The sequence below is a fragment of the Acinonyx jubatus genome, chromosome B2 (genome assembly GCF_027475565.1).
Source record: "Acinonyx jubatus isolate Ajub_Pintada_27869175 chromosome B2, VMU_Ajub_asm_v1.0, whole genome shotgun sequence".
In the NCBI taxonomy this organism is placed as follows: domain Eukaryota; kingdom Metazoa; phylum Chordata; class Mammalia; order Carnivora; family Felidae; genus Acinonyx; species Acinonyx jubatus.
Window position 1 is genome coordinate 80,791,914 of NC_069385.1, and position 288,358 is coordinate 81,080,271.

The window sequence follows — 288,358 nt, forward strand, 5'->3', positions numbered from 1 at the left end:
CTTTTCTTTTTTAAGGTTGTTTTTGGTTATTTGAGTCTTTTGTGGTTCCATACAAATTTTAGGATTATTTGTTCTAGCTTTGTGAAAACTCTTGGTGGTATTTTGATAGGTATTGCATTAAATGTGTTGATTGCTTTGGATAGTATGGACATTTTAACAGTGTTCATCCTTCCAATCCATGAGCATGGAATATCTTTCAGTTCTTTGTGTCAACTTCAATTTTTTTCATCAGTGTTTTCATACAGACTTTTTACCTCTTTGGTTAGGTTTATTCCTAGGTATCTTACTGTTTTTGGTGCAATTGTAAATGGGATTGTTTCCTTAATATTTCTTTCTGCTGCTTCATTATTGGTGTATAGAAATGCAGCAGATTTCTGTATGTTTATTTTGTATCCTGTGACTTTGCTGAATTCGTGTATCAGTTCTGGCAGTTTTTTTGGTGGAGTGTTTCAAGTTCTCTATATAGAGTATCGTGTCATAGGCAAATAGTAAAAGTTTTACTTCTTCCTTGCTGATTTGGATGCATTTTATTTCTTGCTGTGGCTTGGAATTCCATTATTATGTTAAATAACAGTGGTGAGGGTGACATCCCTGTCTTGTTCCTAACCATAGAGGAAAAAGCTCTCACTCTTTCCTCATTGATGATGATAATAGCTGTGGGTTTTCATATATGGACTTTATGATGTTGAGGCATCTTCCATCTAACCTTACTTTGTTGAGGATTTTTATCATGAATGAATGTTGTACTTCATCAAATGCTTTTTCTGCATCTGTTGAAACGATCCTATCATTCTTTCTTTTATTAATGTGGTGTATCACCTTGGTTAATTTATGAATATTGAAACACCCTTGGAGCCCAGGAATAAGTACCACTTGATTGTAGTGAATGATTCTTTTAATGTTCTGTTCGATTGGATTTGCCAGTATTTTACTGAGAAAATTTGTATTCATCAGAGCTATTGGCCTGTACTTACTTTTGTTTTTTTTTTAGTTTTTGTCTTGTTTTACTATCAGGCTAATGCTGGCCTCATTGAATAAACTTGGAAGTTTTCCTTGCCTTTCTATTTTTTGAAATAGTTTGAGAAAAATAGGCATTAACTCTTCTTTAAATGTTTCATAGAATTCACCTGTGAAGCTGTCTGGTCCTGGACTTTTGTTTTTTGGGAAATTTTGATTACTGACTCACTTTCTTTGCGGTTATCAGTCTGTTCCAGTTTTCTATTTCTTCCTGTTTCAGTTTTGGTAGTTTATATGTTTCTAGGGAATTATCAATTTCTTCTAGGTTTTTCAATTTGTTGGCATAGTTTTTCATAATATTGTCTTATAATTGTATTTCTGTAGTTTTGGTTGTTTTTTTTTTCTCTTCTCTCATTTGTGATTTTATTTATTTGGGTCCTTCTCTTTTCCTCTTGATAAGTCTGGCTGGACGTTTATCCATTTTATTAATTTTTGTGAAGAACCAGCTATGAAACCAGCTATGGTTTTGCAGTGAAACTAGCTATGGTTTCAGTGATCTGTTCTTTTGTTTCTTTAGTTTCTAAAACTCTAATATTTCTTTCCTTCTGCTGTTTTTAGGCTTTGTTCTTTTTCTGGCTTCTTTAGTGGTTAGATTAGGTTGTTTATTTGAGGGCTTTCTTACTTCTTGATGTAGGCCTGTATTGCTAAATACTTCCCTCTTGGGACTGCTTTTACTGCCTCCCAAATGTTTTGGACTCTTGCATTTTTATTTTCATTTGTTTCTATGTATGTTTTAAATTTTGTCTTTGATTTCCTGTTTGACCTATTCATTGTTTAGTAGCATGTTGTTTAACCTCCATGTATTATGGTCTTTCCAAATTTTTTCTTGTGGTTGACTTCTAGTTTCGTAGCTTTGTGGCCAGAAAAGTTGCATGGTATCATGTCAGTCTTTCTATATTTGTTGAGGGCTGATTTGTGACCTAAAATGTGATCTATTCTGGATATTGTTTTATATGCACTTAAAAAGAATATGGATTTTGCTGTTTTAGGATGGAATGTACTGAATATATGTTAAGTCCATCTGGTCTAGCATGTCATTTAAAGCCATTGTTTCTTTGTTGATTTTCTGTTTAGATGATCTGTCCATTGATGTAACTTGGATGTTAAACTCCCCTAGTACCACTGTGTTGTTATCAATTGGTTCTTTTATGTTATTAATTGTTTTATATATTCAGGTGTCACTAAGTTGGGTGTATAAATATTTATAATTGTTAAGATATTTTCATTGGATTTTTCCCTTTATGATTATAAAATGCCCTTCCTGGACTGTTTTTACAGTCTTTGTTTTAAAGTCTCATTTTTCTTATACAAATATTGCTACTCTGGCTTTCTTTTCACATCCATTAGCATGATCAATTTTTCTCCATTCCCTCACTTTCAGTCTGCAGATAACTTAGGTCTGAAATGAGTCTCTTGTAAGCAGCATATAAATGGGTCTTGTTTTTTTCTCCCTTCTGACATCCTGTGTTTTTGATTGGAACATTTCATCCATTTACATTAGAAGTAATTATTGATAGATATGTATTTGTTGTCATTTTATTTGTTGTCACTTATTTTGTCATTGTCTCGAGATTTTTTTCTGCTCCTTTCTTGTCTTTGTAACGTTGGTCTCTCCTTTGCACTCAAAAAGTCCTCTTTAATATTTCTTGCAGGGATGGTTTAGTGGTCATCAATTCCTTTATTGTTTATTTGTCTGGGAAACTCTTTATCTATATTTCTATTCTGAATGATAGCCTTGCTGGATAGAATACGCTTGGCTGCAGATTTTTCCCAGTCAGCCTTTGAATATATCATACCACTCCCTTCTGGTTTGCAATGTTTCTGTTGAGAATTCTCCAGCTAACCTTATGGGTGTTCCCTTGTAAATTAAGGACTTCTGTTGCCTTTCTCCTTTGAAGATTTTTATTTATTACTATATTTTGCAAATTTAATTACACTGTGTCTTGGTGTTGGCCTGATTTTGTTGATTTCAATGGGAGTTCTCTGTGCCTCCTGGATCTGGATATCTGGTTTCTTCTCCAGATTAGGGAAGTTTTCAGCTATTTTTTTCTCAAATCAATTTCCTGCCCCTTTTATCTCTCTTCTTTTCTGGACTAATATAATATGAATATTTTTATGTTTGATGAACATCTTTTGTTCAGCTTCATTATTTTCTCTTCTCCATTACTAATTCATTCTTCATTCCTCTGCTTCTTCCAGGCTGCTGTTCATTGCATCAATCCTGCTTCCACTATCATTTAATACATTCTCTATCTCTGATTAATTCTTTTTTAACTCTTTTTATCTCTGTGGTAAGGGTTTCACGGATGTCAACTATTCTGTTCTTAAGCCTAGTGAGTATTACGATTGTTTAAATTCTCCATCAAGCATACAACTTATATCTGTTTAACTTAGATCTCTGACTGTGGCCTTATCTTGTTCTTTCATTTGGGATAAATTCCTCCATCCAGGCTTTTTGTCTAAATCTCTGCCTTCTTTTCTGTGTTGGAAAAACCAGTTTTGTCTCCCGCTCCTGAAATTTATGGCCTTATGAAGAAGATGTCAAGTAGTGCCCAGGGCCTGATGCTTCAGAGAGTATCTCCAATATGTGCAGCATGCATTCTGCTGTTGTGTTGTGGCTGCTCTCTCCTTCAAGCCAGTCATTTGTAGGAGCTCTCATTGCCTGCTGTGGGCAGTGTTTGGTCCCTGGCCCGAATGTGGCAAGTTTTAACTAGGTGTGCTCTGGTATGCTTGTGAAAGGAGACCTGACACCAGTTCCATCAGAACTGAGGCCCTGCAAAGCTCTGTGGTTGGGAGACATGGTGTGGACAGGGGTTTATATTGGTTTTCTGGGGGAGGAGCCCTCCACACTGAGACAGAGGCAAGCTTGACTGAGGACAGTTCTGCTAGAGTGCAGTAGGAGAGCACTTGGTGTACCCAAATTAGGCAGCCAGTGTCAGTGCTGTGCTGCTTCCCACTGGTGGCCCTATGTTTATTCTGAGGGGCAAAGAGGGAAATGGCACCAGCCAGTTCCTTTGTTCTGGAGGGGCATCTCCATGAATATTACCTCTCAGGGACACACTCTAAGAACAGTGAAGAGTGCCCCCTCTGTGTGCCCCCATGCATTCCCCAGATTACCATTTTTATGCTGTTCACCCCTCGGTTATTTGCTTGCCCTCTCTCCAGAAGCAGCACAGTGCCCTCTGAGCTCTATCCCAGTCAAGCCTGCTGACCATTGAAACTCAAGTCTTTAAGCCCTGCTGGCTGCAAGAATCATTGTTTGTGGTTTTGATTTGAATTTTCCTGATGGCTAATGACATCATATTTTCATACAGCTATCTTCTTTGGAAAAATATCTATTTTTCTTCCCATTTTAAAATCGGATTCTTAAGGTGTTTTTTTTTTTTTTTGCTATTGAGTTCTATTAGTTTTTCTATATTTTAGTTTTTAGCCCTTTATTGCATAAATGATTTGCAAATATTTTTTCACATTCCATAGGTTGCCTTTTCATTTTGTTGATAATGGTTTTGGCTGTGTGAAAGTTTTTTACTTTGATGTAGTCTCACTTGTTTATTTTTGCTTTTGTTGTTTTTGCTGTAGGTGTCACATTCAAACAATCATTGCCAACATCTATGTCAGGGAGCTTACTGCATATTTGTTCTTCTAGGAGTTTTATGGTTCATGTCTTAACTTCAAGTGTAATCCATTTTGAGTTCATCTTTGTATATGTATAAAATAGTAATCCAGTTTCATTCTTTTGCATGTGGGTGTTCAATTTCCCCAACATTATTTATTGAAGAGACTGTTTTTTCCTTATTGTTCTTTTCCACTGACGTATGTATATGTTTCTATGCCAATACTATACTGTTTTAGTTGCCAGAGATTTGTGATATACTTTGAAATCAAGGAGGATGATACCTCCAGCTTTGTTCTTCTTTCTCAAGATTGCTTTGGCTATTCTATATGTTATGAATTCATACAAGTTTTAGGAAACTTGTGAAAAATGTGATGGGAATATTGATCGGGATTGCAGCGACTGTGTAGATTTCTCAGTAATATGAAAATTTTAAAAATAATAATTTTGATCCATGAAAATGGGATATCTTTTTATTTTTGTCTTCTTCCATTTCTTTTATCAAAGTCTTGAAGTTTTCAATATACAGTCTTTTCCTTCATTGGTTAAATTTATTTTTAGGTATTTTATTCTTTATGATGTAATTGTAAATGAGATTGTTTTCTTAATTTCTCTTTTTGATAATTCATTATTAGTGTATAAAGACACAACATGCCTTTGTGTATTGATTTTGTTATTTGCATTTTTATTTAATTCATTTATTTTAATCGTTTTTGATGTGGTCAAAACGTTTAGGATTTTCTGTATATAATATGTCATCTGCAAAGAGTGACAGTTTTATTTCTTCCTTTCAAATTGGGATGACTTTTTTCCTTTCTTTCTTTCCTTCCTTTCTTCTTTCTTTCTTTCTTTCTTTCTTTCTTTCTTTCTTTCTTTCTTTCTTTCTTTCTTTCTTTTTCTTTCTTTCTAAGTATAGCTCTGGCTAGATTGTTTAATACCATTGAATAAAAGTGGTGTAGTAGAAGGAAGGAAATAACAAACATCAGAGCTGAAATAAATGACATGAAGACTAAAAACACCACTGAAAAACCAATTACACTGAGGGCTGTTTCTTTGAAAAGATAAGGAAAATTCTCATACCCTTATCTAGACTCACCAAAAAAACTGTCTCAAATACATACAATCAGAAATGAAAGAAGAGATGTTACAATTGATACCAAATAAATACAAAGGATCATAAGAGACTACTTTGAACAGTTATGTACTAGCAAATTGGACAACCTAGAAGAAATACATAAATTCCTAGAAACATAAACCTACCAAGACTGAATCCTGATGAAATAGGAAACATGAAAAAAATCAATTACTAAAAAAGGTTGAATTACTAATCTAAAACCTCCCAACAAACAAAATTCCAGGACCAGATAACTTCACTGGAGAATTCTATTAAAACATTCAAAGAATAATTAATATTAATCCATCTCAAACTTTTACCAAAAAACAGAAGAGGAGAGAACTCTTCCAAACTCATTTTACAAGGCCAGTACTATCCTGATGCCAAAATCAGTCAAATATGTCAAAAGAAAGAAAATTACAGGTCCATATCCCTTATAAACATAGATGTAAAAATCCTCAAAATATTAGCAAATCAAATTTAACAATAAATTAAAAACATAAATTATCATCAAGTTGGATTTGTTTCAGGGACATAAATATTTGATTTCTAGTTTCATACCATTGTTGGAAAGATACTTGATATGATTTCAGTCCTCTCAAATTTATTAAGATGTATTGTGGCCTAATGTATGATCTATCTTGGAGTATTCTATGTCCACTTGAGAAAAATGAGTATTCTGTTGCCTTTGGGTGGAATGTTCTGTAAATATCTGTTAAGTCCATTTGGTTTAATGTGCTGTTTAAGGCTGATGTTTCCTTATTGATTTTCTGTCTAGATGATCTATCCATTGATATAAGTGGGACATTAAAGTCCTCTATTATTTTATTGCTGTCATTTACTCCCTTTAGGTCTATTAATATTTACTGTACATCTTTAGGTGCTTTCATGTTGGGTACATAAATATGTACAATTATTCTATCTTTTTGTTGGATTGACACCTTTTTCAGTATGTAATGCCCATCTTTTTTTGTACAGTCTTTATTTTGAAGTCTGTTTTCATCCTCTATAAGTGTAGGTTCTACAGTTTTCTTTTGGTTTTCACTACATAGAATAGCTTTTTCCATCCTTTCACTTTCAGTCTGTGTGTAATAACATCAAAAATGAGTTTCTTGTAGGCCTTATATACATGGGTTTTGTGTTTTTATCCATTCAGCTGCTCTATGAATAAAATACTTGGGAATGAACTTAGCCGAGGTGGTGAAATATCTATACTTCAAAAGCTATAAAACCACTGATAAGAGAAATTAAAGATGACATAAACAAATGAAAAGTTATTCTGTGCTCATGACTGGAGTAACAAATATTGTTAAAATGTCCCTACTACCCAAAGCAATCTATAGATTTAATGCAATCCCTATCAAAATACCAACAACATTTTCCACAGAACTGGAACAAATAATATTAAAATTTATACAGAACCACTAAAGGCCCAAAGTAACCAAAGCAATCTTGATAAAGAAGAATAAAGGTGGAGGTATCACAATCCCAGATTTCAAGATATACTGCAAAGCTATAGCAATCCAAACAGTACTGGCACAAGGAAGGAAGGAAGGAAGGAAGGAAGGAAGGAAGGAAGGACACATAGATCAGTGGAACAGAATAGAGAGCCCAGAAATAAACCCATGCTAATATGATCAATTAAACTATGTGAAAATAGGCAAGAATATCCAATGGGAAAAGGACAGTCTCTTCTATGAGTGTATGAGCTCTTTTCTGTGTGATACTGGCAAGCTGGAGCAAGGAAGAGGGAGAACACCAAGATGAGTGTCCACAGCCTACATTCCTGACAGTAGTCCATAGGTCACTAAAGGTGTGCCAAATCTGAAGCCTGCTTTTTAGGGAAAAGCTCCAGGACAAGCAACAGTTCTTTACAGGATAGGAACAACTTTATATATATAGATAATTTGCTTTTTAGATAATTGTTGTTTTTGTATGTTTCTTTGTTTTTGTTCTGCAGAAGCACAGAATTAAATCAATCGTGATTCTGGGGTTATGGTACCCTGTCACTGTGGGCCCATTCATAGCCTGTGCCCTTCCTTCCTTCATTTATTTCATTAGTTATCTTTTTGTAAATAACAGAATAACCATTGACAAATCTAAAACAAACCCTAGAAAGTCTGCATCTAACCATTTGGTTTATTTTGGCTAATGCATTTCTCTGCCTTCTGCTAACTTGAATTTAGGATTGTTCTGAATTCTATTTCATTATTTGTTACATTTCCTTTTTATATAGTTTATCATATCTATATGCATTTATAAAATATATATTTTATGTTTTAATTATTTTTAAGTCTTTAAAAAGGCTTCATGTTATATAGAATCATTACCATTGATTGACGAATCAGTTGACTTTCTTTCATATGTACATTCATAGTACATATTATTATATTTCTTTTATTTTAACTGCTGGATAATGTTTCATTAAGTGAATATAACACTGTTTACCCACTTTCTGATTTAGGAACATTTGGGTTTTTGCTATTTATTATAAGCAGTGATAATATGAACATTCTTGAATTAATAAGTGTTCCCTCTTGCAGCAAATACAGTGGTTTGTTTTGGATATATACTTAGGAATATTATTAACATATCATAGAATACTTATAGTTGTTTATATTTATTATGAATATTTGTCAGGTTTTAGTTTTTATGATTTAAAACTACCAAACTAAAACAAAGGAATTGAAAGATGGTTTCTTTTCCAATGGTGTTTTGAAAATAATATGATCTATATTTAGCTTGAAAGAGTTCAATTGTAGATGAATATAGAAAAAATTGCTTATAAATGGGCCTTCTTGTACTTTGAGAATCTCATTTTGTCATGATGCTCTTTATTTCTTTGTAGTCACTGAGAAATAAATTATCTTAATTGTAAATCAAGTGGTACATTGATACAGTTATAACCCAACTTTTGGCAGGTAAATGATACTATAAGGAGATAAATAAAGATCAATTATATCTGGAAATATTTAAAATGCTTACTCCATTATAAAGAACAACTTTCAGGGAAAATGACCTCTGTGTTCATAACTATCCTTCTTCTTTCCTTATTAACATTTATTTTAGCATTTTAGATTTTCAGTGTTTTCTAAAATGTTATAAACTAAATGCTTTTATATTATTTCTACCCATTTAATCACTTTCACAATTGCTAGGATGCCAGTAATTTTATTTTCAAATTGAAGTTGTTGAAATTCAAATTATGTTGAATCTTCTAGCAGCAGGGATCAAATCTAGTTCTTGTTATGTAATTGCCTATTCAGAAGTATACCCTTGTAAACATTGCCTCTACAATATATGCTTTTTGACATTCTAATGGATTTTCCATATTACCTCTTAAGTAGCAGCTTGAATTGATGATAGTCCTTCGGACTATTAATAAATTCTGCCATCATTCTGCCATAATTGATCACATTTACTACTATGCTTTCCTTGCCCCATTTTGAGGAGAAAATATAGATAAAATATTTTTGCATATAATCCCTTTTAATGCACATTAACATTTGCTATAAATTTTCGTTTGTACTGTCAGCAAAAGTATCCATGAGCAAAAAAGGGCTTATCTGTTCTTTGAATGATTAAAAGGTTGAAGCAGCCACAGTAAACAGTGATTGTAGAAAGTGAAGCAAAAGTAAACTAAGCCCTTTTTCACACTCCTGATTCTCATATAGTGATGGTTTTCCCCATTTTGGTAACCACTTTTCATTCTCTTGAGCTAGTAAGAGCCATAATGTACTTTCAAATGTGTAAAATTATGTAGGAATCAGTATTAGTCTGCATTGGCTTCCTGGTCCCTTTTCCTTACCACCAAAATTACCTCATAGGAAATAATAAATGAAATCCCACCATTTTGTTCACTCATGTATTCAGTAGAAAATGAAAATTACATGAGCCCAACATGTAAGTTCTACATCCTTCTTTTCACTATGTATCACCATTTTATATATATATGTGTGTGTGTATACACACACACACACACACACACACACACACATATATATATAACTTCCTTTAAGGCATTCTTTAACAGTATTTTCTTTTAGAAAAAGATATACATGATACTTTTATCACTGATAGCTGTCCAACCCTTGATGCAGAAGTGTTCTTTAGTAACCTAGTTAGAAACTGTAATAAGTGATTGGTTGTCAAGGGCGGAAATGTTTGAAGTTCTTAATGACAGTCTATATAATAGAAATATGTTGGGACACAAAATCTCACTTATTAGGTTAAGTAGAAAGTGAATTTATTTTGCATAAAAATTATGTTATAGATGGAGATAAGGTTTTTCATCAGGACAAAAGTCCTCTTAATCCAAGATTAATCTATTGTAGTATGTACTGTTGTTTGGCTTATAACTACTTGCAATTGGTAATATTCTTTTTTTCCCTTAAGGAAAACTTTCTGAATTTCAGCTCATTTTCTACCTGGGCAACAACATTTGAACATAAGATAGCTACATAAGAGAATACATCTGCCTACATAGCTAGATTGCAGATCTGCATTAGGTCATCACTTCTGTGAAGTGAAGGGCAGTTGCCTGGACTGAAAGTGGTAGTGAGTGCTTTAGACTTATATTCATTAGCCTACTTGAGTGTATATCGTTCACAATTTGGGACACTGACCGTCGTTGCAGAATATTTTCCTAGGCTTCTAACTCGCATGGGAAAGGGAAAGAAGGAAATGTGAGAGGGAAAGAAGAAATCAATAGCTATTCATGGATTAATACAGCAATGTAGTCAGTAATTATTGATCACTTACTATGTGCCAGAAACATTATTTAACTCTGCTACACATCAGGGTCAGTGTTTTGAAGGACTCTTCCAAAGTGTTCAAACTGTAGTGGCCAGACATCAAACCCACCTACATTAATTATTTTAAAAAAAGTAGCTCTAGGTTAGCCAATCAACTATGTGTAACTTGGGGTCACTGCTTAATTTTTCTGGCATGTATTTTGTCATCTATAAAATGAGGGCAATAACTAGATATTATCAAGATTCTTTTAAGTTACATTTTTTTTTGATATTTTAAAATACATAAACCAGAAAGTATGAATAATGGCCCAGTGAAGGTAATGGTGCATTTCTGTAATAAGGTCTTCTGTGTTCATAAATTGCTAGATTCATGGGTAAAAGGCAGCACAACTGATGTCTGTCCACAGTTGGGGGAAGTGGACTGCCAATGAAGTTGTCACCATTTGGAATCACAAGGTCCAAGAGTCATGCAGAATTTAAACTCAATCCAGGCAGATTAGATTGGAAAATGATGTGTGCCTGGGTAGCTTCTGCTTCAAGGAGCAGTGGTCTTTAGTGCAACGTGACTAACAAAGTGATAGTTCACAGGAACTCTTGTGGTTGATGCAGGTATCCGCTAGCCAGAATATCGTTAGATGCTAGAACTGTAAGAGAAAACTGCGGGAAGAATGGTCCAGCCATGTTATGGGGAGCATTCATAGGAACAAACAAGGGTAACAGGACCACAGTTTTATGGGCATATTAGTTAGGGATCAGCAGTTCTAAGCTACAGAAGTCATCTGTGATTAACAGAAACAGAAAAGCAATGCCATTAAAGAAAATCTGTTAGCTCACACATTGAACTGGAAAGCTGAAGGGTCAGGTTTAGAAAAAGGTAGAAAGCAGGTAGTCTGGGAGGCTGGCAGCAAAAATTGCTCAGCAGTACCACTAGTGTGTTGCTGCTATAATGAATAAACTACAGCTAGTTTCAGTGATTCTGCACAGGATTCAGACTTACGAGAGGGAATTTCCAAATGGCTAAACTGGTGTCATGTGAACACCTTTCAGCTAGGAATAAAGGCATCTTGATTTTTTAGTATTAAAAAAGACTCTGCACAATGGGGTAGGGACATAGGACACAAAAGGAAATTAAGATGTTATTTCCAAAAGGAGAACTATTGTCCACTGCCCTGGTAGCATTCAGGATGAAGATCCAGATTGAATGGGGAATGAGAATGACAATCAGGAGCCAGGGCAAAAAGTCCGGCATGTGAACAATGTGCAAAGAATTTGTTTGCTGAGGGTTCAGTCAGGTGAAATCCATTCCTGAGCTCTCTGGTTGGTAGAAAGATGTCTCCTAAATATACCACTATGTCTCTCTGAATCAAGAGCTCAAAGGACTGATTTGTCTATGGCAGGACAGCAAATTAAATTATCTAATAAAGCATGTTACATAGTTTCTAGCACACAGACTTATGGCTAACATTTATTGATTATCATAATCATCATAGTCACCCTTAAATTTAAGTTGAGTAGGAAGAGATTCAGGCAGGGGTTGAATTTCTGTATGACTTAACTATAGGTTCACTTATAATTAATGTAAAAGTCTTGGAACAGCAGGAAATAAGAATAAATAACTGTTTAACATTATCTCTGTTCCTGTTTGTATGACTCCGTACCAGTCACTTAACCTTTCTGTGCCTCTTTCCTCCTTTGTAAAATGAGACTAAAGAAATGATAGTATTGCCTATTTTGGAGTTAGCTATGAGGATTGAATGAAAAAGTAACATGTAAAGCACTGAGAGGAGTGGTTGGTGCATAAAAGACACTATCTAAGTGCTCGTTTTCTTAGTTTTATTTATTTATTTATTTATTTATTTATTTATTTATTTATATTTTAGTTAACATGCAGTGCAATATTGGTGCACTGATAAGAGTAGAAACTATTATTTTTTTTTTACTTTGCAGTTCATAAAGTGTTTGATATTTTTATTTCATTCACATAAATAATACTGTGGTGAGATTAATCTTTTTAAAATTAACAATGAAGAAATGGAGGTTTTATTTATATAACAGGGATATAGTGATATCCTCATCTTTTAACTCTCAATTACTGGACCTTGTAAACTGTGTAAAAAAGTTTATCACTGAAGGACCTTCAGCAAAGAGACAAAACCCCCTGTGCTTGGCAATAACATTCAGTAATAATGGGTAGTTGCATTTAACGTTGTTGATCTAATCATCAATGCATACATTCTGAAGAAACACATTTCCCGAGCAGAAATACAGATACTCTTTGTTCTCTATACTTTAAAACTGAAAAACAAATGTTCTATATTATAATGAGGAAGTGAGGGTGTTGAATTACTTGTCAGGTCACAGTATGGCTTGGCCATGATGGCCCTCTGTTCTCTGTTCTTCCATTACCCCATAAGCCACAACCTGCCTTTTCATCTCTGCCTTCTACAATGTATTCTCTTCTGGGCTTCACTGTTATTTCTGTGTATTTCTGTATGGTAAAAACAGAAAGCCTCTCAAATGGAACTGTATGTAGTGCTGATTGACAAGACAGAGTGCAAGGAACAGTCCTCACATCTCTTTTCCCCAGACTGAAGGAAAATGACTAAACAAGAACTGCCTAAACTTTCTTTGAGAACATATCACTGAGATGTTTTTAATTCATTACTTATTAATATGTTTTCCCCTGTGATGTAAAGAGTTATGAAGACATTTTCTTTCTACTTCATAAGATGCTTTAGAAATGTCAAATATTGTCAACAGGATTATACTGATCAATTCTAATCATGAAATAGGGATATTTTTCTTTATAGTCACAACAAAAAAGTATGATTTTGGAGCCAGTATAGAGAAATTATGCTTCACGTGTATTATTTGTTTCCATGTCTAAGACTTAGGAATTAACTCTAATCCATACACGGTTGTCTGATCTTGATCCTTGCATTTGGAAAATTTAACTTGCGTTTCCTTAGAAAGTGTTATACTGGCTTACAAAACAATCAGATACTAGAGTTGAATTTATATCTGTTTCAAATGCGACCAATTGGAAACCTCTTACCACACTTCTTTTATGTTTCCAAACATGACAAGATGCTTTCAATCATCTGATTTTACTTAATAGAGTGTAAATTTCCTACTACTATAATTCTCATAAGTGCATGAAGCATATGTCTAAGAACTTTTTTTAATGTTTATTTATTTATTTATGAGAGAGAGAGAGAGAGAGAGAGAGAGAGAGAGAGAGAGAGAAGGGGAGGAGCAGAGAAAGAGAGAATCCCAAGTAGGCTCCATGATGTCAGTGCAGAGCCCGATGTGGGGCTGGAACTCATGAACCATGAGATCATGCATGACCTGAGCCAAAAATCAAGAGCCAGACACCCTACTGAGTCATCCAGGTGCCCCTAAGAAGAACTCTAAAAAGAATGAAAACTGGAGTTTTACTTCCAGGGTAACTATTGTCTGCACTCAGTTTCTATTTTTGCACAGTTAGAGTGTGGCAGCTGTGGATAGTTGAGTGCTGAGAGTGAAGACTGTTGACTCAGTGGCTTGTTGCTATTTTAATCATGGCTCTGATTTCTGTTTCCAGTCCTGTGACTACGGGCAAATTGCTTACATGCTCTGTGCTTGCTTCCTCATCTAACTGGGGATAATAATATACTTAAATCAAAGATTGTTAGAAGGATTAAGCAAAACAATAAATTTAAAGAACTTGGTGGAGTGCCTAGCACATGCCAAGGGTTTATTATGCTGGGTATTACTACCAGCCTTAATAAAGTGACAGTACAAAGGCACATGGCTTATATGATATGTGTGGAAGAGAATCTGTTTAAGAGCAAAGTACCTCATGAGCCAAGATCATACTAACTTCAGAAATTATTATTAAATTTTTACATAGGAATAATATCAGTATATTTATTTGGAATTGGAGTCATCCTCACATTTCTATAGAGTTATTTCCAGCTGTTTTTTGTTTTTGTTTGTTTTTTTTTAATAATTGGAGTAACCATATTCTCTCAGTCTAGTCTCTGATGTGCTCTTTCTAGACTATATTAAGTTGCAAGATAAGGTGCGTGGTCATATCCGGTAAGCCCTACTTCCTGGTCATGGGCCACTGTGGAAGGGAGTAAGCCACACATTTTAAAGGCCTGAGGTCCCTCTGTTCAGAGGAATGTCCTGACTGGAGTTCTAGAAAGGAAGGTCATGACAGGTCAGTTCTGAGGGCCTCTTCACATCCTTGATGCAAGTCAGGGCAAAAAGATACCAAAGGTGTAGCCACTCCTTGTGGTGGGACCCCTTAAACAACACAAGGTAAAATAGAAGAAAGGAAACTTTTTTCCCCCTCCGAACTTTAGAATTCGTTTGAAAAGATTTAGATCTCTTTTTTACAAAACAAATGTTGAATTTCAGTGTGTATGTGAGAGCAAAATAACAAATACATCCTTTTCCCTGATGGTTGAATGTCTGGCCTTTCTAATGCTCCTGAAATCATTAATCATTCATGAAAATGTCTTAATGGTTAAGTTGTTAAAGTTAAAGCAGTGATAGCTCTCTGTTCCTTCATTATGTCAAGGGTTCTGTCCTTAGGCAACTTGGAGCTCACAGTAATGTGGTAAGGATGCAGCGTGGTGGAAATAAACACAAGAGTTGAGAATAAGCAATCATTTATTAACTATTTATATCTCATCATATTCCAGAAGGATTTAAAGAAGGTAGAATTTCATCTCTATGGCCTGATATAGAATAATATATTCATAACTAGGCTATATTTACCTTATCTATAAAAACAGATCTCTGGGAATAAGATGAATATTCTGATATTTGGGGGTGCCCACTTAAGAGTGAAGTACCATCACATCTGCATCTCTCTGCATTTTATACCAGACTAATACAGAAAGCTATAGTTAATATATATCTCATAAAGTTGAATTATAATTTTTTTAAATGCCACCAATAGGGAGTAATTTTAGTGAAGTAACTAAGAAATAAATGTAAAGATGGTAACTGTTTAAAGTGCTATTCAGGTTGACTGATATGTTTGTAAATTTGTTACTCATTTTAAGTGAATTAGGAATAACTAATTCAATTTGAAGTTTCCTCAAATCCTACTTTGGAATTTAAGGCACATACATAGAGGGAAAGCTAAAAATTTTTCAGTTAAATAACTTGGGATGATTGGATTTCTATTTTTTGAATGATTTTTTATGTATTAAGCCTTCCTGTTCAGTAAAATCCATGATTATAGCAATGGTTCTCTACCATTAGTGGGTATCAGAATCACCTAAAGGACTTGACAAAACAGATTTCTGGCTCCACCCTAGCCTTTCTGATTCTGTAGTAGATCTGCAGCGGGACCCAAGGATTTGTGTTTCTAACATGTTTGAAAGTGTTGCTGATAATTCTGGCCTAGGGATGATATTTGAGAACCACTGCTTTACATATAGATCAGAGGCAAATGAGGTTAATGTTATCTATAAATCTTGATGCCCCCATGGATTGGCTATGGAACATTTGGAACTACTGACTGAAATACAGCAAGGTTCACCAACCTATAAGCAACTAAAACAAAAAATATATTAAAATATCCAAAGAAAATATTGCTATATATATATATATATGAATTATAAAATTACTTCAGTGTCTTGAATTTTAGACTTATATTATCTTTATACAAGCTTTGTTTCCTATTAGTAATAGATTCTTAAAACTAAAGGACTTTCATATTAAATAGAAAATTAAAAAAGAGGCCAACATCATTTCCTATATGTCAGTCATACTCCATAATACTCAGGCAGTTCTTAAAAGAGCAGCCTATTCATTGGCCAGATAAATTTAGTGCTGTCCAATTCTATAAATAATTTAAAAAGAATGAATTGGCTTTCGATAATAAAAATCTTTTTTTTTCAAAAGCAGATAAATATTTTCACTCTGATTATCTCCTTCAGAAAATACAAACTATTGATGCTGTTGCATCATTATAGTGACCACTAAAAGAAAGCTCTGCTTTATGAATTTGCTAGAAGCTAAAACTTAGTATGTTTATTTTTCATATGTGCAGATAACCTGTTTGTACACAAAGTTGGTGCATAATATTTGATGAATAAATGAAACCAAGTTATCATGAGCTAGAACCATCAATATTTCTTAAAAATCTACACATTTATATAAAATTCTGGAAATGTAAATGGCTTGTTTCCTTGTCTCTCTAGGATAACTACCCTTATCTGTAGGATGCCAACAAATATGATGGAAAAGTACAAGTTTGTGAAAGAATCGCATTACACACCACCAATATCTATTTATAGATCCAAGGATAAAACAATCAGATTTGTTTTCTCTCCCCACCAGGTGGAGCACTGTAGCCTGACAGTTCACTTAGCCCATCTTTAAAGATAGCTTTGTATTTTTTAGAACATAATTGAAGATTATCTGTAACTTACCTAAAGAGTCTTTACTATCGTAAATGCTACTATAAAAAGAATAAGAATTTAGAAAAGAATAAATAAGCTGTTGCTCCAAGATGATGGTAGATAGAACAACTGCTCTGCGGAGGCTGAAGAATCCAAAATAAGCTCATCACTGCCATGGTGTACGATTCGTAGTTGAAGGCATATAAGGCTTTGATGACAATTGCCAAGAAGTGGTATTTATGAAACTTTCACGAAGTGCTGGCACAATTTGTAATGAGAAGGAAGTGTAGTAGATTAATCAGGAGTGTGGACTGGGAAGATAGAATTCCTGGGGGTGAAACCTAAGTCTTCCACACCTGGTGCTGTAAACTTGGGCAAGTTGCTGAACATTTCTTTGCTGAGTTCCTCATCTCTAAAATGGAGACAATAAGGTTATCACATGGGTTGTTGGGAGAATTAAATGAATAAATACAGACAAAATGCTTAGTTAAGTGCTGGCTGGCACCTACTGTATCTCTCTACATGAGTGTTATACTATATGAATGTTGGCACTTATTATCATTTTTATCATTTCTTCCATTTTTAGGATTATGTGGTTCTCTTTATTTCCTATCCTATCCTAAAATCAATTTCAGCACTGCCTAATTTCTACTGTCTCCATTATTCTTATCCCCCAAATTTTAACTGTAAAGTTAGACATTAATCAAATGTTAATTGCTACAGTGTTCTTAAATAATTTTAATTCTAGTTTAAATTATTCATTCATTCTCTCTTACACCATCTTACTGAAACAGAGATACAGATGTCTCATTTTGTCTTCTTTTCACCAACATTTTTAGACCTCAATATTGGACAGTTAACACTGTTGGAAATTGAAACCCAGGATAATTATTAGGTACCATATAATTGATTAAAGTGAACTGTTTACATAAAATTAATACCAAATGGAAGTAAAATGTCTCTCCACTCTGTACATTAAATGATGATCTCAACATCTTGTCTGTTCCTCTAAAATAAATACATTTTCTAGACTAATTTTCAGACAATGGAGCTTTGAGGACTACTGGAATTAAGAAATCTGTTCTAGCTACAAAAGGCTTCTTAGGAACATTGTGTTAGCTAACTGCAGTGGAAAAGGGCCACTGCTATTGCTTATGTAATTACCAAACTTTGTCTAATCATTAAGAGTAAGGATGGGGAGATATCATGGGTAGTGGATTTTGTGTAGTGTCATCAACTATTCAAATCCCAGGAATCAAATATTGGAAAAAATCCTCCTAATTCAAGATATGGATTACACTTCTTGTGCTCAACGTGTATGTGTAGAGAACAATTTGCCCCAATTCTCCATCCTCTCCTATATCCATGCCCTTTGCCATGTAGCTTCGCAAGTTCTCCCACTCTGGGCAGAGGGTTCTCTGTGCTTGACCATTTGGTGTACTTTGGCTTATGCATGTAGACAGATGAGTGTAACTTTCTCAACCTAGCCCTTTCCTTTCACCAATCTGTCATTGCCGCAGAAGACCTGAGTTGCTGCCCTGAGTAGCTGCCTCCCTCTTAACCTGGGCCCCAGAGTAGGAACAAAGGAAGAGACCAAAGTCCAATTTATAATAAATAACCTAGCCCAGGGGGGTCTGCAACGCAAGAAGAGCTTTCCAACAGAGCCCAGTTCAGATGAGCCGATCCCCAAATGACTGACCCACAGACACCTGAGAAATAAATATTTATTGTTGTATGCCACTGAGATTTTGTAGTTGTTTGTTTCATAACAATAGGTGAATGGTACATACGTTGAGTTTCAGTATAAAAAAAACAGTTTTCTACAAAGCTAGAAATAATTCCAAAAATAACTATCGTAGATGATGATATACTTTCCTATACATTGTTTTTTTTAAAGACCAGTGGCATTTAAGAATGGTAATTAACTTATGAAGCAGTATCACACATAATTAAGAAAGCAAATTTGTATTTGTTGTGCCCTAAATTGCACCATAGGAAAGTGCATAATGTGTACTTGTTAAGCTAGTTGGTTATGATTTTAATAATTGAAATAAAGTCGATGTAACTGGAAAATTCAACTAAAACTTTTAATAAGTATAAATATACTTTCAGTAAGTCTAAAGTATATTTCTGGACAGATGTTAGATTTGTAAAAATTTGTAAAATATTAATGACTTAAAAATACATGGTTTAACTACATTTTAATAACAGGAATATTATATACAGTAAACAAAATGAAAACAACATTTTAAGCAATGAGTTAGTACTTTCAGATGACTTGACAGGTATGTTGATTTTATGATACTGAGGGGCATTAGGTTTATAAATGTAAAAGCCTCTTCTTCTACATGACTCCCTCTAAGATGATAGACAATGATGTAAGTGAAACTATGTAAAAAAATGTTTAAAATTTCACTTATAACCACTTAAAGACTGTGTCGATAAAGCAGCAAAACTTTTAAGATCTGTTCCCTTTTAGTATCTATTACATATAAATCTTTTAAAATGTAAATATCACTTATGAGATAGGCAATTAATGTCCACTATAGAGAATAACAGAGCTAGACTATATTGAGTAATATATTGTAAAATACAGTTACATGGAAATAAGGGCATTCTCAACTGAAACTGGCTGATTTTAGTATAGAAATAGGACTCATAATCTTTTATACACAATTTAAAACTATTGAATTAATGATTATGTTTAGAGATCCATTTAAAATGTTCATTTAAAAAACATTATTGAAAATATTTTAAGCAGAAGATCTTCATACTTCAGTATGCTTCTGACATTTAGTAAATTGCTAAGGAGGTGAGTTATTTTCAACAGTTTCAACTGAGTTCAAGAGAATGCCTAGTCTCCATAAATAAAAGGTAAATAAAGGAAATGCATCAGAGAGTTGGAAAATAGTTTCATCATGCTTTTGAAGAAATTTCTGGATTTCTTGGTCTTCAGGCCCTATACCTGAAGTGTTGCCTTCTTTGGTTTCCTTTTGAAGAAGCTGCTCCAGAACCCAGAACAGGGAGAAGATATTTTCATAGTGTGTCACATAACTGGCTTGCACCTACAAAGAAACAACAAACTCCTTTAAAAAACATATTGGTTTTAGCTCAGCTCAGACAAAGCCAAATAAAGATATTAAATTTTCAGACAAAAAGTAAATACTTGATATATTTAAAACTGTCTTCCTGTCCTTTTACTGGGATGGAGAGAGAGAGAACAAGGGAGGACATTCTTTATTTTTCAAAAACTTTATGATTTTGGTGAATGATTTCTCTTAATGGCTTACAAAGCTCCAAACCCCTTGTCTGTATTACTCCTATAATTCATTACTCAGGTGAATCTGAGAATATTTGACAATGTCTTGTGTGTTGAATTCAGTGTTGTGATAAAGACTTCCGATGCATGCCACCCTTGCCAATGATAACACAAAGATGCTTATGGGTAGGGTTTAAGAACACATTTCAATGTATAACTCAGTCCTAGAACAGTTATGATCTGTAAGAGACTAGACATGATCTCATTCTACACAAATCAAGGAGGAATAGGATTAGACTGTGTGGAATTGGATACATGGTCATGAGGAAAAATGTGGATGTGTCTTGTAGAAGTTATTACTTGACTCTAGATGGTTGAAAGTGGGATGAGTCAAAGTGAGGCCTAAAAGCACAATGGAAAGCATAACATGAGGGAAGACAGGAATCAGTTTTAAGATATCAACTGGCTTTATCATTTGCTTATTGAGACATGTGTTGGAAACATTCCCCAAATCTACCCACTCTAATAATACATAAAAGAGACATTCTCTTAGAGTTCAGAGGAATGTATTCTTCAACAAGCGGGGGGGTCCTTAAACAATTAAATATATACAGATATCTGATACTTTCTTTTATTGAGGTGCAATTGACATAACATGTTTCAGGCATAAGGTAATGATTTGATATTTATATACATTGCAAAATGGTAAATCTAGTTAACATCTGTCACTATACATAGTTACCAATTGTTTCCCTTGTGATGAGAACTTTCAAGATCCACTCTCCTAGCTACTTTCAAATATGCAATTCAGTATTATTAACTACAGTCACCATGCTGTACATTATATTTCTATGACTTAGATTCATTTTGTAACTGGAAATTTGTACCTTTTCATTCCATTCACCCATTTCAGCCACCTCCCAACCCCTACCTCAGGCAGCTACCACTCTGTTCTGTATATCCATGAGCTTGGTTTTGGTTTTGGTTCAATTTTATTTTGTTTTTAAATATCCCACATATAACTGCATTATATGCTATTTACCTTTATTCTGTCTGGCTTATGTCACCTACCATACTGCCCTCAAGGTACACACATGGCACAAATGGCAAGATTTCATTATTTTTTGATAGCTGAATAACAATCCGTTATGTGTGTGCATGTGCATGCATGTGCACGCACACGTATGTGCACACACGCACACATGTATTCTCCCTTCTGATAAAGGCCATAGTATCCCAGGCAATTTGAGGGCAAGAGTGTAAAGCAGTGAGAGTGTCTTGAAACCTTTCCATTGGTTTTGGGACTCTTACTTTGGGCATGTTCAACTTTATTTACAGGTGGACTGGGATCCCGACTGTCATGTTGTTTTGGACTTTGCTCTTACTCTCACCAGGATTTATCTGTCTTGGGTTCTACCTACATCCTAAATGCGTATACTAAATCATTTGATACATTCCTTTAAGATATTGACAGTTATAGAATATTATTTTGAAATGAACTCCTCTCTGTAGGGACAGCATGAACTTACCTAACATGCCTTAGCGGCCTTTCCTCTCAACACGACTAAAAGGGCATGTCTGTCAGGGAGGTCTTTCCTGGAGTTCCCAAATTTCATCACACTGGCAGCTGCCTGTTTTGCTTAATCATGTGCTCAGGCATTTTCTGAATTAGTGTCTAAACTGAATGAAAACTAAAATAAATGCTATTAAGACGACAGTTTACTATATTTTGATGTAATTTTTGTACTCTCAGCATTAAACTGGACTGAGTCACATCAGTGTTGGAAAATACCCAACACAGGTGGAGCTCGCCCACTAGGAAAATACTCAAGTGTTTTGCCTGAAATCCTGCCAAAAGACTGAATGACCCCAGTACAGGATCAAAATGGCTGTGTGTATCTGATAAAATGCTATCAGTCTGTCTTTCTATCCAGGTCTTTTAGAATTAAGGAGCCTTGAAAGGAAGCTTTGAGAGTCCCATGACTACTTCTTAATCCCATTTTATATAATAGGAGACATTCCAAAGGGAAAATACCTTCCTGGTAGAAAAAAATCACCAGATATTTTTGCAGAGTATTTTCAGAATTGAAACAATTCTTATATTTATTTTTCTATCCTTGAGCTGGGCTTAAGAAAGCTCAAGTCTCTAAATATTTTTTCTAGTGGTAAAAAATATTAATTTTCTTTATATGCTGCTAAATTTCACTTCAAAATGTAGATTCTGAGGTTAGGCTATAGACACTAAGGCCAGTTTCTTAATTATTGTTTTAGTTGGAATTCAGTCAAGGTTAACCTGTTTTTGTAGAGACTAATTATTCTTGAAGCAGACACTGCTATTTGCTTATCAAATATCCCTTTTACCCTTCCTTTTCATCAACAGAACCCCAGTTTTACTCAGAGTGGCAATGGATCACCTAAAAATGCATATTTTCCCAGTCTCTTTTAAGGCTAATTCTGTTCAAAGAGATGTAAATATAAGTAATAGGGTGGAGCTTCTGGGAAAGCTCTTTAATAGAAGGCAAAGTCTGGTAGAAGGCAGCTTTGCTTCCCTCTTCACCATTGTTCCTGCTTGGAAATAGCCATGCAGTGCCTGGAGGCAGAGTGGCCATCTTGTAAGCTTGAGGATGAGGGTCACCCATGGATCAGTAAGAAGGGGCAGATTCTGGAGGCCCGGTGCAGCTCAATACCCCCTCGCAGGATGGCTGTACCTTCCTGCACTATGCTGGGGTCCCCTTCTTCCATTTTGATCTTTTAAATTGGAACCTTGAGACTTCATTTAGGCAGGAAGGGAGCTCTGAAGGTCTCTTTGCCTTGAGTAGGTCCTGCTTTCTGCTGTCTCTGACACAGAAAGGACAGAGTTGCCTAAGGGGGCAATAACAAAGTCACAGTTCTTGACAGCAGATGATGTAACAAAATGTGCTGTGTATGTGAGGTGTGGCTCACAGTTTGGATGTTTATATTTAATACTGAAAATATGAAAATGTAATAGTTCATTAAATGCAGCATATGATAATTTATGTGTGCTAGTCAAAGGTATGCAGAGGTGAAGTCTCACACTATCAGAAATAAACATGCTGTTACGTATGGAAGGGGCGAAAACACAATACAATGGTTTTCTTATTGCTACAAGCACAAGAGGTGAAGAAAACTGATCATTACAGAGCAGAAAATCAAGTCTAAGAGTACAGGCAAGTAACCAAAATGTTAAATTAAATGTTCATTGAATATAAATATACCATTGGCTCTGTATCCTTCATGCCAGAATTTATTAGACGCAGTAAGTAAGGTACAACTAAAATTGGTAGTCTCCAACAGACTGAATTAAACATAATACTTTGGCGGAAAAGGTCAGTTGTCACCATGGATAATTAAGTGGGAAACTTATCCCTGAGTTTTAATAACTTAGCCTTTTTTATCTACTAGAAAGCAAAAAAGACAGTAGGTTTCAGTGAAGGAGATGAGGAGGATGAAGTTAACCCTCTATCAACAGTTTACTAAGCAGCTTGCAGCTTCTGAAGAGCAGGAGAATGTACCGGAAGAGCTGACAAATAAGCCGGTGCTTAGCTAGGGGCCCAGCACAATCCTGAGTCTCACCGTGCTAGCCAACAGTGCTTGAGAACAGAGGAGGAGAACCACATGCACAGTATATATAATGTATGTACATATAAAATCAATGCACTCATGATTGCAGTAGAAGCACACATTCACTTAAAACTTTGTCTCCATAAAAACTGTGTTATATGCTTTTCTGTTCCCTACAAGCTAGGTGCCAGACCGTACTGAAAGTGTATAAAGCAAAAAGGCTGATCAGAACAGAGTATAGTTAATTAGGGAAGATTTCCTAGAGATGAATTGTGAGCCCGGGCTCAAAAGGAATGAGGGTGCAGATCGGTGAATCATCTTTTGATCAGATTGCCAGGTAAAGAAGAGTAAAAAGGATACAATAGGTATTAATCCAGTTTGCTTTATTCAGATAATGGTGTGACTGTCTGCCTAAAATGTTGAATCCTGGAGACTGGTTTTAAGGGTCTATTTCTAATTTTGGGAGTAATAGATAAAAAGCTCTAAACTATTAAAACTATCATCATTTGCAATCTTGCTTTTTGCCTTGTTTCCCATGGGAAATAGTTCACGTATGCAAGGTTTATACGTAAAGCTACTTAGAGGGGCACTTGGGTGGTTCAGTGGGTTGGGGCTCAGCTCAGTGGGCTTCAGCTCAGGTCATGGTCTCACTGTCAGTGGGTTTGAGCCCCGCATTGGGCTCTGTGCTGCCAGCTCAGAGCCTGAAGCCTGCTTTGGATTCTGTGTCTGACTCTCTCTCTGCTTCTCCTCCACTCATGCTCTGTCTCTCTCTGTCTCTCAAAAAAAAAATGAATAAACATTAAAAACAAAAACTTTAAAGCTACTTATGAATTTCATATACACAACAAAAATTAAATTATGTCATTATGAGCCTTGTTTAAAAATGATTTTCTCATTAGCCAATTGTACCTGCTTTTCTCAAATATGTTTCTTAAGGTTGAAATTATATAATAAAGTAATAGCAAAATGAACAGACTGAAAAAGAAAATGGCCCACAGTGTACAAGGAATCTGGACGAGAATCACAGAAAGGGGAAGGATGATTTGTATTTGTTTGACAAAAAGATCTAGGCTGACTCCAAACAAGAATAGATATGGCAAAGACCCCTATGGGTTGAGATCTTTGAGAAAATAGAATCTTATCAAGCAAAACTTTTTTTTTGATAAAGGAAGACCATCAATTGAAAACATATTCATTGCTTATTAAATTTCAATTCTGCCATTTCATGAGCTATGTGAGCTGGGAAAGTTATTTAATCTCACTAAACCTCACTTTCCTCATCTAAAACTTGGAAATAACCAGGGTAACTCCTCCCTGGGGTTGCTGAGAGAATAGATTAAATTACATATTTAAAACACAGCACAGGACACACATGCATACTTACGTATTTAAAACAGATTTTCAAATCTGTATTATCTATTATCTGTTATCATCACCATCATTATTACTATGTTTTTACCCAAAGTGAAAAAGAAACAGTCCCTATCCATAAGGTACTTTGCACCTGGAAGAAGGCTACTGGTATTACTCAAGTACTGTACTGTGATCAATTTTTGGAAGCATTTCAAATTGTTCATCTAGGGCTGTGTAAAGAACCCAAGGATGTGTCTTCATCTACTTTCCTCTATGAAGAAAGTTGTTCATCGACAATTGTAGCAGAGCATTCCTTTTTGCATAGAAGGGTGATGCTGAGGAACCAAAATGGGTAATAATTATTTTAAAGACTTTCTGATATTAGAAGGCCCTGAGGAAGGTGTAAGTATGGATTAAATGCAGTCTTATGGGATATGAACAACTGTAAAAACGTCCATCAGCCCAATCCCTTACCTCTCTCTAGTTCCCTAACAAGACATGATATTTAAGCACCCAGCTTGATGGTCTTTTTGAAAATGTTATATTCTCCCATTATCTGACTAGTGTGAAATAGATCAACTTGTTCAAGTCTATCCTAGAGGCAAGTTGGTAAAAATGAGTTTCTGATTCCTAATAATTTTCCCTTCTAGTGAATAACCCAATAACATCATAGATTAAATCCGAGGTACTAAAAATTTTTATATTTGCACTTTTCGCTGGGGAAATATCCTGTGATTTGACTCTGATTTATCACTTTCTTGGCCATCAGAATAAGTATATTGATGGATATGATAAGATAGATTCCACATAGAGTTTATTTCTCAGATTTCTTCACATAAAGAATACAGAATTCTTGGGATGCCTGGGTGGCTCAGTCGGTAAGTGTCTGACTTCAGCTCAGGTCATGATCTCGCGGTTCCTGAGTTCGACCCTACATCGGGCTCTGTGCTGACAGCTCAGAGCCTGGAGCCTGCTTCAGATTCTGGGTCTCCTTCTCTCTCTGCTCCTCCGCCACTCACACTCTATCTCTCTCTCAAAAATAAACATTTTAAAAAAATTTAAAAAAATACAGAATTCCTGATACATGGAGATGGCATTTTTCTGTTCTAACAGATTTCCTGAATCAACTTTAAATACTTTTACATTGAATCCTCACTGCTTTCTCAGGCTCTTTCCCTTAATTATGGGGTCATCAATCCCACTCATAGGAAAGTTGTCACCATTTTATGCCATAATATTAAACTTAATCTAAGGCTGGAAATCTCTTTCAAGTACATTTGAGAGGCAAATAGATCATGTACTATTTGGACTTCTATCACAGTAGTTTCTGACAAAGCAGAACAAACCAGACAATTTGGTTATTAATAGAAGAGTCTATTAAGTGAAAGAACAGGGTTCAGAGACTGGGATAAAAGCAGCTAAATTCTTTAAGGACTAATTCAGCTGGGAGTACGTAGCACTTTACAGTTTTGTTTCTGCTTGCTTTGCACTCCTCCCTCTCTTCTGTCAGTCCTATTGCAGTTGTTGCGTTCTCTCAAGTGCCATACCCTATAATAAGTGCTGCGGATACAGAGATGAATAAGACAAGACGCCTACCTCTATAGAAATTCCTAGTATGCCCCTAGGGAGACAAAGAAGAAAATAAATAATGCCAATGCAGAGTGCATGCTGTAAGGGATATTAAAAAAAAAAAAAAACAACACTCTAAAGACAACTGAGTCACATGGTATGAGAAGACGCTGAACGTCAGGAAATGAGTTTAGTCGTGATGATGTTGTAGGCTCACTTCTTCCTAAGAGGATGGCAGGATCCTTTTGGAGAGATGACTTGAAAGTTATTATCAGCATAGGTAAAACACCTGTTTGGCTACTACCACAGGGGCCTCTGTTTTTGGCTGGTGAATATGTATTGAAGCCAGGGAGAGGCAGAAAGCTTAAAGGGGTGTGGGGAAAGGATGTCATTAATCTCTGCAGAATCCCTATACTTCAGCCTTCTCTAAGGCAGTGGAACCAGACTAGACTAACTGGTGTGTGCAGTCAAGGGCCAAATCAGTTCTCTATGTTAACAAAATCTTAAACAGTGTATTTGGTTCCTTGAGGTCTACTGTCACTTAAATGTTTTATACTTAGCTTCATGAAGGAAGGCACAGATAAAGAAGCACAAAAGTAGTATTCTTGGGAGACAATGCACTGTTTCACCAAGATAAGCCATTCCCATCATGTAATTAAGATAGAGCTTGAGAAAAAGAAATCAAAATTGGTGAAGTGTCCGATATATATTAAAAACGGATGGCCATTACTGATGTAAAACAAATGTCCAAATTGCCAGCGGGGGTAAAATCAACAAGAAACATTCTTCTTTAGGAGTCTAAATAAAGATTTTCCAAGACAGTATCAAAACCTACCCAACTAGGCAGAAGGCAGGGGGAGCCAGATTTGTTGGAGTAGCATCAATGACTGCCTAGCCAGGACAAACAAAGCCAGAGGCAAAAATAGTTTCCTAGAGGCTGCTTATCTAAGCTTTGATACATTAGCCAAAGTAAGCAAGAAATGTGTGTGCATGTGTGTGTGTGTGTGTATTTAAGAGCACTGGATCCAAAGCCCAAGACCAATGACAACAAGAAGATGGGCTCATAGTGACCAGATCCTTTGCAATAATTTTGTTTGTAAACTGAAAGCCAAATCTGATTGGCCTCAGGTGATCTACTAATTATCTACCAAAGGCCAACTGAACAGGGTTGGAATCACAGAAATTAAAAGTCAACACATTCATCCCTTTTTCCTTCCTATTTTCAATATGTATCACCACTAATTCACTGAAGCCAGTTTATCAGAACTTGATATCGAAGGTTAAGTGAAACTGCACAACACACAGAAAAGTTTGGAAACACAATGGAGGAAAAACTATGTATTCTTAAGAACACTTTATATCGTTGAAGTGGAGCCTGGGCCTAGAGCAAAGTAATACATTCTTGTTCTTTTCTTTTCCTTTTCTTTTCTTTTTTCTCTTTCTTTCTTTCTTTCTTTCTTTCTTTCTTTCTTTCTTTCTTTCTTTCTATCAACCAACTCCTTTTTTTAAAATAAGGCTTTTTGAGATATATTGACGTACATAAAAATTTACTCCTTTTAAGTATGCTTATGAATGTGATAAATTACTTGTAAGAACAGAGAAATGTCATAATAGAAATAATCTCTGAATAAAGAAACAGCAGTCATGCTACAACCATGTGATATTGTTTAATAACATTTTAAATGTTACCTTATATCTAGTTGATTTTTATTATTTATATATATTCATTTACTGTTATTTTCTCTACTACATGAAATACTTCTCCACACTCAACTGTAATTTTGTTATCTGATGATACTCTAGAGAAATTTTTGAAAAGAAAAGATCCACATGTAATGCAGAATGCTTAGAAGAAGGAACTAGATTTCAAACTATGAGATAGCTTTTCCGGTTTAACTATTTTCATAATCTTCGTGGTGAGATGCTGCTGGGGAAATTTATCTGTCATAAAAATGCTAGGTGACCCTATAGGAAGCCTTCTTATGTTAGGAGCATGTGAGAGTCACTATCTGATGACAGATGGGGGTGTGTGTGAAGTACAGAACAGAGAACTTAGGCTTCCATTGGCTCTCTTGTTCAAATAACATTTCCTCAGTAACTACTGCCAACCACAATATGGATGGAATTTACAAAAAATGACAGGAAATATGGCTTCATATCCTTTGGGCATCACAATTCAAGGTGGAGTTAAATACATAAACAATCACAATATAATGTGATATAGAGTATAAGAATGTTAGGTCCACAGCATTATGATAGTGGCATTGCTGTTAAGTAGATTACAGTAAAAAACAAGGTGAAGAATGCACTCAGCAAATAATATTAATGGAGAATTCTAAATGCTACTGCTTGGAAAATTAAATGGCAATGGCTTACAAGGGAAATGAAATACATGATGGGAAATTCACATAGTTACTTAAATGCAGTGGAAATAAAATAAGTAGTAGAATAATTTACTATGCATATAATATGCAGGTGTGTAAAGTGTTTCTTGTCTTTTTCAGATACATATTACAAAATTAAAATCAAATATTCTGGGGAGATACTTGCATTTAGAAGACGTATCAATTAGCATACTTAACCAATAATGTAGGGACTTGGATACATGCTTTATAAGCAACTATTTTCAGAAAAAAATAATGTTCCCAATAAGTTGACTATCATTGGTTAATTTCAAAGACATGTTTAAAATAAACATTGACTACATTTTAAATGTAATTATATTTTTTAGTTTGAATCTGAAATTCCAAAAATTTTACCTTTTTTAGGAACTATGCTGCTAACATTAGAAGAGTGATAAATTCTTTATTCAAATTCAAATGGATCTGATATAACACTGACATTAAAGCTTTAAGATGATATATTTACTAATACAACAAAACCCTCCAAATATTTAAAGAAAGGGGCTTCAGAAAGAAAAAAAATGAGTATTTTATTCAAAAGCTTTTTAGTACTCTAATTCACAATGTCTCATGCATAAGGGAATACACAGGTTCTCATAAAATGCTCTACTTTTTGGGGAATAAAGCCCCACTTATCAGGATGTCTAATTTCCAAACAACAAAAATCCTGGAATTTGCAGTCCCTGAGCCAGTGAAACAGCTACCAGGAAACTATTCCTGGTAGACTGTGCATGTGACTCCGCAGGAGGGTCACTGGGTCCTCACTTGGATCTTCTCAACTCATACCATGAGCTAATTCTCAAGGTTACAAGGGCAGAGCAGGAAATGCTGCCAGAGGAAATTCAAAAATTTAAAAAGTATCTTGTTCACATGGGAAAATTTTCTTATGCAGAATACTTAATTTTTCTAATGATCTTAGATGATATGATGTACCATCAAATAACATTATCTATTTTAGCCTAACTTTAATATGTTTCTGGGATTACCCAGAGAAAATTACTATGAAAGTTACTCTTCTCAAGTATACTAGAAAGTTTATTGGTATTATCTTTTTAAAGATACAGTTTTAAGAAAACTCATTTAGAGACAAAGAGTACCCAAAGTATATATACAACTATTTTAGGAAAATGTGTGTATATACATACACACATGCATAAATATATTTGTATGTGTATACAATTGCATATAATTAATATGAACATAATTACATACTTTAATGATCCATGAGAGTATATATAATATCTTGGCAACAATACCATTTTATGTACATAGTTTTGAAGCAATTATGGGAAAACCTGCATAGGCTCTCATAAAAAAAAAAAAAGAACTTTGGCTTAAAGGTACGTTATTTTTCATAAAAGCGTAGTAAAACAATTTGGTAAGCATGTATTATAAATTGAAGAATTTGGTCTTTGTACCTCATTCCTGGAAGACATCCTATAAATCCTCACAATTTCCTTACCGATAGGTGTGTTTTTGTTTTTTATAGTGGGCCTATAGCTCACACTTGAGATTACGCTAACAAGAAGGGGCTATCACCTGAAACACCAACCATGTATTTAGAGAATTGGGGCATGAAGCCAGCCTGGCCTTTGCGGAGGGGAGTGGATGGAGACTGAATTCAATCATGTGTCCAGTGAGTCAATCATTCATTACATAATGACTCTCCAGTAAAAACTCTGGAAAATGATACTAAGTGGATCTTCCTTATTGGTGAACACACTGATATACCAAAAGGGTGCTGCACCTGTATTCCATGAAAAGAGAGCACATAAGCTCTGTGTTCAGGATTCTCCTAGACCTTGTGCTATGTGTCTCTACAATTGACCCGATTTGTATCCTTTGTAATTAAAATGAAATTTCCTGAGTTTTGTGAGTTATTCTAGTAAATTATTGAATCTTAAGGAGGTAGTAGGAATTCATCCACATTTGTAGCAAGTTGGTCAGAAGTACAGATAGCCTGGAGGCCCATGAACTTGGGGCTGGCATCTGAAGTTGGGGCAGTCTTGATGGGGACTATACCTCTAACCCATGGGGGTTACAGTAATTCCAGGTAATTAGCACCAGAATTGAACTGAATTGGAATACACTAGTTTGTCTTGAAGTTAAGCCACATTATGTGAAGGTATGCCTAAGATCTAAGGAGGTCACAGAAATATAAACATAAATTTCACAGGATTTCCCCCTCATATTTCACACTTTTATAAATTGAGGTATAACTGGCGTATAACATTATATTTGTTTCAGGTGTACAATGTAATATGATTTTTATATATATGTGAAAAATCACAATAAGTCTAGTTAACATCCATCCTTATATAGTTACAGCAAATTTTTTTTCTTTGATGAGGATTTCTAAGATTTGCTCTCTTAGCAACAAATATGCAATATTGTATTTATTATAAACTTTAGCCAACATGCTATCCATTACATCCCCGGGACTCATCTATTTTACAACTAGAAGTTTATACTTTGGACCTGCTTTTCCCATTTTACCAACTCACCACCTCATGCTTCTGTCAAGCACTAATTTGTTCTCTGTATCTGTGAGATTTTGTTTTTTAAATTCCACATGTAAGTGAGATCATATGGTATTTGTCTTTCTTTGGCTCAATTACTTCACTTACCATAATGTCTTCAAGGTCTATCCAGGTTACTGCAAATGGCAAGATTTTTTTAATGGCTAAATAGTATTTCTGTGTGTGTGTGTGTGTGTGTGTGCGCGTGTGTGCGCGCGTGCGCACGCGTGCATGCCTGTCTATATATCTCACATCTTCTTCCTCTTCTTTATCCATTTATCCATCAATGAACACTTAGGTTGTTTCCATACCTTGGCTATTGTATATAATTCTGCAGCGAACGTGAAGCTGCATATACCTTTTCAAATTCATGTTTTCATTTTCTCTAGATAAATACCCAGAAGCGGAATTGCTGGGTCATATGGTAGTTCTATAATTTACGTTTATGCCAAGAGTGCACTAAGCATTCCCTTTTCTCTACATTCTTGGTAACACTTGTTATTTTTGTCTTTTTGGTAATAGCCATTCTGACAGGTGTGAAGAGACATCCCATTAAGATTTTATTTTGCATTTCCCTGATAATTAGTGATGTTGAGCATCTTTTCATTTACCTATAGGCTATGTGTATGTCTTCTTTGAAAAACATCTATTCAGATACTCTATCCATTTTTACTTGGACTATTTGCGTGTTTTTTTTTCCCCTATTGAGTTGTCTGAGTTCTTTGTATATTTTGGACCTTAATCCCTTATCAGGTATATTTTTTGTGAATATTTTACCCCATTCACTAGATTGTCTTTTCATTTTATTGATGGTTTCCTTTACTGTGCAGAGGCTTTTTAGTTTTATGTAGTCCCATTTGTTTATTTTTGCTTTTGTTGCTTTTGTTTGAGGTGTCAGATTCAAAAAATCATTCCCAAGGCTGTGTCAGGGAGCTTACTACATAATTCTTCTTCTAAGAGTTATATGGTTCAGGTCTGATGTTCAAGTTTTTAATTCACTTTGAATTAATTTTTGTGTACGGTGTAAGATAGTGGTTCAGTTTCATTCTTCTGCATGTGGCTGTCCAGTTTTTCCAAAGCACTTGAGAGACTCTTCTTTCCCCATTGTATATTCTTGGCTCCTTTGTCATAAATTATATAACAAATATATCCATGCACATATTCATGGATTTATTTCTGGACACCCTATTCTGTTCCATTCATCTAGTGTCTATTTTATGCCAATACCATACTGTTTCGATTACTATAGCTTTGTAATATGGTTTGAAATCAGGGAGCATGATACCTCCAGCTTTGTTTGTATTTCTAAAGATTGCTTTGGTTATTTGAGGTTTTTTGTTGTTCCATACAAAATTCAGAATTATTTGCTCTAGTCCTGTGAAAAATGCCATTGGAATTTTGATAGGGATTACACTGAATCTGTAGATTGTTTTGGGTAGTATGGACATTTTGAAAATACTAATTCTTCTAATCCATAAGCATGGAGTATTCTATTTATTTGTGCCATCTGCAATTTCCTTCATCAGTGTCTTAGAGTTTTAAATGTATAGGTCTTTCCCCTCATTAAATTTATCCTAGGTATTTTATTCTTTTTGATGCAATTGTAAATGGGATTGTTATCTAAATTTCTCTAATAGTTCATGTTAGTGTATAGAAATGCAACAGATTTCTGCATATTAATTTTGCATCTTGCAACACTACCTAATTCATTTATTATTCTAACAGTTTTGGTTTCTGTTTGTTTTTGGTGGAGTCGTTAGTGTTTTCTGTATATGGTATCATGTGACCTGCAAATAGTGAGTTTTAGCTTCTTTATTTCCAATTCGAATGCTTTTATTTTTTTCTTGTCTAACTGCTCTGGCTAGAACTTCCTGTATTATGTTAAATAAAAATAGCAAGAATGGGCATCATTGTTTTCAGGGAAAAGCTTTTAGCTTTTCACCACTGAGTAGGATGTTTGCTGTGGATTTGGTATATATGGCCCTTATTATGTTGAGGTATGTTTTCTTTATATTCAGAGTTGAGAGGTTTTTTTTCCCCATAAATGGATGGTGAATTTTGTCATCTACTAAACTGATCATAAGATTTTTACCCTTCATTTGATTAATGTGATATATCACATTGATTTATAGATGCTGAACCATCCTTGCATGCCTGGAATAAATCCCACTTGATCCTAGTGTATGATCTTGTTAATATGTTATTGAATTCAGTTTGCCAATATATTTATTGAGAACTTCTGTATCTAATTTCCTAAGGGATATGGGCCTCTAATTTGTGGCATGTGGTATCCTTGTCTGGTTTTAGCCTTGTAAGGTGAGTCTGGAAGAGCAACAATATGGATGGAGTTAGAGAATATATTGCTAAGTGAAGTAAATCAGAGAAAGACAAATACCATATGATTTCACTCATGTGGAATGAAAGAAAAAAAACAAATGAACAAAGGGAAAAAAGAGAGACAAACCAAGGAACAGACTCTTAACTATAGAGAACAAACTAATGGTTACCAGAGGGAGGTAGAAGGGGGGATGGGTGAAACAGGGGATAGGGACTAAAGAGTACACTTACCACAATGAGCACTGTGTATAGAACTGTTGAATCACTATATTGTTTAAAAAAAAGAAAAAAAGGGGTGCCTGAGTGGCCTAGTCGGTTAAGCGGCCGACTTCGGCTCAGGTCATGATCTCATGGTCCATGAGTTCGAGCCCCACATCAGGCTCTGTGCTGACAGTTCAGAGCCTGGAGCCTGCTTCTGTTTCTATGTCTCCCTCTCTCTCTGCCCCTCCCCCATTTGCATTCTGTCTCTCTCTGCCTTTCAAAAATGAATAAATGTTAAAAACATTTTTTTAAAGAAAAAAAGAGAAGAAAAGAAAAAACAAAAAGAAAAAATGAGTCTGGAAGAGTTCCCTCCTCTTCTATTTTTTTGGAAGAGTTTGAGAAGGATTAGTATTAATCATTGTTTGAAAATTTTGTAGTATTCACCACTGAAGCTGTCTGGTCCTGGACTTTTGCTTGTTCGGAGGTTTTGATTACTGATTCAATCCTCTTACTAATAATTAGTCTTTTCAGATTTTCTATTTCTTTGTGATTCAGTCTTAGAAGACTGTATATTTTTAGAAATTTATCTATTTCTTTTAGGTGGTCCAATTTGTTGCTGTGTAATTGTTCATAGTAGTCTCTTATTATCCTTTGTATATCTGTAGTATCAGTTGTAACTTTCTTTCATTTCTGATGTTATTTATTTGAACTCTCTCTTTTTTCTTGGTGAGCCTAGATAAAGGTTTGTTCATTTGTTTATCTTTTCAAAGAACCAGGTTTAATTTTCATTCATCTTTTCTATTATTTTATTTTGTCTCAATTTCATTTATTTTCTGTCTGATCTTTATTATTTCCTTAATTTTACTAATTTTGGGCTTCATTTATTATTCTTTTTCTAGCACTTTTAGTTGTAAAGTTAGATTGTTAATGTGAGATTCTTTTTTTAACATTTATTTTTTAATTTAATTTCACCCTGTTTATTTATTTAAATCATCAATAATTATGACAATTATTTTGTCCTACATTGGCCTCAGAACTACAAAAAGTAAAGACAACTAGAACAACAGCAATATTTTGCCTCAAAATATTTTTTTTTAAGTCAGGACCATCTTTATTAAGATAAATTTTTTTTAACTTTACTTTTTATTTTTTAAAATTTATATCCAAATTAGTTAGCATATAGTGAAGCAATGATTTCAGGAGTAGATTCCTTAATCCCCTTTACCCATTTAGCCCATCCCCCTTCCCACAACCCCTCCAGCAACCCTCAGTTTGTTCTCTATTTATGAGTCTCTTCTATTTTATCCCCCTCCCTGTTTTTATATTATTTTTGTTTCCCTTCCCTTATGTTCATCTGTTTTGTCTCTGAAAGTCCTAAGAGTGAAGTCATATGATTTTTGTCTTTCTCTGACTAATTTCACTTAGCATAATACCCTCCAGTTCCATCCACATAGTTGCAAATGGCAAGATTTCATTCTTTTTTTATTGTTGAGTAATACTCCATTGTATACATATATACCACCTCTTCTTTATCCATTCATCCATCGACGGACATTTGGGCTCTTTCCATACTTTGGCTATTGTTGATAGTGCTGCTATAAACATGGGGGTGCATGTGCCTAGTAGTGCAATTGCTGGGTCGTAGGGTAGTTCTATTTTTAGTTTTTTGAGAAACCTCCATACTGTTTTCCAGAGTGGCTGCATCAGCTTGCATTCCCACCAACAATGCAAAAGAGATCCTCTTTCTCTGCATCCTCACCAACATCTGTTGTTGCCTGAATTGTTAATGTTAGCCATTCTGACAGGTGTGAGGTGGTATCTCATTGTGGTTTTGATTTGTATTTTCCTGATGATAAGTGATGTTGAGCATTTTTTCCTGTGTTGGCTGGCCATGTGGATGTCTTCTTTGGAGAAGTGTCTATTCATGTCTTTTGCCCATTTCTTCACTGGATTATTTGTTTTTTGTCTGTTGAGTTTGATAAGTTCTTTGTAGATTTTGGATAATAACCCTTTATCTGATATGTCATTTACAAATACCTTCTCCCATTCAGTCAGTTGCGTTTTAGTTTTGCTGATTGCTTCCTTTGCTGTGCAGAAGTTTTTATTTTGACAAGGTCCCCAGTAGTTCATTTTTGCTTTTGTTTCCCTTCCCTCCAGAGACGTGTTGAGTAAGAAGGTGCTGCAGGAAAAATCAAAGAGGTTTTTGCCTGCTTTCTCCTCGAGGATTTTGATGACTTCCTGTCTTACATTGAGGTCTTTCATCCATTTTGAGTTTATTTTTGTGTATGGTGTAAGAAAGTGGTACAGGTTCATTCTTCTGCATGTTGCTGTCCAGTTTTCCCACCACTTGCTGAAGAGACTGTCTTTATTCCATTGGATATTCTTTCCTGCTTTGTCAAAGATGAGTTGGCCATACATTTGTGGGACCAATTCTGGGTTCTCTATTCTATTCTAGTGGTCTATATGTTTGTTTTTGTGCCAATACCATACCGTCTTGATGATTACAGCTTTGTAGTAGAGGCTAAAGTCTGGGATTGTAACGTCTCCCACTTTGGTTTTCTTTTTCAAGATTGCTCTGGATTATCTGGGGTCTTTTGTGGTTCCATACAAATTTTAGGATTGTTTGTTCTAGCTTTGAGAAGAATGTCGGTACAATTTTGATTGGGATTGCATTGAATGTGTAGATTGCTTTGGATAGTATTGACATTTTAATAATATTTATTCTTCCAATCCATGAGTATGGAATGTTTTTTCCATTTCTTTGTGTCTTCTTCAATTTCCTTCATAAGCTTTCTATATTTTTCAGCACACAGGTCTTTTACATCTTTGGTTAGGTTTATTCCTAGGTATTTTATGGTTCTTGGTGCAATTATAAATGGGATCAGTTTCTTGATTTCTCTTTTTCTTCATTATTGGTGTATAAAAATGCAACCAATTTCTGTACATTGATTTTGTACCCTGCAACTTTGCTGAATTCATGTTTCAGTTATAGCAGTATTTTGGTGAAGTCCTTCAGGTTTTCCATGTAGAGTATCATGTCATCTGTGAAAAGTGAATGTTTGACTTCTTTGATAATTTTGATGCCTTTTATTTCATTTTGTTGTCTGAGTGCTCAGGATAGGACTTCCAACACTATGTTAAGCAACAGTGGTGAAAGTGGACATCCCTGTCATGTTCCTGATCTCAGGGTGAAAGCTCTCCATTTTTCCCAATTGAGAATGATATTAGCTATGGGCTTATCATATATGGCTTTTATGATGTTTAGGTATGTTCCTTCTACGCTGACTTTCTGGAAGGTTTTATTAAGAAAGGATGCTGTATTTTGCCAAATGCTTTTTTGCATTTATTGACAGGATCATATGGTTCTTATCCTTTCTTTTATTAATGTGATGTATCACACTGATTGATCTGCAAATAGCAAACCAGCCCTGCAGTCCAGGAATGAATCTCACTTGATCATGGTGAATAATTCTTTTTATATGCTGTTGAATTTAATTTGCTAATATCTTGTTGAGAATTTCTGCATTGATGTTCATCAGGGATCTTGCCCTGTAATTCTCCTTTTTTGTAGGGTGTCTATCTGGTTTGGGAATCAAGGTAATGTTGGCTTCATAGAATGAGTCCAGAATTTTTCCTTATGTTTCTATTTTTTTTGAGCAGCTTGAGAAGGATAGGTATTTACCCTGCTTTAAATGTCTGGTAGAATTCCCCTGGGAAGTCCTCTGGCCCAGGACTCATTTGTTGGGGGATTTTTGAATACTGATTCAATTTTTTCACTAGTTACGGGTCTGTTCATATTTTCTATTTCTTCCCATTTGAGTTTTGGTAGTGTGTGGATGTCTAGGAATTTGTCCATTTCTTCCAGGTTGTCCAGTTTGTTGGCATATAATTTTTCACAGTATTGTCTGATAATTGCTCATGTTTCTGAGGGATTGGTTGTGATAAATCCATCTTCATTCATGATTTTATCTATGTGGGTCAGTTCTCTTTTCTTTTTGAGAAGTCTGGCTAAGGGTTTATCAATTTCATTTTTTCAAAAAAAAAAAAAAAACCCAGCTCTTAGTTTTATTGATCTGTTCTACTGGTTTTTGTTTTTTTTTTTTTTTATTCTATATTACTTCTGCTCTGATCTTTATTATTTCTCTTCTTCTGATGGCTTTGGGGTTCCTTTCTTGTTCTGTTTCTAGTTCCTTTAGGTGTGCTGTTAGATTTTGTATTTGGGATTTTTCTTATTTCTTGAGATAGGCCAGGATTGCAATGTATTTTTCTCTTAGGACTACCTTTGCTGCATCCCGAAGTGTTTGGACTGTCATGTTTTCATTTTCATTTGTTTCCCTATATTTTTAAATTTCTTCTCTAATTGCCTGGTTGACCCACTCATTCTTTAGTAGGATGTTCTTTAACCTCCATACATTTGGAGGTTTTCTAAACTTTTTCCTGTGGTTGATTTCAAGTTTCATAGCACTGTGATCTGAAAGTGTGCATGGTATGATCTCAATTCTTTTATGTTTATTGAGGGGTATTTTGTGTCCCAGTATGTGATCTATCTTTGAGAATGTTCCATGTGCACTTGAGAAGAATGTGTATTATGCTGCTTTAGGATGAAAAGTTCTGAATATATCTGTCAAGTCCTTCTGGTCCAGTGTATCATTCAGGGCTACTGTTTCTTAATTAATTTTCTGTCTAGATGATCCGTCCACTGCTATAAGTGGAGTATTAAAGTCCCCTGCAATTATTACATTCTTACCAATAAAAGATTGCTTACATTTGTAATTAATTGTTTTATATATTTGGGTGCCTCTGTATTCGGTGCATAGATATTTATAATTGTTAGCTCTTCTTCATGGATAGACCCTGTAATTATGATACAATGTTCTTTTTCACCTCTTGTTACAGCCTTTAGTTTAAAGTCTACTTTGTCTGATATAAGTATGGCTACTCCATCTTTCTTTTGACTTCCAGTAGCATGATAGATGGTTCTCCATCCCCTCACTTTCAATCTGAAGGTGTCCACAGGTCTAAAATGAGTCTCTTGTAGACAGCAAATAGATGGGGCTTGTTTTTTTTTTTTTTTTTTTTTTTTTTTTATCCATTCTGATACCCTATGTCTTTTGATTGGAGCATTTGGTCCATTTATATTCAGTGTTATTATTGAAAGATAGGGATTTAGAATCATTGTGTTATCTCTAGGTTTCATGCTTGTAGTGATGTCTCTCGTCCTTTGTGCTTTTGTAACATTCCACTCACAGAGTCCCCCTTAGGATCTCTTGTAGGGCTGATTTAGTGGTGATGAATTCCTTCAGTTTTTGTTTGTCTGGGAAAACCTTTATCTCTCCTTTTATTCTGAATGACAGGCTTGCTGGATAAAGGAGTCATGGCTGCATATTTTTCCTATTCAGCACATTGAAAATTTCCTGCCACTCCTTTATGGCCTGCCAAGTTTCAGTAGATTGGTCTGCTACTACCCTTATGTGTCTACCCTTGTAGGTTAAGCCCTGTTTGCTGCTCTCAGAATTCTCTCTTTATCTTTGTATTTTGCCACTTTCACTATGATATGTCATGCAGAAAATTGATTCAAGTTACATCTGAAGGGAGTTCTCTGTGCCTCTTGGATTTTGATGTCTGTTTCTTTTCCCAGATTGGGGAAATTCTCAGCTATTGATTGTTGAAGTACACCTTCTGCCCCTTTCTCTCTCTCTTCTTCTTCTTCTGGAACTAATTCTCCCCTTGTGGTGTAGAATTTTTTTATCTCTCTTTTTCTCAGCTTCCTCTTTTTCCATAATTTTATCTTCTATTTAACCTATTCTCCCCTCTGCCTCTTCATTTCTCACTGTCATTGCCTCTAGTTTATTTTGCACCTCATTTATAACATTTTTTCATTCATCCTATTTTTTAGTTCCTTGATCTCTGCAGCAATAGATTCTCTGCTGTCTTCTATGCTTTTTCAAGCCCAGTGATTAATGTTATGATTATTATCCTAAATCTTGTTCAGTTATATTGTTTATATCTGTTTTGATCAATTCTTTAGCTGTCATTCTTCCTGGAATTTCTTTTGAGGAGAATTCTTTGATTTTGTCATTTTGGCTAGTTTTCTGTCCCTTATGTGTTTTAAAACTTCTTATGTGTCCTGCACCTGTGAACACTACTTTCTTAAAAAGGGGTCACTGTCCTCTTTAATATACACTGTCTAGGGCCTGGCCCTTCATGAGGTGTTTTTTGGGAGTGTGTTATTTGCTCTCTGTTGTTGTGACTTTGGTTACTTTCTCTCCTCGTAGTGATGTTTTGGACCCTCCATCAGGTGTGCTTTGATTTGCTCGTTGAAGTAGCCCTGGAAAGGAAGACAAACACACACACACACACACACACACACACACAAATAATAATTAAAAAAACACCCCAAACCCCCAGTTAACATCAGCTACAAGTAAATAATAGGGTGGAGGTGGTGCCGATGGAAGAGGCCTTGTCCCATACAAAGAGAGAAATGACAGAGGCGGAGAAAAAGAAAAGAAAAGAAAATTGACCAGATAAATTATATGGCTTGATCCAGTGAGAGAGAAAGGAAAATAAAGAAGAAGGTGTAGAACATGTATAAAGACAATAGATAAAATATGTCTGCTTAAACAAACCAACAACAAGAATAACCAGACTAGAGGAGGGATGAGAGAAGAAGGAGAAAAGGAAGGAAGAGCATATTATATATATAATAAGAATTGTCTGAGAGTTAAATCAGGCAATGCAGCAGCGCTGGTCTGGAGGAGGGGCTGTCTGTTCCTCGGCATCAATCCTGCTCCTGTGGATACACAGTTACCAGGCACAGAGGAGAGTGATTCCTTGTAGGTAGCAGCTTTTAAAGTGTGCAAACATGCAAAGTCCTATGGAACTGCAATCTGATGACCTCCAGATCTCCTGGACTCTCCTCTGAGTGACAGTTGCAGGAAACAGGGCTTTAGTCGAGTATAAGCTCCTTTCTGTGAGATACCAGTGAACTGTGACAAGGATAATAGAGGACACAAAGATGGTGTCTCTCTGCCTAGATTCCCTGAGAGTGCCTCTGTAGCCTCTAAATGTGCAGCAAAGCTGAAGCATGTCCCTGAAACTGAAACTCCAGGACAATGAAACACGCCTTTTTCAAAGGCAGACTGGGGATGTTTCTGTTGCTGTCTGTGTATTGTCCTGGTGTGGTAACTTGCCCAGAACTGTCTTTCCAATTGTTAGTCCCATGCAGCCCAGGAATACAAGCCCCTCTGGCTACCAGAGCCAGGTAATTGAGGGGCATCCCATGTATAGACTATGCTTTCGCATTAGCCTTAGCAATACTGCAGGAGAGTGTTGAGGACAGGGCATGTCTACAGCTTTTGTGATGCAGGGGAAGAGCACTCAGGTGAAGCACACGTGGGGTTTTAGCAAGGCCAGGAAAGAGTGCTGGGAGTAGGGCACACCCATGGCTTTAGTGAAGCCAAGAAAGAACACTGGGGGCTGGCAAGATTGTGGCTTTAGCAGTATAGGGAAAGGATGTTGGGGGCAGGGCACATCCTTGGCTTTAGCAAATCTGTTTCCATGTACACCTGCCAGCACTAGCATGGCAGAAGGAGAGTGCAAAAAGGATGCTCACTAGCACCTCTTTTCCCAAAGTAAGTCCCACCTGGTTGCTGCCTTTCTGGCATATGCTTTAAGAACAGCAAATAAATCTCCTTCACATATATTCTAGTCACCTCTCAAGTTTCTGCCTTTGTGCTGGGTCCCAGGAAATTGAGTCCAAGCATGAGCCCCCTCAGAAGCATCTGAGATCCCCAGGGCCCCCTGAGTCCCCTGGATGTAAACTTTGTTTCTAAAGCTAGAGATTTTTTGGTCTTCCTCTTTCTGGTACAGGTCCCAAGAGTTGTGATATTCAATTTGGGACACAAACCCTTCTTCTTAGGTAGAAGCTCCGTACTGTGGTTTGCCATGCCCAGAGTAGGGTTTTTGGTGAGCATGTGCCTCTGCCTCACCTACTCATCTCAAGGTGGCCTTTCTATCCCTTGTTGTATTGGGAGTTGTTCAGCTAGTTTTCAGTTTTTTTTTCCTGTGAGAATTATTCCATATGTAGCTACAGATCTGATTGGTCAGTAGGAGGAGGTGAGTTCAAGTTCTTCCTGTGCCATCATCTTGGACCGCTTCCACGATGCAGTTTTCAGAAAAGTCATACAATGGATTATCTTTTCCAAGCAATCTTTTTGTTCTCACTTAAGTAATTTAATGTTTATGTGTTTGTGTCTCAAGAGATTTGAGATTTTTGAGAGGAGAAGCATTCTCACAACTTCCATGGTCTTTTCTAGTATTCAATACTCAGGGAGTTTTCCAAATAAGACTGTTGACTACTTGGTTCCTGGAGCACAACATTTTTACCCTCTCTAAAATAAAACCACTAGGAAAATAGACTTAACCAAACTTCTATCAGTCACAACACCTGATATTTTAAAAACACTCATTTTTCAAATAGCTAGAGTTTGACATTTCTGGTTAATCAATATTTAATATGGTTATTCAAGTTTGAACTATGAGCCATCCATCCATTTGAGTATGGATGTGAACGAAAAAGTTTGGCAAATCTAAGTGGGTGAGGAAATCGTCCCTTGTCAGCCACCACCAACTGGATAACACTTAGGGAAAATGGCCAGATAGACAGATAGATAGATAGATAACCCTTGAACAATGATGGTGTTAGGGATGTTGACCCCCTGCTCAATCTAAAATCCATGTATAACTTTTTGCTCACCCCAAGTTTAACTACTAATAGCCTAGTATTGATGGGAAGCCTTACTGATAACATAAACATTTGATTAACATATTTTATATGTTGAATGTATTATACTCTGTATTCTTATAATAAAGTAAGTTAGAGAAAAGAAAACGTTAAGATCATAAGGAAGAGAAGATACATTTAAAGTACCATACTGTATTTGTTGAAAACTATATATAAGTGGACCCATGCAGTTCAAACCTGTGTTGTTCAAAGGTTTACATAGAGTTTATATATACATAAACATATATAATATATACATAAGCTCCTGTTTGTAGCTAGTAACACTAAGAATTAAGAATAATTATATTTTATGCTAACATTTGAAATTTTCATTCTGCATTTCCCATTTTCTTTTCTTTCTTTCCCTCCCTGTTTTCCCTCTATTTCACACTTACTTTACATCTCTTTCTAATTTGAGAAGCATTCACTAAGACATTTTGTCACTTGAGTTGTTGTAGTACTTTGTCTTATATTTTTCTAAGTCATGATAATTGACATTTTAATAGCTTTAATTGATCAATAAACAGATTGTCTTGGCAGCAACACTATGGATTTCCTATTATATTGGACATTATATCAAGAGAGGTGACATTTAAGGAAAGGTAGAGGATACTAATATTTATTGAATACCAGTTATGTTTCACACACTATGCTAAAAACTTGACATAGGAATTCTTATTTAAATGACAATGGATTAGGTGGTTGTACTATTGCTATTTTATAAAGAAACCATCAAACTGACCTGGATCATGAGGGAGCTGTGATTCCCTCCAGGTCCCTATGGCCCTGAAGCCTGTGTTCTATTATCCTAAATTCCAGCATCTGGTGGTGTAAATTTAGAGAAGTCAGTTATATATTGATTTATATCATCACATTCCAGAAAAAGGATGTGAAATAGATATATCACCTAATCTCTCTGGATTACAGTTTGTCAAAAATGAGGCTCTCAATTTCATTTTAATACTCTGCTTTGATAGCTTCCATATGGGCTAGAGCTCCCCCCAAATGCACAGATTAAGTGTTCATGAATCTCTCATGCTGTATAATGTGCATTTTATCACAAATATGTATTTCACATTCATAAAATCTGTTAAATTCTGTTGCCACAAAACTTTATTAAGATGTTGATTTAGCATGAAACAATATGAAACAGTATTAATTCAGTGTTTGTTATTAAAGAAAATTCCTTCCCAAGATTTCAGAATTTCTGATCTTTTGAAACACTACAAATCACTAAATATGGCTAAAACTACTCTTTGTCCAGTTGACAGACTTTTTCAAGGCTTGTTCCACAATTTCAGAGAGTTACAGTGTGTCATTAAGGATTCTACATCTTTTACAGTTGTGTCAAATATAGTAGAAAGCTAAAGCCATTGCTAAACTACACTTTGATCACAAACAACTCTTTCGAACTTAATCACATAGCCATTTATTCATGAAGTCACTCATTCATATAACATTTCCTAGGTGCCTACTATATGTAACAAAAACCACAGGGCCTCTTATAGAATAGTGAACCAAAATGCCTTGCTTGCCTTGCTTGAGTTTACAGTCTAGTAAGTAAGGGAGAAAATAAATAACTAAACACACACACTCTCTCTCTCTCTCTCTCTCTCTCTCTCTCTCTCTCTCTCACACACACACACACACACACACACACACACATGCATACACAGTGCGATGAATATTATGAAGAAAATAAATGGAATCAAATCAGGAGATGGGAGCTATGCATGATTCTGCCATCAGGGGAGTAGAGAGCCTATAGAGGAGTCACCTTGGTGAAGGGAAGTAAGCAGATCACTCCAGACAGAAAGAATAACATGAATTGGGCCGGATGACTGGGTCCATGTGGACACTTGGATAATCTGAACCCCCACCCTTTAGCTAAAAGCCCTTCAGCTTTTAAAGCAATTAAATTAAAAATAAGCAAGACCTCTACCTTCCAGCCTTCTTCAGGGCTCACAAAAGACAATTTTGCTTTTTTATATAAACATTTCTACTGAAAGTAACTTTTTATAGCATTTTGGGGCATCTTTATTTAAATCTACCAAATTAAATTCAAAATGAACATATTCTACGGGAGCATTATAAAATTTCAAGTATCTTTTCTGAAAGACTTATGATTGTTTCTCTCTTTCTTTTTCTCTTCTTTTTGTTTTTTAATAGGACAAAAGAACAACAGAGGCCAAAAGCTTCCAGTCCTAGTCCTGTCTTTGTCACCTGCTCTATTACCCTGAAAAAGTCCTTGCTCTCCCTTGAGTTCTGTTTATTTGTAAAAAGAAAGACTGGTGGAGAGGTAAGTAAATACTATAAACCAACTCCAGCTAAAAAATTGTGATGATCAAAAAATAAGGTAAGGCTCATTGTACTAAGTATACAAATAGAAAAATATGCACAGGAGATGTGCTATTATTACTATAGAAGTTCTCTTTAAACATAATTCATAAATATTTGCCAAAAAAATGATAAATTAACTGATGAAACCTTAACCAAACCTAGTGTTCAAATTCTAATCTAAAACAATTATATTGTCATCATTATATTAAAAGGAAGAACTAGTTACAATAATTTATTACCAGAATGCAATATGATGAGCAGATATTCATTACAAATTCAAGACACAAGCTTCTTTTAGAAACTACACTTCTTTGCCTTAAAAAAACCTTTAATAATGCAACTATTGCAAACCAGCATATCACAGCTTCGCTCAGCGTAATTACGGTTATGCTAGCTCTGTAACATTCGTGTTTGTAAACAGTTTGAATGGCATGTAATTATCTGTTTTTTCCTAATACTCTTCCTGACCCTCTGTGTTAAATGCCTAAAAAAGTCATTCCAGAGTTAAAGAAAGTCAAAGCTATATCCATTTAGCTTTATAGTTTGGACATATCGCTTTATGAAGTAAAGTGACATTTAGCAGCATTGTATAACTATTCAAAACTTAATTGATGACTCTTTTGTTCATTCTCCTTGGAATTCAAAATGTGGATTGCAAATGCATCACTGAAATGTTTACATCTGAAGAGGACCAGTTTACCCATATCCTTTCTGTCTTTCCTCATCCCATCTGTTCCTCTCCTTGTGATTAGATCCATACTGTAGCACTCGCTCCATCTCCTCTCCAGTGGATGATGGGGTTGCCCTGAGAACTGCCCTCTCCATAAAGCGGTGCCACATTTATGCCCAACCTACCCTCCAGAGCCCTGAAAAGATGGAGTGTCCAGGAGTGGTGGAGAGTTGTTGGCCAGTTCATTCATCCCCATACCTCCCAATTCAACAGATAGTTCCTTTATACCCTCTTCTACCCTCCCAATCAGTCATTCATGCATTTACTAATTATTTATTCCAAGCACTCTGCAGCCTCAAGACCTTTTCCTTCTGCCTTCTTTCCCTAATGTCTTCTTCAACTACCCAGAGTCCATTTCCTTATTTTATCCAGGCTAGTATTCAAATGTCCCCTCCTCAGAGGTCCACCATGTCCACCCTACCTAATGACATGGCTCCATAATATTCCATCTCTTCACTGCAACTTATTGTCTTCATAGAACTTATTATTTGACATTATTTATATGTATTTGCTTTTTTTTCCCCCACTGGCTCCCTACACAGGAATATAAGATCTAAGAAATAATTTGTTTTGCTTACTGCAGTATTTCCACCATGTAAACCAGTCTCTGACACAGGGTTGCCATTCAGTATATAAATGCCGAATGAGTGAGTAACTTTTCTGAGGATCTCTTCTGCGTCACACACTGGGCTGGGCCAAGCAGGAGATGCATCCAAGAACAAGTCACATTCCAAGAGTAAGGGAGCAGACCCCAAGCAAGGGCATGGGCTGTATGAAGTTCAGGTGTTGTTCTTCCAATTGCCAATCCCCTCTTTCCCACTCCAGTGGCCTTGCTGTGCTTCATTTGAGCACTGCTGGTTGTAATCTCTCTTAGGGATGATCACAGGATCACTACTACTACTGCATAGCTAGACTAGATTATCTATATAGTTAGATTCATTCTCTGCAGAGTTTTGCTCAAGAGCTTTGTCTGCTTTTGACTTAAGGACAGGGGACAACAACTTTACAGGTGCATTCTTATCTTCGTTTCTCATTATCCTCAACATCTACAGAAGTAAGGGGCACGAGGTTGGTATCAGACAGACCTGGGTTTTAATTCCCATCTGATACTTATAACACTTTACTCTTGGTCAAGTTATTTATTTTCATTAAGCCTCAACTTTAGTATCTGTAAAATGGGGATGATGATAAGATAAATGAGAAAATGCTTAGGAATCATTTAGTCTAATGCAAAAACCTTACAAATGATATGTACTTCCTAGGAATTAGGGATTTCTCCCATATCTGTCCTATGTGTGTCTACCCCCCACACACAAATCAGAAAGAGAAGCTTCACCTATAAAGCACAGTTGTTAACATACCATAGGCTCAGCCTTCCTTAAAGTAAACATCTCGGGATGTCAATATGGCAATACAAATCATGTACATAGCTCCCTAATTCTCCCAAACTCCATTTCTAGGTAAATAGTAAATGAGGCATATCCTCACATAAGTAGCATGATAGAGAGGGACCATGGAAGGCTTGGAGAGGTCCAACCGACAGATGGTGAGGCAAGCTATAGGATGGAGTAATGAATAAATCAAACCAAAGAAAGCTGTAGAGAATGTGAATATTATGAAATTGTATGGCTGTTTTAACAATTATAGAATGTCAACCTTATAGAAAATACAGTAATTATTCAATTGTCTATTAAGTATTTATAAAAGCTGATCCTACATATGATATATGACTCAATATAGTAAGTAAACATTAAAAGAAATATGTGGGCCCCGTGATCTAACCAGAATGCAACAGAAATAGTAATTGATAATAAAAATATAAATAATAACCAAAGAATAATAGTTAGGATTAACTACGTACTACAAACATGGCTTTAGGCATTTTACTTGTATTTGTTAATTTAATGCTGCCAACCAGACCTTGAAGTACTTATTGTTATTGTCTGCATATCATAGATGAAGAGGACAAGTGAAGCCCAGTTAATCAGAGGTGATGCCAGCACTGAATTCAGGAAGTCTTATGTCAAAACTTTCAGCTTAGCCTCTATCCTGCATTGCCTCCTGAACTCTTGGAAATGAACTTTTCTTATTCAGAAAGAAAGTTTAAAATCCAAGTTTTTTTTAAATAACAAAAGACATGTAATTCAAGCAAGAAGAAAAAGTCAAAAGTTGAAATTAATGAATTAAAGAATGAAAACCAATATACTTACTAAAGCTTTAACATTCTTTTTTTGAAGTGTGAACAATAACAAACAACTGTACAGTTAATTATAAAATAATGATGATTAGCAATATTACTTCTAGTAAAAATAGTAACAATGCAAGAGCTAACTGTCATACAGAATTTACTGTGGGCTAGCCTGTGGACTAAACATTTCATATGTACTATATCACCAATTAATCCTTGCAATAAACTTTTATGATAAATACTCTAGGAGTACTCATTTCACAGATGAAGAAACCAAGTCTTACAGAATTTAATTAACTTGCTGAAGTTCACCCAATTACTAAGTGCCTCCATCAAGTTTTGATATCATGTCCGCTTGACTCCGGAACCCAAATTTGTAATGATTATATACGCAGCTGCTCAGAGAAAACAAATATCTAAAACTAAATATCTATAACAAAATACATGAAGAATATTAAAATCTGTAAGAGAATATTAAAATTTTTGTGGCACAAGTTTACATTTCTATTAAATGAGTGATGTTTGCAGGAAAATGTAATTGACACAAGTTGACATAAAAAGTAGTTTAAAACCCCAACAGCCATGAAAAAAGTAGGAGCTGCTGTTTAAAAACAAAATGAAAGCAAAGCCTTAAATGAAAGAACCAGGGTTAGACAGTATTATGGGCAAATTTTGTTGAGCTTTAAGAAGCAGATAATTCAGTTACCATGCCTTTGCAACCAATCAAACAGGCATTATGGAATAAGACAGACAAATGGAGATAGCATTATGGAAGAGCAAGGCCATTTCAAAAAGTAACAATGACTGTATGTAAAGATGACTTCGGCTAAGTTCTACATGGGTGATGGGGTTGAGAGGAATTCTGTTTTAGATGCTACTGCCAGGATAGCCTTCTCTAAGCAGGTGATACTGTTACTAGAGTAATACCTTGTAAGACAAGAAGCAGCTGGACATGATAAGATATGGAGAAACAGCATTCAAGGCACAGAGAATAACAAGGAAAATGGTGAGGCAGGAATGCATACAGCATGAACAAGAAAGAGAAGAACAGAAAAAAAATATTCACAGTGAAATGCAAAGAACACGTATAAGAAAACTGAAGGAACCGAAAAAAAAATTTGTAGTGAAGGGGGAGACAGTATGAGATCATTTTGGAGGGGCAAATTCAGTAATCCAAGTGACACATGGTGGCAGGTGTGATGGTGATAACAGAGTAGATGGTGAGATGTGGAAAGGTTTGAACTGGATCTGGAGATACTCATATTCAGTATACATGTATAATACGTATACTGTATATATGTGTCTATATGTATATTACTCAACTCATTATGGTCCAAGAGGTATAATTAAATGTAAAATAAAATTCTTATTCTATAAGTAGTTTGATATGATATCACTGTTAGAAACTAAGCCTGGGATAAGAGATATGGTTATTATTAAAAATTTTTTTAATGTTTACTTATTTTTGAGACAGAGAGACAGAGTGTGAGCAGAGGAGGGGCAGAGAGAGAGGGAGACACAGAATCCAAGACAGGCTCAAGGCTCTGAAAGCCCTATGTGGGGCTTAAACCCACAAACTGCAAGATCATGACCTGTGCCCAAGTTGGACCCTTAACTGACTGAGCCACAGGTGCCCTGGTTATTATCAATGAAAAGATGCTTCTTTATGAAATAAAATAATCATATAGCATTTCAATCCACTTTGATGATCTCCATTAGCACTTAGCTGAGCATGAACAGGTTTTTTAATACAGCACATCGACCAAAATGCTTGATCAATCTTTCTAAACAACATTATGGCTCCATTTTCCAGTGGAATCATAAACCAGCATTTAGGTACACACAGCAGCTGCTACCAACTCTCCCTTCTGACTTTATTCAAATTTCATTTCATTTCACAGATTTTTCACAATCATTTTTTGAGAAGCATATATTATAGTAGAGAGCAGTGGGATAGGGTCAGAAACTCCAGATCAACATTACCTCTCCTGCTAATCAGTAAGGGATGCAGAGTCTAGTTTATTCATCTGTAAAGTGAGATCCCAATGCCTGTTCTACAGGTGGCCACATTATTGTGAGAAGAAAATTAGTTAAGTGGCGTGAAAGGAATTTTTGGAAATTTTAAGATATTAGGATTTGGTTATTCTGTAATAAGTTTTTCTTCTTGGAAGTACAGGAGTTTAATAATGCACTGATATCTAATGGAATAAAAGTCAGTAGAGTCAATTCATGTTTATAGGATCTGTATCACCTTGTGAGCACGGGCGAGTCTGTGATGTAATGAGCAGCCTGGATCACAACTAAACTGCTGCCAACACACAGATGGGCCCAACAGCCTCCTCTCTAAAACGTGGGTATAGGATCTTTACGTCTTGCAGTTCAAATGGATCTTTGAGCACATGAGATCAGTAACTCAGAGGAAATCAAGAGACTGCTTTTTCCATAATTCATTGTTTTGTGTGGGTAACCTCAATAAGAATTCTTCTCTCACCTAAGTCTACTAAAATTCTACTTATTTCCCATCAGGGTTGTTTCAGAATTCATAATACCAGATTAGAAGGGATTACCAAAAACTGAAAAACCATCCCGCTTAAACTGTATCCAATTATATAAATTATAGGCATTTCCTTTCAGTAGGACAGGAAGAAAGGCACTGTTAGAAACTCAAAAACAACTAGTGATGGAAATATACAGAAAGGAATTAAAAAGAAACATATGCTAGACCAAATCTTACCAGCTAAAGATGTTACTTGTTTCTTAGGTTTGAATTAGACTTTTTAAAAGATACTTATATTGAGTAAATGTTTCTTCCTAACCACAGTGAAGTCCTTTAAAGGCCCTCCTCAATTTCTTTAAAAAGGTGATTGATGTTTTTTGAACACTGCAGTTAGTCAATAAGTGTTCATGGAAATCTGACCTAGCAGGATCATTCAGTATTATAATTAAATGAAAAAGAAAAAAATTCCCAGTTACTATGTGCTTATATAAATTTATTGCTTTAAAATAGGTTTAAACTGTTTATACAAATAATTAAACTGTTAATACATAATTTTTGGCATTATAGTTATTTTTCAAATAATATTACCAAAATGCTGAAAATTTTAAAAGTTCTGGACAATTGTATACATGCCTCTGACCATTAGTAAGCATATTATTCATTTGTGGGAAAGTTTTGTGTGTTATCTAACATCAGCATTTATCAGGTGACATATATATTTTATTATGCCTTGATGGTAAAAGGGAAAAATTAGATTTTCAGATTTTTTTAAAAAGAGTTCATGGTCACATAAAATCACCATTAATCCAGTCTTTTTAATAAAGCTCAAGTCCAGTGAGAAGGGACATTCACAAGCATCATACTCTCCAAGATTGTCTAGAAAATACTGAATTATGTTGAACTAACTCGTAAACAGAAAATCTAATTAACAATTAACCATAATAGCTTGTTACTTGGATATTCCAACAAAATGTTGCATAATCTTTGAAGAATGAAAGTCATCAAAAACAGATCTTCTCTAACATAGTTATCTTTTAGATTATACTCTCTAAGCCTCTCATTATTTCATTCTGTCATCTTCTAACACAACCTAATTTATTATATCCTGATGCAGAAAATTCATGAGACACATGCAAGGATTCAGGTCATGTTTTGGGCTTAACTCTTCTGGAAAACACTGAACGTTAGTATTTTCCCAGAGAAAAAGAATTCTCCAGAACTTGATCTGTCATAGAGTTTCAGTATAGTTTTCAAAGCACGCTGAGCACACTTTCATATGCTTTTCATAGCCCTCTAAGTTATGGAGTCCATGTACATATTGTTATCTTTGACTTACAGCAAGGAATCTGAGATTCAGAGAGATCAGATGTCTTTTTTTTCCTAAGGACACAAAACTGAAATTGCAGAGCCAGTTCAGCACTGGTATTTTTGTGATTAAAATGAGCAATCACAGGCTAGTCACAGAACCTCCTTGGAGTCTTTCACTAGGAAAAAATGCAGGGGTCAGTCAAGATGATCTTCCTCTTCCCCTGTAGCTCTATTATTCTATGAGCTACAACCCTCTAGAGCACACTGCTATATCCCTAATACTTAGGTATTAGGGTATCTTGTTTTGTTAGCATGAACCTTTCTTATTGGATTTACTGATCCCTATTCTTCTCCTCCATGAGCAGTTCTTAAAGTATGGTTCATAAACTGCTGGGGGCCTAAAGCCTATTCTGAAGCTAAACTACCAGAATACAATTTTAAAATTATTTGTCTTTGGGGTGCTTGGGTGGCTCAGTAGGTTAAGCATCTGACTCTTGATTTCAGATCAGGTCATGACCTCACAGTTTGTGAGACAGAGCTCCTCATCCGGCTCTGCACTGACCGCCAGGGCCTACTTGGGGCTATCTGTCTCCCTCTTTGCCGTCTGCACTTCACACACATGCACGCACCTTCTCTCTCTCAAAATAAATAAATAGTTTCAAAAGTTATTTGTGTTTTTCACTGTGTTTGTGAAAAAGACAAATAATTTGTACTGACTGAATGAAAGCAATAATGGATCAATCAATCATGGGCACCTTAGCACCAAATCAAAGCAATACAAGGAACACAAGAAAGCATTATTTTCTTCATCACCTAGCATGACCATACAAACAAAAATAATACAAATTAACAACAAAATTCCAGTTTCAAGAATGTCCTTGATGGAGCAGTAAAAAATATTAATATTCTTAAATAGCAATTCTCGAGTGCACATTTTCTAATAGTCTGTGACAGAATTCAAAGTATGGATAAAGCACTCTGTTGTATGCTTAAGTATGATGGTTTCCACAAGAAAAATGACTTGGGTGATTGAACTGTGAGCCAAATTAATTTCTTTTTTTACACGGAACACCATTTCTACTTGGAAGCTAGCTAACAGAAAACTATGAAGTGAAACTGTCATTTCAAAGAAAAAAAATACAGTATTTGTTACCAATGATAAATTGAAGCTTTAAGTAAAAATCGGAAGTCTGAAAAACTTGTATCCACCACAGTGGGCTGGAAAGTTTCCTAATATTTAAAGACTTTTCTGATGAGATCAGTGGTAATATTAACAGATGTAATTCTTTTTAAATATTGTGTGATGAAATGTATCAACATTTAGAATATTTTTGTAACTCACTGAGCCAATATTTTCCAATTGACTAATGCATGAGTAAAAGATCCATTCAAAGTGCAAGATAAACCAATGGATTTTAAGATAAGAGAGTATGAAAAGTTCATTATTGTGGTTTCAAACCAGTGGACACCCAGAATAATTTCTCATTTGTTTTGCTCATGTTCTTTCCCATTTCTACAATTCTCTCCCATTTTCTTTGTGTCTCTATGCTGTTTTCATTCTTTAAAGTTGATCAAATCTTGGATATAGGAGGTACTAAGAAATATGCATTCATTTGTGTTATAAGCCAAATCTTTCAAATCTCAACTCGAGAAAGAAAGAAGCGTTTATTGGCCATTTCCTATAAGATATTGAGGGTTCAGAGGTGCATGGAAAATACTTTCTCTCTGGAGGATACAGCTGCCTCCTGCACACTCTACCTGGAAAGGCCCTGTGGCATCCCAATTGCCTGTGTTCTTTTACCCCACACTGTGCGCTGAATTTACTTGAAGCCTATCAGTTATTATATACTTTACAGCTCAGGAAGACTGCAAGCCCTTTGAACACCTGCTAGATTGAACACCTGCTAGGTTCTAGCACAAGGAAGAATTCACTTGCTTCCCTGCCCATAGTTTAAGAAAGAACATTTTAAAATTTCTTAGTTGTTTTCATGTAAATTTTTGCATTTATTTGTATTCCATCTTTATTCAAAAAGTTATCGAAACATAAAAAATAGGGCAGTATATATGCTTTACTACATTTACAGTATTATGTACCATATACATAATACTGCTTATGAATGAATTAGCTGACTCATAATGAGTAGGACTTGCTCTGCTTTTCTATATCAACATGAAAAAAATGATAGCAACTTGGATAATTCATAAGTTTCTTCAAAATGCACGAATGATACCTGCTAGAAATGCAAATAGCAATGAACTTTTTGATCCCCTGACCACAGTGGGTGGGTCTTTTTTTTTGCTTTGTGAATCGCAAACATCTGATTTAGATCATTGCAGATAGGACGTACTAAAAAATATTTGCTGATTTGGGCTCAATTCTAAGACACATATACTAGAAGCCAAATCTAAACTTGTCTCTACCTGGAGCTATTCATATTAGTTTATTTTCAAAAAAGAGAAAGCACTATGCCAGCTTTTTATGAATAAAAATATATCTTAAAAGCTTTCTTTCTGCTTTCCAGCATGAATATTTTAAGTAATAAAGTTGTCCTTAGGATGAGTACAGCACCACTTGAAGACAGAAGATTAAAGTAAGATTTAATTTATGCATTTTCATTTTTAAAGCTTTTTTTTTTTTTAACACTCGCCATATCCCATGAACTTTTGTGATTTTCTGATACAGGGAAGCGGACAGCTTCCTAACAGAGGGAGATTTCAACAACATAACCAAGCTCAGAAGGCATTTTTATTTCTACAAAAAAGAAACAAAACAATATTACTTAAGCTAAGGGAGTGAACTTGACTAAAATTCTACAAATGGAACTTTATTACATATTTGAATACTTAAAATCTGGTCCACTTACATATAGAACTTAGTTAGATGTTGTTCTTTTTAAAAAATATCCTAGGCCCATTTGCAAATAAGCAAGCTAAGTTATATTTGAATTGGAATGTATGTTTAGCCCATTAAAGGGTTAACCAGTTGCTATTTAATAATAATAATAATAACAAAACCTCATTGTTTTAGAAGCTATCAGCATTTTCTCCTTTCCCAAATCCCTACTTTCAACTTCCGTAGGTGCTTTTCAGTATATTCGTCCTTTAGAGGCTAGATGAAATGGAATATATAATATAGTTATCTCCTCAGATGCTTAACCATATTGTACATGTTTAAGATGAAAATGGAAATAAAATTGCTATTACTTTTTACTAAATTCTGTCACTGCTTTCACATTTTAGTATCAGATGTGCTCATCGGTGAAGGGTTTAAAATCAATCAGCCACATGGGATGAATGTTTATGGAAACACCGCCTCAAATGTTAATGTAACATTGTGTAAAAGAGCAATTCCACAAAAATGTCAGACTCTTAGGAATAAACACACATTGAGAGTCAAAGAGGTTTTCCTGTACTGCTAGAGAATCACATGAAATGATCGCTTCGGCATGCCAAGCACCACTGAATCCCCAGTCGATTCTGTATTACGCACTACGGATCTATAATCACCAGGACTATAAAGGAGAGGCCTTTCTTCATGAATTTCTTTGGCGTTAGCTTTTTTCCCTACTTGCATTCTTTGAACATCTAAGCACTTTCAGGAAAATATTTATAAAAAGCCATAAACCATGGGTTATGGTTAAAATTATAATCTCCAAGGAAGGCATTAGCAAAGACATCAAGTGTGATTTTTCCCACAGCGTACAGGAATGCACTTCTGATTTTGCCAATCCATCCTTCTGACATACCCAGGCCTCGTGCTGTGCTGTCAGTACCCTCAGCTGACCTGAAATGTTCTCCTTCAGTCTGTCCTCACTTCAGTGCCTTAAATCCTTTCTCCCCTATGAGACTGTCAGGGGAGTGCCCAGCCGACATAGTTTTATTTTTTCTTAAATCTTTTTGGACTTGCTCTCCATATTAAAATATTAACATTATCTCTCTCTATAAATCTAAATATATTAAATGATATGAGACCTGTTCCTTCAATAATTGTTTTATTTATGTGCTCCTTCAAAATACTTATTCATGACCTGTTTTGGTTTGGATGTCACAGCAAGCATTTATCTGTCCAGTTAAACTGTAAGTGTTCCACATGCTTCACCCTCCAGGGCATTCAGTACCAAGACTTGCCTCATGGTAAGAACGCAATAAATATTAGATTAATAATATTGACAGCAATAAAGCTGTGAAAGAAGCTACAGTTCATGTTCAAAATAATGTGCTTAATAAATGAGAGCAGAAGTACGACGGTATTCTGATTAGTAGTGCAAATCATGATTATAGAGACTAACTTCTGCCCCCATGACCTCACAGAAACCTGGCTCTGCACTTAACTGTGGCAACTCTAGAGTTTCCTTTAAAGAGGAGCTCAGATGGTGCCAATCTATTTGGGAAGGGGGTTGGACAATGTGGCAGAAGAGAGGAGCATGCTGTATCACAACCATCAAACACAGCTTCCCAGAGATTGTGGGAGAGTTGAGCCCATTGCCCACAGCAGGGACTTTAATAATAAATCTTTATACCAGTGTTTTTCTTCTCTACCTCTCATCCAAATAATTCATTCTTTCATTCATTTGTTGACATAATATATGCCCTACACTCCTGTAGGCACTAAGTGTCAGGCATCTTTCTCTTAGGCCCCTTTCTTCTGCCTAACATGCTGCTGTCATCTTGAATGATTCTTATGCCCCTTGGATGAACCATCCAAGGCCCCTGACAATGTCTTGTCCTATTCAACTGCACTGAACTTGACACCCACTCCATAACCAACAGCTAAAAGGGCCTCAATTCTAAAATCTTAAATTCCAAACTTCCAGAGACAGAATACAGCTTTCCTTCTGTCTTTCTTTTATTCACTGGACTTGTCATTTGACACCTCTACGCTATCCAGAACAACTCTATCACTATACCTTTTAGTAGCTTTTATTCCCCCTCCCCCCATGTTATGGCAATATAATTGACATTCAACTTTGTATTGGTTTAAGGTGTTTAGCAAAATGATTTGATAGATGTATATATTGTAACAGGATTACCAGAATAAGTTAACATCCATTACCTCACATAGCTATAAATGTTTTTTTTCTTATGATAAGAACTTTTAAAGTCTACTCTCTCAGCAACTTTCAAATATACAATGTAGTATTGTTAACTAGAGTCACCATGCTATACAGTATGTCCTTAGAATTTATTTACCTTGTAACTGGAATTCTGTACCTTTTGATCACCTCACTTATTTCCCCCACCCTCCACCCCCATCTCTGGCAATCATGTTTTCTGTGAGTTCAGTTTTCTCAGATTCCACATATAAGTTATGGGTATTGGTCTTTCTCTATACGACTTATTTCACATAGCATAATGCCCTCCAGGTCCAACCACATTGTTGCAAATGGCAAAATTTCATTCTTTTTTATGGCTAAATATTCCAGTGTGTGTGTGCACGTGCACAAGTATGTGTGTATCATGTTTTATGTATTCATCCATTGATAGACACTTAGGTTGTTTCCATGCCTTGGCTATTGTGAATGAATAATGTTGCAATAAACATAGGGGTGTAGGTATTTCTTTAAGATCCTGATTTCATTTCCTTTGGGTATATACCCAGAAGTGGATTGCTGAATCATACAGTAGTTCTATTTTTAATTTTTTGGGGAACCTCCATACCCATAGTAGCTACACCAATTTACATTCTTACTAATAATGCACAAGAATTCTTTTTTCTCTACCTCCTTACCAACACTGTTACCTCTAGTCTTTTTTATGATAAGTCATTCTAACAGGTCTGAGGTGATCTCTCCTGATTGTGTTGATTTGCATTTCCCAGAAGATTAGTGATGTTGAACATTTTTTCATGTACCCATTGTCTATTTGTAGATATCCTTTGGAAAAATGTCTATTCAGTTTCCCTGCCCATTTATTATTATTTTTTATTAATTTTATTTTTTTAATATACACCCAAATTAGTTAGCATACAGTGCAATGATTTCAGGAGTAGATTCCTTAATGCCCCTTCCCCATTTAGCCCACCCATCCCTCCCACAACCCCTCCAGTAACCCGTTTGTTTTCCATATTTAAGAGTCTCTTATGTTTTGTCCCCGTCCCTGTTTTTATATTATTTTTGCTTCCCTTCCCTTATGTTCATCTGTTTTGTATCTTAAAGTCCTCCTAGGAGTGATGAAATGAAGTCATATGATTTTTGTCTTTCTCTGACTAATTTTGCTTGGCATAATACCCTCTAATTCCATCCAGGTAGCTGTAAATGGCAAGATTTCATTCTTTTTGATTGCCAAGTAATACTCTATTGTATATGTAAAACACATCTTCTTTATCCATTCATCCATTGATGGACATTTGGGCTCTTTCCATACTTTGGCTATTGTTGTCCCAGCCCATTTTTAATTGGATTGTTTGTATTTTTGTTATTAAGTTGTATGAGTTCCTTATATATTTTGGATATGAACCCCCTAGCAGATAATATGATTTGCAAATATTTTCTCCCATCCCATTTCATTTTGTTAGTTTCCTTTGCTGTCCAGAAGCTTTTTAGTTTTATGCAGTCCCATTTATTTATTTTTTCTTTTGTTGTCAAATTGTTGTTTTCCATTCCTCCAGTAAGTGCTTTTTAATGTAACAAATTTGTGCCATACACATCCCACCTTCTTAGAAAAATATCGAGAGCCAACCATTCATCTTTTTCCTGGAATCATTCTTTTGAGGCACTCAAGAATTTGTGCATAAAGTGGACATGGTGAAGAGGTGTAAATTCCAATGATCTTTTCTTCCCCTTTTTCCTTTTCAATTCTGAGAACTAGAGTTTACGAAAGAAGTGATGTGAGTTTCAGGGTCATGACAGTTGTTCACTGTGGCTTGCTTCCTTTATATTTTTTTACAAATTGATTTTTAAAAAATGTTTATTTATTTTGAAAGAGAGAGAGAAAGAGTGAGAGAAAGCGCATGAGCAGGGGAAGGGCAGAGAGAGACAGCAAGAGAGAGAATCCCAAGCAGGCTCTATGCTCAGAGCATAGCCCAATGTGGGTCTTAATCTCACAACTGTGAGATCATGACCTGAGCAGAAATCAAGAGTTGGAGGCCTAACTGACTAAGCCACCCAGGGCCCCTGGGTTGCTTCCTTTCTGTTTAAAGTGAAAAGTTCTCATTCAGTCAACACACATCTTTTTTTCATAAGTGAGTTATAGAAATAAAACTATGGATAAGACATTTTTCACTAGCCTTGGTCCAAAGAAAAACACATGAAAACAATACTGGATTATAATTATTTCCAATAAAATGTGTGAATATCTCCCAAAGGTAGATTCAGTAAGGACATGGGTGTTCCTGCCGTGGTGATTAGGTTACAGAAGGCATTAGATTTTAATTGCGTCAGAAAATTGTTCAGAACAAATATAGTTTTACTTGCCACAGGGAGCAAAAGAAACGCAATCAGGAAAAGATACCTTATTGAAATACATGTGGAATTTTCTCATGACACCACAGTGACTCTGATGATTTCTTTCAGTACCAATAGACCTCATCATGACAGCCATTAAAACTGCAGCAACACAAGGGGCGCCTGGGTGGCTCAGTCGGTTAAACGTCCGACTTCGTGATCTCGCGGTCTGTGAGTTCGAGCCCCGCATTGGGCTCCGTGCTGACCGCTCAGAGCCTGGAGCCTGTTTCAGATTCTGTGTCTCCCTCTCTCTGAACCTCCCCCATTCATGCTCTGTCTCTCTCTGTCTCAAAAATAAATAAACATTAAAAAAAAATTAAAATAAAAAACTGCAGCAACACAATCTCATGCTTGTTGAAAAAAAGTAAAGATTAATCATCCTTAAATGACATTTTGTTGTTACCATAGCCAAATACAGAGGGAATAATTGGCTTTATTTTCTGTACTTAATCAAAACTTCTCCTAAATTAAATATAAGCTAAGGCACAGAACTGTGACAGCAACTGTGCACCTGGCTCCCCCACTATTTGCTCCTGTACGTAATGATTCTGTGCACCATTTCACAACTTGTAAAGAGAATACCACTGATTCTTTTATTTAGGCACATTTTTCATTTTTCATTAACTCACCAAAATAAATAAAGAAGGAAATGTTCCCTAACTCCTTTCAACTTCTAGTAAGAGCACAGAAACCTTAAAGGTGATAGGAATTCTTGTTAAAAATGATTTTCCTAAGAGTCCTCCAGTTTCTCAGAGGAACTCTGAGCCAGAGGCTGATTGAAGTGGATAGAAAAACATAATTCAGAGCCCTCCATAAATTCTCCTGTTGTTGCCAAACAACAGGATGGGGGATCAAGGAACACTGATGGAGCAAAAGCTTTGGAAACTGTCAATGTTTAGCGCTCTGATCTTACTGTATCTCATAAGCTCATCTAAGCTCAATGACAGGCTTCCATGTTGAGGTGAAGAGAAAAGTGCTGGACACAGGTGCCACAGTCTCTCCAGCAGAATAGTGGAATGGGAGGGGTATTATCACCTGAGAGCACAATGACCAGGGGCAGAGACAACTGACATGGGCATGTGGGGAAATCTCAGTCAGATCCAATAATTTTCTCATTAGGAGATAAAGGCAAAGATGGGGCGCTTGGATGATTCAGTTGGTTAGCATCTGACTTTGGCTCAGGTCATGAATTCATGGTTTGTGGGTTCAAGCCCCGCGTCATGCTCTGTGCTGACAGCCCAGAGCCTGGAGCCTGCTTCGGATTCTGTGTCTCCCTCTCTCTTTGCCCCTCCCCTGCTCGCTTTCTCTGTCTCTGTCTCTCTCTCTCTCTCTCTCTCTCTCTCTCTCAAAAAAAGGTAAACATTAAAAAAAGGAAGATAAAGGCAAAGGGAAAAGGCAATTAAACAAACAAAAACACAGGTACCATGAGAAACACAGATGATACAAGAAAAAGACTAGTGTCCTAAACATGAGGAAGACTGAAACTGACTTACTAAAGAAACCAGAATTAACAGAGGGAAGATGGTTGGGCCAGTTTGGAGTATGTCCATTACAAAAAGGTGAAAGCCAAGGAAAGATAAAAAGACAAGCATATTGAATTCTAAAAAACATAAAGAGTGAAATAAAAGTGAGATGTGGTCAAATGAGGAAAAATCAAAAGATAACTAAAATCCCCAAAGAAAAACTGAAGTCCACACTGAAGATAAACTGAAGAAGAAGCATTGCAGAAAACTGCATGAAGAGCTTGAGAAGTTTGCATATACAATGGGTAGGGACAAAGGGATGGGAATGATGATAAAATATTATAGCATAGAGAATGTGAGCTATAAACCACAATCTTTTTGGTCTTTTTGAACAAATAATTTTAAAAGATGTTTCCTCAGGACAAAAAATGCTGTTTTAAGGGCTCATAGCATTCAACAAAAATTATCAAAATGTATACAGTTTTATTTTTGAACTTGAAAACATTATTAAAGGCATTCATGAGTATAAACAGGAAGAACCCCTAATAAAAGGCAGTTATGACAATCAGGCATTACAATATATAACGTAATGCTAAAATAACTCGTGTGGTAGCAGTGTGAGAATTGACAGGGAGGTTAATGAACAAACAACATACACGTGAAAACTAAATACATAATGAAGCATCACGAAGGAACTGAAGGAAAAGAGTCAGAGATACTCCATAAACACTGGGAAGTTGGTTTTTTTCCACATAGGGCCTCACCTCACTCCATGCACCAATATCCTTTCCAAATATACTGAATAAATGTAGAAAATTGAGGTATAAATTGATATTGATTCCCAGCAATATGATGAACCGGGTGACCAAATTAGCCCTCACGCTACAGAATACCTAAAAGTATTAAGTAAACACGCTCCCCCTCACAGACTCATGGAGACATGCAGACCTGAAATTGACAAGAGTAGAAGTACTGAGCTGTCTAGAAGATAACGGTCATCTCAGACTCAGGGATCAGAAAGGCTGAATACAAAGAGACGATCTGTTTGACAGGGCTGGAGCTGTCCCCTCAGGAGAATTTGCCAGTCCTTGCTGAGCAACATCTTGGGTTTCACCTGGCTACCTCTACACAGGGTGGAAGACAAAGTCCGAGGCCTGGATAAGGTGCAATTTTGGAACTGAGGCACCCATGTAAGGCTGAAGCCATCAAAAGTCACTGCGAGTAGACAAACTGCAAGAAAAAGCCCACAAACTCAAAGAGCAAAAGTGTGAATTCCCACCTGCTTCACCTGGTTCCCAGTGGATAAGGAAAAGGGCAGGTACTTTCTAAACATTTGGAGTCAGAAACCTACACACGATGGAGATGCAGCTCAAATCTATTGTAAAAATTTTAAGATGGTGTTATTAAGCTACGTAGTCATAGGTAATAAAGCCATTTTGTATATGACACATTTTTCTGAGAGGCTAGGGAAAGGGTATAGAGATCTCAGACTCCCTTTCATTTTCTATTATCCATATAATACAAATATATAAATTATATTACATTGTGGTTATATATATATTTATATATTTATAAATAATCACTTATGCTCATCACAAGTGCACTCCTTAATCCCCATATATTTTATATATAAAATTAAAGCCACTGCCTTTAACTTCTTTTCTCAAATGTGGCAAGAACTGGGGGATGCATTCAGGCATGGTCACTGATAAAAATGTAACAAAAAATATACTCTGATATGCTCACTGCATAATTTAAATTTTGGAATCAAAACATTTACCAAATTACTGATTTCTGTGTATTTATTTAGTGGTTTGTATTCACCCCTTCAGTCTTTAATATAAAGATATCAACTGGTAATACAAACTTCTGAATTCATAAGTAGAAATTTAGAGAGCTGAAAAAGTTTGATCAATTCATGGAGAAATAACTAGATCTTCAAGATGAAGATGCACGCTGCATTCACTGCATTCACGCATTGCTGGAAGGTTTCTGTTATGTTTTTAACACTTTGGAAGATGTTTTGCTGCGACTTTTCAATGTAGCAGAGAGTCTTTGCTTGCAGGTATAAAAATAGTCAGGAATTCCAAATCTAAATTTTAGGACATGCTTCGTGATCACAAACTGTTCTTAAAGAGTTATTCATATCATGATTCACAAACCTACAGATAGTGATTGTGTCAAGAAAAAGGCAAACACAAACAGATTCATGAGCCATTCAAACAAATACCAGTAATGTTGCTGTGCTTTGTGTGGTCATCTGCTCTATGTTACCCTTGAGACATTCTCCAAACTAAAATGGTAAAAAGGCCAGAAAAGTGGGTTGATCGTGATGCAATATGTGTGAAGAGTACCCATAAACCGCATGTTGGATTGTCTGCCATCCTAAATCTTTGATTCAATTGCCTGGGATAAAAAAATATACTTCCCATCATATAGCAGCTGCATGGCTCAGAGTGGTGGATTTTCCAAAGCCACTAAACTAGTTAACAATAACTAGAATAGTGGGAGGCCTCAGTTGCTCAGTCGGTTAAGCATCTGACTTTGGCTCAGGTCATGATCTCATGGTTCTTTAGCTTGAGCCCTGTGGACTCCCTGCTGTCAGCACAGAGCCTGCTTGGGACTCTCTCTCTCCCTCCCTCTCTCACAAAAATAAACACCAACAAAAAAATAATAATAACTAGAAAAGAACCCAGGGTTTCCAACTGGCGCTCGATTCTCTTTCTAACCATTTTGCCAATTCTATTATATCTCTGTTTTCACCCGTGATCAAATCATGAATTAATTACTTTAGACTGTCATCTTATCGTTTTCAAGAAATCATAAAATAATTCATTTTCATATTTTGTGTTGCTTTGTCACAGCCTTTTCAGATATGGCTTCTGAAATTAGGGCACAGGGACCATTATAATACAAGTATACAGTAATGTATGGCCTTTAGTGAGAAATCATCCTGTTCTTTATCTTTGATTGATTATACCCTCTAGCATGAACTAGGTAGAGATTCAAATGGTTGGTATGAACCACCTGTTCTTTAATAGCTTTGAAAAAGAATAGCCTGACTATATCTTTACAACTTTCTACTTGGTTGTTTTTTCTCAACAAGGGTGTAGCTTTGAACTGAAACAGAAAAAAAAGGGTAATTAAAATCACCAAACATTTAGTGAGAATATTATGGTAATAGAGAAACTTTTGCAAAGTAAGTATTTTTAATTGATCTAAAGATATTTACTTTTAGGCAAAAATAAAACTATACTTCCAGTGTTAACTTCTCAGCAGAATCATCTAAGTGGAAGCCGTAGTCCACAGAAATACTGTGATGGTGTTTTACTTTTTGTATTTTTTTAAGCTAATTTATTAATTTCCAGAAGCCAGAGCAAGTGGAGAAGGGGCAGAGAGAGAGAGAGAGAGAATCCCAAGCAGGCTCCACACTGCCAGCACAGAGCGCAATGTGGGGCTGGAATTCGCAGAACACACAAGATCATGATGTGATTCGAAACCAAGAACTGGAGGCTCAACTGACTGAGTCACCCAGGTGCCCCATTATTCTGTTTTTTTTAAAGTTTTTATTTAAATCCTAATTAGTTAACATACAGTGTAATGTTAGTTTCAGGTGTACAACACAGGGATTCAACACTTCCATACAACACCTGGTGCTCATTGCAAGTTCCCTCCTTAATCCCCATCACCTATTTCACCCATCCCCCCACCCACCTCCTCTCTGGTAACCATCCGTTTGTTCTCTACAGTTAAGAATCTGTTTCTTGGTTTCCCCCTCTATGTCTCTTTTTTTTCCCCTTTGATCGTTTGTTTGTTTCTTAAATTCCACACATGAGTGAAATCATATGGTATGTGTCTTTCTCTGATGAATTATTTCTCTTAGTATTATACTCTCTAGCTCCATTCACATCATTGCAAATGGCAAGATCTCATTCTTTTTTATGGCTTCATAATATTCCATTGTATGTATATATAACATTTTCTTTACCTATTCTTTAGTTCATGGACACTTGGGCTGTTTCCATAATTTGGCTATTGTAGATGATGCTGCTATAAACATCAGGGTGCATGTTGTCCCTTTGAATTAGTATTTTTCTAATTCTGAGGTAAATACCTAGTAATGCAATTGCTGGAATACTTTAAATAGTCACCACTTACATGCCATTCAACCTTAAAGCATTTATCTGAACTAAGCATAGTGTCCAAAATATCAATAGATTTCTAAAAGGCTGTTTTTTTAAAAAATTTTAATGTTTATTTATTTATTTTGAGAGAGAGAGAGAGAGAGAGCAAGTGGGGGAAGAGCAGAGAGAGAGGGTGAGAGAGAATCCTAAGCAGGCTCCGGGTGTCAGCACAGAGCCCAATGCAGGGATCCAACTCACTAACTGTGAGATCATGACCTGAGGTGAAATCAAGAGTTGGATGCTTAACTGACCGAGTCATCCAGGCACCCCAAAGGCTAAGTAATTTTTTAAATCAACATCCCACCACCCCAGAAACTTGCGATAGTCAATTTTGTGAAAATCAACCACAAAACAGAAAAGAACATGATGCCTATGTCTCTAAAAGATAATCAGAATTTATATATCCCCACCCCTATGCTCTCTTCTTTTTCCTCTTCTTCTTGCCAAAAAGGCTTAGGTTTCTCTCAGAATTTTAACCATTCCAGCTACTCATGCACAGTTCAATGACCATGACCCCTACTGAAGGGCCTGGAGAAAACAAAAGCAAAAATGAACATCTTAAGGATTCCTGCTATAGTCTCCAGCTCACAAAGGCTCATTTCCCAGTTTGCTTGCCAGAAGACCTGTTTCTGTGCAAGCTCTTGTTATTCTCAAGCACTGTATACTTCCTTGAGTGGGGCTGCTCTTGGATCAAATCTGGGAGATAAAAGAGAAAAAAAGGAAACATATTCCATACATTTTTTCCTTCAAGTTTTGTCCTACTTAACAATTCACATACTATTGTTTGTACATTTCAGAGTCCTCAGGTAGTTATTTATTGTATTTCTTTTCAAAATTTTAAGTTTTAATCAGTGGGAGATAGCCTGTAATGATGTATACCATTTCATCCAGCATCGTAAGTCACATTTTGGAAGGCAGCTATGCTTACACTATACCACCAATGCAAAGTAAGTCACGTTTTAGATTATGAACTCTAAGAATTTCAAATATAATTCATTATGCAAAAGCAAAATCATAAAGCAAGAAAAATTTATTTTCTGACCTCCCATGACAAATCTTTCAGCCCTCTTCATTTTCTCAGTGCCATAGCCAACACAAGGAAATTCAGACATTAGCAGACTAATTTGGCACCTCTTCAAAGTGTTTCTTAAATATTTGCCCAATGTTTATATTGAGCAGAAAGAGTAAACAACAATATTTATGGTTATCCATGCCTGTCTTCCACAGAAGATGGTTTAAAGACCATGAGGTGTCAAACATAATACTTGAAACACTGCACTTTAGGATGATTCTAATATCATTCATTTTTATAAATGCAAATTAATATCAGAGGATTTTTGTTATTTTAGGCTTTATATAATAGCCACTGGACACATAGTGTTGTTTGCTAAATGCAAATATGGATTATTTAACGAGACCCACAAAAACTATGTGTGATAGATACTATTGCTGTCAATACTTAAAAGAAGAAAAATTCAGGTTTAAAGCATTATTATTTTTATGTTATTTAATCCTTAAATATTTAAAATTTATTTCTAAAAGATAAGGACTTTTAAAAAACATTACCACAATAATATTCCCACATTTAAAAAATTTAACAATTCCTTAGTATCTTCACATACAGTATTCAACCTTCCCCAAGTGTTTCATAATTTATTATATTTTCTAGCTTGTTCAAATCAGTTATACAAATAAGAATCATATGTAGCAGGTATTGGCAAACCCTTTTGGTATAGTACCAGATGGTAAATATTTGATGTTTTATAGGCCATATGGTCTCTGCTGCAACTACCCGACTCTGCTGTTTGGGTGCAAAAGCAGCCATAGACTAATCATAAATGAATAAAGATGGCTGTGTTACAATAAAACTTTATTTACAAAAGCAGGTGGCAGGCCATATTTGGCCCACAGGCCACAGTTCATTAATCTCTCATATACAGCAATAGGTTAATATGCCTCTTTACTCTCTTAAAATATAGGCTCCTTCTCCCCCAACACACTACTTTCTCATTATAATGTAGTCTGTCTGTTGAAGATGATATGATGAGTTATTTTTCCTATATAGTCTGGATTTTACTGACTGCATCCTCATGGCTAATTTAACATGTTCCTCTCTTCTGTATTGCCTTAGTTTGTCATTCATTCTAAGGGCCTTTGGGTTTGATTTGTTGACAAAAGAAACTACTTCGGAGATCACATGCCATTTTAACCAGGCATCTGATTCCAAAGCTCATGCTCTTAGCCACAATGATTTAGCTTACTCTTGGAGACTTCTGTTAAAAAGATCTAGCCTATGTGTGGCAAATGCCCTAGCGAACTTTCAACTTTGTTGCCTGTTGAGCTCACAGATAGAACTTTTTCTTAATAAGCATCAGCTTCAAAAAGTCATTCAGCAACATAGAAATATTTAGGTCAATAGTGTATTTTGGAGAATTTTACAGCTTGCTTCATCCATACCTAGTATTTGCATCAAAACACCAGTAAAGGAGAAACAGCACTAATTTAAAATAGAGCTCATTATCATGAATTTCTCATAAGTTCTTGTTAAACAATCCAAAATAAAAAGGGAAAAGCCGGTGCTGAGAGCCCCTAATCTCTATATTGTCCACTTGAGCAGTTTGCTACAAACTGCGATCCCTAATGGATTGACTGCTGACTGAGCCAGGCTTCCTAGATCTTAGATATGATCGAAATACGCATAATTTCAGAAAATAATATGGTTCTCCCCTTAACTGAAATAGGTCAGCTGTTTCTTGCTCAGAGCTATGACTACTTTTCTCTTCTTATTAAAAAATGCTTATTTTGTTGTTATGTTTTGCCCTGATATAGAATATTAGTTTACTTTGGGAAAAGTATGTACAAACTCATTCAAATTCAGAATGTTTAATTTGCATGTTCTATTTTTGTAAATGAATTGATTAGCTTTTATTTTATTTAACAAGTTAGTTAAACAGACATCTGAATAATAAAACTGCTCCCTGATGTAGGCAGCAAAGTTTTTGAGTTTTCTTCTGCTAATATGCTTTTCTTCCAATTCAAAAAAAATCTATTTTCATGTAGAAATTTCATCTACTTTGTAAACATTAGGTTTCTGAAGTATTTAATGTGAGTATGTATAGGATACTCTAAATTCAGATTTCACCCATCCTTATTATTCATTTTTAATAGCTTGGCTACTATACCCAAAAACATGCTGATTCGACAGAAGTATGAACTGTATCTAAGGAAAAAATATTTCTGTAAGGAAGCCATTAAACACTGAGGCTTCACTTTAAATCAATATAGTTCTTACACCCAGGGAGACTTTTTATTTTAGAATCTGTTTTACATTTTTAATTCTTAAATATTTTTCAACATAAAATATTTCACATGTGCAAAAATAATACATAGCATTTGAGTCTACATACTGTAAATTTTCAATGCTCATTAATAGTTTCTCACATTCACTTCAGATTCTGTATCTTTACAAGACATTTTAAAAGTAGGGACTATATTCGCAAATCTATGTGATATATCACATTAAAAGAAGAAAGCATAAGAACCATATGATCCTGTCAATAGATGCAGAAAAAGCATTTGACAAAATACAGCATCCTTTCTTAATAAAAACCCTCAAGAAAGTCGGGATAGAAGAAACATCTTAATATCATAAAGGCCATATATGAAAGGCCCACAGGTAACGTCATCCTCATTGGGGAAAACCTGAGAGCTTTCCCCCTGAGATCAGGAGCACGACAGAGATGTCCACTCCCACCACTGTTGTTTAACATAGTGTTGGAAGTCCTAGCCTCAGCAATCAGACAACAAAAACAAGATAAAAGGCATCCAAATTAGCAAAGAAGTCAAACTTTCACTCTTCACAGATGACAGGATACTCTACATGGAAAAACTGAAAGACTCCACCAAAAAACTGCTAGAGCTGATACATGAATTCAGCAGTTACAGGATATAAAATCAATGTACAGAAATCGGCTGCATTTCTATACACCGATAAATAAGCAACAGAAAGAGATTATCAAGGAATCGATCCAATTTACAATTACAACAGAAATCATAAAACACCTGGGAATAAACCTAACCAAAGAGGTAAAAGATCTGTGTCCTGAAAACTATAGAAAGCTTATGAAGGAAACTGAAGTAGACACAAAAATGTCAATACTACCCAAAGCAATCTACACATTTAATTCAATCCCTATCCTTATAACCCCAGCATTCTTCACAGAGCTAGAACAAACAATCCTAAAATTTGTATGGAGCCACCAAAGACCCTGAATAGCCAAAGCAATCCTGAAAAAGAAAACCAAAGCAGAAGGCATCACAATCCCAGACTTTAGCCTCTACTACAAAGCTGTAATCATCAAGACAGTATTCTATTGGTACAAAAACAGATACATAGATCAATGGAACAGAATAGAGAACCCAGAAATGGACCCAAAAATATATGGCCAACTAATCTATGACAAAGCAGGAAAGAGTATCCCATGGAAGAAGACAGTCTCTTTAGCAAATGGTGCTGGGAGAACTGGACAGCAACATGCAGAAAAATGAACCTGGACACTTTCTTTCACCATAGACAAAAATAAATTGAAAATGGATGAAAAACCTAAATATGTGACAGGAAACCATCAAAATCCTACAGGAGAAAACAGGCAGCAACCTCTTTGACCTTGGCTACAGCAACTTCTTACTTGATATGTGTCAGAGGCAAGGGGAACAAAAGCAGAAATGAACTATTGGGATCTCATCAAGATAAAAAGCTTCTGCATGGTGAAGGAAACAATCAAAACTAAAGGCAACCGATGGGAATGGGAGAAGGTATTTGCAAATGACATATTAGATAAAGGGTTAGTATCAAAAATATATAAAGAACTTACCAAATTCAATAGCCAAAAAAAAAAAAAAGCCACCACCAAATAATCCAGTGAAGAAACAAGCAGAAGACATGAATAGACACTTTTCAAAAGAACATATCCAGATGGCAAACAGATGCATAAAAAGATGCTCAACATCGCTCATCGTCAGGGAAATCCAAATCAAAACCAAAATGAAATACTACCTCACACCTGTCAGAATGGCTAAAATTAACAACTCAGGAAACAACAGATATTGGTGGGGATGTGGAGAAAGGGGAACCCTTCTGCAAACTGGTGCAGCCGCTCTGGAAAACACATAGAGGTTCCTCAAAAAATTAAAAATAGAACTACCCTACAACCCAGCAATTGCACTACTAGGAATTTATTCAAAGGATACAAAAATGCTGATTTGAAATGGCACATGAACACCAATGTTTATAACCATGCTATCAACAATAGCCAAATTATGGAAAGAGCCCAAATGGCCATCAACTGATGAATGGATTAAGATGTGGTGTATGTACCCATATATAGGTATATACATAATGGAATACTACTCATTGATGACAAAGAATGAAATCTTGCCATTTGCAACAACATGGATGGAACTAGAGGATATTATGCTAAGTGAAATAAGTCAGAGAAAGACAGATATCATATGATTTCACTCATATGTGAAATTTGAGAAATTCCAGATGAACATAAAGGAAGGCAAGAAAAAATAAGATAAAAACAGAGAGGGAAGCAAACCATAAGAGACTCTTAAATACAGAGAACAAACTGAGGGTTGATGGAGGTGGGGATGGTGGATGGGTTAAATGTGCGACAGGCATTAAGGAGGGCACTTTATGGGACGAGCATGGGGTGTCATATGTAAGAGATGAATCACTGGGTTCTACTCCAGAAACCAAGACTACAATATATGTTAACTAACTTAAGAATAAAGAAATAAAATAAAAAATAATAACTAACTAAATAAATAAAAGTAGGGATTTACTGAGTGTCTCATGTGGGGTGTGTATGTGTAAAATTTTTTGTATATATAATTTTCAAACTTGGCATATTTGGGTAGCTTTATTACTTCAATACTTTGTTTTTACTTCTAACTCAACATTACAGTTTTCAGAATTTATCACCGTTAATACATGAAAACCTGATTTATTCACTTTAACTGATAGAGAATATTCATATTTAATATACCACAGCCAGCCATCTTTTATAAATGGACACTGTTATTTCCAATTTTTAGTTATTATAAAAATGTTAAAATGAGTACAGATCTCCTTTGTCTAGTAGCCCTGTTTAATATCCTAGAAAATACACATCTTTAGTTTTACTCAGTGATAAATTCCATTTCCTCACATAATCACTACCACCTGATATTGTTGTTAATTTTTTTAGCTTATGTCAATATAATCAGTATGAAACATCCTATTGCTTTTTAAATTTGCATTTCCCTGTTACTGCTGAAGTTGAATATCATTCATGTCAATTTATTTTTCATGTTTCCTCTTCTATTACACTGCCTTTTCCTATTGTTAGCTCACTTTTCTATTGGATTGTTTATCTCCTTTTCCTGTGGGTGTGTACTGCATTATATAATCTTAGTATTCATCTTTTATTTATTATAAATTATACAGACTTTTGAGGGAAATATCATAAACCTATTCATCATGTCAAAAGCTGAAATACACCTTTATAAAGAATTTTCTTTCTTAGGTGAGTCACGTTCATAAACAATTCTCCTAGCATAATGAGGCCTCAGGAACTTGACAGCAAGTTTAGAGGAAGAAATAAAGCCCCTGGTACTAACTGGGAATATGCCACGGGGTAACAAAAAGGCTGATGACCAGGCCTATCTCCTCAAGTGGACCTCCTGGGATTTACTATCAGGAGGAAATTTTATCTATTCAATGTCCTTAGAAAGTTCCTATCTAGAGGCACCTGGGTGGCTCAGTTGGTTAAGTATATGACTTCGGCTCAGGTCATGATCCTGTGGTTTGGGAGTTCAAGCCCCTAATGGGGCTCGCTGCTGTCAGTGCAGAGCCCCCTTCAGATCCTCTGTCTCCCTCTCTGCCCCTCCCCTGCTCACTCTCTCTCTCTCTCAAAAATAAATAATAATAAAAAAAGTTAAGAAAAACTTCCTAGCCAAAGAATAACTTACATTAAAAAGACTCAGAATCTATGATACATGGCTCCTTGTATATTCTAAGCTCCTTCTATTCTAAGCTATAGAATTCTCTGGGTTATGAAATGGAGAAACTTACCAACTTAAAACTCCCTCCCTGTGAAAAACCCTGCAGAATCTCACTTGGGGGACCTCATCTGTCATTCAAGGATGGAGAGACACGTCTCAAACAAGGACCTTGGGAGCCAAACTGATGTCCCATATCCCTTTCTACTTCATCTGTGCCCTTTGATTATCTATCTCTTTAAAATTTTACTGAAGCTGATATTGAATAATATCTCTCTGATTCATAGAATTCAATTTGACAATTCAAGTGTAAGTTTCACAAGTGTTGGCAACTATTTTGCCAGGGCTAAGAATGATCCCCACTGAACCTCTACATTGTCTGCCTCTTGTCTTGCTTCTGCATTGTCTGCCCATCCTGTCTTACTTGACACTCTACAGAAACTGTTTTTTTCTATTGATTTAAGCTTCTTTATAAAATCTTATGTTTGCTACCTTCCTACTTCTCATCTCAAGGTGAGTGGTTGGCTAATAGGGCCCAGATTGGAGCTAGGTTTGAGTTAGTATTCTTTGACATTCATATAAAGTATGAACTAAACATCTATACTTCTTTTTTTTTTTTTTTAGTTTTTATTTAAATTACAGTTAGTTAGGGGCACCTGGGTGGCTTAATTAGTTAAGCTTCTGACTTCGGCTCAGGTCATGATCTCATCATGGTTTGTGAGTTCAGGGCCCTGTGCTGACAGCTCAGAGTTGGGACCCCGCTTTGGATTCTGTGACTCCCCTCTCTCTCTGCCCTCCTCCACTTGTGCACTGTCTCTCAAAAATAAACAAATATTAAAAAATAAAATAAAAATAAATACCAGTTAGTTAACATACAGTGTAATAGTAGTTTCTACTGTAGAATTTGGTGATTCAACACTCACATACAATACCTGGTTCTCATCACAAGGCCCTCCTTAATCCCCATCACCTGTTTAACTCCCACCCCCACCCCCCTACCCCCACTGTCCACCTCCTCTCTGGTAACGATCAGTTCTTTCTCCATAGTTAAGGGTCTGCTTCTTGGATTTCCTTTTTTTTCTCCTCCTATGTTCATTTGTTGTTGTTGTTGTTTTTTCTTAAATTCCACGATATGGGTGAAATCATATGGTATTTGTCTTTCTCTGACTTATTTCACTTAGCACAATATTCACTAGCTCCATCAATGTTCTTGCAAATGGCAAGGTTTCATTCTTTTTGATGGCTGAATAATATTCCATTGTATGGATGTATACCACATCTTCCTTATCCATTCATCAGTCTATGGACATTTGGGATCTTTCCACAAATATAGACACATAGATCAATGGAACAGAGTAGAAAACCCAGAAATTAACTCACAACTATATGGTCAATTAATCTTTGACAATGTAGAGAAGAATACCCAGTGGAAAAAAGTCTCTTCAACAAATGGTGTTGGGAAAACTGGACAGAAACATGCAAAAGAATGAAACTGGACCACTTCCTTACACCATACACAAAAATCAATTCAAAATGGATGAAAGACTTAAATGAGAGACAATGTTTTCTAGAGGAGAACACAGGCAGTAAGCTCTTTGACACTGGCTATAGCAACTTCTTAATAGATATGTTTCCTGAGGCAACAGAAACAAAAACAAAAATAAATTATTGGGACTTCATCAAAATAAAACACTTCTGCACAGCAAAGGAAACAATCAGCAAAACTAAAAGGCAACCTAAGGAATGACATATTTGCAAAAGACATATTGGATAAAAGGTTAGTATGCAAAATATATAAGGAACTTATACAATTCAACACCCAAAAACAAATAATCCAGTTAAAAAATGGGCAGTAGATGTGAATACTTTTCCAAAGAAGACATACAGATGGCAAAGACCCATGAAAAGGTGCTCAACATCACTTATCATCAGAGAAATATAAATAAAGAACTACAATGAGATATCACCGCCCACCAGTCAGAATGGCTAAAGTTAACAACACAAGGAACAACAGGTGTTGGCAAGGATTCAGAGAAAGGGGAACACTCTTACCATGTTGGTAGGAATGAAAACTGGTACAGCCATTGTGGAAAAACAGTATGGAGGTTCTTCAAAAAGTTAAAAATAGAACTATCTTACTATCTAGCAATTGTACTACTAGGTATTTACCCAAGGAAATTTACGTACCCACGGAATACAAAAAATATAATTTCAAGGGACACATGCATGCTGATGTTTACAGCAGCATTAGCAACAATAGTTGTGCTTGTTTTTCCATGTCACCTTTCCACATAAACACTCTACTTTTGTTAAAATTTAAAAATAAAATATTTTGGGGCACCTGGGTGGCTCAGTCGGTTAAGCTAGGGTCATGATCTCACGGTTCGTGAGTTCAAGCCCCACATCCAGCTCTGTGCTGACAGCTCAGAGCCTGGAGCCTGCTTCAGATTCTGTGTCTCCCTCTCTCTTTGCCCCTCACATGCTCATGCTCTGTTTCTCACTGTCTCTCAATAATAAATAAACGTTAAAAAATTAAAAATAAAAATAAAATATATTGATAAGTCAGCTTTCAGCAGTATAAAATTTTAGTAATGACTGACCAGAAGGCTAATTCTATGAAATTTAGTAAAGGCTAATTCTATGAAATTCACAAAACATCTAGATATCCAGATAAACCGGTAAACTTATTAACACAATTCTTATAAACAAAGCAGAAAATTTACTAGAACCATGTCTGTTGCTTTTGATGGAGATATTTACCCCATGGATGCTTTGTAACTGTTTGTTTACTGACTGGCTTTTCCTAGATGACAGCTGCTTGAAGAGGAAAAAAGTCATTCAAAGGAGTTGTTCACAAAGCTCTCCAACACAAGGTCCCAATGGCATAATGATTGAAAAATGAAAATCAATATCTTGATTTTGTTCTCAGTTTTGAAAAGCCAAACAATTCAGGCCCTTAGAAACTCAATATGTCAGCAGTCTACGGAATCCTACAGAAGCCACTTTTTAAAAGTCATTTTCAAAATAAATATAAACCAAGGTAATTGTGTTGCAAGATGGTAAATCTACAATAACCGTGATGAGAAAATTCTGTCACTCCAAACAAATAAAAACTCTTAATTCTAATCCGTTGATAAAGAAAATACTCCAAACAGGTGTATACAAAATACACATCTCTCAAGATATTAGGAAAGTGTTATCCTTAGCATCATATAAATGATTTTTTCAAGACCCAAGAAAACTGCATTTAAATAAGCACAGCTATGGAAAAGGATGATAAGATAGAGGATACAAACCTGCTTTCTCAAACATCCGGTTCAGTTGATTATGGAAGAATATATTAAAACCGACACAAATATATTATCTACTATAATTTTACTTATATAAGAAATAACTGGAACAATATACATATGAGTTGCAGAGGACATATTAAAATATAAAACAATGTCAGTTAAATATAAGGAATTAAGGTGGTCAGTCAGTAACAGAAAATATTGCATAGTTCATCTTCCAGACTCTGGAGTCAGACTTCCTGAGTCCAATAACCTGGTGCTGTGCTTACCGTGACCGTGGACTGGTTACTTAAAGCCTCTAGTCCTAATTGTTTTGTAAAATGGCAGCAATACTACTTAACAGTGTAGTTGGGAGAATTAAGTGACATAACCAAAAAATCAAAATTAGTAAATATCTACTGTAAACAAATAAAAAAAATATGTAAAAGCCTTGGAGAAGTTGAAAATGTTTACAACAGTGTTTGCCACATAAAGCTGTATTACCTATGGCAAAAATGATGAGATTTCTCACTTATTTTTATAAAATAGGATCCCTCCTGCATCGTTAGAGATTGAATCAGATCCATATGTATTACATTATTGTACTATATGTTCTTTTTGACTTAGTGATTATTTACAAAGCTTTCCATCATTAAAAACTGTTTTTCTGAAACTCCACATATGAGCAAAATCATATGGTATTTGTCTTTCTCTGACTGACTTATTTTGCTTAGCATAATACACTCTATCTAGCTTCACCCACATTGTTGCAAATGGCAAGATTTCATTCTTGAAATGAAAGATTTGATGGCTGAGTAATAATATTCCATTGTATATACACACCACATCTCCTTTATCAATTCTGAATTCTACTCCTGAAACCAATATTGCACTGTATGTCAATTACAAGTTAAATACAAATGTAAAAAACCCTGTTTTCATACAGTTCTTGATGACATGTTAGCATTCATTATGATATGAACAAAAAATAGTCTTTAAAGTGAGCTAAAAAAAACAGTATAAAATCAGTAAGAAAAATTATATCATTATATTTATTTGGGGTTCAGATAAAAAATACTTAGATTTCAAAGCATATATTTTAAGTGAGGTATAATTCACACACAATGGAATGCCCAGATTGTCAGTGTACATTTGGATAAATAGTTACAATTGCATACACTCATAAACACACACCCCAACCCTGTTTGCCCCTTTCCAGTCTCTCCCAGACCCACTCCCTAAGTCAACCACTACTGCAGTATCTTTCACCATACATTAGTTTTGCCTAATTTTAGAACTTCATAGAAATTTAATTATATCATGTATATTCTTTTGCGTCTGGCTTATTTTTCTTAGCCTAGTATTTTTCAGGTTCATCCATGCTGTTGTATGTATCATTGATTCAATACATTTTACAGTTAGATCTACTGAAAAGGTAGAAGATAACTTGCTTATTGATTCTCCTGTCAATGGAGATATGAGTTACTTCCAGATTGATACTCAAAATTAAAAATGCTATGTACATTCCTGAACAGCTGTTTATGTCAACATAGTTGTTGAATTGCTCAGCCATATGGTAAGTGTATAATTAACTTTCTGAGAAACTGCCAGTCTGCTTTACGTTCCCAGTAGCAATTTATGAGCTCCTACAACCCCACCAAAATTTAGTATTAGTCTTTGTAATTTTAGCCATTCTGGCCAGTGTTCGTTCAGTGCATTTCTCTGATGACTGATGATATTGTGTGTTATTCGTGTATTTATTGGCCATTAGAATATCTTCTGTGTTCAAATCTTTTGCTTATTCAGTTGTTTTTGGTCCATACTTTCTCAATTGGATTACCTTAGCTATGTCTAAAATTCATTAACCATATGTGGGTGGTTCTATTTCAATATTATCTATTTGGTAGCTTTCTGTAAACTAAGATTTTCTATATTCCTGATCATGTTGACTGTAAATATAATTCTACTTCGTCCTTCCTAAAAGTACATTAGCCTAATTGAAATGGCTGGGATCTCTAGCACAGTGCTACATAGAAGTGATGAGAGAGACTATCCATACCTGATTTACAGTTTTGGGAGAAAAACATTCAGTCTTTTTTGCCACTGGGTATTTCTGGAGGTTTCTCATAGAAAAAAACTTTGATCATGTTTAGAAATTTTCCTTCTATTCTTATGTTTTGTTTTTGTTTTTGTTTTTTTAAGTCATGAAAGGGTGGTGAATTTTGCGAGATGCCTTTTCTGCATATACTGAGATCACATGAATTTTCTTGGTAAGTCTGTTAATACTGTGGATTATATTCATTGTTTTATGAATGTGAAAACAACATTTCATTCCTGGGATAAATCCCACTTGATCATCATGTATTATTCTTTTTATATGTTGCTGGATTCTGTTTACTAATATGCAGTAAGGCTTTTACTTCTATGAATATAGAAGATACTGGTCTGAGTTTGTGTTTTTCTTGTGATGTCTTTGTTTTTGATACTGAGGCAATGCTGATCTCATAATGAGTTAGGAAATCTTCCCTATTCTCTCTTGTAAAAAGTTTGTGTAAGAGTGCTATTATTTCTTCTTCAAATGTATGATGGCAGAATACATTTGGCACTAGAGTTGTATTTGTGGCAAGGTTTATAATTTTAAATACAATATTTAATTAGAATAGGGTAATTTATGTTTTCTACTACCAGTTTTGGGAATTTTAATCTTTCAAGGAATGTGTATGTTAGCCTAAATTATTGATTACTGGCAAAGATTTTTTTCATATTTATACTGACCTGTTATGTTTTTAATAGCTTTATCAATATATACTGCTCTTATTTTTATATTTAAATTTCCTGTTTTTCCCCTTATTAGTCACGTTTTCTTCTAACATATTTATAAGAGCTGTTGGGACCTGTATGCTAATTCTAATATTTCTGTCCTTTCTGGTTCTATTTCAATTAACTGATCTTTTTTTCTCATGGCTGTGGGTTATACATTCTTCTTCACATGTTTAAATTTCTGAATGGATGCTAGACATTAATGATATCATGTTGTCGACTAGCTGTGAATCAGCAAGATCCTTTTCAAAGTTTGTTTCTAAGCTTTGTTAGAATCATTCTACCATAGCTTTTATCCTACGGCTATACATTACCATATGGTTAAGTTGTAAACTTTTTCTACTCAACGCCCAGAGTATTAAATAAGGTCTTGCCATTATGGCTGGATAGAATGTGGATGGTCCCAACCACTTGTGCATTGTTCAGTTCACAGCTTCTTGGCAGTAGTTCTTTTCTCAGCAGTTTTTCCTTCTTTGGCCTTGTGGAATGTCTTCCTGCACAGGTGCAACTTAGTAGTCAACGAATAATCAAGAAAGCCTCTATGTAAATTTCTCAAGCTCTTCTTCACAATTTTCTTCTCTCCATGACCATGACCCAGAAATAATACCTACATCAGTACTCCTGAACAGTTCTACTCCATACTGGGCTAAAACTTATAAACCGTGAGCTCATGACCCGAGCCAAAGTTGGACAGTTAACCAACTGAGCCACCCAGAAGTCCCTCACATTCTTTTTTAGAACCTCCAAGAAACTATATTTGTTTTAAATAATTAGGTATTTTGATAGCTATGCTTTTCAAAAAAAAGAGATATGCTTTTTAAAAAAATCATCTTAATATGCAAGGCTGGGGGGCAAATCACCAGTTAAGAGTCGCATGCAGTTAAGACTAAATAAATGAAGAATGTGAATATCATAAAATACTATTGAGTCACTAAAAATCACATTACCTTAGGCAATCAAAATCATGAACAGTGCTAATGATACACTTTTACACAAGAAAGCAGAATACAAAACTATGTGCTGTATGATACAAATATTTTGGGGACCAAAAACTCTTAAGAGTTAAAAAGAAAACTGGAAAGACATAAAATGTGTAGTGTGGTATTAACATTAATATTTTTACTTATGGATTTTCTGCATAATCCACATTATATGAAATAAATATATATTACTGTATATTTGACAACAATTTTATTTTATTTTACATTTATTTTGAGAGACACAGAGAGAGAGAGAGAAAGAAAGAGAGAGAGAGAGAGAGAGAGAGAGAGAGAGAGAGAGAGAGAGAGAGAAAACGTGTTCACATGAGCATGGGTAGAGCAGAAAGAGAGGGAGAGAGAGAATCCCAAGCAGGCTCCATTCTAAGCCCCAACATGGGGCTCGATCTCATGAATCTCAAGATCATGACCTGAGCTGAAATCAAGAGTTGGACACTCAACTGACGAGCCACCCAGAGGCTCCTGACAAATATTTTAAACCATTTAAGTCTGACATTTAACAGCCATCTAACATACACATTGAAATAAAGCTTGTCTTCTTTTCTTTGTTCATATATTCTTTCCCATTCCACCTTACTTTTCTCTGAGACCCTGTTCTCTTTCTGATTTCATGATTGCCATATATTTGTGGTATTTCCCAAATTTTTAGGTATGCCCTTTTCCTTTCTTTCAAATTTTAATTTCATATTTCCCTGCGCCTACATTTAGATTAATTCAGTTTTTCCTCAAATTCAATATATCTAAACTAAACTTATTCTCTTCACGAGTAAACATTCCTTCCTGATTACCTAATTCTTCTCAACAACATCATTTTTCTTATCTCTTAGTTTTACAGTATTAACTTTTCCAGTGATTCTCCTCTCTCCTTCACATTAAATTTCTCCTCAAGTCCCTTTGGATAACACCACTTATATACAATGGTTATCTCTTTTGCTGCTTGTGGAAGCTTTATTGTATTGACAGTCCCAAATAAATGGCTTCCCTCTATTCACACCCTTTGCCCTGTGTTCTGTGTTCTGCCCTGTGTCCTACTCTGATTCCATCTCTTAAAAGAATATTACTGAATCTCTGAACCTTATATATGGACTTATATACTGGACTGACTATATCAGTAGCCATTCTGTCATCTTTTTAGAGTAACAAAGCTGAAAAAGCATAAACTACATTATCTTTTTTAGTTTAATTATAATAGACAAACAATGGTATATTAATTTCAGATAAACAAGACAGTGATTTGATGTTTTTTTTTCATTAGGAAATGATCATCATGACAGGTCTAGTTACCATCTATTACTACATAAAATTTATCATATTATTGACTATATTCTCTATGTTATACATTACATTCCCATGACAAATTTATTTCATAACTGGAAGTTTGTACCTCTTAGTCCCCTTCACCCATTTTTTCTGTCCTCTCACCTCCCTTCATTCTGGTAACCGCCAGTTCTCTAAGAGTCTGTTTTTGTTTTGTTTGTCCATTAGTTTTGTTTTAGGTTCCATATATAAGTTAAATCATACTTATATGATTTTATCTGTCTCATTTGTTTCACTTAGCATGATACCTTCTACCACCCTCCCTGTTGTCACGAATGGCAAGATTTCATTCTTTTATTTTTTCCCGCTGAGCAATATTCCGCTGTGTGTGCTGTGTGTGTATACCAGCTCTTCCTTATCAATTCATTTATCAATTGACACATATGTGGTTTTCATATCTTGGCTATTGTAAATAATGCTGCAATTAACACAGGGATATATATATCTTTTCAAATTAGTGTTATCATTTTGTTCAAATAAATAGAAGTGACACTGCTATTCATACGGTAATTCTATTTTTAATTTTTTGAAGACCCTTGATACTTCTATCCATAGGCGTTGCACCAACTTATATTCTTACCATCAGTACGAGAGAGTCCCCTGCTTATATTCTCAGCAACACCTGTTATTTCTTATCTTTTTGATACCAGCCATTCTGATAGGTGTGAGGTGATATCTCACTGTGGTTTTGATTTGCATTTCCCCAATGATTAGTAATGCTGAGTTTCTTTTCATGTTGTTGTTGGCTATCTGTATGCCTTTTTTGCAAAAATGTTTATTCAGATCCTATGCCCATTTTTAAGTGAGTATTTTATTGTTGTTATTGAGTTGTGGGAGTTCTTTTGATATTAACACCTTAGCCAATATATCATCTACAAGTATCTTTTCCCATTCAGTAGGTTGTTTTTTCATTTTGTTAATGGTTTCTTTCACTGTGCACAAGCTTTTTGTTTGATGTCGTACCATTTATTTTTTCTTTTATCGTGCATGAGGAGACATATCCAAGAGAAAACTTCTTAGACTGATGTCAAAGCAGAAATACGTATATTTTCTTTTAGAAGCTTATTTTTTCAGGTCTTACATTTAAGTCTTTAAACCATTTTGAGCTTATTTTTGTGTATGGTGTAAGAAAGAGGTCTAGTTTCATTTTTATTAATTTATTTATTTTTGAGAGGGAGAGTGAGCACAAGCTGGGGAGGGGCAGAGTGAAAGGAGACAGAGAATCCCAAGCAGGCTCTGTGTCGTTAGCATAGAGTCCAATACGGAACTCAAACTCATGAACTGTGAGATCATGACCTGAGCCAAAATCGAGTCTGACGCTTAACTGACTGACCCACACAGGAGCCCCTAGCTTCATTATTTTGCATGTAGTTGTCCAGTTTTCTCAACACCATTTATTGAAGAGACTGTCTTTTCCCCATTGCATATTCTTGTCTCCTTTGTGGTAGATTAATTGATCATATAAGTGTGAGTTTATTTCTGGGCTCCCTATCCTGTTCCATTGATCTATGTGTTGCTTTTTATATAAGTACTATAACTATTTTGATTATTATAGCTTTGTTAGTACAGTTTGAAATCTGGGAGTGTGACACCTTCACATATTTTTATTTCTTGAGACTGCTTTGGCCTTTTGGGGGTCTTTTGTGGTTCCATACAAATTTTATGATTACTTATTCTAGTTCTGTGAAAAAATTAATTAGAATTCTGATAGGGATTCCATTGAGTCTACAGTTTGCTTTGAGTAGTATGGATATTTTAACAATATTAGTTCTTCTAACCTATGGACACAATATATCTTTCCATTTATTTCTGTCACTTTCACTTTCTTTCACCAGTGACTTTCTTATATTTTCAGTGTACTGGTCTTTCACCTCCTCGGTTAAATTTACTCCTTGATATTGTATTCTTTTTTTTTTTTATTTTTTTTAACGTTTATTCATTTTTGAGACAGACAGAGACAGAGCATGAATGGGGGAAGGTCAGAGAGAGAGAAGGAGACACAGAATCTGAAACAGGCTCCAGGCTCTGAGCTGTCAGCACAGAGCCCGGCGAGGGGCTCGAACTCACGGACCGCGATATCATGACCTGAGCCGAAGTCGGACGCCCAACCGACTGAGCCACCCAGGCGCCCCTATATTGTATTCTTTTTGATGCAATTTTTAAATGAGATTTTTTTCTTAATTTCTCTCTCTGATACTTCATTATAATTATATAGAAACATAGCAGATTTTTGTTTATTGATTTTGTATCCTACAACTTTACTGAATTCATTCTAATAGTTTTTTGGCAGAGTCTTTAGGGTTTTCTATCTATAGTATCATGTCATCTGCAAATAGCAACAGTTTTACTTCTCCAGCTCTAAGTTGGATGTATTTTATTTCTTTTCTTGCCTAATTGCTAGAGATATAACATCCTACAGTATGTTGAAAGAAGTGAATAATGGGTATCCTTGTTCCTGATCTTAGAGGAATAGCTTAATAGCTTTCAGCTTTTCACCTTTAGGTATGTTAGCTATGGTTTGTCATACATGGCCTTTATTATGTTGCAATGCATTCCCTCTGCACCTACCTTTGTTGAAAGTTTTTAATCATAAATGATGATGAATTTTGTCAAATGCTTTTTCTGCATCTATTGAGATGATACGATTTTTATACTTTGTTAATGTGGTGTATCCCATTGATTGATTTGTGGATATTACACCATCCTTGCATCCCTGGAATGAATCCCAGTTGGCCATGGAGTATGATATTTTTAATGTATTGTTGAGTTTGGTTTGCTAGCATTTGTTGAGGATTTTTGCATCTATGTTCATTAGGAATATTGGCCTGTAATTTTCTTTTTCGTGTGTCTTTGTGGTTTTGGTATCAGGGTAATGCTGGCCTTGTAAAATGGGTTTAGAAGTGTTCCATCTTCCTCAATTTTTGTAATAATTTGAGAATATGTATTAACTCTTCCTTAAATGTTTGGTAGAATTCACCTGTGAAGCTATCTGGTCCTAGACTTTTGTTTGTTGAGAGCTCTGATGACTATTTTCTTTTTGTTACTAGCAATTGGTCTGTTCAGATATTCTGTTTCTTCATGATTTAGTCTTGGAAGATTGTATGTTTCTAGGAATTTAGGCATTTCTTCTAGTTTGTGTAAATTGTTGGTATATAACTGTTCATAGTATTATCTTATGACCCTTTGTATTTCTGTGGTACTGGTTGTAATTTCTCTTCTGTCTGTTTTTATTTATTTGAGCTCTCGCTCTTTTTTTCTTGATGAATCTGGGTTAAGGTTTGCTAATTTTATCTTTTAAAAAATGAACTCTTAGTTTTATTGATGTTTTCTCTTGTGTTTTCTTTTGTATCTATTTAATTTATTTCTATTTTTATTTTTATTATTCCCTTCCTTCTACTGACTTTGGGCTTTTTTGGTTGTTTGGTTCTTCTTTTTCTAGTTCCTTTAGCTGTAACGTTAACATTGCTTTTTGAGATTTTTTTTTCATTTCTTGAGGTAGGCCTGTATCATTATGAACTTGCCTCTTAAAACTGTCCTAAATATTTTAGAGCATTGCGTCCTCATTTTCATTTGTCTCTATGTACTTTATTTCCTCTTAATTTCTTCATTGACACATTGGTTATTTAGTAGTATGTTGTTTAACATCCACAGGTGTGTTTTTTCACCTTTTACTTATAATTGATTTCATTTCATACTGTTTTGGTAAAAAAAAAAAAAGATGTTTGATATAACTTCAATCTTCTTAAATTTATTAAGATTTGTTTTGTGGCCTAACCTGTGATCTGTCCTGGAGAATGCTCCATGAGCACCTGAAAATAATGTGTTTTGGATGGTGTGTTCTGTATATGTCTATTAAGTCCATCTGGTCCAAACTGTCATTTAGATCCTCTGCCTCCTGATTAATTTTCTGTCTGTATGATCTATCCACTGAAGTAAGTGCTCTCTTAAATTTCTCTATTATTATTGTTGTGCTACTATGAATTTCTCCCTTCATGTTTCTTAATATTTGATTTATATATTTAGTGCTCCTTTGTTGAGTGCATGGGTATTCACAATTCTTAAATCCTTTTTTGGATTAATCCTTCTGTCATTATGCAATGCCCTTGTTTGCCATTTTATCTGATATACGTATTTCTAGCCCAGATTTTTTAAAATTTAAATTCAAGTTAGTTAAAATACAGTATAGTCTTGGCTTCAGGAATAGAACCCAGTGATTCATCTCTGACATATGACACCCAGTGTTCATCCCATAAAGTGCCCTCTTTAATGTCCATCACCCATTTAACCTATATCTCCACCCTCTACCCCCACCCCATCAACCCTCAGTTTGTTCTGTATTTAAGAGTCTTTTATGGTTTGCCTCCTGCTCTGTTTTTATCTTGTTTTTTTTTCCCTTCCCCTATGTTATCTTTTATGTTTCTTAAATTCCACAAATGAATGAAATCATATGTCCATTTGCATGGAATATCTTTTTCCATTCCTTCACTTTCAGTCATGATGTCTCTAGGTCTGAAGTGGGTCTCTTTCAGGAAGCATATAAATGGGTTTATTATTTTTTTTCTTTATCCATTCAATCATCTTATGTTTTTTTTATTGCTGCATGTAGTCCATTTACATCATTTGCATTTAAAGTAATTATTAATAAGTATACACTTATTGCCATTCTCCTAATTGCTTTCTGGTTGTTTTTGTAGTTCTCTGTTCCTTTCTTCTTCTCTTGCTCTTTCCTTGTGGTTTGATTATGTTTTTAGTGTTACACTGGAATTCCTTTCTCTTTATTCTTTGTGTATCTATTACATGTTTTTGGTTTGTGGTTACTATAAGGTTCATATAGAACATCCTAAGTATACTTCAGTCTAATTTGATGGTAACTTAACTTTGAACACATTGTAAAAGCACTACATTTTTTACCCTTCTCCCCACATTTTATGTATTTGACATATTTGACATATTTTTTATTTTGTATATCCCTTAACTAATTATTGTAGATATACCTGGCTTAACTCCTTTTGTCTTTTAACCTTCATAGTAGCTTTATAAGTGATTAATTTACTACCTTTACCATGTTTTCTTTTACCAGTGAAATTTTTTATCCCATAATTTTGTTCTTCTGTCTTTTTCCACTTAAATAAGTACACTTAACATTTTTTGTAAGGCTGGTTTAGTGATAATAAACTCCTTTAACTTTTGTATGGGAAACGACTTATGTTTCCTTTAATTCTGAATGATAGCCTTGCTGGGTAGAATATTATTTGTTGTAGTGTTTTTCCTTTCAGTACTTTGAATAATATATCATGCCACTCTCTTCTGGGCTACAAAATTTCTGCTGTAACATAAGCTGATAGTCTTACGGGTGTTTCCTTGTATGTAACTAGTTGCTTTTCTCTAGCTGCATTTAATATTTTTATCTTTGATTTTTCACATTTTAATTATTAATGTCTTGGTGTAGACCTCTTTGACTTCATCTTTATTAGGATTCTCTATGCTTCCTGGATCTGAGTATCTGTTTCCTTCCACAGGTTAGGGAAGTTTTCAGCTTCAAATAATTTTTCTGGCCCTTTTTCTCTCTCTTATTCTGGAATCCCTACAATGTGAGTGTTATACATTTGATGGTATTCCAGAAGTCCCTTAACTTACCCTCATTTTTAAAATTATTTTTTCATTTTGTTGTTCAGTTTGTATGATTTATACTACTCTGTCTTTCAGATTGCTGATCCATTGTTTTGCATCCTCTAATCTGCTGTTGATTCCATCTAGTGTATTTTTCATTTCAGTTATTGCATTTTTCAGCCCTGATTGGTTCCTTTTTATATTGTTTGTCTCTTTGTTAAAGCTTTCACTGTGTTTATCCATTCTTCCCCCAAGTTCAGTGAGCACCTTTGTGACTATTACTTTGAACTCTTTATAAAATGGAGACTGCTTATGTTAATTTTACTTAGTTTTTTCCCCTGAGGTTTTGTTTTGTTCTTTCATTTGGAACATATTCCTCTGTTTCCTCATTTTACTTGGCTCTCTGCATTTGTTTCTATGTTTTAGGTAGTCAGCTATATTTCCTGGTTTTGAAAGTACTGTACTGATGTTGAAGGCATTCTTTGGGGCACAGAAATGCAATACTTCCTGTTCTTCAGAATAAGGCACTCCAGTGGGTGTCGTCTGTGTGGACTGTGTGTGGTCCCCAGTGGCTGGTTAAGAGTCCCAGCTGCAGCTGCTGTGGGCATACTGATGGGTGGGTTTAGTTCTTGGTGTTGCTGGCTGGGAGGCCTGGTGGCAAGTGTTGTGGATTTGTTGTTGGGTAGGGCTCTTCCTTCCCTCTCTGAGGCAGAAGCTGCTTTGAAGGAGTCCTGATCCTGGATAAGGCTGCCCACCATGTATGGCAGGGTGGGAGCCACATTGGAAGGGCAGCTGCCAGGGTAGGTGGGTTTGGTCAGGGCAGCCACAGAACACCAGGGTGGGTCACACAGTGCTATCAAGGTTGATGGAGAGTGTTCAGAACTGGCATGGGCCAACTAGGCTGAAGAAGGATAAGAAAAATTGTGCCTGCCAATACTTCTGTCCCCAGAGAACGTTCCTACAGATCCCTGACTCTTTAGCATGCCCTAAAAGTAGTCGATAAATGTCCTTCACTTAAGGCCCAGGTACTTTACAAACTGCTGCCTCTGTGTTGGGTCCAAGAATGAGTAAGATTGTCTGCAGGCCAATCCTACAGGCCTCCAGCTCTCCTGAAGCTAAGCCCTACTGATTTTCAAAGCCAGATATTAAGGGAACTTACCTTTCTGGTACACATCCTTGAAGGGAGGAGGTGTTCAATGTGGACTTTAACTTCACTCTTCAGGAAGGACCTCCACACCTGTGATATCTCTCCCATTTGTGGGATGGTGTGCTGGGGGTCTGGGTCCCAACCAGACTACCTCTCTGCCCCTATTCTTCTTGATGTGGCTTTTTCTTTATATCTTTAGCTGTGTTAGAGTTGTTCTGATAGTCTTCAGTTTCTTCTCCAATACAGTTCCTCTATATGTAGTTATTGCATGGTGTGTCCATGAGAGGAGGTAAGCTCAGGATCTTCCTACCTTGACATCTTGAAACTTGTCCTCCGTATTTTGTGAAACTACATTTCCTATACTCTCTTGCTGGTAGGGTTATGAATATAAAGTTGGTTTAGAAACAAATTCACTCATAAAAACTTTGTAGTTCAAACTGAATCACATAGTGAGACAGGTACAGCACAGGTCACACATTTGTCTGTTGTACATTCTGGCAGGACTGTTTTCTGGAACCTGTGACTGTAGCAGCATCTCTTTGATTTATTAAGAAGCTTCCTGGTCATGATGGCAAAGGCAGAAACTCCTTTGGTAGTCAAGTTCTGCTGTGTGATTATGGGAGTCATTCATGAAAGTACAGCCTGAAATTTCTTTCCTCAGCCCTCTCAACAATCCATAGCTACTCATGCATCCTTTCTGCTTAAAATGGCTGAAGTGGATATTGTCATATACTATAAGAATACTAACTAATAGTTTCCTTGTCTTTAAACAAGGAAACCAACTAATTGTTTCCTTACCAACTAATAGTTTCCTTGTCTCCTTGATGGAGAAAATTTATGTAAAGCATGTTAATACCCTATTTATCACCTGCCAGAAAGTAGTTATTGTTCCATTGTTATCCTTCTTCCCAAGTGATTTAACAATCAAGATGCCTGGGTTTGAATTATGGCTTTAGCATATATTCTTTCTGCAATCTTAGTCAAGTTGCTTAACCACTCTAAGGTTTTATTTCTTTATCTATATATTAGGTAAAAGGTACAATTACTTCATGGAGATTCATAAAAATTAAATGAGAATATGTAAATAAAAATTTCTTGTCTGTACTTTGTTATTTTCCATACAAGCAATCTAATTTCATCAAGTCATTTCCCACATGGCTTCCTGTTTTTAAATTCCATGACCTTACCTTGCACTTTTAGAATGCTGGGCACACATTTTAAAAAGTACAGCCAGTGCCTCTATTTTCTGTTATCTTCTGCTTTTCAAATACATTTTTCAAGTTGTTCCTTTTCCATGACATCTTTTCAGGGACCTGCAACCTACCTTGATCGCTTCCTTGATGTTGGAGCTTCTACAAACACCAGCAAGTGTTTTAGCACTTCACTGTTTTTTTTTTCATTCAGGAAATGTGTCTTCTTTCTTTCTCAAATGCACTTTTAGCCCCTTAATACCAGTAACAATTACTTAAAAAAATCTAACACAGCACTTAAGAGAGTTTACCATTTAGTAGTCACCTAGATGATTTATCATGTCATTCACCGAATTCAATTAGATTAAATGGTATTTTTGGAATATATTATTAAATGTAGGGAACTTAGACGTAAGCAATTGGTGAAATATTATGTAAAATTATGTACATATTTTTCTAATTAATTTTTTTCTTTTTTACCCAAACGTTTCTTCCTGTCTCTGATTTCCTTTAATTGTGCTTCATTCTATCACAGAGACAGTAATGGTATTAAAAGTTGGCAAAGTGAACACATGATATACCAGTATCAACATGAAAATAAAGGAATGACTTCTGTTCCTTAGACACGTTTGTCAGCATTGATGTAAGAGTTTGCACAGATAAGAGAGCTGAGAGCACGGGTTTTCAACCCTGGCTGCAAATTGGGATGCCTGAAGAGCTTTAATAATACCAATACCTGCATCTTAAATCCAGATACTTCCTTTTGACCAAACTAGCATATGGCTTAACAATAGGGTATTTAAAAGTTAACCAGATGATTCTCATGAGCAATTAGAAATAAAAACCACTGGTTAGAGGCTGTTCTTCAAACAGCATTCTTTCCTATTCACTTTCCTCTCAATGTTTTGCTCTAGGAACATGATGCCTGATTAGAGAGATTTAAGGCCATTCATCTAAGCATTCCTTGTCACCAGTGGTACCTTTGGCACATATATGCATGTAAGGATGATAAGATGGTATTATTTTGAAAACTATTTTCTGAAAATATCTTTACAATTTTAGTAGACAGTAATTTTATTCACATACTTTGGGGAAAAAAGGTAATGAAACTAAAATATCAGCCGGACAAGAAGAATAGAGAGGAGAAAAGGAAAGAAAAGTCTATAGCTGTATTAAATAAATAAGAGTTACAGTTTCGGGTTACATGTACCTGATTGATGGTACCCAGAATGTCAGTGAAGCTGTTTACTTCTGATAAAAGCTGAGATATTATAGATTTTCTCAACAAGCTGCAACTTCCCAGGGTTACCAGACTCTGAGACACATGGTGCTGCACCTGAAACTAAAGATAAAAATGAATAGGTTTCTACTTTCTATCAAGTCAAGTCAAAATATATTTAGTGGGCATTTTCTAAGACTTCATTACTGAATTCATACTGTCAGGAGTATAAAAAGTGTCAACATAATTCTGGGTCAGTCTTAAGCGAAATTATGAAATAGACACATTATAACTATATAAGTAATAACATCTTCTATAGCAGTTAATATTTTGAAATGTATGACAAAGTGCTGAAATATAAGTTTTAGCTGAAATATCAAAATAAATAATTATATTTAGATGATAGACCATATATAGAATGAATGAATAAAAAAATAAAAGAGATGATAAAACTCTTAAGTGCTTATCTACTAGATATAAGGATAGATATAGATATATATAAAAAGTGAAAGAATGGAGTTTGAAAATGTCTTTTGGGATAGCTGTTGGTACACTATGAATCCCAACTCCACACTGGAGAGACAGGTAGAAGGACTTCTCTATTCTCTATAAGTCAGGAGAGAGGCATTTGACAGAGAGGAGAAAAATGTAGAACTATAAATTTTCATCTAGAGGCAGCAAAAAGTACTCATGACTAAAAAATATAAAAGGACATTAGGAGACAACAAACTATATCCCATACAATTATTAAGAGAAAGGCCATCTGATTATAAATCACATTAAAGTTATGTATAAATCATAGCTGGAACTTCATTAAATATACCCTTTAATATATTTTGGAGAAAGGAATTTTCAGAAGTATCTTAAAGAAATAGCACATACCTTGTCATGTTAAAATCATATTAAGGAGACATTGCTTTTGTATATAAAATGTTTAAATGATAATGTTAAGTAAATAATGGTCTATGAAATTAGGAAATGTCACCTGTGTCCTTTAAGATAAACACTTAATGTAGATATTTCTCAAATAGATATTTTAATAATATACCTTAAAATTTAATCAATGACAGTAAAATGGTGAACATATTAGAGTTCAAAAGAAATTTCTATTATAAATACAGATTTATGTAACTAGTTCTTAGTAATAGTTTCCTAAGTCAACTTGTCAACTCAATACTAAAACCACATTGATTTGTTACCATAAGAAATCATAGTTATTTATCATTATTATTTCTTAATAATGTAACTGGCTAAGACACCCTCTGTAGCTCTCCACTGCCAGTTTTTTGCAGATTTTTCACATTTTTGTTTGTACCTGAAAAAAGAATACTCCTATATAAACTCTAAAAAAATTTCTGTTGAGTATTCCACTGATGCTTTAGTTGTACTTATGTCTTTTCTTAATATTTAATTCTTTAGGAGATAAAGTGCAGAAAAAATTCACAGTAAAATAAAAGGTACTTCAGACAGTGGGAATGAAATTATGAGGGTACTAACAAGGTTAGGTTTGTGGACTCTGGAACCTAACTGCCTGAGTCAAATGTCACCTCTACTGCTTATTAACTTTTACTAGCAAGTTACCTTTTTTAATGTTTGAGCTTCCACACCTGCAAAATAATGATTGTGATAGCACCCACTTCAGCTGTTGTGCATATTAATTTAGACAGTAAAAATGGTTAACACAGTGCCAGGCATTTAATAAGTGTTCAATAAGTGTCACATGTTATAATGTAAAAGCACTGAAGGATACAGAAATGTAATTTATTGAACCCCGAAAAGTTAAATACTAGTAATAAAATAAAAATAAATGTTTTTCTAGAGTTAATACAATCCTATTAGAGAACACTGATAAGAAGAAAAGTTCATCATAAACACCTTTTCCAGAATCTAGATAGGAATTGTTACTGTCTCCCCAATATGACTGAGGTTTGTAAGAGAACAAAGACTAAGTATATAACTGTTAAGGTAATGTAAAATTCTGTTAATGTTTTATAAAAATGGCCTCTATACTTCTTTACATTTTAATTGACACTTGCCCTTTTGAAAACACAGTGGAACTTTTGAAAGAGGCTGGCATGGAGGCTAGGCCTCATATCATACAATATACAAGTGGCTACTGTGGTGGAAAACATGGAAGGTCTCACTCAATACTTATGCTATCTTTTTCTACTCTAGCACATCTTCCTGTATTTCAGGGACTGGAAAGTTATTAATAATTTCCCCCAGATTCCTGTGCAGTTAGAATTTTGGATATTATTTGAGTTCTGCCCATTGGAAGTACTCACTTGAGATTTTTATTAGAAGAACATTACGGAAGAAGAGAAGCAGGGCAGCATGCATTCTGTTAGTGACGACTGGCAGAGGGGACATGGTTTTGGTTCATCCTGCAGCTGGTTCAAAGCTTCCTACTTTTGCAAATTCTTAATCCTGATGGAAGCAGTAGGATGCTACCTTGGTGGCTTAGTGGTTTGGGAGTCATTCTTGTAAACTCAGCCTTCTCAAATACGTGTGAACTCAGCCAAATCAAATGTGCGTTGATCTACATATTCCACTAGAGGATTCACAGAACCCAGTGCTGACATTTAAGTCTTGAAATATGCATAGGCAGAAATTCCTACCACATGTTCAATACATTTGCCTATCTGATCTGTGTAAAAGATAGAAGGATCTTGGAGAATGGCAGTGAATTAGCACAGATTTCATCAGAGGTAGTTCTGTTCCAGTTGTAGTTCCTTTCTTAGCACAATCAACACTGCTTCTGATATTGTTAGACAGGTCTTAATCTGGGAATATATTTTATTATCCCAATAAGGATAGAATGAAGCAGCTTGCATTCACCTAATGAGACATTCAGTATAATTTTTCTGTCCTATTTAAGGCCATGTCAACTTGCTGGGCTCTGTGTCATTACTTAGTTCATAGGACTGTGATCGCGAAAACATTCCACAGAACATCATGCTGGTGTACTGTATTGATATCATGCTGATATGGCAATTTTTTTAAAGTCCCTGGTAAAAAAACATGCATTACAAGAGAGTGGACCCCAGGATTCAGGTACCTGATACACCTGGGACGTTTCTGGGTCTGATGCATGTTAGAATATCCCTTCAAAGTGAAAAAACAGGTTGCTTTTGTATGTATTTCCTATCAGTAATAAAAACATATTAATATTTGATGGGAATTTGTGGATATTTGGGGCAGCATATATTCATTTAGGCTTACCATTTGGATGGAAACATTGAGTAAATCCTGTCTATAAACTTTGAGAAGAGCCCAGAGTCATATAAAGATCTCTAGCTGGTCTAAGTTGAGGAACAGGAAGCTCTGCCACTTGGGCCTTACGACAATAATGTCTAACGTTCTTGGAGCTCATCAGTAACTTTATGAAGCCTGTAGCTGATCGTAATAAGAAAATCAAAAAGAAAATTACACTTGGTTTGGGAAGAAAGTCAAACCTTTCTTGGCAAATAAGTATAATCTTACACACGCACACACACATACATACATATAACTATTTGGTCCTACAAGGGATTAAATAACTGCCTGATCATGGGACACCAATTAGTCACATATGCCCACAGCTGCTCATTTGAACAGTGGTACCTAAAGTCAGTTATACACAGCAACACTCTGTCATCAAGTAGCTACACTATATATAAAATCATGATCAAGCAGGAAATAAAAGCAGAAGTGGTGCTTGAACAGTTAGTTCCAACTAGAATAACACTGCTTATAAGGTTGAGTTATAAGAAATTTATGTTCTAAACCAGTGACAAATATATGATGCTCTTTCTCTGATACCCAGAATACATGAGTTCAGGAACCAAGGTATGAAAGAGACTGGGAACTCTCAATATTACATCTAATGATTCATTGGTAAAGTATTCTTTACACCCTTGTGACTGGATTCTGGTTTAGAAGTCTAAATAAACAAGTAAGAATGGTTTCTACTAAAGAACCCCACAATTGTTTCATGAATTGGAGGCTGAAATTTCCACCTGGCTATATGAAGTTCTTTGTGCCACCCTATCAATAGCAAATAGGACATTCCTATGTTGGCTAGAGCAGTTGATCTCTGGTTGAGGAAAACAGGCATTTAAAACACAATGGCAGCAGGGAAGATTGTATTTGGAAGCCAGGCGTTACCTGGTATGAATGTCCAAGTAATGTAAGTAAATAGAATATTATAGCAACCTCATGAGGCAAGACCACCAAAAGGCCAGATCCTTCAGAGATGAAACTGTGGGTAAATCCAATTAATTGAGGTTCTGGCTAAGGACAAGTGGAGGGTATAACTTTAGTGGAGGAAGAAAGTCAATATAAATTGTAGATTTATAACTAGTTGTACAACTGAAGGCCATGGAGGGTCATTTTTCTCTTTGTGTGTGTGTGTGTGTGTGTGTGTGTGTGTGTGTGTAGGTATGGCATTTTGGCAGTGGCTCACTTTATAATTTAGTCCATGAACTGCAACACATTGTGATGGAACTGGCATAGGCATGATTATCACATCATCACATAAAATCATATCACATCACCTCACATCACATGAAATGATTGACCCTTTGAATCTTTCCTTTTGAGAAGAGGTCTACAGATTTTTGTTTCTATAGAGAATTGGTACATTATGTCTTCCAAGTACAGTTTTTGCTATTGATAGTTTGGGGAAGTTTGAACAAGGGAAAAAGCTTTATTGAATTCATATGTAAGTAAGTATATAAATAAATAAACCTACATCTCTCTCTTGTTTGCACATGCTCTATCTCTCTCTATATATAGATACACACATATTACATAAAAGAGATCAGACTCTGAGGCCAGACTGCCTGTTCAAAACCTAACTCAGCAATTTACTACCTATGTGACCACTAGTGATTTACTATACTTCTCTGTAGCTTAGTTTTCTACCTGTAAAAGGAGGATAAGAATAGCTACTATTTCCCAGGCTTGTTCTGAAAAATAAATGAGTTAATACACGGAAATATTTGTAATGAATGTTAGCTATTTTTAACTCTAAGGAAAGAAGATAACCAGATAGAAAGATCTCTCTCTCTCTCTCTCTCTCTCTCTCTCTCTCTCTCTTTCTCTCTTTCTCTCTCCTCTCTCTCTTTTTCCATCACATCTGCAGGAGAGCTCATACCTCCTCCACCCCATTGTTTCTTTCAAGGAGAAGAAGCACAGGTATGACTGAGGTCTGGACTAACATGCCAGAGGGAAAACACTATAGGTAAAGACTGGCAGAATCTTTCCTTAGGCTTTAGTTGCCAAAGAATTTAATCTCTTTGTGACTACAGTGATAAGAGACTCTAAGAGTGTGCCTATCTTCTAAGAATACTTCTCAGTTTAAAAAAGAAAAAATAAGTGAAAATTAGGAAAAACAAGGCATTGACCAAGAATGCTTAGATCAAGCTCTATTGTTGGTCAAAACTATGACACATGGTACAGTCCAATTCTTTAAGGCAAAATTCCAAGTAGGCCTGTATTATAGTAGGGTTTTGCTCTAAAACTATGTATAAAACCAGGGGCAGTATTCCAGAAATCTTCTCAAAAGTGTCATTAAGTGGAAATCTACAAACTAGAGAGCTTGGCAGTTTCCAAAGGGAAGACCTGGGCTTTATAAACACAGGGAGGAACTCCTACAAAGTGTGTTTGGAAAGACAACAATAGTAGACAAGTTCAGCCCACATCAGAAGAACAGCAAGAAGTAACAGGCACCCTGGCAAGGGAGTACAACAGAAGAAAGGAGGCTCTGAGAAAAGGTCACGTTTGAAGACCCATGATCTGTCTGTAGGCAGCAGGATCTCAGTTTTAAGTAGCTGGTAAGAAACTGGGAAGGCAGACAATGCAGAGAAGCAAGAAGACGGAAATAAGACAGGAACTCTGTTTCCATGCCTGCCAGAGAGGGAACAAGGCACAGAAAACATTTGTTGGGACTAGAATGTAAGGTAGGTCAAAATTTTTAGACGCACTACTAATCTGCTAATTTGTAATGAAATTATCCATGGCCCTTTGAATCATTGCCATGGTACAGCTGAGAGCCCAGAGCCTGAGAAAGAGTTGAGCACACATGTATGGGTCAACTGACTGCTGGAAAAAGAGGTATAAGGGGAAAAAATTAAACTATGTAAGGCACTGATATACATCAGGATATATTTATCATTGAGCTTCAAAACAAAGCAAGACTTAAAAAATCAAAAGGCAAACAAATATTTGCTTAGGTTTAGAGCAAGGACGAGATGGAGCAGTCTCATGAAAAAAATGATATGCAGTTAACACATGACAAAAAAAATCTATTTTATTCTCACTTTTCTCATTCAAAGGAATGATCTTCAGTCTGGAGATAATAAACATAATAAATATAAACGATAAAGCAGAATTAAAGGTTCAAATTCAATGAGTATGTAAGAATCTAGTTACCTGAACTGAACTTAAAGTTGGAAGAAATTTATCCTAAAGTACACAAAGTACTTGTAGATGTAATTAATAATATATTCCATTATAATTACTGAGAAACCATACAAAAGGCAACAAAGGAATGGAAGTAGGAAGGGCTATGTGAATTTTTTAAAAATGAAAGTAGTTGTCTCAACCCACGGAATAATATATGTGGATTCTAGCACAATTTTAGGATGCTGCTGTGCAGAAAATTTGTCAGAAGAGCATACAGAGTCATTAGGAAGGTGCATCAATTAAAGAATAACGTCAGGCCACACCAACTTTAATTCCTGTCCTATTATGATAGAGTTGCTATGTTTTATCAAAAGAAGTCCCAGACATAGAATACGTTGATTTCAACAAGAACTCTGAGCAAGCCCTTAGGATTTCTTTTAGGTACAGTAAGGACCACATAAGTTTCAGGATGGGTGAATAAACTGCTCCTAAAGAGAATGGATTATAATTTGCATGGGTTCTTCTAATAGCAGATCTTAGTACTTGGCTCTATAGAGTAACAGAAAAGAGGTGAGTGCTCGGAAGGTCACAAATGAATTCTGTGAAATAAATGTTAAGAAAACACTTTCAGATCAAAGGTATATAATCATGACAGAACAAGTGACAGAAACTGGTCATGTGGAAGGGCTGCCTAGGGACATGCCTTGGAAGATTCATGCATTCCCTCTGTTTCTATTGTTATTTACTCATCTCACTCTACTAATGAACAAAATCAAGTAAAACCAACTAAAAACTATGGGGACAGTAAGAATTATGTGCTTTCTTCTGCCTAGACAAAAGAGTTGGGACACTCCATCTAGTATCGCAACAACCTGGATAATTACATTTCTCATTTTTTAAATGGAAGGAAATAACACTCAGACATGTTAAGTTCACATGGTGAGGGGCAGAGTCTAGTGTTAGGTTCAGATTTTTTTTTTAACTTGAATGCCTATTATCTCTTCTGCCAGTGAAGTAAAACTTACAGGAAAACATGGCAACAGAGGAGCAGAAAACAGTATCAATATAAATATACTATGATTCATTAATATAATATGATTTATTTTGCCTTGTGTATAATTCTTAGTGTTTATATATCGTATCACTGAATCCTTAAAATAACCCTATGAGGAGGTATAATCTCAATTTAAATAACAGGGACCCAGGTATAGAGAGAGTAAGTAACTTGTTCAAAGTTAGATCAAATATACATAAGAACCAGAATTCCCTTGTGCTGTTAACCATTATATATCCAAAGCCATCACATCCCAATCTCTCGTGAAGGCATAAAAACTCTGAAAGCCCCCAGGAACACTTATGGAAAATTTCCAACCACTTGCCAGATTCTGATTACAATGTTTATCGATTGCCACAGTAAATGAAGGAAACACAATTGCTAGACTGTGAACCATCAATTTCTGTTAGTGAAGCAGCGCTGGAAGCAAACTGAACAGTAGGGGAAAAGAGACTCAGATATACAGGGACAGATGGTACCAGCCCTAAATCTGGGTAGACAACGCACTAAGTGTTCCCTACTTTCTTTTTTTTTTTTCCAATATATGAAGTTTATTGTCAAACTGGTTTCCATACAACACCCAGTGCTCATCCCAAAAGGTGCTCTCCTCAATACCCATCACCCACCCTCCCTTCCCTCCCACCCCCCATCAACCCTCAGTTAGTGTTTCCTACTTTCAAAAGCATCTAACATATTCCACCCCTTTATTTTCCTATTATTCTATAATTAATATTAATTAATTGTATAAAGGAAACCAAAGTACTTAGGACAAGGAAACAATATTTTAGGGGATGTTACTTCTGGGAAGTGGGTAAATAGATAGGTATGAAAACCCTTTTCCCATAAATGCTATAAGTGCACCTAAAAACTTCTGAAACAACCCAAATCTTCAGCAATATCAATCATAGCTATTAATTAAATCTATCTTATCAGAATGTAGATGATCACAGTAGGCAAGCAATTAGCAGACAGTAATGTCCAGAAAATTGACCTCTGGAACTAATCACAGCTTTAAGCAAACCAGCATGAGCAAGGGGCTGGGCCACTCCCCTAGCTCTCCGGATCAGAGCAGTGCCAATCTGTGCTGTAGAACAGAAACTGTTGTACAAAGATCTTAAAACTTCAGTGCATTAAAGTTAAAAGTAAATTATCCAGACTCAATTGAAAGTGAATCAGAAAAAAACCAAAAAACAAACAAAAAAACGCTTTTTAAAAGCTGTCACTCAGGTGAAAAAATATATACTACAAAAGTAAATATGTTACATAGTTTAGAATAAAAGTTACTGTTGCAATTACTTAAATAAAATGATGTTTTAAAAATAACTAGATGTATTAAGATTCTTAGAAGGTAGGCAATCATTCATGAAAAAAACATGATTCTAAAGAATAGGACACAATAAAATTAAAGCTATCAGAGCCAAATGTAAATGGTTCTACATTCATTCATTCTTTATGGCAAATATTGACTGAGTATGGTCCATGTGCCAGTGACTGTGCTAGACCCCATTATCACTTAGATTCAACGAAGAATAAAATAAGATTACTTTTGCTTCAGTAGTTACTTCTGCTTATGGTTGGCAAGATACTTTAAAACGCTATCAAAATGCAATTCAGCTTGATCCTGATGTGAAAGAATACTTTCCAAAAAGTTAAAAATGTGACTCTCATACAAATTTAGAGTAAATACATGTCAATGGTGTATTTATATTATTAGTGAGGGTAAAGAACACTTAGGAATTGAGTACTGGATTTAAAGAAAAACACTGAAATAACACTGTTAAGTTAGATACACAACTGGTTAGTATCTGACAGGATAAACCCCTAACATAACCTCTGGGGATGCCTGTGTGTGTGTGTACACAGAATTTTTTTTAAAGATATTTTTAATGTGTTCTTTAGTTTTGAGAGAAAGAGTGAACGAGCGTGAGCAGGGGAGGGGCAGAGGGAGACACAAATCCGAAGCAGGCTCTATGCTCTGAGCTTTCAGCACAGAGCCTGACACAGGGCTCGAACCCATGAACTGCAAGATCATGACCTGAGCCAAAGTCAGATACTTAACCCACTGAGCCACCCAGGTGCCCCCAGAATTTTTATATATAGAAATTGTTTACGTCTATACCAGATAAGAATTATGGGTTAATCTGGAACTTCACAGAGTCCAAATAAGTCTGACAAAATACACCCCCAGACATTTAAATAATCCTTGGGTTAGCCTGCTAAATAATGGCTTACAGTGTCAGAGAGGATAAGTTACCAACATCTTGTCTTAGTTATAGGATCACGATAATGTATTGTAACACTAGATAAAGTAACATATATTAGTGTATCACTGAATTCTTAAGAAAAAAAAGGAAATACTCAGAGGCCAAAAGAAATAGAAGAAATAAAAATATGATGAAATCAAACAATTAACTTTCAGGGATGGATAAGCAGGGGTTGCCTTGTCAGCAAATAATATTAGCAGCACAGAACCCTCAACTAAGGCCTGGACCCTTCCAAAGTGGCAAATTGTCTAATATCCCTCAGGTTAATCTTACAGAGCTAAAGTACTAATGGAAGACAGGCTGATAAACATCTGTGTGCCAGCAAAAGGAAGGAACGTCCAAGTTAGTAAGAATGGTACCAACAGTAGAACAAATCATAGTCACCCATGAGAATGTGCAAAGTCAGCCATGTCTCCGTTGGGTCTGCGATTCAAATTTACACTACTGAATATGCCAGGACCCCAAGCTGAGAAAGTAAGCTTTTCTGGAAACTAGAAGATGCAAATCTAAAACCACTCTTCTCTTTTCAGCTTTATTGAGATATAATTGACCTATGACATTAAGTTTAAGATGTACACTGTAATGATTTGATAACTTACATGTTGTAAGATGATTACCACAACAGGGTTAGTTAAAACATCCATTGCTTCCCATAATTTCTTCTTTGTGGTAAGAATGTTTCAGATCTACTCTTAGTATCTTTAAGTATATAATACTGTATGATTTTTTAAATTTATTTTTTATTAATTTATTAATTTACATCCAAGTTAGTTAGCATATAGTACAAAAGTGATTTCAGGAGTAGATTCCTTAATGCCGCTTACCCATTTAGCCCATCTCCCCTCCCACAAACCCTCCAGCAAGTTGGTTCTCTATATTTAAGACTCTCTTATGTTTTGTCCCCCTGCCTTGTCTTTATATTCTTTGCTTCCCTTCCCTTATGTTCATCTGTTTAGTATCTTAAATTCCTCATATGAGTGAAGCCATACGAGATTTATCTTTCTCTGGCTAATTTCACTTAGCATAATACCCTCTAGTTTTATCCACGTAGTTGCAAATGGCAAGATTTCATTCTTTTTGATTGCTGGGTAATACTCCATTGTATGTATATATGTATGTATGTATAGACAGATACCACATCTTCTTTATCCACTCATCTGTCGATGGACATTTGGACTCTTTCCATACTTTGGCTATTGTCAATAGTGCTGCTATAAACATTGGGGAGCATGTGCCCCTTCAAAACAGCACACCTGTATCCCTTGGGTAAATACCTAGTAGTGCAATTGCTGGGTCATATAATACTGTATGATTAACTGTAATTGCCAAGCTGTACATTAGATCCCCAGGATTTATTCATCTTCTAACTGGAACTTTGTATACTTTGACGAGTATCTCCCCATTTCCTATACCCTACAGCTCTTGGTAAACACCATTCTATTATGTGTTCAGCTTTTTTAAGACTCCACATATAAGTAATATCAATAGTATTTTTCTTTCTCTCAATTCACTTTACTTAATGCTCTCAGAGGTCCATTTATGTTTTGCAAATGTCAGGATTTCCTTCTTTCTCATGTTTCCACTGTATTTATATATACCATATCATCTTTATTCATCTACAGATAGACTAAGGTTGTTTTGATATCTTGGCTATTATGAATATGCTGCAATGAACATGGGAGTATAGCTATCTCTACAAGATCCTGATATCATTTCCTTTTGAGATTATATATATATATACATACACACACACACATACATACCTAGAAGTTGAATTGCTGAATCCTATGATAGTTCTATTTTTAATTTTCTGAGGAACCTGCATTCCATATCCTGTTGTGACTGTACTGACTGATATTCCCAGTGCTCAACAGCTCCTTTTTCTCTATATCCTCACAATGCTTGTTATCTCCTCTTTTTGATGACAGCTCTTCTGACAGGTATGAGGTGGTATCTCAGTGTGGTGTTGATTTGCATTTCCTTGATGCTGAGTGATGTTCAGCATCTTTTCACACACCTGTTGGCCATGTGTATACCTTCTTTGGAAAAGTGTTTATTCAGTTCCTCTGACCATTTTTTAACTGGACTGTTTGTATTTTTGATACAGCTGTAAGAGTTCTTTTTCTATCCCATTCTGGAGGCTGCCTTTTCATTTTATGGATAGTTTCTTTTGCTGTGCAGTTTTTCTGTATGATGGTCCCATTTGTTGAATTTTGCTTCTGTTGCTTGGGCCTTGTTTTTGTTTGCATGCTTTGCAAGTGCTCAGTTCCAGGTTCATCTCTACATGTCTTTTGTTATCAAAGAATAACCGATCTACAATATTATATTAGTTTCAATTATATCATCTATATTATACTACTTATTTATATTATATACTCTACTATATATAGTTATAATCATTATATAGAACACAGTGATTTGACATTTATACACACCGTGCAATGATCACCATGATAAGTCTAGTTACCATTTGTCACCACACAGGTCTTTAAAATATTATTGACTATAATCACTGTGCTATACATTACATTCCTGTAACTTTTTTATGTTATAAATGAAGATTGTACCTCTTAATCACTTTCACCTATTTTTTCCAGCCCCCAACCCTCATCCCTGCTGACAACCATCAGTTTGTTGTCTGTATCTATGAATCTTAGATACAGATAAACAATAGTATTATTGTTTATAATCCCCATGTTGTACTTTCCAACCCAGTGACTTATTTATAACTGGAAGTTTGTACCTCTTAATCTCCTTTATTTCCCCCAAATCCCTCAACTCTGGAAATGAGCAGTTTGTTCTCTATATTTATAATTCTGTTTCTGTTTTTGTTAGTTTGTTTGGTTGTTTTCCTGTTCTTTTGTTTTAGAGCCCTCATAAAAGTGAAATCATATGGCATTTGTCTTAGACTTATTCCACGTAGTATAATGTCCTCTAAGCCTATCCATGTGGTCACAAATGAAAATATTTCACTCTTTTTATGGCTCAGTAATATTCCATTAAATTTATACACCACATCTTCCTTATCCATTCACCATCAGTGAGCCTTTTGGCTGCTTCCATATATTGGCTATTATAATTAATGCTGCAATAAACATAGGGGTGCATGTATCTTTTTGTTTTTTTTAATTTTTATTTAAATTACAGTTGTTTTATACATATATATACACACACACACATATATACATATGTGTGTGTGTGTGTATATATATATATTGTAATATTAATTTCTAGTGTACAGAATACTGATTCAGCACTTCCACACAATACCTGGTGTTCATCAACATGTGCTCCTTCATCCCCATAACCTATTTAACTCATCCCCCTACCTCCCTCTGGTAACCATCAGTTTGTTTTCTGTAGTTAAAAGAATAGGGAAAAAAAGAAGGGGGTATGCCACATATTATTTATCCATTTATTAGTCTATGGACACTTGGGCTGTTTCCCTAATTTGGCTATTGTGGATAATGCTGCTATAAACATTGGGATGCATGTATCCCTTTGAATTAGTATTTTTGTACTTTGGGGGTAAATACCTAATAGTTCAATTGCTGGATCATAAGGTAGCTCTATTTTTAACTTTTTGAGGAACTTCCATGTTTCCCACAGTGGTTGCACCAGTTTACATTCCCACCAACAGTACACAGGGTCCCAGTTTTTCCACATCCTTGCCAACACCTTTTTTTCTCACGTTGCTGATTTTAGACATTCTTATAGGTGTGAGGTGATATCTCACTGTAGTTTTGATTTGTATTTCCCTAATGATCAGTGGTGTTGAGCATCTTTTCATGTGTCTGCTGGCCATGTCTTCTTTTGGAAAAATGTCTATTCACATCTTCTGCACAATTTTTAATTGGATTAGTTGTTTTTTGAGTGTTGATTTTATAAGTTCTTTATCTATTTTGGATACTAACCCTTTATCAAATATGTCATTTAATAAATACCTTCTCCCATTCTGTAGGTTTACCTTTAATTGCCTCTTAGTTTTGTCGATGGTTTCCTTCCCTGTGCAGAAGCTTTCTTATTTTAATGAAATCACAATAGTTTATTCTTTTCTTTTGTTTCCCTGTCTCAGGAGACACACCTAGAAAGAAGTTGCTAAAGTAACGCCTGTATTCTCCTCTAGGATTTTGATGGTTTCAGGTCTCACATTTAGGTCTTTAATCCATTTTGAGTTTGGTGTAAGAAAGTGATCCATTTTCATTCTTTTGCATGTTGCTGTCCAGTTTTCTGACATCATTTGTTGAAGATACTATCTTTTTCCCATTGGATATTCTTTCCTGCTTTGTCAAAGATTAATTGACCATATAGTTATGGGCACATTTCTGGGTTTTCTATTCTCTGCATCTATTTTTGTGCCAATAACATATGTTTTGATCACTACAACTTTGTAATATAACTTTAAGTCTGGAATTGTGAGGTCTCCAACTTTGCTTCCCTTTTTCAAAGTTGTTTTGACTCTTCGGATGTGTGTGTGTGTGTGTGTGTGTGTGTGTGTGTGTGGTTCCATACAAATTTTAGGATTGTTTGTTCTAGCTCTGTGAAAACTACCAGTGGTATTTTGATAGGGATTGCATTGAATATGTAGATTGCTTTGGGTAGTATTGATATTTTAACAGTATTTGTTGTTATCTGTGAGCACGGAATGTTTTTCCATTTCTTTGTGTCATCTTTAATTTCATCAGTATTTTAATTTTATCAGTAATTTAATTTCATCAGTATTTTATAGTTTTCAAAGTACAGGTCATTCACAAACTCTTTGGTTAGGTTTATTGCTAGGTATCTTATTGTTTTTCATGCAATTGTAAATGGAATTGGTTCCTTAATTTCTCTTTCTGCTGCTTCATATTGGTGTGTAGATGTGCAACAGATGTCTGTATGTTGATTTTGTACCCCGTGTCTCTACTGAATTCATTGACCAGTTCTAACAGTTTTTTGGTGGAGTCTTTTTTTTTAGTTTTTAAAAAAAAAATTTTAATGTTTATTTATTTTTGACAGAGAGAGAGAGAGAGAGAGAGAGCGAGCATGAGTGGGGGAGGGTCAGAGAGAGAGGGAGACACAGAATCCGAAGCAGGCTCCAGGCTCTGAGCTGTCAGCATAGAGCCCCATGCAGGGCTCGAACTCACAAGTGGTGACATCATGACTTGAGCCAAAGTCTGAGGCTTAACAGACTGAGCCACCCAGGCGCCCCCCACCCCCGCCCCGCCATTTTTTTTTTTAATTTATTTTTTCTTTCTGGTTTTCTATATAGAGTATCATGTCATCTACAAATAGTGGAAGTTTCATTTCTTCCTTGACTATTTGGATGCCTTTTATTTCTTCCTGTTGTCTGCTGTGGTTAGGACTTCTAGTACTATGTTATATAATAGTGGTGAGAGTAAACATCCTTTTTTCCTGACCATAGAGGAGAAGCTCTCAATTTTCCCCATTGAGGATTAGCTGTGGATTTTTCATATATAGCCTTTATTATGTTAAGGTATGTTCCCTCTAAACCTACTTTGTTGAGGGTTTTTATCATGAATGGACGTTGTGCTTTGTCAAATGCTTTCTCTGCATCTACTAAAATTAGAAGTTACTCTGTCCTCTAGGTTGCTCATTCATTCTTCTGCTTCCTACTGTTTATTCTATCTAGTGTGTTTTTAATTTAATTCATTGTGTTCTTTATCTCTGGTTCTTTTTAATATCTTTGTAAAGGGTATCACTGATGTCCTCCAGTCTTTTCTCAAGTCCAGTGAGAATCTTTACGATTATTACTTTTAAATGCTCTATCAGGCATATTACTTATCTCTGTTTTGCTTAGGTCTCCTGCTCTGATTTGGCCCTGTTCTTTCATTTGGGACATATTCTTCAGTCTCCTCATTTTGTCTAAGTCTGAGTCTTTTTTCTGTGTGTTACACATGTCAGCTATGTCACTTGCTCTTAAATGTAGGGGCATTATTTAGAAGACGTGCTGTAGTGCCCTACAGTGCAGTGTCCCCTGTTCACCAGAGCCTCGTGTTTCAGGGCTATCTTCTATGTGTTCTGTGTGCACACTGCTATTGTGGCTGAGTCACTTTTTCCTTCGGTCCAGTGGTCAGCAGTGGCTCTCTTTGCTTGCTGTGGGCAGTGTTATGTCCTTGTATTAGTGAGCCAGTCTAGGGGTCCACCTTAGGCTTTAGTTGAATTAGACCAGGCTTTGCCAGAGATGCAGTATCACCCAGCTGCAGGGTGTTGTCCTGGGAGAAGCTTTCATTGTTAGGTGGGGCCTGTTGTCAGCCCAGCTGTCTGCCTCCATCCCACAGCTGGGGTTGCAGTCTTACTGGTGTGTTTGGTTATCATTCCCTCTCCCCAGTGCAGAGGCATTCTGGAGTAGTGCTGACCCTTGTCAGAGCTCCTTGCACACTGCCAGGCTTGTGGTAGCACTTTAGATGGTCTCTGGTCAACAGTGTGTTAGAAAAAGTGAACCCACAGTGTGCACAAGGGGCTGGGCTCACATTGTTAGCAAAGATTGCATGCAGATACTTTGCAAGAGGGGACCCACTGCAGTAGCCAGGACCAACGCTGTCCAGGTTGCAAGGGATGGATCCACAAAGTGTGCACTGCAAGGATCTCTCCTCCTCCAAGCTGTGCTCTGAGATCAGTAAACAACTCTCCCTCACATATGCTCCAAGCATTTTTCAAACTGCTGCTTCTATGCTGTATCTCTGAAGGCTTTTTGTTGTGCCGTGTCTTTAATGGCTGGGACTCAGTTTCCTCTCACCCTCCTGGCTGTCCCAGAGCTGAGCCCACCGCTTTTTAATATTCTGGGTTTTAAGTTCCACTGGTTGTAAGAACTCATGAAATTCAGCCCCTCTGGATTTCAAAGCCAATATTATGGGGATTTGTCTTCCCTGTATGGGGTCCCTGGTGCAACAATCTGTTTCTCTCCCCTTTCTGTGCCCCTAAGTCCCTCCCTCTCGAGGACAGTCCCACAGGTGTGTTTAGCTCCTGACCAGTCTCTGCCCATCCTACTCTCTTTTTTCTTTCCTACATGTTTTTTCTGCAAGTGTGGAGTTTTTTCCCAGCAAGTCTTTGGGTTGTTTTCTGGGTTATTTACACTGATATATTATCTAGTTTTATCTGTGGGGTGAAGTGAAATTAGGGTCCTCCTCCACCATCTTCCCAATGATTCTGACTTTACTACTTTTGTCCTTTAATCTTCATACAAGCTTTAGAAGTGATTGCTCTACTGACTTTGTTTTCTTTTATCCTTGAAATTTTTTCCTTTGATAATTTTCTTCTAATTTGGCTTTTTCTTTTCCACCTAAAGTAGCCTCTTTAACATTTCTTTTGAGGCCAGTTTAGTGGTGATTAAACACTTTAGCTTTTCTTTGGGAAACTCTTTATCTCTCCTTCAATTCTGAAATCAGTTCATCCGGTCCTCTCCAGTGCAATGAGGATCTTTGTTACTATTACTTTGAACTCTTCATTTTTCTGAGGTTTTGTCTTGATTTTTCATTTGAAGCATAATCCTCTGCCTCCTCATTTTGATTGACTTTTTGTGTTTGTTTATATGAATCAGATACAACTACTTCTGAACTTGAAAGAATGATCTTCTGTATGATCATCTCCTATGTAGACTGTGTGACTGGTGACTTTGGCTAGCTGGTCACAGCTGAAGTGGATGTGAGCCAGGGCAGTCCTGAGGTTTTCCATGCAACAGGTGCCTTAGCTGGACGGCTGTAGTAAAGAGGGTGCAAGCCATGGGGTCCGAGGGTGCTCCATGCAAGAGGTGCCTTGATAGGGCAGGTAGAGCTGAGGCAGGAGCACACCAGGGGGTACTGGGACACTCTGGTCAGGGGTAGCCTGACTGGAGCTGAGGTGGTCATGGGCCATGGAGTGTCTGGGTGCTCTACTCCAGAGGTGCTCTGGCAACTTATCTGGAGCAGAAATGGTATAAGCCTTGAGTGTTTGAGTGTTCTGAGGTTCTCTGTACCCATGTCACCTGAGTGACACAGCTGTAGCTGTAGTGAGCACTGATTTGGGGTATCCCTGTATAGGCTATGCTGGGCATGTGTGGGCTAGAGCCCCAGGGATCACTGAAGTAGTATCCCACTTAGGGTGACCAGATCCTGCTCCTATCCATGCTATCAAGGAAGAGGAGAAATGTAAACCATGGTACTTGCCAACCCCTCCAATCCAGAGAATGTTTAAGCAGCTTTCCTAGAGTTCTAGGGCTGTATCCTTTATATCCTAGGTATTCTTTCAAACCGTGTTTTTTGTTTGTTTTTTCTAAGCTCAGGATATCTGGAGTTGGTGTGGGCTAGTGACCTGATGCTCACTGAGGTGGCAGGATGTTTATGGCACCTGGAACCTGTTCACATCTGAGCTATCAAGACAGATGGGGTACATAAGCATTGGCAATTGTCAGCCCCTCTGACCCACAGAGTTTCAATAGTTCCCCCACCATTTGGCAGGGTTCTGTGGCTGGTTTCTTTACATACTACTGCTCTGTTAAAACATGGCTTTTTTTTCCTTTTCTCCAGGGTCCTTCAGTACTATCTTTCCCCACTGCAGTTCCCAGCATCAAGGATCTCTCTTGTAATTAAGACAAAAATGTTGTTTTTTGTTTGTTTGCTTTTTAATTTTAGGGAGAGAGAGACAGAGAGGGGCAGAGTGAAGAAGACAGAAAGGGAGAGACAAAGAATCCCAAGGAGGTTCTGGCAGTCAGCACAAAGCCCAATGCTGGCCTCTATCCCACAACCCTGGGATCATGACCCAAACCAAAATCAAGAGTCTGATGCTCAACTGCCTGAGCCACCCAGGAGTCCCTCTCTCGTCATTCTTTTTATGTAGCTTTACTTTTGTTGTGCAGAACCTTTTCAGTCAGACCTCAGTTCTTCAGGAGGAACTATTTTACATATATATATATATATATATATATATATACACACACACACGTACACATACATACATATGTATATACATATGTATATACACATGTATATACATGTATATATACATGTGTATATGTATACACATATGTATATACGTGTGTGTGTGTGTGTATATATATATATATATGTATATATATACACATATATATATATTTAAGTATAGATTTGGTGTGTCCGTGAAGAAAGTGAGTTTAGGGTCTTCCTACATTGCCCTCTTGGTTGGGTACCTCATTCAGGGCCCTCTTTTGTTCCAAACAAATATTATTTGTTGTAGTTCTGTGAAACATGCCACTGGAATTTTGGGAGAGATTTTGTCGAATCTGTAGATTGCTTTAGGCTGTATGGACATTTTAACAATATTAGCTCTTCCAATCCATGAACACACTATTTCTTTCCAGTTGTTTGTGTTGTCCTCAATTGCTTTCATCATATCTTACAGTTTTTAGAGTACAGGTCTTTCACCTCCTAGGTTAAATTTATTCCTATGTATTTTATTATCTTTGTTTCTGTTCTGAATGGGATTGTTTTCTTAATTTATCTGATGGTTTTTATTATGTATAGAAACACAACAGATTTCTATATATTAATTTTTTGCCCTATAATTTTACTGAATTTATTACTTCTAATAGTTTTGGTGGAGTCTTTAGGGTTTTCTATGTATAGTATTATGTTATCTGCAAATAGCTTCACTTCCTGCTTTTTAATTTGGATGGCTTTGTTTCTTCCTCCTGCTGCTTTGGTTAAGACTTCTGATACTCTGGTGCATATAAGTGAGGAGAGAGGGCATCCATGACTTGTTCCTGATCTTAGAAGAAAAGCTTTTAGCTTTTCACCATTGAATATGATGTTAGGTGTGGGCTTGTCATATATGGCTATTATTACATTGAGGTATGTACTCTGTATACCCACTTTGTTGATAGTTTTTTTCATAAATGGATGTTGAATTTTGTCATAGCATTTTCTGTATCTATTACAATGCTAATAGGATTTTTATATTCTGTTTTATGTATGTGATATATCATGTTAATGACTTACAGAGATTAAACAATCCCTATATCACTGGGATGAATACTACTTGATCATGGTGTGTGATCCTTTTAACATATCGTTTGATTTTGTTTGCTAATATTTGTTGAAAATTTCTGCATCTATGTTAATCAGGGATATTCAATATAATTTTTTCTTTACTTTTTTTTTGTAGTTTGTCCTTTTGGTTCTTTTTGTGTGTGTGTTTTCCTGTGTTTTGTATCAAGGCAATGCTGGCCGTGTAAAGTGAGTTTGGAAGTGTTCCTTTGTCTTCAATTTTTTGGAATAATTTGAGGATACGTGTTAACTTTTCTTTAAATGTTTGGTGTAATTCACCTGTGATACCACCCAGACCTAGACTTTTATTTGTTGGGAGGTTTTTGATAACTAATTCAATTTCATTGTTAGTAATTGGTCTATTCAGGTTTTCTACTTCTCTATGATCCAATGGTAGAGATTATATGTTTATAGGAATTTACCCATTTCTGCTAGGTTGTCCAATTTGTCGGTACATAATTTTTCTTAGTAGTCTTTTATATTTTTCTGGCATTGGTGGTAATATCTCTCTCACTTCTGATTTTATATATTTGAGCCATCTCTTTTTCTTGATGAGTCTAATGGTTTATCCATTTCGTTTATCTTGTCAAAGAGGCAGTTCTTAGCTTCACTGATCGTTTATTGTTTTTTGGTGTGTGTGTGTGTGTGTGTGTGTGTTAGTCTCTGCTTTATTTATTCCTATTCTAATATTTATTTGCTTCCCCCCCTTTGTGTTTTATGTTTTTGATATAATACTTGACACCTTTTTATATTGTATGTCCCTTAACTAATTATAATAGTTACAGTTGATTTTTACTACCTTTGTCTTTTAATCTTCATACTAGTTTTATAAGTGGTTGATCCTCCTATATTTATCAGTGAGATTTCTTTTATATATTTTTTATTTCTAGTTAAGATCTTTTCTGTTCAAAATCTATTTAATATTTCTTATAATGTTAGTTTTGTGGTGATGAATTCCTTTATCTTTTGCTTGTCTGGAAAACTCTATCTTTTCTTCAATTTTGAATGATAACCTTACTAGGTAGAGTACTATTGATTTTACGTTTTTTTCCTTTCAGCACTTTATATATACAATGTCACTCCTTTCAGGCCTACACAGTTTCTGCTGAGAAATCAGCTAATAGCCTGACAGAGGTTGCCTTGTATATAACTAGTTGTTTCGCTCTTGCTCCTTGTAAGAGTCTTTCTTTAATTTTTGACATTTAATTATAATGTGTCTTGTTATCAATCCCTTTGGGCTCATCTTCTTTGGAATTCCCTGCACTTCCCAGACATGCACATGTTGTCTTCCCTAGGTTAAGAAAATTTTTAGCCACTACTCATTTCTTCAAATAACTTTTCTTCCCTTTTTACTCTCTTTCTCTCCTTCTGGACACATGCAGTACAAATATTAACATGCTTGATGCTGTCCCAGAGATAATGCAATGGCAGAGGCTGCGGAGTGGCTGAGGGTGGGGCTTTCTCCCCAGCTGGGATGCTTGATTCACCTCAGCTGTAGCTGGGACTACAGAGATGGGAGGTGCTTGGTTGCACCTGTCATAGCAACTGTAGCACTGGGTAGGGCTCTCCCCTCTCCCTGTCTAGTGCTGTGGCAGTGGATATGGCTTTCTTCCAGCTCAGCTGGAAGAGCTCTGTGACTGCCACTAGGGACCAATGTAGTGGACAGGGCTCTCCCCGACCTACCCACACATACAACAGGATGGTGGAGGTGCTGTGGTGGCTACTGCAGCTATGGTAGCTGGTGGGACTTTTAATGGAATGTGCCTGCCAGCATTAATAGGTAAAGGGAGAATACCAAAATGGTGCTTGCCAGTGTCAGAACTAGCAAGGTAAAATGTAATCACAAAGATGATATCCAACTGTGTCTCCATTCCCAGACAGTGTCTCAGCAGTTTCTTGCCCTCTTGAAGATACCCGAGGACTAGTAATTGGGTCTCTTCACCTATATTTTCGGCAACTTTCCAACTGGAGTCTTATCATTGGGTCTCAGGTGAGTGAGACTGTGCTTAAGCTCTTTAACAGCAGTTTCTCAATTCCTATAGCTCTGTGGTTTTTCTGAATGTAAAACTGTTAGTTTTCATAGCCTGGCTTTTGGGGGACTCATCTCTTCGCAGGATCTAAAGGTTGGAGTGCCTGCTATGGAGCTTCAACCTCTTATTATTTAGGGAGAAGTTCCATATTTTTGAGAGCCCTCCCAATCTTGGATAGCTGTGCCTGGGGTAGGGCTTTTCTTTTTTTGGAAAGACCTCGTCTTTATCACTCATTTGTGGATGCTCTGTTCATCCAGATTTCAGGGCTTTTAATGAAGACATTATTCCATATTTAGTTGTGTATTTCTTGTTTCTGTGGGAGAAAGTGAGCTCATGATCCTCTTTGCTGCCATCTTGAAACCCCTTCTGTTGCTTGTGCTTCTCCAAAACTCACTGCCAAAACCAATGTCAAAGAGCTTCTTCCTTGTGTTTTCTTCGGGGAGTTTTACAATATCAGATACTTTCTTTAATTGTTTCATCCATTTCAGTTAATTTTTGTGAGTGGTTTAAGAAAGGAGTCTAATTTTATTTTTCTGCATGTGGTTATCCAGTTTTCCCAGTATCATTTGTTAAAGAGATTATCTTTTTTCCATTGAATGTTCTGGCTCCCTCATTAAATACTAGTTTACGTATAGGTGGGTGGTTATTTCTGAGGTCCGTATTCTGTTCCATTGATATACATATCTGTTTTTATGCCAGAAGCATAGTGTTTTAATTACCATAAGTTTTTAGTATTTGAAGTTTGAAATCAGGAAGTGTGATGACTCCAGCTTTGTTCTTTATCAGGATCGCTTTAGCTATTCAGGATCTTTTGTGGATCCATACGAATTTTAAGATTTTTTTCCTATATCTGTGAAAAATACCATTGGAATTTTATAGGGATTGCACTGAATGTATAGATGGCTTTTAACAATAATTCTCCCACTCCACCCAAACAGCCAAACATCTTTTAGAAAGAAGAACAAAGCTAGAGGTATTACAATCCCAGATTTCAAGCTATCTTGCAAAGATACAGTAATCAAAAAAGTATAGTACTAGTTAAAAAAACCAAAAACAGGTACACAGGTGTACAGAATAAAATAAAAAGCCCAGAATAAAGTCATGCTTACATGGTCAATCAACAAAACAGGCAAGAATACACAATGGGGGGAAAGACACTGTCTTCAATACATTATCTTGGGAAAACTGGACAACTACATGCAACAGGATGAAACTGGACCACTTTCTTACATCGTATACAAAAACACCCTCAAAACGTATTAAAGACCTACATGTGAAACCCAAAACTATTAAACTCCTTAAAGAAAATATAGGCAGTAGACTCCTGGACGTTGGCCTTTGCAACATGTTTCCAAATATGTCTCCTGAGTCAAGGGAAATAAAACCAAAGGAAACTATTGGGATTACACCAAAATAAAAAGTTTGCACAGCAAAGGAAACAATCAACAATACAAAAAGGCAACCTTCTAAATGGGAAAAGATATTCGTATCCAAAATATTAAAGAACTTATATAGTCCAACACCAAAAAGAAAAACAAAACAAAAAACAAAACAAAAACAAACAATCTGACTAAAAATGGGTAGAGGACTTTAATAGACATTTTTCCAAAGAAGACACACAGGTGGCCAACAGGCACATAAAAAGATGCTCAACATCACTACTCATCAGAGAAATGTAACTCAAAACCACAATGAGACATCATCTTATACCTGTCAGACTGGCTAACATCAAAAAGAAGAAATAACAAGTGGTGGTAAGGATGTGGAAAAAAGGGAACCCTCATGCACTGTTGGTGGGAATGCAAATTGGTCCCATCACAATGGAAAACAGTATGGAGGTTCCTCAAAATATTACAAATATAAACACCATATGATCTAGTAACTTCACTACTGGATATTTACCCAAAGAAAATGAAAACACAAATTTGAAAAGATACACACACCCCTATGTTTTTGCAGAATTATTTATAATAGCCAAGATATGGGAGCAACCTAAGTGTCCACTGATAGATAAATTGATAAACAAGACGTGGTACATACATACAATGAAATATTACTCAGGTATAAAAAAAGAATGTGATCTTTCCATTTGCCACAACGTGGATGGACCTCAAGGATATTATCCTAAGTGAAATGAGTCACACAGAGAAAAAGACCACATGATTCCACTTATATGTGGAATCTAAAATAAGATCCATAAATACAGAGAACAAACTGGTGGTTGCGGGGGAGCAGGGAAGGGCAGAATGAGTGGAATAAAAAAAAAAGTCTTCCTATCATTGAACATGGGATATTTTCTCATTTATTTTTATCTTCATTTTTTTCATCAAGGTTTATACTTTTCAGTGTACAGACCTTTCATTTCATCGGTTAAATTTATTCCTGAGTATTTTGTTTTTAATGCTATTGTGAATGGGACTCTTTTCTTTATTGCTTTTTTAGATATTTTGTTAGTGTAGAAATGCATCTGATTTCTGTATGTTGATAACATACCCTATGACTTTTGAAAATTCATTGATTAGTACTATTTTAGTGGAGTCTTAAGGATTTTCTAAATAGGAGATTATTTCACATCCAAACATAGAATATTTATTTCTTTCTTTCCCATTTGGGTGCCTTTTATTTCTGTTTCTTATCTACTTGCTCTGCCTAGGATTTCCAGTACTTTTGAACAGCAATGATGGGAGTTTACACTTTTATCTTGTTCCTGATTTTAGAAAAACTTTCAAACTTTTACCATTAAGTGTGTTGTTAGCTGTGGACTATCATATGTGGCTTTTATTATATTTGAGATATGTTCCTTCTATACCCAATTTTTTGAAGTTTTTAAGATGAAATGATGTGTTTGTCAAATGCTTTTTCAGCATCTGTTGAGATGATTACATTGTATCCTTAGTTCTATTAAGGTATTGTATCACATTTACTGATTTGTGTATGTTGAACCATTCTAGCATCACAGGGGTAAATACCATTTGATCATGGTGTATGATCCTTTTTTTTTTTAAGTTTATTTATTTTGAGAGGGAGCAGGGGAGAGCAGAGACAGAGGGGAAGAGAGGATCCCAAGCAGGCTCCGTGCTGCCAGCGCAGAGCCCAATGCATGGCTCAAACTCAGGAACCTGAGATCCTAACTTGAGCAGAAACCAGGAGCTGGATGCTTAACTGACTGAGCCACCCAGGTGTCCCCATGGTGTATGATCTTTTTAATGTGCTATCGAATTCAATCTGGTAATATTTTGTTGCAAATTGCTGCATATTTATAACAATTACATTTAATTTTTTTTTATGTTTTAATTTACATTTGAGAGAGAGTGAGAGACAAAGCATGAGCAGGGAGGGGCAGAAAGATGGAGACAGAATCTGAAGCAGGCTCCAGGCTCTCAGCTGTCAGCACAGAGCCCAATGAGAAGCTCGAACTCACCACCAGTGAGATCATGGCCTGCAGACTCAACCGACTGAGACACCTAGGCACCCCTTAAAAATCTTTTTAATGTCTATTTATTTTTGAGAGAGAGCGCATGAGCAGGGGAGGGGCAGAAAGGGAGGGAGACACAGAATCAAGAGCTGGCTCCAGGCTCTGGGTTGATAGCACAGAGCCCGACGCAGGGCTTGAACCCATGAACCATGAGATCATGACCTAAGCTGCAGTCTGACACTTAACCAACTGAGCTACCTAGGCACCCCTAGAATTTTTGCATTTTAATTATCAGTGATGTTGGTCTGTAGTTTTCTTCTATTGTAGTGTCTTTGGTGTCAGGGTAATGGTGGCCTTGTATAAGTCTGAAAGTGTTCCTTTCTTTTCATTTTTTTTGAATACTTTGAGACAGCCTGACATTAATTTTTCTTTAAATATTTGGCAGAATTCCCCAGGAAAGCCCTTGCAAACCATCCTTGATGAAAACATTCCAAGTTCAGTTTTTCAGAATATCCACAGATAAAATTCAGAGAAACATGGGATAATTAAACTTGAAAATAACAAACCTGGATCTCCAAATACTTCAGGTATTAATTAGGCTTATCAAATAGCTATGAATGAAATGATAAGATTTGAAAAAAATAAAAGTAAATGGAACTGAGAAATAAAAAATCAAAATTAAAAACTCTGTGAATGGGAGAATATCTGATTAGTGACAAGTAAGGGGAAAAGTAGTAAGCTGGAAATGGACATAAAGAAATCACCCATAATGTAGGAAAGAGACAAGATGTGTAATACATAAATAGAAGAGACTTAGAAAATAGAATGAGAAGGTATAATATGTGTTTATATAGAGTTTGTTTTTTAAAGAGAGACATCTGGAGAACAGCATAGGAAAACATAAAGGACAAAAGTATTCCAGGCATAAGAAAAAAGAAAAATTCACAGATAAAGGAAGCATAATGTATAACTAACAAAAGAAAAATTCAACTGGCAGCATAATTCCTCAATAGCAACAATAAAAGCCATAAGTCTTTGCTATATTATCATCAAAATATTTAGAGAAAATATTTATTAATCTAAAATTATATAGCTAGTAGAACTATTCTTAAAGAACAAAGAGAAAATAAGACATTTTTGTAATGAATAAAAAATGAGTTAGTTCGACACTTGGAAAGCCGTACCAAAGAGGCCTCTAAAAGACTTAAAGAAAAATGGATCTAGGAATCTTTTATTGTTTAGTATTGAGAAGAGGCCTGGTTCCCTTTTCTAATGTCTGTTTTAAAGGTTTTTTTTAGATATACTTTTATATTTCATGTTAATCTGCATCAAAAGAATTCAAATCCTGATACTGACATTTGTTGGATGTGTTAGTACAACTACAGAGTGCATAGCGAGGAAAGAAAAAAAAATAGGGAAAATAAATAACATTTGCTCTCTATAATAATAAAAAGCTAACTCAAATGTAATCAGTGCATGGAGGCAATAAATGCAGGAAAGAAAATAAGAAATGCAGGTACACATGAAAGTGAAATATTGTGAAAATCAGAGCTTCTTGAAGAAGAAAGTTGAACAAATGAATCAGAATAAATCTTCAGAGTTCAAAGTAATCTTCCTTGAACCAACAGAAGATCAGATATAGGAAACAGAAGGACTTCTTCAAGTTTTAAACAAAACTGATACATTGAAACCAGCACCATGATATATATAGGAAATACTAAATCCCAATTAAAAAAAAGGGCTCTTATTATTTCCTAAGTCATTAACTGGTAGATGTCTTTAACCCAGTAAAGCTACCAGCCAAATTTCAGTTCTACATCATCACTTACAAGAATTTCCCATATCAGAGGGAATCTACTCACTGGGGGAAGAAAAAGGCAAAGTGAAGAAAACTTTGCATGGAAAGAATTTGGGGTGTTCACAGGTTAATCATAATATTCACATCAAATTGAATTAAAAGTAGATTAAAAGGGGTTAAGTTTTGTTGTTTTTTAATCCTAGGAAAAATGCCAGAAAATAATACATATATACATTAGAGTTCTGGACAGGTCATAATTTTTCTAAGTTTTGGGAAGTAAAATGAATAAGACAAAAAATATGAAAAGATTAAGCTACGATACCAAAACTTTAAGTAAACTGAAAGTGAAAAAAGCATTGTGAGGGAAAACCTATTAAATATGACAAAAAAGAGTCAATGATAGTGATCAAAAAATGTTAAACCAGTTAAAACATTACTGAGCATCCAATAAATTAATAGCAAAAAAAATTAATAGGTAATTCACAAAGTAAACAGAAATACTAAATAAATATATGAAAAAAAATGCTCTACATCTCAAAATAACCAAACCAAAAATTTTAAGAAGGTATCAGCTTATACTCATTCCATTAGAACATATTTAAATAATGTGAAAGAATAAAAAATATTGTATGTTTACATTGAAATTGTATTTTTTTAAACAGCTAAATATCCAACAGTGTGTAAATAGGTAAAATTGGGTTGCATCCACTAAATACATATCACAAACATCACAATTATGTAATAACAGAACACTTAACATAATACACATTAAAAAGTATTAAAATATAAAGATATAAAAGAAAACAAGTGATGGTTTTACAAATTTTACAAAGAGCAGGAAGGAAATTTTAAGTTTTGGAAGAAGAAGGATTGTGAAAATTAATTCCACTTAATTTTAGAGTTGTATTGATATTGGTATTTGTTTAAAAAGCTTAAGAAAACATGAATATAAGAAACCAATTAGATTGATACGTAACTCATGTACTGTTATACTTTAATGGGACACCTGATTTTTTACCTTATGAAAGATTTGCAAAGTAAAGCTCCTATTTTGAAAGATCCTCTAATGCTTTCCAGATATGATCTAAAGGAAAATTAGATACAAAAGAAACTTTTCCAGGGACACTAATTTTAAACATTAGTTTCAAATGAAAAGGCAACAAACACACAAGTACCAAAATATATTGAAAATTCTGAAACAGAGTCTATGGAGCAATATAAATTGTCCAGACTTACAAGGGTAGATGGCAGCAATCATATTAAAAAACAAAAACCAAAAAACCCAATTTAATAACACTTTGAAAAAGCCCTGTTCTATTGGCATCTGATTCTAATCTGATGTAATCATTTACAGATTCTAACAAGTAGGTTCTTATACACTGGCTAAGATATCTGCAGTCCGTGAACAATGCAGTTCAAGTCAGTGTCAATACAGCAAGGACAGTGAGCCGATCATAGACACTGCCGGGGTGAGAGAGAAGCAATGCAGAATGCTGCACTTAAAGGCATGGTAAGCCAAGGGAAGCATGGGGTCTTTCTCTCCAGGCCTGGGCCCTAAAAGCTAGTCTGTCTGTATCATTCTGGCCTACAAAAACAAAAAAAAAAAAAAAAAAAAAAAAGGAGAGAAAGTAAAATAATTTTTGAAGAAAAAAAAATTCTGAGAGTAGTAAGAGTGAGATTAGAGAAATAAGATTTTAGGGTCTATAAAGGCTAGTTATTGCTTTCTCTGTGATATGTGGCAAACTTCCTTTAAGATGGTACAGGGGTGCTGCGTGGCTTAGGCAGCTGAGCATCTGACTCTTGGTTTCAGCTCAGGTCATGATCTCAGGGTTTGTGAGTTAAAGCCCCCCATCGGGCTCTGGCTGTCAATGTGGAATCTGGTTGGGATTCTCCTTCTCTCTGCCCCTCCTCTCCTCATACACACACACACACACTCTCTCTCTCAAAATAATAATTTAAAAAAAAAAGATGGTACGGATTTATGGGGAATGAAAAGAGCACAGGCAAAGTCTAGAGACAACCTGATGTGCCATCAGCGACAGTCAGACCTGGGGTCAATAGAGGTATCAGCAGAGACAACCTTGATGAGGATTCAGGATCAGGCAGTTCAGGTCACCCTGGATATAAGAAGTGAAATCCAGAGTCTCTAAACTCAAGGACGGTCCTTGCCACTCAGAGAACTTTACCATTTCTATCCTCACAAAGAGCTACATCTTTCAACAGAGTAGAGTACAGCAGAGAAGGACAGCTGTCAAATTTCTGCTTTCTGGGGACTTCTCTGAACTTAACCTGTAGAGTGGAGAAATGTTGTCTTTATTGACTTTTTTTCCACCCCAGTATCTCACTTATACCAAGATAACATATGTACAATCAGAACAGAATTGAGCTAAAGATAAAATGCTGATAAGCATGAGTATTTAAGAAAGTGGGGGGTGGGGGGAAGAAACGTATATACACAGACCTTGGTGTCATTCAGTAATGAATACAGGACAAATCACAGCTTTACTCAATCTGATTGTATCTTACAGATAGAACACTGAGCAAAGCAAGACACTAAAGAATATTTGCGATTCTAAAGTTAAAATATGATCTTTAGGGACACATACACACAGGTGATATAACTATTTCAAAAAAGGGAGTTATCAGCATAAAAGCCAGAAAAGCATTTAGAGAGAGAGTTACACGGAGTTTATTTGTTAACCATTTGTTAAAATACGATGTGTGTATGTATAACAAGGCACTTTTCTGTGTATGAGTTATATTCTGCAATAAAGAGGTCTAAAGAGTCATCCTACTCTTGCAAACACATAAGGAAATGACAGAAATTGAGCTTAGGAATGTATGGGTCATTATTAAAAGGGTAATCAATAAGACATTTGGTAGAAGATTCAGGCCTTCACCGCATTCAGTAATGGGTTTTCTGGCAATGTGATACTGAGTTTTGTTCTGAGGAGGAGAAAAATCCCCTAAAAATAGGGATCCTGTCTAGGAGTAGAATCAAGTAAGAAACGATATGGGAAAAAAACACGTATATGTTGGAAGTTTAGGGGCACGTTCTTTTGGATACCTCGAACACATTTTGCCTATGGTGTGAATCTAGAATTTTGGCAGGTATAGTGTTATTTCACCTCAGTACTCTGTTGCCCCTTCTCCACCCCACAGAGAATGGCAGCAACTGGGAATCTGTTTATAGCTGGACTGTGGTCTAGCTGTTTCCAAGAGCCTGTATATCTTTTAATTAGCACTCCCTGTATATGGTCCCTTATATTTTCAGATGAGAAAACATAAGAAAGAAAATGGTGATTATAGGAAAGGAAGTAATGGAGGCTTCTCTAAAGTATCAATAACTTCTTTTATACATCGAGGATGCGGCAAAGACAGTCAGGGGCCAGGGGCTCCCGCAGTGTGTGAAGGTACTCAGCAGAGAATGGCCTGAGAGGCCGTGTCAGGAGAGTGGCATGGAAATGCCTCGAGATGATTTCCTCCTACTCCTGGGGCTTGATTTGATTTTGTTTCTCCTCCTCTGGGTCTTTACTTTCTTTGGTCTGTGGGCTGATTTCTATGGAGCTGAGGCAGATTTATTGTCCACCAGAGGCCAAAACTAATTTCCAAATGTGCCTCACTATATACAGCACTGGCTAGGAGTCCTTTAGGGCGTCTCCTTAATACCTTTTATGTCACTTCTGTTGAACACTTGAAGTATGGAGCTAATATTTTATGACCACGACATTTTTATTAACAAAAAAGGGTTACTGATTCTTTTCTTATTGACATCTTAGACTAGGCAGTTCTCTTTTTCTTATTTATAAAAGAAGTTTGTTTTGCCCTTCATTTCCACTTATTCTAGAGTAACAACTGATCACTTATTCCTTTCCTTCTTAAAATTCCTAGAATTGATCTTGCTGTCTTCATCTAGGTAGCCTCCGTTTTGTTTTCTCTTCCTTACCCATACTTAGCTATGTGTGTCGTTAGTCTCCCTTCTATAGACACTTAACTGCAAATACAATGTAACTTCCTAAACAATTTAAGTAGCTGAATTAAGCTGAAACACTGCCTTGCCTACATGTTTTAATTGTCTACCTGACTGGCTTTTTATTCATTCTAAGTATATATTTTAAGTTAGCAGTAGTAGTAAACATTTAAACTATTACTGGCAATTTTTTAGCTTAAAGTTGATCATTTCAAAATTGACCCATACCTAATCCAATTTGATTCTGTTATTAAAAATACTAAGTCAGGGGCACCTGGGTGGCTCAGTTGGTTGAGCGTCCGACTTCGGCTCAGGTCACGATCTTGCAGTTTGTGAGTTCATCTGTGCTGACAGCTCAGAGCCTGGAGCCTGCTTCAGATTCTATGCCTCCCTCTCTCTCTGCCCCTCCCCCGCTTGCACCCTCTGTCTCTCAAAAATGAATAAACATTAATAAAAAATTTAAACAAATAGTAATCAAAGCTTCAGATTAAATAAGAGCCAAAGATAGATTGCTAATGTAACTCTAACTTCAAGTAAACATTTGAACAGTTTACTCCCTAAATGATGCTCTGAGCTGTAAGCTTATTGTAATTGTGAATCTACTGTTTGGAATACTCTGTGGTTTAATGTTCAATTCCAACTTGGCCTGAGGAAATTCTTGCCATCACCTGAATGCCACCTTCATCGTATTTATCTTTTAAAGACTATATTTGCTTACCCTTTCAGGCAATAATTCATATTCTAGTTCTTTTTCATACAAAATCAAGGACACAACTTATTACCAGGCTAGAGACTACACAGGATAAACAATAAATATTAACTTGTTATTCAGTGTAAATCCCTAGGCACCATTACACTTCTGGGCATTATTTTATGAATATAAAAGAATGTAATGATGAAGAATTCTGGGGCAGAAACTTCCTACCTGCTCACCACATCCCTTTTCTTTTTCTCCAAGCACAGAGACCATATTTACCAACTTCCTCTGCAGTGGGGATGCTCTGGCCCGTCAAACATGCCACATATCTCTCCACCTCCCTTTTGGCTGCATGCAGAGAATCTGGCAGAGAGCTCCAAGAACTGACGGGATGTGAAGGCACAACAAAGAAGTTCAAGTTCCTAAAGAACCATCTGTAAAGCTGCTCAAACCATCTGATTAGACACAAAGAATGCAAAGACACAAAGAACAATCTTGCACTGCACTAAACCACCAAGAGTTGAGGATTATTACACTAGTCAACCTATCCTAACATGAATTTTATCACATTTTTTCCACTCTGTTATGAAGAACTCTAACCAGATTATTATGGGTGTTTTCTTTTTTAATTAAGTTACTGAGGATTGCATTTGAATTTTAATTACATTACTGAATTGATGGACTTCCACAATAACTGTATTTTTGCAGCCTTTCACTTGAAATACAGATCATAACGCAAGTAAAGACTGGCAATCCTGTAGGTGCTCAGATATCTAATTGCTGACAAGAATCTGCACCAAATTGGAAGGCTGAGGTGCCCTAAGTGACCTTATCTTTTAAAACTGATGAGTGTTTTCACTGGCACTAGCTTTTGCCATAACACTAGTAGCTGAGCAAAGGTAACCAAAACAGATACTGATCCATCAAATGCCTTTAGACTGATATACATCTGCCAGAATATCTAATATTTGTACTCAGCTATACTACTCAAAATTAATGCTCAGCAAGGCTGACTACACCAGGGTTTTGGTATCAAGTCTTTTTTTTTTTTTATTGGAATATAAAGGGGCATAGTAACATACTGTACTATCTATAAGTTTAGAGTTAAACTAAGGGGATAAGGGAGACAATAAAAAACAAAAGGTTCTGCCAGTGACTGCTGTTGAATTCTCTTCATTCTTTCTTATGCATCCATAATTGAAAAGGTTCTAAGTGTGAGCCTCTTCCAGTTCCCAAGGAATTAACCCATGTTAAGCATTATGCTGTAATCCTGTCCACCAACTTGCTTTAACAATTGCATAGAATTGCGTAGAATTGTGGAGGCTTAAAAAGATGGCCCCAAATTCTCTGAAATTCCTTCCACTGAGAGGCCAACTTCTGTGTCCCTTTCCCTGGAAACTGGGTAGGCTGTGTCTAGGCAATCAGTAAAGACAGTAATGCTATGTGAATCCAAAGGATAGATTATAAAACACCATGTAGCTTCTGCTTCGCTCACTGGAATACTTACTCTTGAAACCTTCAGCTACCATGTAAACAGTCCAACTGCCATTAAACCACAATGCTGTGAGAAACCCCAAATGAGACTACACACAGAATCCATATACAAAGACTGAAGACAATATGAAAAGAGAGACTCTAAGATTATATGAAGAGCTAGTTACCATCTGTTCCATCTCCACATCATGTCTGATTGCAACTTCATGGAAGGCCTCAAGCTAAGACTTTCCTAAAGTATTTACCAACAGAAACTGTGTGAGATAATACAAGGATGACTATTGTTTTAAGCCACACAGTTAGGGTGTTTTGTTAAGCAGCATTCATAACAGAAATAAGAATATCTAGTCATTGCAGAGAAAATCTCCACTGAATTCCAGCTATCAGTCACTAAGAAATCTTTTTAAATTTGATACTATCCTTTTAACACATGTTAGTTTTAGGAATTTCAATATATTTTATATAAAACCAGCTAGTTTTAAACATAACCACTAAAGATAACTAAGCAGAGCTTTATTTCACCATGAAAAAAAGCTAAACACAACAAAAGTATGGGGTTCTGGTTCAGGATCGCAACACAGGAAGATCCTGAACGTACTTTCTCCCATGGACACGCTGAATCTGCAGCTATCTATGGAATAGCCTCCTCTAAAAAAACAAAAACAAAAACAAAACCCCTAAAAACAGGTGAAGCAACTCCTTCACATCAGGTAAATAAGAAGGAAACCATATTGAAACAGCAGGAAAGGTGGAGACACAATCTCACCATAAACCCCATACCTGGCACTATGAACCACAATCAGAAGAGAACCCAAAACCTGGAGCTTCTCCCTGAAGAACAAAGGGCTCCTACCCTACATCAGACACCTCAACTTTTAAGGCTGTCACCTGAGAAAAAAGCCCCCAAAACATTCAGCTCTCAAGACACATGGGGCTCCTGCTCACAAGACCCACAGGGCTGTGGGGAACTAAGAAACAGCTTGTAAAGGACACGCAGGACTCATTGGCTCCAGGGCCTGGTGCAGAAGCAAGCCTTTGAAAAATGCCCAGACTTTATGTGATAGAGACTCATTTTCTAACTTGAAAGCATTGGTCTGAGGAACAGGGGCCTTCTGAGATATTCTCTTAGATGGAGTCTAGTGGATGCCACCTTCCTGCTCTCCCTCTGCCTTGCTAAGTCCAATGAATGCCTTATCTCCCCCTTTCCTTTTCCTCCCTTTTTGTCAGTGTTATTTTTGCAAACCCCTTATGCCACACTCCAGAGCACCAGTACCTGCCAGGGGGAGCTTCTGCGCACAGTGGTGCCCCAGTATTTACATCTGGCTAACTGGTCTTTGTGGCTGCCACCCAGAGGACACCCCTTCACCATCTGGCTCTGGGTGCATGGGACTATAACAATCGGAAATTCAGTTCTTGGCAGACTACCACTCACTGGACATTATACAGATAACGGACTGAAACATGCCCCCAGCCTTTCTTAGAAAGAGGTCCATTTGCTACTTGTTCAGGACCTTTGGCCTGAGAGCAGGTTTCTGGCTTGGCACATGTGTAGGGACCTACAGACATGTTCTCCGAGAATGGAGGCCAATGGACACAATCTTTGTGCCGTCTGTATGCTTCACTCCAGCTAGCTGGTATCTTCCAGAAAGGATCTTACACCCATCTCTGGTGCCCTGATTCTAGCAGCTGCTGCCAGGAGAAACCTCTGCATTATCTGCCTCTTGGTGGACATTTAGGCTTATGCTCACAGGTCCCACAGGACTATAACCAACAGAGAAAGAGTTACCACACCCTGAACACTGTAAGAGGCAGCAGACCCAGGTGCTTAATCTTTCAGTGAAAGAGGCCTATTAGGTTATCTTCAGTAGTTGCAGCCAGAGGGGCAGGCTTCTAATTTAACACACATCAAAGGGCTGACTGAGACCCTTAGAGGGCTGGAACTGTTTTCACACTCTCCCTCTGCTCTGTGCCAGAGTGATAGCATCTCCCAGAGTGGAGCTTTTACATATGTCTGGGCCCCAGTTTTTAGTCTGCTGCCAGGGCATAACCCTTGACTGCCTTGCTCTGGTGGCCAGGAGGGTTGGGATTCCTGGGTCTCCAGGACTACAACAATCAGAAAGACAGTCCTTAGCAGGTACCAACCCCAGGGCACTAAGAGCAGACTCAAATACCATCAGTCTTTCTGTTTTAAAAACAAACATAAACAAAGAGAAACAGGTTCTGCTGGAACTATGAGTAGAAATGTTTAATGTCAACTGTGAAAAGAGAAATGTCAACAGCAGAAAGAGAAAATCATTTGCAATACTCAAAATCAACCACTATTAGGTCTCGTTCAAAGGAAGGGATTCTTGGGGAACAAAGAAGGTTACCCTGATCATAAAGATTCCTGCATATTTTGAGGATATATTTCAAGGGCCTGTCTGGTTTCAGAGTAAGTGGCCCCATAAGAATGTCCTAAGGACGGTACTGGGCCAATACCATTGGGAGAGTTAAGAGACAGAAAAAGGAAGAAGGGAAGAGTATAGTTGTTTTGTTTATTTGTTTGTCTTGGAGACAGGTTTGTTTCCATATGTGAATTTAAGCCAGCAAATGCAAGGAAACTCATCTCTAGGTTGATGTGGAAAACTAAGACCAAGAGTTAAGCAGTTAAGCAATACTGGGACCAGGCACAATTTCCTGACCCTATGGTAAACAACACGGTTACAAAGACTTCTTCTCTGTCCCTATATTAGAAAAAAAAAAAAAAAACCAAGTCCAGTTATTAAAAAACTTAACTGCTTGCTCCAGAAAATAACTGTTTCCAGAAGATAAGATTGTGTTCAACCAAAATAATTTGCTTAAGAAGACTGCTTTAGGATCCTCACCTGCCTATGCCTGAGAGTCTAAAACTATTACATCACAGATACTTTCCAGTCCCAATCAGCTCCCCACTTGGCCAAGACCTACCTGAACATCACTGACTCAGGCTCTAAAGTTCCTTTAGAACTTCAGGAAATAACCTTCCTTAATTTTCCCATTTGGAAATACTACTATGACTCTGTCAAGAGGATGTTAGTAAAACTTGGCTTTGTTTTATCAATAGTTTTATTCTGGTGGTCTTTTAGGGATTTGAGAATCAACAGCCCATGTGCGTCTTGACCTGCTCTAATGAGTAGACACCACTACACAGAAAGATCCACGGACTAGGAAACACAAAGGCTCTCTTTTGCCATGCTCTGAGGAAATTACCAGAGATCTGCTCAATCTGGGCAACCTTATATTTACACCTTGCTAACCCAACTCACCCTCCACCTCCAGAGAGTCAAACTTGGTGTCACCACTAGATGCCCTACCTCAAGAACAGGTCATTTCCATTCCTTCTGACTACAGGAGAAATCAAGGACAGCAGCTTGCCACAATTCCCTACAGCATAATGTATATAGAGACTTTAGTATAGTTATTTATTTTCTCCTTCACAAGTCCTACCTGCTTAATCTTTTCCTTACCAAAATTAATATATTAATAATCACTGGGTGTTGTATGTGATAATCACTGAATTCTACTCCTGAAACTAATATTGCACTCTATGTTAACTAAAATTTAAATAAATATAATAATCACTGAGAAGTATGAACTACATACTGAAAATAAATATTTAGTATTTTGCAAAAACTTGTGATAATTAAGGAATATAGAAAATGTTTCTTTGTGGATTCCCCAAAGAATAGTAATTGATATGAGTTCATGACAGTTTTTATATATTCCAGTGTTGATCTTTTCAAGAATCATTCATGAACATTAGCTCCAAATTAAAAAGCAACTACTCAGGAGAAAAACAAAAAATAGCAAAAGGTTTCAGCTGTAACTTCATAGAAAAAGATTGTTCATTACCATTATGTAAGTACCTTCATAAGATGTATTTCTCAGGATCCTAAAATACATAACTTCATATACTATTAGAGTTTATTAATTACATGAAAAAAGATCTTAGAAATCAAGTACACACACCAAATAGTTATTGCAAATGTCCAAAATTAGAAAAAAAAATAGCTAATTGGTGCATATATTTATGTGTATACAAATACCTTCCTATTGTCTATCAAAATGTTAAAATGTATTAAGACATACTTCTAAGATGATTATTTCAAATGTTATTTTATTAACTATTTCAAAATTACCTCATCATTTATAGAAGGTATCAATCTTACCATAATTTTATGAACAGATAATAACAATAAAACATACTTTATAGGGTTTATCATGCTAGACAGCATTCTAAGTAAATTTTCACAATAACCTCACAAAGAAGGCATATTTATTCACCCTCTTTTACAAGATTAGGGAACTGAAGTTCAGGAGGGTGAAGTGACTTTCTCAAGGTTGCACAGCAAAGAAATAGGGAAGCCAGGACTAAACCTCAGACCATTTCACAAGCTGATACAAGTCTGCATTCTTAACTACATGCCAAACTACCAAACACACATGCAGGCTTAAACAAATTTGTTTTCCAACACTGGAGATGCATCTATAAACAATGGAATGATGTCTCTGATATCTATTTACACAGTTTTAATCAATTGTTAAAAGAAAATTAGAGTACAACACAGCTTTAATTAAATACTCTTGAATATCCAATCATGCAATCAATTTCAATATAAGCAGTTCTGATTTTAAGTAGATTTTTTTCTTTTTCTTTCTCCTCCCAGCAAGAGATCTAATCAAGAAGATATATTCAAATGCATTAATCTGGAGACAGATCATGGATTCTTACAATATAAAAAGAAACCATTAAAACATCCAAAATACAAATAAGGATAGATACTGCTGCTTATGTAACAGGAAAAAAAAATGTATTTCATTTTTTGTGATCCTCTATATTTTGTGATCCATTTATTTATTAAACTTTGGTTAAGAATTCAGGGGGTCTATGACACATATTTTCCCTTTAATAGCAGTAAGATTTTATTTATAGGGCCAAATACTAAAAAAGTTCCCAAAGCCTCAGTTTTAATTACTTTTTACATTATTAAAATAACAGCTTAGGGGCTTAATATAAGCTTTACATGAACACTTCTATTACAACAAATGTTTGTGAAATGTATTGATGAACTTATCTTTACCTTTTATTCTCTGACACCAGGCAAATGCCTTCTTTACCTCTTGTCAAGCCCACAAACAGTTTTACTTCCATGATCAAATTCTTAAAAATGCCTTCTCTGGACAGCAGCTGGCCATGTCTAATCATGGTGAACTGGGACAAACTGCTCCTATTCCCTTTTTTCCAGAACGTTTACCATTCTGAAGCCTAAGCAGGCTTCCAGAGTCCCCAACAGGTGGCCTAGAGGAAGATTTGAAGATCCATTCGAGTGCTAACCACACATTTTTGCTGCTCGGCACTACAAAACGCTAGACCATCTGCCAGGCACACCTCTACACTCATTAAAACTATCTTGTCATGTCTCTTCTCTACGTGGGAAGATTGGGGTGGGTATTAATGAGATTCCACATCTCAGGGTGGGCAACATATACCATATACACCATATACACCAGACTTGCTCCGCATGTATTCATTTAGCTCATTTTAACTTACATTCATTTATTCATGCCCATCAATATAGGTCTCATATTCGGCAGGTCAGGTCTTACAGTGTGGTCAACTGCACATGCTATCAGGGGATTTTTTTTTAAGCACCAACTATAAAGAAAGGAAGCTGAGACTCACTGTGTCACACAACAAGAGCTGCCAAATGTATCAGATTAAAATACAGGAAATACAGTTGATTTCAATGTCAGATAAACAATGAATAAGTTTTCAGTATAAGCATATCTCAGATATTTCATCTGGCAACTCTACATGCAATGTTATCATGATTTGAATTTGATAAAAGGTATTTAAGCCCTCCCTATTATTATTAACCATTTAATTGGTCACCTTACTTGAAGGAAAGACCAGGGAAAGATATTGCAAAAGATGCGATTCTTAGCCTCATTTCACGTCCTACCAGACTTTGACTCTCCGTTTATCCTCTAACCTTTGAAGTACCTCTTTCCAGTACCCTTACTTATAAAATGGGGATAATAACACTTTCCCTGTCAACCTTACAAGGCTGAGAATCAATTAAGTGAACAGAAGTGAAAGAATTCTAAAAACTGAATAGAAGACTTTATCTGTGAGTCATTATTAATCAGTATGTTTTTAATAAAGGAAGTTGATGCTATCTTTTCAAATAGAAAGAAATCACAACTTATGCATCTGAAAATAATATTATTACATTCATTGCTCAAATTACTCCAGTCTGTTTCTACATATGCCACTCCACTAAACTACTATTGTAAAGGTCACAAAGTCCTCTTTAAATAAGTAAATCTCAACTCTACATTCTCCATTACTTAATTCTGTTCGTGTAGTTCACGACACGTATTACAAGGTGTAACAGTTGTTTTACACATTTATCTACCAGCACTTAGTTCACTGCCTGGCACATTGTGATGTTCAGTAAGTATGTTAAGTAAACAAAGATCACTCATTGGTCCTCATATAGCTTCCCTGTGTGGTAGACACTATGATGGGCCACCCCAAATCCCCGTCCAATGAAGCACGTGCTGCCCAAGCTGCTAGGAGTGCTGTCAGCAGGATAGCCTTCAACTGCCAGCTCCTTCAGACATTTCCTCAGCTGCAGAGAGCCACCTTGGTCCAAGTGATACCCTTCCTTAGTGTGACCCACATTCCTGTGGGAATATAATGAGGGGGGCCTTTGGGTCCAACTCAGGACAGCTCCTAAGGACCATTCTATAGCTCCAGAGTCCCCTCAGGTGTCAGCTAACATTGCCACTGGGCTACACCACAGCCCTACTTCTCCTGCTAGTCCTCCCTCCAAACCTTTCTTCCACAGATGTTGATCCCAAAGGTCTTCTAGATAAACACCCTGCACATTACACTTCTTCCAAGAAACTGCTTCTCAGGGAATTCAACCTGTGACATCTTCACAAAAGTATTTACTAGAGATGAAACTCTCTCTTTGAAACAACCTCCTCTCATAGTTTTCATCTTTTGCCAGTCCTCTGCTTTTCCTATTACAAACATTAGATGCTAGACTGACTCACAGCCAGCCCTGGTCCTCTTCTTTTTTAATACTCCCTCAGTTGACTTCAGCCATGTCAGTACTTCTGGAAGCTAAGGGTTCCCATGGTGACTGCTGATGAATCCTACTCTCTGAATTTCACACTTCGATAGCCAACAGTTCATTTGAATGGCATCCCCATTTGGAAGCTGGGACACTGTTGTTGCCTTCAATCAATTCTTCATATCCTGGTCACTAATCTTTTATAAACGTAAAATGAACCACATTAGTCTTCTGTCTCGGTGGCTTTCTGTTGTATTTTCAGACAAAAATTCAAATCCTTTTCCATGATCTAAAAGTCCACTGAAAACTTTTCATATTAGAGAATGTTCATTTTTCTATTCAATCATATCCATAATTACCAAAACTGGGATCCTTTTGAGAGTTAAACAGAGTGCTGTTAACTACTCCAGGACAACAGACAATAACCAGAACTAACCCAGGCAATGGGAGACATATGTTCATACTGTGTGTAAGGCATCCACTGCACTGTTTTCAAACTTTCTAAAGTTCCAGAAAGCCTACGCATAGTCTAATGTTCTAATGCTCACATCCTTAGTATTGACAGGTCCCAAAATGATGTAATAGCCAAAAACTTAGCAGCTACATTTTGCGAAACCCATAGAGACATCTCATGGTACTATGGTATTTGACTAACTTGGTGCTTCATAGCCTTTGGTGCTCATCAGCATTACCCCTGGGACATTTTTGAAATACATGACCGCAAGACTTTTCCAGATCCACAAAATCAGAATGGGGATAAATCCAGGAATTTGTATTTTGGAAAGCCTTCCCAGAGTGAGAACCATCATGCTATTCTATGACAAGCACTGTTGCAGCCACATTTTAAGTTAAATGAGCAAACTAACCATGACTATGTACCCTTACCTGCAGAAAAAGTATCAATAGCCTTAGCATTATTGATTACTCTTAGATTTGCACTTATTTTTTATTTAGAATACTCCAGAAAAAAAAACAGTATTTTATTAGGAGTGAGGATAGAAAAACATGATTGGCAAATGTTGCTTACTATTGAGACGAGGGAGTCACCACATGGTTGTTCATCCCTACTTTGGCATATATTTAAAAATTTCAACAGGGGTGCCTGGGTGGCTCAGTCGGTTAAGGGTCCAACTTCAGCTCAGGTCATGATCTCACAGTTCGTTAGTTTGAGCCCCACACTGGCTCTCTGCTGTCAGCGCAGAGCTGGCTTCAGATCCTCTGTCCTATTTTCTCTCTCTGCCCATCCCTTCGCTTGTTCTCTCTCTCTAAATAAATAAATGAAAACTTTAAAAAATAATAAAAAAACTAAAAAAATTTTGATAATAACAGATTAAAAATAAGAGTCATTGGTAAAACAAATAAATGACTGGTTTACTAAAATGATTAAGTCATGTCCAGCTAATTCTATTTTTCAAATAACTTTCATTTAGACCCTCTCTTTACTATTCCTCTTGCTAATCTCCTTATTTCAGGACTTTATTATTTCTCACCTGAAATCTGAATTTAATTTTGACTCACTGTGCTATGCCCTAATGAATATATTCATTCGTTCACTCATTCATTCTTCAAAATATCTTTATGAAGTACATCTATTTGCAAAGAACTAGGATATGACAAGAAACCAGTATCTTCTCTGTCTGCCAAAGCCAGTTTTGTAAGTCATAAATCTGATCAGACTATTCCCCAGGGAAAACAAAGCAAAATTATCATCTATGACAGAAGTGGTCAAACTTCTTCTGTAAAGGGTCATATAATAAATGTTAGGCTTTGTGGTCCATAAGGTCTCTGTTGCAACTACCCAATTCTGCCACTGTAGTGCAAAGTAGCCACGGATAATACATAAAGAAACATGTGTAGATATGTTCTATTTACAAAAACAGGTGACAGGATGGATATGACTAAATAGCACAGTTTTCCAATCGCTGAGCTATGTTAAAAACCAAATTCCTTTAAAATAGTAAAGCAAAGTACTTAATATGACCCAAACCACCATTATAGCTGTATTTCCGACTAAAACCCCATCCTCTGGAAGCTTCTTCATATTTTTTGCATTGAAACAGACTTGGTAAAACCTTTGGCTGAGGACATATTAATACTCCAATACCAAGAACAAATATGACTCTGTAGGTGAAGGCTTCCTTATATTCCTTATATTCTATGCTTACCCTGAATCTTGATAGCGTTAACACTACCCCATAGATACATGTATATAATACTGTGAATATCTCACATATCACATATCACATATTACAGATTCCCTAAGTTATATATCCCCACCATTACTGCCCCTGCTGATTTGTAATCAAATGGTCTTGAGGGCATTTCTGGATCCTCCAAGACACCAAAAATCACAGTATTGTGAACACTGCCATTTCAGCCTCTCAGAGCAGAAACTGTATTTCTAGGGGGAAAAATGAACAGTACAAATAAAATCGAAGCTTATCTCTTTTTGTTAAAGTCCAAAGCAATAAATATGCAGAAACAGGACTTCATCATAGAAATTAAGAGCATGATTCATATGTATGTTATGTACATGCTTTGTTCTCAAGTTATTCCTTTATTCCTTTTTTTCTTTTTTTTTTCTTGACAAGACCTTAATGATGTTTCTGACCATATTTTCTACTCACACACAGCAACTTGCAACAGGCCAGAAAAAAGGGACTGTTAGAGGTCAAGTTATTCATCCCTCTTCTCTGAGGAAGAATTTGTAAAATACCAAGAAAAGGAGAAATGATTCTATTTTTAGGGACCTCAAGGGAAAGCGATTTTACAACCTCCCCTGGTATCTGTTCTAATGCTTAACAAATTTTGCTCTCAGAAAACAATTTTCATAAGTCCCTTATGCTGTAGAATAAAATGATTTTTTCTTGTCCTGTTCTCAGGAGAGATGGAAAATAGCATACATTACCTGTGTAAGAGATATGAATATGTTTAAAAACTTCATAAAATCATCCCTAACCTATCTGCCCTCATCCTTTCAGAATTTTCATTTCTTGAAGCAGTAACCCCGGTTTCAAAACCTGCAAGGTATTTGAAACTTAATTCCAAATATTTATTTTTCTGATCTAACCTACTAGTGCTAAATAACTGCTTATACTAGCTTTCTTTCCCTATGTGTTATGGAAATAAGAATTATTCATCAGAATGTAAAATTCTAATTATTAAATAGAATTTAAAAAATTAGAATTCAAAATTCAGCTATCTTTTGTTTAGCCCTTGAACAATAATGTTCCTCTAACAATTTTTTTAACCTGGTTATGCATAGAAGATTCTTCAAATATCCATTTTTATATAATAATATCTAATTGAAAATAAATAAACATAGCATTATCTAAAGTAGGAGGTTCACAAGCTCATGAAATTGTAATGATTCACTTTGAATAAGAAAAACATAGCAGGGAATGGTGATAGTTTGCAGAATGCTATTTCATTCATATTCAAAGCACTACAGTTCAATTTAATCTAAAGGATGAGGTGATGACACAGAGAGAAGGAATTCTTATTTGTGTCTAGGTCTTCTCATTCTTCACTTATTTAACTTTCCAACTGAGGAAATTTTCTCTTTAATAGAATAATCTTACCTTTCTCATCCCAGATCACAATATCTTCTATTATTTTATTGTACATCACTGTATAAAAACAAAAGCTACAAATAACACTTCTAAATTGGATTTCAAAGCGAATTTTTATTGTTCAAGTGCCATATGCTTAATAGCGATGCTGAAAGTACAGATAAAACCTGCTGACAAAAAAATCAATGACACATAAAATATATGATTGGCATATTGTACTAAAATTAAGACATCTATAAGTATACATGTGAATAAAACTCTACTAAATAAAATTAATAGATGACTCTTACCTTGGAAGACTAGAAAACTATCAATAACTCTCAAAGTTGCATATACTTCAGAATCACCTGGGAAGCTTTTAAAATTATACTGAGACCTGAAGCTCATCACCCAGATATTTTTGATTTGTCTGGGTGCATCCTGGACATCAGTATGTTCAAAAGTTGGCCAAATCATTCTAACACACAGCAAGCGATATGAACCACTGCTGGGACAAGATAACAGAGAAGGAATTATATAAAACATACAAAAAAGAAAGGTTAGATTCAAGATGGTGGCATAGCAAGATCCTGAGCTCACCTCTTCCCATGGACACAACAAATCTACCACTACCTATGGAATAAGTCCCTCTGAAAAGGACCTGAAAATTGAATGAACAAAGCCTCCACAACAAAGAATAAAAGAAATGGCATCGAGACAGGAAAGAGAGGCAGGGACACAGACCCACCAGGGGGAAAAAATCCCATCTGCAATGAGTCACAGTTGGGAATAATATCAAAGGTATGAAACTTTTCTTTGAGGAGCAAGGGATTCAAGTTTGAGAGACCCCAAGCATTAGATCCTGCAGAGGCGAGACAAGCCCCCAAAACAAGCCTCCAAACAAGCCCCCTGTATATTTCGGGTTTGAAAATCAATGGGGATTACATTCAAGAAAACTATAAAGCTGTACAAAATGGAAAACCACCCCTAAAGTGCTCATGCATAGATTCCATCAACCCAAAACCAACACAAACACAATGAAAAGCTCATAGATCACAGATTGTAGATCCATTTACTAAACTTAAAGCATCTTCCAGAAAGGCAGAAAACACTCCCCAGGGATGGAGACACTGGCAGGAGCCATATTTGTAGTCTTAGTGTACCTTACAAATACCTGGCTGGTGAAGCCATTTTGAAATTCTCCCTCTAACCTACTAGCGCCAGTAGGCAAGCCTCATGGGGACCCCACCCACCAAATCACCAGAGAAGATGGGTCTAAGGATCCAGCTGGGGTAGAGACCAGCCCTCATCCCTAAAATGCCCTAATAATTGTGACTGCACTGGGAAGCCAGGACAGAGCTCAGCCCCAACCACCACCCAGCCTCATTCACCAAAGCACTACATCAGTGGCCTTGCCACAAGAGGGCACACAGAGTCCACATAAAGGATACTCCTGAACTCCTGGCTCTGGTGACCAGGGGAGATTCACTTCTGGGCACCACAAGACATCTACAAAAGGGCCCTCCTTTAAGACTGGCAGAGGTAGCTGACTTAACTAATACATAGAAACAAAGAGTTAGACAAAATGAGCAGACAGAGAAATATGCTCCAAATGACAGAACAAGATAAAACTTCAGGAAAATAAATAAACAAAACAAAGATAAGCAACCAACTTGATAACAAAGTGAAAGTAATGGTTATAAAGATGCTCATCAAACTCAGGAGAAGAATGGATGAACACAGTGAGAACTTCAACAAAGAGATAACAAATATAACATTCCAAACAGAAGTTATAAATGAACTGAAAAATAAATTAAAGGGGTTCAATAGCAGACTGGATAAAGTAGAAAATTAGATCAGCAAGCTGGGAAACAAGGCAATGGAATTCAGTCAAAGGAGCAAAATGCATACAGAATTAAGAAAAGTTAGGGGCACCTGGGTGGCTCAGTTGGTGAGTGTCTGACTCAATTTCAACACGGGTCATGATCCCAGGGTCATAGGATTGAGCCCCACATTGTGGAACCTGCTTGGGATTCTCTCTCTTTCCCTTTGCCCCTTTTCCCTGCTTGTGCTCTCTCTCTAAAATATAAATAAACTAACAAACAAATAAATAAAAGCTCTCAGTTTAAAAATATATACATATATAGGGACTCCTGGGTGGCTCAGTAGGTTGAGTGTCAGACTCTTGATTTCAACTCAGGTCATGATCTCATGGTTGTGAGATCAAGCCCTGTGTCAGGCTCCACACTGAGGGTGGAGACTGCTTGGGATTCTCTCTCTTCCTCTGCTTCTGCCTCTCTCCCACTTGCATATTCATGCTCTCTTTCTCTCTAAAAGAAAGAAAGAAAGAAAGAAAAAAAGAAAGAAAGAAAGACAGACAGACTTCAGGGGCACCTGGGTGGATAAGTCAGTTGAGCCTCTGACTCTGAATTTCAGCTCAGGTCACAATCCTAGGGCCATCGGATTGAGCTCTGTGTTGGCCTCTGAGGTGAGCATAGGGCTTGCTTAAGATTCTCTCTCTCTCTCTCTCTCTCTCTCTCTCTCTCTCTTTTTCTCTCTCCCCCTCTGCCCTTCTCCTCCACTCACACACTCTCTAAAAAATAAATAAAAGTAAAATAATAAAAAAAGAAAAAAAGGAAAAAAGAAAAGTGAAGATACCCTAAATGACCTGTGAGACAACTTAAAGTGAAATAACATTCACATTACAGCAACCTCAGAAAAAGAAGAGAGAAAGAAAAGATCAGAAAAATTATTTAAAGAATTAATACATGAAAACTTCCCTAACCCAGGGAAGGAATCAGACATCCAGGTCCAGGAATCCCAGAGAGTTCCAAATAAGATGAACTGAAAGAACTCCTCACTAAGAAATACTACAATTAAAATGGTAAAATTAAAGGATAAAGAGGGAACTCTAAAGGTAGTGAGAGAATAAGAACTTATTATGAACAAGGGAAACCCTGTAAGGCCATCAGATTTCTCAGCATAAATTTTGCAGTCCAAAAGCAAGTAATGTGATATATTTAAAGTGATGACAGGAAAAATAACTTACTGCCTAGACTACACTATCTATCAAGGTTATCATTCAGAATTGAAGGAGAGATTAACTTTCCTGATAAGGAGAAGCTAAAGCAGCTCATCACCACTAAATAGGCCCTAGAAGAAATGTTAAAGGGACTTCTTTAAGTGAAAAAGAAGTGGCATTAATTAAGAAAACATATGGAAGTAAAAATTGATAAATAAAAGTCACTATTTGCAGATAACATGATACTGTATATAGAAAACTCTTAAGAATCCACCAAAAACTGTTGGATGTAATAAGTGAATTCAGTAAAATGGCAGGATACAAAATCAATACAAAAAAATCGGTTGCATTCCTATACAATAACAAAGTATCAGAAAAAGAAATTAGAAAACAGTCCCATTTATAATGACATCAAAAAATAAAATACCTAGGAATAAATTTAACAAAGGAGGTGAAGAATTGTACACTGAAAACTGTAAGACACTGATTAAAGAAACTGAAGAAACATAAAAGATATTCTGTGTTCATGGGGTAAAATTAGTATTGTTAAAGTATCTACAGTACCCAAAGCAATCTACAGATTTGATGAAATTCCTATCAAAATACCGATGGTATACTTCACAGAACCATAACAAATAATTTGAAAATTTGTATAAATTATCTAAAACCATAAATGATCCTGGATATCCAAAGCAATCTTGAGGAGAACAGAGCTAGAGGTTATCATGCTCCCTGATTTCTAACTATACTACAAAACTATAGTCATCAAAACAGTTCAGTATTGGTACAAAAACAGACACAAAGATCAGTATAACAGAATTGAGAGCTCAGAAATAAACCCAAACATATCTGAGCAATTAATCTATGATAAAGGAGTTAAAAACTTACAATGGAGACAGTCTCCTCAATAAATGGCACTGGGAAAACTGGATAGCAACATACAAAAGAATGAAATTAGACCACTGTCTTACACTGTGCACAAAAATTAACTCAAAATGCATTATGGAGTTCAATGTGAGACCTGAAATCATAAAACTCTTCAAAGTAATATATATGGTAAGCTCCTTAACATCAGTTTTAGTAACATCTATGTGGCTCTGACTCCAGAGGCAAGGAAAACAAAAGCAAAAATAAACACAAATCAAATTAACATGCTTCTGCACAGAAATGAAAAACACAATCAAAATGAAAAGGCCACCTAATTAATGGGAGAAGATATTTGCAAACCAAATATCTGATAAAGGCTTAATAGGTAAAATATATTAAAATAAAACTAATATAACTAATAATAAAAAAAACACAATCAATTAAAAAATGGACCGTGGATCGAAACAGACATTTCTTCAAAGAAGACATACAGATTGCCAACAGGCACATGAAAAGATACTCAACACCAATAATTTATTATGGAAATGAAACTCAAAACCACAATGAGATATCACCTAACACCTGTTAGACTGGCTTTTATCAAGAAGACAAGAAATAAGTGTTGGAAAAGATGTGGAGAAAAGCAAACCACTGTATATTCTTAGTGAGAGTGTAAATTGGTGCAGCCACTAAGAGAAACAGTACAGAGATTCCTTAAAAAAATTAAGAATAAGGGGCGCCTGGGTGGCTCAGTTGGTTAAGCATCCGACTTCGGCTCAGGTCATGGTCTCATGGTTTGTGAGTTCAAGCCCCGCGTCGGCATCTGTGCTGACAGCTCGGAGCCTGAAGCCTGTTTCGGATTCTGTGTCTCCCTCTCTCTCTGCCCCTCCCCACTTGTGCTCTGTCTCTATCAAAAATAAATAAATGTAAATTTTTAAAAATTAAGAATAAAATTCCCATATTACCTAACTATTCCACCCTTGAGTATTTACCTGAAGAATACAAAAACACTAATTTGAAAAGATATCTGCATCCCTATGTTCATCACAGCATTATTTACAATAGCCAAGATATGGAAACAACCTAAGTATCCATCAATAGATGAATGGATAAAGAAGATGCATACATATACAATGGAATACTATTCAATCATAAAAAAGGAATGAAATCTTGCCATTTGTTACATCATGAATGGACTCTGAGGAGCAAAATAAGTCAGATGGAAGACAAATATTGTATATGCATATGTGTGTGTATAATCTTAAAAAATAAACAAACAAACAAAATAAAACAAAAACAAACTCATAGATATAGGGAACAGACAGGCAAGTGGCTATGAGATGGGAAGTGGGTTGGCGGGTAGGAAGAATGAGTTAAGGGGAACTGTTTGGTGATGGATGGTAACTAGACTTGTCGTAAGGATCACTTTGTAGCATATACGGATGTCAAATTATAAAGCTACAACCTGAAACTTATTTAATAAAAAAATACCTTACTTTCTCAAAAAATGCAGAAAAAAAATTAAGGAAGGAAGAAAAAGAGAGAAAGAGAAAAAAGGAGAAAGAAATCGTTTGACAGGAAAGGAATAAATGTGTGGTGTGTGGATAGGGCAAATGTGCTGAAAGAAGAGACAGGCCCACGAGAAAGTCGTCAATGGCGAGTTTTTCCGTCTCTGTCGGGAACCACTAGTTTTAACTGTTTCTACTTTTCTATTCACTGCATTCTCGTCTCAAAAATCTGTACTCTATCATTTTCCTGCAACTCAACATTTTGTTCAATACTTAGACTGTATGACTCTGAAGCTCTATAGTGTTCACCATCAATGAACTCAGGCTCTTTTTTAACTGTAAATTCCTATGAGAACAAATCTGTCTGTCTCTGCCGGAATTAAGTACCCTTCTCTGGTAAACTTATTATTTGCAACCAAGAAGAAAGTAAGTACAAAACATGGCCACCTAAACCCATTCTCCAGAATGACCTGTGGATAGAAGATTTTCTTAAATGATGTTAGAGAGACTAACTGGAATCAGAGGATTGTTTCTAATTCTCAATATACTGGTTTAGCCAGAGTGGGTTTGTCTATTTCACCAAATTTTGGTATTTATGTTTGACTTTAAAGTTCATAGAATACACAATATGTATAAGCACTTGGACTCTGCAAGCTCAAAAGGCAGTATTCCAGGTGGGCCCATCCATGGTTAAGCATTCCCAAGTGTCAACCATCTCTTGCTTAACTCTTTGGCTTTAATTTCTTCTGCTTATGTTCTCAGTTATTAGAACTCCTGTAAACTGCATAAAATCTAGTCCAAGAGGGCTGGAATGAAACCAGAATGGCTGTAATTATGGTACACTACTTGCACTAAGGCTTACGTAGTCACAGCTCAAGCACAGAACATTTCCATCACTCCTGAAAGTTCTGTTGAATGGTGCTGGAATCCTTTTCTATTAGCCAGGCAGTAGTATTCCAGGTTTCCCACCATGTGCTTAGGTATCCACATTCATTTTTATTTCGGTTACCATACCAGAACACAGCACAAATACAAAATGTGGGAAATTCCTGTCCTGGATCTGATTAATTCCTGGTATTTTATATGGATATCCTGAGAGCTATGCCCAAACGATTGTCCAGTCCATCAACACCTTTTCTGATAGTACAAGTAACTAAACTGATGATCTCGTATCTTTGCCTAAACAGTAGGAAATAAGCACTCATATTATTTAACAGTATTTTCAGTATATACTCTTCCCAGAGTATCACAGGCCACTGCTAGATTTCTTCAACTAGAACCTAAATGGCAACTTCTCTCAAGTCTGCAATAAAAATCAGATTTTTTAAAACATTTGTCAAATAAGTAATATGACAGTGGCTAATGTCTCACTTCCAAGTTGAATTGTAGCTAAATGCACAGCCATAATTCCTTGAAAATATGGCACAAAATTTTTACCACCTCTATATTTCTTATATCCAAAACATATAAGGAGTATATTCTGAATAATGTTCAGCCACTGAATTTCGGTATTAATATACCAACTTGATTTCATTAAAAAGTAAATAGGATCACTCTGAATGTTACTATCAAAATCTAAAGATCCGTAGTGAATAATATTAAATTATGGAAAAAGAACACTAAAGCTATATACTTTAGAGTGGTAAAAAAAAAAAATTGGGAGATAAGTGAATCTGATCATTCCCTGTTAAAGAAATTTCTTCCCAAATATGTAAGTAATATTTTGAACCAGATTTTTTTCCTGTCTGACTCATGTCTCCTTATTTTATTTTACTTTTTATTTTTTTAAAAAATGTTTTTAATGAGGGGCGCCTGGGTGGCGCAGTCGGTTAAGCGTCCGACTTCGGCTCAGGTCATGATCTCGCGGTTCATGGTTTGAGCCCCGCATTGGTCTCTGTGCTGACAGCTCAGAGCCTGGAGCCTGTTTCCGATTCTGTGTCTCTCTCTCTCTCTGCCCCTCCCCCACTCATGCTCTGTCTCTCTCTGTCCTAAAAATAAATAAACGTTGAAAAAAAATAAAAAAAAAATGTTTTTAATGTTTATTTTTGAGACAGAGGGAGACAGAGCATGAGTGGGGGAGGGGCAGAGAGAGAGAGAGACACAGAATCGGAAACAGGCTCCAGGCTCTGAGCTGTCAGCACAGAGACCAATGCGGGGCTCAAACCATGAACCGCGAGATCATGACCTGAGCCGAAGTCGGACGCTTAACCGACTGCGCCACCCAGGCGCCCCTGTCTCCTTATTTTAAATTTGGAACATACCATTAACCATGACAGAAATAAAAACAAGATAATACTATTAATAAATATTTGTACAAACCTGATCCAAAATTAAAAGTCATGAATATGGTGAAATAACCATAGTCAATTTTTAAAAGCTGATTTAAAGTTGGGGAAAGGGATTGGAGTTAGGTTAGTAAGACTAGGCTCCATTGATTTGAACCTTTAGTTAATGACTATCAAAGACTATTTTATAAAATCCATCACTCTTAGTATCAAAATAGATCATTTCTATTCCAAATAATTCTGTTAAAGATATAAAGCATTCAATCCACACACATCCACCAGCAGCCCCACTGGTCTGCTTTCAGTCACTACAGTTTTGCTTTTTTTCTAGAAATTTCATATAAGTGGAATCATGTAATATATACTTTTTTGCCTGGTATCTTTCACTTAACATGATGTCTTTAAAATTCAGCTATGTTATATACAGGTAGCTTGGAACTTTTTATTCATAGTATTTCATTGTATGGATATACCATACTTTGTTTATTCATTCACAGGCAAATGTTCATTTGGGTTGTTTCTAATTTGGGGATATTATAAATGATGATGTTATAAAAATTCTTCACAAGCAGGTACTTTTCGGGTCTAGGGAATAGCCTATGTTCATGAATGTTTTATGTGTACTTAAAAAAGAATGTGCTTCTGCTGCTGTTGGCTGATGTTTTCTAAGTCAGTTAGATGAAGTCGGTAGATGGTATTTCATATGCTTACTGAATTTTTACCTACTTAATCTATCATTTATTGCAGGAGGAGTATTAAAATAGTCTATTACTCCTATTAATTCTTCCAGTTTTGTGATTCTGTTAGGTGCACATACATTTACATATATCTTCCTAATATATTGACACTTCTATACTTTTATCATTATGAAACGTCCTTCGTCTTTCTAGTATTATTCTTAAAATCTATTTTGTCTGATATTAATGTACACACTTCAGCTTTTTAATGCTAACTATTAACATTGGGTATCTTTCTTTTTTTTAATTTAAATTAAGTTAGTTAACATACAGTGTAGTATCAGCTTCAGGAGTAGAACCCAGTGGTTCATCTCTTACATATGACACCTAGTGCTCGTCTCAAAAAGTGTTCTTCTTAATGCCCATCACCCATTTAACTGATACCCCACCAACCTCCCCTCCAACCTTCAGTTTGTTCTTTGTATTTAAGAGTTTCTTATGGTTTGCCTCCCTCTCTGTTTTTATTTTATTTTTCCTTCCCTTCCCCTATGTTCATCTGTTGTATTTCTCAAATTCCACATATGAGTGAAATCATATGATATCTGCCTTTCACTGACTTATTTCACCTAGCACATATGTGTGTGTATATGTATACACACACACACACACACACCCCCCACATATTCTTTATCCATTCTTTATCCATTCATCAGTCAATGGCCATTTGGGCTCTTTATATAATTTAACTATTGTTGATACCACTGCTATAAACATTGGAGTGCATGTACCCCTTCAAATTAGCCCCCTCCATACTGTTCTCCAGAGTGGCTGCACGAGTTTGCATTCCTTCCAAAAGGGCAAAAGGGCTCCCATTTCTCTGCATCCTCACCAACATCTGTTGTATATCTTTTTTATTTTAATCTGTTACTTTCCATACATTTTTGTCTTTGAATTTAAAGTTCCTCACTTCTAGACAACATATAGTTATATTTTATATTTTTTGTCCAGTATGACCATCTCTGTATTTTAATTAGAATGTTTAGTCTTTCAAATGTAATATATTTTAACTATTAGCTAATATTTAATTATTTTACCGGTTAGATAAATAACATGCAACATATAAAAGTAATTATTTAACTGATTATATGTTGGGATTTAGGCTTGCCATCTTGCTTCTTGGTTTATGTTTGTCTCCTTTTTATTCTATTATTCCTTTCCTACTGTCTTATTTATGTCAAATGTCCATATATTTTTTAATTTATCTGTGAATTTTTAGTTATATTTAAGTTTTTAGCATTGTGGTGGGTATTAAAATAAGTATATTTAATTTCTCATAATCTCCAAGTCACTACTGATGCATCTTCAGGAAAATACAGTAAACTTACTCAAGTTTAGCTTATTTACCCTTCTTCTACTATTATTATGTGTTATATTTATTTATATTACAAACCCACAATATAGTATTTTGTGTATTGTGTATCTATAATTTTTCATTTACAGAGTATTTTTTAAAGAAATTAATAGGAGAAAAAATAAAAATGTATTTCCTTACATACTTGCCACTTCCAGTATTCTTCACTTTCCCTTGGATCCAAATTACCAGTCTGCAGCCATTTCCTTTCATTTCCTTTCAGAATTTCCTTTAGCATTTCTTGAAGTGCAAGTGAGCTAACAACAAATTTCCTCCATTTTACTTTATCTGGAAATGTCTTTATTTTGCCCTCATTTAAAAAGGTAAATCTGCAGGATATAGAATTTTGGTCATTGGTTGTTTTCTTTCAACACTTTGACAATGTCACTCCAGTGCCTTCTTGCCTCAGTTGTTTTTGATGAAAAGCTGGATGTTCATCTTACTGTGCTGTCTTTCTTCTCTCTGCTCTAAATATTTTTCTCTTTGGTTCTGATCTCAGTAGTTTCACTATATTGTCTCTAGGTGTGTCTCTCTTGTATTTATCTTATTTAAAGCTCACTTATCTTCCTCAATGCATAAATTAACTTTTTTTTTCATCAAATCTAGATGTTGTATGCAGAGGATAGAAAAGCTCCATTACCAGAAGTAGGAAGTGACTCCCAACATTATGACTGAAATCTTTTATAAATTAATCTAGTTCAGAGAACATAAATTTTCACTATATATATACACCCACACACACACCCACACACACATAGATCTAGATATAGATATATAGATAGAGGGAAGGAGAGAAGGAGGGAGAGAAGGAGAGAGATATCAATTTGGAGAGAGCAGATATCCTTACCCTATTGTTTTTTCTTTGTTAATGTTCTTAATTTTTTTTTCCACAGAGATCTTACATATCTCTTCTAGGTTTATCCATGTATATTTCTTATTGCTATTAAGTAAACTGTGAATTAAAGAAACATTTTAACTAAATAATTTCCATGCAATTCCTTTTTTTTTTTAATTCTTTTTACTTTGAAACAGAAATAGTGGATACTTAAAAAGACATTTAGGTATGCTAAGTAGAGATTTGTCAAAGGTAAAAACAAGATTAAACACCAGCTGTGCCTCAGATGTCTTTATGCTACTCATTCAAAATGAAATATATACCACAGGTACCATCTAAGATTCTAACACTGTAAATGTAATGGGAGCCATCTGGGTAATTCTGATGTCTAGTGAGAACTGAGGATCTCTGGGCAAACCAAGAAAGCTGATGACTACTTACATACACACAACTATGGTAAGGAGAATGACAGCTCCTTGCTCAGTTCCTTGTTTCTATCTAGCTGCTTCTTTCTCCACTTTTTAATAATCCATTTCCTCCAAGTTCTTTTTGCTAGGTTATTCTTACCCTGGGGACCAAGGCCTTCCTTATAAAGAAAAGTAAATTCAAAGCTCTACTCACCTCTCCCACCCCCAAAATATAATGCTGGCAATTTCTCCCACGTCTCATATAAATAAATCAGCAAACGTCCAGTGGCACATACATACACAATCCCCTACATAATGTCTTGCTTTTACTTGTTCCTTCCAGATAACTCCTTTACAGAATCATGCAACAGAGTCAGATGAGAATGAAGGAAGGAAGAATGAAATGTGAGAAATTTCTAGTCAATGTCCTACCATTTTCCTTCTCAGTGGCCTCTTATTCTAATATGCCTTCTCTCATTCCCTAGTGTTTACTGCAAATATATAAAATATGATACCTCTGATACCAATCTAGGCCTATTATTTCCAAGCGATGATCTGTAGTTGGGATTTTAATGATGAAGGTGGCCTTTATATATCCTTTCCCACTTCAGAGAGAGCTGAATTTAATAATAAGATAATAGTATTTGCATACAGCTTCAAATATTTACAGTGCTCCCTTAAACATTTTGTCTTCCCTAACCCATTTTCTTTTTTTTAAGTTTATTCATTTATTCTGAGAGAAAGAGAGAGAGCATGAGCAGGAGAGAGGCAGAGAGGGAGAGAGAAAGAATCCCAAGCAGGACTCGAACTCACAAACCTCGAGATCATGACCTGAGCCGAGACCAAGAGTCAGATGCTTAACCCACTGACCCACCCAGGTGCCCCATCCGTAATCCATTTTCAAATGACAAAATGCAATTGCACAGACATTATGTGATTTTCTAGTAAGGGAAATATTCTCAGTCCCCACTCCAAATCCCTAGTGATTTCTTGTATTCTATATTATCTCAACTCAAATGTTTATCTGAGGAACTTTAGTGCCAGTGTGTTATTCATAAAAGTACCTGGGATGGAAGGAAGAAATAATGGCAACTTCTAATAAGCTCCAATCCCTGAGTAAGCAATGTTCCTTGTAGCTGATATCCTGGAAACTCTGGACAAGTAGCTCATCAGAAGGTGAGAAGGAAAAATAGGAGTAATAAGGGTTGCCTAGGATGGCAACTGAACAGAACCGAGTTGGTCAATTTATTTTCCTCTTTATCATGGAGTATAAAAGGAGAAATTATGCAAGTAAATACAACACTCTGAGAAACCAACCCAGGGCAAGTCCATTTAATTTGACATTTACATTTAACAATGATCAGCATCTAGCCATTTGCTGTTACTCACCAAACTGCAAACTTTCAAAGAGCTTCTTAATAACCCCTGTGATTGAACTGTCACTCTGCCAGCTTTAATTGATACTCCTGCACCTAAGAATGCACAGTATTCTTCAGTATTAATTCCCTTGGTATTTAATTAATTCGTAGAGAATAAACTTCATGTCCATAAATTAAAAATGCATCAAGGAGATACATTAGTCTATTTTTAAATAGCATTTCTCCATAAACAGGAAATCTCTCCTGGTTGCTGAATCAGGTTATGTCAACCCCAAAGTTGCCAAAACAACCACCATGAGATGGGCTGCTCAGCTCACATTGTTTCCTCATTAACAGCTGAAACTGGATGACACATAAACATCACACTGAAAGATAGTGCTCATTCCAGCACTTGAAAACTTCAGGAACCACACTAAATCATCTAAAAAATATATATTTTGGTGTTTCAGTTACTAAATGGTGTGTGTATGTTGCTTTTGAAATATACTGCCCCTCTAACTTACTGGTTCTCCAACATATTAAGCATCAGAATCACCTATGAAACTTTTAAAAGCATCAGATGCCTAAAGATTCCATTTCAATAGGCCTGGTGGGAATTCAGGCACCAGCATTTTTTTTAAGTAGGCTAATGACTACTGCTAATTTCATGTCAGTTAGTAGAAATTAGTTGAAGACAAATTCTACACTGAAGTTCTCTGTAACTCTATCCAACTTGATTTCTCTTAATTCAATTATTTAAGATTAGTTTGCTATAAAAAGGAAGTTTCAGTACTGCTTTCTAGAGAATCATCTCTTAGAAAAACACTGAAACGAAGTAAACATCAGTAACATATATTTACAACTAACTACATACAAATCTTGGTTTAAAGGTAGCAGGTAATAGTGTTTAAGTATTCTGATTTTATTATTTGAATTTACTAAGAAGTGATGAAAAGATCAGGCTGGCAGTATCTACTTCCTAGTATTTTGTTCAATCTGATGAGTCTCAAGAAAAATTGCTTATCATAAAATAACAGAAATATTCATGAAAATGGCTAAAATAAAAGAAACCTTTACTTTGAACAAAAATTGATCTCATATTTCAGAATAACTTGCTTCCACAGTACAAGGTAAAACTCCCAGCAAAGGAAATTAAGAGACCTTTCTAAGCCTATTCTGGTTTCAATTATTTACAAGGCCAGAAATGGAATATATATATATTATTATATGTCCCATATTCCTTAGCATCTGAAATTATTATAGTCATGTAGAGAGATCAGCCTCATCAGATTCTTCATGGTTTTTATTAAGACTCGTGGAAAGAAAATGAACACATGTGAAAAATAAAACAAGCTATATATTACGAAGGAAGGTATATTTTTAAAAATCATTTTGCCATTTGTCCCTTTTCTGCCCTTAGATATATACCTGTCACAGACTAAGCATATATTTCTATATATATGCTCACCTGCACCCCAACTCATACTACTGAATTCCTTGTCTTAGATAAACCTAAATTCATTGTGTTTTGTGATTGCTAGGGAATCAGAAGAAGAAAAAGCCACCATCATTGAGATGGTGTTCACTGGAATCTATAGAAAAGCTCAATTTTTTTTCTGTTTCCCAAATACATTCTAGAAGGCTAAACAAAGCTGCAATTGACTACAACATAAGTGTGGGGGACAGATTTACAAAGAAATTTAATAGTCCTTCTGAATTTCCGGTGAATTCCCTATGGAGAATTACCTCAACTTAAACGGTAGCTTACTATAGCACTGCATGTGCTATACTTACTCAGCCACAGACTGCTATAAATATGAAGTTTCTAGGCCCTTGATTAAAAATAGTAAGTAATTTTACATATCTTCACTAGGTTATTCATTCAAAACCCATATTCAATTTGCTAATTCAGGGCAATGCATATAGAAGCAATGATCCCTCGTCCGGTTCAATCATAGCTACATGCAACTACCATTTTGATTATAGATAATAATAAAGAGGCTGAAACAGTGAAATTAGAGAAGTTGCTCCAATCTTCCTTTATTTAAATCTCATCTGTATACTTCCCTTTCCCCATGAAGGCCGTCTGTGACTTCTTTCTTCTAGACCTCTTCTCCTATCAAAACAGGTAGGAGGTTTTCAGGTAGGAGGGTTCAAGACGCTGGTATAGGGGGATCCTAAGCTCACCTCGTCCCCTGGGCACAACAAATAAACATCTACATATGGAATGATTTCCTCAGAAAAAGCCCTGAAAACTGGATGAACAACTTCCACAACAAAGGATAAAAGGGTATCACTGAGCCATGTAGGAGTTTTGGAGACAAGGCCTCACCAAAAAAGAAAAACCCCACCACAGCAGTGTTTATCTATAACTGGAAAGGATCTTCTCCCTGAGGAGCAAGGGTTGAAACTCCACAACACATACTCCAACCCTTAGATCATGTATAGGAAAGACAAGGCCCCAAAATGTCAGGCTTTAAAAACTAACAGGGATTGTGCTCAAGAAAACCACAGAGCTTTAGGGAATGGAGCACTTTGTATTAAAAGGGCTAGTACAAGGTCTCCTTTGCCCCAGAACCAAGTAATAAACCACCAGCTGGAAAAACACCCAGAATACAGGTAAAGGAGACCCACCAGCTAACCCTGGAGCATCTGCAGAAGAGGCAGGGAACTGCTGAAGACACTCTCTGGAGAAAATGACACTGTTGGGTGCCAGTTTTGCAAAAACATTCTACCCTGCTGGTGCTGAAGTTGGTGGGCAACATCTTGGAACTCTCAGTCTAACCTGCTGATGTTGGCAGGCATGCCCCCACTGAGAAGCCTGCCTCATGCCACAACCCTAGCCAGCCAGGCAGGGGGAGAGCCCTGTCCATTGTCACAGCTGCTAGGGTGGCCATGGAACCCCACACAGCTGGGCAGCAGAGAGAGACCTGTCCACCTCCACAATGAAAGCAGCAGCCATGGCACTCCAGAAAGCCAAGCTGGGGAAAGAGCTCTAACCAGCACCATGCAATAACAGGCAGGTGCATACAGCTCACACAGGGTACAACCCTTGAGCACATAGTTTGGTAGCCAGGAAGTACCGTGCTTCTGGCTCCAGAGGTTATCTCCTACACAAGGCTGCTTCTTTGAGACAGGGAGAGGTAGCTGATTTGCCTAATACATAGAAAAAAAAAACAGAGGCAAAATAAAGTCACAGAGGAATATATTCCAAACAAAGGAGCAAGCAAAGCCTCAGAAAAAGAACTTAATGAGATAGAAATAAGCAATCTGATAAGGAGTTCAGAGTAAGGGTCATAAAGATGCTTACAAAACTTGGGAGAAGAATAAATAAACACAGAGAAAATTTCAATTAACAGATAGAAAATATAAGATATTATCAATAACAGCTGAAGAATACAATAAATGAAATGAAAAATACACCAGAGTGAATCAACAGCAGATTAGAGGACACAGAAGAATGGATAGGCAATCTCGCAGACAAGGTAGTGGACATCACCCAGTCAGAACAGCCAAAAGAAAAGAAATAATTTTAAAAAAATGAAAATAGTTTATTATAAAAAATGTTCATGATAAAAAATGAAGATAGGACCTCTGGCTATACCAAGTGTACTAATATTCATATTATAGGAGTCTCAGGAGGAGAAGAGAGGGGGGGGGCACAAAATTGACTTGAAGAAATGAAGGCTGAAAATTTCCCTAGCCTGGAAAAGGAAACATACATCCATGTCCAGAAAAGCCAGAGAATCCCAAACAAGATGAACCCCAAAAGATCCACACCAAGACATATTATAATTAAATGTTAAAAGTTAAAGATAAAAGGAGAATCTTAATGAAGCAAGAAAGAGAAAAACAACTACTTATGTACAAGGGAACCCCTGTAAGGCTGTCAGCTGGTTTTTCAGCAGAAACTGCAGGCCAGAAGTGAGTGGCAGGATATATTCAAAATACTGAAGGAAAATACAACCAAGAATACTCGACTTGTCAAGGTTATAATTCAGAATTTGAGAGAGTTTCTCAGACAAAGCCTAAAGGAGTTCACCACCAATAAACTGGCCTTATGGTAAATGTTAAAAGAACTTTTTTAAGTGTAAAAGAAAAGGCCATAACTAGAAATAAGAAAATATTTCAAAGAAAAAAAATCTCAGTGGCGAAGGCAATTATATAATAAAGATAATGGATCAACCACTTATAAAACTAATGTGAAGGTTAAAAGACAAAAGTAGTAAAACTAATTATAACTACAATAATTAGGTAGGAATACACAATAACATGGGAAATGTGATATCAAAAACATAAAACTAAAGGAGGTGTGTAGGGAAAGCGCTTTTAGAATACATTCACACTTAAATTGCCATCAACTTAAAACAGACTGCCATATATGTTGTTATACATGAAGTTCACAGTAAACACAAACAAAAACCTACAATAGATAGACAAATAGATATGCTAAAGAAAGGCATCAAACCACAAAAGAGCAAGATAAGAAGAAAGAAATAGAGAACAACAAAGACAACCAAAAAACAATTAACAAAATGGCAAAGTACATACCCATCAATAATTATTTTAATGTACACTGACCAAATTCTCTAATCAAAATATAGGATGGCTGAATGAATTAAAAAACAAGATTCTTCTATATGCTGACTATAAGAGACTCACTTCATATCTAAAGATACATACAGACTGAAAGTAAAGATATGGAAACAGATATTCCATGCAAACAGAAGTCAAAAGAAAGTTGGGGTAGCAATACTTATATAAAACAAAATGGACTTTAAAGCAAAGACTGAAACAAAAGACAAAGTAGGCATTATATAATTATAAAGGGTCAGTTTAACAAGACAACATAATAGATGGCCAACAGGCATATAAAGAAGATGCTCAACATCACTAATCATTGGCAAAATGCAAATCAAAACCACAATGGGATATCACCTCAAACCTGTCAGAATAGCTATTATCAAAAAGACAAGAAGTAATAAATGTTGGCAAGGACATGGAGAAAAGGGAACCCTTCTGCCTTGTTGGTAGAAATGTAAGTTGATGCAGCCTCTATGGAAAATATTATGGGGTTTACTTTAAAAATCAGAAATAGAATTACCATATAATCCAGCAATACCACTTCTGGATATTAATCCAAAGAAAACAAAAATAGTAATTTTAAAAGATATATGCACCCCTATGTTTACTGCAGCGTTTTTTCCAATAGCCAAGATATAGAAGCAACCTAAGTGTCCACTGATAGATGAATAAAAATGTGGTGTATATATATGGAATATTCCCTAGCCTTAAAAAAGAATGAAATCTTGCTATTCGCAACATAGCAGACCTAAGGGTATTATGATATGTGAAATGAGTCAGACAGAGACAAGTACATTCACTTAAATGTAGAATCTAAAAAGCAAAACAAAGAGACAAACAAAACAAAACAATAATAGGCTCATAGATACAGAAGACAAACTAATGGTTGCCAGAAGGGGGGAAGGATGGATGGAACAGGTAAGGTGATTAAAAGGTACAATCTTACAGTTTTATAATTAAATAAGATATGGTGATTAACGTGCAGCACAGGGCATATATTCAGTGATACTGTTAAAACTGTATATGGTGACAGATGGTGATGAGACTTATCGTGGTGCTCATTTGTAATGTATATAAATAACTGTAGCAGTGCTGACAATACTGATTCCATAGTTGGCCTCCATCTTGTTCATGTCCACTTGATGACTCCTCTTGGAGCTACATGTTCCAGGCCCCTTGGAGATTAATATACATACCTGGTATAATAAATGTCTGCCAAGACCAGAATATGGAGGAGGGTTGTTTTGGCCTCCCATGACTCTGTTAGAGATAACATAGTCTTTCCCCCTCCTGATGCATAGATAGCACCACAAGATCTATTAAATGTTAGCTGTCAATTAGGTGCATGCAGACCCTTTGAAAAAGTGCATGTGAGTGCTCTGATCTCACTACAATGCCCTCCTTCACATCCCTTCACTCTACAAAGTCTGTAGAATAAGATCTGGACTTTGCATAGAATAGCTGTGGAGCGGGGCGCCTGGGTGGCTCAGTCGGTTAAGCGTCCGACTTCAGCTCAGGTCATGATCTCGCGGTCAGTGAGTTCGAGCCCCGCGTTGGGCTCTGTGCTGACAGCTCAGAGCCTGGAGCCTGTTTCAGATTCTGTGTCTCCCTCTCTCTGACCCTCTCCCGTTCACCCTCTGTCTCTCTCTGTCTCAAAAATAAATAAACATTAAAAAAAATAAAAAAAATTAAAAAATAAAAATTAAAAAAAAAAAGAATAACTGTGGAGCTGTCCATATCATCCTCTGCCTGACCCTCTTTTTTACTAAGTTAACCATGAATTAAACTCTATGTACACAGTATGGAGTTGGTGATTTCTTTTTCAATCTCAAAATGCCTTCTTAGTTTGGAAGAAATCCTCACCTTCCAAAAATATGAAGTTCCCTATTATGGGCGCTTGGGTGGCTCAGTTGGTTTAGCGTCTGACTTTAGCTCAGGTCATGATCTCACAGTTCGTGGGTTCGAGCCCCACGTCAGGCTCCGTGCTGACAGCTTGGACCCTGGAGCCTGTTAGGATTCTGTGTCTCCCTCTCTCTGCCCCTTCCCCGCTCATGCTCTGTCTCTCTCTGTCTCTCAAAGATGAATAAATGTTTAAAACAAAAACAAAAAAAAACCCCACGGATTTAAAAAAAAAAAAAAAGTTCCGTACTGTATCATTTGGCCAAAATCTCAATCATAGTGGTGTAAACTCTCCCACAGAGTTTCATCTTTGCATTCTGTAGTATAATAGTGTTTGTCTCCCATGGGAAAAAAAATCAGACAAAACTGAGTAGATGAAAATTTATCAAATTGTTTGTGTTAAGTATGTGCAGTGTATTTCATCACTCAATAAAGCTGCTTTAAAACCTGAGTAAATGAAGAAAATATTTTTTCTGAGATGGATATCCTTTCCTTATCTCTAAATTCACATGATGTCCTAAGTTGATACTGAAGATTCACCTATCTTCATTGTTTAGGGTGCCTAGACCAAAAGGGACCCAGGATGATTCTCCTCTTCTCTCATTTTTCCCTTAATCCTAACTGTTCGACTTTTATTTCCCAAAGGAATTCCACATATCAGAATCCAGATGGCATTCATAACATTCCTGTCTTTCCATCCATTGTGAGTCTTCCCCAGTGGCCCGTGCCTCCTCAGGGCTGACACACAACAGACACAATCCCTGAATGTGGCTTTAAACCCTCCAGTAACCAGGGCAGAGAGAAGGCAAATATTCTTCCAAGAGATTTTTACAGTTAGGGTGTGGGGGAGAAAGAGATTCTCTGAGCTTGAAAGACAGATGCCACCCCAGTGGAATACACAAGGTCTGGGCTAGCAGGAGCTGGCAGTAAGGAAAGCATAGCTTTATGAATGTAGCTACTGTTTTGCTGGAGAAGGGAGCCTCTTGAGTAGGACTGCCTGTGTTAGATCCAGGGTGTGCCCACCTGTGCTCACAGAGAAGTGATTTTACCTCTTTATGTGTCAATTTCTCCCTCTGTAAAAGAAGGATAATAAAAAAATAAATACTTTTCTGGGTTGTTACAAGGATTAAGTGAATTGATCTCTGCAAAGCACTCAGCAAGAACTCAATAAAGGCAGGACTTAATTAGTGGGGAACTAGAATCAAAATTTGTCTTTTAATGCAGTGTTCCTCAAACTTTAATATGTATCTGAATTACTTGGGGATCTTGTTAAAATACAAAATCAGACTCTGTAAATCTGAGATAGGGGTCTCAGGTTTTGCATTTCTAACAAGCTCCCAGATGATGTCACATGGCATGGCTGGGCCCTGGACTACATTTTGAGTAGCAAGGTTTTAATATATATAGGAGTTAGCATTCATGCGTTGTAAGAGAGAACAGCACACAATATTTGGGAAATCTAACTACACTGATGTGGGCAAATCATAGGCATTCAAAAAAAAAGCAAAGTAAAGGAAGGAAATGTCTGTTTAGCTTTATAAAAAAGCAATCTGGAGATACAGTGTCAGTATATACATTTGACTATTGGATTAATTTTACCAGGATGTACCTTATTTTAAAAGTAAATTTTATGTAAAAGTATTAATCTTCATATGTGAGACTTACAGGAACATGTTTGGTGATTCTAGCATTATGCTCTTGATAAACATTTTTAACAGAGGGAACATTAGCTACTCACTCATTAATTCGCTTATTCAATACAAAGAATATATATTAGAATTATTTAATTCAATTAGACTATACTACACTAGGGGATGTGCTAGGCCCTTAACTTGGTTTTAAGCATGAGGGAACTGAAAGGTCATGATACAAAGACAGATAAACAATAAGCCAAAATTACAAGGTCGCTAAAGAAGCTCATCAGTGGAGTAACACCCATATAACTTAAAAAGAAAAACCATGAGGGGATGAGAAAATACCCTGACCCCCTGACCCCACAGCTACCTGTGGCCAGCCTGCCAACCCAGTCTGCATCCAGCCTTATGATAACCTGCTTTTTCGGGGGCGTCTGGGTGGCTCAGTCAGTTAAGCGTCTGACTTCAGCTTAGATCATAATCTCACAATTCGTGAATTCGAGCCCCATGTCAGACTCTGTGCTGACAGCTCAGAGCCTGGAGCCTGCTCCAGATTCTGTGTCTCCCTCTCTCAAAGGGTAAGAGTGAAAATGAATGCTGTGTAGGTGTGGTAGGCTGAAAAATAGTCCCAGAAGATATTCACATCAAGTCCCTGGAACCTGTGAATGTTAACCATATTATTTAGGTAAAAAGGTAAAGGGGTTAACCATATCATTTAGGTAAAAAGGAAAAGGGTCTTTGCGGAGGCAATTAGGATAGGGATCTGGAAATGAAGAGACAATTCTGGGTTGTTTATATAGTTGTGGTAACTTGTTTCAAAAGCCCTAAGAAATTAATACAACAGGCACCTTACCAATCCATTACAATCCGTATTTTTCTACTCATTATGCAGTTCTCTGCCTTTCGCTTTCTCAACCTGAGCACACCGCCTCCCTTCAAGAAATTACTCAAACAGGGGTGCCTGGGTGGCTCAGTTGGGTAAGCATCTAACTTCGGCTCAGGTCATGATCTCACAGCTTGTGAGTTGGAGCCCTGCGTCGGGCTCTGCGCTGACAGCTCAGAGCCTGGACCTCCTCTGGAGTCTGTGTCTCTGTCTCTCTCTGCCCCTCTCCTGCTCATGCTCTGTTTCTGTCTCTAAAAAAGAAATAAATATTTAAAAATGTTAAAAAAATAAAGAAATTACTCAAATACGTCCTGTCTCAGTAGCACACGTTATGACCACTGTCTTGAGAGCCCTTACTCCAAACCTCTGTTCCTTCTATTTTAAAGCTACTTCCTCCGTGAAACCTCACAAATATCACCAATCTAAATTATGTCTATTCTTTTATTCTCTCCCATTGTACCCTGTTAATTTTTACATCAGTTTACATCACTTGTTCATTTATTCAATGGCTATCTGGATTATTAGTTACCCTTGGCAGGGACTCATTAGTCTACCAGACTATATCCAGCATCTGTGACAGTACCCAGCACATGAGAAGAGTCCCATGTTTCATTTTAGAGACCTAGCCCTGGGACAGCACCATGGAATAAAAGAGTAAGTGGGTTAATGGTTAATCTCTGTATGCTCAAAATGTTCTGCTTTAAAACCATTATGCCTATAAATAAATGAGAAGCAATTTCATGTTCTCAGAAATGTTTGATTTTTCCAGGCCTCACATCTGATAGCTATGTATTAAGTTTTTCCAACTCTTAAAAGTATTGATAACTATGGGCAGAGCAGGGAGGGGAGTTACTTTAAGCAGATTCTGAACTCAGTGGAGAAACTGAACTAAATGATAGCTTCAAAATCTCATTTATAAAGCTTCAAGAAAATTTAAAATGTATTTCACAATATTGTTAAAGCAGAGAGGAAAACATTTCTATCTTTATGTAGACATAACCAAAACCACAAAGTTTATATTCAATTAGAAACTAGAATCTATATGTGGTTATAAAGTTTTCAACAGATATGTTATTTATAGCCAAAAAAGAAAATGAAAACAAGGAACAGGTGATCCTACAATGTAATACACAGTGGTAGTTTTTTTTCTTTTATGCTTTCTGTAAACATAAATCTCTGTACTAAATAAAATGCAGCAACTTACCCAAACTATAAATATTCTCATTATAAAATTGTGAGACATATTGGTAAGGTCTTTGATTTCTAACATTTTTAACCCATAAACTGAAGTCAATTCATTTCTTTTGCATTTGGGACAAAAGTGTATGGAATTTTTTTTTTAATTAAGGTGGAGGGGCACCTAGGAGGCTCAGTTAGTGGCTTGATTTTGGTCACTATCTCACTGTTCATGGGATTGAACCTCATGTGGGGTTCCGTGCTGACAGCATAGAACCTGCTTGGGATTCTTTCCTTCTCTCTCTGGCCCTTCTCTGTTTGCTGCTTGCTCGCTCGCTCTTGCTCTCCCCTCAAAATATGTAAAAATTGAAAAATAAATTAATATGGAAATAAGATATAGAAGAATGAGGGAGGTATCTGTAGTCACATACATAGGTTTGAGACCCAGGTCTTCCATGACTGGTTAATTAAGTACTTTAAATGAGTCCTTTAACCTGCCTGCCCTCAATTTTTTCATCTATAAACTGAAGATAGTATTAATACCTATGACACAAAGTTGTTGCCTGAACAAATAATAAACTCCAGATAAAAGTGCTTTAAAAACCATAAAGTATAATATGAAGGTAGACTGCTGTTAATTATCAGGAAGAGATGTTGGATTATAAAGTATACCTTGAAAGAACCAAGTTCTGCTCTATTGTTCCTTCCTCTGCATCACCACTGAAAGTGTTCAGAAACACTGTTCTGAAAATCCAAAAACTGTTTGATGTATACACTGATGCAGTGATCAAAGTATTAAGATTTGTGTTTGAGTTTATGATACAACTTGTTTCAGTAAATGCTTATTAGAGTACAGCTGTAGTTGCTTTCAACAATAGCCAAATTATGGAAAGAACCTAAATGTCCAACTGATGAATGAATAAAGAAGATGTGGTTTATATATTCAATGGAATACTACTTGGCAATGAGAAAGAATGAAATCATGCTGTTTGCAGCAAAGTGGATGGAACTAGAAGGCTTATGCTGAGTGAAATAAGTCAGAGAAGGACAGATATCATATGTTTTCACTCATATGTGGATGTTGAGAAAGTGAACAGAAGACCATGGTGGAAGGGAAGGGGAAAAAAATAGTTACAAACAGAGAGGAAGGGAGGCAAACCATAAGAGACTATTAAATACAGAGAACAAACTAAGGGTGGATGCAGGGGTGGTGGAGAGGGGAAAATGGGTGATTGGCATTAAGGAGGGCACTTGTTGGGATGAGCACTGGGTGTTGTACGTAAGTCAACTTTACAATAAATTATATTCATAAAAAAAATAAAGTACAGCTGTAGCAATGTTAGCCCAGATTTTTCCTTCTTTATTATTTTTTTAATTTAAATACAACTCTGCACAAAGACGAGATCAAGCATGGGGCCTCAACATTCAATTCCACTTTTATTTCCCCAGGAATATCCTAAAACACAACAAACTGTGAGCAGCCTTAAAAATCCTCGAGGCAAACTGCAAGAAACTGATGAACACCTACGACAAAAACAAAAGCAGCAGAACATAAGGCTCTTTGGAAAACTCAGCACAGGAGCAAAAGCCTATGTCATTACTAAAATGATGTCCTAACTCACAGCAGAGAAATCAATAACAAATATTGCTACTGGAACAGAATTAAAAGTTAATAGGTTCTACAGGTTGATACAATTGTGGCATGAATGAGCTTTAAGATACAACTAAGAGGTACACACTGGTGAACAATACATTTGATTTCAGGAACTGTATCTTCAGATTTACCCATATACTTCCTGAAGGCCACATCACTGGTGATCTAAGCAAATATGGCAGTCTAAGAGGGACTTGTTGACTACAAAATCCTACAAAATCAACTACAAGATATGAGATGCGACCCAACGGAGCTCTACAGGAAGGGATTGGTGCAAAGGATAAGTGAAACCATAACACTCAAATAGTCCATTTACAATGGATTTTCTGTAATTAAAATAGAAAAAAAGTCCGTGATGCCTACTAAGCTCATCAGTCAGTGGGCAGCTGTGACTGGGGCTGGATAGTGACATCACAAGATGATACCAGCCATCTGGTACACAGAGGTGCTTCAGGAATGCTATTATAGTGCCAATAACACAGAGCTGCCATAAGGGAGGTCCCATACACAAAAATTTGACCAAAAGTCAGAAGATGGTATTTAAAGGTATGAGGACCTATGAAGTATTACTTGTCATTTACTTTGTCTTATTTTCATTTCAAAAATACCTCATTTGGGGGGTGCTGTGATGAGGGAGCATGGGGCAAGCTGAGGGCAAAATACTGGCTAACAGCATACACCAGGACCCCCAGGTGGAATATGTGTGATAGTTCTCGGACACTCCTGGCTACCCAAGAACAAAAGAAAGGGGTTTAAGTGTTGCCATGGTAATGTGGGAAACTAAGGCAAATGAAAAATTAAATTCCCTTACTGCCTACAGCACACTGACAAGTCCTTGAGACGGGCAAAATGACCTCCCTCTAGGAGCTCAGCTTCCTCGATGATGACACTTTGCTGGGGGCAAAAGAGAATCTTAGTTTAACACTATCCCAACCTTGAGGATCCTGTAAGTATGCTTCCTTTATCTTAACTGCCCCCAAGATATATGCTGGTAATCTTATTCCAAACTTATGGCCCCCCAATATGCATCTGAAGGGTCTCGTGACTGAGGTTTTATTAAACGGTAATAAATGGCATTTCCATAGCAACAGCTAGCTCCTCAAGGTCCCGGAAACCTTGCTTCCAAAATTCCTTAAAGACTTCCTCTATCCCTGACCCCTCCCCACCTGAGGGTATATAATGAGTTACCCCAGTGCATCTCTTCCTTCCCACAGGTCCTGTCACCATGCTTTAATAAAATCACCTTTTTGCACCAAAGATGTCTTTAAGAATTCTTTCTTGGCTGTTGGCTCTGGACCACCCCCCCCATCACCCCAAAACTTCATCACTAGGAGGTAATCATATTTATTATCTCCATTTGTAGATGTGGAACTTGAGGTTAGTTAACTTGTAAGGTGACAACTAACAAATAAAAGTTGGGGATTCTAACCTAAGCTATTAATCTCTGTGATGAAAACATTTGAAAAGTAAATATTTTTTAAAACCAAGTCATATCAGATAAGCCAAAATAAGACAGCATGTGGCAAATTGAAAAGTGAATATTGTAGATAATAATCACTACCGAAGTTTAGAAGAGAGGCCCATTTTTGGATCAGATTGATAAGAAATAATTTATGAGTAAAGCAAGATTTGAGCCATGTTTTGAAAATTGGGTAGAACTGGATGAGAAGAAACAATTCATTTCAGCAAAGTGTGCCACAGTCCAAATGATTTCCGAGATGTTTATTTTGAGGATCACAATATCCTTTCAGAATCATATAAAAACTGTAAGCACCTTCCTAGGAAAATGAGCACATGCTTCTATATACAAAATTATGCATGCAGTATTTAATTGTACACCTCAAGACACTCAAATATTTAACAAAACATACAAGAGCCTTAATGACCTGGTCCTTCTCCATCACATTAGGCTCATTCATTACTGAATTTCACTCCTTCCCAAATGAAACCTGTGGCCATTCCAGGGCTCTCCAGGCTTTCTCTTGCTTCACTGGCTCTTCCCAAGCAGCTTGCATACCACTCAGCACACTTCTACAACTTATCTTACGTCTAACCCATCTTTCCAGATTCACTCAAGGCACCATAAAACCCTTAAAAATGAAGATTATATCAACTGAGATAGAGAAATCAAGACTAGAAGAAAACAGAGGCAATATTAAACATTTTATATCTTATTGATATAAAACAAGAACTGGAGGCCATCAAAAGGAACAATCAAGAGAATAAGAACTCATAGAAACTAAAAATATGTCAGCAGAAATAAAAATTTCAATAGTTGGCTAGAAGAAAGAGTGGAGGAAATCTCCCAGGAAAAAAACAAAAATTAAAAAGAATAAACAGTATAATAAAAGAGAAAAGAAATTTAGGGGATTAGACCAAGAGGTGTTCTAGAGAAAGGGAACAGAGAAGACAGAACTATATGAGAAAAAACTTAAAAAAAATTCAGAACCAAAGGATAAAATCCCAGATTCAAGGACTTACTAAGGACTCAAGAAGAAGAATTTTAAAAGACCCACACTGAGGTACACCATCCTATAGTCACAAAACAAAGTTAGAAGAAGAGAGATGCTAAATGCTTCTGGGGGTACGTGATGGTGCGGACTAAATCACATTCAAGGAATTAAAATCACAATTACATTGGAATTCTCAGCAACACGGGAATCTAAAAGTTAGTAGAAAAATGTCTTAAAATCTATGGAAAAATGATTTCCAACCTGGAAATCTATCCTAATCCATTAATAAAGTTTGAAGTTGGAATACAACATTTGAAGTAAACAAATATTTTAAGATTATATCCCATGAACCCATTCTAAGTCAGCTCATAAAGAATGGGCATCACTAAATGAAGTTATAGACCAAGAAAAGTAATAGATGACATCCAGAGACAACAAGACAGGACACAAGAAAGCAGCAGAAGGAATTCCAGGTGGTGATTAAAGGAAAAGGAGTCCCTAGAGTAACGCCGAGCAGCAGACACAGGAGCATCGGCCCAGATTAGAACAGGAAGATGGAGGGCTCCAGAAGGTGTTTCTTTAAAAATAAAAGATCAAATTGATAAATGGCTTACTTTGTTTGGCCACACTAAGAGGATGTTTACAATCCTAGCAAAGTATTTGAAAGAAGAATCAATTATGGGTAGATAGAAAACTAAGCAAATAGGGGGGGAAATTATTCTAAGCTATTATCTTTAAAAAAAAAAGTTGTACAAAAAGGAAATGAAATCATTCTGTATTATATGTCTCAGTGCTAATAAAATTACATACTTAATATAAATATGTAATACTGATTTAACGAAACCTATGCTTGGAGAGTAGGTAGAGGAGGGCAGTGACATAAGACATAAATTTTTACCTTCCATGATACAAAGTGAACAGATAAAAAATAAAATAACCATGGTTCCTGGCTGGCTCACTAGGTATAGCGTGCAACCCTTGATCTCAGGATTGTGAGTTTGAGCACCACATTGGGCACAGAGCTCACTAAAAAATAAACAAAAATGAACGAGTGAATGAATGGCCTAAGAAACAGCAGTGTAAGACTTTTAATTTTTTTAAAAAAAGAGGTGTAAATGGTGGTAGAACAGAAGTAAAGATCTGGTAGTTCTGGTCTCTGAGCAGTGCACTAAGGAGCTGGAGTGGGGGATTATACAAGCAATATCTGCATATATCCTAGAATCTGGGTCAATTTTACCAAATTTGAGGGTTTTGAGGAGGGAGAATGAAGAGGGAAAGCACGGCCACATTCAAATCTCATATTAGGTGTTAGCGTTCACAGTGCTAACCAGCTTGGTGGCCTTGGGCAAATCTCTCTAAGCCTCATTTTTCTTATCTAACAAATGGCAATGATGCCCATCTCACAGAGTTATTGTATAAATATATAATGACATGATGGATGTGAAAACACTGTAAAAATAGTGTATTATTTCCTATCGCTGCTGTATCAAACTACCACAGTCTTAGTGCTTAACACAATACAAATTTATTCAGCCACGGTTCTGGAGGTCAGGAGTCTGAAGTGCATCTCACTGGGCCGAAGTGAAGGTGTTGCCAGGCCTGCATTCCTTGTGGAGGCTCTCAAGAGGAATTCATTTACTTGCCTTGTCCAACCTGCATTTCTAGGCTCATGGCCCCTTCTGACTTCTTTAAAGTCAGCATCTTCAAATTCCTCTCCCACCTGGACGACTCTCCTGCCTCCCTCTTTCACTTACAAAAACCCATGTAAGTATTTGGCACACAGGATATCCAAGCTACTCTCATCCCAAGGTCAGCAACCTTAATCCCCTACCCCCAACCCATCATGCAACATAAAAGATTCACAAATACCAGGCAGGGATTAGGATGTGGACATCTTTGGCAGACCATTATTCTGCCTACTATACATGTGAAAGATTCTAATTTAATATCTACTTGACAGTAAATTGTTTTATTTTTTTTTCAATTTCACAGCTAATATGTCCAAGAGTTGTTTTATGGTTTAAGAAATAAGAAATTGAAGACAAAGTTTTCTAGGTAATTCACTATTATACCTCTAAGATTTAGCAATAAATGCTAAGTACCTGAAAACTCAAAGATAACTATACATGTTGATATTTACCTTAATATAATCTTTCCCATCTTTCAAAGCAAAGGAAATTTAAGACAAAGAGACCATTGCTAAATCTAAATAGAATCATAAGCATTCTGTTGTTAAACTTCTATGATAGTATCCTGGCCTGTGAAAAAATAAGTGGAAGAAATACCTAATAGTAGAAATAAACACATTTTGGGGTCTGGAAATATAGGAAAGGTCAGGCTATCAGTCAAGCAAAGGACATTAAATACCTCACAGGCACACATTCCTGACCCCAAGGCAAATATGCAAGTGAGAGGTACTTGCCATGCTGGGGCCTATAAGTAGAAGACAAGTTAAGTCAAGACTGCTTCCCAGAACCCCTAGAGCAAGCCTACTGAAGACCTCTGTAAGCCATCTGGTTTCAAGATACATATCTTCTGTACCTGTCAGATATGTCATTGTGAATTACACCTTCTAGTCCCACACTAGTGGTTATCCTAAAAATATGATGCAGGCATAGCACTAAGATAACAATTCCTAAACATTTGTTATTAAATAAATATAGTATATATTATAGCACAAAATAGCACAAAAATAAATAGGATTTATCCTAATCTGAAAAACCACAAATCAAATATATTTACCCCAAACTTATTAATAATTTCAACCAAGCTAATATTAGGGAATTATTCAAAACAATTTCCATGGTGTCTCACTTCAACCTCCTATCTCTTGAGTATATACAGCCCCAACATAGTGACATTCACAATAATAACCTCAAGATTTTGAAAGATAGCAGCTTCTTATTGATCACTAAAGAAAAACTAAGCTATGGTCAGAATAATTTTACTACTATATGTATTGAGAGCATGTAAAAGATACATATTTTATTTAAAACCTGGCTATAGATGAACTGTAAACACATGAAATCCCTCTGTCAGACTCAATTCATACCACAACTTTTCTTATTTCCTATCACACTGCACAAACAGAAGTTTACTTTAACAAAATCGATAGCAGGGCTCAAATTTCTAAGCAATACAACTTCCAATCTATGGGAACACTTCCAATCTATGGGAACAGGTTTTTCCAAAAAGCAAAATTTTTCCTGAACTATGTTTTTTTTTTGTTTTAATCAATCCAAAATAGTATCAGTGAAAAAATGCAATGATACGAGCTATCTAGATTTCACATCAGAATATATTCTTTCTTCAAACTAAAAAAGAAAGACAAAAAAAAAAAGCATTTGTTAGAGCAATCATTAGTCATTTTTTCTAATAAAGAAGCTTTATGAACACATCTGGACGATGATGATGATTGCAATAATGACAACAAAGTTTGAATGGTTTTATCTAAGAAGCTTTTACTGGTAAGAAAAAAAACAGAGACAGTGTCATTAAAACTTATGTATAAGTTATCATCCTAATTGCAAATGCAGTGAGCAATTTTATGATTCTACTTTCTCTAAATACAACAATTACCTCTCAAAAAAAAAAATACCAAAGCCATTCATTCACTCACTCCCCTACTGCAGACCAACTATTCAACAACAGCTGGAACCATGACAAATGGTATAGAAAATATTCTTCAGATCCATCTGTACCAACCTAAGGTTCTTCTACATACTCCTTTCCTTCCATACAAGTCCCAAGGCTACTCTTGTGTAGTCTAATCCTTAAGTGAAAGACTAGACTGAAAAAAATACATACGCATCATCTGGTAATTGATAAAGAATCAATTCCTTCCAATATCTGGAAGGTTCCAAGTCAATATAAAACCTGCTTAAAGTAGTTTTAAAAGAATGCAACAATATATTAAGAAATATTAACTATGAGATATTTATTAATGGTTAAGAAACAGATTATATACCTCAGATACTACTATGAAAAATCTGATATTTAATTCCTGATTGACCATATCAGGTAGAAAAAAAATTTAGTTTGCCAGACAGAAAATTCAGTATCTTTCACAAATGCCAAAAGCTTAATTGTCAAATTTTCTATAATATTGGTCAAATCATACATTAATAGAGACGAAAAAAACAGATGTATGTGCAACAATTAGGTGACAACTAGTTCAAATTTTGTCAGTGTCTTAAAAATTTAGGTGAAGCCTACACTGTACAACATTCAGATAAGGACACTGAGGACAAACACTTGACAATGATGTATCAGAAGAAACAAGGTCTAACAACTTTCTTCCTACAGTGAAATACAGTTAGTAAGTTAGATAGACCTTTTAGTCTCCTCTGTGGTATTTTTAGTAGTCAATTAGAAGGATTAAAATGCATTTGGAGTTTCCCAAATAAAGGATCAGATAGGAAGAAAGATAGGAAGTAATACAAAAAAGAAACCATCCATTATGTCTCAAGACCCAAACCACAAAACGATGTCAGGTTACCTCAATGTCACTTGTGAAAAAAGAATCTCTGAGTCAACCTTACTAAGCTTTGTTAAATAAATAAGAAAAAACATAATAAATCCATATATTATATGTTCTTCAGCTGATTTACTCATTGAATCCACAACTGCAGAGGGTCCATGAGGTATTATACCACTTACAATGAAATTTCTAAAAGAAGAGAAAAATATTCTTTGACCTCCAGGCATCTGCTAGTCAATGCCAGAAAAAGAACAAATTCAATACAGTACAGGTAATCCATCAGGAGGAATTTAACACTCAAGAGAAGTTATAGATTGGGAAACCGTAAGTGCTAGTGGTTTTCTGAAAAATATTGAGATTTTTTGAGCAATAGGAAGTAAATGTAGGCAGGGGGAAACAAAAGAAGATAATAACTCAAGGATACCAATAAAAAACAAGGCATATAACTCAAAGTAGAGATGCACAAGCACCTCTAAGAGAGGTGCACAAGTAGGCACCTAGGTAGAGAATGAGGCTTTAGCAATCAGAGGCCAGAGAAGGGGACAGGACAATGGGTAAGAGCTGCAGATGGCTGCAAAAGAAGGTCTTACCTGGAGACTCTGAGCCACAAGTCTAAGGGACAGCAATTGATATTATCCAATGGGAATGTTCACAAAAAATACGGACATATTATTTCATGAATAGAAGATATTTTATACTTACCCGATTTATATGGTTGCTCCTTAAAATAACCTGTAGTAGGGTTTTCTCAAATTCTTCCAACTTCTTGGAACACTTTTTAAGAATATGATTAGATAAGTTACAATCACTGATCAGTCCAGCTAAAGTATCAACAGCTTCTGTCCAAAAGCTCGAAAAAGGAAATTTGGGTTTACGGTAAAAAGTGATCAGGCCATCCAGCAACCGACAAACAGAATGAGATACTGTGGAAAAGTCATTTTCAAAGTGGCTTAAGTCTGTTTTCAGACTCCCTGATTCTGTCAAGTTCTTCAGTTCAAGTAGATGTTGCAAGAATTGCATGTGGGAAGACAGAGGGTTTTCCACAGTGGCACAATGTCTTCTCACAATGGGGAGTGGTAGAGGGGGTGTGGGGGTGCAGCTCTCCACAAAATTCTGGGACATCTCTGAAGGTTCACTTCTCTGCTCATTTGATAAATCACACCCAGAATCTTCCAGCAGATTTAATGTATTTTCAGAACTGCTAGGTTCCTGAGCTTGAAATTGGGAAGATGGGTCTCCTGGAAACAGAAAAGATTAGAAGTGTTACCTTTCTATTGCTAAAATTTCTTCATATAAACACTAGACATTGATTTTCCTAACTTAAAATACTAAATGAAGCATGCAGATACATATTAAGCATTTAAAAACCAGGGGTGTAAAAAATCAAACAGAAGAGAAACTGACAGAAATTGCTTAAGCTGACCATAGAAAGATCTTTCTCTTTACTAATAGAAATCAAAGGTGATTCCCCCATATATTTTCAGGTCACTATCTCTCATTCAACTATGTGCCATGCTTGAAAGATACAGAGAAGAAACCACAAGACCTGAAGGAGGTAACTACAAAGCAATATGGTGTATCCAGAGATAGAGATTTACTCAGGGCACTATGAAAACAGGAGGACCACTGAATAGCACACCCTGTTGGATCAGTGCATCCTAGAAGAGGAGATAGTGGAACTAATTTATAAAGCATAAGTAGGAGCTCAAAGTGAAAAGTTAGGGAAATGCAGGAAGAGAATTCCATATACCAAAGGGGTAAGAGCTAAAGCACAGATTTAAGAAGGAAAAGAAAAGCACTGTGTATATAAGGACCCACAAGTGGTTTGATACTCCTTTACAGAAAAATATAAGGCAAGATACTAAAATAAATATGTAGAAGCCAGTGTAGAGTGAGTGTAATTCAAACTTGAATTATGTAAGACCCCTTTGGAAAAATTATATACACATCCACACATATACCTGATATACAAAAATCATTATCTGTAAGCAACTTCTATATGTATACGTACTTATAATTATTCAAGTATACCCATATCTGTATGGAGAGATAAACAGATGGATAGATAGAACTAGATCTCATAGATCCTTGAAAGTATGTCGTAAAACACTAGAATCTTCTGACGTTGGCTGAGAAATACTGCAGTTAAAGTTAACTTAGTAATTTTAGGTCATTCTTTTACAGAGATGTCATCATAAGCACAAATAAGGTTATCATCTGTAAAATGATTATCAGTAAAATATACATGCAAAATTGAGAAATTCTCATTGAACATTCTAAAGCACATGCATATGTCTATGAAGGCAAGTTTGGGAAATATTGCTGCCAGCAAGGAAAGAAGGAATGGGACACTAAATGGTAATGCAGGAAAGTGAAATGGTCTTATTTTTCATTTCACGGATCACTCACTCTGTTGGCTGTGTGAAGGGCAGATTTGAGGAGGACACAATGACACTGAAGAACCAGTTAAAAGGCACCTCTATTAGTCCTAATAGCCGATGACTAAAGAAATGAACCAAGCAGTTGCTGTGGAAGAGAAAGGGAGGAACTGACTAGGGAAATAAATACAAAACCTCAAACTAGAACCTAGAAGCCAGCGGTTTGGCTGGATATGCACAATGAAGTGGGAGAAGGAATAAATGCATCCTTTGTTTCTGACTCAGGTGGCTGGAGAGAGGACAGTGTTACTAACTGAAATGGTAAAAATACAAACAAAAAACCTGGCTTAGGAGAAATCATGAGAATTCAGGTTTGGTCTTGTAAACTGTGAAGCAACTGGAGGAAGTCTAGGCAAAGAGAGTCACCTGGAAATTGGCCACATGAGCCTATAGGTGGGGAACAGGTCTAGACTAAAAATACATTTCAGGAATCATCAGTGTGTAGGTGATATCTGCAGTTATGAAAATGGTTATGATCACTTGGACAGAGTATGAGCAGTGACTAGAACACAAGATCAAAGAAGGACACTGAGGAGTATCAATATTTGAGGGCTGAGTAAAGAAAAATAACACAATTACTAAGAAGACAGAGAAGGAACAATTAAAGAGGTACAAAAGGAATAATAAAAATGATTTTGTTATGGGGGTGCCCGGGTGACTTAGTCACTTCAGTGTCCGATTCTTGATTTTATCTCAGGTCATGATCTCAGGGTGCATGAATTTGAGCCCCACATCGGGCTCCGTACTGACAGTGCAGAGTCGGCTTGGGACTCCCTTGCCACTTGCATTGTCTCTCTCTCAAAAATAAATAAATAAACATTAAAAAGTGATTGTGTTATGAAAGTCAAGGGAAAAGTTTCAAGAAGAAGAATTACATATAGTAAATAAAACATATAATTACATATAGTAAATAAAAGTCCATAAAACAAAAAGCTGAAAAAAATATGCTGGAATCACTCATTAGAAAATCACCAGTGATTGTATCCACAGAAACTCTGGCCAGTCAGGGTGGTGGACAGAGGCCAGAGTGCAATGGGAGTGACTGGGCAGAAAGTCTGAGAAGAAAAGCCAAGGCTTCTGAGGAGTTTGTATCAGTAGAGTATAAAATGGGAGAGTAATTACAGGCAAATGTTGTATGTCAAATTGGGAGAAACTCAAGCAATTAACAGACTAAGAAGAAAAAAAAATAACACAGAAGCAAAATCTGGAGATATGAGAAAAAATTAAAAATTCAGGTGGGGTGCCTGGGTGACTCACTTGGTTAAGTGTCTGACTTCAGCTCAGGTCAAGATCTCACGGTTCATGAGTTCAAGCCCTGCTTTGGGCTCTGTGCTGACAGGTCACAGCCTGGAGCCTACTTTGGATTCTGTCTCTCTCTCTCTCTGCCCCTCCCCTGCTTGCGCTCTCTCTCTCTCTCTCAAAAATAAACAAACATTAAAGAAAAAAAAAAAGCCAGGTGGGGCTTGGCCCTGGGAAAGGCAAAGGGAGACAGAGTCAAAGACCCCAGTGAATGGGTTGTCCTTAGCGATGGAGAAGTTTTATTTATTTTCTTCTGAGGCTGAAGGAAAGAGAATGAGAATGTATAGGGATGAGAAAGAAAACAAGAAAGAAAGAAAGAAAGAAAGAAAGAAAGAAAGAAAGAAAGAAAGAAAGAAAGAAAGAAAGAAAGAAAGAAAGAAAGAAAGAAACCCTTGGCATACAGGAAGTTAAAAGAGATCTCACCTAATAGTCATCTTTTAAAGTTAAAGACAGGGGGAGACTCATTGAACAGGGCATGGGAAGAATAATGAAAGGAAAATCTACCCTCCCACCTTCGATTTGGAAATCTACCTGATTTGTTGCTCTTTAGTCCTTCAGTACAATTAGAAGGTGATGATGAAGCAAAATCGGAAGATCAGGCTTTAATTTAGACTTCATTCCATTAACAAGTGCCTACTATAACCAAAAATGTGGCCATAACCAAACAGTAAACTACCAGCAAAACTTTTAACTACGTGTGGCTATTTCTATACTAAAACAGGCACGCAGTCTGCTTGTTTTAAGCCAACAGTTTCTTTATCTTATGAGCAAGAATAAATATTTGAAATGACTTCTCACTCTTCACAGAAGTAAAGGGTGGGGATGACAGTAATTATTTAGGTAGATTATATTTTTCTGGAATTCAAAATGGTTCTTTACTAAGAAAATGAACACAAATTTAAATATTTTATGAACCTACTCAATTTTCCATCAAGTAAGCTGAATGAACTTCATGGGTGATGATTTCAGGGAAGACATAAAATGAATTCGCCTAACAACTATACCGGGAAGCAAAACACTGTTTTATTTCTGCTTTTTACTCCGCAGTGGTGCACCTTCTGGCAAGTCACAACCACTCCATCTCATCTCTTTCATGTGCTGATAGGTACATCTTTGCAGGGAGTGGTTCTACCCATGCATGTGCTACGGGCATAGAAATGCACAAATTGACCGTCATTCTTCCTGGCTGTTCAGAAAAGGCTGATGAGGGCATATATTGGAGACACCAATGCAGAAAACCACACAGAGAGGAATGTCCTTTCGGTGCCCAAAAGGAATGCACAAACTCCTCAAGAGAGGGCCACAATGAGATTTTATGAAATATAGACTTAACAGTATTAAAGTCACTTTGTCAAAATGAATACAAGAATCTTATATTCACATTTCACTTTACAAAGCAGTTTCATGATAATAATTCGATTGTTGTTTCAACCAACCTTTGAACATGTGTTATTATTATCCCTAATTTAGCAATAAGGAAACGCAGGCTCAACTTGATTAAGAGGTCTAAGAAAAGCCACCGAGGGATAAGCAAAACCAATTACTCAGTTCCAAGTCCAATCACTTCTAACCACACCAAAAGGGTCCCTGTGTCCCCACACCAGCTTCTGTACATACCTCTTTAAAGGAGCCTTATATAACTCATGCTGCTCAGATGCTGCTCACTTGCTTGGATAACTTTTCTCAAAGTAAATCTCGAAATTGGACTAACAAAGCATTGGACCCAAAGAAGAAAAGAGAAGATGAAGCCCTGCTACTTACTGCAACTTTCTGTAATTCCTGTTTTTCTCAGGAGGGACTAAGGTGAAGCAGAAATCAAATAACGCTTCTCTCTTAATTTGTTATTGGGCTGAAGGGACAGAGGGCTGTAATTTCTCTCCAAGTCATTTGATATGATCCAACCAACACATGTGTCATTAGATTGAAAGAGATAATAAAGAATGTGCACACACATCCTAATCGAGCAGAGTCCAGCACATATTAAGTGCTCAGAAATACTACCCATTGTTATTAAATTATAATAGGCACCAAGAATCTAAATTATGCTAAAGTGTGACATCAGATGTCAAAGTACATAAAATAAGATACCAACTAAAACTACAGATTCTGTCTAAAATATTCTGTAGTCCCTCTTCTATCCTGGACCTCAAAGACTTTCAATTCCATTTTATGGGGCCCTTGTCTCTTCCCTCTTCTTTCAGTTATTAAATTCCATCCTAACCCCGCTTACCATTTAAGAGTGGATCTCCAGCATGCTCAAATAGAGCTGGTGCCCTCCTGCTACACAGCCTACCCCAGAAATGCCCACCCCTGAATCAAATGTATTTTCTGCAGCCTCCCAATTTTTCACATCCACATTGATTCTTGCATCACTTATAAAATTACACCATAGAGGGGCATCTGCATGGCCCAGTCAGTTAAGTGTCTCACTCTTCGTTTCAGCTCAGGTCATGATCTCACGGTTCCTGAGTTCAAGCCTCGTATCGGGCTCTGCACTGTTAGTGCTGAACCTGCTTGGGATTCTCTTTGCCCCTCCCCTGCTCCCATTCTCTCTCTCTCTTTGTCAAAATAAATAAAATAAAACTTAAAAAATATAATAAAATAAAGTAAAATTAGACCCATAGAACCAAGTGTATAAAAGGCATCTTTTTCTGTACAGCTTGAAAATCCCATGAACTTTCTATTTATACAGCTGTACAGATCATCTTCATACACTGCACACATAAACATACAATTCTTGTTCATACTGCATACTGCCAATCTCAGCCAATAGCAAGACTATTCCTCCAGCCATAAGGCCCAAATGAGGAATCACCCTTGGCAACTCTCTTCCACCCTCCACAAACAGTGAAATACCACGTTACGCTGATTCTACCTTCTGTACCTGTATTAGTCAGGACTCGCCAGAGAAATGGAACCAATAGAATTTATATACAAAGATATAGGAAGAAAAGAGATTTCTTATAAAGCATTGGCTCATGCAATTATGGAGGCTGAGAAATCCCAGGATCTGCAGTCAACCAGCTGGAGACCTACGAGAGCAATGGTATTATAGTTCCAGTGCAACTACAAAGGCCTACAAAGGAGAGATGACAGTGTAAGTTCCAGTCTAAAAGCCAGCAGGCTCCAGCCCCAAGAAGAGTCAATGTTTCAGGTCAAGTTCAAAGGCAAGAAAGACCAATTCCTAGCTCAAAGGCAATCAGGAAGAAGGAATACACTTTCACTCAGCCTTTTTGTTCTCTTCGTGAGTTCAACTGATTGGATGAAGTCCATCCACAGTAGGGTAGGTGGTCTGCTTTACTCAGTCTACTCAAATGTTAAGTTCATCCAGAAACACCTGTACAGACCCATCCGGAATAATATCTGACCAAATATCTGGGCACTAGGTGACCCAGTAAAGTTGACACATAAAATTAACCATCATTATACATGTGAACCTGTCCTTCCCTGGTCCTCTCCCTTGCTCTAGCTCACAACATCATCATCTCTTTCACTGATTACTGAAATACCCTTGCCTAAGTGATCTACCTACCTCTGGTTCTGTCCTCTTCTAGGCCATATTCTGAACCTGACAGTCACCCTGCTGAAATATTAGTTTGATCACAGGATTGTCATCCTTAAAACCTTCCCAAGGCTTCCTTTTACCAGATAGAATCCTTCAAGATTTGGAGCACCTGGGTGTGTCAGTCAGTTGAGCATCTGACTCTTGATTTCACCTCAGGTCATGATCCCAGGGTTGTGGGATCAAGCTCCATGAGTCTGCTTGACATTTTCTCTCTCTCTCCCTCTGCCCCTCTCCCCTGCTCTCTTTCTCTCTTTCAAAAAAAAAAAAGAAAGAAAGAAAAGAAAAGAAAAGAAAAAGGATCCTCAGTTTGGCCCACAAAGCCTTTTACTGTGTGGCCCTGCTTACTTTTCCAACCTTGCCTCCATTCTCACTCTTATTTATGTGTAAGTAAAAGTGAGCCCTCACAGTTTACCAGAACACACACCATGCTAATTCATACAACTATGCATTTGCACAAGTTGTTCCCACTACATGGTGTGTTCTTATGCTATAACCCAGAGATGGACTGATTCTTTAAACCCTGATTCCAGTTCTCTGTGAAACCTTCCCTGCTCTGCCCAGAGCAGATGAAAATCACTCCCCATCTGGGCTATCATGTACCATAAACATACTTCTATCACTGCATTCATCAACTTGTTCTGAGTATATGAGTGACTCCCTGTTGGAAGGGAGAGAGTCCTGAGGGCAGACAGAGTTTACTAATCTAGGAATTTCTGTTGCTTGATGCCTGCCCTCCTACATAGTTGGTGGGTGAATACTTGTTTAATACATATATTAACAAAAAGCGAAATCAAGTAGCATCTCTTCAAATGTACTGAAATGTCATCACAGACATAGAGAATTTGTCACTACCGACTAGGACTTCTTAGTATTAACAGTCAGTCACACGTACTGATGAATTGAACTTAAAAGTAGTGTTTACGCCACCTAGTGGTCAAATAGAAAATGCTATTTTAAAGTACCACGCAATTCTGAAATGATGGTGTTCCACTTGTTACCATGAGCGCTGGGTGTTTCATGTAAGGGATGAATCACTAAATTCTACTCCTGAAACCAATATTATACTATATGTTAACCAACTTGAATTTAAATGAAAATGTGGAAGATAAAAATGAAAAAAAAATGTCTTCCGCCTTTGGAAGGATGTATTTTGGCATACTAAAAAGCATATTTGAGGGGCGCCTGGGTGGCGCAGTCGGTTAAGCGTCCTACTTCAGCCAGGTCACGATCTCACGGTCTGTGAGTTCGAGCCCCGCGTCGGCTCTGGGCTGATGGCTCAGAGCCTGGAGCGTGTTTCCGATTCTGTGTCTCCCTCTCTCTCTGCCCCTCCCCCATTCATGCTCTGTCTCTCTCTGTCCCAAAAATAAATGAACGTTGAAAAAAAAAAAGCATATTTGAGAAATGCTGACCCAAAAAATGCGTGCAGTTTGGTTTCAGCCTACTGTAGCAGCTGGCACCATAATTCCAGTTTTGAATGCACCAAGAGAGACGGCAATGTCAAATGCATGAAATGACAAGCTAATGGAATGATTGGGCTTAACAGAATTGTATCCACTGCATCAGGCTCATGAAACAAAACAGTGTGTTTATGTGTCAGCTTGGTCCAGAACTACTTGACAGTACATTGCCTCCCACGTTCAGTGCTCAGACCCTGAGCTTTCCTGGTTGTCCCCATCCCTCTCTCCCAAGCCAGCCTCTCAGTTTGCCAATTTAAACCTTCCTCATTGTTGTCGTTGGCTTTCTCTTCATGTTCTAAATTCCTGGAGGTCACCACCTTTCCTACAGCCTCAAAGGAATCTCTTGGGCAGATGATTCACAAATTTCTATCTCTAATCCTACCTCCTCTCCCAAGCTCAAGTCCCTGTGTATTTCAACATGACTTGGTCTCAGCACTTTAAACCACATATGCCCAAAATAAACCACATCCTTCACTTACACTTGGTCCAATTCCCTGATAACACTGCTACCATGGTCTGTCTCCAACGTTTGAAACCTAAGGGTCAACTGTGACTTCTTCCTTGACCCCCCTCATATATATTTCACGGACAAATAATATTGATTCTGCCTCACCCTTCTGTTTCTTAGATTCACTACATCTGTTCCCATTTTAGGGCCTTTGTATTAAATATTCCCTCTGCCTGTGATGCTCTCCCCCCACCGAACCCCAATTTTCTCAAGGCGGATTCCTTGCTATCATTCAAAGGTCTCTTAAAATGTCACTTCTGCAGAGAAGCCTTAGGTGACCACCCAATCTAAAAATGTCACCAGAGCAGTGTCTGTCACATTTCTGTTTTAATTCTCCAAATCTCACTTGCCACCGCCTGATCATTTCCTGCCAGTATAATCTGTCTCACCCACAAGAATGTACACAGTATGTCAGTCTTGGACTACCTGATTTACCGCCATAGCCCACAGCCTGGAGTACGGAGTGAGAGCTCAACAGATATTTACTCAGTCAATAAAAACCGTTTTTTATATCACCTCTTTTTCCCCATGCCAAAATAATTACATGTAAGACGTGGGCCAGGACTGTGATGTTCCTGTCTCCAACTCCTCCCTCTTCCAAACAACCCTAAACACGATGCCCAATTATTGTGTCCAAATAACGTATGCCTCACATCACCTAAATGCACCACTTTCAGAAAGCATACTGCTTGGCACATGCATAGCACACACCCAATAAATGCTACTTTTTCTTCTCTTTTCCTGCTGGAAAATCTCCAAAGGCTCCTTGCTGCCTACAGAACAAAGAATGTTTTCCACTGGCTGTCACACCTCTTCTTAATAGGCTCCAACCTAGTTTTTCATCTTATTTTCCAGAACACCTCTTCATGCTCTGTATGCCATAGTCAAATTAGACCATTTGCCAGCAGATTCCTGTGTCTGTGCTTTACACTGTTCCCTCTTGCCTGAAATTCCCTCATATCCATAGCTTTCTAAATCTTACCCATCCTTCAAAGTCAGCAACACCCTCAAAAAAGACTTTGAAAAGTCCTTTCTCTAAGGCAAACACTCTCTATTCTATACATTAGTATCTTTCTCTGGACCATAGTTTCATTGGGTATCATTAGTGATGTGGTCTTGCTCCCAATAGACTCTGTGAGCCCATGGACAGGACATAGACCTTATATCTCCTTACATTCTCCACGTTGTTTGTGCTGAACAGCTACAGAATAAAAAGGGACTGAATAAATGAACAACAGACTTTCTCTAACAGAAAAGGATTTTTAGGACAAAATTAGAAGCTGGTAAGAAAATGCAATTTCTTCTTGGATTCAGTTATTTGGGGGGCAAAGATAGCAATGTAGGTAAAAAAGCATAGTCCTAATTTCATTTTCTAACAAACAGCAAATACCATGGTGAGAGACCATGAACACACATATAAAAGCCCTACAGAATAACATCAAGCCCCTGAAAATACAACCCTCTACCAAATGAACCGATGAATCCACCTGCATAACTTCCATCCATTGGTGTGAGGATGTCATGAATGTCATGCAGAATTGGTAAAAACAATACAATCACTGACATCAGCAATACACCACATTCATTGGCCTCCCAATGCTGTGAATGCCCAATGACACAGCTCTCTACAATCTAGCCCTAATTACCTTTCCTGCTGAGATCACACACATCTCCAATCTCTCCTGACCAAGTCTCTTTCCAAAAGAATTTGCCTGAATCTATTTTCCACCAAGCCCTTGATGCCACTGCTTTGACTTCAGCTCTTCACCATAGAGTTTCAACAGTTCACATCTGTACTGCTGAGATGTTACCTTCAAGCTGGCTCGGTCCCCCAAGCTCACCCTGCTAGACAGCTGAGGCTGGCATTCATTTCCAGTGATGTGCCCACTTCACTCTCTTTATCAAAAATCAGAAGCACTGAGATCTTTTACACAGTACAATTTTTCCCAACCTATATCACCATAAGGGGAACATATTAAAATTAAGTATTCCTAGGCACAATAAATCAGCGTTTCCAGGAGAGGGCTCCAGGAACTTGTAGCTTAAATAAACATCTCAAGGGAGTCTTATAATTGGGTAAGTCTCAAAAACACTGCTCTGCACTACTCTCAAACTTAGGCACTCAGCCTGCTTCATGTGTTTCTTGCTGGGCTACAGTTCTCCTACTTATAATATCTTACACTGGTGGTTTTCAACCTTCCCTGCACATTAAAGTGACTTTGGGAACATTTCAAAACTCCAGTGCCAGACCACATCCCATTCTAAGTACCATGCCAGAATCTCAGGGGTCTATCCCAGATGTCAATATTGTTTTTAAAGCTCCCCAGGTGATTCTAGTGTGAGAATCACTATCTTAGATTAATTTATATTTGTTCTGATTTCTCCAGATAGCAGAGAACTGGACTGTGGCCCATTCCTTCATGCCATTGCCATTTCCATCTTCAAGTCTCCCAGAAATATCCATTTCCAATTCTTTATGTGTTCATGTTTAATTCACATTTAATCTTTCAGAGTTCAGCTGGAATCCCACTCCCTTTTCAGGGTCATCTTTGCCACTGCATCTCCTATTTTGTAAAAGTAGAGCCTTCTATTTTCTAGCTGTCTCCTTCTCACCTTATCTAAGCCAGCATCACGTCCCTTCTGGACCACAGCCTTGGACTCCTACCCGGAAGTCTGCTTCCCCTCCCACTTACATTCTCCACACAGCAACTGCAGCAAAAAGTTCAGAGCCCCTGTTTCATGCTCACCAAAGGATTCCCACTGTGCCTAAAGGCCTACCCACTGGAGCAAGCCCTGCGTCGTCAGCACCCCCGCCCTCTCTCTGGTCTCATCTCACTCACTGTGCTCTCTTTCTGCTCACTAAACGTGCAAACTAGTTCCCGCCTCAGGGGCCACTCAGATGATGCTGCTCCTTCAGGAGTCAGCTCAAACACCTCCTTCTCCATCAGGTCTCTCGGATCACCCAGTCTGTTAGTAGCCCTGCCCCATCCCCAGGTGCTCCATCACTCCAACCTGCTGTATATTTTTTTTTCCACAGCTTTTAACACTCCCCAAACTTTTCCTGCTTATCAGTTTACTTGTTATTGTCTGCCTACTCCACAGGAGTATCGATTCTGTTTCTTCATTCTTTTTCACCACAACCTCTAGAAATCACAGCTTCTGAGGAAATGAATCACTAACAAATGAGTGACCATGAATAAATATAACCCAAAACAAAACTGTATACATCATATGTGGTTCTTTATATGTGTCCATCTCAGGAGATCTTGCCTCTCCAACCAGACAATAAACTCACAATAGGTAGCAAATAAACTTCTTTTTTTCCAATCTTGAAAGTCAAGCACAGTACTGAGCAAATATCACACATTTAAGCACTTACTTGTTGATTATTTTGGGCTATTTTAGAAGATCTTCAATATTAGATTGAAAGAAAAAGATAAGTGTTTTTTCTTTTTAATGTTTATCTTTGACAGAGAGAGACAGACAGCACATGAGCAGAGGAGGGGCAGAGAGGGAGACACAGAATCCGAAACAGGCTCCAGGCTCCAAGCTGTCAGCACAGAGCCCAACACGGGGTTCAAACTCACAGACAGCGAGATCATCACCTGAGCCAAAGTCGGATGCTCAACCGACTGAGCCACCCAGGCACCCTGATAACTGGTTTTTTCAAACTGTCTTTCAGTGTCCTACAGTCTTTTGACCCACAGGCATCCACACCTAAATGATAATGTGTACTATATCACACCCGAACAAACACAATACGAAGTCTCTCATTCTAATTCACCCTCCAATTTTTTCACGTTTCAATTCCATTCTCTAAATTACACCCATCTTATAAAGTACCATCCAACTTGTAAATCCATGATTGTAGGCTTTGCCTGTTTGTGGCCATTGAATTGCCTGGTACAAAGTCAAGCCCATTTTTGTCTGACCGATGTACATCTGTGCAGATCAAGCAGAGAGAGATCTCAATCAGGTAACTGCTACAGGGATGGTCCAAGTCTCAGCTGCATCTCTAGAAATAAGGCCTTCCTCTGACTAGAACATTTTTTAAAGCCTTCTTTGTATAGGCCTGTGGTTACAGGCTTTGGTTTCAAGATTTTATTATTATGTACATATGACATATCAAAGCCAGTCCTTGAAATCTAGGTTTTGTTCAAAAGCTATCAAAAAGTTGGGGCACCTGGACGGCTCAGTCAATTAAGCTTCCAACTTCGGCTCAGGTCATGATCTTACAGTTTGTGAATTTAAGTCCTGCATCAGGCTCTGTGCTGACAGCTCAGAGCCTGGAGCCTGCTTCAGATTCTTTGGCTCTCTCTCTCTTTGCCCCTCCCATGCTCATGTTCTCTCTCTCTCTCTCTCTCTCTCTCTCTCTCTCTCTCTCTCTCGCTCTCTCTCTCTCTCTCTCAGAAACAAATAAAAACATTTTAAAAAGCTATCAAAAAGTCACTCTGCACTACTAAAACCAATGTTTAAAACCTTACTGACAATCACAAATACTAAGGAAATTGCTTTCTATGAACCAGAGGAAAAGAAAACACAAAATTTAGGTAATCGCAGTTATTTTGCTAGTATCACTTAAAATAATATTTTATTTATACCCAATGTGGGGCAATACTACCTTCCAACATCACTTTCTTATTTATTTCAGAATCAATAACAGTTCTGTCTGTCCCCAGGTAAATGCGAAACATATATCTTCAAATAACTTAGGCTTCCCTAAGTCTTAGGATACAGACAACATTTATAAAATCCCCTTTAATCTTCAGTTCTGGTGACTAAAGATAATGTTTCTCCCAAGTGCTGAAAATTATAATAACAAGCCATGGTACAAGCCTGTCATCCTACAAGTGCCTTTCAAAGCCTTGATGTATTTACCTATTATCTCCCCAGGGTGCTAGCAGTTCCCATAAAGTCTATTAACCCAGGTGAGGGGATCCTGCTCCAAGACCCTCACTGACCCTTGCAGGGCTCAGAAATCACCACTCCTTTTCATACAAAGATGTCACTCCAAGAGGAATCTGATAATGGATCTGGCAGGTACCAAAAAGAAATTATAAAATGTTGGCTCATTAAACGCACATTCCCTTTCTCTCCCAAAATGCAAAATCCTTTTTGACCTGATCATCAGCAATTTCTGCTAAGTGAATGTTATAATAGCATTATAAGCATTGTAAAAGCTCAGAAGTGAAGATTATTCCATTGTAGAACCACATACATGACCCTTTTCTCTAAAAACTCACAAGACTTGAAAATATTGATAATACCTTTAGACCGACAGACAATCCAGAAATAGAAAAATACTGTAACTGGCCAATTTTGAATCTAGGAATGAGATGCCTTTCATTTCACCACGGAATACAACATTTGATGGATGACAGAATAGCTCATCATATGCTTTAAGTATATGAACTAATTACCAGCTTGTTATGAAGACCAAGAATCAGTCACGTGGCACTGTTTGGAGACATACACATTTCCATAGCAAACATTCTCTTTTAAAAGTATAGTCTATCTGTCAGTAAATCCCCAAATGACAACTTTGTAAGAACATACAGATGTGGCCAAAAGTCATATACTTAATTCCATAGAATCTGTTCGTTAGCAAAAGGAGACAAAGCAAAAATATTCTTAATTCTGAAAAAAGAGGCATAGCCAGAGACAGCTTGGTAGTCAATTATCACACTGCCAATTATGATTAAAATATATTCTTGTGAGTAGTAAAAAGGAGAGCTCAAAGTCAATTTTCTGAAGACACCATATTGCTAACCAAGCAAAACTCATTTCCACTGATAGTCCTGAAAGTAAAGTCCATTCTCAGAGGTTCTGGTTTTCGTAACTTGTGAGGCCAAGTTACAGAGCAGGACAACACAGCTTTGGTATTATGGTCCATTCATTCATCACTTATTGTAAAACTCAGTGGCCTAGGAAATTAAGTAAACTTGACCAAAGAGCAACATAATCTCTTAACATTAAAAATGAAATTAAGACACATTTTTTTTTCAGGGAGAAAATAAACCACACTAAATATATTCTGCCTTGCCAGAATAGATGATTCCACAGAACATATGCTGTATTCGATGCTACAATATAAAGGCACTGGAATGAGGGCTGAGAGGATTCACATGGTAAATAAGAACATATGGATATAGCCAAAAGTCATAGACCTAACTGTCACGCATCCTACGATCAAAGAACTAAGAAAAAGGCAAGCCAACAAATACCTCTGCTACACGGCAAAAGGTATTAGTGTCAAGCAGAGGTACCGAGGTAGAGGGGATTTGTTATAGAAACACAAAGGAATTAGTTCAAACTGGGGGAAAACCTGAAAGATTCCATAGAATATGAGAGTCAAGGGATCGAGGACAGTGCTTTCATTGGGGAGGCCTTTCCTACCAGGAAGGTGTGTGAGCAAAGGTAAAGCGACAGCGGTCTGAGCAGTGGCTCAGAAAAGGTGTGGCTGGAGCAGAAGGAAAGCAGAGGCATCCAAGAGTACGGTACGGGGCTGAGAAAAGATTCCGAGTTCACAGTGGCAAAGAACTTGAATGCAACCTGCTCCTAGACAACAGAAAACTATCCACTGCTTAAAACATTACCTAAACTATCTTAGAAGAAATTGCAGAGGCAAAAAAATAAATAAATAAATAAGGTGTGTGACAGATAACCTATAGAGAAACCTCTTCAAACAGTCAAGGAAGGAGTGATGACATTTTCCTGATGAAAGAAAAATCACAGGGTTCATGGTGGAAGGAGAACACATCGAATTATATGACTGAGAAATCAAAACAGGACAGAAATCAGATTAGAACTTTTTGTAACAATATAGAGACAGAGTAGAGAATGAAAATCAAGTTTCATTAATGTATCTCTCAAAATAATTAAACAGAGTAGCAGCTGAATTCCTACAAAATTTTCTAAGCAGTTTACTGAAAGAAATCAGGCTACCAGGCCTGAGGACCTTCCACGTTTGCTACTGGACTGGAACTGAGAAAAGTTTTACTACTGGAAAGAAAACAACCTTAAACACCCTTAAACCTTTGTTCTTTTCTTTCCTACTAGTAGAATCTGCTAAACCAGATAGATCCAGGTCTTTGCAAGACAGATTTAAATAATAAAATTCTCATGTCCAAAGGAAAAAAAAAATAGGTTCGTCTGCTGCTAAGCAATCAATGGCAATTCCCAGCAGACTACCAAGGCCAAGGAGGAAGGAAATGTATTTACTTTTTGTCCTTGCATCAGGAAGCTTGGTGCCAAGCATTCCCCATTAACCTTGATTGCCCATCTTTATCCTTCTCATCATCATCCTCATTTTATAGAGGAGAAAAGTGTGTTTCATGTGAGATCTGTGATTTGCTTAAAAGAACTTAGTTAATGTTGGTGGAGCTGATATTCTACCCAGATTCATCTAACTCCAACCCTCTTGCTCTTCCCAATGAGCAATCTACCTCCAGAGTTTGCCCTCAGCAACCCTTCCCACCATCAATAACACCTCTGTGCCCTCTGTTGGATCGTTCTTCCCTCATTTACGATTGTGCATTCTTAAAATAATCGTTGAATATCTCCTGCATGCTTGACCTTGATGATGAGCATTCATTAGTGCATTAAATTGTTATATGTTAAGTATGGTGCTCTAGGCATCACCCTTTCTTTATTCAAACGTGTGTCAGTATGGATGTTACAATCACATCATTTCTATTTTCTTCCAAGATGCCTTCTGGTAAACAAATAACTCCATGATATTCATGCCATAAATACTGTACTACTTCCCAATAAATGTAGAAAATTTTAAATAGTTGGAGAAAAAAAGAGTATTTACTATGGAACTATTTAAAATATATTTTCTTAGTTATCTGAGAAATTTTAATAGCTGAGAATTCTTGGTAAAGTTAACACTGTTAACAAAATCCTAAATTACGACCATGCTGCCACAGGGCTTATAGTGTAACAACTAAGGGGTGTGTTTGTGTGTAAAAGCAAGTGCCCTGTTACTTAAATATTTACTGACAAATCACACAGTAGAAAACATCTCTGCATCTATGGATATAGGATTTCTCAGAAAAGTCTCAAAAGTATTGCCAATAAGATTTTATAGCCTACTTATACAAGAAGTCACTTATTACACGTGAGTTGACCTTTCTCCAGAGGCTTTTTGACTCATCACAGGCTGCTAAGTATTACTACTAACTCAAGGACTCTGAATAGTAATGAAATAATGGCAATCACATAAGGAGATCCATTTTACAAGTGCACCACAACCTGTTCAATAAGCTACCTACTATAATAAACAAATAATACTGAAGGAAGAACAGAGATACAACTGTTCCCTAATTTTTAAAAACAAATGCCTTATGACATTGCTTTTACAGGGTAAAAGGAGCTATCTGCTACTATTTACACTTACAGGAGAAGAAAAAAAATGGATTGGAACAAATGCCAGTTTTCACTTTATAGTTGCTCACTATTCACACAAAAAGGCTTGAGATGCCCACCCAGGACCCAACTTCAAACCCATCCATGTTGCGAGCATACCCAAACATGTATGAAGACAACTAAACGGTCCTTCCCCCAGCTGCCCACAGACCCACCGTCCCCTCTCACCGGTGTCAGGACATTAATGTAGACTAATTTTATAGTCAGATGTTTCCCCCCAGTGGGCCAAAAGCAGTGTCTTCTACTCTAATAAAGATTTGCAGCATACCACAGAGATAGCCCTAGTGAAATAAGGGTATTAAAACTAGGTAGGATTAACAATGAAAACAGGTAATACGAACATTTGAGTTAAATATAGAATATAAAAATTTGCCTTAGAGACGTCTGGGTGGTTTAGTCAGTTAGGCGTCCGACTCTGGATGTCGGCTCAGGTCATGATCTTATGATTCATGAGTTCAAGCCCTGAGTCGGGCTCAGTGCTCACAGTGAAGAGCCTGCTTGGGATTCTCCCTCCCTCTTTCTCTGCCGCTCCCCTGCTGGTGTGTGTGTGTGTGTGTGTGTGTGTGTGTGTGTGTGCGCGCGTGTGTGTGTGCGCGCGTGCGCATGCACGTGCGCACGCATGAGCGTGTGCTCTCTCTTTCAAAATAAATAAACATTAAAAAAGTAATAATAATAAAAAATAAAAGTTTGCCTACACCAGTGGTTCTCAATCCTGAGGGTACTTTAGAATAACCTAGAGATTGCTAAAGAATACTGATGCTTCAATCCAATCCACAGAGATTATGATATAATTGGCCTGGGGGGAAACCCAGGCATCAGGATTTTTAAGAGCCCCTCAGGCGATTCTAAGGCACAGGCAGGGTTCAGGGCCACCGTCTGAAACTCTAGCCTCACGTCTACAAAGAAGGCAAAGTCTTTCAGAAAGACACTTTAAAAATAAAAATAAAATTTTAAATTTCAAGTTGCAAATCTGACTAATGGTACTTTTCTTTTTCACATGGGCCTATAGGTACAAAAGGCCTAGATTCATATGGCATTTGCTGTTAAAAAGGTAAGTGAGCGGTTAAGTTTGTTATCACTGTGTTCACCATCACAGACGTCTGTACACGGACGAAGCACTTCTTTAAAGAAAAATTTCAGAGGAACTGGAAAAGTACAGATCACTGAAGCATACAGTTCTCCAGGTCCGGCTCCTGCTGTATCTCTCGCCCCATCAGACATCAGAGAGCTGCACAGCCACACAAAGCAGCTCACCAGCGTGGACTTGGCCTACTTTGGACTGACTCCTGCTTGGAAATTACCGGTATGATGAGACACCTTGCGGTTCACAGGATAAACACTTCATAAAGTACACAGGTAGAAGTAACTTCAGAGTTATTAAAGGCACAATTATTAGCAAAACAGTTTATTAAAATATGCAAAATATCATCTAATTTGTATGACCTGGGTTGAAGAATAAGGTCACTTTTTCCTGTTACTGGAGTATCAATGGAAAGGAGAAAGGGGCCTAAATTCTGTATATTCTGCTTTATTGATGAATTAGAAAAACTTCAAATACAATAAAAAGTATGTAGAAGGATCAGAAGCATTGTTCAAATTTTTATCAGTTACTTCTACACCACTGTGGTTAGTTGTCAAACTGATATTAAATGTTGACATTTTGTATGTCTTATATTGCATTTTACATAGAAAACCTGACCTTAGGTCACAAAAATTATTTCTGCTACAAATATTTACAAGCCTAACCAGTAGTGATAAATCAAATATCAAGCCCAGAAACATCTTTGAAAAACCACTGTGTGAAAGATCTTGCTGAATCAAGCACCAAGGGAGGGCACAAAAGCAACTTAGTCTTTGTTCTTCATGTGACTTATTAATTAAAAGAGTAATGCAGAATTGTTACAGCTAGGCTTCTGCAAGCATGAAGAACCAGCTTTCTCTGGAAGCAATCTTTCCCTTCTTTATTTCAAAGTGTAAAACTTGGCAGACATGGTCTGAATGTATTAAAGACACATAGGCAATCCTTCTCTCTGACTCCGAGAGAAATGGGAGAGACTGAAAACAAGAAAAATTATCACATGCTCACTATAAAATAATTGATGATGGGAAACAATGGATTCACTGAATAGTTGAGAGCGGCTCACAACCTGGGTCTCCCTCACAGCCCACATACCCCACAGCTGAGTGCTCTCTGATGTATTTTTTTTCATGCTAACTCTAAGAAATGCTTGCAAGGAGTTTAAATTTTAAAATTCATATAAATGAGGTTTCCAAAACAGGAGACCTGAGTGAAAAGACCACCATCTCCCTGCAGTATAAGGAAAGCATAACGAGGCTCCTCCTGGTAATGAGCCCTCCCACATAAATGATAGAAGAGCTAAGGCTGGTCCCCCGTGCAGCCCCTCCCCTACACATATTCACTCCCCAAGCGCAGTACTTTGCTGCTGGTTTTCTGCCACTTTCACTGAGACCCTTGCTTTGTCTTCATATTCAATTTAGGAATTCATTCAAATTCATTTTGTACTGAAGTTAGCTATTTACTTCTCAGTATGACCAAGAATATAATGCAAGTGTGTGTGTTTATTGTTCCACAGACATGATACGAGACTTTATTTAAGAGTAAATGTGTTTTGTCTTATTGCCCGGAAAATGCTAGCATTCATTTGCTGCAATACAGTTCTTTTTAGCTATGTTACTTTATGTACTTTTTAAGGATTGGTAAAATAGTATAATCAGAATTTAAGGCTTTCTACTGAATTTTAGGATAAAGCATCCTACATTTTCTGATCCTAAAATTTTCCTCTACAAGATGTATTCAAAATTACTTAAAACAGATATTAAAAAGGATGTTTCCCCTGCAAAAAAGGGGAGGGGCTATCTTACACAAATGCACATCTTATATACCAGGATATCTGTATCCAGAATCTTCTATGATAGCGCATACCAGCGCTTATGAGGATGGGATGAGGGAAGTAAGGATGGAGGGAGGGAAAGAAGGGCAAGGGGATAAAGAAGGAAGAGAGAAGTTCTCCTACATCAAAAATCAAGAGTATACATTCCTTAGATTCCTATTATATTTATACACATATTTCACTGAACAGTATGGAACAGTATGAAACACAGTTGTTAGAATGATGTCAAGGTTACTAGTTTTTGTTTGTTCATTTTCTCTAATTTCTACTATCTGTCAGAGCTCCTTCAGGCTCTCAGTGAACACTTTCTCAATTCTTGGGTGACCAGGGCCAAATATTATCTATTGGTATTAAGAAATCTTTCAGAGGCTAGCCTACAAATCCCTCTTGATTTTATCACTTACATGTTTTGAACAGGGGATGAATAGGTTTCTACTGACCCATTTTCCGGAGAGGTCTTATTATGTTCCCTGAACATATATTTCACTTTAATTTATTTAAACCAGGGGTTCTCAAACTTCGGTTTTCATCAGAATCAGCTGGAGGGTCTGTTAAGCCACAGGTCGCTGGGCTCTACCCCCAGAGTTTCTGATTACGGTAAGCAAAGGGTGGGACTGAGAATCTGCATTTTTAACAAGGTCTCACCTGATACTGATGGAGCTGGCCTGGGGACCACACTTTGAGAACCACCAGTTTAAGAAAACACCTCAAAGTACTAGAAAAGCACTGTTACAGAATTTTACAAGAATTCCACTCCATTTACTATCTGTTTGACCTTTGGCAAGTTACTTAATTCTGCTTTCCTCGTTTAATTTTCTACAACAGAGGCACCAGGTGGAGATGACTGAGACAAGAGTTGAAGCAGCAGGCAAAGAAATGCGAGAATGAAAATCCAAAAGCAGTTTGAAACAGCAACAACGAAACAGTGGGACAGATTTGAGACTAAGGGACGCTGGAGGAGGAGAAGGGAACAAAAATGAACTTTACATGACAGCTGCCAGGAATGAACTCAGCAAAAACACGAATCAAGGGGCACCTACTCCTACCTTCAAAAGAGTCTCAGAAGAAGAAATGTTGGCCCCTTCTTGAGGTCCAGGGCCAGGCCCAACACTTGTGCTCCATATTTCTTCTGGGATTCGGGTCCCAAGCCCTTGTGATTCCTTTACTGTCCTCTTCCTATCAAATCTTCCACTGTCCCCTCTCTACTAATTCCTTCCTACCAAGGTACCAGTGTGCTGATGTCTTTTCTATGTTAACAATAAAAAACTTTCTCTCTACTTTGCCCCCTCTCCAGCTACCAACCTACCTCTTCTCCTTCCCTTCACAAACAAACTCCACCCCAAAATAGTCCACAGTCCTTTGCTACTCAAACTCTAGTCCTCAGACCAGCACTATCAACATCACCTGAGAGATTATCAGAACTGTAGAATCTCAAGCCTTCTCCCATTTACCCTATTTACCCAGTTTCTGTCTTGCTTTGATAATGAAATTGATATTACTCCATTAATTTTCCCAGTCTAAACAACAGTCTGCGGTCATCTAACTGGATTCTACTCACTCCACAATGAATTTATTGTAAAAAATAAATTTGAAGATGTCTAGGGTCAAAATATTAAATTCAGAATCCTCAATGATACCTTTAGATTTCTAACAGAATCTACAAAATCAAATCCAGAGAAACAGCAGGGCATTTAAAAACACAGACAAAACCTGCAAAAAATAAACATAATCCTAACTATAAGGGCCAGATTAAAGTTTACCACAGGTTAAACTATTCAAAAAAATTACACTGAAAAAGATCCTAGAGTTCAAAGGTATTTTGAACAGTTTCAGCTTTTGCTCCATAGATGAGAAGACAGAATTCTCACTCTCCATTTCTCCAGTTCTGGTCAAACTATCTATGCACACATGACTCCCTCAAAGGTAGGAGCCCTGACACTCACCCTACCTTAGTGAGTATCTCCTTCCCTAGGATGCTTTGGTCTTGCTCTCCTGATCCTTCTCCAGCACTATAGTGGTTTTGTAGATACCCAGAAATGACAAATCAGCCAGGCCCCTTTGTTCCAGGTAATAACACTCACATAAACCATGTCTAAACTTATTCATTCAACAAATATCCCCAAGTTCCCCCACCCAGCCGCCCACCACCTCATGCCAGGCATTGTGCTAACCCTACAAATACAGCAGTGATGAGAAAAAGCACACTCCTGCAAGCATGGGCTTTAGGTCCTACAGGGAAGACAGGCTGCCTAAACAATTACAATTTGGCTCACAAATGCTGTGAAAAGTACAGAATAGTATAGTCCCCAGCAGGAGAATCTACTCTAGTCTAAGGAGGCAGTCAGCAAAGGCAGAAAGGGTATTAAAACTACATCAGAAAAAAAGAATAGCTCACAACCAGACAAAAAGGATTGGAAGAACATATCCTACAGAGAGAAACAACACGTGTAAAAGCCTAGAACTGAAAGAGAACAAGGTGGATTCGAGTAAAGTGAAAGAAATTTTGGGCGTTTCAGTGCAGAATGTCGAGGACATAGTGATGACAGGTTGGGCTAGAGAAGAAAGCAAGCGCCAAATAGTGGAGAAACTTGCAGCCTATTTTAAGAGGTGTAGATTTAACCTGAAGTAAATGAGAAGACTTGAGTCTGGGCTGCAATCTAGCTTTGAAAGTGGCAAGGCTACAACTCTAAACATGGAGTCTAACTGGGATAAATCAGACAGGACCAAGGTCGTGGCACTGGACTGGAGAGAAGTAGAAAGAATCCAGAGATACAAAGTAGAGTCGCCCTAGTTAGGGGATTACCTGGACATTCACGATACCTCCCTGGAATGCAGCTCAGACAAAGAAGATGGTTGTGACACACAGTGAGATTCAGAGCCTCATACGAGGAAGAGCAGGGCTGATGATGTCCACCTGGAACACTGCCCTCACCTGAGCCCAGCGTCCGGAGCTCCTTGTTTCTTTCAGGCCCAGGCCCTCCCTGGTACTCCTGTGGCCCTTCCTGCTCCCTCTCTCCACCCCCATTCCTATGGGAGCCAGCTCTTGTGATAACTGAGATGTTTACATGTCTAAAGGATTGCCTTGTCACTACTAAAGCCATTTACTATATTCTGAGCTTTTTTTAACCTTAATTTCTCTGTATGTTGATGGTCTCTAATATCAGAAGATTAATTCAATTTTTATGTAATGAGTAAAGCATCTCTGATGTGTAATTATAAATGTACTTTATTTTGGAGGCTCTCATTAGAATCCATATTAAATTAGAGGCACATTTTCTAACATTCATGTACATTATGCATGTATGTTTCAAATAAACTGCAATTTTAAGAAAATTTCCATTATATTTGATAATTTATATCATAAAAGCCTATGTAAAAACTAAGATGAGAAATACTTATGCATTCATTTTCCATGCTCTTTCCGTAAAACAGTGAATGCCCCAACATATAAACACTGAGCTCCAAAACCATGACTGGATGTCAGTTATTTGTGATGTCTCCTCAGTATGTGGTTTGGGACAGGGTGGCATGGGACAGAGGCTGAGTAAGCCGGGACCAGAAAAGTAGCAGCAATCAGGAGACAAAGACAAGCTCCGTGCTGGGTCTGGCAAAGTGCACACAGGTCACTACGATGTCCAGCCCCTTCCTGACCCCTCATCAACACCAATGTAGCTAAAAGCCTTTTCCTGAATCCAGGCTCATACAACATGAGAAGTAGGATCTGGGGCAGGTAATGGGAATACTGAGGATTGGATCCTCAGAGTATAAAGTAGTAAAGGGGACAACAGACCAGGGGGTGGGAAAACTTAAGCATTGTCAGCTAGAGGGAAGGGAAGCTTCTAAAGCCATCTAGTCAGTCAGTTGTTTCCCAGGACCCCAAACTTAGAAAATCTAAGTCCAACTGAAAATAATAGTGCTGCTGAGCACACCACCACCACCCACCCCCAAACACTCTAGATATGAGCTCTGCATTCAATGAACATTTACTAAATAAACATGGAAATCAATGAACTAATCTGGTTTGTCTCTCGCTTTCTTTTCACTATAGCCATCTGCTCATCCAGGGCCTATCTCTCATCTATGAAGACAAAATTGTAGGGGGGAGTGGGGCGCCTTGGTGGCTGTGTCGGTTGGGCATCCGACTTCGGCTCAGGTCATGATCTCACAGTTCATGGGTTTGAGCCCCGCATCAGGCTCTGTGCTGATAGCCCAGAGCCTGGAGCCTGCTTCAGATTCTGTGTCTCCTCCTCTCTCTGCCCCTCCCGTGCCCATGCTCTATCTCTCTCTGTCTCTCTCCTGGGTGGTTCAGTTGGTTAAGTGACTGACTTCAGTTCAGGTCAAGATCTTGCGGTCCATGGGTTTGAGCCCCGAGTTGGGCTCTGTGCTGACAGCTCAGAGCCTGGAGCCTGTTTTGGATTCTGTGTCTCCCTCTCTCTCTCTGCCTCTCCCTGGCTCATGTTCTGTCTCTGTCTCTCGAAAATAAATAAACATTAAAAAAAACTTTAATTATAGGGGAAAAAGCATATACCTGACACTTCATCTATCTACTTCCCTCACATGAATGCCAAATTACTGTATAATTGCAACTGCCCAGATTCCCCTTGCTTGTCCCACCTTCACGCACACATATACACACTCAAGTTTTAATCCTAATCTGCTTATTGAAGTTCAATGCCATTTATCCCACTAATAAGGCCCTGCCCCTGCTACTATGTCCTCTTCAATCCCTAGTCAACAATTAAGAACACCCACTAATGCCTGTTAGTGGCCAGTCTCTATGCTCTGGGTCTCCCTCACTTACCTACTCAGACACATGAAATTCTTGCCAATGTTATGAAGCCATCTTTAACAGGAAGCTGTTGTAGAACAAAGAACATAGTTTTTCTCACTCATTTCCTCCCCTATAGATCAAGAAGACTCTCGGCTAAAGAAAAAGTAGCGCTGGTCTAATTTATTCATGACCTCCACCCCTTCTCCACTCTACAAATTAGGATGTGCTCAGATACAAGGAAGGAAACACATGGACACACTGGATTAAACCCTTGTTTGTCTTTTAAACATTCCTAATAAAGTAATCCTAGCGTTGCCTTGATTGCTTAGCAATGTCAGGAAGGACCCAGGTTCTTTTCACCCAACTATTTCACTATCCTCAATGTGCTGGCATAAATTTCTCAATATTGCCTCACAGTTGCAAACTGGCTACCACAGATCCAGGCTCCGTATCTTCAATTGGCAGTGCCGCATACAGGAAACAAGTGGCTGACATTAAAAAAAAAAAAAAATTTAATTGCTCTCTTTCATGAGCCTCAGTCTCTTCATACAAAGAGGCAAATCTTTATCAAAAGCTCAGAAGATTGCTTTTTACCTTTCACTGGCCCCTGCCCAACCTTAGAACAATATTGACAAAACAAATCTAAGCCCTTCATGGATTAACCCACTGGGAATAAGCACATCTCTACAAAACAAAATTGGAGTGCTTTAGGAAGGAAGCAGAAAGCTAAATATTGAGTAGACAACTAACTGCACCTGCCACACATCACCCAAAATGATTTTGGGAAATGTGTCAATGGATTATCTGGGCTTCTTTGATCCTTCTTCCCTTCCTTCCTCCCACTACGAAGGAGCATTTAAGTAAAATTACAATGTAGCAGAATTCTAAGAACAAGTTCTATTTATCCCTTCTGTGTACAGCCTGTGTATTATTATGTTTAATAAATATAATAAAGAAGTATATCTCTCTCTAAGAAGCTGTGGGAAAATAAATCAGAATAAAGACATAGCTGAGCTCCCAAAATGCTGGATAAACTATATCATACTTTCTTATTTGTTTACTTTGCCATTTCAGCTCTGCTTTATTGAATTCTGGGTTGCTCAGTTGTTTCAATGGATAGTTGATGCTATAAATTAAGTTCCCCAGCCTCTGTCAATCTGTCAAGAAGCATCCCATTCAACATTTATTGAGGGCCTGCTGTCTCTAAACACTTGAGAAGAGTTGCATATGTAAAGCAATCCTGAAAATCCCAATCAACAATATTTGATAATCTAAATATATCTAGGAGTGCCTGAGTGGCTCAGTGGGTTCAGCGTCCGACTTCAGCTCAGGTTATGATCTAATGGTTTGTGAGTTCAATCCCCTCTTTGTGCTTTCTGCTGTCAGCGCGGGGGGCCTGCTTCAGATCCTGTCTCTCTCTCTCTCTCTCTCTCTCTCTCTCTGTCTGCCCCTCCCCAGTTCATGTTTTCAAAAATAAATAAAAATGTTAAAAAATTATAAATATATCTATAATATAGTTTTGAATCTCAGGTATGGAGTTTTCTTAGAGTAAGTTACATCAGTCTTTCAAATTATATGTCTTTATCTTTTTTAATGTTTATTTATTTTTGACAGAGAGAGAGACAGAGCATGAGCAGGGGAGGGGCAGAGAGAGATGGAGACACAGAATCTGAAGCAGGCTCCAGGCTCCAAGCTGTCAGCACAGAGCCTGACGCGGGGCTCCAACTCAATAACTGTGAGATCATGACCTGAGCCGAAGTCGGACACTTAACCGACTGAGCCACCCAGGTGCCCCTCAAATTATGTATCTTTAAATAACAGCTGTGTTCCTTTTTTATTTTCCTATCAACCTAATACCCCCCTTTGTTAGGTTTTGTTCCTTCCCCTTTAATAGCGACTCTATTTATCTGAATCCATCTATTTAATCTTCATTTTTCAAGTTTAAGCTAACAGATGGAGAGACAAGTTACTTCCAAACATCTGTGTGGAAACGCTTTACCTATAGCTCCTGCTGCGAGTAAAACTGATTTTAATTGTAAGGTAGTTGAAGATTTCTCTCACAGGCATTGTAAGTGAAAGTTTTCGGTGTGAGAACAAGTTCTCACCTAGGTTCTCACTGTCAGGCATACTCATGTTCCAAACAAATCATGCACACCACTAGAGCAGCGGTATAAACAGACCCTTGATGGTAAACAACGGTTTTGATATCACAGATGTTCTTAAGAGTCTGTTTAAGATTACTGGAAATGTTTGTGTGCCATTCTATTAATCATATAACTACACATAAAATAATTAAGAATATTGATTGTGTTTGCATTCACTGAGTACAAAGAGCCCATTACCTAGAAAGACTCTAGAGAGACTAAAATGTGGCTATAAATTCTATAACACTATTTTCACTCACATAATAATGAGATTTTAGTAACATCTGTGTATTAGGTTAGCAGATTTTCCTGATAATACCCAAAAGTAAAGTTAGTGAGTACCCTATTCCCCACAGCAATCATATGTGTAATACACCTGCTGATGTGTAGTCATTAGGTGACATTCCTAACGGGACAGTCATATTCTTTTCATGGCTCGTTTTCCCATGCCCACCCCTGGAATGTTGGGACCCACAACGCCCCCAACCTCCCAGCTCCGTCCTCCCTGCAAGTCTCATCCTTGGCTGAGACTTCAACTATTACTTAAATGTCAGTGGATCCTAAGTCTATGTCTGTATTTCCAGCCTGTTCATCATCCCCTTTGACTCTAAGAACCATCCTTCCACCTTCCTTCTACATAATCCCTATATATTCAGGAACTAGCCTATACTCAGACAAACCTTAACTCCACATTTTATCCTATAAACTTATTTCTGTGTTCACTTTCAAGATTCAAAGCATTGCAATAAATTCAATAAACGGGGATTGGAGACCTCACTATCCCAAATGCCTCCATGTCCCTAATCACTCTCTGACATCATTTACAAATATCTGAAGTGTCTACTCTGAAATCGTTTCTAAATGTCTCACCTCCTTTCAGTTCTATCATGGATCGATTCCAATTCATCATTCTTCATATGGGTTTTGGCAAAATGTTTAAAACTGGTATCCTTCCCTCGAATCATTGCTATGACCAGAAACACCTTCTTTGCTCCATGGCCATGTGACAAATATTTATTGAGCACCTACTGTGTATCAGGCTTTGGGGTGGGTATTTAGCAGAGGGTGCTCAGCAAATCAAAGACCCACTCCTCATTGAACTTAAACTTTAGTTCAGGAGATAAGGCACCAACTAGATAAACAAACAAATAGTCCACAGGGGATGTTTGGGTAAAAAAAAAAAAAAAAAAAAAACTAGTGGGGAATGCTATGTGTATAGAGTGATCATTGAGGAAGTGTCATTTCAATTTTTTAAAATTTTTTTAATGTTTATTTTTGAGCGAGACAGACAGAGAGAGAGAGAGAGAGAGTGACAGAGCATGAGTGGGAGAGAGGCAGTGAGAGAGGGAGACACAGAATCCAAAGCTGTCAGCACAGAGCCTGACATGGGGCTCAAACTCATGAACCTGAGATCATGACCTGAGATGAATTTGGACGCTTAACCAACTGAGCCAACTAGGCACCCCCAGGAGGTGTTATTTAGAATAAGACCTCTAGGAAGGGAAGAAGCCAGTCACAGAGTCAAAGAGACAAACATAACAAAGGTCCAAGGCTGGAAGGAAGCCCATGGTAACTAGGGCCTAATGTATGTGACATAAGGTTGTATGGGACAAGGTGGGAGAGGTAAATAGAGGTGAAATCACCCACAGCATCACAGGCCATGATCGTAAGTCTGAATCTAATGTGAAGCATGATTGGAAGCCAGGGAGAAGTTTTCAGCAAGGGAGTCACATGATCTGGTTTACATTCTTTAAAAATCACCAGAATTGTTTCCCAGTCCCAATTGACAAGGTTCAATTCTGTGCATCAAAAAAGTTGTATGGCTCCTGATGAATGGAGTAACCACAGGTTCCAGCTTGCTCAAGTGAGTCCTGGTTTCTGCCTGTTGTCCCAGTGTAATTATTAAGAGTTCCCTGCTTTCAACTCTCACAAGGGTGGTAGGGAGACCATAAATCGCACAGTCAACTTACTATAGGGAATAAAATAAAACAGTCCTTGGGTTGACATTCAAGGCCCTCTGAACCTGGTCCCAATTCACCTCTCTTCCTTTCTCCTACATGGTGTTCTGGCCACTTCTGAAATGTAATGCTGCAAGTTTCCTAAAAAGGCAAGTATCCTGCCTTTAATTATGTTCCTGCCTGTTGCTGCACATTCTGCGACCACTGACTAGTAGATAGATCCTTGAGGGCCAGACCTGAGAAGTCTTTCCAAAAACCAGGCAGAATGAATGGCTTCCTCCTCTGTGCTTTGTCAATATCTTTATTAAAATATTTATCATACTGAGTAAATTATTTAAAGGTCCATTTTCCTGCAAGAATTGTAGGTACTCAATGGTAGGACAGCACCTTAAGTGGTTTTTTTTTGGGTCCTCACCACTCACTGCATACTGGTCCATTGCTGGCCCTTGATATATGACTGCTGGATGAATTATTTAATATAAGTGTAACATAACATACATAGCAAAATGATAAGGTTGAGTAATGAGATTTAAAATTTTTTTTTTATCCAGTAAACTTAAAACATTACTGCCTTCAATCTACATTACTTTCATTCTCCAACTCCACCCAATGTCTAATGTAGCCCCATTCATTAGGAAGTAACAATAAACTTTTAATGAACAACTACAAATAAAAACATCTTTATAGGGCAAGAAGAAGTCTAGTTTTAGAAAACTAACCAATTTCTAAATAATTGTGAAGATTAAATAAAACAGAATTGGTATAACCACTGTAGAAAATGGTATGGGGTTTCCTCAAAAAATTAAAAATAGAAATATTATATGATTTAGTAGTTCCACTGTTGGATATTTACCCGGAGAAAATGAAAACTTAGCAAGAAAAGATATATGTACCTCTATGGTTTTTTTCAAGTTTTTATCTAAATTCTAATATATGTATATATATATATATATGGTTATGGTAAAATTGCTTTCAGGTGTGGAATTTAGTGATTCATCACTTACATATAACCCCTATGTTTATTGCAGCATCATTTACAATAGCTATGAAATGGAAGCAACCTAAGTGTATATCAATAGACAAATGTGTAAGGAAAATGTTATACACACACACACACAGAAAGAGAGAGAGAGAGAGGAGAGAGAGAGAAATATTATACAGCCACAAAAAGGATGAGATCATGTCATCTGAGGTATGATACTACCCTAGAAGGTATATCCTAGGGCATTATACCACCCCCCCCCCAGGGTATTATATAAGTGAAATAAGTCAGACTGAGAAAGTAATTACCATCTGATTCCTCTCATCAATAGAATCTTAAAAAAAAAAAGAATAAACAAACAAAAAGCAGAATCAGACACTTGACAACAAACTGATAGTTGCCAGAGGGGAGGGGGCCAGGAGACTAGGTAAAATGAGTGAAAAGGGAGGGAGATACTGGCCTCTGATATGCATTAAGTCACAGAAATAAAAGACACAGCATAAGGAATAGAGTTGATAATATTGTAATAGCAATATAACAGGAGAGATGATGGCTATACTTATGGTGAGCACAGCATAACACATAGAGCTATGGAATCACCGAACTGTACATCTGAAACTAATGTAACATTGTGTGCCAACTATACTCAATTTATTTATTTATTTATTTATTTATTTATTTATTTATTTATTTATTTTAAGAAAGAAAGAGAGTGAGGGGAAGAAGGGCAGAGGGAGAGAAAGAAACAATCTCAAGCAGGCTCCATGCTCAGCCCAGTAGCCCAAGGCAGGGCTCGATCCCACGACCCGGGGATCATGACCTGAGCAGAAATCAAGAGTCAGACACTCAACCGACTGAGCCACCCTGGCACCCCTATACTCAATTTTTTAAAAAATTATACTAAATTAAAAATAAACATTAAAAAAACCAGAATGATATATTACCAGAAGACAATTTCATACACTCACCAGTCTCAAGCAATCCTGAACACATCCTGCTCAGAAGAAGTTTTTGACGTAATTGCAGAACTTCAGTTTCCAAGGCTTCGACTTTTGATCTCCATGTTGACTCCTGCTCAGACACCACCTTCGCAAGGTGCTCTGTGTATTCTCTGCTGCTTTTGTCTGCTGGTTTTGAGCGGATAATGGCCACAGCCAGAGCCAGCTTTGAAGTTCTCAAATACCATGCTTGATCATCCATCCTGGCTTTTGTCCCTATGAGTTAGTAAGGAAACAAGTTACAGAAATTCCTTTTAACTTTTGGAGTGCATTTCATTTGCTCAAAATTGATTTTGCAGAGTACCACTAATTAGTAAGTTTGTAATACAACTTGACACCAAGTAACAGAAAAAAATTTCTCAGGAACTGAAAAGAGTACGAAAAATATGCAAAAGTAAAATGCACATACATGAATATTAAGTGTATTAAAATCCAAAACCACAGGTTCAGACAATCTGACAAGTTCTTGGGGTGGAAAAAACACACATTAATTCATTTAGTGTTTTCTAACCAGAGGCACACTTCAGAATCTCTCAGGGAGGTTTTTAAATACATACATTTACATATATTTGGTCCCAGCTCCCCAAAATTCAGATCTACCAAAGCTGGGATAGGCACTGAGGCTCTTACAGTTTGAAGGGTCTACTCTGTAATCAGAACCACTAAATTAAGCCATTTCTTTAAATGTAAGCCCTTCTGTTCCAACTCATTCTGCTAAGTCTCACAGTCCCTGCTTCCCCATTGAACCATTAACTACTTACTACTACATTGCTGCCTTTAACCAGGCCCCTCCAATGATACTGAGAACAATCTTTAAAATATTTGCATCGTTTAAATTGTGGCTCTGCTCTGATTCTGTGCCTCCAAAGATTTCCAACTGCCACCATGAGCGTACTTTTCCAAAGTAGTACTACATCACAGTCTAACTATAGGAATGTATCTGTGAGGACACACACTGCCTTCACTGGATGAATACGACAACCGATACCGAAGTATAAACCCCTTGTGGACCTCCACAAGGAGGAGCTTGGCACATAAAATGTGCTGCATAAAAATTTGTAATGAATAGCACAATGGTCCAGAAAATTTAGGACTTTGGTTGCCACATCTATTCTACTAACAAGTTCAAATTCTTTGCTCCACATCTCACACTTTATTTTCTTCCATTTCTCAAGCCTATCCTTCCACTGTGGTTAAATCATATTCATACAAACAGATACACACAGTCTCAGCTCGTTCCCATTCACATCTCTGCTCTGGAATTTTCCCCAGTTGTGACACTATGACTCTCACAGCTGCCAAGGTCCTGCTGTGCATCCTTCAAAAAACGATTCATATACCACCATATCAAATCCTTTCAGATTTATTACCACCCACAAAACTGTGTACCTATCTGATATTCTATAGTTTACACCGAAAATACACAATCTAAGAGGAAGCATAATGCCGTTTTATTATAATTAAGAGCAACACAGAAATGTATGTATGATATGCTCATAACAATAATTTATAATTGAAAACTGGGGCTAACAACCAAATAGTTAATAATGATACGACCATTCATATGAATACTATCTATCCAAATAGGGTTTTCAGAGATATTCTTTATTAGCATGAGAAAGTACTAATGATATGCTGACTGTAAAAACAGTGGGGGCATAAAATTATATATATGTAGTAGGATCCCAATTATATAAAAAATGGGAAATACAAAAAATGTAAATAGGATTTATCTCTACTATAGAGTGACTGATTTTTATTTTCTTGAAGATACTTCTCTGAATTTTCCTAATTTTCACCAATGAACATATGTCAGATTATAATTAGAAAAAAATTATGAAGAATAGATTTCCAAAAGAAGGTATACCTGCTATACTTTTAGCCTTTCATAGCTGTATAATACACCCAGGACTAGATACTGTTAACATAGACAAACTAATTAGAATTATAGCTCCACGTATTTTAGCTTTCACAGCAACCATTTCACTTGGCTGGTTCATCCCTCATCTGCTGTGTCAGCAATGGTGAACAGCACCTCTCAGTGCTTCAGGAAACACCTGTGTGCCGAGAGCACAGAGCATGGATGACCCTCCCCAAAGAAATAAGCCTACTGGGCACCTGGGTGGCTCAGTCGGTTAAGCCTCTGCCTCTCGGTTTTGGCTGAGGTCATGATCTCAAGGTTTGTGGGTTCGAGCCCAACATCAGGCTCTGCACTAATAGCATGGAGCCTGCTTGGGATTCTCTCTCTCTGTACCTCCCCTGCTCTCTCACATGCTCTCTCTCAAAATAAATAAACGTTAAAAAAAAAAAAAAAGAAGTAAGCCTACTATCAGATGTAACAGTCCTGACAAAAAATAAAAATAACAATAATGAAAATAATAAGTAACTTAAAGTATTTTGGTTAGAAAAGGATCTGATATTCACTTGTGAATGGTGGGAATCCAGGCTAAAACCTGAAAAGAAAAAAAAAACCTGTTTATTAGCACAAGACAACAAAGTTCTCTGGATAGCAGAAAACACAGCAAACTCCCTGTTGTCTTGCAAAGATATTTAATTAATTGATTTAAGCGAGCAGATTAATTAAATGCTCTGATTTTTAAGTCATCATATGTGATTTGTTAATAGTCTTCAAACCATGCTGAATATCAGTCAACAACATAAAAGGATCAAATTATAAAGTCCTTCTGGATTAAAACTATCCCAGGGTCACTTGTCCGAACATTAATTAGAATTGTACCACAAGTGAAGAGAAACAATTGCTAATAGATATGTTGATACAGCCTTCTATCATATAAATTACACTAAAAAAACACAAAATTACAACCTACAGCTGGACAGAACCTAGACAGAAGCTTTTTAAACTGCTTCCTCATATTTTGGAGTGTGTGTGTGTGTTAATAAACATGTGCTGTTTTTATCTAAGAAGAGCATTCCTATTCTCAGAGTGCCATTTGCAAGGTAAAGATAATTCTATTTCCCCCTGAAAATTCATGGGAAAAAAGATGAGCTTCCCAAACACATTCTATACTTAATTGAAGAAAGATCAGTAGTAACTTTCAGAAAGTCTTTTTAAAATTCAATTTATGCTCAAATAATTATCGTAAATAATTACAACGAACATTTAATGTTCCCCAAGAAGGTATTTAGTGTCTCTGAATTCTTAACAGCAGAAAACACAAAATTTTAACAGTGTTTTTAGAATAGAACATTAGTTCAAAATGAGCTTTCTTTTTCTTTACAATTGGGAACAGACCTTACCATGGCAAGGTCCCCCATAGGGCTACAGAAAAATCTAGTCACATTCCCTAGGACCCCTGTATTCTCCTTCTGGCACTGCATGCAGAAATGGCTACTCTGTAAACAGTACTCTGGCGATGTTTACCTGCCCTATTTCTCCTGCCCTCATTTTCCCCTACCAAACTTTGCATCAACTATCCAATTCTCTGAACTGTCAAACTGTTTTGAATTAGAATTCTGAATTCTTTTTTAAAGATTTTATATTTTTAAGAGATTATTTATAATCCTGAATTCTAAAGTTTGTTTATCCCTAAGATCACTGATGAAAATTCCATAAACTAAAGAGCCCCAGATAATTTCTATATAAGAAGTGAAATTTTAAATTTAGGTAACCAATCAGAATATTTCCCTAATGTGTATCAAACACCTTCAAAATATGTATCCCCTTTAGGCCAGCAATACAAATTCTAAGATTTTATATTAAAAAAATGACCAGGACTACATACAAAACTTTGTGCCCATAGATGATCCTATAGGATTATTTATAACTACCAAAACAAAACAAAACCTGTCACCAGCTTGAACACTTAACAATAAAGTGACACAATGCATTAAATTGTGACATAATGTACAATTGAACTGAAAATGTTTTTTAAAACATTTAAAACTATGGGAAAATATTTCCTACATGTTGTTAACTGCAGAGTAAACATAAAACAGTAAGTGAAGTAAAACTGGAAACTGGGGGAGAAATCCATAGACTGAGATTGATATACTGATAGATGTAGAGATAGGAAAGAGGAGGGGAGGAGGAGGGAAAGAAAACAGGTAAAGAGAAAAGGAAGAGGGAGGGAGATAGATTAGGGTTATTCACCAAAACAAACAAAACACTGTGAATTGAGTAAGTCTGATTTCATTTTCTTGTTTATACTTTTCTACAGTTTCCAAGTTTTCCACAATAAATATTTATAAAACATGTTATATACAACAGAAAAATGTCTACTCATACAAATATATTTCCTATCCTATATTTTTCAAATTACATGTTATATGAAAAATGAAGACGCATTTTAAATGAAGCCTCAAGTCTACAACCTGTCATTTTATGGTTGTGATGAGAGGCTCCAGCCTGTAGAGCTCACCTCAATTCTGAGACATCTTCAACTGTAAAATACACCACCAGTTCAACTACAACTTGAGAGAAGGGGAGTGGGATAAGAATGAAATCACAGCACACTAAACCTACTCAGAAATTTTAAACTAGGAGATTACCTTCAGAACTGAGGAAACACAGTCAATGGAATGAACATTCTGTTCCATAAATTCTCAAATTTCCATCCCTCATCAGCTTTCCCCAAATTCCACCAAGCCTGTGGACTTCAGACCTTTTCATGTCCATAAGTAGATACATGCTCCTTCATTCAGATGTGTTTGGTGTTACTCCCACTAATCCAAAGGACACCGTGGATTTTGGAGGTGGGGCAGAAAAACTTTATTCAATATGACTAACCAGCAGGCTACTAGCCATTTTACTCCCAAAGCCATGAACACAGACTGGCTACTAAATACTTGAATGAGTACATGAGTCAGTGAGTGAATTAATGAATGAATATATCAGTATAGGTCAGGCAGTCACAAAAGGCTGCTTGACCAGCTCTTAACCCTGGCTCTCATAACATACTAGGGAGCATGGCACTAGAGGGAGAATGGATTAGGAGCGTAATTTTTAGTCAACCTGAAGGGTCACATCAGTTTCTCTTGACTCTGTGACACATCCTTTCCTGACTACTTCCAGTGAATCTACTCCCTCTAAACTTACACGTTTCTACAGTATACCCTTAAACTTTCACCAAAATAATCCTTGAGTAAAGAAAATTCAAGAAGGGCACCCGGGTGGTTCAGTCGTTTAACTGTTCAACTTCAGCTTGGATCACGATCTCCTAGTTCTTGAGTTGGAGCCCCATATCAAGCTCTGCTTTGACAGTGCAGAGACTACTGGGGATATTCTCTCCCTCTCTCTCTCTCTCTCTCTCTCTCTCTCTCTCTCTCTCTCTCCTCCTCTCTTTCTGCCCCTCCCCCACTAGTGCATGCGTGCACTCTCTCTCTCTCTCTCTCTCTCTCTCTCTCTCTCAAAATAAATAAATAAAAACGTTTGGGGTGCCTGGGTGGCTCAGTAGGTTAAGTGCCCAACTCTTGACTTCAGCTCAGGTCATGATCTCACAGTGCATGAGTTCGAGCCCCATATCCGGCTCTGCACTGTCAGGGCAGAGCCTGCTTGGGATTTATCTCTCTCCCTCTCTCTCTCTGCCCCTCTCCCACATGATTGCATGCTCTCTCTCTCTCTCTCTCTCTCTCAAAATGAAAAAACTTAAAAAAATTATATAAAAAAAGACAATACAAGAAAGCTAAAATCTAGTTCATACACAGGTTTATATAAGAGGGTAAGCTATAAGGGAAAAAAGCCAGATTTAGTGTCATGTGAACCCTATAATAAATACTTGCCTCCCTCATAAATCAAGAAATGGAAGAACATTCCCTAAATCACTGAGATGAATATGATAGGACAAAGTGAGTACAGGAGGAAGTTCCTATGTACTATGATGATGGAATATGCAATTATCAAGTATCAGTCCAGGACAGAGCAGAGTTATGGCAATGCCAGAACAGTGAGATATCACAAGACTTTTTGGATAATTAATTTCAGTAAAGTTTAGACAAGGTCTGACATCTGATTTTTGGATTAGATCCAGCTGGAAATTCTCTAATTATTGTTACAGTTTCAGCACACACTTACTGTGAAGTGCTCAGCAGATTAACATCACGTGAAATTTTACATAAAAGAATCAGGAGTTACTCAAGATTTCAAATCTCTCCACTTTATTAAGGGGGCCTTTAAAACCCTTCCCAGCAAAGAGAATCTGTTGAGGACAAGAGGCAAGTAAAGATAAAAGGATCCTTGCATTTTCCTCTTGCTGAAAAAGTTAACTAATCCTAGATTTTAATTGTCTCCAGAGTCTCTTCACGCTGTTTTCTTTTTATGCAAATCCCACCCTCCCTTTTGACGCCTCAATGATTTTTTTTTTTGTCACAGACAAGATTTTCTCTGGATTCCAGAAAGAGATGTTGCAGAATTTCATGTGGGAAAAATGCATCACACACATTTTATAAGGCAGCAAAAAGTACACTGATTCAGAAATGCAAAGTCATGTATATATAGCACAATCCTCAACCATCTTCCACTGCATAAATTCTCAGAAGGGAAAAGGACCTGATATCTACTATTAACACATGTTTTAAAATATAATTCAGAAGGACTGCAGGTGTTTCCTAGTTACACTGGTATTTCACACACGGATATGGACATAATCCTCATCACAAAAACAAACCTCTTGTTCTCACTGGGTATATTAAAAAAGTCTGATAATCTATAGAACTCAAACCCATAAACTCCACAAATTTGGAATCTGTGTGTGGCTATACTCTGGAAATGGAAAAAGTTATGTGTCAGAAAATGAGAAAGACTCTAGGATGAAACCAGAAGCCAAAGAAAGAGCCAGAGGACGCAACTGAGAAAGGGTCAGCCAATACCAGCGGAGAGGAACAACAGCTGGTTGCTGGAGACCCACGGAGCCAGGGCCTGAGCTGCAGGGAAAACAGGAGACTAAGGAAGGAGGTGGTGAGGCAGAGTCTCCTGGAAGAAGTAAACAGCCCTATCCAAAAAAGTCCCATTTTGGAAATCAGATTTGTTGTCTAACTGCTATAACATAGTATCTTCTCTACTTCCCATCTGTGCATACTTAATACATGAAGCCAAGAAAGTGCGAGAAGCTCCACAGAACTTTCCTCAAGGCTGAAAAAGTGCCTCAATTCTCATCTCTCTCCCTCACTGAAATCTCACCAAGGTGACCACCACAAATTTCAGACAACTGACAATGCTTCATGCTCCTCATAGGCTTCATTTTACAAATAAATCTAATACTTCTGCTACATTCTACTTAGATTTACATTTAATAAGGGTGCCCAGATGGCTCAGTTGGTTAAGCATCTGACATTGGCTCAAGTATGATCTCACAGTCCATAAGTTCAAGTCCTGCATTGGGCTGTGTGCTGACAGCTCAGAGCCTGGAGCCTGCCTCATATTCTATGTCTCCCTCTCTCTCTACCCGTCCCCTGCTTGTGCTCTGTCCCTTTCTCTCTCTCAAAAATAAATAAACATTAGAAAGTAATAGAATTCCACTTTTATTAGCCTAAAATAACCTACTAAAAGAGAGGGAAGGCTTCACAAATACTGAACACATTGATTTTCGACATCCTCTCACACATGATGTCCTCTGAATTTTTGTCGCTTTAAACTCAGCCTCTCAACATGCTCCAGACAATAAACACACAAAGCCTTTGTGCAGGTAAGCCATCACTAAAGACTGGTCTTCAAGCTTTCATCTACAACTGTTTCATCAACATCCCACCTGCTCCAGCCCAGACTCTCAACCTAGTCCTATGGCATTGTAGACTCTGAAATCAGACACAACACAGAATGTGCATCCTGTATCAATACAATGTTCTTCCCTACCAAGAACCTGTCAGTTCACTGGATTCATGTTGCCCCACTTAGTACCACTACAACAACTCCTAACCAACTGAGGAATATCAGAAGAAACTGCAGGCCATTCCAGAAGATAAGCACAACAAAAAACAGCATAAGGCACTTGTTCCTGGCACCAAGTAATGACATCTGGAGCAGGAATGGGCCCCCAGCTTTCCTTCCACCATTGTAACCAATACCTATCTCCACTCATGTAACAGGAACCAAGGTCAAAAGCATCGGCAGTCCTGTGGCCTAACTTTTGTCTACTTTTCCCAGGCAGCTATATCAAACTTCCCAAACTCTGTTTCTTCTACCCATCAGAACTTGCTGTCCTCCTTAAAATTTAGATCTGACCAAACCGAGATTACCAACCCAAATTCATGATAGCCAAGAAACGGCCTCATAATGACACCATGGCCAGGCTTGAACTTTGGTGTCCATGGAAAATATAGGCAGAACACCACTGCATGGGTGTCTATTTTTTCTTTTTTAAGTAATGCCATTTGTATTAAGAATTTCTAGGGGCACCTGAGTGGCTCGTTGGTTAAGCGTCCAACTTCGGCTTACTTGCAAGCGCCCAACTTGGAGTTCATGGGTTCGAGCCCTGCGCTGGGCTCTGTGCTGACAGCTCGGAGCCTGGAGCCTGCTTTTGATTCTGTGTCTCCCTCTTTCTCTGTCCCTCCCCCGCTTGTGCTCTGTCTCTCTCTCTCAAAAATAAATAAAGATTTAGGGGCGCCTGGGTGGCGCAGTCGGTTAGGCGTCCGACTTCAGCCAGGTCACGATCTCGCGGTCCGTGAGTTCGAGCCCCGCGTCAGGCTCTGGGCTGATGGCTCAGAGCCTGGAGCCTGTTTCTGATTCTGTGTCTCCCTCTCTCTCTGCCCCTCCCCCGTTCATGCTCTGTCTCTCTCTGTCCCAAAAATAAATAAAACGTTGAAAAAAAAAATTTTTTTAAAATAAAGATTTAAAAAAATTAAAAAAAGAATTTCTAGAACCTTTTTAACATGCTATTTTTTAACCACGAAAGAGGTCTTTCATTGAAAATAATATCAATATATTTCATCTTATAAATGGGATACTCATTTGGTTACTAGCCTTAGCTGTATCAGTAACCAGCCTTAGCTATATCAGTGTTCAGTTTTATTCCAGGGTAATCAATTAAAGTTCTTTGTTTAAGCCACAGGAATTTCTCAAAGTAGCTCATGCTATAAAAGAAATTCAGATCTTTAACTCATCAGACTTTCAATGCCTAAATCTATTTGTCCTTTCAATTACTACAAGAAAATAGTCAGAGTTGAATTTTATCCCCTTACCAATTTTACTGAAATAGAGAAAATAAAGAATATTCACTAACTTACATATATATTTGGCAATTTATCTCAAAAGAAAACTTCTACCTAGATGCTCTACCTAAGTTATTTGATCTGTGTCTGAAGGGCTAAAGTACCAATATGTAGGCTAAGGTAATTAACTTTTTTCAGACAAGGATGGATTGAAAATACAAATAGCAAACGTAAGAAATATGAACTGCCTCTATATCAGACAAAAGAAACTTCATGACAAGAAAATATTACCAGAGATTAGAGAAACATTTCCTATGATTTTAAAAAGGTCAATTAATCAGGAAGATGAACAATCCTAAATGTGTATGCACATAATGGCAATAATAGAACTTCCAAATACATGAAGAAGAACTGAAAGAACGTGAGGGAGAGTGACAAATGCACAATCATATGTGAAGATTTCAACACACTTCTTTCAGCAATTGATAGAACAACTAAATCCTGAAGAGTAATGGTGATGATATAAAAGATTTGAAAAATACTACCAACCATCCTGAACCAATTGATGCTTATAAAAGTTCACATGGGATATTCAACAAAGCAGATCATATGCTGAGACAAAGCAATTCTCATTAAATTTCAAAAGATTGAAATCTTAGAAAACATGTTCTCTAAGACAAGAAAAACAATTATAAATGTCTAGAAAAGTCTCTCAAATATTTGGAAAACAAACCACACATTTCTAAATAAAATAAGGGACAAAGAAAAAATTATAAACAGAATTAGAGTATATTTAAAACTGAAGAATAACGAAAACACAACTTATTAAACTTTAAGAAAGGAAACTGAAACAGCTTGTAAAAAAATAATAGCTTCAAGTATCTATTTTATAAAAGAAGAAAGGTTTAAATTCAATGACCTACATTTCTACATTAGAAAATTAGAAAAATAATAACAAAAAAAAAGAGGAAGTGAAAGGAAGGATGTCATAAAGATATAACCAGAATGCAATTAAGTAGGAAATTGCAATCAAGAAAATTAACAGGCAAAGATAATTTTTAAAAAAGTTTAATAAAATTAATAAATGTCTAGTGGCGCCTGGGTGGCTCAGTCGGTTAGGTGTCCGACTTCGGCTCAGGTCACGATCTCGCGGTCTGTGAGTTCGAGCCCCACGTCAGGCTCTGTGCTGACTGCTCAGAGCCTGGAGCCTGTTTCAGATTCTGTGTCTCCCTCTCTCTCTGACCCTCCCCCATTCATGCTCTGTCTCTCTCTGTCTCAAAAATAAATAAACGTTAAAAAAAATTTTTTAAAAATTAATAAATGTCTAGGACTTATCAAGAAAAAAGAGAAATAGCACCATCATACCAAGATCAGGAATAACAGAAAGAATTTCCTGTATATCCTCTAGTGATTAAAAAATGAATGCAAAATTACCAAAAATAATAAAACACCTAATAATAAACTTAACCAAAGAGGTGAAAAGCCTCTACTCTAACACTGATGAAAGAAATTGAAGATGATACAAACAAATAGACATTCCATGCTCATGGATTGGAAGAACAAATACTTTTAAAATGTCAATACTACCCAAAGCAATCTACAGATTTAATGCAATCTCTATTAAAATACCAACAGTATTTTTTACAAAACTAGGACAAACAGTCTGAAAATTTGTATGGAACTACAAAAGACCCCAAATAGCCAAAGCAATCTTGAAAAAGAAAAGCGAAGCTGGAGGCATCACAATTCCAGGCTTCAAGTTTATTACAAAGCTATAGTATTCAAAACAGTATGGCATTAGCACAAAAATAGACACATAGGTCACTGGAAAAGGATAGAAAGCCCAGAAACAAACCCATAATTAGATGGTCAATTAATCTTTGACAAAGGAGGCAAGCATATGCAATGGGAAAAAGACAGTCTCTTCAATAAATGGTTTTGGGAAACTGGACAGCTACATCTACATACAATAGAATGAAACTGGACTACTTTCTTACACCATACAAAAATATATTCAAAATGGTGATACACCTAACTGTGACACGTGCAACATAAAAATCCTAGAACAGAGCACAGGCAATAATTTCTCAGAGATTGGCCATAACAGCATCTTTCTAGGTATGTCTTCTGGGGCAAGGGAAACAAAAGCAAAAATAAATTACTGGCACTACATCAAAATAAAAAGCTTCTGCAAAGCAAATGAAACATAAGAAAAACTAAAAGACAACCTACTGAATGCGGGAAGATATCTGCAAATGACGTATCTAATAAAGGATTTGTATCTAAAATATATTAAAAAATGTGTACAACTGAAAACCCCAAAAACAAATAATCCAATTTAAAAATGGGCAAAAGATGTGAACAGACATTTCTCCAAAGAAAACAGATGGCCAACAGACACATGAAAAGATTCTTAACATTTTCCATCATCAAGGAAATGCAAATCAAAACCAAAATGAGGTATCACCTCAGACCTATCAGAATGCCTAAAATCAAAAACACAAGAAACAAGTGTTGGCCAGGATGTGGAGAAAAAGGAACCCTCATGTACTGTTGGTGGTAATACAAACTGGTGCAGCCATGGTGGAAAGCAGTATGGTAGTTCCTCAAAACATTAAAAATAAAATTACCCTACTGGGTCTTTACTCAAAGAATATGAAAACAGTAATTCAAAAGGATATATGCAACCTTATGTTTATTGTAGCACTCTTCACGATAGACAAATTATGGAAGCAGCCCAAGTGTCCATTGACAGATCAATGGATAAAGAAGATGTGGTATGTGTATATACATATATATATGTGTGTGTGTGTATGTGTGTATATATGTGTGTGTGTGTGTGTGTGTGTGTATGTGTATGTGTGTGTGTGTGTGTGTGTGTGTACAAAAAGGAACGAAATCTTGTGATTTGCAACAACATGGATGGATGTAGAGAATACAATGCTAAGTGAAATAAGCCAGTCAGAAACAGACAAACACCATACGATTTCACTGATATGTGGAATTGAAGAATCAAAACAAACTAACGAAGGAAAAAGAGAGAGAGAAAGAGAGAGAAACCAAAAAAACAGATTCTTAAACACAGAGAACAAATAGTTCCCAGAATGGAGGTGAGACGGGCAAATAGGTGAAGTGGATTAACAGTACATTTATCCTGATGAGCACTGAGTAATATATGGAATTGTTGAACCCCTATATTGTACACCTGAAAGGAATAGAACACATATGGTAAGTACATTGGAATTAAAAATTTTATTTTTTTCCAATTTTTATTTATTTTTGAGAGAAAGAGCGTGAGTGGGGAAGGGGCAGAGAGCCCTGAGCAGGCTCTGTGCTGTCAGTGCAGAGCCCAATGCAGTAGGGCTCAATCCCACAACTGTGAGATCATGACCTGAGCCCAAATCGAGTCAGGTGCTTACCTGACTGAGCCACCCAGTGGAACCTCAGAATTAACATTTGTTAAAAACTCATGCAAAATTATGAACAATCTATGTTAATAAATTAGAGAATTTACAGTGAAATATACTGACCAACACTGACAAAAGAAGACAAAGAATTCTCAGTAGCCCTCTGTTAAAGAAATTGAACATTTATTAAAAATCTCACCATACTCAGAGTGCCTGGGAGGTTGGGTAAGCATGATCTCATGGTTTGAGTCCTGCATTGGGCTCTGCACACTGGCCTGCAGGGAGCCTGCCCGAGATTCTCCCTCTCTCCTTTTCTCTCCCCCTCCCCCACTCGCGCTCACTCTCTCTCAAAATAAATAAGCCTAAAAAATTAATAAAAAAATACTAAAAAATAACATTTTAAGAATACAGTATATAATACATATAACATACAAAATATGTGTTAATCAACTATGTTATCAGTAAGGCTTCTAGTCAATAGTAGGCTATTTGTAAGTTTTGGGAGAGTCAAAAGTTATACTCAAATTTTCAACTGTGTAGCAAGATCAGGGCCCCCACTTCCCACATTGTTCAAGGGTCAACCATATACACATATTAGAACTGTTTTTTAAAAGGGTCCCAAAAGGGGGCGCCCGGGTGGCTCGCTTGGTTAAGCGTCCGACTTCAGCTCAGGTCATTATCTCACCGTCCGTGTGTTCGAGCCCCGCGTCGGGCTCTGTGCTGACAGCTCAGAGCCTGGAGCCTGTTTCACATTCTGTGTCTCCCTCTCTCTGCCCCTCTCCTGTTCATGCTCTGTCTCAAAAATAAATAAACGTTAAAAAAATTTAAAAAAAAAAAAATAAAAAATAAAAAAGGGTCCCAAAAGCCCTTTAAAGATAAACAAGGCTAGAATTAGGGTGCCATTCATAAAATTCTTATCAGAATCTGAACACTAAAGGATACAATGTGTTTTGGCAAAAAGCTTATACGTCACTTAAGGCATAAGCCAAAGTCCACTTCTTCCAGAAAGTCTTCCCTAACCACTTCAGCCCATAGTAATTCTCCCTTTTTCCAACAACTGGGGTACCTGTCAACCGAACCACTCATGCTGGCTCTTAATCAATAACCATCTGCTTTTGTCTTTTCTTTCTGGTAGGATTAAGTTCCTTGTAAACTCAGGGCCTATGTCGCCTTCCCCTTTATCACTCCTCCACCCACACCCCCAAGAGGGTCTGAATAAGTAGGTATATTCTCAGTTGGATTGGGTCGCAGAGCCAAGGCCCAGACTTCAGAATGAAGGGACTGCAAGCTGAACCCAGCTCTGTCCTTTGCCAACTGAATGACAAAGTAATTTCTGCATCTCACGTTATCCATAAAATGGAAAATATATTAGTAATATTCTCATATGACTGTTCTGCAGACTCAAGTAAAACATGATTGTAAAGCATATGAGATAGTACCTGGCATATGGTAAGCACTCAAGGATTGTTATTTTTATCACTACTAGGACGGTTACTACCATTACAGCTATGCCATTACGCTACTATTTATTAGGAGGGGAGAAATGAGTCTTGGAACCACATGATTCCTGATTTTGTGCTCTCCTACCCAATTTTATTAGTTTAACCATTACATTGATCAACGTCTCCTTGACATCCAATTAGTAAGCTGGAATCCAAATGCAGTTCTGGTATAACTAGAAAAACAATTAGTCAATTCTGTGCCCAAACTGTTCACTTCCCTAGACAAGGGTAATTGTTTACTTAACAAAAGCTTTTATCATAATTGTTGTTATTAATTAAAAGTTTACATTGGCCTTGTACCTGTGATGTCTCCAGTGGAATTATTTTTGTTTCATTCCCATATTTTGTAAAATCATAAAGACATTTTCATACATCTACCACAAATACAGATTCTTCTAAAACATATTCCCTTTCCCATTTAAAACATGAGACATAAATAAACAATGCATTCATGTGGACATTATTTTCTCATGCCAAGTGTATTTGCAATGCTTTGGTATTTAGCAATGATAGATTTATAGCATTCTGCTGAAAGCTCCTTTGTGATTCAAATACACCTTACAGCAAATTAAAAATAAGTTCAAATAAGGAGCTGCGGAATTTTTCAGGCATTCTTACCAAACATGATTCTGCAGATTTCAAATCAGAAGAGTTGGACCCAGCACTAGCTGCTGACAGCATTATTTGATCTCAGTAGACGTGCAAACGCTCAACAGCAAGAAAGCATGTCAATAATTCATAGATCTAGAGTCAACTCTCCTGGGTAAGGAAAGAGTATCTTTTTTTTCCCCCTACGTCCCAAGACACGACTCTGCTGTGTGAGAGGAAATTCTTCCCTCTTCAGCCTGCCAGTAGACGCATCACCTGTTACAATCAGATGTTTTGCTGACTTCAATTGTTTAGTCCATTAAGACCAGGCAACCAGTTAGCTCAATGTACAAGTCACTAAACCACAGACGACAACGATCAGTCTGAAAATTCAGCACTCCTTGCAACCCCAGGAATCTTAACCCCACAATCTACCTCAAATAGATGAATAAGGTTTTACTAACCCAACCTTGAGATCCATGTCTAGGCAGGTAACATGGTTCCTAGACTCTGTTCACACTGGGAGGCAAGCTGAGATCCCAGCACCTCTCTGGCCCTACTTAGTCTCCTATCTGTAGGGCCTAAATACATCTGCACTTCTGTCTTATCCTCCATCCATGAACTCAAAACAAAACAAACAAAAACATATTAATGCAGAAACAGCCAACTAGGTAGGGCTGTGTACTTTGAGACAAAAGTTGTGGTTGTAAGATACACTATGGATCAGAAATCAGGATGGCGAATAGCTATAGTGAGCACATTAACAGGAAATTCAGTGAGCAATTGCTATTTTAAAATAAAAATTTATATTCATTTACCCACCAAACTATAACCCTGAGTCATTAGAAACTGAAGACAGTGATAATTTTTTTTTTCATTTTCAGTAACATTTCTTAATTTGAAAATTCTACTATTTTACTCCAGGAGTCCAGCTCAGGTAACTGTTCTGTCAGAAAATACCCTTGTAGCACAAGGAAATTAACTGACCAATTAATTTATGAAATTGAAACATTAAAACAACAATTAAGGGGTGCCCGTGGCTTACTCAGTTGAGTGTCCAACTCTTGATTTCAGTTCAGGTCATGATCCCAGGATCGTGGGATCAAGCTTGAGAATCTCTCTCTCTCTCTCCCTTTGCTCCTTTCCCCCACTCATGCTCTCTTTCTCTCTAAAATAAAAATTAAAAAAAATTTTAAAGTAAAAATTTTAAAAGAACAATTCATAAATGTGCCAACTATACTCTACACCAGAAACAGAAACATGATGGTAATTCATTCATTTATTCAGTAAGTATTTTTCAATTGCCTCCTATGTCCAAAGAATATAGCAGTGATGGAAACAGGTGAGTTCCTGAGCTCACAGTCTAGTGGACGGAGTCACAAAATAAATAAGTAAAATACATGTGTGCCAAATTGTGATGAACACAGCTGAGAGAACTCATGCAGGTAAGATGGAGGGAGACAGTAAGAGACTGATTGCAATTTTAAATACAGTAGTCAAGAAGGGCCTCAATTGGCAGATGACTTTTGAACAAAGATGCAAAGGGAGGTAAGTAAACAAAGTTATGCTGACATGGAACTGTGTAGAAGAAGAGGCCAAAGAGAGGGAAGCTGACAGGCCTGAGGCCAGGGCCATGATACACGGAGCTTCTTCCCAGCACCATACTGCTGTATTTTAAGGAAATTATCATTCCTATGTTATGAATGAGGGTCTGAAGCTCAGGTCTTTTGCCACTTGCCCAAGGTCACACAGTTAGTGCTGACACCTTAACCTAGGTGCTACAGCTCAGTCGAGAAGTCTTTCCACTGTACCAGTTGCCACACTGCTGCGTCCAGTTGTATATACCACAACTCATCAGCAGCAACCGATTAAACAGGATGGTCAGAATGGGTGATTGCAAGAGCAAGGGCTCTGGAGACAGCACATGGAGTTGCTGTAGAAAGAGAAGACTCTAGGCACAGCAGCATCTGAAAGGCTGCCAGACCAAAGAGGGAAGAGAGGTGTTCAATAATCCTCCAGAAGGCAGAACTAGGACAAGTGCATGGAAATTACAGGGAGACAAGTTTCCAATAAACAGATGAATACTGGAAGTGCCAGTATAGGAGCTGTCCAACAATGGAATGGGCTATCCTGTGAAGTTATGAAACTCCAATTACTGGAGTTACTCAAGCAGAGGCAGAATGGCCATCTGTCTGAGATGAAGACAGATTTCTACACTGATGTGAAAGCTACGTGGATTGACTGGTCTTACCCAATTCTGAGTCCACAATTATACAAGCATCGGGGCAGTGTGGTGTACAGTGAAAAGTTCCAGCTGTGAAATCAGACAGCTTCACTAAAATCCAGTCTCCACCACTTATAAGTATTAAGCTTTGTGCACTCAACCCCTGCAAGCCTCAGTTTGCTTATCTGAAAAAAAAAGGCAAATACAGAAGCTGCTTCATAGGGGTTATTGAGAGAATTCAAGGACATATATAACCCATGTAAAGTACTTAACACAGTGCCTGGCACAGGGTAAAAATTCAGTGACATTTAGCCTAATAGGTAAGTATATTGGGAAGCCTGTGTATAAAATGTATATATATAAGATGTATGCAAATTTCTCTCTCTGTTTTAATCTTACTCAGTGGCAAGAAGAGTTCAATGTCCAAAGCTAAATTGTAACAGCAGAGTAAATTACAACATGATGATACTAACAATAATAGTCATAATAAACACATAAACAGTCAGCCTCTTAGACTAATCATTTCATATTATGTCTCCCTTCATTAACAGGAAATATACAGAAATCTTTTAAACATTTGATACACGAATTTAAAACTAATGAAAGAAAAATCAACATATTCTTAATTAAAACAATTATGAAAAATTTAGAGTCTTTCAGCAGGAGAAAGAACACCTAACAATCTGCAGCTGTATTCAATGTGTGTGTGTATATGCAAATACTCAAGTGTACATGTGTGTGTACACACACATACACATACACATTTACACAGGCTTTCTTTTTCAAAATTAAGGAGCTAAACTAGGAAACTCAGGGTAACTTTTAAATTACATATTAATGAGCATAAGTATTCCAGATTTTTATTAAGGCCAAGTATTTTATGCATATATGTCTGTATTAATATAAAGTGAAGGAGAAATAACCACAGAAAGTAATATCTGTATGCTGTAATCTGGAGATGCCTCTAGATGGTAGAGAGTGAGTTACAACTTTAGATTAACTTGCCATCACTCCTTTGCCCTTCTGGATAAACTGACATTTATTATTCAATGGTAAACATTCAAGAATAGACCTCAGTGATGAAAGGAAGCCTCCACTTTAGAAAAAAACTTGGGTGATGTCACTATATTTTATTTCTGGGTGCTCAGTGCTGTTAGAAAGTCATAGTAAGTAAGACACAATACAGAAAAGGAAAAAAAAATACTTTCACTAACAGTACTTGCATGATGCAACAATATATACATGGATTCATATCCATCATATTTGATCCTTCCAATAACCCTGTGATATAATTCCTATTATCCCTGCTTTTTCAACATGCAAATGGGCTCAGAGAGTAACTTATTCAGTCACATAATATTATGGAGATGAAGATACAATTTGATTCTAAAACTTTCATCTTCCCATATTGTCTGTCATGTACACACATTAAATTAGTATATTTTGACACAGATCATCTATTTTAATAGATTTCAAATATAATAAAATATATTGAATACCAAAACAGTGTTGAACATGTGTAATGGACTCCTAAGAGGTTGGCGTCTGAAGAAATGATCCCATCTGTCACCCAATGACGGAATCAGGAGTCCAACTTGGTCCCCATGGACATTACAGTATTAAAAATCGGATTACCTAATGGTCAGTTCTTAGAAACTCCTTCCAGACACTCTATAACTTCTGCTTATGAAGCCCAGGTCCACTCTTGAAAGCAAAACAGTATAAAGCCGACTTTCCTGACTCACCCGCCAAGGATCTGAAGTAAGCAAAATCCTGTCAAATCTCCTATACCCATCAAACATCATAACATCATAATATTGAGCCTCTTTTGATTATTCTCTGACTCGGCAAAATCCCTCTTCAGTGGCACTCAGCACTTAGCCTCCAATTTGGCAATGAACATAATCAGTCACAACACTTGAACCTTTCTCTTCGTGCACCCAAAATAGTATAGGTTGTTGGTCAGTCTCCATGATGGTTCAAATGGACATAATGAAGAAACAATTCAACATGTATTTTTTTTTTCAAAATTGCTTTGAAGCTAGATCTGTCACACAACTGATTTGTTGAAAACCAAAAACACTGCTACCCTCTAGCTTGACTTCTCTCCCGTGCCCCTGGGCAATTAGCCACAGAGGACTTGTAGCTTCAGAACAAACCTCATGCTCTCATGATTATGCACCTTTGTCCATGATGTTCACCCTCTGACAGAAGTACCCTTTCCCCATCCCCTGTCTGCAGACTCTTCCCTCACCCTTTCCTTAAAGGAAACCGCCAGTGTCTGAAATCTTCTAGACTTCCTGTTCCTTCCTTCCTCCCCCTGGCTCTGTTAACTGCGCCCTTCTCTGCATTTCCACAGCACTCTGGAAATCTTACCATAAAGTAGTATCACCAGTCATGTGGGGGTCTCTCTACCCTGACAGCAAGTGAGCTCATCAGAGGCATGGACTGGGTCTTCATCTTTTATTATTTCTAGCACTGGACTCAGTGGGAAAGATGAAGCCATGACTTCGATACACAGATGACTACGATAAAGAGGTCAGAAGTGAAATACTTCACAGAAAGGGGAAATTAATTCCAGCCAAGGGGTTGCAGAAAGCTTCATGAAGAAGACAGTACCTAAGAAAAGACAGGAGAAGTTAAGGAGATTTTAGCAATGTGGAAATGAGGGCCTGCTTGGCTATAGAGACAAACGGAAGAGCATCAGCAGAGATCAGAAAAGCCATGAGCCTGGCTGGAGTATGGAGCCTCAAAGGAAAACATAAATACCTCTTGAACACCTCTGCATAGTAGACACCGCGCATTCACTTTACATCCAGTACTTCATTAAATTACCTCATTTTATCATCTCACTTAATAATTCTGTGAAGTACAATTTAGTCTCACTGTTTAGAGCTCAGGAAATTAACATTCAGAGAAGGGGCTTTCTCAGGGATATCCAGTTAACAAGTGGTAAAATTGTATTTTTTAATATTCATCTTTGTGCACACATTCTTTCTACAATATAGTTTCCAGGTTTGAGAGTAGGAATTAAGTGTAACCTGGAAAGGCGTCGGCCCCCCTGAACTACCTTGTGCCTGCCTTGACGCCCATCCCAGCTTGTCACCACAGCAAAACACGCACACACACAATACATAGGCAGGCGCACTAACTCTAAACTCACTGATAGATTTTTTTCCTCCAAAGACCACTCAGTGAGACAGGAAAGTGTAATATGCATATAAATAAACCCTAAAAATCCCTATCAAATATGTCATTTCAAATATGTCTTCCAAGGCAAGAATAGCATAGGAGGGGGCGAAGAGAGCAGGTTCAGGAGCCAAGCTTCCTAGCTCTGCCTCCTTCCTGGCTGAGTGACTTTGGACAGGTTGCTCAACCTCTCTGTGCCTCAATTTGCTCATCTGTAAAGTGGGAATCAAAATAGTACTTTTTAAAAAATGTGTATTTTTGAGAGAGAGAGCACGTGCACGCACGAGTGGGGGAGGGGCAGAGAGAGAGGGAGACACAGAATCTGAAGCAGGCTCCAGGCTCCTAGCTGTCAGCACAGAGCCTGACACAGGGCTCGAACCCATGAACCGTGAGATCATGACCTGAGTCAAAGTTGGACACTTAGTGGGATAAGCCATCCAGGTGTTCCCAAAATGATAAAATCAGTTTAGGCACGTGACCCCTATGAACTCTATCATGAACATAGTAAACACTCAATGCAATGTTTGGTCTACTTGAGACTAGTACATGGCCATGACTCAATCCCAGGCCCACTGTTTCCCAAGCCTGCACTTCCACGTGGGTCTGACTATAAATCTATCAAGAGCTCAGAGAAGAGACACATGTAGGCTAACATGAACAGGAGGAGAAAGCCTCCAAAGCAGGCCTGGGAGATCTGAAGGATGAGCAGATTTCAGAGGGGCAAAGAGCAGGCAAAAGAGCACTTTAGATGGAGTCAGTAAGCAGACAGCAGATAATGACATATGTATTTATGGGAGAGGAGTCCAAGAGACTAAAGAATAAGGTATTTTAGGGAATAATGGAAAATAATACAAGATAGGGAAGTTGGGATCTTGAGAGCCAGTCAGGAAGTGCTGACCGGACAAATGGAAACAGGCGTAGTCTTCTGAGTGGAGGAGTGAAATGATCCCAACAGTGTCTTAGGAAGTGGATGGTGCTGGGTAGGAAGGAGCTCAGGATTATTTTTACCACACACGAAAGAAGGGTTGGAAGGAGAGCTAGGCCAGGGCACTGAAAGTGAGCACGCAGAAGACCAGAAGCTCTGGAAGATGTTTATGGAATGGTAGGGCTTGCTGCCAGACTAAAGAGAGGGAGAAAAAGTGAGGGAAGACTCCAACACCACGCCAATATTAGGCTGGTGAAGAATGGACTCTAGTCAGAAATCCATACTAAATGACTGGAAAGTACAAAATGTACAAACATTTACTCAGACCACATGAACTACGCTCTGAAGTTGTTTTTTAATTCTGTTCTAAATCTTAGCTTTTTATCAATGAGGCATGGTAATGAAGTAAGCACATTAATAATTAAAGAAGCCAGCCTCCTGCTATGTGCTTTGCATCAGTGCCGTTCTCAGTGATTTTATGCCGGAGTCATATTTTGGGAATATACTGGGAAACTGGGAATTTGACTGTTATTTACCATCAGCCATCTAATACAAAATGTACTGCGGGGTCTTGGAGCTGAAATGGTTGCTTAATTTGCAATCCACAGTTATGCCATAGTTACTTGCATGCATGAAGCACGTAAAGCACATAATTTTGGCTTGGGGAAACTGATTCTGATGAAGAAAGCTTATTGGAAATATGTAATTTTTATAATCTATTCATTACATACATGAAATAGTGCTTAGTAATTATCAAATAAAAGGATTATGGGTGGTGGACTTTTTTTTAATTAAAAGACAAAACAATCTTTATAAAACTGGATAATTTAGGACCCGTATTTTTAAGAGAAATATTTTTTTTTTAGGAAGCAGCAACTTCTTGAGAACTACCTAAGTGTTTTGCGCACTGTTATAAAATGGCAGATTGTCATGATCCATTTATATTCTGCTGACAAATGTTGGGCCAGCCATTGGACCTAAGTATGCCCCTTCTCTTGGAGCTTTTCTTCTACTGGGGGAGGCAGACAAATAAGAAAATAAATAAAATACATGCTAATGCATGAATAACAGAACTTCAAATAAAGTATACAAACAGATCAGAAGAGAAAGTAGCTTTCTCCTACCATTGTTCTAAGAGATGAAAAGAAATGCATCATAAACAATCAGCTACTGTAAAACCCATTTGAGGAATCTGAAAAGAATCACAAGTATGTTTTGTTTTTTAATCTTGTCAGAAACAGATATTCATGAAAATAGAAGGAAGGCATGGGAAAAGGAGCAATCGGCAAGCAGCCTCTGAAATATATTTCCAAGCAATTTTATTAAAAATTTAGAAAGTCACGTCTCTCTCTCTCTCTCTCTCTCTCTCTAACAATCAACATTACTTTCTAATGGGTTGTTTTCATTCTTCTACTCATCCAGCTTAAACCAAAGCACACATTAAATACAAGAGGATTTATTTTCCTGACTTCTGCTGCAGTGAAGTCAATCTAATCAAAAATGAAATGGGGAATGAGCTCACTGAATAAATCAGAAGGAAGAATTAAAGAAGCTGACAGATATTTTGGAGGCTTGTTAAAAAATAAATTGGACTTTCATTATAAAAATTGACTTAAATGAATGATATACTTAAGAACCTACTTCAGAGCATTTCCTTAAAGTCAGTTTGATTAGCAACCAAAAAATACTGCGTTTCAATAGTTTGTTATATTTCCAAAATACAAGAGATATACTAATTGGCATAAGTGAGAGTGAATGTCCAGGAAAAAAAAAAAAAAGGAACAAAATGCTAAAAAAATCTGTGAGTCTGGTGATATATGCTGTTCAGATTTGAAACCTAAATGAAAAGTTCAGTAAGATACTTTATTATTTTTTTAAATGTTTATTTACTTTTCAGAGAGACAGAGAGAGAGTGTGAGCCAGGGAGAAGCAAAGAGAGAGAGGGAGACAGAGGATCTGTAGCAGGCTCTGTGCTGACAGCAGAGAACCAGATATGGATGGGGCTCAAACTCTGGAACCATGAGATCATCACCTGAGCCAAAGTCGGACACTTAACAGATTGAGCCACCCAGGCGCTCCAAAAGTTCAGTAAAATACTTTAAATAGTACTCCCTAAAATAATTAAATGATAATCAATGTACTTTTGATATCTGAAGAAAAGCAAAAGGAAACTGGGTAGTAGACATAGCCCTCTAAAGATCTACAATTTGTAAACTACTTTACTCCCTTGATAGACAGTCTTTAAATATAAACTCAATAACAAGGAAAAAAATAAGCCATTGTCAAAGATAGCTGTTTACATGACATGTAACACTTAAATTGGCAGAGGTGGGGAATGTGGAATGGAGTCAGATAACGTTCCGTCTTAAATCTCCAAAACAAGGAAAGAGGACGTATTGATCCTTCTATTCATCGGAGGTAGTAAGCCTTCCACGGAAAGTTATCATGCTCATTCTCAACTGAGCATGATCAGACAACAGATGGAAAAAGAGATTCTGTTCTAGGTACTGCTTGTAAACAGATAGAGATGGTAAAGGAACTCAGAAACCTGCTGTCTGAAGAAAAGAGGAATGGAATGTAAACTGGACTTATTCCATGAAACCCCAAGGAACAAGACAAGGACAATGGATGGAAATTAACTATACATATTCTACCAGTCAGTTGTGGCTAAAGATGTGTGAGAGAACATTAAGAGTAGTGAATTCTGTGGAAGGTATTCAGGTACAATGAGCTCTGATAAGGATGGGGCAGAATGCACCCCAACCCTGAACAGAAAAGTTACATGGCTCACCTTCCAGGATCACTTTCACCCTGAGATCCTGTGATTGTAAGAAATAGAAGCCACAGTCACTGACTTTGGGGGACTTAAAGTCATTCAGTGACATACAATAGGTGCCTTTGAAAATGTGGTAGGAATACTATATCCACCAGGGTCCAAGCAGAAAGCTAAGGGCACCACAATTTGGGTAATATAAGGAGAGTTTAATAAAGACACTGTTTCTATGGGGCGCCTGGGTGGCTCAGTCAGTTGAGCGTCCAACTTCGGTTCAGGTCATGATCTCGCAGTCTGTGAGTTCAAGCCCCACGTCGGGCTCTGTGCTGAGAGCTTGGAGCCTGGAGCCTGCTTCAGATTCTGTGTCTCCCTCTCTCTCTGACCCTCCCCCGTTCATGCTCTGTCTCTCTCTCTGTCAAAAATAAATAAACATTTAAAAAAATAAAAAAATAAAGACACTGTTTCTAAAAGTGTGGGTGACCTAAGGGGGAAACACAATATCCTGGTGGCCAACAACAGAAAGGGGCAAGGTCATCCTTCATTTACTCCAGGCCTAAGGGGATGAGAGGAGGAAGCAGTTACCAGAACCAGGAGAGAGAGCACCATGGGGAAAGGACCACCTGACAGTAGCTGTGACCTTTCATCCTACAGGCCATTGTTAGGACTGTGGAGGGAGCAGAGAGTGGTATGAATCAGCAGAATGGAGGGGTGGAGAAATTTGGAGGACCAAAAGAGGCTATCTAGCATAATGCTAGTTAGCAAGGCACACAAAACAGGGCAAATAATGAAAGCCCTAGCCTGAGTAAGAGGTTGGAATATATTCTCTCTCAGGTCCCTTCCAAAGGATATAGTATGTATTTTTATTGGTGGAGACTCATAGACCTACTGTTCTTTACCATCATTTTGTATCACTGGCTCTTTTACATTTTGCAAGCATTCCCTGGATTTGTTCTCCGAATTAAGCACTCAACTGCAATATATTTGCTGTACCAAACATGGTAGTACCATAGAATATATGATGTGGAACCTGAAAATCTGAATATAGAACCACTTACCCCACCTTAGGTAATTTTCCATCAGAGAGCCTTGCTACTCCTTCCTTTATTCAACACATATGTTTAATCATCTCCTACTTGTCAGGCACTGTCTTAGATACAGGGACACAACAGTCAACATGACAAATCCATCTCTGCCTTCATAGAGCTTGCAGCTGCATATCAATCACTCTAATCTATAACATCCCTAGTCTGTAAACGATTCTCAGAAGTGCTATAGATCAGAGGCTGGCAGACAATGGCCCACAGGCTAAATCTTGGTGGCATTGCTTGTAGAAACCATGTTTTATTGAAACAGCCATGGCCATTAGCTTATGTATTGTCTATTGCTGCTGTAGTGCTACAATTTCAGAGTCGTATGGTTGCTACAGAAACAGCATGGCCTTGCAAAGCCTGAAATATTTATATCTGGCCCTGTAGAGAAAAAGTTTGCCAACACTTGCTCTAAATAAAACCTAATACTTTAAGGATATAGATTTAAGGACACATATTTTCACTTGTAAAACATCCCTGAGTACTGCAGTTACAAACCAAATCATGAGGGGGTTGGCTTTCTGAAAGATTGTATTTCTACTTGGTTTTGTGGGGTTTTTTTTTTCCTTCTTTCATTGTAAAAAAAGGTACCATGTGGCCAATGTCTTCTATCAACAGCTGTCTTTAGATGATGTTCACCTTGTCCCTCATTATTTCTAGTCTTTTGATTGATCAGTTTTCCCCATCACAGAAGGCCAGTTTTATAAAAGATTCCCTTCCTTGAATAACACCAAACAAATTTTGACAGGGGTGACTGTAGGCTCTCTTTTAAACTGAATAATAAAATTGATTGTAAAAGCACTTAGCTCACACTCAAATGCTATATAAATGCAAAATCATAGCAGCAAGAGGATGTTCACTTCCCTACAGACAGAAGCATAAGTAGTTGCTTTTTCCCCAATCACTTGTCCAAGAGAACATTAAAATTTTAAATCAAAGAAGAGAAAACCTAGGTATCATTGGCAGTTACCAAAAATTCCTAATAAGTGTCAGGATCTGTGCTGCTTGTGGTTCCTCCAAAGGATGTTAAGAGGCTAAGTCAGTGGTGGCTGTGGCTGACCATCAACTTGCCATTGCCCAAACCCTCTTCTTTCCCTAACGGTAATCAATGTAGCATGAATAAAATCAAACGGCCACTTAGTTCATATTTAGTCACTAAGATGCAGCAAACACTAGATTGAGAAAAGATCCTTGCCAAGTTTTGTTTCCTGAAAGTTTTGCCAACCAACCAATCCACTGATAAAATATACACCAAGTGTTCAAGAGAGGGGCAACTGAGCCTAACAATGAACAGAGAACTAAGAGATGACTAACAAGGAAACAGCAAGAAGAAGGACTGGCTCACAGGTAACAAGAGTGATCTCTTCTAGATTCCAGCTTAAACGTTCTATCCTTGAAAATGCCTTCCTTAGACCATGACAACTTCCTCTAATACATATGCTTTTAACATTCCATAGTCTTGTTTCACATCAGTTATCACAACCGCAACTGGATAACTCCCTATTTAATTAGTTGTTTAATGTCTATGTCCCTCAGTGACAAGCAAGCTCCACTGAGCTCATTATCTGTCTGCTCAGAGTAGAAATCCCTACAGCTAATACATGATGCTCAATGAAAAATACCAGGAGACTGACCTAATGAATGAATGGATAGGTAAGCAAGCTAGATCCTAGGTACTCTGCAAGCATATAAGAAAGCTCTGGTTTTTCTGTGATATGCTACTGAAAAAACAAAATAGCCAACATCTTCCTGTACTTATGTACCATACACAATGTTCTAAGAATATGCACTATTTGCATACCAACTCTTCTCTATCAACCATCTCTTTTCTCTTTTAATCTTTTTTTCTGTACTGACTTTATCTCTCAACATACAACCATGCTCAGGTTGCTTCCAGCTTTAAAAGAAAAAAAAAAAAGCCCTCTCTAATCACCCCCACTCAACCTAGCTGTTCTTACCAAGGTCACAAATGGCATCCTAATTGTCAAACCTTATGGCTATTTGCAAATGCTCATTCTATTTCTCTGCATCATCTGACCACTCATATGATCCTAATGACCACTCCTCTCTTCTTAAAACACTTTGCTCTCTGACTTTAGTGACACTACTCCCCCAATTATCCTTCTATACAATTCCCTGTCAATTCTATAACCTAATCTAAAGATGTGTCTACTTTTTCTTCAAATCACTAATATATCTTGCTTTTATTACTGCATCAACCTTCTGACTGATCTCTTGGCTCCTTCCAATCCATTCTTCACAGTGCAGTCATATGCCTTCTTCAATAATGCTCCAAAGTGACCAGGCCTAATTTAACTGGCTCTATTGAATTGTGACTCTTGACCTTCAACTTCTAGTACCTTTTTCAAGAAGTTTAATGCATATGTGACATACACATGCCCCGTGAAAGAACTAAAATATTCTCTCCGATCTTCACCACAATGTCCACTGGACTCCTAATATCTTTATATATGCAAAAACATATTTAAGATAGTATTTTTTAAGCTTTAACAAGGCCTCCAAAATACTGGTTTTGGAAAGCTGGTTCCAAACGCTGGTATTCCCTCTATCATTCATGAAAAAAAAATAAAAAATAAAAAGAATAAAAACGATGCTTATCATCAGTTTGTGCTCCCGACCCTCACTCCCATATTTTGCCTATGAATTTTGTCATTTTGGTCCACTTCCCTGCTCTGAAAGTCATCCAGATTATCCATGTCCCAAATTATACATTCTCTTTATTGCACTTGATCTAAAACCCTTCTAAAGCAGTAAGTCTTCCCAAATAAAAACAAGTAGAATAGCAGATAGCAACTCACAAATCTTTGCCAGGCGACTCTTATTGCAGTCACATGATGCACTGTAAATTCTCGATTTTAAATAGGAAAAAGGAAACACAAACAAGCCCAAGAAAGTGATCAATGTGCATGCAATTAATTTGGCAAAAACATCGCTATTGAAAAATATACCCATCTCGTGAACAGAGTCCATCTTATTATGTGTTTTTTCGACATTATGAGCATTCTATGAATACTAAACACAGTACATTTCTTTATAATCTATGGATCCTGATGGAATCCAAGTCCAAAAACACGTTTCCACAATTCCAGACTACCAAGCTACCAGAAGCCTTTCATAATTCAGTCCAAGCAACTTCTCCTGCCACTTCAAACATTCTAGACACACTAAAACATTCTGTTTTCTCCATGCACGCCTGACTTCATGCCTTTACATACTAACCCCTTCATCTGTAATGAATTCCCAACTTCAGCCCCTATTTCCTAACTATCTGGTACTTATCCCTCCTTAAAATGCCCCCTTCTCCATGAAGCTTCTCTGTCCTACAGCATTTTATCTGATCCTTCTAATGCAAATTCACCCTTTCCTCTGAATGTTTCTCGGGCACCTGTATATCCATCCCCAGGACAGGCCTGTGAGGTCCTTGAGTGAGAAAGCCATGTGTGTACCAATTAGATACCTACAGCACTTTATACAGTTCCTCCAATATAGTGGGTGATCAATAAAAGATCTATTCCATGAATGATTTGACATTCCCACCAACAGCTTCAAAACACATGTCCCTCCTTCTCTACGAAGCCTCAGGAACCATTTCGGTGGTCAAGCTAGGCTTAAACATGCCCAGAGGCGTGGAACAAAACACAGAAATCCATAGATTTCTGCGCCAATGCTCCTGCAACCCCAAGCACTTGAATGCAGGCGCAATCGACGTAATTAAGTGAAGGGAAACCCCAACAGCGTGCGCAACTCCACACAGCCGTGTGACTGGGGTGAATGTACGTCCAAGCCCAGAGCCATGGGAAAAGCACCGGCGGGCCACCAGGGCAGAGAGCACGGCCAGCGAGGCTGGGCAGGGGGAAGATTGCGGGGCGCTTCCCCACCTACCTTCGGGGCTCCAGCAGAGGAGGGAGGGCGCCCTCCGCCGGGAGCCAGTGCAGGCGGGGAGGGAAGCGCTGGGGCTGGGACTCTGAGCCCCCTCTCGGAGCGGGGGAAGCCTGAGTGCCCGCCCTGGCGGTCCGGCCCCGGACCGGGAGCCTGGAACGCTGCCCAGCTCGTCCTCCCTTCCACCCTTAGGGTTGGAGAGCAGGGCCACGGCCCAGAGACCACAAGCCCCAGAAGGCCCCGCGGCCGCTCGCCAGGAGAGTGAATGGGAGCTCGGTCACCCGGAGCGGGCTCGGCACGGCGCCCCGAAGCTCTCTAAGGAGGGCTCGGCGAAGGAAAAGGACACGCCCCGTCGCTTTCCGAAGAAGTGCGCCCTCTGGAGCTTGCCAGTGACATGGAGGCCTTGAGGAGGAAGAAATCCTTGCAGAGACTGTCGGACAGAGACGCATTGATGCCATTGGGGGAGGAGGGAACTCGGAGAACTGAGGAAAAACTGAGTTCTAAAACAATTTTTTCTTTTTCCCAAGGTGAAATTAAATTTCTGTCTCTTGCAAGAAATTATGATTATTATAAATGGTTTTGCTCACTTTTTACCTGTTACGTTGCACAGTCTACGTTCTTAAATCGTTTTTGCCTTATTTCTTTCTAAAACTCATATTTTAGAATCCCAAATGGATTCTAAGCATACTGAGGATAGATTCTTTGTAGTTTTCTTTGGTATTATACACAATACTTGGTTGCTATTGGGTAGAGGTTTCATTTATAGAATCAATCATCGATCATTTCTACGTGGAGTTCTGTTCAGCTTACTTTTCTGAATGGATGAGCCTTCTTTATTAAGACATGCATTTGCATGCAGTTATTGTAAATTTCTTTAAAACATTAAGTATCAATGTTCTAACCATCTGCCCGTGAAAAAGAGTCAATGATTTCAAGTCTATTGTAATTTGTTTAATATCTAATCCTGCAGAGGTAAATTTCAGATAAGCCAAGAGTGAATTTTCTTGAACTCCAAATTAATGAACACTAGACTAATGATTTACTGTATTTGCAGTTCTTATTTGAGAAATGTAAAATCCAGTCATAGTTCATCTATCACAGAGATGATTAAGAGTCAAATAGGGGAAATGTTGCAAAGTTGCCTTTTGTACTGCATGTGTGAAATGCACTTCATTTCCACTTATTCATTCATTATGCAAAGTGGATTGAACTCCTATTTTGTGCCAGGCACTGAGTGAGGCATGATTATTGCCCTTTACAACTGTAGTCTGGTAACTAAAACAAATAGGTAAACAAACTATCAAAATAACTGCAGTCACTGAAATCCTATTGGAAAACTGCTGTCAGTTTTAACGAAGGCATATCCTTTCTCATTAAGCCTTACATAGATATTTATTAACTAGGGTATATTTACAATTTTCTTCGAACTTCTAAAGATGGAATGGATTTTACAAAACTGTATAATGTAAAATAACTGTCATGAAAATTGTACAAGTTTTTATACTAGTTTTTATACTAGCTTTACTCATCCCTAATGGGAATATGTAATAAGTAATCAGTACATGTTTGTTGAATAAAAAAAATTAATGGATTCCCATTATCTTAAAACATTTAATTCATGCCTTTTAGAACTACTTTTCTATAAATGTTGTGATTCAGCTATTTGTGTCATGGCCCAAACAACTTTTCTAAAAGAGTTTATAAAGAAGGGTAAGGTGAAAGTGCAAAGATGTGCCTAAGATCTCTTATCTCTTCAGGTTCGTCGCTGCATTTAAATGCAAAATATTTGAAAGGAGCTTGGGTAAAGAGGCAGAACAGAATGTGTTAGAAAATCATGTTTCTCTCACATAACAGATTTTTTTAAGAAAGGAAATTCATTAAATGCCAATCTGTATATATAACAAAGAAAATATTAATGGTATCTATGAAGAAATTTTAGGATCTATGTAAAAACATAAAAGAAAATGGTTTACCTCTACGCAAAATATAAAACCTTAGATGGAGAATACTAAGTTATTATTAGCCAGTTTAATGTAAACCTGAAATAAGTAGATGGATAAAAGGAATGCAGCAAATGTAATCAAAAAACAATATTAATTTTAAAAGGCTATTTTAACCATAAACAAAATAACTCTCATAAAATTTCAAATAATATATAACGTGTATTTTAAAAAGCCTATTGTTAGAAAATGCTGTTGTTGGGAAACTAATTTGCATTATTTTATACTATAAAATTGTGGAAACAGTAGTAAGCCTATCAAGAAATAGAAACTTCAATAATCCCTAGGCCAACACCCATTTACACAGAGAAAATTATTAACTCTGTGTTCAATTTAGTAGTTCAAGAAACATTTATCATGTTAGGTACCGAGTATAAAAAACTCTTCCTCCTAAATGATCTTGCTGGGCAGTAAGGGAGCCAAGTTTTATTATCAAGACAATATAACTAGTAGGAAATTAAACATCCCTACTATGCCAGGTAATCATGGGCTACTTTGTTTAATTAATCTTCACAAAATCCATATAGGCCAAGTATATGCCTTTCACTCTAGCACAACCAGGAAGCCAGTTAAGTCCCACTTTAGCTGCTGCCTTTAATTGTAGTCCTTATCCAGAATGTTCCATCAACTAACACCTTAACGTACTCAGTGGCATCTGGGACAGCTAGTTCTATAAGGCTTTTGTGTTTTTGAACCATTCATCAGACTTCTTGGAGCCAGGTCCCTTGGTTAGATTTCACCCTGATAACTTTAACACCTGCTTCAATTTCATTGACAATTTCATATGTCACCACTCACCATTTTAGCATCCCTAAGTTTCTCAAATTGATCTAAAACCCTAACATAATTTTCAGCAGATTATGATCTTATGGTCATTAGAATTAACATTATACTATAGAATCCTTCCTACCATTGTCTTCAATTATTCAATTACTGTTAACATAAAATTAGTAATTCATACTATTATTTATATAATTATTAGCGTAGTCCAGATGACATCTTACAGTTTCCCAACCTTTGTCAAAATGGTTGGTATCTTTAAGAAGAGCAAAGTCCGTGAAAGTTTCCAAGTGTTAAAGACCACTAAACTACATCAATTTCATGAAAAAAAAAAAGTTTGTTGTTGAGTATGTAATTTTGAATCTTAAAGTTTCAAATTGTAGAAAAGTGGAAAGATTAAGAATATGGCTGAGGATAGGAAGCTTTTACAACTATGAATTACATCTTTTTAACATACCTAAAATCACATACTGTAAAAATAATTATTCCCCAAATTAAAGTATGTTACTTTACTTAAATATTTTTATTAAAGAAAAATTTAAAAAGTATTTTCTAGGAAATTTATATTCTGAATTTACAGAGAACATTAGGCTTTTAGAAGAAATAAGCTCCCCCAAATCTATGTGTGAAGTGAATAATTCTTTTTCATATGAATATTGACTCCTAATTTATGTGATTGGAAATTCTGTTTTTAGTGTTTTTTGTTTTCTCAGAGCAGTGCATTACTGAATTTCTGTGCCTTTTTGATTGAAAAGATTCAGTTTTACCACCTGAATTGATGAAAAGATATAAACTACAAATTTGACTAATTCACCGGTATTAGAAACACCACAAAAGGCATTTTGGGTCAGTTAGGTAAAAAGAGGTGCTCTGTGAAAACATGAGGTAAAAAAGAAGCTTGAACTAATCTTGAGACTCATTTAGGCATGTTACCAATTTGGAAAAAGGACTTTAGAGGCACATCTAAGAAAGCCTGCTGGGGTGCCTGGATGACTCAAACTGTTAAATGTCCAACTCTTGATTTTGGCCCAGGTCAATGTCTCATGATCATGAGATTGAGCCCCCACGTTGGGATCTGCGATGACAGCAGGAAGCTTGCTTAGGATTCTCTTTCCCTCTTTCTCTGCCCCACCCTTACTTGCGTGAGTGTACTCACACTCTCTCTAAAAATAAATAAATATTTTTTTTGTTTGTTTTTTAAGAAAGGCTTCTGTGGAACTGAAAGGAAGCTTGCAAAAGTGCAGACTGTTCAGTTACCATTGGATTTATTGTGACTTACTGAAAGACTAGATGACACATGCTGGCAAAGAAAGTTAAGGCAAAATAGGTGCTATGAAAAAGATGCACACTTAAAACATTAATTTTAAATGAACAAAATATAAGAATCAGGCAGAAATATTCAAAATTGAATGCTGGTAAGGTGAACCATTAAAAATGCAAACAGAGGTGCCTGGGTGGCTCAGTCAGTTAAGCATAACCAACTTTGGCTCAGGTCATCTCACGGTTCATGGGTTTGAACCCCGAGTTGGGCTCTGCACTGACATTGGGAGGCTGTTTGGGATTCTCTCTCTCTCCCTCTCTCTCTTTGACCCTCCTGCATTCATGCTTTCCCTCTCTCTCTTTCCAAAAACATAAAAAAATAAAAATTAAAAAATACAAAGAAATTTGATTTAATGATGGAAAATTTTAAACTGATGATATTTTGGTCATATTTAATAATAGAAATATTAATCTGTGTAGAACAGTTATGATAAAATGTTAAAGAAAGGAACATTAAGATTATTTGAAAAGAGGAAAACTTATATTCCGGGAAGAAAAAAGCAGAGTAGTAGCCAATCTACTGGAGGGAGAGTGTGGAATTGACTACATAGACACAACACTAAGACAAGTAAACTGCCTAACGAGTCAGGAAGACAGATATTAAAAACACTGAGGAATAAAGTAAAGCCCATCTCTTACATCGTTTTATCTAGGAACACATCTGTTTTACCCTCAGTTGAGATGAACTTATCTTTTTTTTTTTTTTTTACATTGATAGAAGGTATATAGTGTTGTGAATGGGAGCATGGGCTCTGAATTAAGACTACCCCCCTTGGTTCACTAGTTTGCCTCTTAGTGGCAAGTGACCCAAGGTAAATTTGCATGGCTTTTAAGATCTGAATTTCCTAACTTATAAATTTTAAGATCTCAATTTCTTAATTTATAAAGTGGAGATGATGATAATTGCACTCATATTAAATGATATGATTCATATATAACACCTCAGTTTCTAGCACACACTGTTTTAAATAAATATTAGCTATTATTATCACTTGAATTTCTATCTTCCTTGTATTGTGATTTTTTTAGCAACTCCAAACAAGACAAAGTAGACAGATTACTGTAATTTATTGCAGAGTTTTCTCTGCCCACTAGCAAATGAGTATAGATAACTGGTATCCATAAGAAAACCCTCAATTCCTTGTATCCTCAGTAACAAGAATTTATAAGTAAATTTGGATCTCCCAAAGGAACATAATTTTTCCAGTAAACTTTTCCCAACCTCTTTCCTATGCATTGTGCCTCCAAAATCACATGGAAAACCATTGCCTTTGAGCACATCTCTTCCAAATAAGGTTTATTATAGAAAGGTGTAGTACCAGTTGAAAAAATATCACAACCACTCCAAATAACCTTCCTTTTTTGTCCTCAAAATGTAAATTTTAAAAAGCTCTATTAAGATTATCTGAAATCCAGTTTTTATTCAGAGAGATGTTTGGATAACAAGCAGTATCAATTTTTTATATGACATACAGCCCAAGAGAAGAGGAAGAAAAGAATCTACACGGTTACTACGTGTTGAAGACAAATTATACACATTATTTTGCTTCATTGTCTGTTAGGTATTTATTTGGGTGCAATCTTCAACCAAGGCTGTTTAAGCTGCAAACCTGAAATATGAATACAATCACAAGTAACAACAATATCTATTGTTTATTGATGTCTCAGTCTTTGCTAAGGACCTAGCATGCCTCTTCTCAAAATTTTTTGGAAAGTATTCTTATTTTATTTTCCTTCCATTACCAAATCACAGAAGTAACATACCCAAAATCACCTAGGCATTTTCAGTAGCAAAGCCAAGTCTCCAACCCATTTCTGACACCCCTTTACTCCTCTGAGAAGATACTTTCTGGCTTCAGGTTTATTTCTTCCAGTGGAAACAAATGGTCTCCACCCAACGCACACTCACACACACATGCGCGCGCACACACACACACACACACACACCCTGACATTTGGTGACTTTTGAAACTAACTATACCCTAAAACTATATCCCTATGTATTCTATTAGTTGGCTAGCCCACATTCATTTATATACTTTCTTCCAGATGATCTTATGTAAAGACTTATGCATTTTATTCTAGTGATATTCCTTTATTATAGAGGAAGAAATTTGCATCACAAATGGCAACAGATGTTTTCTTCACTTACATTATATAAAGCAATAAACATATGTTGCTCAGATTGCTAACCTGGAGCCAGAAACATGCAGTTTCTATTGTCACTGTTGAAGGCTCTGTGATATCCCAGAAAAGACATTGGATTTGGAGTCAGAGCACCTGGGATTTAATCTATATTTTGCCATTTATTGCACTGTGGGACCCTGGGAAAATCACTTTACCTCTCTATAAAATAAAGTATTTGGGCAAGGTGGCCTCTTAAATTTCTCTCTGTCCTAAAATTCTATTTGTGTCTCAGACCATATTACTAATTTTCAATTTGCTTCAAATTTCTGAAATTGTTTCTTTATCCTTCTGCATAGCCTCAACACTATTTTTCTAGAAAAAAAAAATTTCCACTTTCCTTGTTTAAAAAACAATAAGTTACATATGACCTTATTACAAGAAAAACTGATAAATGCATAATACAAAATGTAAGCAGAATTTAAGTAATTAATTGACTACTGATCTTGAAGTGTTTTGGTATATCACGTGTAAGAATCAGGCTGCTGGGGCACCTGGGTAGCTCAGTTGTTGAGCTTCTAATTCTTGATTTCTATTTAGGTCATGATCCCAGGGTTGTGAAATCAAGCCCCACATCAGGTTTTGCACTGAGAATGGAGCCTCCTAAAGATTCTCTCTCCTGCCCCCTCCCCTCTCATGCTCTCTCTTTGTCTGAAAGAAAGAAAGAAAGAATCACACTGCCTTAGTTGTTCCTGGAATATATAACCTAAAACTGTTGTACCATGGGGCATCAGTGAGATTAAAAACCCTGTATTCACTTCTTGGTGACCCATACTGGAAAATTGATTGAAAACCTCCGAGGTGTCATGCAAAACATGACAATGAGACCAACAATGAAGAAACTGCCATTGAGGAACTCACAGTCTCTTGGGGAGCACAGACAGTTAACAAGCATCACAGTGCAGCATGTATTTAGTGGGGGCCAACACTGGGTGCCATGGGAAGCCTGCGAATGGACACCAGACTTAGCTGGGGGGGTGGGGTGGTTACAAGTGGCTTTTTAGAAGAGGCAATGTCAAAAGTGAATTCTGATAAGACAAGTAAAGTTTTGCCAAGGGAAGATAAACAGGAGAGAAAATGCCCAGTCTGTAGGCCAGATCCTGGGTCTCATGAGGTCTGGTGTACCTGGTTTTGTGTCAAAGTGTATCTACTGGTAATTAAAAAAAATTTTTTTAATGTTTATTTGTTTTTGAGAGACAGAGAGCACAAGCAGGGGAGGGGCAGAGAGGGACAGAGATGCAGAATCCAAAGCAGGCTCCAGGCTCTGTGCGGACAGCTCAGACACGGGGCTAGAACCCACAAACAGTGAGATCATGACCTGAGCCAAAGTGGGATGCTTAACGGACTGAGCCACCCAGGCGCCCCTCTACTGGTAATTTTAAATTGCTGTCTGTTTGAAACAAACCAAAAAAGCCCCAATACTTTCCAATTCATATCCCTGATAAATGTTATTAAAATAAACTGAGCTAAGCTGGTAGGTTAATAACATCTGAGTGTTCATTTTCTTACCTGCTAGTTAGCTCCCTGCAAAAGTTATCTCCGATTATTTATTGTGAAAAGACCTTTGGGCCCTCGTGTGTTCATCAGAAATTAGAGTATTCTTATTTATTCTAATTCTTACCTGTCCTTTCAAGATGTTCTCTTTAGGCCAAAAATCAGTAGCTTTTGTTCATGAATAATCATTCATTTTAAGAGTTAAAACTGAAGGTCTGATACTGTATCTTGAGATAACTAAAGCTCTTTGTCTTCAATGATTTCACTATTTGATTATCTTTTAGAAATGCTACCCTATTGAGGATTGCTTTTTATACCGTCTGATGCCTCACCCAGATAAACAAATTTTAAAATGCCAGCTGGAGGTGAGTGTTTGCCTTCATGGTAAATTCATCAGAAGCCTATTGTCTTCTTTCTTTTATTGCTCTTGCTTTTAAATCCATCCTCAAGCAACTCCTCTCCTCTTGTTTTTCGGTTTGATAGGGCATATTAATGGAACAGATGCAGCCACCGTGTGAAAACGTATTTGAAAGAGCTACAACTTCATTTATAAATGTTCCTGTCCTAACACTTCACGGAGTTGCTAAGTCTCTGTGCATTATTAAAAGAAGCCTCTGACATCCATAATGATCTTTTCCAGTTTTGAGTGACATGGTATACCGTCCTGGCCTGTAAGTAAGCCATGCTCACTTCAGCATCTCCATAGACGAGAGGAATAAGAAACAGGAAAATAGTCATTGAAATATTTATGCATGTGTTTTAGACTGAAGGAGTAAGAATATTCTGGAAACTACCTTTAATATCAAATCTGTGCGGGGTGCCTGGGTGGCTTAGTTGGTTGAGCGTCTGACTTCGGCTCAGGTCATGATCTCACAGTTCATGAGTTCGAGCCCTGCATAGGGCTCTGTGCTTCTGACAGCTCGGAGTCTGGAGCCTGCTTTGGATTCTGTCTCCCCCTCTCTCTGCCTCTCCCCACTCACATTCTCTCTCTCTGTCAGAAATGAATAAACATTAAAAAAAATTTAATATCAGATCTGTGCAAGTATTAATATTTTAATGTGTTGCTCCAAAATAGGTGTTCTGTCTTTTAAAACGTCTAATTTCCAATTGAAATATTTGATGAAGTAAATGTAGTGAGTCCTGATAAAAAATAAGAAAGTCACTCAGGATTTTTATAAATAAGAAGAAGAAATAGCCATGGAGGTTGAAGAGGCCGGCAAGCTGTGATATTAAGGATTAGTTTATTCTTTCATTGATTATATTAACTTTTGTCCAGATGTCTTTAGAATATGAGTAATAAGACAGAAATGCTTTCTGAGACTGTTAAGGGAAGTATGGAAAACCCTTGCTTGCTTGCTTGCTTGCTTTTTTTAAGAGAGAGAGGGAGAGAGTGAGAGCAGAGGAGGGACAGAGAGAGAGAGAGGGAGAGACAGAATCCCAATGTCAGCGCAGAGCCAGACATGGGGCTTGAACCCATGAACTGTGAGATCATCACCTGAACTGATATCAAGAGTCCGATGCTTAATTGACTGAGCTACCGGGTGCCCCTGGAAAACCCTTTTTGAAATCCAATCTTGCTTTAAGCCTGAGGCACATGTATCTTTTACCCAAATAATTACCCACCCCTCTAAATGAGTTATTTAAGAGTTTCAAAGGTACTGAAGACTTTCAGCATTGTAGTCAAATGTGCAAATTCTAGATCAACTCAAATGCCAGCTTTGCCACTCCCTGGTTATGTGATCTTGGAAAACTTAACCTCTCCAAGTTTTTTCATATCTATAAAACAAAATGATAATACAGTTATTGCGAAAGTTAAATGAGAATAATTCACTTGAAGCATATAGCAAAAAGTCTGGCACACTGAAAATGTCCAATATGTTAACTACCATTAACAGATAAAGAAGACATACTAATATCCTTACTATACTCAAGACTCTCACGGAATGATTGTGGTGCTTGTCCATTAGAGCCATCAGTAGTATGTGGATATGTCAGGATGCAGGTATATATATTAGTGGGGAAAGTAGGTAGTATCATCCCTAACTTTACACCATCTATGGTTGTGTATTCAACTTTTTTTCTGGACAATACATTGGATTGTGGGTTTTGTTTACTATGTTCACAAATCCAAATTATTTTAGAAATTTGGAGTTGAAATATTCTTTCTAAATTTAGGACATAACAGAAGAGAAAATTAGGTAGAAGTATTTTGTACTTCAAAAATTAATGCCAGAAGCATATTATAACTATGAACAGAAAAATTGCTATATTAAAAATTCATAACTCAACACATTAAGGTTTTATATCGCCTAAGTAGCTAATTAATTTACTGAATCAATCTAAAAGTGCAGATTGTTAAATATGAAATATGATTAAATAGTCATGTTTTAACATCAAATTTGATAAGCTATAATTCTTTCATTTGCTTTGAGCTGCAAATTAAGACAAAATATAAATAGTCAAAATGCTTCCGTTAAAGTGTAGAGAAGGCAAAATAAGTATGCTTTAGATTGGTGCCTTGCACATCGTACATTGTTAGTAAATATTTGCTAAACTAAATTGAAATATAAAAAATGAGGTTCAGAATATCTAGAGAAGATTGAAGAACAGTTAAGAATAAAGATGGTGTCTTATTTAAAGATGTGAGGTTAGGGGGGCACCTGGGTGGCTCAGTCAGTTAAGCATCTGACTCCTGATTTTGACTCAGGTCATGATCTCACAGGTTTGTGGGTTCAAGCCCTGCATCAGGCTCTACACAGACATGTGGAGCCTGCTTGGGATTCTCTCTCCGTCTCTCTGCCCCTCCCCTACTCGCTCACCCTCTCCCTCTTTCTCAAAATAAATAAATAAACTTAAAAAAATTAAAGATGAGAGGTTGTTTGGAGAAGTTTTAAAACTGGACCCATATTAACCCCTGTCACATCAAGAACATTGAACATCTAATTAAATCTCTAATTTTGCAAAGAAAGCTGCCCTGAACATGCATTATTTTAACTTTTAAACAATTATCTGTGTTACTTTCAATCTTGTAATTTAACCTCACCAGGTTTCCATATTGTTTCTTCTGTAAAAGGAAGATGGCAAATGGCAAGAGTCTAGAGAGTATTATGCTAAGCGAAGTCAGTCAGTCAGAGAAAGACAAATACCATATGATTTCATTCATATGTGGAATTTAAGGAACAAAACAAATGAGCAAAGGGAAAAGAGAGAGAGGCAAACCAAGAAACAGGCTTTTAACCATAGAGAACAAACTGATGGTTACCAGAGGGGAGGTGGGTGGTCTGGGGTGGATGGTTAAACAGGTGAAGGGGATTAAGGAGGGCACTTGTGACAAGCACTGGGTGTTGTATGGAAGTATTGAATCACTAAATTGTATACCTCAAACTAACATTACATTTCATGTTAACTAACTGGAATATAAATAAAAACTTGAGGGAAAAAAAAAGAAAAATCTTACAATGTGAATAAAAGGAAGTATTAAAAAAAACAAAAAGGAAGATGGCAATAATGTTCAGTGCTGTTGAAAACCCCCTGAATCAGGGCCAACTGACTGACCTTGTCAAACAAGCACATCCCAGGGCCCATTACAGGCCTCCTGAATCAAAAGTTCAGAGGCCGGACCTGGGAACCTACATTTTAAGAAGCACTCCTGCCCCATGTGGTTCTTATGTAGATTAACCTCTGAGAACCACTGGTCCTCACAGTCCCTATTACGGATTGGTTGAGGAAAGGAGCAGCTGGTAGCTTCAATGAGTGGAGATCGGGCATCCTTTTCTTTTGGAACAGTATTCAGATATATGTTGTTTTCTAAAAATTAGAAGATAAAATAATAAAAAAATATTAAATAAAATAAATAAATAAATAAATAATAATAAATTATATATATGGAAGTAAAAGTCAATAAAATTATATAGTAAACTGTTATGTATTGTCTCCAGAATCAAGTAAAAAGTAATGGAAAATATATTTTCTCATGTAATTAGTATATCACAAATTTAGAAATTCATGATTATTTCCTAGATTTAGGCCTCTCATTACTATCTCCACTACGGTGTTTATATTTTTCATTTTCAAATCAGTCGCTATTATAAGCATGCTACAGATTCTAATAAATTTAATAATCAAGCAGCAGATAGTCTGGGGTTTTTTTTTTATGTGAGTTTCCATATGTAACATATGTTCATACTAGCTTATCAAAAGAAGGATTAATAGAAAATGAGCTTTCTTCACACAATATCCTCTCTTCAAAATAGGAATATGAGCAAAAGAATGCATTTCTGTTTGAATCAATTTTATTTGGCTATTTGGCTGCCTTGTTACAGTAAAAGTGAAAAGACACACAAAGTTATTCATTACATTTAGAAAAGAAAGCCCAGGATACAAGGGAAAAATAATTCAAAAAGTATTAATCTTAGAATGCATTTTCTAGGAAAAATAAAAAAAAATACTGAGAAAATTTAATATTCTAATATGCCTGGATTTTTCGGTAATAAATGGTTTGGATAATGATTTTATCCAAATCTTTTTGAATTTTTTTCTTTTCAGAGTAGAATATACTATTACCACTGGCTCAGCTCCAGAAAGATTAAGGAGAATCAAATTTGCTTGATGTAGCAAAGGCCATGAATGTAGTTACCAAAACTGTTACATACTTTGTAGGGAGTCTGACTACTTCTGAGCAGCAGCACAAAGAAGAAACCTGCAACTGAAAAAAAAATACATTAAAATTTTGAATTAGGTCAAATGATTTTTATGCTGGCAAGTGTTTCCTGTCTCCTTATAATAGAAATATATTGATTTTTCAGAACATCAGTGCATACGTCCATTACCTTTTTACCAAAGACACGCTTGAGTGTAAGCAGCTCATTGTGTTCTAATAGACGTGACACTACTAAACTGGAGTCTGAAAACAAGGCTGGCTGGCTTGCTTGTTTTTTTTTTTTTTTTTTTTGCCAGTTCTGTTGCCTCACAAGTCATCTGGCTCTTTTGATCCTCATTTTATAATCCTTTTTGTTCACTGATTCAACAAATAGTTATAAGCTTAACTTATGACACTATGTTAGCTATAGTAAGTAAAAGAAAAAACAACAACATGTGTTCCTTTAAAGAGTTGATCCTTCAATACCCCCAAACCTTCCAGATTTTGCTTTAGATAAATCAGATAAATCAACCAGGTTCAAGGCACGTAATACCAAATTCTAGCCCATGTTGCTTTTATTCCCAGCACTAATCTGATGTATAACTCTATCCTGTATTTTCATATGCCATGCCTGTACATTGAAATCATTGCATTTTCCAAATAGTAGCCTTATTTAGTAAGGGGAAAGTGTCTTTCAAAAGCAGTCAGGACTCCTTACTAACAATCTCTGAACTACAAGTAAAATGGCAAACTATACAACCCAATGCATATTTCTTTGGAGTTTTGACATGCAATTAATATATTTAGCAATTTTTTAGCCATCTATACCACATAATCATAAACACTTTTCAACCTCTGTTACCAGTATGTTGCTTAAGCTTATTTTCCATCAATAAAAATATTGCTGTTTCAAAATTAATGATAGTAGGAATTAAACTTAAGCTTTTAACCAAATTTTGAAAAGTTATGCTTTTTAAAAAAAATTCTCTTTTTAAGTTTATTTATTTTAAGAGAGAGCACAAGTAGAGAAGGAACAGAGAGAGAGGGATAGAGAGAGAATCCCAAGCAGGCTCCTCTCTGTCAGCACAGACCCCAAATCGGGGCTGGAACCCACGAACAGTGAGATCATGAACGGAGCTGAAATCAAGAGTCGGACACTTAACCAACTGAACCACCGAGGCGTCCCTGGAAACAGTTATGCTCAAATAATGAAGGATGGTTATAGATTTTCTTCTCTCAGCAGATTATAATCAGTGGTCCCTCGTGGACCCCCTAACAGCCTGGACATGTTTGAACCACCTAGAGAACGAATCTGATTTTACCCAGAAATGCTGAAGTGACTATGCAAGCAAGTCCTCAGACAAAGTAAGGATCAGAGCCGTGGAGTCTAAATGGCCAAAAGCAGGAGCAGGGCCATGACGAGGAGGTGCAGCTGAAAGTTAGGAGCCAAGGGAAGCTGTAAAAAATAGAGCAACTCAGTAGTAAGCTGGACCAAGGTTCGTAATCATCCAAATCTTGTCCTGAATGGACATTAGGTGGGGATATTGGGTTGTCTTACAGGAAAAGTGCTTAGTGTGAATATTTTCAGTCCACAGCCACAAGAGTAAATACTGGTCTTGTTAATGATATCAGTAATAAAGGATATGGTCTTACAAAAAATTATACAATCATTTATTTCCTGTCACAAAATGTAAACAAATTTTCTATCATTTTTTCTTTTTTTTTAATGTTTATTTTTGAGAGAGAGCAAATGGGGGAGGAGCAGACAGAGAGAGGGACAGAGGGTCTGAAGCAGGCTCTGTGCTGACAGCGGAAAGCCAGAGCCCGATGAAGGGCTTGAACTCACAAACTGTGATGTCATAACATGAGCCAAAATTGGATGCTTAACCAACTGAGCCACTCAGGCACACCTATGATTTTTTTAAATGGTGCAATAATACCAAGTTTTCTAGTCATTTGTTAGGATAATCCACCTTACTTAACCATACCACCAATATTCAAACTGGTGTGCTTTGAGGTGAAAAGACTGAAAAGCTACCAAGATCCAGAAGTACAAACCTTCAAGGCAATGATACAACTATGGCTCTTCCCTGTTTGTATTCCAAGAAAAGTATGTTGCTTAATAGATATTTACATTTGTAAAGGTCTACAGAGCTTAAGTCCTGTGTATTTTTAAAATCTTATTTTGCTAATAAAGGTACTGAAAAAATATATTAAAGAGAGAATAACCTTGCCATTCTCTATTGCCATTAGACCAATATCTAATTATTTTAAGATTAAGGAACATTTATTCTTTGAAATTAATATCCATTCCTCTGTCTTATTGATAAAAGTGTAAATACAGAGCTTGATGCACTAAAATTACAATAATAATTTTATTCCGTTATATGTACCCCAATCCTCATCTATTTATTTTTCTGCCCATTAATAACTCCTAGTAACAAAAATTTCTTGTTTATAAGAATAAGAAAATCCAGTCCCCACACCTTTCTTCCCCAGTCCCACCAATAGGTCTTAAGAACCATAGAGTATGTTAGGCTTAGAATACTTTACTAAAATAATTTATTCTTGTTATAGCATTCCTGATTTTATTTTTTGAAGCCCTTCAGTATGCCTCCTGAGACTCATGGGGCTAGCTCCAAGAGTTGGGCTGCATTGGCCTCCTGTGACCCCCAGGCTTAGTAATCCAGGTGTCTGGGGTCTCACTTTTGACTCTCCAACCTCTGCACCTGTAGCCTGTGGCACTTCTGTTCCCCACAAGTTCTCTAACTCACCAAATTTGCTTAGTTAAATGTGCTTATTTGAAAACAACAGAAACCTCAACTCAAAATGACTTAAAAATAGGAACAAATAACATAACAGGAGGTTCATAACTAAAGTAGATTTCAGAATTGTTTGATTTAGCAGCTGAAAATGTCTTGAGGGAACCAGATTCTTTCTGTCTCTCCATTCTCCTCTCCCTAGTCAGCTGCAGCCAGAGTGTGTGGTTAGCAAACAGGTGTCATAAAGAATCAAGGCTACACAGTTTCTTGTTCAAGACCAGCTAGGATGAACTTGACTTCTTTTCATTTAAGATTCAGGAAGAACTTTCCCAGATGCCTCCAGAAATCTCTTCTTTCTTCTGTGCTTAAACCTATACATTGATTTTTTCATTTAATTTTCACAACAACCTTATCAAATAAGTACTATTCTTTTTTTATTTATTTTTCTCTCTTTTTTTAAAATTTTAAATCCAGTATAGTTAACATATAGTGATATATTAGCTTCAAGTACACAATATAGTGATTCAATTTCTGTACATTGGTCAGTGCTCATCACGATAACTGTGCTCTTAATCCCCTTCTCCTATTTCACCCATCTCTCATCCATCTCCCCTCTGGTAACCCTCTGTTTTCTATAGCTGAGTTTGTTTTTTGGTTTCTCTCTCTTTTTTTCTTTGATTTGTTTCTTATACTCCACATATAAGTGAAACCATATGGTACAGGTCTATCTCTAACTGACTTATATTAGTTAGCATTATATCCACTAGGTCCACCCATGTTGTGGCAAATGGCAAGACTTCATTCTTTTTCATGGCTAAGTATTATTCCATTGTATACATATACCACTTCTTTTTTATTCATTCATCTATTGATGGACATTTGGGCTGCTCCCATAATTTGGCTATTATAAATAATGTTGCAATAAATATAGGGGCGCACACATCTTTTCAAATTAGTGCTTTCATATTCTTTGGGTAAAGACCCTGTAGTGGAATTACTGAATCATATGGCAATTCTATTTTTAATTTTTTCAGGAACCTCCATACTGTCTTCCACTGTGGCTACACCAGTTTGCATTGCCACCAACAGTGTATGGAGGTTCCTTTTTCCCTACATCCTCACCAACATTTGTTGTTTCTTGTGTTTCTGATTAGCCATCTGACTAATTGATTAGCCATTTATCAGGTGTGAGATGATATCTCATTGTGGTTTTATTTGCATTTTCTTGATAATGAGTAATGTTGAACATATTTTCAAGTATCTGTTGGCCTTCTGTATGTTTTCTTTGTAGAAATGTCTGTTGATGTCTTATGCCCATTTTTTAATTGGATTATTTGTTTTTTGGGTGTTGAGTTTTATAAGTTCTTTATTTTAAATACTCTGTATCAGTCATGTCATTTGCAAATATCTTCTCCCATTCAGTAGGTTGTCTTTGAGTTTTGTTTCATGTTTTCTTCGCTGTGCAGAAGCTTTTTATTTTGGTATAGTCACAACAGTTTATTTTTGCTTTTGTGACCCTTGCCTCAAAAGACTTATCTAGAAAAATGTTGCTATGGATAATGGCAGAGAAATTACTACCTGTGCTCTGTTTTAAGCTTTTTATGCCTTCAGGTCTCACAGTTAGGTCCTTAATCCATTTTGAGTTTATTTTTCTTTATGCTGTAAGAAAGTGGTCCAGTTTCATACTTTTGTATGTAGCTGTCCAGTTTTCCCAGCACCATTTGTTGAAGGGACTGTCTTTTTATGCCTGTATATTATTGCTCCCTTTACTGAAGATTGACCATATAATTGTGGGTTTATTTCTGGGAGCTCTGCTCTGTTCCATTTATCTGTGTGTCTGTTTTTGTGCCAGTACCATACCATTTTGATTACTACAGCTTTGTAGTATAACTTGAAGTCTGGGATGGTGATACCTCCAGTTTTATTCTTCTTTTTCAAGATGGTGTTGTCTATTCAGTGTCTTTCATGGTTCCACACAAATTTAGGATTATTTGTTCTAGCTCTATGAAAAATGACAATGGTATTTGGATAGAGATTGCGTTGAATCTGTAGATTGTTTTGGATAATATGGACATTTTAATAATATTTGTTTTTCCAGTACATGAGCATATCTTTGCATTTGTTTGGGTCATCTTCAATTTCTTTCATCAATGTTATGTGGTTTTCAGAGTACAAGTCTTTTACTTCCTTTGTGAAGTTGATTCCTAGATATTTTATTATTTTTGGTGTAATTATAAATGGAATTGTTTTTCATAATTTCTCTTTCTACTACTTCATTATTAGTGTATAGAAATGCAACAAACTTCTGTATATTGATTTTGTATCCTATGACCTTAATGAATTCATTTATCAGTTCTAGTAGTTTCTTGGTAGAGTCTTCAGAGTTTTCTATATGTAGTATCATGTCATCTATAGATATTAAAAGTTTTACTTCTTCCTTGCCAATTTGGATGCTTTCTATTTTGGTTGTTGTTGTTGTTGCTGTTGTTTTATTGTTGTGGTTAGGACTTCTAGTACTATGTTGAATACAAATAGTGAGAATGGACATCTTTATCTTGATCTTAGGGGAATGGCTCATAACTTTTTTACCATTGAGTAAGATGTTAGCTGTGAGTTTTTCATAGTTGGTCTTTATTATGTTGAGGTGTATTCCCTCTAAACCTACTTGATTGAGGGTTTTTATCATGAATGGATGTTGTGCTTTGTTGAATGTTTTTGTGCATCTATTGAAATGATCATATGGTTTTAATCCTTTCTCTTGTTCATGTGATGTATCACATTGATTGACTTGTGAATATTGAACCACCCTTGCATACCAGAAATAAATCCTGCTTGATTGTGGTAAATGATTTTCTTAATGAACTGTTGGATTCTCTTTGCTAATATTTTCTTGAGGATGATACTATTCATATCACCATTGTGCAAATGAGGACACTCAGGAACAGAGAGGTTAAGAATGTTGTTCAAGACTACCCAGACTGTAGGGAAACAAGGACAGTCTCATCACCAAAATCATTGCAAGTGAAGACGGGTTTTTGCATATAGGTAGATTGAAACTAAAGAAATGCACTTTCTCTGAGAATTAATGTCATATAATTAGGTACAACAATAGTACTGGTACCAAGGCTTACCCACATTGTGGGTGAAATAAGGATGGGGGGGTCTACTTTAGGATAGGACTATAAGGGTGCTTACTAAACATCATTTCTGTGGGAAAGATCATTCTTGTGTTCAAAAAGACTAATTGAAAAAAAACATTTTAGAATGTTTTTACAACTCAGTCAAGAGGTTAAGAGAATTCACAGTTAGGGGCTAGGCCAAAGACAGCATAGAATAAAGTGTGATGTCAGAGATTTAAAACCAAACCTTAAGTTTAAAAAAAATCCAATTTTCATAACAGCAACTAAAATACTTGGACTTTAAGACATTATCTGGACTGTTGCTAATCACATTTTGATGAATCATAGATTATTTGGTGACAAAAATTAGTGTGGAAAAATTATCAGATTTCTTTTATTTAGAATATACCTCAGTAGTGTTGAAACAAATGTTGGGGGGCCCAAGATGGAGCATGCCCAGGGTGCCATGTCAGCCACTTAGATAACTTTTGTATTTCTGTAAATGCTCCACCTGGTCAGAAATACAGAATATTCAGTTGGCCAATCCCCAAACCACAAGCCAACTCTGCGCTCTATACTTATTTTCTTGTTCCTTCTCACCCCAAGCAAGGTTGACTTTGCAGCTCCAGCAAATCAGGTATTTTCTATTTGCTTCTTTCTTGTTCTTTATTCTTCATCTTGTTACATCTTCTTGCCTTCTCCCCATTTGGCAATTTTCTGAAGGGAGACTGTCTTACTTCACGAAGTGTTAAATAAAGCTTGTTTCTATCACCTAAATTGTCTTCATTTTAACAGCAGGAATAAGCAGGCATGAAGAAAGTAATGGGATCCATACTGAGTGAAAAATAAAACCAGCAAAGAAATCAATTAGAAAAAATAAATGGTAAGGGTGCAATTAAAACAATTTAAGAATGAAAAAAAATGCCATAGTGAATGCAATCTAAAAGATTGGCTGAAAGAATGAATTAAATGAGTACTTTAATGGAAAAAATTACTTTTACATAGATATTTTATCCACCCCAAGGTTTGATAGGATGTATATCATGAAGGAGAAATTTGCAATGACCGAAATGGTGACATTAAGATATATATGAAGTTTTTCCAGCAATAGCTTTATGGAAAAAGGGATAAATTTCAGAAGTCCTCTGAAGGGAAAAGTAAATTTAGCCAAGTGAGATGAAAGAAAAATGATCAAAGGTTTTCCATGATTTGCTTGCTTGAAGGCAGTAACAATAACGGGTGGGAAAAATGAATAGATGAATGGAGCAGAATCTTTTTTTTTAATTTATGGATAGTCAGAAATACCACCTCGTTCACATGATAACGAAGAAATCAAACTCATCAGGGTAAAATTAATGTGGACCATGTACAATTGTGATTAAATCAAATCAAAGAAGAAAATTACAAACTTTGGTTTAAAAGGTTTGGTTTAAAAAAATTTAGTTTCGACAGAAACAACAAAAATTAAAGAAAAAAGAGAAAGAGAGACAGAGGGGTAGTGGGGAAAAGCTTTAAAGCTGTGTCACATTTGAAATCAAAATACTCTAAATCAGAATAGTTTGGGATCACTGTTTACCAAACTTGTTCCTAAAGACCTTTTTATAACAGCACACCTAAGGAAAGAAGATTTAAAAGTTTCTATCAATAGAATAGTTTCCCTTAAGATATAATAACTTTGTTCTTATTTGGTAAAACTTTTCTTTGAAAAAAGAGACATTACAGCTCCTTGTTTGCCAATATAACAGACTCTGTATGTCAGATGAATCACATAAGTTTTCAAAGTTTTCTGCAAGATATAATTCTCAATTTATGGATTCTCATTTATGTTAAATCTTGTCATCTTAAATAAAATTTCCAAAGACCAGATAAACATTCTATCATTTCAGATTGGAAACAAACTACTAAATTCAAAAATATGTTTACAGGAGACTGGAAAGTTAGTTTTGCAGTGTTTTATGAATTTAGCTTTTTATGGTCAACTTTATTAGATTGATGAGAGAAAAAAAGCACTCTGACAACCCCTCTGGCAATGATTATGGATTTGATATGCTACATTTGTTGAATATTCCAATATTCCACACAAGTTATTAACAGCAGCCCAGAATGTAATATCCCTGTAGTATTGCTTCAGTGATTTTTTTCACATAAAGATTTTATGAACTTTGAAGTAAAACTAATATGTTATTGGCACTTTCTGTCTTGTAAGACTTGGGGAGAAAAGATCAGAAAACACAATTTAGAATGTAGTGTTACAGTAGATAAAATTTGCAAGAACTGGCAATTCTAAATATTCAAATTATGATAATCAGTTCCTTATTTATAATGGCAATCATAATAACTTTAAAAATGAGCCTATTCTTTCACATTTTTTTCCATTTGCCCCCTCACAACTTGTTATCATACTTGTTTTACATGTAGGAAACTAAAGTGTCAAGTGATTTGTCTAAGGTCATTCATACATTTTCAAATTGAATAATTTATGTTATTTGCAAAGCAATCACCCCGAGATTATAACTAAAAGTGCTCTTCAATGATTATGGAAGTTCATAGTTTAATTACATACACATAGTCATAGTTCCTTTTGCACAAATAATTTAGTCGTCTTAGCAGAGTGGTTTACTCTGGTAGCAAGAGAAATGAGAGTCAGTTTCAACTGTAATTTTAATGGCATGTTGCTGAGAAATTCCATCTGTAATGGCATTTCCTACATTAAGAGAAGTTGACAATATTTCATCAATTAGTGCCTGTGGATTCCAGAGGATTCTGTTTTGCCATTCCTAGATGGGCGTAGGGGAGTATCTTAGCTCCTTGTATAGAAATTCTTCTTTAATCAGAGCTAATGATTGGCATTGATTCTTCAAAAACTTTGGGACATATATGTTTTCTTTCCTTCTCAAAATAAAAGCCATTTAAAAATATTTTTGATCTTCATTTTTAACGTTAATATACTTTTCATTCAACATATTATTACTAATTAAGCAGTAATTCCACATCTAAAGAAATAGCAAAACATGTGGGCACTAAAATGTCTATCTATGTTCATTATAACATGTTTTATAATGTAAAAAAAAATACCTAAATGTGTTGTAATAGAGAGTGGTTAAATAAATGATGAGAGCCCTAAACCATAGAATATTATTCTACCATCAAAAATGATTTAAAAATCTTTCTGTGATAGGTGCCTGGGTGGCTCAGTTGGTTAAGTGTCCGACTTTGGCTCAGGTCATGATCTCATGGCTTGTGAGTTCGAGCTGCACCTTGGGCTCTGTACTGACAGCTCAGAGCCTGGAGCTTTCTTTCTTGGGATTCTGTGTGTGTGTCTCTCTCTCTGCCCTCCCCTGCTTTTTCTCTGTCTCTCTCTCAAAAATAAATAAACATTAAAAAACTTTTTAATCTTTCTGTGATATAGAAAAATTCAATATTATCAGTAAAAACCAGAGCTCCAAAGTAAATATACAACATGACCTAAACCATGGTAAAATGATGTGCGTAGATAAAATACTAGAAACACTGTTAACACTCCACTTTTTTTTTTTTAATTTTTTAATGTTTTATTTTTATTTTTGAGAGAGAGAGAGAGAGCATGAGCAAGGAAGGGGCAGAGAGAGACACACACACACACACAGAATCTGAAGCAGGCTCCAGGCTCTGAGCTGTCAGCACGGAGCCTGACATGGGGCTCAGGCTCACAAACTGTGAGATCATGACCTGAGCTGAAGTTGGAGGTTTAACCGACTGAGCCACCCAGGCGCCCCACTCCATTGTTAATAGTAGTTTGTTTTAAGTGGTGGGAATTGTGAATGATCATCATTTTTGTGTCTGTGCTTATCTGGATTTCCAAATTGCATCTAATGTGCATGCATTTCATTTATAATCAGAAATATATACTGCTCTTTGGAAATGACTATCGCTCTTGATTTAAACTTTCAAAAGGTAAATCAGAGTTTTTTCTCTGCTAACATTCATATTCAGGAACAGTCATTCCTGTAACCACACATAATTTCAGTTCTTCCTCAATGAGGAAAATGAGAGGAAAATGAGAGGAAAGTCATACTTATTGTTATTTTCTATAAGATCATTTCAGCCTTTAGTGCTTCTTGAACACTTTTAAAAAGCATGAGTCTTCATGAAATCTGAGAAACATGGCATGAATGATGCACAAAAGGAAAATAAAATGTGTTCAGTATCTAGAGGATACAGAGTTCATGCTCTCCTCCCCTGAGTTACTTACATAGCTTGCTTTGCAATGAGTTTTGTTTCAAGGACATAAAGCAGGATTTCTATTTTAAAATTCACATAAAATGTAAGAAATTTTGAAGTCTTTGAAGAAAATCAATGACTAGAACACACGATACATGACTATATACAAGAAATTCAGTAAAAACATGTATGCTTCCCTGCAAAGAGAGAAAACCTTCATGTCAATGTTGATGCATTGTGAACGTCAGCTTGATATTCCTCCATTGCCGTATTAGTTTCTTCGTGCTAACTAACAAATTAGCACATACTTAGTGGCTTAAAACAACAGAAAGTTATTTTCTTACTGTTCTGAGGGCTGGAAGCTTGAAATCAAGTTGTAGGCGGGACCACACACCTTCGTAAAGATCTTGAGAAGTCTCCTACCTTGCCTCTCCCTAGTTTTTGGTGGTTGCCAGCAATCTTTGGAGATCTTTGGTTTGTGGCACCATTGCCCCAATCTCTGCCTCTTTTTTTCACATGGCTCTCTTCCCTCTGTTTCTGTCTGTGTGTAAATTTCCCTTTCTAAGCGACACACTCCAATTCAGTATGACTGCATCTTAACTTGGTACAAAGCTTCTATTTTACAATAAGGTCACATGCATGGGTATTGGGATTATGACTGCAACATATCTTTTCTGGGCACGCAAATCAAATTATAACACCCCTTTCTTCTGCCTTTCCTTCCTTATTTTCTCCCTCTCTGTCCTCTTTTCTTTCCTCTTTTCCTTCCTTCCTTCTTCCTTCCTTCCTCCTTCCTTCCTTCCTTCCTTCCTTCCTTCCTTCCTTCCTTCCTTCCATCCTTCCTTCCTTCCTTCCACAAATGAAACCCTTCCTTCTCCTGTCCCTGAGGCTTCAATATCCATGTACCTAAACTTCATTGGCTACTCTTTCTCACTCTCTGGAGGAGCCTCCTTTTTTTTATTCAGCCTTTAAAATTTGCTGAGCCCAGGACTTCATACTGGGTGTCTTGTCTTTAGAATCCTTACATTTTTCCCAGGTGGTCTTATCCATTTCCATGCTCTAAATACCATCTATTAAACTTTGTATTTTGGAATTTCTTGGAACTGGGTATCAGGACATCTTACTCTACGCTACTATATACTCATTCCCTGGATGATGGTATTAATTTCAGACTTTCAAACATGATCTACCATCAGAAAATTCTTAACACTTATCAATCTCCCCTCTGTTTTCTGAATTCCAATCCTCTTTTCCACATGCCTGCCAAATATCTCTGGTGTCTCACAAGCATCTCAAAATGAGCACGTTCAAAATCCATTGTAAAGGGCTCTTCCTCCCATTCCTAAGAATTTTTTTTTCCTTTTAGTGTTTCCCATCTCAGGAATGGCCCTAACCTCTATTCAGTTGCTGGTGTTAGGAATTGATCTCAATTAGTTCAGACTTCAAATCCATTTCCTCTAGTTGTTTCTTTTTTTAAAAAAAATATTTGGGAGAGGGAAGAGAGGGGCAGAGAGAGAGGGAAAGAGAGAATCTTAAGCAGGCTCCACACTCAGCACAAAGTCCAGCATGGGGCTTGATATCACTACCTTGAGATCAGGATCCTGAGATCACGACCTGAAGCCAAAATCAAGAGTTGGACACCTAACCAACTGAGTCACCCTATTGCCCCCCTCTAGTTTGCTTCTAAGTCTTGGTAGAGAAGAAAAAAACCCCAAGGACCCTAAAAAGGAGGCCAAAAGGGTAGCAGAGTGGAGAGTCATAGAAGTGAAGGGAAGAATGTCTTATGAAGAGATTTATTCACTGATTTAAATGGTGCCACATCCCTTGTTAGGAAAAACATAACATTTTTTAAATGGTAAAGCACTGAAGTCAGTCGTAACTACAGAAGGTGAGCTTTTAAAGGAGATGTTATATTATAATGGATTAAGGCATAAAAGGAAGGCAAAGAAGTAGAGAGGGAGGAATCCAAGGTCAACTCCTTGGAGAAGCTTGTCTATGAAAGCAAGAAGAGAAACAGGATAATGACTTGGTAGGAGGTATGGGGTACAGAGATAAGTTTGTTACTTAACTTATTCATTTATTTATTTCTATTACTTTTAATTAATGAAAACATATTTGAATGTTGATAGGGATGGCCCAGTAGAGCCATCAGAGAGTGATATAAAGGAGGCAGGATACTTGACGGAACAAAATTCCTGAGTGCTAATTGGGATGAAATCCAAGAACATGATAAATTTGATCCCTGGTAGAAATACTTGCACCTCTGAGATTTAAATAGAAGGCTCTTTCCTCTGAAATAGTTGCGGGTAAAGACAAATTTGTGGATTAAGTGATGGGAAGATGAGTAAAATTCTGATATCTTTTGTTTTTTGTGTTGTACAGTGTGAAGGAAGGTCATCCACTGAAAGTGAATGATAAGGGATGTTTATGGGGAAGTGAAGAAGATAGGAAACATTTTCCTTAGAGATTGGAAGAATGAGTTGATAAGAGAAGCATGAAGAGTATCTGGCAGTCTTAGGAGCCAAATCGCAATTAGTAGTCATAAACTCAGGGTAATATCAATGTGCTGGTTTATTTAATTGCTCTGATGAAAACTAGTAATACACTGTGTAGATGTTTTAAGAAGTTGGAAAGGTGGCTGTCGCCTACAGAAGCCACCTGGAAGCTGTCAAGGAACATTACCAAGTGACATTAATCTTGGTGAATCCACCACAGATTGGAGGCTAGATTGCTGCTATGCAGGATCAGAACTTTGATCTATTAGCCTTTGAAGGGTCATACATCTTTCAGGAGCAAAGCTATGTCTCTCAGGCTCACAAGCTATAATGTGTAAAACAGAATCACAATTTATTATTTATAATTATCACTACAATTGTTATGCTCACACTGATGTGATTTCCAATTTTTCCTTTATGCCTAAAATACCAGATTATATTCAAATAGTGGCTTGATAAACATGAAATTAGAGCAAAGGGGATTACATAAATGAATCATCTACTGAATGACTTAGAATATACAATTGCCTTCACACGAGGTCCACATTAGCCATAAGGACAGAGATGCCAGATGATTTGGGACAGGACACCCCAGCTCTGGGCAGCAATGACCTGTACACAGCCAGTGGAGGCTCTTACCTCACGATTTTTTCAACTTTCCCTGTTCATCCTCCTTCCAAATTATATGCTTTTTCTTTAGATTTACTTTGGCCTGGGATCCACTACTTAATAGTAAGTGACCTTGCATACCTCTGCTTTACTCCATTTTGGGTAGTTCATAATTAATTCCCACATGGCAAGCTTAATTTTCTTCTTTTCCATGTTCTTGGAACATGGATTGCTAAAAACAGATCCATCATATCTATACTTTAACGAAATTAGTGTATATTCTGATAGCTTACCAACATTAAATTCAGAATTGTCATTATTTCTTAGTTTTCCCTGATTTTATAATAATTTGTTATTTTTAGTTTGTGAACAGCTGATAAAGAAGGTGATAAAAATAGTCTTAAAATTTGCAAGTGATGCATGAAAATTAATTTAAATTGTTTTCCTTAATATTTATCAGCAACTTTTGGAGAAAACCTTACAAATCCCCTACTGTTTATTAGCCTGGTTTACACAAAGTAAACACACAGAATTTTATTTTTTTATTGTTTTAAACGTTTATGTATTTATTTTGAGAGAGAGATTGAGAAATTGCAAGTTGGGAAAGACAGACAGAGGGAGAGAGAGAATCCCAAGCAGGCTCTATGCTGTCAGCACAGAGCCTGATGCAGGGCTTGAACTCATGAACCATGAGATCATAATCTGAACTGAGATAATGACCTGAACTGAAATCAGGAGTCAGACACTTAACCGACTGAGCCAGCCAAATGCCCTGCATATAGTGTTTTAAACTATAGAATAAACCATGTCTTGTTAATAAGCTGGATCACACCAAGTAAACACATAGTACTTTTAACAATAGCTGTGATAGTTTAAAATGAAGTGTGACCACACAGTCTTTTGTCCCTTGTGTTTCCTAAATGGCAGAACTAAAATCCTGAGTAAAGAAATCTTGAATCATCTTCTTCCACTGTCTCAAACTAGTTCTACTCAAAAGATTTTTTAAAATCTGCCTCAAAAAATTTAGTGACCATAGGAACATACTGAAGGAGAAATCCCTAGCCTTATCAGAGTAGACACATTTCTGAACATCTTTTGCAAAGGTCTAAAGGAGATTTTTATTTCTTTTAGTTTCATAATCTTGCTCTGTTCCTTAAATGCTCCAATTATTTCTTTGATGGATACATGCTAAAAGACTGTTAAGCAGAAATAATCCTTTAAATATCTCTTCTAGAGGCAACCAAAAGACCCAATTTCTGATCTTCTACAGGGTAATTGCTATAAGAGAGGCCAGAAGAAAAAAGTGTTGGGCCCTATTTCCACCAGTAATCTCAATGCCAAGTGTTTGTACTGTGCTACCTTAAGGACAACAATACAATTATAACAGTAATAAAGATAATAATGAAGCTACTTCTCATGAATCAGGAACTTTCTTTACATTGTTTCATTTAATTCTACTTAATCAAAGCAAACCCCTCTGAGATTCAATCATAGGTCAGAAACCTGTTAGCATGACTCCCAGAGACTTCTGGGTAAATTGCCATGATTCTAGCTCCATACCTAGGAGTTCTTGAATCTACTTGGACCAAGCTCTGCTAGGTTGGGGAAGCTGGTAATAAATTATCAGACATTCATTCAAGCCTGACCCTGTATCATGCATAAAATACTTCTGGGATTGATGGGAGGCATCTGGTTCAGGTAAAAAAAGTTTCCAGCATCTTTTCATGCAACACTATTGTAGGATGACACTGATGTTACATATGTAAGGCTACATCTGTAAAAAAGCACTTAGACCTTCTGAAGTTCTGATGTTACTTCATTCCCTCTCCATATTATCAACCCCAACTATGTAACTTCCCATCTGTTCCATCACCACCACATTGTCTCCCAACCTACCTCTGGGGTGAAGCATCTCCCTCTGTACTGGATGATGCTTATCTGCCAGGTACTGTCACCATACTGACTTACTTCCATGTCCTTTAGTTTAGAAAACTCTATTTTCTTTGTTTTCTCTAGATCTTTCCATATGTGTTTTTAGTGTGTGTATACAGAGTGGTTACACAGCATTACTATCCCTGTTTATATTAATTAAAGAAAAGAAAAACCTGGAAGGCAACAGGGTTGAGTAAAGTTGTAGTGGTACCTGTGTGGTTTAAATATCTTACATTACCCTATAACCCCAGTGTGACGTGATGTCTGCCATGGGAACCACTTTCTCTCTATTGACTAATGACTCTAAGTATGCTTCACACCCTAAGTAGCACTGAGAGCCTTAAAGCAGTGGTTCTCAACTAGGGAAAATTTTACCCTCAGGGCACATTTGGCAATATCTTTAGCCATTTTTGATTGTTATGTCTGGGAGGATACTGTTGCAAACTAGTGGGTAGAAACCAAGGATGCTGCTAAATATCCTACAAAGCACTGGACACTCATATAAAGAATTATCTGATTTAAAAATATCAATAATGTTGAGGTTGAGAAATCCTGTCTTAAAGCTTTTTGATCTTCGGTAAAACAGAACAATTTGATTATTTGTGGAGCAAGAGTGCTTTATCTCTTACCACTTCCCACCTCCCTATCTGGACACATCTGCCGGATACACTGTTCTTTCTTCCTATACTGATCTCTCTGCAACAATAAGATGATGCTCACTTAAAAGTACTCACATTCATGTACAGGATGTTTATTTCCTTAGTATTTATTTATACAAACATATTTTATAATTTTTAATATTTATTTTTAGATAGAGAGCATGAATGGGGGAGAACGGTAGAGGGAGGGAGGGAGGGAGAGAGAGAGAGAGAGAGAAAGAGAGAGAGAGAATATCTTAAGGAGGCTCCACGCTCAGTGTGGAACTCAATGTGTGGCTTGATGAGGGACTGGATCCCACAATCCTGGGATCTTTATGTGAGCAGAAATCAGGAGTCAGACACTCAATCGACTGAGCCACCCAGGCACCCTTATTTATACAAATATTTTTTAAAGTGACCATAATAAATGTTTTTCAAACCCTTAAAAAGCTGTATGTGGAAAAATAGAGAAAATTCCAATTCGGCTGTTTGCAGTTTGTAATCTGATGTTCTTCCTCTAATTCAAACATATAACAATAATGGGTAACATATTAAAAAAAGAATATTAAAATGCATTCATGTGTTTAAAATAAGATTAATACTTTCATAGATCAGAAATGAGAGAGAATATACAAAGGTAAGTGGGTTGTCTTTTTATGAGTGCAGAAACAACAGAGGTGAAGAAAAAAATTCTACCCTTGCAAAGAGAAAGGAATCAAAAATCTTCAGCTCCAACAAGAAAAAAAAAACTTATGGAAAAAAAATGAGCAAAAGAGTTGAATAGACATTTCTTCAAAGAAGATCAGTGAATAGCCAATAAGCACATGAAAAGATACTCATCATCACTAATCATTAGGAAAATGCAGATTAAAACTATAATGAGATGTTACCCCATACCCATTAGGATGACTATTATAAAAATAAAAACAGAAAATAACAAATGTAGAGACATGGAATTCTTGTGCATTACTAGTAAGAATGTGAAATGGTGTAGCCACTTGTGGAAAACAGTTTGATAGTTTCTGAAAAAGAATAAGCAGAGAATTACCATATGATCCAGCAATTTCTCTTGTGAGTACATACCCCTAAAAATTGAAAACAGAGACTTGACCAGATAGTTGCACATCCATGTACTTTAGCATTATCCACAATAGTCTAAAGGTGGAAGGACACCAAGTGTCCATCAACGGATGACTGGATGAATGACATGTGGTATATACATACAAAGGAATATTACTTAGCCTTGCAAAGGAAGGAAATTTTCACATATGCTACAATCTGGACAAAGTTTGAAGACATTATGCCAAGTGAATTAAGACAGTTGCAAAAGGGCAAATATTGCATGATTCTATTTATGGGATATACCTAGAGTAGTCAAATTCACAAGGACAGAAAATAGAATGAAGGGTTCCAGAGACTGGGCAGGGGTAGACGTATAGGGAGTTATTGTTCAATAGGTATAAAGTTTTAGTTTGGGAAGGTGAAAATTTTCTTTGATGGAGGGTGGGGATGACTGCACCACAATGTGAGTATACTTAACACCACTGAATGGTACACTTAAATGGTTAAATGATACATTCTATGTTATGTATATTTTGCCACAAAAAAAGTTCCCAGTCCAAAACAGGAAACAACCAAAGTGCCCATCAACATTCAAATGGATAAATAAATTGTGGTATACTCATACAATGGAGTATAACACAACTAAAATGCAACAGCACGAATAGATTTCAGACATAACATTGAGTTACAGAAGCCAAAGAATACATACTGTATAGGATTCCACTTACATAAGTACAGCTTCATATAAAGCTAATCTATAATTGCAGAAATTGAAGTAATGCTCACCTTTGTGGGGGCAAGGGGCACTGGAAAGACTTTTAGGGCCTGGAAATAAGCTACATCTTAATCTGTATGGTAGTTACGGGGTGTCTATGTATGTGAACTTTATATTGTATGTTATACCTAAGTTTGAATAGAAAAAAAAATTGGGTAGCATTTTTATACCCATGAAAGAGGATGGAAAAACCTGTGAGTGGCTTTGCCTGATGCTATAGTTTATATAGAGCTTCTGGCATGAGGAGGTGGGGATGGAGCCAGTACATAGAGATGCAAGAAGATATAGACCCTTCCTCAGACCACCACTGGGTCAAGTAATCCCAATAGGCAATATCCTCAGTGTGCACGTCTGTGTGTGTGTGTGTGTGTGTGTGTGTGTGTGTGTGTGTGTGTAATCAAGGCTATAATTTATTTTTTGAAATTTTCCCATGTTTATTTATTTATTTTGAGAGAGAGAGAGAGAAAGAGAAAGAGAGAGAGAGCGAGCATGGGTGGGGTAGGGGCAGAGAGAGAGGAGAGAGAGAATCCCAAGCAGGCTCTGTGCTGTCAGCCCAGATCCTGTGAACCACGGGATCATGACCTGAGCCCTAAATCAAGAGTCTGATGGATGCTTAACCAACGGAACCACACAGGCACCCCGAGGCTATAATTGAAAACTTTAGTACATTTTTGAATTTCTGAATAATGACTTCCACTGTCTACCATAGGAATCCTTTTGATGTGGGAGAGGAAGGATGGGAAAGAGATTAGAATGTGCTATGGGGAATTGCCATGAGAAAGAGATAATAGCTTTTACAACTCAAAATAGACTTATACGTATGGTTCACACTAAACTTGAGGAGATTTAAAAAATGGAGATGCTATGGCCCCTGACATTTTTCTCAATATTTCATGTCAAAGTGTTATTTGGAACATATGCCATCTTTCAAATATGAAGCTACAACAATTGTAAAAGAATTCTAAAGTGTCCAATAGAATGCAGGTAAAAGACTTAGTGTTCAGAGTCTGAAGGTGTGGGGAGAGTTGCAAGTGACCTAGGGCCATCCACAATTATGTGGTCTTCTTTAGCCTCTAGTGCTTTCTCCTGTTTCCTCCCTTTTCTGTGGCAATTGCATCTCTATGTTGCATTTTGGGGAGTGAACAATATGAAGCACTTCACAACTGAGTATTTTGCTTCCTAAGAGAAATTTAAGAAGGTAGATTGTGATACTTGTAATAAGTCTACAGTTTCAAATATTTGAAATATCAGAAGGAAAAATGAAATATTCAAATCATTATTAGTCAACCTCTTTGTGGTTTGTGTGCATATCAGAAGTTAGTAGCTGAAATCTGTGAGCCTGAGTAATTACTTACCACATTTTATCAATTCTGGGATGTCTTTTAAAATGTTTTAGTATTTTCAAATTGGGATATGTTTTATAATTCTGGTATTTTATGATCATCTTCAGCTAATTAACAGTCATTACCTGGTTGTGTAAAAAGCTTCAAGAAGACACCAACATGAAAGGGGTTTGGCTTGATGAAATATGGCAATACAGAGTGGCCAATTGATTGCCTACTATGTGCCAAGGTCTGTGTGAAGTTCTAGAAGTGAAAAAAAAGTCAGATATAATCTTTATTTCTCATGGAATTTTCAGTCTATTGAAGGAAACAGATATTGTACAGATCTTAAAGTACAATGAGTGATATAATGGGTAAAACAGGATAAATATTATTCTGCATTTTTCTGTGAATGTGTTTTTGGATAAGGTTGATATTTAAATCAGTGGACCTGAGTAAAGCAGATTACCCTCCATAATGTGGGTGGGCCTCAGCTGAATGCCTGAATAGGACAAAAGCCTGACCTCCTTTGCTTTTCTGGAGAATTCTGACTAATACAGCAATTATTTGCTAGGCTGGGTGTTTTTATCTCTATCAAATGCTATGTATATTTTATAACAACTATTGGGTAATACCTCTATATTTCCATCCTAAAACTTAACCTATGGATAAATATAACCTACCAAAATAAATGATTAATGAAAGTCAATATAATGTTGCAAGTGTAATATAAAATAAAAATAAAATAAAATATAACAAAATATACATATAATAAAATAGTGTATATTTCAACATGGAAATGCATAGGCTTGACTACCCTAAAAGACATACAATGAAGTAGACAAATGTTTGCAATTATTTGTAATAAATAAGTTGGGCTATAAGATGAATAAAAAGACCAGAAGCTATTCTGTACTAGAAGTAACAGTAAATGAAGAATCAAAGGTTTTAGGTGGACACTAAAGTAAAAACTACAGTTAGGGGAATAAAAAGAAAAATAAAAGAACTGAGGTTTGCTTTATGATAAGAGGTAAATAATTTTAAATTAGGCAAGAAAGACATTCTGAGCCAAACTACAGACTAGGAAATGAGAAAAAATATGATACTTTGTTACTCTTATAACTGAGCTGAGCCATATTTATAAATAAGTATTGTGTCAAAAGTATTCTGTATGGTATACAAACATTATCACATAAAATACATCTTTATTTAGAAGTCCAGTCATTGCTTCCAGTTCTTAATGAGATCTTGAGGACCACATTCTTTGATAGGCAATCAAGAATAGAAGATGAACTAGAAAAAGAAGCAGTCACTCAATAAAAATTTCAATAAGTGATTTCACAGCACAGATTTCTATTATAGTGGTATAAAATATTTATTATGTAAGGAATACCGGTAGAGCAAATATTTTATAATATTTGTTAATAAAGTTTTAGAAGATCCTTCTATTTAATATATCTTCATTAATTTAATAGTATTTGATTCTAAGTATGTTTTAAAGAGTCTCAAAACTCCACCACCGTATATTTGAATAGGACAGCTATAAAGGCAGACTGGTATTTAGGGACTGATACTTCAAATATCAGTAATGGTGATACTGTTGATCATATCACTTTCTGATATGAAAAGCTCTTGAGAAGCTGAGAACAGAGCAATGTACAATATTCTATTGATTTGCATAGCAATCACATTCCTGAAAAATCCAGAAAATAGCAGAAAACAAATTGTTGATCTCACTGGAATTTACTCCAGCAAGATGTTCAACAATTATGAAAAATCCAGGGAAATTCAAAAGCTGTCAGAACTGACCCGCGTATTGTGAGAATCCTAGAGTCTTTGGCCTCTGCCCTCTAAATGTCAGTTTACTCTCCCTAGTCATATGACAACCAAAAAGCCCCAATACTTTCCTCAAATGCCCCTGAGAGGTAGTAAAACCCAGGTTAATAACTAGAGTCTTGAAGCAAATGACTCACAACTATTACCTTGAGCCATACTTGCTGCCAGTTTCCTACTCCACACAGCCACTTGGATGAATCACCAGCGACTCAAATCTAAGCATGAGCAAACCTAACAGAAGAGCTCTCCACCCACATCCGCTTTCCTCCCTTCAACATGACCCATCTCTGTCAATGGAACTCCATTATTCTAATGTTGCTCAGGTCAAAAACTTTGACTCCTTTCTTTCACACTCCACATCTGATGCAATATTGTTTGCTCTACTTACAGAATTTATCCAGAAAGTAATCCCTGTCACTACTTGATTCATACCATCCTAATCCAATCTGCAATCATCACTCACCTGGATTATTGCATTTGTTCCCTTTATTCTACTTTCATCATGGCACTCAGGTTAACTCTGTAATCACAGGAGTCAGACCACATTTACTCCTCTGCTGAAAAAACTCTCTCGCAGCTTACCATTTTCCTCAGAGTAAAAGCCAGTAATTTTTAAGTATCTGTGAGATCAGCTCTTCCCTCACCTGTCCGACCTCATCTTGGACCATTCTCTACAGTTCATTCCTCTTTAGCCACAAGGGCTACTGTGTTGTTTGTTGATCATGCTGAGCATACTCCTGCCTCAGGACCTCTGTACTTGCCATTCTCACTTCTTAGATTCCTCCTACAGATGACCTCAGGGCTAGCTCCTTTATTTCCTGTAAGCTTTCAGGCAATTGTTACTTCATCCAACTTTTCTTCATTACCTTATGTAAAACAGCAATCACTTTCTCACTATGGCCCTTCCCATTTCTCTTACAATAGGGTGTTTGATGTGCATGTGTGTATACAAAAAGAGAGAGAAAGATTAATTTTTTAAGAAATTGGCTCATGTGATGGTAGGGCAGGCAAGTCCAAAATCCATAGGCTAGGCCATCAGGCTGGAGACTCAAGACAGAATTGTTGCAATATTGAGATCAAAGGCAGTCTGGAAGCAGAATCCCTTCTTTTTCAAGGGACCTCAATCTTTTTTCTTAAGGTCTTCAACTGATTGGATGAGGCCCACCCACATTAGATGAGGTAGATACTCTGTTTTACTCAGTCTACTGATTTAAATGTTAATCACAACTAAAAATTGTCTTTCACAGAAACATCTAGACTGGTGTTTGACCAAAAATTGGGAATCATGGCCTAGCCAACTTGACCCATTAAAAATTAACCCTCATACCTGTTATTCTGATTTATGTTTCTCCATAGCTCTTACCATTATCTGATTTTATATAGTTGTTATTTGTTTATTGCTGTCTTCCTCTACTAACATGTAAGCTCCTTTAGGATAGGCACTGTAGTCTGTTTACTGCTCTGAATGCATACAAGTCACTCTATAAATACTTGTTAAATGAATAACTGAATGTGTTACTTCACTGAAACTACTTGACCATAGTTATCAATGACTATCACATGGTACAACAGAGAGAAAAAAAAACAGTTGAGGCCAATACAATTGCCTAATTCATCAAGGATAAAGATTATATAAGGACTATGTTTTTTATAATTTGGTTTATATTAGTTTCCATATATATAAAGCATGTTTAATTTTCATCTCAGAGTACAGATTCAACAAGTAAATCCTCCTGTTGTATTTGCTGAGAAAAATTCAAAACCTCTTTTAAACTGATAGAGAATACTGAATTCTACAGCCTCTGTTCAGACAGTAAAAAAAGCTGGTACCTACCATCTCTTACCAAAAAAAAAAAAAAAAGGCTAATTTTCTCCCTAGATGTACTATATATCATATTACTCTTAAATATATCTTCTATAAAATTTCTTGTGAAATAAATCATAAGAAAATTTTTTCTGCCCTCAGAGAAAGAAAACAAACTGAAATTTTAACTTTTTTTGCGTAAGATTTTGATTTTCACTTTCTTTGAAGCAAACACAAAATAACTGTATATTTACATACTGGGTATATTCAACACTCTCAATATGTCCTTCATTTTCTTGAGCACGGTAGTCTCAAGCAGAAATTTTGTTTAGTTCAAGTCACAAAATCATCTCTTAGCACTAAATATGGCAATGAATAAATAATATAACTATAATGTCTGATTTGCAATGCCCTTCAAGCTCTTTACCTCCAGCAATTTCTGGAATCCTATATTAAAAATCCTGCATGCCATTGTACATTTGACTAGATTTTACATGTTTTGTATACCAATTCTCATAAACTGGAGTTTTATTAAGTAATTGATGCTTGTGGTTTCATTTTCAAATGGTATCCATATATGGACCAGATAATGAAGTAACAAGTTTTGTGACTTAAGAGACTAAATAATTTAATACTACTTATATTAATAATATTTAATAACATATAATAATGATTAATAATGTATTATTCACCACTCCGTGATTAGACACGTTCTTTTCAAGAGTATGTTGGCACGGAATAGACAAAATAGATTGTAGACTTCAAATGACTGTTTACATTGAGAGGTCTTTTAAGCTAGAAGCACTCAACTAACCCATTCTTGTTGGAGGAGTGGCTGTGACATAGTTCTAAATTTCTTATTAATAGGAGAACTAAATTGCACTTAAGGTGAAGTCCAGAGAAAGAAAGTGTATTTCTTAGAATTTATTCTCTTGAAAATAACAAAGACCCAACTCAAACAAGTTCAAGCAAAACCAAAATCTATTTACTGACATAAACTGAAAAACTCCAGGGTCCCAGGTGCTCAAGTCCATGTCACCGTCTCCTCTCACTCTCTTAATTTTGATTTCCTACATGCAGCTTCACTCTTCACGAAGATTTTCCTTATAATGACATGTCTACTAGCAACTCCATGCCAACATTCTCATAATTCTGTCCCACCAGCAAAGTGAAAGCCCCCTTTACTCAATAATTTCAGAAGAGGCAAGTCAAATGTGTATCTCTGACCCAATCATTGTTTCCAAAACGATGGAGTATGATGATTGTTCAGTTTGTGTGTCATGTACATTCCTGGAGTGGGGGTTAGGAAAGGGAGAAGGGAAAGAACAGTGCATAGAGTCAGGCCAATCTAAGCAATTAGACTAAGTATGGGAAAAAGGCCCTTCTCAAAGGAAGATCAAAGAGTCCTGGGGAGACTAAAAGGGAAGGAGTGGGTGAAAGCCACCAGCTAGCCACTGTTTTCATTTCACACTGCCTCAGACTTGGGACTTAGAAGGAGCAGATGATTGAGAAAAGGGTTGGAAAGAGAGTAGAGAAAGAAAGGAAGAGAGGAGAAACCCTAGATCTCCTAGTACACTGGGTGGAAGTTGTCAGAGAAAGCAAGGTTAATCATTTTAGAAACAAGGAGAGCGGGAGTGAAGCTCCCACAGGAACTACTTTCCATTTCATTCAGGATACTTTTAATATGGTGTTAAACATGGATTTTACCTTTTCCAATGAATACCAGGACTCCAGTAATGGAAAGGAATGTTAGCCAAGTTATCTGAGCTTCCTGCAAATTGACACTTTCCAGGTTATATGGATTATGGCTTCCAGCTTTGTGGCCCAGGTAATATTTCTATAATTTCTTGTACTGTTTAGGTAAAAAGTTACACAGTCTTCATCTCTATGTCTTCCATAATATGATGAGAGGAAAGCCTGATTTTATTGGCTACCTGAAAATTGCCAGACCCTATTTTAACACTTCGGCACATGTAATCTGGAAGAATAATAGGTACTCACTGGAAGAGGATGGAAACAGAGGAGGACAGAATCATGTAGTAAGTCAATATATCAGGTTAGTAGTATAATATAATGATTAAGGCCATGTATCTACATTCTGTGGGCTGAGTAAATGGAGTTTACAGACACCATTGGCTTTAGGCTGCTTGTAGCCACATGCTAGCCTGTCTTCAATTTTCATGTTCTATTATTATTTTTTTTTTAGAGAGAGAACATGAGTGTGTGAATGGGGGAGGGACAGAGGGAGAGGGAGAGAATCTTAAGCAGGCTCCACGCCCAGCAAGGAGCTCAACGTGGGCTTGATCTCGTGACCATGAGATCATGACCTGAGCGGAAATCAAGTCAGATGCTTAACTGAATGAGCCACCCAGGTGTCCTTCATGTTCCATTTTTTTTTTTAATTTTTTTTTTAACGTTTATTTATTTTTGAGACAGAGAGAGACAGAGCATAAACGGGGGAGGGGCAGAGAGAGAGGGAGACACAGAATCGGAAGCAGGCTCCAGGCTCTGAGCCATCAGCCCAGAGCCCCACGCGGGGCTCGAACTCACGGACCGCAAGATCGTGACCTGAGCTGAAGTCGGACGCTTAACCGACTGAGCCACCCAGGCGCCCCCCATTTTTAAAATAAACATTCTTTTTCTTTTTCTGAGATTGAAACCCATTGCTCTACCAGTCCATAAATGTCTGTGTAGCTCTCACACATACATACTAAAGTACTATTTGAATTGGTTGAGATATTACAGTGAGAAACGAATGGGAAGATCTAATAAACCAGAAGCTCAGCCTCCCAGACCACAGAATTTCCACTGGGCTGCTTTCTACTAGACAAAGTATAGACAAGCCATAAAAGGAAAGTAACAGTGCATTTTTTAAATATACTGTCAGCATCCTGTTTCATTTTGTATTATGTGTGAAGAGTAATTAGAAATATTTTTAATTAAATTTTAATAGCATTTTTACAGCATTTTGGAAACAAAACCAAATATTTGTGTCATTTGTGCTGTATATGCAAAATTTTATGAGCCTTTTTACAGATGTTAGTTATTTTTGTAATCAACAAAGTTCTAAGAGTCCACAAATTTTAGTGGTTACTCAGATACATATCAAATTTGAATATAAGATGACTTAAAAATGGAAAACTTTTATTTTAAAAATGCATATTTAATGAGAGAAAAGTAAAGTAATTACCTTGAGTACATACTCCTAATTCTTAGTGACTTTTTAAAAAGAAGAAAGTTGTTGATATGATAAATAGCTTGTATCTGATCAAAATATTTTAGTCTGAATCTACTAGCAACCGGCTATATGACTTGAGCAAGGCACTTAGCTTCTAGAGATTTCATTTTTCCCACAAGAGACTTGGATCATATAATTACTGTGAATCTCTGGAACTCTAAAATTCTAATATCCTAAAAATGAGAATGTCTTTTATTTAATTTGTCCCTAGGTAGAATGGTATTTAAATAGTTCTGATCAAATATATATATATATGTGTGTGTGTATATATATATACACACACAGTGTGTGTGTGTGTGTGTGTGTATATATATATATATATATACACACACACACATATATGTATATATATAATATTTAAAAACAAAAACAAAGTAAATGCATAAAATGACAAAAGTTTCTCTTGAACTTCTGATAATTTTAATCATCTTGAAGTCACTCCCTGCATGAGGGAACAGCTATGGAATTAGTAGCTTAGACAAATTTTCATGCTTCAGACCACTTCCTCTTCTTATCCAAAAAATTAAACTATATGGTTTATGAATACAGTTTAAATCCTTATTCTTAGATGCAGCTGAAGACAAACCAATGTCTAGAGAAATAATGGTATTCTTAATTTTTCAGAGTTTCAGCCAAATTTTTTAACTTTCTTTTTTGGTAGTATAGGTCTAAACCATATACAAAATTCCAAAATTCAAGAGACACTTCCCCTTTCCTAAGAGTTATTTAAGCTTAGACTGACAATCCCTAGGACTTAGTCATAACAAAGTGACCTCTTCTGTGTGCCCATATAAGATGATGCCTCATTTCTCAAACATCTCCATGGGCTCATGTCATGCATAGGCATAGTGCAACTAATAAGCAATTTATGTGGTCTTTCATTATTGATATTGATTTGACTCCAACGTATGGATAAAATATGTGAGAAAAATCAAGATAAGAAGAGAATGGCCACCTTTTACTTATATTCTGGGCCCAGAACAATTCTCAGTATAAGCTCTGATACTGTTGGTCATATTTTTATTCTAAGGAAGGCTAAAGTCAAATGATAATTTATTCATAAGAGCCTCACAAAACTAAAGATTTACAGAGCAAAAGTGTGCACTTACAATTTTTCTACAATTTTTCACATTCTGATGCAAAGCAAGTATTAGGGAGAAGTTGCTACCCAATTGGTTGATTTAAGACTGATTCCATAACTTTTATTGAATTTCTCCAGGGCTAACATACTAAGCTATCTTTCTAGGCAGGAGAGAAACAATCACAGAGTTTCTATATTTCATACTTTAGTAATTTATAAATAAATATTGAACTCTATTTTAGGTAAAATTAATACATTAAATGATTTTTTGACTACTCTCTTATTTCAGGTAATGCAAGGGAAGCAGTGTGATATTTTCCATAGCTGTACTATTTGAAAACATGAAAATTCATAATATTTTGTGGAAGCTGAGCAAGGGAACAAAGATTGCAATTTAATTTTCAATAATTGTGTCACTCATGTTAAATTTGCCTTTCAATTATTGCTGTCACTTGAAGTTTTTTGATTGTCATATTGACATAAAAATAATCAGAATACTATCCATAACCTTTGTAAGATTGTTGCAAACTTTAAAAAATCACATAAGATTAATGACATAAATTTCAAGAAGTTTCACATGTGTTTTGTGAAATGACTGCAATCAAGCTAATTAACACATCCATCATGTCACATAGTTACCTTTGAATTATACACCCATTATAGTAGTAGTAGAAGGGAGAGAATGATCAATTTTACCTGAATGTCTTAGGGGAGTATTTACTACAAGATGTTTATGTTGAGTCTATGTTCATTAGCACCGTATTTCAGAATTGGGAATGCAAAGTGCACAGAAAAGAGTCAACAGAGCAAGACTGAGACTCATATCCATATGAAGTTCTGCTTGTAAATTTGACTCATGTCTGGAAACTTAGGTTTAAGACTGTTCCTACCTGGTAAGCATGGCTCACTATGCCTAAACTATCTATACAAATAATACAGCTTTTGCTGAGCACCTGGTTTCCTTCTGGGAGTCTGAAAATTTGGTACATGCTGGGGTGTTGGGCAGAGGGTACCTACATGACCAGCCATGATTAAAAACCCTGGGAATTGAATTTATTTTTTTTTTTAAGTTTACTTATTATTTGAGAAAGAGAGACAGACAGACAGAGAGAGGGAGAGAGAGAGAGAATCCCAAGCAGGCTCCAGGCCCAGCGTGGGAGCCGATGTGGGACTCCGTTCATGACCTGAGCAGAAAGCAAGAGGAGGACGCTTAACTAAATTGAGCCACCCAGGTGCCCCCTGGGCACTGAATTTCTAAGGAGCTTCCCTATGGCAAAATTCACAGGTATTGTCACAATTTATTGCTGGGGGAATTAAATGCATCCTATGTGACTCCACTGGGAGAGGATCCTGGAAACTTGTACCTGGTTTCCTTCAGACTTCTCTCCTTGCTCCTATTTATTTATATCCTTTAGCTGTAATAAATCACAACTGTGAGTATGACTATATGCTTAGTCCTATGAATCCTCCTAGCAAATCAACCTAAGGATAGTCTTGGAGAGACACAGTACAGGATAGATTTGGAGAAGTCATCCTTAGCAGAGAAAACAACAGTTGTCAGAGACAAGGAGACACAAAAAGGAAACACATTCTATTTTGGGAACTGCACCTCATTTTGAATGATTTTGCTAAGATGGAGAGAGCTATAATACAAGAGGCCAAAGATGACCTTATGCCTTATCTAGGTATTTGATTATTTTCCTTTTTAAGGGCTTTTATTAGTTCAATTCTTATTTGACTAAGCTTTCTTAAAAGATTCTTACTGAGAATTAGCACAGAGAGATAGTAATAGTCCAACTGACGTCATGGACCCAACTCAAATATCACTGTCTCAAGAAAATTGTTCTAATTCCCAACAGCAAAAGGCGGAATCTGTCCATGGTCTTATTTTTCAAAATATTTCTTATAAAGCTCCTTGAGAGAAGGATTGTGCTTTGTTTTTATTTTTCCCTAATGCAGTGCCTAACATAGTGTTTTATCAATAGAAGACATTTAATAAATATTATATTTATGATCCCTTATGAGAAGCTTACAAGATGGGACCATATTTTATTCATCTTTGTATCTCTGTAATCTAGTACAATATCTGGTTTACATTATCCATTCTTTCATATCCAGGATATTTATTGAACATCTATGAGGTGGCACACACAGTTCTAGGTGCTTGTAATTAAACAGCAAACAAGATACCAGGGCTAAGAGTCACATGGGAGCTGAATAAACATTTGTTGAATTCAGTGGCATTTACCAGTCAGACTCGTGTCTTCCCACAAGCCTGGCGCTGTGAAAGCTGTCCCTATCTTTATCCTATATTTTGTTTGCCTTATTCCCTAATCTGTACACTGTAATTCTGGTTTTGAAACTAGAGTAACTGCTGCTGCTCTTGTCACTTAGATTTTTTTTCTCAGAAATGGCATAAAGTCTCATCTAAAACAGTTCTAATCAAAGACACAACTTCACTGACCAATATGGAATATGATACCTGTAAATTGTAATGTGTAATTTAGATCATGTGTTCCAATGAAGGCAGGGGATTTTGCTTGTTTTATTCACTTGTGTAATTCTCAGAGCTTAGAATAGTGCTTTCTTGATAAAATTTGTTGAGCAACAGTAGTTGAATAAATAATCTTATGTCAGTATCAAATTAAAGTTTTATCAATAAAATATTATTTAAAATTGTTTTTTGGAAAATAATATTAGTCATGAGAGCCCAAACATGCAACTTGTAATGTGAAAGAAACTGAAAAACTCAAGATGATTCTATAATGAAAACAATCTCCTGAGATGAGAGACAGAGAAGTTGGGCTCTGGGTGCTCTGCCATTAACTTGCAATAACATGATCTTTGCTGGTCATTTTAAACTTTACGCACCTCAGCTTTCTCATGTGTAAATTAAAGATGTTGAAAGAGATTTCTACACTCTCTTCCAACATTGGTGTTAAATCTGTGTGATTGTTTAAGAGGAATGATACCTGATTGGAGTTATGTAAAACCTAATTTGACTGGCTCTGTAAACTACTTCCATCATTTGCTCGTCATTTTCTCATATTCTCAATTTATTAATGTCTCAGACAGGGATGATGATGGTGAACAGGCAGGCAAATAATAGGAAAATGGTATCAACTTACAGGAAAAACTCTTTCTACCAGATGCAGCTTTAGCAGAATGTAAAATAGAAAAGAAAGGTAGGGGATAAGTAAGTAGGGAACAAAATAAGATGATGCATTTTTATCTGTCTCCTATGGTGTATTTGAATTTAAGTTGTGAATAGCAGGAAGAAGGTTGAGTTGATGTAGACTGAACTAGGAAGATGGACTCTCTTTTCTGAAAATTTTTTCTTTATATGCTTCATAGACATTAAATCTATTATTATTTTTAATAGTGTTATGTCTTAATAGATCTATTATTTATGTTTACTACATAATAGTTTATAATAGGTTTGTATAAATTGGTAAAGCAATCTATTTAATGCAATAAAATGGATGCCAGTGATATTTAGTTTCTGTGCCAAGGCCCCTGGAGAGTTATTACTTAGATAAAATACTGTAATGCATAGATCACATTGCTGAGGATTGCCTTGAGATAGGCTGTTTTTGCTATTTATCCAAATGTACAACCACCTGGGATTTCATCAGGAATGAGAATCTTTGGACAAAAACAAAGGTTTACCATGGAGCCTGAAATAGGCAGACAAGTAGCTGTAAACAGTAAGCAATCTTTTCAGATTGATTTTTTTTTCCTTCATCAAGAGTCAGTGTCACTGATGTCTGGCTTTCCTGAGGATTCATGACATGGATTTTTTTTTTTTAATGTTCATTTATTTTTGAGAGACAGAGAGACAGAGTGTGAGTGGAGGAGGGGCAGACAGAGAGGGAGACACAGAATTTGAAGCAGGCTTCAGGCTCTGAGTTGTAGGCACAGAGCCTGAAAACTAAGTACCGTGAGATCATGACCTGAACAGAAGTTGGACGATTAACTGACTGAGCCACCCAGGCGCCCGATCATGACATGGAATTTTTATCTTAGAAAATGTTTGTTAAAAACAAACAGACAGTATTTAATGTGTACTTTTATCATATAATGCTTATAATGTAGCACCAGGCATTTTGTTGTATCTGCCCATAATCATTTATCAGGAATGTAAATTTTGGAAGGACCTGATTCTGGAAACTCATAAGACTATCATAAAGAGTTATGTTTGGATTTTCAACAGAAACTTTTAAGAATCAAATGTTTTTTGATTTTTTATACTTTGGACTAATGAAGGGAGTGGGAGGGATAATTCTAAATCCTTTTTTAAAAGATTAAATAAAAAATTTAAGCCTGCAAAAATATGCAAACTTCATGGAATTCATTTTTTGAGAAAAAAATTGCGATTAGTAAGTCACATTGATGGTGAAACTAATTTTAAAATGAATTTTTAAATAAATTTAATTTCAGTGTATCATTCATGAAGAGTCAAAATAGAAGACTCTATTTTGATCTGACTTTGAAATATTCATTATTCAATATCATCAATATTCATCATCAATATTCATCAATCAATATTCATTGATTACTTTGGATATCTCCTTGATTTTTGACTCCTGTCATTTTCAAAGAAATCATAAGAAATTATCTCATTAGAATTTATATTTTGTATTTCTTCTATTCAAATTTGTCAACTATAATCTTGCTACAAGATTATCTTATCCAAGATTACCTTCTCTTCTCTTCTCTTCTCTTCTCTTCTCTTCTCTTCTCTTCTCTTCTCTTATCCTTTTTCTCTTCTGTTTATGCAATTTCTCAAAAGAATTCATCCAGCCCCAAGTCTCCAACTCTAAACTCCAAGTTAGTTATCACCAAATCCATTAGGTTATTAATTCCACTGATAGATATTTATTGAGCATCTTCTTTTTTAAAAAGTTTATTTATTCATTTTGAGAGAGACAGAGGCAAGACAGCACTAGTGGGGAAGGGCGAACAGAGAAGGAGACAGAATCCTAAGCAGGCTCTGCCCTGCCATCTCAGGAAACTCAAACTGCGAACTCACAAAAACGCATCATGACCTGAGCTGGAACCAGGATCAGACCCTTAACTGAGTAACCCATGTGTCCCTATTGACTATCTTCTGACCTGCTAGGCACTCTGTTGAGAACAATGGTGAGAATTTCCCCTTCCCAGACTTCTTCATTCTTTTATACAACAAATACTTAATAAACTACTATTTGGTGTCAAAAAAAGTCCTAAGTGGCAGAATTACAATTTCTTAAAGATGTAAGAAATGTAAATGGGCAACTTCAATTTTCTGCACTAAGTGCTTCTATGATAAAGTTTTTTACACAGGAAGCTGTGGACAATGGGTGGGCCTGGAAGTTTAAGAAAGGGTTCTATCTACATCATTTAGTGCCTTGCCTGAGATATCAAACCCAAGCCAGTTGTATTGGTTTGGATTTCCCTAGAAGTTGACCCTGAGACAAGAATTCAAGTACGCGTAGTTTATTTGGTGGACTGGTAGCCAAGTGGGGAAGTAAAACAAGGAGGAGAGAGATGCTAACATAAAAAGTATATGTGATCAAGCCAGTTACCACCTTGGGCAGCTGGAATTCAATCCCTCTAGGGAAATAGGAGAAAAAGTGTGGTATACAACTTAGAGTTACCCACCACCCTCTGCCTCAGGTTGAGGAATCTGGTTTTTATGTACCAGCTCCCTGTCCATCATAATCTGCTTCTGGGGACACTGACTCTTTGTCACTTCTGGCTTTCCTTATATTTGACCAAATGTGCTCTTGTGGCTAAATAAAATATTTAGACCAATAACTGCAAATATTTACATTAAGCAGCCTTTGGTGTATATAAATGAACATTGCAAGCATATGCACAGGATAGCAACACCATCTGCTAAACCAGGTAATTCAATAGAAGGAATTTAACACAGAAAAAATTGGTTACAAAGGCGTCAGAAGTGCTGCAAGAACAAAAGGAGAAAAGTGAGGTGACACCAAGATTAGCAACCACAGGAAGCCAGTATGACCCCTAGGGCAAGAGGAACACAGGGAAGAAAGAGTATGCCTGGGTCCAGGAGCTAGGGCTGTACAGCAGTTTGAATTACTGAGAAGACAAACCAACTGCTGGAGATGTGGGTTGAAAAAGAGTAAGGTAAAGATATACCCTGGTTTTGTCTATCTTCCTGTTCTCCAGAGTCTAGCCAGTACTTCCCCTTGGCCAAACCCAGCTAAGAAGACATTGGTCAAAGAAGCCTGGTAAGTGTGGCTTGAGGGATCAGATCCTTGTAACACACAGCAGAGTAGAGAAGGGCAGGGGATAGACCTCAACCAAAAGGCAAATAACTAGGCAGGTTTCTTTAGGATATATTGCCTAAGCAGAATTGTCAAGACTTCCCCCACCTAATTGTATTTCACTCTTTGCCACCAAATCACCTCTGTTGCATTCAGGGTAGTTTCTCTCTAACCCTAAAATAATAGTATGCTCAGGTTGTTTTCCCAGTGTACAATTTTCCTCTCTACACATAATTGTCTTTCAAAGTCCAGGTTATGTCCTTCCCAAATATTCTAGATGGCAATGATTCCCCCCTTTCTTAGAATTTTTAGTGTGTGTGTGTGTGTGTGTGTGTGTGTGTGTGTGTGTGTAAGAGAGAGAAACAGAGAGAGAGAGACAGAGAGAGACAGAGAGAGAGACAGAGAGAGAGAGAGAGACTATTCCATGCCACCATGCATTGGTTCCTGTTTAATGAATGTTTTATTTGCCTCTTCCCCACCTCCCTGAAGGGTAGGGACCTTTATGAATTAGATTACATTGTGTTGTTTGATAGAAAAGCAAAAATATCATGGACTATTTTTCTCCTTTATGCAAATATGGATCATCTAGACTGATATGACAGTTTCTCTATCATCAGGGATATGTAGCCCTAATCCTAAATATATTGCTTCTACTTCATGACCTGAATTAGCTGCTGTGAATCTAACCATTATGCCCACATTCTAGCTAGCAGGATGGAGGCCATGAGGAAGAGATGGTCAAACTCTTGTTAGATCACTTCAAGGTCATAACACATAATATGCACTTTTAGCTATGTAGTCATATGGTCACACCTGGATGCCAGAGAGTCTGAAATATTACTTATTCCAAGTAGTCACATGTGTTATGCTAGATCCATAAGAAGCAAACATGAAGATGGAATTAGATATGCAAAAGCTTTACTGGGAGGAGAGGGAGAAAGCCTATGAAGCATAAAGGAGACAGTAGGAGCAAACAAGGGAAATTTTCAGATCATGATTGATGCAGGTCTGACATCTGAGAAAGGAAGGAATTGAGTAGGAAGAACTTCATACTGCATGCAACTCTGAAAAAGTCTCAGCTAGGCCTATAGGAAATCCCAGTGCAAAGATTTCCCATTAAAAAAGTCCTATGTTGTGCATGCATTATCCAGTTTTGTGCCCCCACCCCCCACTTTGCTTGGTCCTCCCAACTGGGTGTCTCTGACACAGCTTTATGAGTGGTACACCTGAAGGGCTTTATAAGGCCACACCAGGTGACCATGATCCCCTTGCTTCTACTACTATAGAATCTTCATGGAACCCCCTTCCTCACACATCTTTTCTACCTGATACACAGCAGGTAGTGAACTTCCAATATAATATTATAGACATGGCTGTGGAATGTTATATACATGTACTTTAAGAGTGATTTGCTCACTCTAAATGTCAGTTCATACTCTATCTTTTTCCTGTTTATCTGAACAAAACAACACATATACAGAGACTTTTAGATGTAACAGGATTATGAGTTCCAACATTTCTTTGAGAACTAAGAAAAAATTTCCAATAGAGATGGGATTGTATTAGTTGCTTAATGGAAGTTGTTAAGGGGAATGATGAGAGGGACTGTCTTGAACACTGACAAAGGCAGCATAATATTATGGGTTTGCAGAATTCAGCATGAAGAAAGTGAACACATATCATTTTATAGATGAAATCTAGTTCAACTTCTACTATTAGGGAACAGATGAGGAAAAGGAGGCACAGATAATAATCTACTTAAATTCACACAGTACATTGAGGTATTGTCAGCCCTGCTCCCAGGTCTACCCCATTTCCCAATATCATAGTGTCTGAGTTCTGATCTGCCACTCTTTTTGCATGGGGCTTTATCACCAAACTTGGCTAACTGGTAAGTTTTATTTGGAGGTCATATCCTACAAAAGGAATTGAATAGAAATAAAGTTATTTGGGGTTTTAAAGGTCAGGCCAAAAAGCTATTTTACTGGAGAATGAGAGACTTCGTTATACCCATTAAGCATAATAATTGGTGACTGATAGTCATCATGCCTTATGCTCTGGTTAACCTAATCAACAGTATCTGTAAAATATCAATCCATTCACTGCTCACCCTAGGAGGTACTTTTGGAGAATGCTAGGCTTTCATATTAATTGGAACAAATTGCACATAATGGGTTTCTCTAAATGGTCTGATGGCTCACGCTGTCAAATCTGCACAGTCCAGATCTTGAAGATCACTCTCTTGGGTATAAAGATGCAAACAGCTTCATCTTCCCAAAGTTGTTCACCTCTGGTATTAGAGGATTGCTGCATGAATCACAAGTAATAGTAGTTTGCTACTCCGTCTCCCATTATTGTTAAGCAGAAAATAAACTGCAAAGCTAAACACTCACCCCAGGCTTACTTACATCTTCATTTCCTTACCTCTGAGAATTCAGGTGCATTTTCAACAAGTTTACAGCCTCATAAGACATTAATATAGCCCTTCGGTTGCAGTAATGTTCTGCCAAGTGCAGTGCTCTCAGAATGGCATCATGTGTACTACTAATAGTGCATTAAATCTCTCTCAGATCCTGCCAACCCCCATGATCAAGGCTGTTCCAGGGGAGCTGTTTGAAGAGATTGCTGATGCTCAGTATTGATAACGAGAAGCCAAGGGTGAAGGCTGCATTCAGTCTTCTTTTAGAATAAACACCTACAACTTTCTTTTCTCTTTTGGACTCTGATGTCATAATCATAATTAGAAAAGGATCCTAGACAAAGAGAGTAATTGGTCTAATTATGTATCAATAAATTCACCATGCAAACTCCTGTAATAAGATAAAAACCAATTGGATCGGGGTTGTTAGTTTGCCCTGAATTTTCTGCTCTGTTTCCCAATCACACTTAGGAAAAAGTGCCCAAGCAACTGTAGCACCTTTTATTAAATAGTGAGAACTTAGCTGCAAGTAATGGAATATTCAGACAAGAGTAGATCAGGTGGGAATGCAAACTGGTGCAGCCACTCTGGAAAACAGTGTGGAGGTTCCTTAACAAATTAAAAATAGAACTACCCTACAACCCAGGAATTGTGCTACTAGGAATTTATCCAAGGGATACAAAAATGCGGATTTGAAAGGGCACATGCCTCCAATGTTTATAGCAGTGCTATCAACAATAACCAAATTATGGAAAGAGCCCAAATGTCCATTGACTGACAAATGAATTAAGAAGATGTGGTGTGTGTGTGTGGGTGTATGTCTGTGTGTGTGTGTATTAAGTTTCTCAGACTGACTTATTTTGCTTAACATAATACCCTTCAGTTCCATCCACATTGTTGCAAATGACAAGATTATCTACCTATCTATCTATCTATCTATCTATCTATCAAGATATCTTGGAATATTACTCAGTGATGAAAAAGAATGAAATCTTTCCATTTGCAACAATGTGGATGGAACTGAAGGGTATTATGTTAAGCAAAATAAGTCAGTCTGAGAAAGACAGATGTCACATGATTTCACCCATATATAGAATTTGAGAAACTTAACAGATGAGCATAGTGGAAGGAAGGAAAAATAAGATAAAAACAGAAAGGCAGGCAAACCATAAGAGACCCTTACATACAGAGAACAAACTGAGGGTTCATGGTGAGGGGGGGCAGGGGGCGTTAAACGGGTGATGGGAATTAAGAAGGGCACTCTTCGGGATGAACACTGAGTGTCATATGTAAGAGATGAATCACTGGGTTCTACTCCTGAAGTCAAGATTACACTACACTGTATGTTAACTAACTTGAGAATAAAAAAGAAAAAAATGATCAATTAGGTAAAGGCAAAAAAAAAAAGAACATTATAATATTACATAGTAAGAAGTCTGGAAATAGATGGTTTCAGGGCTTAGAGATTCAGTGACATCATCAAGGATTAAGTATCTTTGCATTTTTCTAATATTCATTATGTTCATGGTCATTATGGTTATAAAGTATGTTCATGTTGACCAGTTATTGGTTTAAATAAACAAAAATTCCTAATTTTCAGTGGATTAAGTGCAATTTATAAACTTTGTGAAAAATAATGTAAGCTAATACTTTTATGACATTATCCTAGGGAAAGAAGAACTCTTTACGAAGTCACACAAAATTTTAAATATCATAAAAACTATTAATTTACCTATATTAAAATTAACATATTATATTGATCAAATTGTTATAGAATAAAGTTATAAGCCACAAACTAAAAAAATATTTATAACACAGATAGTCAATAAAGGAATAAACCCAGAATATGTATATATTCAGTATAATACTTATCAATTAATAAAAAAAACACAAACACTCATATAGAAAAATAAGCAAGATATGATCAGGGATTTTATAGCCAAGGCAAAACACAGTCCTTAATTACATAAAAGAGATGATCAACTTATTTAGTAATTAGGTAATTTGGTAATTAAAACCACAGCTGTAACAGACTGACAGCAATTCATATGTTGTGACTCTAAACCCCAGTGTGATGGTATTTGGAGATGAGGCCTTTGGAAGGTAATTAAGATTACATTGGTTTATGAGGGTGCAGCCCTCATGATGAGATTAGTGGCCTTATAAGAAGAGGAAGAGGGAGAGATCCCTCTCTTGCCACTTGAAGACCTAGTGAGAAGGTGGCTGTCTGCGAAGCAGGAAGACAGTTTCTCACCAGAACTTGATGGTGCTGGCACCCTGATCTCAAACTTCTAGCCTCCTAAACTGTGAGAAAATAAGTTTCTGCTCTTAAGCCACCTAGTCGATTTTGGTATTTTGTCATGGCAGCCAGAGCTGACTGAGACAATGACATACATCAGATTGGCAGCTATAAAAAAATGAGATAGAGCATATCAAGTGTGTTGGTCAATTTTTGGATTAAAAGAAATCATATCCACTGCTTGTGGGTATATACACTGGAACAACCATGTTGGAAAACAGTTTGGCATTCCTTAGAAAATTTGAGCATATAAACATCTTAAATTTCACCAAGGAATCAGGGAAACACTTCCAAATGTGCACCAGGAAACAAGTACATGAATGTGTAAAACAGCTTTGTCCATTATGGTCAAAAACTGGAATGATCCTGAATGCTTAAAACAGCAAAATCGACATATATATTGTGATACATTTATAATACACAGGAATACTGTACTGCAGTGAAAATAAACTCTAACTAATCCACAGGGTTAATGTCAAAAAGATAAAATGAAAGAAGCAAGTAACAAAAGAATTCCTACAGTATGATTTCATTTATGTAAAATTCAAAAACAGAAAACAAAATTTTATTTCTTAGGTAATATAATTAATATATAGTGCTACATTAGTCTTAGGTGTATAATATGATGATTCAATAATTCTATTCATTTTTCAGTGCTCATCAAGATATGTGTATTCTTAATCCCCTTTAACTAGTTTACCCATCCCCTCACCTACCTCCCCTCTGGCAACCACTAGTTTCTTCTCTGTATTTAAAAGTCTGGTTTATTGGGGCGCCTGGGTGGCTCAGTCAGTTAAGCGTCCGACTTCAGCTCAGGTCACGATCTCGCGGCCCCGTGAGTTCGAGCCCCGCATCAGGCTCTGGGCTGATGGCTCAGAGACTGGAGCCTGCTTCCGATTCTGTGTCTCCCTCTCTCTCTGCCCCTCCCCCGTTCATGCTCTGTCTCTCTCTGTCTCAAAAATAAAAATTAAAAAAAAAAAAAACGTTAAAAAAATGAATAAAAGTCTGGTTTATCTCTTTTTTCTTTGTTTATTCATTTGTTTTGTTTCTTAAATTCTACATATGCATGAAGTGGTATTTGTCTTTCTCTATCTGACTTATGTCACTTACCATTGTAGCCTCTACAACCATCCATGTTGTTGCAAATGGCAAGATTTCATTCTTTTTTATGACTGAATAATATTTCATTATATATATTATATATATACATACCACATATTACATTATATTACATAATATATACATTACATTATATATATAGTATATTTACATATACCACATATTATATTACATATATAATATTCCATTATGCATGTATATGTATATACATACACACACCACATCTTCATTCATTCATCTATCAATGGACACTTGGGTTGCTTCCATATGTTGGCTATTGTAAAAAATGCTGCCATAAACATAAAGGGGCATATATTCTTTCAAATTAGTGTTTTCATTTACTTTGGGTAAATACCCAGTAGTGGAGTTACTGGATCATATGGAAAGTCTATTTTTAATTTTTTGAGGCAGTTCTATACTGTTTCCCACAGTCGTTACACCAATGTGCATTCCACCAACAGTACAGAATGTTCCATTTTCTCCACATCCTTTCCAACACTTGTTGTTTCTTGTTTTTTTTTTTTAATTTTAATTATTTTAGCCATTCTGACAGGCATGAGGTGATATCTCATTGTGGTTTTGATTTGCATTTCCCCGATGACGAGTGATGTTGAGCATCTTAACATGTGTCTCGTGGCCAAATAATGTCTTCTTTGGGGGGAAAAAAAAGTCTGTTCAGGTCCTCTGCACATTTTTTAATCAGATTATTTGGGTTTTTTTGGTGCTGAGTTGTGTAAGTTCTTTATGTATTTTGGATATTAACCCCCTATTGGACATATCATTTACAGATATCTTCTTTTGTTTTATTGATCATTGCCTTCACTGTGCAAAAGCTTTTTTTTTTGGTGTAGTCCTAATGGTTCAATTTTGCTTTTGTTTCCATTGTCTGAGGAGATGGATCTATAAAAAATGTTTCTATGAGTAATGTCAAAGAAATTATTGCCTCTAATTTCTTCTTGGATTTTTACAGTTTCAGATCCTACATTTAGGTCTTTAACCCATTTTTATTTTTATTTTAATGGGTATTATTAGGCAAAATTGACATATAATCTACTATGTATATTTAAAGCGTAAAATCAGATACATATTGACCTATGCATAGATCTGTGAAACTATCGCCATAATCAAAACAGTGAACATATTCATCACACCTAACGTTTCCTTTTTCCCTTTTGTAATTCCTTCTTTGCATCTCTTTCTGTATCACATTTCCTCATCTTATCATGTATCAGCTTTTTATTATTATGTTAGTTTGTCTTTTCTAGAGTTTTATATAAATGAAATCATACAGTATGATTATTTCTTGATGTGTCTTCTTTGACTCAGAATAATCATTTTGAGATCAAACATGTTGTTGTTACAGCAATAGTTCATTCATTTTATTGCTGAATAGTATTGTGTGGATGTACCACAATTTGTTTCATCCATTCACTTGTTGGCTGACATTTCAATAGTTTCCTGGTTTTGGTTATTGCAAATAAAGTTGCTATGAACATTCCTGTACAAGTCTTTATTTCCTTTTCTCTTCAAGTGGGATAGCTGACTTACTGTTAGGTGCATGCTTAACTATTTAAGAACTTTCCAAAATATTTTTCAAAAAGATAGTGCCATTTTATATTTTACTAGGAGAATATGAGCATTCTAGTTTCTCCATATCCTTTCCAAAATCTGGTATTTTTTTTAATGTTAGACATTCTGAGAGGTGTTAAGTAGAATCTATCATGGTTTTAATTTGTATTTCCTTAATTCATGTGGTGACTGATGATATTGAGTATCTTTTCATATTATTATTTGCCATCCATGTATCTTTTTTTGGTGAAATACCTGTTCAAATATTTTTCTCATTTTTAAATTTGGTGTTTGGTTTTTTTACATTATTATTGCTGAGTTTTAAAAGTTAATTACATATTATGGATTCAAGTTCTTTTTCAAATATAAGCTTTACAAATATTTATTCCTAATCTGTGGGCTTGTCTTTTAATTCTCTTGACAGTGTCTTTCAAGGAGCAGAAGTTCTTTAATTTTAATGAGGTTCAATTAAAAATTTATTCTTGGGGCACATGTGTGGCTCAGTTGGTTCAGAATTTGACTCTTGATTTAGGCTCAGGTCATGATACCAGGGTTGTGGGATCAAGTCCCATGTGGAGCTCTGCACTAAGCATGGAACGTGCTTAAGATTCTCTTTCTCTCTCTCCCACTGCCCCCTACCCTGCTCGTGTGTGTGCTCTCTTTCTCTAAAATAAAAAAATAAAGATTTATTCTTTTATAGATTACGCTTTTGTTTATATATAAGAAATCTCTCTCTAACCCAAGTACACTAAGACTTCCTCTTACATTTTTTAAATTTTTTTTGATGTTTACTCATTCTTGAGAGACAGAGAGACAGAGCAAGAGTGTGGGAGATGCAGAGTGAGAGAGGGAGACACAGAATCCAAAGTAGGCTCCAGGCTCCAAGCTATCAGCACAGAGCTGACACAGGGTTCGAACTCATGAACTGTGAGATCATGACCTGAGCCAATGTCAGACACTTAACCAACTGAGCCACCCAGGCACCCCATTCCTCTAACATTTTCTTCTGGAAGAGTTATAGTTTTAAGTTTTATATTTAGGTCTATAACGTTTTAAATTATTTCTTATATGATATAAGGTATGGATTCATGTTTCTTTTTTGTATTTGGACATCCAATATTCCAGCACCATTTGTTAAGAAGACTGTCCTTTGTCCACTGACTTATCTTTGCACTTAAAAACTTGGTCATCTCTATTTGTATGGGTTTATTTTAGGATTCTTTATTCTAAAATAATATAATTCAAAACAACACATAAATAAGTGATTAAACTATAAGTAAAAGAAAGAATGATTAACACAAATTTCAAGGTCATGATTACCTTCAGGTGAGTTGATAGAGCAGAGAAATATGAGATAAGGAAAGACTTTTAGGACAGGAAATGTTGTGTTTTTTTAAGTTGGGTTGTGAGTATAAAGCTATTTGGTTTTATTATTAGTCTTTAAACTTTACACATTACAGAAAATCTATTTTACAAACTGTACTCTACAAACCCTATATTTCACAATAAAAATGTAACCCCAAACTGATGTCTCCATAGATTCTATTAGTCAAAATGGTTTTACATGATGTCCCCAAAACAATCATTGCCGTAGGGGAGTTGAATTTTTATGTGTTTCAAGATGACTAAAGCAAATGTGCTGTTATTAAGCTACTTTCTCATTGCCTCAAAGTCCATCTTCTATGGAGTTTTCCTCCCTTATTCACAGTTTTTATTTCTGCAGTTTCAGTTACGGGCCAAGTGCCATTGGGAAGCAGATGATCTTCCTTTTGACATATCATCAGAAGGTCAGGAGTAGTCTAACACTACATCACAGTGCCTATGTCATTCACCTAACTTCATCTCATTATGTAGGCATTTTATCATCTCACATCATTACAAAAGAAGGCTGAGTGTAGTACAATAACATGTAATACAATACAGTACAATACACTATAATAAGCCCACAGACTGAGAGAGAGAGAGGCCACATTCACATAACTTTTATTACATTATTTGTTATAATTGTTTCATTTTATTCTTAGCCATTGCCGTTAATCTCTTACTGTGTTTAATTTGTTGTAAATGTGTGTCTGTGTGTGTGTGTGTCTGTGTGTGTGTGTGTGTGTGTATGTATGTATGTATGTACTTACAGGGTTTGATAGGATTTGGTACTATCATGGATTTCAGGCATCCACTAGGGGTCATGGAATGTATCCCCCACAGATAAGGGGGCCACTGTACTCTGCTTTTTGAAGCTGGAGCTGAAACTGCAAATATTTCCCCTTTGCCAACTCCCTCCCTGTTAGGTTGACAGCAGAGGGCACTAGAGGCAGACTACAAAGCAGGAAGATAGAAAAGGGATTTGAAATTTCCTGCTCTGTATACAGTTTCTATTAGCAGCTCCAGGCAATGGATCTTTCCCCAGGCAATCAGTTCCAGTCTTCAGATTGTATTCCACATTTCTAGAGTAGTCACAGAGTTATTGGCACCAGAAAGTGCCCCCTTCTCCATTGTCTGAATCCAGATCACTTCCCATTTTCTAGGTTCTGATAAACTGAATTCTTCCTTTTATTCCCCTACGCCCTGGGGATGGAAGCTGCTTCTACATTTTGTATCGTCTTTACCTCACAATTCCCTTTTTGTCTTGTAGTCTTTGAAAACCTTCTAGAAAACCTTCTAATTAACCAATTCTCTGTATTAAATTCACTCTTAAAATAGCTGTCTGTCGTGGTTTCAGTCTGGCTGATTTAACTCTGATTGTGTCATTCACATTAGCTTGTTCTTTCTGGAAGATACGGTCCCCTCAAAGAGGAAGTTATACATAAAGGCTACTGCAAAACCTTTTTTTTTTTTTTAATTTTCTTTTTAATTCTGGTGGTTTGTTACAATAAGTCTTATACTGAATCCTGCCACACACGCCAACATTTACTAATTAGGAGGAATAAAACTGTTACAATAAATTTTGTGATTCATTGAAGTCTCCTTTTTTATCTTTTTAAATACTTGAATACAAAACACTTGTAAGATAGACTGAGTGGAGGCAGGTCCACTCAGGTCCACATATTATAGTGGCAGAGTTCAGCTAGACGTCCAGTCAGATCAGGTGGGAGGATCCTCCAAAAACATTTTAACACATTTCTGAAGCCTAAGTCAAGGGCTAAGCTTTAGTTCTAAGGCCTATAGGCAATTGAGCTCACTAAGTTCTTATACCCACCCATCTTATGCAATGATGAAAAGACCCATCTACAAATCTTGAATAACACTTATTCAACCAATGAAAAAATATTTTCTAACAAGCTCTTTGGTACTTTTAAAAATAACAGTAGTGAGAACACCTACAGTAGGTACTTGAACTGTGTACACCTGATTGGAATCTTTTAAATTCTAACTCTTTATACCAGGATTAGACTATTTCAAATAATAACTGCCTCTGGAGTATACAAAAAATAATGTATTGTACACACGGAGTGTGTGTGTGTGTGTGTGTGTGTGTGTGTGTGTGTGTGTACTCCTTAGTAATGAAGTATTACATTGTAACTTATAGTGAGTATAGCACCAAATATGTACAAAAAATAATACACACATGTATTATACACATGAAGCATATGTGTGTCTGTGTGTGTGAACATGTGTGTGTACTCCTTAGTAATGTGTATTAACATTGTAATTTATAGTTGGCATGGTTCATATGGTTCATATGGTAAGGCTGGAAGAAAGGACTTCCTTGGGCACATTGTTACTCCTTGCTTAAATAATACTGGGGTTCTATTATCAAGACCAACAATATCTGCATCAAGCTTCAGTATGTTTTCTAGATTTATAGTTACATGTTAGGTTGGTAGAATTTAACTTCATTGAATTATATAAGGAAGATTAAAATTTTATTTATGACTAGAGCTCATATAAAGGTTTCCATTTCCCCCCCCCAGGATAGTTCTGATTTATTTTTGTTATCTTAGTAAATTATTGGTAGCAACGCCTTCCAGTTTCAATAGTGACCGGGTTTGGACAATACAATAAAATTCAATAATTCTAGTAAATAGAATAATAAAATGAATCATGTCTATTTTCATAGTCAACATGCTCAAATAATTTGGGTAGACACATAAAATGTGGTGTATAGTCTCGGAAAATGTTTCCTATTAAGGTTGAAACGTGGATTATTATATAATTTTTTTTCAGAACCACATTAAATTTGACTTTCTATATTTCTAACCTCCTATGTGTCTGCATGAGCTCTATGTATGAATTTAAAGTATTTTTTTTCCTCTGCATATTGGGAGAATGTGGTATGTAATTAAAATGAAAAATTAAAATTTGATGAGAAAACTCTGTTCTCTGTTTTCTAACAAATGAAACATCAATGTGTTCTTAGATTATAGATGAGAGTTTTCAACCACGAAATGTAAATTGATTAGGAGTGATTTAGTGCAACTCACTGCATCTGCGCTAATTATACAAAATAAGAAATCATCTTTACCCAGAAATTTCAAAATCTGCTACAATGTTAGTGAAAGCATTAGTAGCTAAAACCTCTGGCTTTTAATTCAACTGATCAAGGCCATTTAAAGGAATAAAAACAAAAAAAAAATGTGAAGAATCAGAGAAACATGTAAAAGTTCAAACAGTAGGAAGAAGATGCTTGTGTGCAACAGATACCTTGAAACTACAGTAATTAGTCTTGAGTTAATAGCTGGCAAAAACCAAAACATGAACCGCATCTGATCTATGCAAAAGATACCATATTCATAAGGTTTTAAAGGGAATTTTTCTCCAATATTTGCATACATGAGAGAATAGAAGTCGCTATATTGCTGTATTAGCTTAGAGGTATAGCTCTTGATGTTCTTAAAGGTGCTTAAGAGAAAATTCTTTGCAGAAACTCTGAAGAGGATTTGGAAATAACCCCTAGAGATAAAGTTATATGCTCCTGGGATCCAACCAAAGAACATGCCCTCTAAATCCAGACTTGTTAAGTTAATGGATCTGGGAACATTAGGTCTAATACAATTTTCAGTCTTGACTTCTGTTCTTTCCTGCTCTATGCAGAATAATCTACAATTCCTTCCCTTTCATCCTATTTATAAAGGTAACAGGCCAGCATGCTTATCTCTCCTAATCAGGCCAAGGGTGGGAATGGTAGGCTTTGTCTCATTTTCAGCCTGGGGCCATGAAGGTCATTGATGACAAAAGGTTTTGATTTCTCTTATTCACTGTAGAACTATTTAAGGTAAAATACCCCTATAATTGAAATTTGAAGAGATTTACTTTGTCTAGCCTTAAGATAAAGTGGAGAGAAGTGATTTAATTTCACTCTTGAAGTCAATTCTCTGACAGTAGTTTTGAGTTCTATTAAAGGTCAGGGCAAAAGGTATAGAGCAAAGAACAAGTAAGATAAATGTAAGGTAGATGTTACACACTTTTGGGTTTACATTTGGGAATAAGTAGAATTTATTTGCCATATGTTTATTCTTCTGAAGGTATTTAAGGAAAGGGTAGCAAATAATCATTTTCCTGGGAAGGTTGGAATGCTGTCTTTGCTGGGCCAGAGCAGGCAGTGGCCAAGTTAGTAATGCTATACTTTTGAAGTTGACTATGTGCACTGTCTGTCTGTCTGTCTCTCATCTGTCTATCATCTATCAATCATTTAAAGTACTTTATAACTATGAATAAATTGTATTCGTCTAAGTTTATAAAACTTACTTAGCAATTACCTGATGAATTGAGTTCCTCATATGACATACTTGAAGCTTTATAGTAGACTGAACGTTTAAATTGCCATTTGTGTGAGAGTGGGAATGAATGTATGTATATGTGTTTTGAAAGCATTATATCAAGAAAACCCTAGGGGCGCCTGGGTGGCGCAGTCGGTTAAGCGTCCGACTTCAGCCAGGTCACGATCTCGCGGTCCGTGAGTTCGAGTCCCGCGTCAGGCTCTGGGCTGATGGCTCGGAGCCTGGAGCCTGTTTCCGATTCTGTGTCTCCCTCTCTCTCTGCCCCTCCCCCGTTCATGCTCTGTCTCTCTCTGTCCCAAAAATAAATAAACGTTGAAAAAAAAAAGAAAAAAAAAAAGAAAACCCTATCTCATTTAGCTAAGTAGGCACAAAACTAACAACAATTAAGGAGACTTGAGGAGACATGGAGAAGGCCAGGGAATATAAGGAATCTGAGGAAATAACTGTTTCAAACTTGATTCACTAATATATACATTTAGTGAATCCCTTAGTGGGTTAGACTTGAATCTGAAAAGTGACAATGACTTGTTTCTCAACAAGTTTGAATCTTTACTGTTTGGCAGAAACTAATAAAAGATCTTATGCCATTGTAAGATATTTAATGTAGCCATTAAAAACCTCAGCTCCCTCAGTGACTGACTCTGGCAGATAATCTCTCCAAGAATAAAAGTAGGCAAATTTATTTAGTTTTGACTATCCAGCTCTGTATTTAAGTTTTAACTTCATTGCTGCCATTTTATCTTTAGTCATAAGTACAAAAACATTTTAAATTCTTCATTATTAAATTATGTTGAGTTAGTCTGTTACAATATCAACAATATGCTATCTAGTAGGGCCATGCAACTGTTAAGATACTTCGCTATTAGAGTTTCTTTATTTAAAAAAAAAAGAATTTTTTGTTTGTTTTGTTTTATTTCAAATAGCCTTGGCAACATCTTGTTTCAGGTTATCCAATGACTGATATTACTGAAAAGAAATTTTAAAACTTACTACCTATATCCTTAATAAAGAGTTGAAAATGTCTTAATAAAATTGATACTTTTGTATGATATTTTCTGATACTCTTTTGAAAGATGTTGGCATCTTCTTAACAGTGACTTAATGTCTATCCAATACTCATGGATTGAACACATTTTAGCAATAACTTTTATATGAATCTAAGTCCTTTAGCTTTTTCTGATAGTGCTCCATTTTTGTGAAGTTATTTGATAATTTTTAAAAAACAGCTCAAACGACTATCAATGTATTGCTCTAATCCATGTATACATATATAATACATATACAGACATATATGTATATATGTATATAAATACATATTCATATTAAACATATTCCAGTGTTTTACAAAGAAAAAGGTAATGTGCTCTGTTATACTTGCCTGCATAAACATGTTATGGAAAAAAATAAGCAAAATGGAGAGATACATTGAATATCTGAAATCGTAAATCAAGAAAGTTAGATACAGATTTTTGAAATCTCCTCTGAGCTGTAATATCAATGTTATTGATTTACTTTTCATAGCCACCTGTTCTTCTTATGTGGGTGTTGCAATACCAACAGTGCACATTTTAATAGCTGCCCCCCTCCCACAGTTCATGTTTCTTACTTTGTGCAAGGTATCTTACTTGAATGATGCTGTATGTGCTATGTGGGTTATGGAACCATCTCAAATCCTCCGAGGAATCCAGAGCTCTATGGAACAGGGTTGATGAACTGGTCTAGGAGAAACTTAAGGCTTTTTCATTTAAAAGTATGAGGTCATGTATATATATGTCTGCATTTATACTGACATGCTTCCATTCAATATATAATTTAAATGTGTTATTAATCCCTAAACTGTTAAACTACATGAAGTCAATCCATAAGCAGGTAGATGATATTTTGAGAGAAATAATGGGATTACTTACCTTGGAACTGGCAAAATTAGGTACTACAGAAATTCTAACACTATGATCGTTCTAAGATCCCAAAATTAGTGTGGGCTTAGAATTTCCATAAGGAACTGTGAATTAATTCACCCACAATAAACCTCATGTCCTATAAATGTATTATAAGATCTCTGCTAAAGTAAAGCTGTGCTTACCTTATTTTCACATCAAGACAGGAACAATAAAGAAAAGAACAATCATCTTTTATCCCAAGCCTACTGATTACAATAGATAAGTTGTTAACAGATTTTTATCAGTACGAAATGTTTAAAAAATTACGCTGAGATACATTAGTAAACGCACTGGTTCTGAAAACCAAGAAAATAAAACAACAAAAATAATCTCTGCTATAAATGAGGACAGTTTTTTGAGGTTTCATTTGTCTTAGATTTATGTATGTAATTCAAATGCATAGAATTTACCACCAGTTGGTTTTCACCACAGGCTTCTGTTGTTTGACAGAGGCATGATCGATCTGTGCTTTTATATGGAGTGTTACAGTTTCTAATGTTCCATTATCTAAACTGTGATTCCCCAACCTGATCAATTATTCTTATGTGAAAAAAAAAAAAATAAAACCACAAAAAGCAACCCTCCATTCCCAAATGAAAGATAGACAAGTTAAATTTACTCTATGAAAGCAAAAGAGAAAAAAAAAGTGTCGATGGATTTGGTCCTTTAAACTGATGACTGTCAGAAATAAAGACTGGAAAAAATATTCATGCTATTCCCTCTGCCTAGAATCACTTTTTAGGTACCACCTTGGATGGCAAAATTGACCAAAATGTAAGATGCAGATTAAAAATAAGCTCCCCCATGAAGTTTTCCTGATGTTTACTAGTTAAAGCTGGGCACTTACCCTTCTCGCTCTTGAACCTAGATTGGGCTCAAATGGAGTTCACACATATCTGATAGTATCTGGTGAAGTCTTAGGTGTAGACTGAAAGAGCAAGTTTGCTGAAACATTGTACGCAGTTTATTTGTTTCCTGGGGGTTGCCTTAGCAAAGTAGTACAAGATGGGTACTTCAGAAAATGAGAAATGTATTCTGTCATAGTTCTGGAGGCTAGAAGTTCAAAATTCAAGTGTGGACAGGGCCACGCCCTCTCTGGATAAAATTCTTCCTTGCCTGTCCACAGCTTCTGATGGTGGCTGGCAATCCTTGGTATTCCTTGTTTTGTACCTTCATCATTCCTACCTCTGCCTCTGTCTGTCATCACGTGACATTCTTCAGTTATGTTTGTCCCTTCACATAGCGATTTCTTCCTGTGTCTTCACATTGCCTCTTATAAGGACACCAGTTATTTTTGATTATAGGCTCATCCTATTCCAGGATAATCTAATATTAACTAATTATATCTGCAACAACACTATTTCTAAATAAGATAGTGCTCTGAGGTCCTGCATGTGAGGCCTTCAACATATCTTTTTGCAGGACACAATTCAACTAATAACAGGCAGAAAGAAAAAAGTATATTTTGTTGGGGCGTCTGGGTCAAACCTGCATTGGGAAAATGGCCCGTCATCAGTCTTGGATACTGGCTCCTTGGCTTAGCTTTTGGATTTGCTTCTGAGATCTGTGAGGAGAAGTGTGACATGGGAGGGGAAATTCACATGAAGGTTTATGTCTTTAAGACATGAGATTGACCTGACAGGCTGGGAAAACTAAGATGGCTAGAGTTCTCAGGACAGAGTACTGAAGAGGAGAGAGCCGAATGGAGAGAAAACCTCAGAAATCTGAGGACAGCCTCTTGAATATTCAGCTGAATACTAATCAGATCATATGTGTGAGGAAACTATCTAAAGCTAGAGAAAGACCACCTAGAATGATTACAGATAACATTGCACTGCAAAGAATGTTAAATGTCGTCCTTCAGGCGAAAGAAAAATAACACATAGAAACACAGATCAGGCTGCCTGGGTGACTTAAGCTGGTTGAGCATTCAACTCCCGATTTCGGCTCAGGTCATGATCTCACTGTTTTGTGAGTTCAAGCTCCATGTCAGGCTCTGTGCTGACATTGTGGAGCCTGTTTGGGATTCTGTCTCTCCCTTTCTCTTTCTGCCCCTCCCCTGCTCGTGCTGTCTCTCTCGCTCAAAATAAATAAACTTAAAGAAAACATAGATCTACACAAAGGAATAAAGTACTCTGGAAATGGTAACTACACGGGTAAATATATGCCTTTAAAATGATTGTTTAAATCTCTTTAAAAAATAATTGACTGTTTAAACTCAAGTAATAACAATGTGATGTTTTCTTCTAAGAAAGCATTCGTTAAACACTATTGCTTTTGAAGTGGGCAGCCCTAAATAACCAGAGAACTTACCGATAATGAAAAGTAGGTAACACGTAACCTAAGGGTTGACAGTGGAATGCTCAGCTGTGAACTCTGTACCAGCTTGTCTTTATACTAAGAAGGGGGGGGGGGGGTCTAAGGGATGGCCAAAAGTTTGTCCCTTGCAGAACAGAATTGCAACACCTGTCAAAGGCTTCTGTTTCTTTTCTTTCAACCTTGAAACATGCCCTTCGAGCACTTTTAAACTCCTTTCCCGGGTAGCTTTCGAAAATTGAGAATACTTCACTAATGTAAAGCAGCTTTTAGCTGTTCTCCCATGAGAGGTCTTGTGGAAAGATGTTGGGGCAGAATATTTTCTAGGTGCCCTAGAGGATGATGAACTCAGTGACAAGCCTTATGAAATCTTATTCAAATAAATATAAATTTGATAAAGGTATACAGTCTCATAAAAGAACAGATGAGAAATCAGGAAAATTGAATCCAAATCTATTTGAATTCTGACAACTGACATAAACAGGATGTCAAGTTTTTCATCCAAACAGATGTTTGTTTTATGAAATCAGTAACTTAACAATTGTACAAGGAGAAAAAAAGGAGGGGAGAGGGAGGAGGAGGAGGAAAAAAATAAAAATAAAATAATCAGTGAGTTCTATATTAAAACCCCTGTATTGCTTTAGTCACGTGTTCAATTTATGATGTTGGCTTTTAA

General features: G+C 36.7%; 1 protein-coding gene across 2 annotated transcripts; it reads right to left on the reverse strand.

The window, feature by feature from the left end:
- Positions 1–18,464: 18,464 nt before the first annotated feature.
- Positions 18,465–225,045, reverse strand: MEI4 (meiotic double-stranded break formation protein 4). 2 transcript variants are annotated; one of them, XM_015066324.3, is made up of 5 exons: positions 224,739–225,045; positions 196,008–196,253; positions 165,278–165,813; positions 89,673–89,804; positions 18,465–19,967 (listed from the first exon to the last, which is right to left on the reverse strand). In XM_015066324.3, exons 2-5 carry the CDS (start codon positions 196,237–196,239, stop codon positions 19,707–19,709), a joined length of 1,161 nt encoding a protein of 386 aa, XP_014921810.1. In that variant the 5' UTR covers positions 196,240–196,253; positions 224,739–225,045; the 3' UTR covers positions 18,465–19,706. The 2 variants fall into 2 exon arrangements, with proteins under 2 accessions (XP_014921810.1, XP_053078522.1); XM_053222547.1 differs by lacking the exon at positions 224,739–225,045 and adding an exon at positions 211,682–211,765.
- Positions 225,046–288,358: the final 63,313 nt, after the last annotated feature.

What these genes read in the sequence shown, in the direction of transcription:
- MEI4 (XM_015066324.3), bottom strand. Translation starts at nt 196,239, where the DNA reads ATGGATGATCAAGCATGGTATTTGAGAACTTCAAAGCTGGCTCTGGCT. An exon ending in GGAGCAACCATATAAATCGG is followed by an intron (nt 89,805 to 165,277) that starts GTAAGTATAAAA and finishes TTTTATCTTTAG; the next exon opens with TTTCAGGTGCAGCACCATGT. An exon ending in TTCTGGGTACCATCAATCAG is followed by an intron (nt 19,968 to 89,672) that starts GTACATGTAACC and finishes GTTTCTTTGTAG; the next exon opens with GTGCAAGCCAGTTATGTGAC.